General features: G+C 43.1%; 4 protein-coding genes and 2 long non-coding RNA genes across 19 annotated transcripts; 2 read left to right on the top strand and 4 right to left on the bottom strand.

Annotated features, from left to right (window-relative positions):
* Positions 1-103028: 103028 nt before the first annotated feature.
* On the bottom strand, positions 103029-123720 carry RRM2B (ribonucleotide reductase regulatory TP53 inducible subunit M2B). Of its 3 annotated transcripts, XM_068183632.1 has the most exons (10): positions 123459-123720; positions 118765-118917; positions 117221-117337; positions 116164-116297; positions 114498-114592; positions 112371-112504; positions 107020-107124; positions 105811-105924; positions 103710-105341; positions 103029-103662 (listed from the first exon to the last, which is right to left on the bottom strand). In XM_068183632.1, exons 1-9 carry the CDS (start codon positions 123558-123560, stop codon positions 105189-105191), a joined length of 1107 nt encoding a protein of 368 aa, XP_068039733.1. In that variant the 5' UTR covers positions 123561-123720; the 3' UTR covers positions 103029-103662; positions 103710-105188. The 3 variants fall into 3 exon arrangements, with proteins under 3 accessions (XP_068039733.1, XP_068039751.1, XP_068039743.1); XM_068183650.1 differs by lacking the exon at positions 103029-103662 and having other exon boundaries at positions 103861-105341; positions 123661-123675; XM_068183642.1 differs by lacking the exons at positions 103029-103662; positions 123459-123720 and adding an exon at positions 119758-120560 and having other exon boundaries at positions 103861-105341.
* Positions 123670-134996, top strand: LOC137470396 (uncharacterized). The gene is made up of 3 exons (XR_010997036.1): positions 123670-123732; positions 130492-134180; positions 134226-134996. It is a non-coding gene; the product is annotated as an uncharacterized lncRNA (long non-coding RNA).
* Positions 129202-214940, bottom strand: UBR5 (ubiquitin protein ligase E3 component n-recognin 5). Of its 11 annotated transcripts, none has more exons than XM_068183537.1 (60): positions 214598-214932; positions 197338-197382; positions 196763-196844; positions 196510-196586; positions 195601-195720; positions 192376-192565; positions 190586-190745; positions 183907-184056; positions 181740-181951; positions 177220-177336; positions 177030-177140; positions 176163-176317; positions 174160-174277; positions 173151-173335; positions 172263-172372; positions 170545-170657; positions 163811-163954; positions 163602-163713; positions 163240-163394; positions 162170-162367; positions 160828-161038; positions 160189-160233; positions 157077-157203; positions 155995-156146; positions 155500-155595; positions 154961-155084; positions 154535-154632; positions 153584-153732; positions 153058-153149; positions 152000-152146; positions 151783-151901; positions 151564-151690; positions 151335-151464; positions 150949-151109; positions 150202-150441; positions 149927-150050; positions 149230-149341; positions 148048-148179; positions 147147-147408; positions 146533-146797; positions 144253-144464; positions 143659-143889; positions 141754-141827; positions 141017-141189; positions 140804-140917; positions 140031-140251; positions 139272-139392; positions 139065-139163; positions 138557-138800; positions 137870-137981; positions 137213-137357; positions 136794-136924; positions 135465-135525; positions 135005-135180; positions 134615-134699; positions 133556-133711; positions 133039-133152; positions 131589-131733; positions 130923-131008; positions 129202-129823 (listed from the first exon to the last, which is right to left on the bottom strand). In XM_068183537.1, exons 1-60 carry the CDS (start codon positions 214657-214659, stop codon positions 129611-129613), a joined length of 8442 nt encoding a protein of 2813 aa, XP_068039638.1. In that variant the 5' UTR covers positions 214660-214932; the 3' UTR covers positions 129202-129610. The 11 variants fall into 11 exon arrangements, 10 of the variants coding, with proteins under 10 accessions (XP_068039638.1, XP_068039649.1, XP_068039673.1 ...); XM_068183548.1 differs by having other exon boundaries at positions 151335-151458; XM_068183572.1 differs by having other exon boundaries at positions 155500-155544.
* A 529-nt stretch (positions 214941-215469) lies between these two features.
* LOC137470391 (uncharacterized) lies at positions 215470-222325 on the top strand. Its single transcript, XR_010997035.1, has 2 exons — positions 215470-219860; positions 219968-222325. It is a non-coding gene; the product is annotated as an uncharacterized lncRNA (long non-coding RNA).
* Positions 222326-256011: 33686 nt separating this feature from the next.
* On the bottom strand, positions 256012-257481 carry LOC137469697 (uncharacterized). The gene has a single exon (XM_068182725.1). The coding sequence runs from the start codon at positions 257479-257481 to the stop codon at positions 256012-256014; it is 1470 nt and encodes a 489-aa protein (XP_068038826.1).
* A 7498-nt stretch (positions 257482-264979) lies between these two features.
* Positions 264980-270243, bottom strand: KLF10 (KLF transcription factor 10). 2 transcript variants are annotated; one of them, XM_068183514.1, is made up of 4 exons: positions 270108-270243; positions 268362-268601; positions 267391-268264; positions 264980-266461 (listed from the first exon to the last, which is right to left on the bottom strand). In XM_068183514.1, the coding sequence occupies exons 2-4, from the start codon at positions 268590-268592 to the stop codon at positions 266202-266204; spliced, it is 1365 nt and encodes a 454-aa protein (XP_068039615.1). In that variant the 5' UTR covers positions 268593-268601; positions 270108-270243; the 3' UTR covers positions 264980-266201. The 2 variants fall into 2 exon arrangements, with proteins under 2 accessions (XP_068039615.1, XP_068039626.1); XM_068183525.1 differs by lacking the exon at positions 270108-270243 and adding an exon at positions 268731-268931.
* Between the last annotated feature and the right edge of the window lie 18115 nt (positions 270244-288358).

Here is a 288358-nt window from a genome sequence, read left to right as displayed (position 1 = left end):
CTCAAGAAAAGAGATGGTACCTATGATGTGCAATGAGTACCTAAGTATGTGTTGTACTTACCTGACAACAGCAGAGCCAAAACCCCAATAAAGCTGTGCCTGGAGGCTCTGAGCTGGTCCCTGTCAGGTTTAGCTTTGCCAAGACTCTGGAGAGTCTCTCAGGTTCTCTGCAGAACCTGGAGAAGCTGGTGTGAGAGCCTCTCCCTACCAGAAGTGTGTCTTGTGCTTAACATCCCACAGCTCATGGGCTGCAAAGGTGGAAGGAATAATTTCTACTGCTGCAGAGACATTATTTCAGACTTCTCTATGGGTCTGGCACCTTAGCTTGAAGAGCTACACAGCAAAGACCCTAAGACTGTGATTTAATTCCTGAACATATTAAGACTGATCTGTGGCATGGGCAAACAGGAGGGAAAACTCTAAGGAAAGGCTGGATTGAGACCCTCCTACCTATAGCATCTTATACCCAAATTCTACATCCCTGTTGTGGGACACAGAATGAGCAAAACTAACCCATGCACACCCTGCCTTTCTGGACAATTTGCCATTTACTTGATCTGAATTTGCAAGCTTTGCCAACAGTGTTTCCCAGCCTGTGTGGTCAGCAGAGGTTCCCTGCTGTGTCCGTGTGTCACAACTCCTCACTCCTCCAGACCTTTTCACTCCAGCTAGTCCTGTTAGAAGCATGAGATTTGCATTTTGGTCAGGACCTGCTTGTGTTTACACTTTCCAAGTGGCTTATATGTTTATGGTGGGTTATTAGGAACCTCAAGTGTGAGACAGATTTAAGAGCTAAATATCACAGTGGGCAGTGGAGAGCACTTTGAAGTCAATCAGGGCTGAGCAAAGCCTTCTCTCTGAAGATGATACATTTTGCTTTTGGTGTTGGTCTCATTGAAGTACTGAACTGTCAACCTTCTAAACTGAGAATTTTGGAACTCCTGATCTTCTCCTACAAACATGGGTTGCTTTTTAAGTGTGACTTAGACAAAAAAATAAAGCTTTTGAATCTTGCATTGGGAGTTTTATTGCTAAGAAATTCTCAAAAAAATGCATAGTTTCCTCAGCTGAAGAAGTCTGTTGATTTTGATGAAATTTACTAAGTAATTCAGCATGAACTTAACACATGCCCCACCGCCAACCAAAAAAAGCCAATAACATATTTTAAAAAATTTCTGCTGTAATCAGATAATGAAAATACATAATATTATGATGTTTGTTGGTCAAATTATACAGTTTGTAGTGGCAAAATTCCTTAAATTTGAGGATAATTTTTTGCAAGCTTATATTGAGAAAACATAAGACTGAGAATAGACCTACAAATATGTCCATGCTAAAATGAGATCCCAGAGACTCTGAGTGCCCTTTCCACAAATCTGAGTCACAATGAGCAAACCTCTGACACTGCTTTCTTTGAAGTATTGTTTTACTAATATAAAAAATGAAAATCCCTGTGCTTCCTTCTATGATGAATTATTCAGCTCCTACAGAAAAAGGGACAAAAGGAGGAAAGAAGAAAAAAGCTGGGAAGCACATAAATATCACTCACAAAATGCAAGAATAAATCTAATAGCTTTTGGAATTTCTGTGGAAATATATTTTAATGTTCTTTTCAACACAGGAAGCGTGGCCTCCATTCACATGAAATGAGTATGCATAAAAAAGATACTAAAGGTTCTTGTGCAGCTGCAGTGCAGCGAGCTGCAGCCATCCATCATGCAGTTGCTGCCCAGGGGGAACTGTCCTTTTATCCTAATTGTGTGCAGGGTTGTTCAGCTGTCACACGTGACTCCGATAGTTGTTTCTGCAGTTTTGCTCACATTTTGTACACAGATTTCTGCAAATGAAACTCTGGTCTTCATTTCTCTGAGTGGCTCTCTTTTTACAAAGTACAGTGTATCTGCAAGAGGGGAACTGTGCTCTCAAAATTCAACCAGGCATGGTTCATCTTGTGCACCATCAGAAGGAAAAAATCTAAACCAATATTAAATCCTGTGAAGTTAAACACCTTTTGTTTTAAGCAGTTGATAAATGAAACAGAGACATTTCTATTTTACAGTGCTGATACAGATGACTTGGATCCTTTTCTCCTCAGCTGTAATGTCCCAAATAGTTATTTCTAATGATCATCACTTTAAAGTACAGCATTATACACCTCCCTTGGTACAAATCAACAGACATCATGTTGTGAGCTCCCAAGGGCAGAGGGCTGCTGCCCTTCTGGGCTGCTGAGTGCTCGGCACCATCACGTGCAGTCCACCTGCAACCTGTCCCTCCATTTCCAGTGTAAAACTTTAAACTTAATCAGACATGAAATACAACTTTTAGTGGCTTCAGCAACAATATTCTTCTAGTTTGTCAAAATGGCTTGGTCCTGACTAAAATCTACAAAAAAATCCCCAAAATTTATGTGTGTTGGTGTGATGCAGGAGTTCAGACAGAGAGGAGCCTCCCAGTTCTTGCCCAAAGCTGGCCTGGCCTCTGACATTCTGGACTGAAAACATGGCAAGAGGGCAAATGATATTTTGTGAAAATATGCATGTCCTTGGGAGATGAGATAAACAACCTTTTATAATTGATTCAAAAACAGCTTCCCTGGAGAAGTGACTAAGAGAGTCGTCATTTTGAAGAGTGCAATATAAAAGATAACTTCTTGGAGGTCCATGTCAGTCACATTGATGAGAGGAAGATAAGTATAGCTGCAGAAATAGCTGCTGTACTCCAGCCCATCAGATTGGCTGTGGAAACTCTGCACAGCCTCCCTTCCATCGTCTCAGAAATTATGTTTACAAGGAATAAAATACATAATTAGGCAAGCAGTTGGCAAAAGACATAATTTATCATATTAAGCAATTAAGCAGCACTGGACAGATTTGGCTGCAGCTCTGAAAAATCCACATAATGAAACAGTGGCACTTGACATTAAAGTTGAACTTTCCTTAGGTCTAATTTTGACTGCCATTCATAGAGACAAAGTTGTTTTGACCAGTCGAGTTGGGAATGTGGCAGCGCAGATGCAGACCCTGGCTGTTTGTCTCCACAAGCTGCCATGGCTGCAGCAGGGCTGTGCCAGCCTGGAGCAAGCGCCAGGGCACAGCGAGGGCTGTGAGCAGGAGCAAAGCAGCCCATCCCTGTGCTGTGCTTGGAGAGCTATGCCACCAGCATGACTATGATTTTGGGGGACCGGGGAGGTCCCTGTGCAATCACCACTTCCTTGCTACAGGGTGTTCCCTTCCCAGAGTCACTCCCTGAAGCTGTGCCTCCTCACAAGCCTCTCAGCACACAGCATGATGGTGTGGATACTCCTGGGGTTTGACTTGGTGGCAGTGCAGAGGAGAGGGAAGGGTAGACCGTGGTCTCTGCTGGCCCAGCAGCTCTGGTGGGGTGGATTAGCTCTGGCTCAATAACAGCCACCCCAAAACCGCACAGACATTACCTATCACTGCACACCACTACAAACCCATCATGTTTATATCTACTGAGGCAAACTGATCCCACCTGAAATGGGCCTGAAACCATCTTCTCCTAGTTTAGGAAGAGAGGACGACACTAGCTAGGACAATGAAGCACCCAAGCATCATAGCAATGCACTTTTTGTTCACTTTCTATTTTTGTTCTTTCAGTGAACACCAGCATTTAACTCTAATGGAGCCATTTTACATCTCTCCATGATCCTTCATGATTTTGGAGCAGAGAGAAAGAAATCAAAGTACAGCCACAAAGCTGCATGCCCATCATTCATGCATTCGGTGCACTGCCAACAATTTCTCTTTTAAAAGATACTAGTTTTGATGACCAACACCCTCTAGTTAAAAAATTATCCATTAAATGTAACTTTTTTATTGCTTATAATTCCAACCAGTTTAGTCGACTGAAGAAGGTGAGTTAGTTTTGCTCTCTGCCTCCCTATCCAACACAACAGTTATTTTTGTTTGTAGTCTCCAGCGTTGCAAGCTAAATGTTCAAATAAACTGTTCATGCCTGGATTTGTTAAATGTTTGAGAAGTTTCTGTACACAAGAGAGCTTGAAAACCTTTATAAAAACAAATCCATTATTTTAATCAATAACCAGCTAGTAATGGCAGGAATATTTAAAAGCTAGTGTTTATTTCAAGAGTCTGACTTGAGATGCTGTAGTGAGCTTTCAATTACAGGAGCTTTGCATTAGGTTTAACTCCACAATCACTGTTCACATTTCCTGGTCATTACTCCTGAGATGAAATGCTGAGGAGATGGGGGATTCCCTGTGTTTTGACTGCAGCAGGTACTATTATCAATACTGCTACTATCCCTACATACACAGCCAGAAAGGATTTTTTGTGCTGTCAGCAATCTGCACATCAAAATACGATCAGTGCAGAACAAGAGGTAATAAGCTGCCTCCTTTGCACAATTTTCTCAGAGAACAACAGACCTGGATATAAGAAAAGCTTTTATGTAACTGAAGGCAGCAATGGAAAAATTCAGATTTTATGAAATATCATGAAATTGGTTTTTTAAGCAACAATTCTGCTGTTTGGGTTTTCTCTTCCAGCCCTTTCAGGGCTGCTTGGCCAACATAAAACCTCTATTTTTATCTTAATTTCTATTTTTTTCCCCATAGAAAAGGGAATAAGATGAAGGCCACTCCAGAAAAACATAACCTACAGCTCTCATATTTGCCTGCAAATTCCTTCTCAAAGCTCGCCTTGCTGAGATGTTTCCAAACATGGCATATCTAGTCACTGATACACCTAAAGTAAACTTGCTACATGCTATTCCTAGTGTTTTCAACCTGTTGTCACCACTATTTCTGGGATAGATATAGCTCTGCTGCCCAGCATGCCAGATGTCTGACCAACAGGCTGTTTCTCAGGGTGGAAGTGCCCTTGCTTATGGAAATGCAGTGTGAGCTAACCACCCTGGGTCTGCTTAACCCGTATCTTAAAATTGCATCTTGCACTATTTTGCTTCTCTATGCACCCAGATATGTTTCTCACATGTCCCTTTCATTGGATGCTCAAGGACATGAAAAGGAGGGATGGATGGTGCGGGGATGCTCCCAGTGCTCACCCAGTGATGCTGGGTGCTTGGCAGGGCTTCTGGTAGCAATCAGACCCAAGGTTGTGTTCACACTACGGGAGGATGCTGGAAAAAGCCATGAAAGGGAGAATCATGTCCCACGGGGGCCCCAAAATTCAACTGATTTTGTTGCAGCAAATGTTTTTTTTTTCTTTTTCTTTTTTTTTTCAAATAAGAAAATAAAATAATGATTCTGAAATATTTGTATATCTGTGAGACAGCTCTAAGGCTCTTCTCAGAACAAATCTGATGCAGTGCTCACAAAAATGATGATTTACAGGCTAAAAGGTTATGTCATCAAGTTTGGACCACTTAGACCTTCATGCATGCACTTATTCCAGGAAATAGAAGTCAAGGCTCAACCTGAGAAGAAACAATCATGTTTCTGCACTTACTTGATCATACAAGACTCAAAAAACATCTCTTAGGAAAAATATGACCTCATTTTGTTTCCTTGTGTCTTACAGATCAACTCCTCCTTACAGCAGGTCTGGAAGCTGATGAACACCATCTTGTAACTATGAGAAACCCTTTCTTCCATATGTCTTCTTGCAGTAGGCAAATCTGTCACCTTAGATGTGAGACTAAATAACAGCTCTAGGCTGGTGCCACTGGAAGGATGTGCAGTTTACAGCATGGATATTTTTCTGCCTTGGCTTTCTGTGCCAGCTTCTGGGATGTAAGATGCACCAAAAGAAGGAATGTGTCCACTAGAAGAGGGTCCCAAAAGGCAGGCACAAGGCCTTCAGACATCCTGATGCTTGCCTGCATCTAGTCAACACAGTGAGATATATCTCTACACATCAATCTCCCTGTCATTTCCTGAACATGTGTAACCCTGCAGGCAAACCCACAGCATGCTGTGGCCAAAAGATGAGGTTATCATCTGCAAATCCACATTCAAGAGCTCTGCAAGAGCTCTGGTCTCCCAGAGACACCCAGGCAAATGCCTACTGCTTGCATTTAAAGTTATTTTCCTCATGACCATCTCCAAAAACTTATCCCTGAAATAAAAAGCCAACTTGTCTACCAACAAATGCCTCCTAGGCCCAAACAGTTCTTTCACGCATGCTGGTGAGGCTGGTATAATTCCAGGGATTTATGTAGGGTAAACCACAGATCTGAATCAATTCCCCTCTGTCTCAGCAAGCTCTCATTCCTAGTAGGACTAACCTACCTTTCACTGCACACACAGCCAGTGCCTCTGCTCCTCCGTGCTGTCCACACTTCACTGGAGTTAATCGTGGCACTCTGATTACACAACCCTGCACCTCCATGATGTTGTACTGGGATCCCCCCTGGCCTGGCCTCCACCATCTCCCCCACCCTGCACAACAGTTCCATCTCCTTTTTGTCCCCTCATCATAACCTTTGCTTTTATTTTGCTCTTTCTTAAGGGATCTTTACCCTTTCCATTGAAGCCATACACATTTTCTGTCCTGACCAACCTGAATGTCACTGCTTCTTTCACACCCACCCTAGTGTATATGCTGGAGATGTGGTTTAGGGATCTTATTTGGAAAAACACTCACCTGAACCTGTGCATTATTTCCACACTCATGGGAGCCCCTTTCATCCTAATGCATCACCAGCATGGACAGTTAATTAGGACCTCTGTGTATCTGAAAGGTGGAAACCTCTGTTTCTTGCAGAATGGCAGAATGTGTCCCTTATTTCAGTTCCCTGCTGTGGTCCTTGTCCATTTACAGATTTTTGGCTCTGTGCTCCCCATGTGTTGGTGGCTAGCTCTGCTGTTACACCCAAGCTAACAATTTCACTGGTAAGGCTGAGATCTTGTGGGTTTGAGCAGTGAACCAGGATGCACCAGTAAATACATTTGCTAACCAAGCCTTCTTAGTTATTTGTTTAAAACCAGAAAATCAGACATGTAATGAAGTAGTTAATTAACATTTAAACATATTTTTACCTCCATCTGGCCTGAGAATTAGCCAATAAGTGGGGTCTTGCCAGGTTGTTTCCACTGCAATACAACGATGATACGTCATGCATATCCTTGGTGCAGCAATGTTTATTTATCTTATGAGACATACATAGAGTCTTGTTTCCCTGAGCACAGAGGGCAAACAAACAGAAGCAGGTTCCTTGCTCAGCAGCCCAAGCCTGCCTTTCCAGGGAGCACTGTGCCCAGAAGAAGCTCTGTCTCTTGGCTTGCTCCCAGAGGCTGCTCCTGGATCTCTTACTACAGCCTTTCAGTGACTCCATAACAAATACATTCCTCTGGAAAGCTGGAGAGCTATTTTTAACCCCCCTCACACACAGCTGTAACCAATCCATCCCCTGGCCCCGCGTTTGCCAGGACCTCTGGGGAAACCCTCCACCTACACAGCTTGGCTTCTGCTCAAGCCTCATAGGCATGGCCAGGTGCTACTCTCTGATTTCACAGAGAGGAGCAGAGGTGTGTTCATTGTGGCTATTACTTAGGCCACCTGTGTGCCGAGATAAATACTTGTGTGGCTTTCAGCAGTGCAAGACATGAAGGGTGTGATGAGCGCCTTGCAGGATGAGGTGCAGACAAGGCACCAGCCGTCACACACTCAGGTGGATCTGTCCTCCCATGAGAAGCATGTGAGGACAGCTCAGGAGTTTGCAGCTGATCTCCTGAAGTACATATCCATATTCAGTTCTGTGGCACCTGAGCCACCGCCCTGGTGCTCCAGCAGCTGCAGACAGCCAAGCAGGGGTTGCTTTCTGCCCCTCCTATTGTACTTACACCTGCCTTGGTCCTTAGCCCTACACTTACTTGCACTGCTCTGCAGACCCATTGCATCACCCTTCAGGGCTGTCCAGCCAGGAACACATCTCTTTAGATCCAGATGAGCCTGTGCTTGGTTTTATTTCTGCAAGTCACATGATGACAGAGTCAGCTGCGACCTTTTCTTTCCTGTTTTTAATGTTCAACAGAGCAAATTAATACTTTGAAACAACTTCATAGTCAAAAGTCCTGAAGGTCCCTGAGAATGCAAAGATTCAAGAAAATAACAAAGAGTTTGGAGTCAGAATAAATCACTAAGAAGGCACTAAGAGACCACTGTAGACCTGCCTGGTAAAACTGCATCTCTCACACAAAGAAGGTGGAAGGAGGTATGCAGGGGCTGGAGCACTCCTCCATCTGCGTTCCAGAGGAAAGCATTAAAGTCACTGACCTTTCCACTCACTGCAACAGTAATATCTGAATGTAAACATTTATGAAAAGAAACCACGTCTGCAAGAAAGGAGGAGTTGTGGTCCTTTGGGATGGATCAAGGCTACAAAAGAGAACTCAGCCCAGAATAGGCAATAACACAGCTGTTTAAGGTGCTTGTCCTTGGTATATTAAACCAGGAATCCAAAACTCTTATTTTAAGCTCTCCTTCAGAAGGTAATCCTTGTGTCTTCATAAGAGAGGGCAAAAAATTGGCACCATGTCTGTAACAAGGCAGATGTCAGCTTCCTCCCCATTAGGCATTTCTCCCTCCTGCCCCACCACCTCGTATTCCTGCTCCACAGTGCAGCAGGCAGCAGGGCTGCCCATCCAGGGCTGCCCCTGTGCACAGCCCAGTCCAGAGCCTGCCTGAGCACACCGCGGGGGCAGCAGCGTAGGAAAGAGGAAGGCACGGAACGAAGCCACCACCACCATGTGTGAAGCTTTCATAAGCCATTGGTGGCTGTGTGGGCACACCACAGGCTGAACTGGCAGCACCAGAGGCTCAGCTACAGCCAAGCTAAAATAAAGGCAAATTCTCTTCCTTTAAGCCCCAGGAGAACTGAAATCATACTGTCTCACCACCAGCCTCCAGAGGGGACTCCTGCTCGCCTCCAGACAGTCCTGCTGCTTCCCCAGCCCTGCAATGGGAGCTGTGAAGGGGCTGCTGGAGGAAAGGCAACTTGTACCCACTCCTGGAGATAGTCTACTTCTCTTTCCAAGCAGAAATCCCACTGATATGCAGAGGGTCAGCTGCTTGCTGAGTTACTCCTAGAGTATTATTTCTAGCCCCAAAACACACACAGTGTCTTTAGAAAGGGGGAAGAGGATGGTGGACTCCCTACTGCTCTGTGACAGGGCAGACTGTGCTTCCCCTCAGCACCAGCTGCACTCAGGCAGGCTATTAATTAATTTTATAGGCCTTTAAAATTTGTTATGAAGAAGAAAGTGGTTTTCAGGGAAAAGCAAACACACCCTGTGTTTTCTCCCCAATTAAAGCTGATGAGCTACACTGGCTCAGCCAAGACATAACAAAACAATGAAAACAAGGCAAAAGGTTTCAAAGTGCAAGTGGTCGAATCAACAAAGAAATGTTTTCCCACGTAACAGAAGAAAAATAATTAAATAAAGTATTGCTCTTCAGAGCTATAGAAGGAAATGAATGTCTAAAGATGAAGATGTGGCAATGGTAAAATACAAACCTACAAGCAACAGAACATCCAGGTCTCAGAGAAAGCCACATTGACTACAAAACCAGTGGTCAGACAACTTCTCTGCATCAAAGACCATTTCGAGGCAATTGCCAAAAATAGCCAAACACCATATTTTAATACTAAACAGGTATGTTCAGAGGCAACGGAAATTTTCTGGTGCAGTGTCTGTACACATAAGAATAATTATTGCCTGCAGTAGCAGGAAGCTTCATGAAGGATTTGATAAACAAAACTGCACAAAACTAAAGCCAAAGGAAAACATCAGTGGAAAGATCCCAGCGCAAGAGACCCAGATTATACAACTTCATGTCAAGAGCAAGAGAAGAGCCAAGTTATGAGACTGTCAAAAATACCCCTAAGGACAGATCCCAGGGGCAATGTGAAGTTTGATGATCTTGCTGGGCCTAAGACAGGAACTGAAATATCAGCAGCGATAAGGCTGGCCTGTGCAGTGTCCAGCACTGGAATAACCCAAGGTTTCCATTCAAAATTACCAAAGCCCCAGAGAGGAAGACATTTTCATCACTGTATGCTGGAGTGTTTCGCAGTCCTCCCTCTGATTTTGCACAGATTGAAACTGGAGGGAAGCCAGGAGAGTTGTAGCAATAGGAGAAGAGAGACCGTTTCCTTCATCACCACTGACCAGAATCACTGCTCTTACCAATGCTCAATTTCTTCCAGTGCAAAATGACAAGAAAATACTTTCTAATTCAAGACCCAGGAAGGAATAAAGAGTATAGGTGGTCAGAGCTGAGGACTGAAATCATCCTCTAAGAAATGCAGACATTCAAGTCCTCCTGTTTTGGGCAGCCACCTACAAAAAGCAATTGGAGTCTGCTGCAGAGCAACCCTGCACAGTTTCAGACCCAAATGCACAGGAAGGAAGGGAGCGATATCTGAGGGACAGCTCCAGCAACTGGGTACCATGAGCCTGCTCACATCCAGCACGGTGTCTTCTACAGACACGGAGAGAAAAGGATTGCAAAAGCTGATTGTGAAAAGAGGGAACTGGTGCTTTATAAATGTCATGTTTCACAGCAGCACAAGATTCCTTAGCACCAGTGCCTTGCCTTGCCAGCTTTGGGCTGGAGCTTTGGGAGCACAGAGCAAGCAGAAGCTGCAGCTCTGCATGAGGAACATCTTGTGCATAAAGACCAGCTGTGAGGAAATGCAAATCCAGACAGGCTCTCTGCAGGGAAAACTTAAGAATATTGACTTTTAAATTGATTTTTTATTATGTGGCATTCCTAGAGATGTGACTTTTATCCTGGCTCAGCAAGTTAAAGAGATTATTTTTGGGTGATTCAACCGCCAAACCCATGTTGCTTTAATACCTCCCATGCTTTTAAACATTCAGTCTTTGGTTTCTCACCAACATTTACTCCAATAATAAAATGTGGAAAACTCAAAGTGCTCCTGTGCCTTCCTCTGCCAAAGCAGACAAGCAAGCCCTATTCCTTCAGCCACAGAGGTGATGGGAGGAAGGAAGGTGAGGATAAGGAACAGGCAGATGCCAAGATGAATATCAGCAGTGCAAGTCCCAGGAGCACAGCGTGGGGTTGGACATGGTTGAGTCAGGCTCAGGCAGAGCTCCTTACAGACCCACTTCAGATTCTGCAGGGACACTGTTGGGGTGGGTCACAGGTACCTCCTGGGAAAAGCTACAGTCACCTCAAGATTTGCAAGTGACTGTGTGTGAATAGTCTTGGAGAGCCAACAGACCATCCCTACAGCTCCAGCACATAATGCCACCAAAGAGAAAATACATCTTTTTAATTAACCCTCCCCCTAGAATATTGATCTGCACTGCACAGATTCCCCTAGACCTCCATTAGCAACTGCTAATGCTTAGAATATAATGAATAAAACCCAAGAGGCTGTTTATCCTCTTCCCTTTATCTTTGAGGGGTCATTCCTTCTTTCTGTCACCCCCAGCTATTTTTTCCCATGTATCAAATAATTTTACCATGCTGAAGTTGTTTCAGGACAGATGCTTTGCCTCCCACTGCTGTGAGCCCATCACGCTGCTCTGTGACCACAGCCACCACAAGGAAATAAACCTCGGCAGCATCTCAGCAGAGGAGCATTTGGAAGCTTTTAAAGAGCAGCAGCGCCTGTGGCAGAGCAGCCTTTCCCACTGCCACTGCCAGATGGAGATGGAATAGGATTTCTTAGTCTCTTTTTAGAGAACTGATGCAATGGCAACAACAATCTGCAGATCAAATTGCAAGAATCTCCTCCATTTTATGTCTCAGCTCCCATCAGGCAAACCCCTCCTGAAGGAAGATCTTGGTCCAGCCCCAGACACCCACATGCAGGTGCCCTGCTGAGACTTATTTTCTGCTGTCCTTACCATTTGGCTCATTTCCCACACTGGTCTAGTCACTCCTTCATGGCATCTTATCCCAGCAACAGCTCTGGCCAGCACATTTTTCTAGGCAAATTTATCCCTGCCAACATCCGTCTCTTGAATGTCAACTCTTACCCATCTGAAAGGATGTGTGGAAGCCTTGAATACAAAGACCAGAGAAGGAACTGTGACAAGGCCACATACAAAGAAAAGTGACTTCTTTCTTCTCCATTTCAATCAAAGTCAGAGTTACTGTTTATGGTAGCAGAAGACATTTCAGGCAAAAATGGGATTTGTTAAAATTTACTAAAGTCTCTATGTGTTCTTTTATATCCACTAATAGCTCATCTTCGTTGCAACCTTACAATACTTTCGAAGTTTGCTGTATCTGCAGACAATTCTTCATTGGGTGAGGCAAATGTGTTTGTTGGCTGTGAATACACGAACCTTTAGTTTCCCCAAATATTTTCTCATATCCTGATACAAAGTGAACAAAAACTTTTTTACGTATGCATACCTGGTTTGATTCCCAGAGGGGTGCTGTGCAGAGCTAGGAGCTGCGCTGTGATAGTCCACTGTGGGTCCCTTCCAACTTAGTATATTCTGTGATTCTATGATTATTTTATATATGTTTATTATCTTTGATTCAAGACATATATATATAAAATTTGGTTTACAATTTTCTTTTTAACTGTTCCCCTTTGCAAAAGAAAAGCTTAACATTCCCCCTGGGCTCATTGCTGCCCATCACTTATTTACATCCTTTTCAGGAAGGGCTGAGCAGACTTGAGCACTGCCAGGTAGCTGCAGCACGCTTCCAGATGAATGCCCACGTTCCTCCTCTTTCTGCAAAAGTGCTGGTGCCTTTTAAATTGCTGCTGCATTGTGAAGCAAAGCCTGTCCTGAGCCACACAGAGGGATGGCCAGAGATTTGTCCTCCTGGGCACATCTCTCCCCAGCAGCACCTATAATTTAGACTTTAGAAATGGATGCAAGAATTTCACATTTATTCCCTAAATAGGGCAAGCAGGGTTTGTCTGTCCCTTCTTCAACTCGGCAGTAAGCCACTTTAGTACATTTGCTGACAGCTAAAAATAGACTGCTCATGCCTCTGCTTCCTCTCCTGAGTCACCAGCAGTTTTCTGACCAATCCACAGTTGTGCAGCAGATGGTTGGGCTCCAGTTCAGAAGGTGCAGGGCGTTTAACTCCAAGCATTGGCACGCTCACGGACCGCATCCATTGCCTTACAAGGGTGTGCTCCTTGGAAAATGGTGGGCAATACTCTTACTAACAGAGGTGCTAGGCATCAGGGAACACCAGCATGGGCTCTGCATTACCTGCAGGGCAGGTAAAAGCATCTCACCTAACCCCCAGGATCTGTGCAATGAAGCAGAGCCTGAACTGGGAGAAAGTCTGCAGTCCCAAAGAAAGGGGGAATTCCCAGGGAGCAGAGAGGGCACACCCTGGGCTGAGCTCGGGGACTCCTGCTGGAATGCAGCCAGTTTTTGCACAAGGCAGCTATAAGTGAACACAGCCAGTGCTCTTCAAAGAGCTGAGCAAACAGAGCACTGTGCAAGACTTTGTCCCAGTGCTGCAAGGAAGGCGGAAATGTGGCTAAACTCCCTCACCTAAGGGGCTGTGTCTCCAGAGCCAGCAGCCCTCACGATGGGAAGGGTGCCTGCAGGGATGGATACTGTGAAAATCCCAGTGCCTCATCCAAATCTCTAACCTGCCACCCCTCAGCTGCCCTTAGCTTTGGTGACTTGGTGGTACACCTGGGTTTGGCAAAGTGAGGTGCTGGCATGGCTCGGTGACCCCGCAGCAGCTCCTGGGGCCCTGCACAGCCCTTCACCAGCTCCAGGGATCTCCACAGGATGTGCAAAACCTGGGGACGCCCAAGGCAGCACCTTCTTTCTCTCAAACAGCTGACAAGCCAAAACTATGTCCCTTGTCCATCCACTGCACCAGCACAGGCCGATTCCTGGCACCTCTTCTGGGAAACTGAAGCAGGGACTGCTCTTGGGCAGTGAGGGCGGTGACGAGGCCCTGGTGCCATGCACACATCCCTAACACGTGAGACACAAATGTCAAACAGCCTCCTTTAAAACAAACCATTAATTAGATTTCTCTGATGAGACAGCATGTTTTACTGGCTAGAACAGGAGACAGGATTTCTGGCTTCCTTTCAGGATTACCCAAAATTAGTAATTTTTTCCAACTTTCTCTTGCCTCGAGAATAATTATTAATATATTTGTTTATTTAAAGTCTCTTCGGATTTTTGTTGTTGTTTGGCCTTTCTGCCTTGTTTTTTTTTTTTTTTTTTTTTTTTTTTTTAATTAAAAGTAATTTAGTACACTTTCATTAAAAAAAAATCCCACTTTAATTATTCCAGGCTGGTCTCAGTTTGACAGCAAGAAGGTGGGTGTGGGGATGTCAGAAAAGTTATTTATATTGGGTAACTTTATTGCTAACTGTTTCTTTTGAGAGTTTCAATAAACAGCCATAGGTTGCTATTTTTATATGGTATTACTTTATTTAAAAGAGGGATGAGTTCAGAAAAATGAAACCTGGGCTGCCACTGGCTTGGAAGAAGAGTGGAAACACACACTGGGTCCAACACTTACTGCAGGCTGCAGCGGAGAGGTGCACCCAAGTGACCAGGCTGTGTCCCAGGACATGATAGGGGATGCTGACCGCGCAGGATCATGCACCAGAAAGCTGTCCAGTTTCACCATGGTACAAATGGGCTGTTTTTCAGGGCCACAGGATGAGGGAGCATGGAGAAAGTCCAGTCCTCAGGGCAGAAAGCATGTTAGGTCTTATCCCACACGATGCTGTAAAATCTGGAATAAGTGAGTACCAAAAAAATTTTCTTCCATAGGATGGAGCAGGGGGTCAGATCTCCAGCCTCGCTCCAGCCTGTGCAATAAAGCTGATTCCCCAGCCACTCACTTTGATTTTTTCCACCACCTGCAGGGAGAAGCAGATGTTGAAAAGACACAAGATTTCAGAAGGAAATCTGATTTCCCTTGAGTTTAGCACTTCTCCCTCCTGGCTCTGCTTGTCTTTTTGGCAGCCATCAGCAGCTCCCATACATGCAGTACACTCCCCCCATTTCCTAGCTGCACCAGGAGCTGTCGTAGTAGGAGGTTCAAATAATTGTTTTTGCAAGAGCTGCTTTCCATAGATCCTTTTGAAGGTCGTGCTGATTATTTCCTCCCAAGCAAATAAAGCACCATGTAATTTTTGCAAATGTCACCTGGTGAAAAATCACTTCCAGTCAATCATCTCAGCCTGAGGATAACTGCTGCAGCACTTTGCTACTGCAACAAGTCAAACAGAAGTGATGAGGGGTCTCACATCTCTCCTGTCAAGGTTTTTATTTCCATGCAAACACAATAAATTAGATAAATTATATTCATGAGAAGCCAGTCCATAGACTCACTGCTCAGTAGGATTTGCCTGCTGGTGGATCATGCAGGATCCTGCTCTTGCTATGGCTGCTCAAACAAGACAGAGCAGGTTGTGGCTTTCTAATTCAAAGTGCAAATAGGTGCTGTGAACCTACTGCCTCACAGCTGCTGCAGAGCAGGTGACTCAGTGACAAGACACCAGTTTGGCCCTGCCAGGACCGCCAGGCACAGGAATGCCACTGGTCCCAGCCTTTTCTGCACTATTAGAGTCCTAAGCCAAAAGAAGGTAGTATATGACATTATATAATGATGGTGTGGAACATCTTCTGCTGTAGAGCTCTGCTTCTACTTAAACTGAATTTGTGATGATCACTGTTTGGAACAAAATATTCCACATTTACTAAATGCTTGAAGATGTGATTGCTCTTTTTAAAAGACAAAGCTTAACAGCAAATAAATCAACTGAAATGAATGTGTTTAATAAACATGGAGGCCTCAAATATATATATAAATATATATCTATATCTATGTATATATATGTATATGTATATCTGCTTATCTGTTTCAAGCATCTTGGAAAAACAGCATCTTGTTTTATCCTAAATAATCAATTGTTGTTATCGAAAAAAGAATTCTTGAGAATGAGCACTTAGTACACCACAATTATGAGCACTGCTCTAAACCTCTCAGCAGGTGAATCTCCTGATTCTGAAAGCAGCTGTTTAGATGTGCCTGAGACAAGGTACAAGCCTCATATTTAACTGAGCAGAGAGGAGACCAAACTCCACACACAGGCAACTGTCAAGCATCTATCAGGGATGAAGTGCAGAGCAGAAATATATGAAGTAAATGTACCTGCTTGTAAGTGTGCCTTGTCGGAATTACTGGCAGTTGACTAGAGAAAAAAAACATTAATGGCATCATAATTTACCAAAAAGTTGAAGAAAAAAATTTTAAGGGCTTCACAGGGATGAAATAGAGGAAAGAGCACAAGTGCTGTACCTAAGGGCACACCCCCAAAAATGGGCTACTTCCATAACAGCCATGCACCAAATTAGCAAATACAGCACACACACACACTTTTTAAATTTTTTTTTTTTTTGCATTAGCAGCTGCAATTTAAGAAACAATAGTGAATTTCTCTCTTATCAGAGCTTTGAATAAAGCTGACATAAAGAGAAAGGATTATTTTGCAGAAATACCAGAGGAAAATTAGTTTGTACAGATTTTGTCTCCCTAAGTCTAAGCAGTCCACTTACTGGTCCACTTACTGAAGGTGTCAAGGAAAACAACATTCACAGATGTTAGAAAATACAGCCCCAAGCACCAATCTCACACAGCAGGACAGCATCAGAAATAAATGTCCTGGCACCCACATGCTGACTCGTGGCCAGGCTGGTGTTCTCTGCAAATTGCTTTAATGTAAATTCCATCTTCATCAACAGTTTTAATAGAGATAGGAGAACAAATTCAGATGTGTTAAAAAAACACCATCCAGTGGACAACTCAATGACCATGGAAATCTCCTTGTCAGAACAAAGCATATACTGGAAATCAATACAGGTATTTTACCTAAAAGAAAAAAAAATACAGGACTTGTGATCCAGCTGCTGTGAAGTCACAGGTTTGTGACCTGGTTTGAAACTGGTCTGTCACAAAACATACAATAACCAAAGAAATCATTAAGAAGGTTCTCTGGTATTTTCTGGCTGGCAAAGAATAGGCAATGGAGCAAAATTTCAGCACAGGGTTAAATCCAGCCTTGCCCAGAAGCCGTCTCACCCACAGGTCATTATGTACATTGCTCGGAACATGCAGGGTTCCCAATGGCATGGAGCTGAGGTGCAGTGGGAGACCTTGCTCTGGCTCCAGGCATCCATGAGAAGTGTTTCTCATGTCCTGTCGTACCTCCTGCTTGTTCCTATTCCCCATGGCCCAGAAGAGGACAGAGTCATGTCTTTGGGACCTGGTGCTGTGGGTGCACAGCCTGGCTGGGGCACAGGCATTCCCAGGGGGACGCTCAGGGACCCTTGCAGTGAGAAAGCTCACCCTCAGCCCTGTCTGTTCACATCAAAAAAACATTTCAGAAGACTCCATATTTCTGCTCTGACCCAAGGACTCTTAAAAACTCTTCTGACACCAGCTACTGATGTGAGCTAAAGCTGGTGCTGGGTTCCCCTGTGCAGGGCAGAAGGGCTGGGCTGCAGGGTGCTGTTGTCTGCCTGCCAGGTGGGAAGAGGGGTCCCCTCTCCCCCAGCCCTGATGTGTCTCTTTCCCTTCAGCATCCGTCTACCTCAGGAGAGGAAGCAGCATGGTGATGGGTGCCTGGGGCTCAGACAGGCTATTTTTAGATCAAAGGAAGCCAGATGCTTATCAGATTGAAGGCAATTTCACCTCTGCAAGATGCAATTTCAGTGTTGGAAATTATGAGAGTTTAACAGAGCCCTTGAGGATTTCAACATTTGTCTGAAAATTATTTGGCAAGTCTTGAAGTAACAACATTATTTTCTCAATGTATCCCAAGTTCTGACAAGATAAAACCTTAGAAAAATTCCTTATTTTTAGAGGAGTGTCCAGTACTTGGTCATATTGACATGTACCATATTTGCTATTTCTGCTTAAAAATGAAGACTACTGCTTTCACCTGATCTGTTTTCCAAAATGAGTTCTTGATACTGATCTTCCTGCTGAATCAGGAAGCATGCTGTGCATGCTAAATCACCCAAAACAAAATAGTCCCTAACAGATAAATTATATGTTTTCAAATAATTCTCTCAACAATAGCTAAGTTAGTTTGTGTTTGCTTTTGACTGGGTAGCATTTTTTCTCTATCAGTTGGATAACTGTGTAACTGAAGAAATATTCCACAGACATGGAAATCCTCAGCAGAGGATCCACTGTACGTTACTTTGGTAGATGTAATAAATCTCATTTAAGAGCTTCAGAGCACAGCAACACTTTAAAATGGCCAGCAGAGAGCTACCACTTTCTATTGCACTCATTGGTCTTTTCTCTCCTGGAAAAGACAGAAGCCTAAAGATGTCATCAGACATGAAATCTGGTTTTCATCTCAGCCTTATTCTGGCATCCTTATATACATTCTTGCTTCAGATGAGGTTTTTTTCAAATATAATTTTTGGCCTCTGGGATTTAATTCCCACAGCTGCAAATTCTCACTGTCACCCACAAGTCAGACCAACATCTAAATTATTTTTAACTGTGCTATTAAAAAAATAGATCCTATAACAATATATGGGAGATTTTTTGTGAATATAATTTGTCCCAGAGCATTTCAGATTTTGTTTTTTAGGAAGAGGTTTTTCTTCTGAGGTGACAGGCATAAAGTCTTCACCTTGCTAGCAACCAGCTCTTCCATTATATGCTTTCAATTTCTTTTCAGACAGAAGTGAGCAGACCGTAAGGCAGAAGTGAGCATGCTGTAAGATGGAAATGAAAAATACAGCAGGCATCTGGAAGATAAAATCAAAAGGTCGTCTTCCCCTTTGCCTGCTCACATCACACCACAGGTTACAGTAAGTCTATACTACAAACAAACAAATACTCCATCTCCCAACTTTGCCCCAAAGGTGTTTCCTCTGCAAACACAAGTGCAGAGGTGTGCTCAGTAAGAGATCTTACAAAGGGTCACTGGAAAATCCAGCCAGGATTTGTCTCATATATATTAAGGATCTGGGGATCTCACCTAGCCAGCATTTGTTTTTAATGTGTTTCCAGGAACACTTACAATCCTACTGGTGGCAGAAACCACTGAGTGCCTATCCCAGTTCTCTGGTTATACAACTTTGGCCAGCTCAGGGTCAAACTTCCCAAACAGGGAGACTGGTAAAATGTCTCTGAGGTCAAAAGAAAGCAGAGCAAAGAGCATGTGACCTGAGTTTGGAAGACAGTGGAGCCCCAGTGTGTGTGTTAGCCCTTGTAGTCATCAGCTGCTAACAGAAAAGGTCCCATCTCTGAGGAAAATGCACTAGAGGAGCTAGATTTTGTGAATCTCAGTAGGGCAGTGCTATGGTGGGCACAGAGGGAACAGGTTTCTGTGGACAGTTTCAAAGAAGCTGTAGTTTCTGCAGTGGCAGAGCCCTGCAGAGGAGGTGCAGGTTTACCTCTGGTTTACCTCAAAGGCACCGCAGCTGCAGGGTTTGGCCACCAGAGCAGTGGTGCAGCAGAGGCAGAAGGACAGGAGAGAGTGCCAGGAGAGGAGTTGAAGGCCCTGGGCTTGTTATGTTGTACCTCCTCAGCTCTTGTTGTCATTATGTGAATGTGGTGGTGGCGGAAACCTCCTCCAGTCCCAGCAAACACTGTTAATAGCACAGTGTGGGTGAGAAAGGATCCCTGAGGCCCAGAAGTAAAACAATTTAGAAACTGATTCAAAGCAAAGGTTGCTACTCAGATTCCAGAGTCAGTGATGCATGACACCCCACCAGCCCGCCGGCAGCAGTGGCCAAAACATAGCAAAGAAATTGTGTTTGGAAAGTGATTTCAGCACCTCTATCAAAGCACAGTCAAGCAATCAATGAGCTTCTTTATTTTTTACCATCCCCTAGCAGGTTTTGGACCCAAAATTGGGGATCCACAATGATGTTAAAGGGCAAGTGGGAGGGAGTGTTGAGACAGGTGAGTGTTAGAGTGGGACTTGAGGAATGATGCCCCAGCTCTGAAGTGTGGTCAGCATTAGGAGCAATAGCAGGCTTGTACCAGTAATTCTCCAGGATCTCTCTGAAAAAAATTTGTTGATCAGGAAAGTTTTCTTTCCGCAGAAAGGGTCATTCTGCGGAAGTAGAAACAAGTTGGAAATCGTAAGGAACTCAGCCAAAAAACCCAAAAAACTGCTAGCGAATGTGTTTTAATAAATACAACTTACTTTCCCTAAATAGAGTCTTTCTAGCAAGAAACCCTTTCTGGCCACTTTTACCTACCTAGCATATTCTGTGATTTACCATGCAGCTTTAGAGAATGTTCTAAGCAATCTGCATTCTCACACACACATACACACACACACACACACACACACACACACACACACACACACACTCCTTCCCCTGCCATTTGCTCTGAGCAATGGGTAGGAAAGAGTCTATTGCAGTTCCTCACTGCCAGTAATGCAATAATTGGATAAACTGTGAATGTGTGAATGAGCAAGGCTGGACTGACAGCACGGCCTAAGAAGCTGACGAGAGATCAAAAAGAAACAGAGGAAGGCAAGAGCACACACAGCCTGGTGAAAAAGCCCTTGGGCATTATAATGATCTCTCTTTTTTTTTTTTTTTTTTCCCAGCTGGGCTGGATGCAATACTCAGCACTCTTACAAGCAGTAGAAGGACTCAGTAGCACATTCAGGGGTATGTATGTGTACACAGAGAAACAAGACGTAGGTTTTCCACTGGTACCACATCTTCTCAGTATCCTCTGAAACAATCTGCATCATTGCCACTTTCTGGTGATGGGCATTTGTGTTGACCCCTTGATAACAACCCATAACTGTCATATCTGCATTTGTTTCTGGCTGGGTATAGTACTGAAATTCTCCAAAACCCACCATGAAGGATTTCAGCCAAGATATAGTCATGGGGAAACAGAAAAAAATCCAAGAAAGAACAAGAAAAAGTTTATTGCCAAACTCTTTCATACTGGCAAACTGTCCAGTTGGCTTGATAATGGTATTTTTAATCTATATTAAGAAATAGTTCTCTCCCATATCGCCAGCATTGTTCTGGGAAATTGCCCACACTGAGCAGGATTACTGCAGATGGGGTGCACAGGCAAGGGACAGACTGCCTGTTCAAAACATGGGTGCACGGAAGGAGGAGCAAAGGAGGCTGGGTACTACCTGTGGTGCTCTCTGCTATCTGAAGGCTCAAAGCTGCCACCTTTCTGACCCTGAAAGCAGTTATCCACTTCACCCAGCATACAGGGCAGTGGGAAGGCAGTGGCTGAAGAGTTAAGCAGGACGTGGCCTGGATGCTGCTGGTGGGGCAGAACCAATGAGCACCAACTTGGATTGCCCAGTCTGTACTTTCTGTTTTCTCCTTTGTAGAGTACAGCCCATGCTGCCCCAGGTGGGCAGGACAGGATGAGGAGCAGCACTTTTTCTGGAAGTCCTGGAGACAAAATCTATGCACTGGTCTGACTCTCTGCTTGCTATCTCCTGCACCTCCCCCAAGACTAGTACCTTCCTTCTGGCACTGCATGGTGTCTGGGAACAGAAAAGACAAACAGCTTCTCCTCCTTTGTTTCAGGGCACTGGGGTGCCCAGGGCAGCACATACTCAATCACTGTGCAGTCCCAAAATTAGGCAGGTGTTCATCACAATTGAGAAATCTCAGCTGCTTCAGCTGCTGGAATGGGAGTGCGGGCACAGACTTTATCTTATTTGAGTCCTTGTACTATCACAGGCAGAAAGCTGCTCCCTGACTCCCTGACACATGATGGAATGGCAGAGATGGAGACCTGGCTCCCAGAGTCAGGTTCTAGGAGCCACACAGAGGAAACCCTTCCAGAATTTCTTGAAAGGGCAGCTCACCTGAGTTCTCCTTTTACCTCATCCCTTCACAAAAGGAACACAGTTTTTGGCTAAAATGTTTTAGATTTTCTCAGCCTAAGGCAAACACCTGGTATGCAGAATTTTGGCCCCAGCAGCTGAAAACTGGCAAAGTCAAAAGAAAGAGAAACTGTGATGCTCTAGTGGAAAATGTTAGGCAATGTACACTCCACTACCATAGTTCCAGCTGTGTCACTCTCTGGTTTGGGATGCAAACCCACAGGTCAACCCAGTGTTTAGTTGTGTTTCTAAACAGCCACAGAGATTACTGATATGAAGTTGTCAGTTTTGCCCTAGGACTGGATCTACAAGGAGATATGCAATTACAGAGATCTTATCTGTCTTACCTACTGGCAATGCTTTTTGTCTCATTAAGACTTCTTAATATAAACTCCAGGCTTTCTGTTTCCCTGTGCCATTGTTCTACCCATTGAACTCATTGGCAAAAGACAGATGTGTTTTACTTCATCTGGATTTTCCCAGCAGGCTTAAAAACAGCTCAGCTGGCTCCTACCTAGCAGTGATGAAACCTCAGGTGGGAGAGGTGCCCACCTCCCCAGCACGGTCACTCATGGGCCAGCATGGACATCTTCAGGTGTGCAACCTAAGGATGTCACAGGGAAGGGTTTGTGGAGGGTGACACAGCCTGGGAGAGCAGGAGATCAGGTGTCTCTCTGCTGCTGATGTGCCAAGTCTCAGCTGTGCCAGGATTTAAGCCTTTTGTATGCTATCCACAAGCACCCAAAATGCCAAGTTCTTGGGCTTCTCAGCTGATCTGGGACCTCTCTGCTGGATGCAGAAGTGCAAGCCCTTGTTTGATGCAAGCGGGTACGAGTTCTGCAGCAGTCACACAGATTTAGGTCAGATACAAGCCTTGACTGATTTTATTGACGTACACTGGAGAGTGAAGCAGTTGCTAAGTCAGCTTATAAAAGTTAGAACTAAGCTTCTGTCAGTGATCCCTGCAGCCTGCAGCAAGCTCCCAGCAGCACGGACCTTGCTGGGCTCCCTAGCTCCACTGCACAGCAGGCAGGGGCAGGCCATGGACTCCAGCACCTGGCACAGACCCCAGGTCGTAGCGTGCACTTTACAACACCCATCCTCCATGAAACAGCCCAGTGAAGAAACCTGCTCTGGACTTTCAGAACCCACTGCAGGGTACTGAGCTCTTCCCATGACCACAGAGGCAGTGAGGGCACTCAAAGCAGTGAAAGAGTCCCAAAGTGGGGCTCATTTGAAAAATTAAATCAAACTGGTCCATGGGCATGATGCACCCAAGAATGAATACCCATGGGGTGTCCTTCACCAGGGACCTCTTTCTGTACTAAAACTAGTCAGAAGCAGCATGCCCTTTGCTTGCTTATGTGCTGTTGGATGTTTCACAGGCTCCAGGGAGGGAAAGTACAGCTCTGAGTTATGCAAAGGAGAAAAACACATTGCTAGATCATGTGGAGCTTATAAGCCTGAATTTGCATTCCTAAAATACTTCAGTTTTAGTAGCCCTTCAAATTTAACTCCCTATAGTAAAGACACACTATCACCTTGATGTTTCCTATTTGTGAAGCCCCATGCTTTTGAGTTAGGTTACTACCAGAAAAAAGGTCAAGCAAGCCTCCTAGCAGATGGCTGCACAAGAGAAAGTGTAAACAAACTCAGCAATCTGATATGAAGTAAGACTGATGTCCAGACACTGCCAATACTTCATCCCCTACATAAAAAGTAGTGGGCTGGTATTATTTGTAAAGGAAGTCAAATGAGCTAATACAAATTAAGGCTTTTTTAAAAAAACAGAAAGCCTACCATCATGTCTACACTTACAGTCTGGGCTCTAGACTAAGCCCCATCTTTTAACCATTTAGGATTCTGGCAGTAACTACCAGGAGAATTTTAAGTTGGTATGTAAACACAAACAAGTGTCAGCAGTTCTAATACTGTGAAATAACACTCTCGTGACCAAGAACACATAGATATTAAAACTACCCCCAACTTTTCCACTGACTTCTCATTGCATATAGGACTAGAGAATTTCTTTATGTCATATATATATTCTGAACTTCTGGTAAGGACACAGAGTGTGCCAGCTCACCTGTTAGAAAGAAACTTTAATGTGGGGAAGAGAGCCATAGGTTGGCACACAGGCGAGAGATATAAGATTCCCAAAGATCACATTTGTGTGATCTTGAATAGAATACACTTTCTCTTCCTTCTGGCCAGGTTGTCTTTAACCTGCAGGGAATGGCCTGGCCATTGTACAGCAGCCAGCACGATCCAGTTCTGATGTAGTCATTCAATATTAAATCAAAAAATTTAAAAATAATTATTAAATCAATTATTCAGGTCAAAAAACTATCCTGAAATATTGTGAGCATCTTCACCTCAGTTTCAGAGGAAGTGAGCTGCACTGGGTGTGCTCAGCACCCTGCACTGTTGAATCCTGACAGGAAGAAACCCTCTCATGGATTACATCTGGTCTCACACAAATGCCACCAAACACAGTGCCACCAAACACACCTCTGCTTGCCATCTGGTACACAGCACAGATGGCTTTACAGAGGTATATAAGAACAAGACAAAGCACCTAAAGCCTGTGACCTGGCTGCAGCAATAGCTGGTTGTGGCATGGTCTGAGTGGGTCACTCCCAGTCCTCCCGCTGTGCTCCATAGCAGAGGCTTTCATTAGCCACATACAGGAAATCCCAAATCTGCCCAGGGGGTTGACTAGGTTGTATCTGACTTGCCAATCTTAAAAACAAGTGCTTGAGTGGCACCAAAATGGGCTATGATGAGGGGGTCCCACCAGCCATCAGCCTAGCAGGAAACCCCAGCACGCCCTTCCTTGCAGCATCCTTCACCCCTGCAGAACACAGGAAATGGTCCAACCTCAGACTGGTGGTTTTCTGGGCAAAGATTTCTTAGGTGATGTACGGACTTTTCTTGCCAAGAAATTTTTTGGCATTTCCGGCTCTGGCAGTGACTTCAATATTATCTAAAAAATTAATTTCATACCTCTTCTAATTACTCTTGGCAAATTAAAAGTCAGTATTTAATTCTGTTTAGCTCAAAGCCTGCTGCCCCAGGCAGCTGCAGACACAGGTAACCATGGTGGCTGTGGTGCAAAACAATCTAGAGAACTTGTGTGAGCAACATTTCCATGAGGGATGAGTGGATGTGGAAGTCATAAGTTCAACAATGGCTATTTGTACCTTCTTAATGTTCAGCCAGTGTGCTTCATTTCAGCAAACAAAACATCTTCCCCATCAAACAAAAAAAAAAAAAATCCAGTCCGCAGGGGTTTGCTTTCAGCAGCCTGAGCTTTCTGCACCTTCCCCTCACTCAGATTTATCACCAGAAATGTATCTAAACCACAGCTTTGGCTCTGACAAGCTCAAAGCCTTTCCTTCATTCCTTGTTTGTTGAGGTAAGGGTACGGTGCTTGACATCTGCAGCCGTGCTGGAGTTCTGTACCTGGGCCTCATCTCTGCCACGCTGTATGTGCCACCAGAGGGTCCCAGCCAGAGCTCTGTGCCTGTCCCTGGACCCTCCACTCCAGCAGCAGCAGATTTTATTTATTTTCACTCATAACTTCAGGAAGCAGTTTCAAAGCTGACACCCAAGATCAAACTGAGTGAATTCCATGTCTATGGGATCTGATAGCAGGCATCTCGGGGTCCTGAGGGAACTGGCTGCTGTAGTTGCCAAGCCTCACTCCATCCCCTTCATGTCATGTTGATCAAATGAAGTCACTGGTGACTGGAAAAAAAAGGGGAACATTGCTCCCATTTTTAAAAAGTGGTGAAAGGAACATATGGGGAACTGGAGACTGATGAGCCTCGCCTTTGTGCCTGGCAAGATCACGGAGCATCCTAGAAGATATGCTGGGGCATATAAAAGACAAGGGTTAAGGTTAGGTGAACTGAAGCAGCCAGCACAGCTTTACTAAGGGCAAATCATAACCAATCTGGTGGCCTTCTATGATGGAGTGATGACAACAGTCGACTAAGGAAGATGGCATATGTCATCCATCTACACTCTGTAAGGCCTTTGATATGGTCCCACATGGCATCTTTATTTTCAAATCAGATAGACAGGAATTTGACTGATTGACTATTCAGTGGATAAGGAGATGGATGGATGGATGGATGGATGGATGGATGGATGGATGGATGGATGGATGGAGGGATGGAGCCAGAGTGTTTTGGTCAATGACTTAATGTCAAGGTGGAGGCCAGTGACAAGGAATGTCCCTCAGAGCTCTGTCTTGGGACAAGAACTCTTCAGTATCTTTATCAGTGAGCACAGACTGTGAGAAGAAGCCATTGAGGGCAGCCCTGTGGAGAAGGACTTGAGAGTTGCTGTGGATGAAAAGCTGGGCATGAGCCAGCAATGTGTGCCTGCAGCAGAGAAGGTGTCTTGTATCCTGGGCTGTGTCAGCCCATTACAGGATTAGGATGGTCACCCCACAAACAGGGACAGAGACAAGGCAGAGGCGTTCAATGCATTCTTTGCCTCTGTCTTCAACATGGATGGTGGGCTAAGGGATATCAGTGCTCTGGGATGGAGGATCATGATTGCAAGAATGATAACTCCCAGCTGACCCTCGTCACAGTCTACAACTTCCTCATGAGGGGAAGAGGAGGGGCAGGCACTGATCCCTGCTCTTTTGTGCCCAGTGACAGGATCCAAGGGAATGGCCTGAAGCTGTGTCAGGTGAGGTTTAGGTTGGATATCACAAAAAGGTTCTTCACCCAGGGTGTGGTTGGTCACTGGAACAGCTCCCCAGGGAAGTGGTCACAGCATCAGCCTGACAGAGTTCAAGAAGCATTTGGACAATGTTCTTGGGCACATGGTGTGACTCCTGGGGATGGTGATGTGCAAGGCCAGGAGTTGGACTTGATGATCCCTGAGGGCCTTCCAGCTCAGCTTATTTTGTGATTCTGTGAAAAGAGGGATGGCCAGCAGGTTGAGGGAGGTGATTTTCCACCTATTGTCTGCTGTCACGAGACTGATCTGGAGTGCTACGTCCAGAGCTGGGGTCATCAACACAAGAAAGATGTGAATCTGTTGGAGCAGGTCCAGAGGAGAGCCACAAGGATGCTCAGAGGGCTGGAGCAACTCTCCTATGAAGACAGGCTCAGAAAGCTGGGGTTGTTCAGATTGGAAAAGAGAAGACTCTGGGGAGACCTTACAGTGGCTTTCCAGTAACTAAAGGGGCTTATAAAAAGGAGGGAGAGGGATTTTTATATCAGCAGATAGATGCAGGACAAGGAACAATTGTTTTAAGCTGAGAGAGGGCAGGTTTACATTAGAAGTTAGGGAGTAATTCTTTACTGTGCAAGGGATAAGGCACTGGAACAGGTTGCCCAGAGAAGCTGTGGATGCCCCATCCCTGGAAGTGTTCAAGCCCAGGCTGGATGGGGCCCTGAGCAAATGGGCTAGTGGAAGATGTCCCTGCCCATGGCAGGGTGGTTGCAACTAGGTAATATTTAAGGTCCCTTTCAACCCAAACCATTCTGTGATTTTATAATGAGGAGTGCTGATACTCATGTCCATAACTGAATGTTGTTCACAGGCTTTTAGAAAGTGGTTGGCCACATGGAATCTCAGGCCACATGGAAGGAACTGCAAGCACTCTTGTTCTGGAGAGCTGTAGGTTTGTATTCTCCATTGCTCTGACTCCTCCTTTACCTTTGCTGCCCATTATCATGAATCCAGTGCACCTTTGTGCAATAGGATCCTTCATAAAAGAAGTCAAAATGTGTGGCAGAACACATAAACATAGCTGCATAGATTTAATTATGTTATTCTCTCACCACATTTCAGTCAGACTGAGGGAAACTGGGCATTAGACAAACCTCTTGATTTCAAATGTTATTTGAAGGATGATTTTTTTGAGCCATAAGGAATTTTATTAACTTGTGCCACTCCTATGAAAGCATTATAATTCAGTTCACATCACTCAACTAAGAAAATATTACTGCATCTCTATGGCAACCTGCAATGAACAACATATTGACCATCCCCAAAGACACCGGGAATTGCATTATTCCTGTACAATAATGGTTTCTACTTAGAGCATGCCTTGTGCTTATACATCTTTAGGATTAAAAAAAAATTAAACTATGAATTATGAATCATCAAGCTTCCAGTAAAAGATTTGATGCAATAAGCATTAATTTTACTTCCTGTAGCTCCTGCTTTGCACAGAAGAAGTGTAACTTCATTCATGCTGCCAACATTTTTCTACACAATTCCCTAGGAAAATACAAAGTCAACGACAGTATGTGCAATATTGATGAAAGCATGAAAATAAGGCCAGCTGCTTTTCTGCCCCTTTCTTGTCTGATCATTTACACTGTTCATGTCTCCTCAGCTGTTATAACACTGCACCGTCACATCAGAGGTTCCTTTATTTCTCAGAGCTTAGCTCAATGAAAGGGAGAAAGTATGCATTTCAAAAAATGAGATGGGTCTGGTACAAGCTAAAAAAAACCACAGAGGACACTGGAAAGGAAAAAGGTTGCAGAGCATGAGTGAGGCACAAAGATGAGTTGTGGGGAAATGTGGCTGCTCTGCTGGACAAGGACAGCATGCAGAAAGAAGAGCAGGCAGAGAGCAACACGCTGGGAAAGGCAGACTCTGATAACACAGCAGTGGAAATCCATCTCCAAAGTCCTTAAAACACTGTACGCAGCAGGCTTGCAGCAGAGAGGTGCTCACTGATTCACTCATTATAACGTCTTTCAACAGTATTGGGACTCTTTGGCCAGACACAATGACATTGTACTCATTCTGTGTGGTTGTAAAATTGTAGCCTTGTTAAAGGCAGCATAGTTTTCTCCAGCTCCTTGCACATGCACCTCAATAAAGCTTCAAGCTTTAGGGCATAAGTCCCTGCCAAGTAATGAAAGCTAGAAAGACTCCTTCTTGCTGAACAGATTATTCCATTTCTATTTCATGGTTTTTGTAATTTCTCAGAAGTGTATAAACCTAGGAGAGATGGTGCTGGAATAGAAAGACTGCAATATGTGCGTATAGTATGTTCCCTCCCCCTTCCTATCGTTTCTACAAAGGAAAATTCAGTGGTTCTGGCCACATTTAAAATGTTATACTGCAGAATGCTCCCCAGCAAAATTAAGAGGCAAAGAACAGCAAATGATACTTTAGAAAAACTACTTGGCAATGCTGAGAAGTAGTAAACTGCAGTAAAATTATGTGCCTTCAAATCCATATCCATGATAGAGTGCTTGTTGCTGTGTCCAGTCAGCAGGGCACAGACAGAGCCGCTGGAGCTGGCGGCAGCAGCAGGCAGAGCAACGGGCAGCTCAGCCCTGCCAGCACAGCACTGCCAGACTGCTGAGGAGAAAAGCTCTGCATTAAAATGCAGCAAAACTTCTGCTCTGTATCAGTTTGATTTGATAGTTGATTTAATTTCTTTCTGCTCCCCCAGCTCTCAGTGGCTGAGTTTTGTATTCCATGTTCTCAGAGAGCAGATGACCTACTTTTCTTGTATTATTATTCCTGGTTTCAGCAGCCTGACTCCCTGGGAGTGGAGGAGGAGTGCTGGTAGTGTGTTTGTGGAGGATATACAGCCAGGACTTGGTTGGTGAGTGATTTGGAGAGAAAAGGGGTAAAGCTTTTAGTATGGCTTCATGGGAGGTGAAAATGTATTCAGCCTGCTACACTGCACCCTGCAATGGGGAAGTCTGTTTACGGAGGGGTTTGAAACAAAACTGAGCAAGGTGTAAAGTATGTAAACTTCCCTGCAGAGATGGGGTGGAGGAAAATGTGTGAAGGGTGGGAGAAGTGGAGTGAGGGGCAGCAAGTGGGAAGGGTGGTTAGGGTTAGGGTTAAGGTGTCCAGGAGAAAGATGCCCAGGTTGAGCCAGTGCTTCCAGAGCCCATTCCAGAGCCCTGGTTGTTTACAGGGAGTGAGGTGTGCAGAGAGAGGCTGTTTTTGGAGAAAGGATGTAAGGAAGGATGATGGCAAATGTGTTATGTGAAAGGGGGAAAGACTGGGATAAGAAAGAAAGGGACAATATGCCTGAAAATTAAATTATTACCAGTGTAGGTAGGTAAGTAGTTCAAATACACCTCCTAAGCAAATGAGCTAATCCTTGCTGAGTTTGGGTAAACATGACTCTTAACAGGACCTGTGCTTGCAAGCCTATTGTAGCTGAAACCTTTTAGCATGACAGCAAGGCTTCATCCCACCTGAATGAAAGATGCAGTCAAATTTGCCTTGTAGGATCCAAAAACCCAAACCAAGGAACTGCCTCCAAAACACAGATCACACAGAGGCAGGTGAGAAATGTCTTAGGTAAAGGCAGAATTTTTGCAGACAGAGAGCAGCATTGCGAGGTCAAGCAAGTGAAGGAGAAGACTTGGGAGCATATCTCAGACAGAAAACTAAGTAAAACATCTTTAGGATGAAGAGCTGTCAGGGACAGAAGTAGGACCTGGGAGCAGGTGCAATAAAACTGACCTCTGTTTCAGCCTCTGTTCCTACTTCGTTTGGGAAAAAACAAACCATGTGCATATTCTTGGTAAGTAAACATTTTAATCAAATGCTTAAATCTATCATTTTAGTTGCCTGATGGAGCAGAGCCCAAATAAAAGCCAACTTTAATGGCCACAGTAAAAAAAAAAAATTATTAATATTCTTAGTGCATCTGAGCAGCCTTTCCCACAGCCCTTTGGGCAGTGTAGTGAAAGGCTTTTGCTGCTGCTGTAACTGAGAAGCAAGGTTCCTGCCACCAACCCCAGAGTCAGCCAGGTATAAAAGTCAGGTGTTTGCCCTGGATCAGGAAAAGCTCATGACCTGCAGGAAGCTGTGTATTCCCTGATGGCCATCAGTTCCTTTCCTGCGTTTTCAATATTTGCATATTGAAATGCATTGGCATTCATGAGATTTGATGAAAATAATTCCATTTAATACAGCATCCAAAGGTGAAGAACACTTCTCTGTAAAGGTATAGTTTGACACTTCAGCTTACCTTTTCCAATACAGCTAGAGAAAGTGTCTGAAAATTATATAAGCAATTGTAATTGAAAGATCCTTAGTCTAATACTTTCTTCCAGTGCTGCTCTCTTTAGGCATGGGCAGGTCAGTAGGCCCTGACAGAAGACAGAATACTTACATATGTATTCTCTCACACATTTTATGTACAACTTCTTGAGCCGCATGAGAGTTGATTACAGCTATTAGAAAAACACAAAATAATGATGCACATAGCAATGGCAAAACCTTGTCTGAATGTTTTCCTTCTCTTAGAAATGGCTTTTCTAGGCCTCAAAGCAAGAAATCAAATTATATGATTGCTGGAGAGCAGAGAGAGAAAGAATGCTTGGAGCAAGACAAAAGGTAAATGGCATTTGTTTCCATGTCACCCACCGAGCAGGTGGAAAACCCAAAATATCCACTGAAGCGGAAAGGCAAGAGATGTGTTGTGTCTCTACTTTATTGCTTAAATATTTTCATGCTAATGAACCCCAGATGACAAGTACTGCAGATAATTCATGTGTGAATTGCTTGCTTATGACCCTTCAACACCAGGGAGGCATCAGAACTGCTCTCTGGAAAGCTCACCGTAAGTTGCAATCTCCAGAGACCAATAAACACTTTGGCAAAATTTAAGATAAGAAGACATTTCACATAATTAACAGGCAGAGTAAATGTCACCAGCTTCTCACCTACCCAGAAACTTGTCATGAACAGGCAATTTCACATATTGATTTACTGAAGAGATGTCCAAAAATGTATTAAGGAATTCTGTATTTCTGCCTCCCACAGAAAAACTACTTCTTGAGAAACCAGAGGACAGCATCTTTAGCTAACCACAACTGCAGAACAGCCATTGATTTAGGTTCTGCACAGGAGCAACTGTGGCTGCTTGCTGTTTATCATCCTGCAAGGAACTGATGTCTGTTGCCCTGAGCTACAGAAAAAGGCCAATGAGAATTAATTTGACATCAAAAGAAGAAGAGCCAAGCCATATAAGCCTTCATCAAAGGAGTAAAGCAGATGTGTAATTGGATGCTCAGGGTGAGTTAGGTTTCTGCTCACTCACCAGATCACTGCAGTGGATGGATCTGCTCATGTACCCAGCCCTGGAGAGACCAGCACAGGGGGTTCCTACCTACCCCCCTTCTCATTTCCTTACTTCTCCCCAAAGAGAAGCAATACAGCCCTTGCGGGGTCTACACTGATGTTCGTGGCTCGACTTCCTTGAGGTTCCTTATCAGTGGGAATAATTAGTGTGAACACTAAAAGCCCCTCGGTGGGAATAAAGGGTCAACCCCACATCCCCTAGCACAGAGCAGAAGCTCTTTATCTTGCATGAATTCTTCATAAATTGTGGAAGCGTATTCAGCATATGGCTTTGTTCTGCTTTTCTCCCCAAACAGAGAGCAAAAAAACAATTATTTTTTTGATAATTTTCTCATATAAATTTGATTGGAAGTAAGAACATTTTTTTAGTGGACTGTGTATTCTGCATCTGTGTTTCATGAGTTAAAGAGAAAATTCAACCATTTCAGTGCATTTGTTTTATTTACACCAGTTTAACCAGAAAATAAATGGCTACAGTAATCTTCTTCTGAGTAAGAAATTATGCAGTTCACACCAGGAGGGTAATCAGCAATGAAAAAAGTTATATTTTCCTGACAAAGCTGGGAATTCATGAATGCTTCCATGATGGGCAAGAAACGAAACATTGAAATTACCTCAAGTCTCTTCACATGATGAAATAACAATATTTTATTCATCTTCTTCTTTGTCTTTTCACTTCAAACAAATGCAGGCCAGATGATTAACTTGCATTCAAAATCCTGGCCTGAGAAACAGAAGAGTCTTTACTCCAACTAAGCCTGGCACTGAGAGATCTCAGGGATGCATGTCAGTTCTCTTGTAGGGTTTGAAATGAAAAAATTACTGAAGGAGCTCAATGAGAGGGAATCTGAATGTCAGTTGTGTCTTGTCATTTAATAAATTTGCTAAAAGAAGGATTTGATTAGACACCACATAATAACAATTTGTCTAATTAACAGGCTCAGGAGGAAGCAAGCATGGGCAAAGCAGGACTGAGGAGCCCAATCCCCATAGCTGTGGTGACTTGTTCTCAACCCAGCCCCTCATTTCTGTCCTGTCCATCGAGCACGTACCCTACAAATTACTTTGAAATTCACTTTTCAAATTACCTTCCAAAACAGCCACTCAGTAGATGCTGATTTCTAATGCTACAAGCCCTTCCTGTGACTTTGGAATGGCAGCCAAGCATTTCCTGGGATGCACCAAAGGGACTCCAGGCTGGGCAGGAAGGAGAATTCCAGAACCAGAGCTCTGAGGATAGCTCCATGTTCATATTTGATTTAATATAGAGGTATGAGAAGTATTCTCTTCTGGGTATTTTCATTTTTTCTAGAAATTATGTCATCTACCTAGGAAGGACCTGTGCAGTAAGGCAGAGATTAACTAACATAACCCACTCAGACACGTCTAATAATGTGGCCACCCAATAAGAAACTCCATTTGTTGAAGGCCAGAATGCTGTCCTGCAAGAAGGAAGAAGGTCAGAAACCTGCAGCTGCCCATGGGAACAGAGGAAACAGCACAAAAGGGACACTGTCACCTCCTGTGGCACCTGTGTTGAACATCCTGCACTGCAAGAGGACAATTCCTCAAAAGCAGCAGCTGTCCAGTTGCCACTGCTGAGGCTCCAGCATGAGGTGAGTGTTGTCCCACAGATGGGAAGATGCAATGGCCAGGCCAGCACAGAGGCACCATCACAATGCAGGCATGTACATGATCCCTGAGCCCCAGCATTTTCCAGTGCCTTTCTCAAGGAAGTCTGATTGCTTTACTTTGCTTTCAGCTCTCAGATAGCAGCTTCTAACAAGAAACCAGTGAAATCAATGTAAGTCGCTCAGTGGTACCTCTGGAGTGGCTGTAAAACTAATTCAGCAATATTATAACCTTGAAAATCCACCTTATCTGAAGTGGGATGGGCTATAGCCAACTGTTTAATGACTTCAGACATTTCCTTAGTACAGTAGAGAGCAGTACTGCAGAACAGAGCTTGCTCAGGGGTGTATATACTGCCAGTGCCTCACAGCTATAAAAGGGTTTCCATCTGCTTTGTTAAAATAAGGTTGTTTACTCAAAATGCCTTTGAAACAGAGATGAGGAGTAGTACAAATTGCTCTAGAAAGGAGCACTGCTATTTATAATAACACTTGAACCATGTGGACAGGTAGAACAGCGATGGTTTTGATGTCCCTGCAAAGAGCAGATTTCAGGCAAGAATTTGCTTTGAATCCACAGACCTTAGAATAGATTTATGACTTTATTTTATTATTAGTTTTCAATGGTAGGATATCAAAATCATGGCCCAGAGAAGACCTGGAAGGAAGGCAAAGAGTGGCTGTGCAAATAAGGCTGTATGGACACTTTTTGTGTCAGGGCAACCTAAAAATGTGGTGCTGAGAAGTCCCAGCAACACTGATTTTTTAAAGATGACAAATATCCCAAATCAGAGAAGCTTTGCAAGGCTTGAGACCCATCCCTTGCACTAGGCCTGGCTAAAAGGCTTGGTTGGGTCAACAAGTGGAAGGCCACTTATATGGTCCAGGCAGTCAAAACATGCAGTATCAAAGGCAGCGAGCTCCTGTGTGCAGCTGTGCAGAAACCCTGCTCCCCACTGCCTGTGACTGAGCACGGAAAACAAGGTGCTAATAGCTAAAGACTGGGCTATGCACTCCCTGAACCTCTCAAAAGCACCTCCCTACCATGACCACATCTGCATGAGATGTGCAGGAGCTTACAGGGTTTTCATATCCATACATCCAGGTATCAAAATGTGTTTTTAAAACTAAACTATTGCCACACTGCAATTAATATCTTTATTCGTGAAATGGCACAGGAATGACTGATGATGAAAGTGGCTCTGCACAGCTCACCCACAGGAGGTGCCACTGCATTCGGTATTATGAGGTGCAAGATCCACAAATTTACAAAACCGGCATCCTGCCCTTGGGAGCACTTAACAAAAGGATTTAAAGAAGAATCCAGGAAAGTATTTGAAATAAAAACTCAAAAAAAAATGTTCTGAAGTGTCCTTGCTGTTTTGCTCCTACATTTACCATGCTGCATATCCAACTTGTTTCATGCTTAAGCAAAATAAATTAATCAGTAGGGCTGCAAAGAAAACATTTCTAATTGAAAGATAAATAGACTCCAGAGAAACCTCCTCCAGGAAAGAACTGACAAAATAGGAAATAGCAGCATAGGAGTAACACAACACTTGGGGAATAAAAATAACAGAAACATCAACAGTGTTGCAATAAAAACAAACACATCCAAACATTACGTGAATGACACAACCATTCAGAAGTCATCATTTTTTCATCTGTTTAGAAAGAACTAAGATGTAAGCATGCAATGCCTATTTGCAGGGAAGCAAACTTGATTCTAACCTAGTTTTAGCAGATGAACATGATAGTTACCAAATTTTAGATCTGCAACAGTTTAATCAAGGAAAAACAGTTAGTGGCAATTACAAAAAAGTGAAGGATTCACTGCAGGGTTGTTTCTTTCACATTCTCTCTTTCCTATTCTCCTCCAAACAGGAAACATACCATCTTAACTTCATTTTTTCCAGACACTGATACTCTCATTCTTAAGCTTCAAATCCTGTCAGTGGTTTTTGTACATACCTTGTTAGTCAACAAACCCATTCACACAGATGAAAGATACTGTTCAATATTTTGCTGACTTAGAATTATTCCTGCACATTGCTGATGCTGTACAAGAGGAGTTGTGATTCCCCACAAGGCTCCCAGCAGCACACCCATGGGCAAGGATCCCATAATCAGGACAGTAATCAGAGAAGGTCACCACCTCATCAAAAATATCTTTTTAAACTGTATCTTAAGGAATATATGACAAACATCCAACACACGGTATTTTTCACCAGTCAGCCAAAGACATGAGCTAGAATAGGGTTCTCTGCCAATTTTCGAGTTTCCAGCACCTGCTACGGAAACAGAAAGATTGTTCATAAAACATCTGTGAGAGAAAACTCAGCTTGGAGTCAGAGAAGTCTTCTTTCCTTACCAGTATTTCTGCAGCTATGGATTTGGGATGTACTCACACTTCAGAAAGAGCATCCACCCTTGCAATAGGAGGAAATGTGCAAATAAAATAAAAAATAACTAAAAAAAGATTGGATGAGGAAATGAGAGTGACCCATTGGACTAATGACTAATCACAGCATCTACAGCTTAGAAAGGCTGACAGATATAAAGCCAGAGTACTCAGCAGTGTTTGCCAGTGGGCACTGTTTAAAATAATAGTAATGCAGGATGTGCTTACCCTTCCTTCTTGTCAGCCACAGAAATTACAAAACATGAGTATTTACTGCTGCAGAAGAAGGACATTCAATTAAGCAGATAGAGAGTTAAAATTTTGTGACATTAATGATAAACATGTAAATATTAGCAGTGCAGTATCCTTCATTTCTTGTCCTCTACACAGACAGATGTGTATATCCACCCACACATTTACCTACAGAGGAAAGGCAAGAGATGCCATGACATACTGTATGGTAGAACATGCAAATATATAGGCATCATTAGTGTGTAAATACATTAATTACTTGCAATTTGGAAATGTAAACTGTATGGCTGAAAGGGAACAGCTTAGCAAGTCTGCTACCTTGCTTCTGCCTTGTAAAAATCCTTGTTTCATTGTTAATTGTTTGGGCAGCTTGCTCTGATACTCATCAACATGCCTCTAACATCTACTTTATTCACAACAGCTCATACACAGATGGTCTTGGGCCAGCCTTGTCCTTTCCCAAGTAATTGTTGTTCACTGTGAACAACTCTGAATTATTTATGGACAGCATCAGTGTCCCTGTCACTTTCTGGTCTCAGTGTGACTGAGCATTTGACTTGATTCCCTCTATAGGTACAGGTGTGTGTGGATATATGCACCTGTCAGAGGACATTAATCCAAAATGATTGTTTATTTGCTTGGTTTTCTTGTTCCTGAGGTGGAAAACCATTTCCTCTGCAGACAGTTCAGAACTAAGAGTGAGCTTTATCACTGTCACCAAGCAGTGCCTGGACTCTCATATTGCTCTGCAGGCTGGGATCTCTGGCCAGGTTGCATCCCCCACACACCTGAGTGGAACCATGCAGACGCCAAAAGATACTTCTCTCCAGCAGAAATGGCATATATTTTTCATAATTGTAATAAAATCCTGACTAAACAGATCTTCCATCTAACTTAACAGAGAAAAACAATATCTTAAACTCTCTTAGTAGCATTCCCTAGTAGCCATGTGGCAGAGCTACCTGTGCTTGGGGGAAGTAGACAGCAAAGAGTTTTAGCTACAGTTATGTCAAAACAGAATTTCACAGAATTACACAGAATTTTCTAGGTTGGAAGAGACCTTTAAGATCATCGAGTCCAACCCATGTTCTAACACCTCAACTAGATCATGGCACCAAGCACCACATCCAGTCTTTTTTTAAACACATCCAGGGATGGTGACTCCACCACCTCCCTGGGCAGATGATTCCAGTATTTGACCACTCTTTCTGTGAAAAACTTCTTCCTTAAGTCTAGCCTGTATCTCCCTTGGCGCAGCTTGTGACTGTGTCCTCTTGTTCTATCTGTTGTTGCCCGGAGAAAGAGACCGACCCCCAGCTCACCATAGCCACCCTTCAGGAAGTTGTAGAGAGCGATAAGGTCACCTCTGAGTCTCCTTTTCTCCAGGCTAAACAATCCCAGCTCCCTCAGTCGTTCCTCATACGGCTTGTGTTCCAAGCCCCTCACCAGCCTCGTTGCCCTCCTCTGGACACGCTCAAGCACCTCAACGTCCTTCTTAAACTGAGGGGCCCAGAACTGGACACAGCACTCAAGGTGTGGCCTCACCAGTACAGGGAAGAATGACCTCCCTGCTCCTGCTGGCCACACTACCCCTGATACTGGCCAGGATGCCGTTGGCCTTCTTGGCCACCTGGGCACACTGGTGGCTCATGTTCGGCCAACTGTCAACCAGCACCCCCAGGTCCCTTTCCACCTGAGCACTGTCCAGCCACACCATCCCCAGCCTATAACGTTGCAGGGGGTTATTGTGGCCAAAGTGCAGGACTCGGCACTGGGACTTATTGAACTTCATCCCATTAGATTCTGCCCATCCATCCAACCGTTCCAAGTCCCTCTGCAAAGCCCTCCGTCCCTCTAACAGATCGACACACGCTCCCAGCTTAGTGTCATAACATTCACTTCTTACACTAAAATGATCTCCTCTGCCTGTTCAAGCATCAGTTAACTAATAAATAACCTTTGTTTTCTTCTCTTTGTCATATGCTGATGGTTTTGTTAGCTTCTTTCATCTCTTTGTCTATAAGCTGAATAAAAAGAAATAAGTCGTGACAGACAGGAAGATCTGCTTTGAGAAAATAATTACTTGAACTTTGTGAAAAAAAAACTTAGTTAAAGACGAGATGTTGTGAGGAAACTTGATAGGGTTCTACCAAAGATTGATGCTTCTGAAAATTACTGAAAACAACATAAAATTAGATTCTCAGGTTTTATGGGTGCTTTCACAGTTCAAGAATGCTTCTAAAATCTATAGCAGATGATAGCCAAGTCCCCAGGCAGCACTGGAAATGATTCATACCTGTTCCAGCCACTTTACAGCACCATGGTCTGCTGCTGGGCTGCCACCCACCTTCTCTCACCCCCACCAGGAACCTTCCCTCAATTCCTCATTGCTGGCTGCTGCCTGGGTGGGAAACAACATTTCTCTGCCAGCACTATCTCAGGTAGACACCCGGCCCCGGTCCGAGAGGGCGGGAGCCAGCCTGCCCCGGAGCCTGCATCCCTCCGGAGCCTGCATCCCTCCGGAGCCTGCATCCCTCCAGAGCCTGCATCCCTCCGGAGCATGCATCCCTCCGGAGCATGCATCCCTCCGGAGCCTGCATCCCTCCGGAGCATGCATCCCTCCGGAGCCTGCATCCCTCCGGAGCATGCATCCCTCCGGAGCATGCATCCCTCCGGAGCATGCATCCCTCCGGAGCATGCATCCCTCCGGAGCCTGCATCCCTCCGGAGCATGCATCCCTCCGGAGCATGCATCCCTCCGGAGCCTGCATCCCTCCGGAGCCTGCATCCCTCCGGAGCATGCATCCCTCCAGAGCCTGCATCCCTCCGGAGCCTGCATCCCTCCGGAGCATGCATCCCTCCGGAGCATGCATCCCTCCAGAGCCTGCATCCCTCCGGAGCATGCATCCCTCCGGAGCATGCATCCCTCCGGAGCCTGCATCCCTCCGGAGCATGCATCCCTCCAGAGCCTGCATCCCTCCAGAGCCTGCATCCCTCCGGAGCATGCATCCCTCCGGAGCCTGCATCCCTCCGGAGCATGCATCCCTCCGGAGCATGCATCCCTCCGGAGCCTGCATCCCTCCGGAGCGCGCCCTGCGCGGCCGCGCCTGCTGCCGGCCCAGCGAGAGGGCGCTCCGCCAGACGCAAGATGCACTCTTGTCGGGATCTCTGATATCTAGATGCTCCCGAGATTGCAGAAAGTCTCTGTCTTTCAGCCCCGCTGCCAAAGAAGGAGTCGTAATTCGTCTTTGCTGGTTTTCAAGGTTGTTTATTCCTTCTTATCTAAAATATTTTCTCTCTGACCTTCAGCAGGTCTGTCTCGCAGGACAGTGTGCGGGGCGCTGCCCCTCAGTGGGATGTTACAAACATTATATACTAAAAACTACGTGTGGTATATTTACAATAATGTGCCAATACCTATCACCCGTGTTGAACAGTGTGTCCCCAGCCTAAACCAATAAAAAATGCCAACACCACAGTGAGACATGTAGGGCATGAAGAAGAAGGACAAGGCACACCCAGTTTCCTCCATCTTGCTTCCTTTGAACCCCTTATCTAGAATCCTAAAATTCTACTTTTGCACCCGTGCCACACTAATTACTACTTATATCAAACACTCAGAGCTTGTAATTCATCCTGAAAGACTGAGAAATCTTTTGCATGGACAGAGATCAGAGACAGTGTCTCTCGGGGCTCTGTACAGGGGGGCTCCTGACCCCCTGCCAGGGTCCCAGACCTTCCAGGGCAGCCAGAGGGATGTCCTGGATTCCCACAATCTCTCTGCAGTCCATTGAATCCTTCCGAGACTTTGATCCCCTGCTGGGAAGAGGCACCATTTTTATCTAATAGATCTGCTTTATCCTGCTGTTTTCTCTCTGGTCTCAGCCTGGCTTCCAGTGAATTCAGCAGTGATACGTGCTCTTATTCCCCGGAGCAGAATGCTCACAGTGTTATGTGAACCATTTGGCTACACTGGCCCTATGCTGCTCAGAAGCTGTTTGCAGAGACAGAAAAGGTAAGACAAATGTATGGAGGGCTACAAACATAGGTCTAGTTTATGAAAAACTACAAAAACTTTTTCTGCTTGATGCTGCACACAATAGAAAAAGAGATGCCTCTTCTCAGGTGTGATTATGAAAAGGTGAAAATTTGGGGTTGCAACTCTTTTCATCAGCAGGCCTCCAACAGACTCTTAGGGGTGACTGCACACTGTCAATTGATTTTAAAACACTAAATGTAAGAGCTTCTCTTGTCCCCATTGTGAACTCCTGGGAAGAGATTTCCTCTTTGCTTTCCACCTTCTGATTTACTGTGTGGCCTTCGAGAAATATGCTTTTACTGGCCTATTTTGACCAGGCAAATTTGTCATTCCTGCAGTCATTCTGCATATCTGCAAATCAGTTGGCAAATCTTTGGATAGATGGCACCGAGGGTGAGCAGCCAAGCAGGGAATTTTGGGGCCATGGGCATTTGTGCTGGAAACTTCCATTTCAATAGCTGAACTGCAAGCAGCAGAGCCATAATGCAGCTTTGTGTTCTGTGCTCAGCCCCTCTCTCTGCTGTGTGTGCTTTCATCTCCAGTTGTCCTCTTCTTCAGAAACAAGGTCAAAATCAACACAACAACCTGAGAGCTACCAGCAGAACCCAGCATGGTTTTCCCCTACCCTCACTCTTTATCCACTTTATACCCCTTCTCAAATGGCATTTAATGCCTTTTTTTTTTCTTCCAACTTAATTATCAGGGTTTTTTCTTTAGAAAAGATTCTTTCTAAATAAAAATTCATGGTAGGAAAAAAGGATTACATCTTTAAGTTGCTAAAGCAAATTTTTAGTTCTTAGATTTAGTAATGTCAGGTATCTTCTTTCTGATTTTGCTCAATCAATAGACACAAAAATTTTTCTGTTTGAATTAGGAACTTATTTTTACCTGTACAACAGAAGCCCAGTCCCAAACTGGTAGTAGCACTGATGTAGTGATTATACCTTAAAAAAAGATAGAATAACAGAAATAATTAAGTTCTACAGAAACCTAAAAATCTGAGCCCATTTTCTTTAACACATACTGTTAGCAACTTGAAGCCTGACTGAACTGGTGGATTAATCCCTTCCGTTAATTTAGGTAAATTTAAGCAACAGTGTTAAGAAGGACATTATGGAATTTTGCCAGTCACAGAGACTGGTAAAAACTATATTCCCCTAAAGCCATTATTAACTGTTCTTGCTATAATTACACTTCATCCTTTGTGTGGAAAAAGGATGCATTTTTGACACGTACAAACATGGTTTTATGTGCAAGCAGAGAAATCTTTGACTAGCAGAATAAATTATGATATTGTTTAATTGCTGGAAAAATCAAATTATATATGGCAATAATTGTATACAGCCATCCAGCAATCACAGGTACAGAGCAAAGTAAAATTGCCTGAAAACATTCAGGAAAACATTCACAAAATGCCATTTCACTTAGTGTGTTACAGTCTACAGCATTAATTATTGAGCTCTGCTTGGGAAAAGTCTTGAAAAAATATAGATTGCCTTTTTTTTTGTCTACCACAAGAAACAAATAATCTTAATCAAAGATAATTCATTCTCTCTCACATGGCTGCAGTGGCTGCTCATTAAAAATAGCAACCAAAATCAAGCAGTGGAAACCAAGAATAAATTAGAAGATGTCATGAGCCTTTCCAAAGGAGCTTTTAGCCATGCCTGAAATTGCTTTTATTCCATGCACCAGGTCGAGAGCATCTCAGCTTGATGATACTTCAGCAAAGGCATCAGCAGAGGTTCTTCACTGTGGCTGCACTGGGGTTCCAGATCAGTCCCTGTCCCTGGCTGGGCCAGGCAGGTGGCATGGGCAGCAGGGAGCCAGCTCTGGGGATGTCACACAGGCAGGGCTTTGAGGGGATGTGGCAGGAGTCTACATCCCCCTCCTCTGTGCCACAGATGGCTGGTGCATATAGAAGAGATAACCCAGGGGCTGAAAGGCTCCGCAAGGAGTTTCTTCTGGCACCAAAAGGGCTCAGGCCTCAGCTAAGAATCAACATCCTAGTCTGGAGAGCTGATGTGGGAAGAGATAGAGGAACTACTCTTGACTAAGAGACCCTGTTTTACAAACTATAAAAGACATACAAGTCTTTTATAGAGGGAGAAGCCTTCTACTCACACACCCTGAAAGTGTGGGAGATCCCTCCCCGTTGCTTGGATGCAGGTTCTGTGGTTACTTCTCTGGGGATTGAGGGAAAGGATTTTAATGTGTGCCCCACCAACCATTGGATGGTAAGGTACATTGAATCCTAAGCTATGTTATTTCTTTGCTAAGAAACAACATTAACATTAATAGGTACCTTTAACCTCACGCTGTGTATATCAACTAGTAGTTTCCTCTTCTTTGTTTTTATTCCTGAGAAGTATTAGTTTATTTTAAGTCTTATGTCTGTGAGTTTTCTGTCTATCAAATAAATAATTCATTCTATAATCGACCCAATCAGCCATCATTAAAGAACTTGTGAATGAGAGTGGGTTTTGGGGTGTTGGCCACCTCAGCAAAGCCACTGCCTGCTGCCAGAGGCCTGGGCAAAAGGCAAAGATTTATCTAAACCCCTACATCCATTCATAACAGGGGAGGAGGTCCCCCTCTCTGGGGACCTGAAGCACCACAACTGCATTTCTGAAATACTCCAAATCATATGCACTGCATTTTAATAAAAATTACTCATTTCCCTAAACAAAAGCAAGAACAGTAATCTGCTACACCAGTATCACCAACACTTTCCTCCTAACTTCAAGAGATGCATGCTGGCATAGACTCAGACTTTTTTTCTGTTAAACTGCAGATATTTCATCTCAAAATAAAAGTCAAGCAACTGCATGTTGTACCTCTGATCAGGACCAACTGCTAGAGTGACTCCAGTATTACACAGGAACAAGATGTTCTGTCAAAACTATTAATACCAAACCTTTCAGGAAAAGGTGGACTATTTTGGCAGCAAATCCTCATTTCCATGGAGAATAGTCCAAAAGGAAGTCAAAGATCCGGGCTCTGAATGCAAAACAAGGACCACTTGTAAACAGTCTAGACTTATTTCCATGCAATGGGGCATTTTTAAAGCTTTTTCTTCCTTCACTCATGAAAATCTCATAAACGGCAGTCAATTAAAAGCTTCAAACAAACAAAGTAAGTCTTTTCGAAAAATGTTCCTTACTTAACTAAAGCCAAGAGCTGGGTGTTTTTCAAGCAAAGCAAACTGTGCTATAGCACTCTGCAGGCACCAAGGCTGCTCCTGTTCCTCCCCAGGAGCTGGGCACTCCTGCAGCGCACAGCTGGGGAGTGGGTGCCTGGCTCTGCCACACCAACAAACCCATGTGTGCAGCACTGTGCACAGCTACCCACACCAGACTCTGGGCTCCAAAACAGCCATTTCTCACCAGCTGAGATGCAGCTGGAGATCAGGATAAAATGGTATCTTGAAAAAAGGGACTGTGGCAGGTGTTATACCACCACACAGATTTTTCTGAGCTGCTTAAAGCTCAGTGCATGCATCTAGGCTGCAGGGTGAATCTAATGGGCTCTTTCAGCTCTGGCACCAACGTCCATCTCAGCTCTGCCAGGTCATTTCTCCTGGGCTGGGAGGAGTACAGTGCCCCTCTTGAAGAAAGGAAGTTCAAGCTGATGAAATCTCCACAGCCAACACCTGCACTTGATTTCTGCTTCAAGGGGAGAGGGCAGTAGGGTGTCGCATTTGAACACAACAGCAGAGCTCAGTCTGAGGCATGAACTGTGAGGGAGCTCAGCCAAGTCCTTGTGCAGCCAGCCCTCAGCCATGTCCCCAGGCCCCAGCAGGGGCTCATCTCTCCACGGGGTCTGTCAGCCTGCAAGAACATCACAGGTGGCACAGAGGTTGCAAAATGGTAAGGTGTTCTGGACACAAATGAAGAAAGATAATTTCTGCTGGTTTTCTTGCTCTCCAGCATCACTAAAAGATAGTAAATCCTTAGCATAAAGGAAAATAAAAGCAGAGAAAATAGCTTTTTTTTTTTTGTTTGAAACATCTGTCCATTATGAAGATATGGCTACCCATGGGATGGAGTCAGCAAGGCCATGTTGCAGGTAACCACTGCTCAGGCAGACACAGAAAGCGGCAGATGCTGGTTGCTGTCTTGGACAATTTCTTAGAGAAAAAATAAACACAAGGATTCTTGGTTTTGCATATTACATCATCAAGTCACTATCCAAGAAAACAACAAACAGAAGCTTTTAAGAACAAAACTGAGCAAGACTCACATGTGTTGTGGTTTAACCCTAGATGGTCACCCAGCCCCATACAACTGCTTGCTCATTCCCCCATGAGATAGGGAAGAGGATTGGAAGAATAAAAGTGAGAACATTCATGGATAGAGAGAAAGACATTTTAACAGGGAAAGCAAAAGCTGTATGCACAACCAAATCAAAACAAGGCCTTCATTCCAAAGAGGTTTCCATTGACAGACAGGTGTACAGCCATCCTCAGGAAAGCAGGGCTTCATCATGGGTAATGGAGGACTTGAGAAGACAAATGCCATCACTCTGAACATCCTCCCCTTCTTCCTTCTTCCCCCATACATGCTTTGTATGATGAACATGGTGCTATGTGGTGTGGGATATCCCTCCGGTCAGCTGGGGTCAGATAGATAATATTCTTATTTTGTCTAGTGCACACTACACACAAAAATTATAATCTGGCCTTACAACCAATGAAGAGAGCCTGCTCACTAGAGTTGTTTTGAGTAAAGCACTTTTTTGGCACTCCCATTTCCAGCTGATACCCTGCACAGCACTTTTCCATGGTGCCATGCCCAGCACATTGCCAGGACACCAGAGGGAGATTGGCTGCAGACATATACATTCCACCAGCAGCACAACTCTGCATCCTTTCACCAGTGCGAAACCTCATGTGTTCATTAGGCCTGAAAACTATTCATTCTAGTGCATGAGCACCACAGACCTTGAGAAAATTACTCTTCTTAGGTCTCAGTATTTAGCAAATGCTTCTCACTAGTTGGTTATCTCTTTATCAAACAAAAGCCCTATTTATGCTGTTGACAATCATAATATGTATTGAAAGAGAAGAGAGTTGTAACTAATCAAGCCTTGTTCCATGGGTGGATGTAAAGCAATTTGTTTAATTCAATTTGGAAGTCACAGAAGCAAAGCATTAAAGCTCTTTTAACAACATTTTTATAATTGTAATATTTGAAAAGCCATTCTCCTTTTGATTTATCAAGGTTCAGTTTAGCCATTTGCACTCCCAGGTGGCGCGTTTTTGCAGGAGCGTGGCAGCAGTACCAGCACAGCCGCAGCACACCGGGGCTGGGGCAGAGCAGGGCATTGCCAAGCACCTTCCAGCGCCTCTGCAGGAGCTGTCCAGGGGTACCCTAGAAAGATCTGCTTCCTCAACTTCACCAGGGACAATAAAGAGGGTCTCTCAACATAGGAGAAGGGAAAAGACATGCCAAGGATCTTGCCAGGATATTGTTTGTCTCCATCTTCTCTTCTGGCAGCGGCCAATGTGGGACCTCCCCAGACTCAGACATGACCACCAAGCATCATTCTGGTGGTTGGGTACTCTTCTATTTTTGTCCCCATAGAATTAAGCTGCCCATCCCATCTCCGAGTCATGCCTCATCAGCAGCCAAAGCCTGCACCAATTCTCCTACTCTTGCTGGCTGTCTGACTTAGCTGCACCCATCCCTCCCTCCATCTCTCCTGCTCCCCATCCTCCCCTTCGTTACCTTCACAAACCCCTCCAAGCTCCTCATCTCTTCTGACAGTATAATTATTCAGCCTCCTGTGCATCCCTGCGACATCTGTCAAGATCAAGTTGGATGGGGCCCAGAGCAACCTGCTGTAGTGGAAGATGTCCCTGCCAGTGGTAGGAGGGTTAGAACTGGATGACCTTTAAGATCCCCTCCAAACCAATTCTATGATTCTTTGATTTCCCTACTTTGCCAATAGCAATCAGCAACTGAAACCTCCTCACAGGGCTGGGAAAGTACCAACAATTCACATCATGCCTTACACTGCTGCATGGACAGCATTTGCACATGGCTGTGGGTTTCCATCCATTGCAATGACAAGGAAAGCTAGAGAAGAGTTTCACACTAGGGAGGGAGAAGAAAAAGAGGCAGATAGTTCATGAAGCTTGTGCTGCAGTACCATATCAAGCCAGAAGCCCAGTACCAGATGTCTAGAGAAAATGCAGGCACTGAAATCACGAAGCCACGTGGCTCAGAGGACAAGCTTCCACCCACTCACAGCAGCCAGCGTTAGGAATGAGCATTTGGATTTCTGCCACCTTTACCCTCTACTTTCCATTTTAATTTTCACCTTTCACAAGTTGTTCTTCAAATAAGCTCATTCAGGATTATGCAATGGTTTACCTGTGGCTGGGGACACACAGTCTGGATGGCAGAAAACATGCCAGGAAACACCAGCTCACCCACTGAGCAGCACAGCTCTGCTGCAGCCCTCATTTGTGCAGTACATAGGTTCTCCTGCTCCCGTCCTAGCTGCCTTCTCCTTGACTGGGGAATGTCAGACAGTTTAAAGACATTCATTAGCACTGTCTTCAGCTTTCTTACAACACACCAGGCAAATACCAAGCAGCCCTGCATTGTCACTTATTGCACCTTTCACAGTGCTCTGGACCTATGACAGCAGAAAATTAGGAAAAACAGTGATACACTGTGACCATGCAGGGCTTTAAAATCAAATGTACGTGGACTTGAACACAGATAAAGTTTCTAATGCAACATCCAGTCATCTACAGTCGTGCCCTTGTGCTGCAATGAGTTTGTGCAGAGCCCACACTCAGGCCTGGCCCACCTCCACCATCTACGCTGTAGGATGGAAAAGGCAGGGAATTACAGACCAGCACAGCAAGCAATATGTTGCAGAGTTTGTTTCTTTGGCTAGTGGCAGGAAAGAAAACATGCACCAAGCACCCTCTTCTTCCTCTCCGGGATGAACCCACAGCCCTGAACATGTAGGTAAAACTGATCAAAGAGAAGCTTTTGGTCTTTCTACAGAAACCAGCCCTTTTGCAGCTGCTTCTGACTCCTAGAATCACTAGTGCTGGTGGGCACTACTGGAAGCCTCGACTCCATCCCTCTGCTCTTGTGAGGCCAGGTTGAGGCAGTTGGGGTTGTTCAACCAGGAGAAGAGAAGGCTCCAGGGAGACCTTAGAGCACTTTCCAGTGTCTAAAAGAGGGCTTATAAGAAAGATTTAAAAATTTTATCAGGGCCTCTTGTGATAGGACAAGGGCTATTGATTTTGAAGTAAAAGATAATAGATTCAGACTATTTTTAAAGAAGACATTTTTTATGATTAGGGTGGTGAAGCACTGGAATAGGTTGCTCAGGGAGATGGTAGATGCCTCATCACAGGAAACATTCAAGGTGAAGTTGGACCAGGCTCTTAGCAATCTAAATTGGTTGAAGATGTCTGTGCCCATGGCAACAGGGTGGGACTAAATGATGTTTAGAGGCCTCTTCCAACCCAGAACCATTTTATGATTCTATGATCTGAAGAGGCAGAGGCCATGCTGACCTGGAGGCACAACTCCAGCCTTCCTCCCCTGCAGCTGCAGACCACAGAAGCATTGATGTTTCTTGTTGCAGGGCAGGCTGCATGCCCTAATGCCTCAGCAACCTGCTTGAGGACCATCAAACCTCACTGCAGGGAACATGAGAGGCAAGTTTACATGGTAAATGCATTGTTCTGGTCCCAAGGCATGGATCCTGGAAACATAGGGAAGTAGATCAGGAAAAATGTACCGTCTTATCAAACTGCTTATCTCAATTCAGGCAAAGCTCTCCCAGAACTTGTCTTAACTTTATTTAGTATTTCTCAAACCAAAGGTACTGTGAGTGAGCTAATTTGGAATTAATACAAAATACTAGTAAATATGCTGCAAAGGGACAATCAGATGTGGCAGAGGGAGAGGAACATTTAGATACTGCTAGGCAGAAGTTTCCAAGGAAGATCCGATACCTGAGGTGAGGTCCATGCCATGTGCTTGCACAAAAGGCCCATCATAGTCCACATGAGCTTTGTGTATATGTGTGTATGTGTAAATATATATAAATATATAGGTCCAAAATCATGTTGGATTTCTGTCAGCATCAGTTTGCAGACTCCTGTTGCCCTATAAGGAGATGTTTGGTGAATAACTCATTCTTAAGTTTTCTACTTCTCCACAAATAAACATTTCAAACTGCTTTCCCCAGGAGCCACTTTATGCTTCAGACATGAACCCTGTTTAATTTTTGATCCACCTTTTCATCTTTTTAGTTTTCTTTTAGTAGGGTAATGGAATAGCTACTGGTTATTGAGAGGAAATTTGACTTTACAATCCTTGAAATGTTTGGTTTTAATTACAATTAAAGATGCAGAGGAAGACGAAATTCCAGTCCCTTTGGCCAGTCCTTGTGGCTTATTTTACTGGTGTTAATCACTACACATTGTTTACAATTTCTCAGCCAATTTTCAATCAACAAGAAACTGCAAACTGCTCACATAAAAGCCAGTCTGAATTACTTCTGCAAGTGAGATTTCCTCAGATGCCCAGCCAAGCTCAGCTCTTACATAACCAAGCTGAGACTGGTGGATTTATCCTAAGGATGAATTTAAACAAGTGAATCAAATTCCAGAGATTCTGACAAATCCCCGCAATCTGGCATCACTGGGCGCGGGATGGGCTGCCAAGCCTTGGCAGCTCAAACACACGTGCGGGCAGCTGCCTGTGCTGTCTGTGGCTCGTTTAGAGGGCTGTAGCCATGGCTGGCTGTGACAAATGTGGCACCTCATCTCCTTTTGGTCACTCTCCACCTGATGGGGCAGGTGCCCTGGGCACTGCAGACACTGCTGCCCTGGGCACGGCTGGCACTGCTGCCCCACACCTTTGCAGAGCCCAGCTGTGCTGCTGTCGGTGGGAGAGGAGGGCAATACCTGCTTCCCAGCATGCCCAAGGGCTGGTTGTCTAAAAGAAGTCAGACCCACACCCAAATGCTTGCCTGTAGTATAACCTGCTTTGACAATTCTAACCTGAACTCTGTTGCTGCTCATAATATTTCTCTGTACGCTCCCCATTGCCTCTCCCAATATTCGGCTTGCAACATAAAATAGGGCTGCCATATCAACATAACTTTTCAAGAGAATGCTTTTACATCTTGGAAAATGAAGTTCCATGGAAGCATGGAAGATCCAACATTGCTCATGAGGCTGTATTTATAGCACTGTTGTTTCCATGGGGTGGATGCTGCCACATATATATTCAGGGCTTCCTTTTCCAGGACTGGTTTTGAGGAGTTTTAGCTAATTTTACAGAGTCTTTGTTCTGCCCCAGTCTTCTTCCTCCTCCAAAAAAGGCATGCACCTCCTTTTAGCCCACATTTACATACCTGCTCATGAAGATGCCAACTGGACCAGTACCCTGCCTGCTCTGAAGCAGACCTCAAGCAAGGTGTCCAGCTTCTTGAGATTGGTGCTATTCTTTTTTTCCTGGCGTCCTTATGCAGCAAGCTTCTTTCTAAATTCTTTAAATATTTCTTGTCTTCTGTTGATCTCTCTCATTCTTCCTCGCCATTTTTGGCTGACCTTTATATGAGCATGTTTGGGAAGGTCTCAGTAGCATGATGGTTTACATCTGGAAGGTATCTAAATGTTCCTCTACTGCCACTACTGCTTTTCCCTTTGCAGCATATTTACTGGTATGTTTTTTGCTTTCTGTAGATGTGATAAGTTTACCATGATGAATTCACATAATTTCTCTTCACCATTCTCCTATCTTTTGTCTTGAGGCATTTTTTGAAGTGAATTTAAAGGTGAAAAGCAGATAACACCTTCTTAGTGCGTGTAACAGTATTTAGGAGACACTCACAAAGTAAGACTAAGGATTAAAAGTGCCCAGCTCAATGTTTTCTAGAAAAAAACTTCCTCAAAAATGAAGCCCTAAGATCTCGTAAAGTCAATAGTGAGATTGCTAGAACTGATCATAACCCATCTTCTTCAATAGTTTTAAATCTATTTACAAAATGCTTAATCCAGTTCTATAGCATTTTTTCAAAGCAGGTAAATATTATCACTACCATAGACATTATAAATTTTTAGTGAAATCTGTCTTGAGCCCAAAGGGAATATATGGGACCCAGAAAGATTAAGTAATTAACCTCAGTTCATGAAACTCGCTGGGACTCACCTACAAACCCATTCTTTCCTGTTAATAAATGATTAAGTCTAATGTGGATGGACTACTGATTTTGTTAATGAAAAATATCTCCTAGTAAGTCACAGAATCATTCATCATCTGTCTTCCTGTTTTAGAGGGTTTATTTATTTATTCTGTATTTTTTTATATAGTGCCAAACTATTATGGCGATACCCTACTGCTAAATTCTCTCTAATTTTACTTGGAAAATAATTGTTATAGTTCTTCGCTTCTGCTTGATGGACTTTTACATCAATCCTTCACCTGACTTTTTCCCTCCTTATCTGTTAAAGACAGATCTGTCTTTAGAGGGTTTTAGAGGGTTTTCCTGTTTTAGAGGGTTTATTTATTTATTCTGTATTTTTTATATAGTGCCAAACTATTATGGCAATACCCTACTGCTAAATTCTCTCTAATTTTACTTGGAAAATAATTGTTATAGTTCTTCGCTTCTGCTTGATGGACTTTTACATCAATCCTTCACTTGACTTTTTCCCTCCTTATCTGTTAAAGACAGAGACCAAGCACAATTTTAAAAACTCAGATTTAAATATAATTTAAGCAATGTATATACAGAGTACCTACACACCTGGTTACAAGCAAGAACAAAATTTGCCCAGTTTTAGGAATTGCAGGTATTTTGTCATCAGTAAAAAATGAGAAACAAAGATACTTTCATCATGTGGTATATCAGCAACACTTCACTGTTTGGGCACTCAATAGACTGATGTGTTACAGTACAGTTAGAGCATGTACAAAAGTGTCAATAAATACAGCTGCAAAGGGAATTGAGGGTAGGAGAGAAAAAAAACCCAAGAATCAGTTACCCCAAGAGACTGAGCATCAGAACATGTAATTTCAGCATTTTTGGGATGTAATGTCTCATTTTGTTAATTATAAAGTTGACCTGACTTCATTCAAAATGACAATTTTCACTTAAAATTTTACTTCTAAATTACAGCATGGAATTTAATTTTTGACTGAGTGATGTAGTTCAAACCTGTGCAAAGTTATCTTTCAGATTTCCCTTCTATTAAAAAACGAGGGGGAAGAATTTCTCTAGAAATTGGAAAGGAATTACCTTTTCCAGCCAGTAGGCTTTTGGGTTTTGTTGGGGTGAGATGGAAGGCAGACAAAACAATAAATCCATCATTTACCAGAATACTCAGGTCCTGAAACAACTTGCACCTCTTTCTTTCATTACAGGAAGGCCCTCTGTGTGCCTGAACACAGACCATTTATTTCTCACTTGCCATTTTGCAGAGACTGGTCCTCCCAGCCCATCTGCAGTGACAGCCCTGCGTGTGGCAGCCACACCTCTGGACAGCACAACCTCCACACAGGCAGCCCACCAGGCCGCCAAATCTGCACTTCATGTGCTCCAGAAGCCTGTGGCATCAGACTGTCACACAGGTCTTGCATCCACCCACAAATCACTTTTGCTTCTGTTTGAATCCTTTCACCCCTTCCTGTGAAGGGACAAGACCCACCTGGACCTGCCCTGGATGCTCCATCCTTCACCAGCTCAGTTGCCCAGGAACTTCAGGTAAGCCCTCCAAGGACTCACTGCCTTTTTCATTGGCAGCCAGTTTAATTACACTTTCCTGTCCTGGCTTTTCTTCCTTTTCTTCTCCCTTTCAAGCCAGATATTTCCCTCCCACAAAATCCAGCTACCTCCCTACCTATCCCTGATCCCTTCCTTCTAAGAGGGTACCCACCAGATGACTGTCCCCAAATCTCAGATTTTATCTTACTTTTGCTTTTTCAGCTGGTAGATGGCAAAAGATATCTCTTTCCCAGGGGGGAGAGGGAAGGATGGTCAGCTTTCACTCAAGCAGAGCATGAGAGCTCAAAAGCCTACAGGTGCAGGAGTGTCTGCTGACACCACGTCCTAATTTCAGCTCTTCCCTATGCAAACCAGAAACAGGGCTCTGCAGCAACGTCCACTGCCCAAAATGAGCCTGGGATCATGGACAGCTCTGATGTGGTGCATCTGTAACCAGGGGTCAGCTCTGGGGAATGAGGTGCATGACAAGGGGCTGAATGACCCCCTTGGGAGCTCCACTCCCTCGCCTGGGACAGCCCTGGTCCCTTCCCGAGCCACGCCACTTGCCTGGCTGGGTCCCTCACTGGCCTGGGTCCACAGGCTCAGCATCCCATCTGCTTTGGGCCCAGCCAAGCCCTTGGCCTTGCCTGTGCCATGACAAGCCTCTAGAAAATCTTAAAATTTGTACACCAGTCACACCAAATTAAAACACATAGACAAGTCTCCATGGTAACTGTATGAAAAATAATTACTACAGACACCTCTAGCCATGCTTCTGTATCTAAGAGCAGCAGACTGTTTCCTTCAGGTTTGTTTAATCCAATCACTAGCATATTAATAATAAGCAAAATAAAGGGAAAAAAAAACAAACTGGGAAGATGGTAGAAACATTCTTCAGGAAAAAAAATTGCACGCAGGGAGAGATCACATAACCAGAGAGTCTTCTATTAGAAAAATATGTAAGATTGGAGCAAGTCTTAAACCCTATGCATTTTTTAAAAGATGCACTCATTACATATCATTACACAACACACAATTAGAAAAAGAAGTGTTTCCAAAGTCTAATTCTTCCCTTGCATAAGTGACCTACTTCAATCAGTTTATTTACTTGTTGAAAAAGTACCTGTCATCTTAACATATTTCTTATTGCTCTCTTCTTAACGGGAGGATCACTCTAAGGATCACAAGTGTTTTTCTAAACTAACATGCTGTAATCTAATAGCTTTTTAAAATTAATATACTACATTAGGCCTTATTAGATAAGAAATCTGTCTTCCTCCTACCATATTCACCCTGCTAATGAGCATCATCCCTGACGTGTTATGATAAATCAGGGTTAGACATAAGGAAAGCAGTATTCCATTGAAACTGCATCAGGAAGTTTAGCCCAGCAGCATCTAATTACTCAGATCAAATGGGATATAACATCCTGGCTAAAGACAATCTGGGACCTCACTACCAATTTCTGTTTAATGGTATCTGGTAACAAGACCCATGAGAAAGAAACTCTACATAACAAGAAACAAAAACTTTCCTGTAGGCTGGAGCAATTGGTTTGAGTTGGTAATTAAATTATTTCCTACTTATTGTTTGGCAGAGTGTTTTGGGATATTTGAACAGCAAATAACTCCACTGTTACTGCTTTCATTGTTAACAAGGCATTTTTCTCATAAGTATTGGGATGCAGCAAACAAACATTGACAAATAAAGCTGCAACAGAAACCCAAAGCAGGTTGTGGTACCAGGGAGGCAGCTGAAGTGCAGAAAAAATTGCAATTATTTCTGATAGGATTGTGGTTTTGGTGTGGGGTTTTTTATATGTAATATATTTTTATTTAAATGGCTGCAATTCCAGGAATCAATCTTAAAAGACCCATATTAACCTCCAAGGCTATGAAACCCATCCACAGCTCTTCAGCTGCCTTTCAGTTCAGTGGAAACTCCAGATTTAATGGCTATTCTTGACACCATGAATCACAGGCACAGAGGATCTGCATTTCTGAAAAAATAGATCATGTTGTCTGGCATCCAGCAGCTGAAATTTCAGGGGAAATTTTGAAAAGCCAGCCCTAGTCAAGCTGCAAAAAGCTCATGCAGGGGTGCAGGGGCTGGGCCCAGGATGGCAGGCAGTGCTCCCAGGACACTGTCCAAGAGGCACACAGTGGGCCCACCAGTTCGTGATGGGGATGGTCTGCATGGGGTCTTCCACTCAAACACTCAGTGTAGCCTTCCTCTTACTCACAGGTGCCTTCTTAAATCACTCTCCTGACTGAGTCAAGGGAATGGGAACATGTATTGGTGTTTTAACAGGCTGCTTTTGGTACATTTGCAAATGTGCGTTTGTGATGGAAAAATGCCTTGTTTACATTATGAAGAGTAGTCCCTTAATGAAGCACTTTCTTAAAATATCTGCTTGCACTGACATGTTACTTTAAGCTCTCTCATTTCCTCACTTTAATTACTTTGTCGTAAGGAGCTTTGCTTGCAGGAATTATATTGGAGCCCTTGACTACAATGTTACCAAACTCAAAATCTGTGGTTCATAACCGCACTTTCTTTGGCATTGAAGCAGCATCACTGCAATTTACAGCAACATACACATGCCATGGCTTCTACAGCACTACAAGTATTTTTCTGCCCCTTCTTAGCTCCTCTGTTCCATTCAGTTCCCCCTGCCCTCCCCTTCACCTCATTGCTATACTACTTGGCTGCTTCCTTGCCAAAGCATCTCTACAGATCGTTCCTTTTCATGGAAAAAAATTCTGGTAGAATAGAATTCTGGTCTGTCTTTAAGTCAGGCACCTCCATGGATTCTGATGTAAGATGTAGTGACAAAAATCAGCAAGTTAAATAATTAAAGTTAAATAATTATGAGGAACAGCTGTGGGAGCTGAGTTTGTTTAGTCTTGAGCTGAGGAGGCTCAGGGGGACTTTATCACACTCCACAACTCCCTGAAATGAGGTTGTAGTGAGGTGAGGGTCAGGCTTTTCTACTGTGCCTGCAGTGAGAGAATGGGAGAAAGTGGCCCTAAACTGAGACAGGGAGATTCAGATTAGATACTAGAAACAAAAATTCACTGTTAGGGTGGTCAGGCATTGGAATAGGTTGCCCAGGGAAGTGGTGGAGTCACCACCTCTGGAGGTGTTGAAGAGGTGTCTGGATCTGGCTCTGGGTGATGGGGTTTAGGGGTTACAGTGACAGTGCTGGGTGGACACCTGGACTGGATGATCACAAAGGTGTCTTCTAACACTGATGATTCTGTGATCCACTGCTAGCATCAGTATGAACTCTCTGCTGTAGTATTATGCACTCACATTTCTGAAAACTCAGCTGTGCAACCTAACCTCTACCCATCCTCCTCCACATCCCTTGGTGTGGGAATTAATGGCGGAGCTTATGAGAGGAACCATGGCAAAACGTTAGAGTCTGTGGAGATGTGGTACCAAACTGCACAGAACTGTGCTCTACCTCTGCTCCTGCAGTAGGAGTGAGGGCAGCCCAACGCCTGCCCCTCTGCAGCAGCTCCTCCCTTCCTGCCCAGTGAGCACAGCCTCTTGTGTGGAGGCAGGGGGAAGGAGAAGACTCAGGACCCTCTGCTCTCTTGGCCCTGTAGTAGAATCCATGTCATTCCCAGCAGCTGCTGAGCAGGGAGGACAGGAGCTCTGGAGGTCCCACGGGGACAGTGGGTGAGTGATGCTGGGGCTGTGGTCCTCCTGATTTTGGGTAAGGGGTGATAGAGAGAAGTATCAGCACCTCCAAATCTGGCACTGTGCCTTCCTCCCCAGAGATAGGCAGAAGCACATAACAGCAAGAAATAGGCTGGAGATGGGGCAAGAAAGGAGAATATAAATGAACCTCATCACTTTTCCACACATGCTGCCACCTCACTAATCCTTCTCATCCAAATGCTTTTGTCGAACTGAGGAACTTGTTAGGTAAGTTAGGTATAAGCATATCTTTCTCTTTTTCTCTGGTTTCTTTTTTTCCTTTGTCCTCACATCATTATCATGAAGGATCCAGAGGCTTTCTGGCTCTTGTGGGTACAAATCCCACCACTCGGTAGGACCAGTAGACTGCTCTTAGCTAAGGAACTCCAGCTGCTGCATTTTTACCCAAAGATATGTTTCCTGGAACGTGTTTCACAAACACAGCATGTTATTGTTCTGTAAATACCCCTCTGTTAGCCTCTTAAAAAGAAAAATTAGAGGGAAAAATAGCAGCATAATTACTGAGAGAGGTATCCTCAACCAAAGAGCACAAATAATAGAGATGGAGGGGCGTATCAGACTCAAATTATGACCCTCACTTCATTAGAGAGTTGAGTTTTTCTGTTTGATATAATTCAACAAGTTAAACTTTTTCAGTACAAAGTATTCTAAATAATATGATCTTCTCAGCAAAATTAAAAAAAAAAGAAAATTAAGGGAAAAAGGTCCTCATCAAAGTGTTCATTGATGTGGGAAAACCAGGTTTTTAAAATAAATAAAACTAGCAATTCAGTGGAGAATTATTTATTATCTCTAGTATTCACACTCCCACTGGTGCTATCACCAAGTGCACATGCAGGTGGAATAATAAATGTATAAATATATATAATTAAACTAAATAAAGTAAAGATCACGATATTATAATAAATAACAAAATATAAAAGGAAACGGGCTTGCATTTTATGACGGGACAACAGTTATTTCAGTCATGTTTCAATGTAGAAAATGCACACTTCTGCTTCATCAGATATAATGCCACAAGGCTGTAATTAATATATTCCAACTGTATATCTGCAAAGGTGCAGTTAAAGCAGAAAAATGTATTTAACTCATACAAAATCTGGACAGAGCATATTCATTCTTATCAGTATTTAATTTAAGATAAATCAGGTCATTACAACAACTGGCAGCCCATTCTATCCTGGCATTGTTCTATTTATTTTTAAATATTTGAAAGGCTTTTACTCCTTAAAAGACTTTTATTTTTAAGAAATAAAAGCCGAAGTAATTTCTTAGCTGTCTTGACATGATGATGACAGCTCTATGAACTGCTGTAATTATAGAAAACTGAGTTCTGATGTTTGATTTTGAACATACCATTGCAAAGAAATATTATGGAAAAATTTTTGAAAGCTCACTAGCTGAGGCTGGGGCCGTGTGTTTGCCACACTGCTGCCCCACAAGCCACCAAAGATCAAACCCAAGGATGTTCCTGGGGCTGTCATTGAGAGGGGTATCCAGACCCCCCTTGCTGAAGGAGCCTTTGGGCTGCACACACAGAGATCCATGGGTGTGTTAACCCCCCTGGCCAGGCTGGGTCTGCAGCCCAGTCTGTGCCTGTCAGCACACAGGTGGGTGCTGCCATACGTGGCACTGGCTGGAGAAGTAAGGCTCAGCTTGGGCACAGAACACCATCTGATGCATCCCAGCAAACACGGGCAAGTGCATAACATGAGAGCTGTTGTTCAATTTGGGCAAAGTCTGTTTTAACTAAAATGAAATTCACATGAATAATTTACTACTCTAGAGATATATGAAATGATAGCCTTTTTTTCCCCATAGTGTTTAAGAAAATCTAATTTCTTTTAACACAAGAAATCAGGGAGTTAATTAAACCCATCCTTCACTCCACAGTGAAAGTTAAAACAGACCCTAATGTTAAATAAATGTTCTGAGAATTGCCAGTCTTTGATTTTGGACAACATGCCTCTTGTAATTAAATTATGTCCTAACATAATCAGGTTGCTTTTTGCCTCTTACTGAGATTTTAGGGACATCAAACACCCCTTCAGTAACAGGGTTACTGTACTGGATCCATTTCACCCACCTAATTAGGCAAAGTTGTGTTTGGGCTGACAGTGACGGGTGCTTAAGCTTCCTCCTCCTTCTCTGCATGTTGAGAGCACTGCCAGGGCAGCTCCAGCACTGCCTGCCCCACTTCTGAGGTCAGTGGTATTTCTGGGGACTGGTTTCAGAGGCTGGAGAAAGCCAGTACCACATCACTGTCCTTCAGAAGCATCTTCTGAAGAGAAAGTGCACAGCACACAGTGTTGAGGATGTGGAGGAGAGTCATTACAGTGCCAAAATATTACAGACTGCCCTGCTAAGTGGATGTGAAAGTTCCCTGCCAGGAGATTTAGATCTTCAGAGACTGCCCTAAAATGAACTTGAGAGAGCATTTCTGCAGTAATTTAATACTAACAGGATTTATAAATTTATTTTTAAAAATCCTTCTGCATGAAAAAATCCCCAGTGCTTTAGCGACGGCATGTCAAGAAACCATCCTCCAACTCCCAGGTCTCAGCCTCACTGCTGAGAGAGGAGTTTTGCAGGAATATATAGTCAATAATCCCAGCACAAAATGAGGTTGTTTGCCTTTTTTTCTATAGAAACAACAGGAGAGAAAGAGGAAGAATTTAAGGAGAAGAGGAACACAGGAAAGCAACAATAGGTGTAGTTTAAAGCAGAATTCAAAGTAATAAATAGCACAAACACTAAGCTGAATACCTCCACTGGTGGAGGTAAATATGTTTGTAGGAATGCAGAAAGTGGAATATGCCATCATTCATAACAGCATATTAAAAGCATCGATGTTTTTTCCTCATGTGTTAAAAATAGTGAATATAAGTACAGTGCCTTCATGGCAAGAGGAACAGTATATCCTCAGCACTTCTGACAATCCAACAGACATACAGATTCCTGAACCAGCAGAGATCTTTCCATTGTGCTTTTCCACTCCATCTGCCCTTCATTCCCCTACCCATGGATGTGTGTTGAGCTAGTGTGGTGCAGAAAATAGCCCAAACTTCCCCCTAGAAGAGACCAGGCTGTCTGAACAAGCCTGTCCTTTGTCCCCATTGCTGGTACTGCCAGCTCCTGCACCGTGACCACAGTTTGCAAAGGGACTGTGGGGGGCCTGCAGAGGCCATACCCACCACAGCCATTTTGTATAAATCCTAAAGGTGTCAGAGCATCCCTCAAGCCCTATAATTGCACTTCTACAGAATGCAATGTCTTCTAAATTACTCAGTGACTGCCAGGGTAAATTCCTCCACCCTGGGCTGCAGGAGCACTGCCACACACCATGCTCACTTTACAGCAGTGCTGGGTTGAGACAAGGCAACTCATTGACAGTGCCTTGGCACACATGGCTCCTCCAAAACACCACTGAGCAAGCAAGGATGTTCTCATTTTTTTTAGCTGAAAGATATATTCAATCTTTGCTCCACTGATTATGGCTATTCCTATTTCTCAGCTAGGCATCATGTCTTCATCATGAGCCTGACCCAATTCAATTTCCTTGTGTCAGCCACTGCTGAAGTTGTCCTCATGTCATGGCCAGTCCAGGCTTGGGACCAAGTGTACACTTCTCTGCAGACCAGGTTCACATGAATTGTATTGTTAAAATCATCAGGGATTCCTGAGAAACCAACAAGCTCTGCTTCAACACAGATTTCTTGTTTTAATAGAGATTAAACTTTCTTCTCTCAGAGACCAGTGGCAGACACAACAGTTAAAATAAATACCTCTGTCAAGGACAGAAAGGTCAGCAGTCCAGACTCCACCCCTGAAAGCGGTGCCAGGCACAAAGACCAACAACCATAAAATTGGGAAAAACCACCATGTCTCCTTCATAGTGTGTTTTACATGAACAGGTAAAAGAAATGCAATATACTTAGAGGGGAAGGGATAGGGCACAGAAAAAACAACTGGTTAAGAAAGATTTTAAAGCAGAAAAGAAGGTGGCGGCTTCTGTTGTCTGTTCAAAGTTTCCATGTAAGGCTATTCACCTACCTTATGTAAAAGGCATCTGGAAAGAGTTCAGAAGTCTCCACAAAGATCCCTACAAATCTAATTCTTGCCTAGATGCAGAAGCAGTTTTAAGCTTCTTTCAGTCTATTCATTTTCTTGAAGTAGATCCAGATTAAAAACAATCCCTCCAAGGAAAAAAGAAAATCCAAGCACCTACTTAAATCTATTCCCTCCAATAAATCTCTGTATCTGTATCAGGTGTCCTTGGTTCCCATAATCCTCGTACTTCAGCCTGCCATTCAAGAATTTTATTAAATGGTAACTTCCTAAGAGATAAAATGAAGATTTATTCTTTGACCTATATTCCTCTTTACAGAAATGTTAAGTTTCTGATGCTCTCCTGAGGCTGAAAGGAGGTCAAAGCAATTGTAACTGATCCTGTACATATTTAACTCGTACAAAGACTCTCCTCTAATATTTGCTAACTGTATGCGCTTACACCCCGTGTGAGTCACCTGAAGGAAAGCTACCCAAGGCTTTCAATCTTTTGAACGGTGCAGCCTTGTCTCCCTGCACAAGGCAGTTTCCAGTGATGTTCAGTGCCACAGCTGCAGGATGTCCAGCAGCATCCCCTGCCCGGAGGCCACCCTGGCACAGCTGCTGCCTTTGCACTTGCTTAGCACCTAGCATTAATCTATCTTGCTGTAAACCCCTCTCAGCTCATTCTGCAGAGGCACTTTTACCTAGTCTGCTGGCCAATGTTCAAAATATATGGCCATTGTGGAACTGGTAATAACTAGGAACAGCTTTTTAGTGGCAAATGGCACTGTAGAAATGAAATAATTTACATCCCTTTAAAGTTTTTTGATTGTTCCATGCTAAATATTCTTATATTCATTATTCTAATATTTGAATGTGATAGCTCATTTTTTGAAATTACTTGTACAAAGCTAATGTCAAAATAGTTCAGGTCAATTCTCTTTAGTCCCAAATAAATATTTAGATATTTGCTATTTCATTCACCCTGAGAATTCAGGAGACTGTAAACAGCAAATTATTTTACAACAGGCACAATTGCTATTATTTTGTCTCATCAGTCTTCATACCAATTAAATTGACCTTATCCTGAGCAGCAAGCTCTGAAAACTTGGGCTGCTGTATGCTCAGAAATATAGAGAATTTTAATTAGCCATGCCATACCCAGCAGTATCTGTCTGCTGGCATGAAGGAAGCTGCCTAGCAACAATGCAAAGAAATCCTCCAATAACCTCAGTGGGTCAGAAACAGTCTGTTAAAAATGGTAATCTCTCTCACAGACAAGTAGAGATGGTTTCAATTAAGAGCAGCAGTTCTCAACTTGTTATTTATATTCAATGAACTTAAATAACATTCATGTAATATAAATACAATATGAAAAGGCCATGCAAAATTACTTAGAGATTTAATTTACAGTACTTAATTTGATTTTCACATCTGTAAGCCTTTTGTTTTGCTTAACAGCAAAAACATTCCAGCTAGGTCAGACCTACACTGAAGCTTATACAAGACAGAAATCTCAGCAAATAGGATTGGAATGGGCTCAAGGAGTTGTGTAGTCCATCCACAAGCACCAGGTCAGGATAAATTATATATAAACCATTCCTATCAATAACACTTTATTTATTTCCCAAAACCTGCAAACCTAGGCAGTAGACAACTTCCGTCGGCACTCTGCTCAGTTATCTGACTCCCAAAAATTAGAAAATGTTGGGAAATTTCTAACATGAATAGAATAGAATAGAATAGAATAGAATAGAACAGAAAAGAACAGAATACGTTGGAAAGGACCTTGAAGATCATTTAGTTCCAACCTCCCCTGGCCAAGGGAAGGGACACTTTCCAGTGGACCAGGTTGCTCAAAGCCCCATCCAGCCTGACCTTGAACACTTCCACAAATGGGGCATCCACAACTTCTCTGGACAATTTGTTCAGTGCCTCACCATCCTCATGGTAAAAAGTTCCTTCTCACAGGAAGCCTCCCTTGCTTCAATCCTGCTGGCTGTACTGGAGCAGACATAAAGAACAATACACATTATTTTAGGAATTGCTGGTGTACTTGGAAATGGCTATCATGTATCAATCTTCTATCAGATAAACAACTCCAGCATTGCTCAGGCTTTCCTTTTATAGCTCATACATCTTTACTGGCCTGCTTCCTATTTCTTTTGGATCCTTCCTTCAGCTCTTTATACTCCTTCTTGCCTTGCATGTTGAGTAAAAGCACCCTCCCAATCCAAGTGGCAGAGACAGCTCTAGGTCTGTGGCCATCACTTCTCCAGGCATTGCAGGACACAGAGGACCTTTCTCTTTCTCTTTCTCTTTCTCTTTCTCTTTCTCTTTCTCTTTCTCTTTCTCTTTCTCTTTCTCTTTCTCTTTCTCTTCTCTTTCTCTTTCTCTTTCTCTTTCTCTCTTTCCTCCTGTAGGTTCACATCCCTTTTGTTGCTGATGGTGTTCTTGTCACTGATCAATCCTCACCTCTGGTGTTTCATACAGAAAACTGCAGCAGCAGAAAAACAGGAGTTGGCAAAGGCTGGAGTTGCCCACCCAGGGTAGACCCCCCCACACCCCTTGTGTGAGATCCCATTTCTCCCCAGCAAAAGGCAAGTGTGGGGCTGGAGGCAACAAGACCCTGAGTGGGCTTTTGTCTCCAGCCCTGCAGTCCCACCTGGTCAGGCAATGGAATGTGCCCAGACCAAGAGTGTTGTGGCCCCATTTGCATCCACTCCAGTCAGTTCATCCTCTGGATAACAGGCCCTGCCTCTTTGCAGATGGAGCCCTGGGGTCCCAATGGGACATGTCCTTCCTGCCTCAGTCCAACAAAGCACCAGGACCCCATGACAGTCCTCAGCTGCCCTGGGCAGTGATTGCTGCAGGCAGGAGCACCCATACACAGATTTTGGTTTCCCCAAAAGACTAACTCATTAAATAATTAAAATTGAATGCCTTTAGAGATTGCATCCTGACAAAACAAAGTCCCTAGTCCCTCCTCAGGAACAATGAATCACTTTTTTCTTGATGGAACAATAAAAGGACTCAGAGTCTTCCAGTGGATTAGCATAAACCTTTATCCTAACTTGGCAGAGCTGGAAGTAACAAGGAAAAGAGTTCAAGAAATGAATAAATAATAGAGAATCTCAGTACCTAGGGTTAAAACACTGGGAAAAGGTTTGCTGCTCAACACAGGCTGTCAACTCCAGTCTTTAGAAACATACATTTTTGAATTCAGAACACAATGCCAAAGAAACCACTTTAATGTTGTTGACCAGCTATTTGCGTTTTGTTGATATCTTTAATAGTCACCTGACAACAATTAATTCAGTGCTTTTTAGAGGAGTGCCACTATGGAAAGTCTTGCTATTGGGGTAATCATGAATGGACTTCACTGTTGAGTTGGTAAATCAGGACTCTTCTCTTCTAGATCCTACAGAGCATGCGCATACTAACTGTGCAGTTGCAAAGTCTGCATTAGCTTGAAAAATCAACTTTCATAAATATATATATGTGTGTGTTTGTGTGTTTATATATTTATATATATATATATATATATATATTAATTTATTTATGAGGTGTTCTTCCAAAACATACCAATTACATTAATGTATACACATATAAACATATTTCTATATTTTGGTCCCTTTAGGTAGTCAATTTTCACCAAAAAAAAGTCTGTTTTCCTTTTTACTCATTAATGTGACTGATTTCTTAGCTCATTAGTTTTATTCCTCTGTTCTTCTTGCTGGGAGTAGAGTTTTGATTGTGGCCCACTCTAGAAGTAATGAGAAAATGTGGTCATTCTCAAAGGTCTCAGCCAAAAGCTCTGTATCTCACACTTATGTATCAAGTCCAAACCTTTGCATTTTACTACAAAAGGCAAAACTTTCCTACCTGTCACTCTCATTTCTCCTCTTCAGGGAGCTGTGCCTTAGTGTGCTAACTCTCAGCCTTTGTACTAACCAAAGTGGGTATTTTGGGGCTTTAATACAGCTTAAGCAATGGGCTGCAGACCCATTTCTTTTATCTGTGTATTTATTCCAGCAAGGGGAAGCTCTATACTCAGGGGCATTCCTTTTGTTGCTGGCAACATAATAACATTTGCTTAATTGTGTTTTATTAATGTTAATATGCCCATGGGCTCAGACTCTGCCCACACATTTTTGTAAATTGAATTAAAGGAAAAATGAATCAGAGTTAAAAGACAGCTGATTAATTTTATTCACTTGCTTAAGGGGGTTTAAGCCAAATGGTTGGCACATCTATTTTTCTTTAGTGAACAGACTTTATAGCCACAGGGCTAAGAGAAACATGTCAGTAAGCCATTTTCATTGCCATGCATCAAGGAGAGCTATTTAAAGCATTAAAAGAAGAGGACATTAGGGAGAGGTGCTTACCCCCTGCTCTGTACAAATGGCAAGGTTATACAGCCATGGTCTCTCCTGCCTGCTGCTGAGATCAGAGGGCTTTCATAAAGCATTTTTTAATGACGCTCTCTGAGCAGCCCCCAGAGCCTGCTGCTTGAGACTGGCAAGGACACAGGCACAGCACAAACCCACTAAAAAGAGATGCTCTAGTCCACACAAAATCCAACTTTCTAGCAGGTCTGTCTCAATACACAGTGTAACTTAAAGACGTTTGTTGCACTGTTTAATAGGCTTTCAGCTAGTCGCAGTAGAAATCAGTTCTTGAGACAGATTTCTCATTTGGAAAAAAATAGAATTCATTAAAGATGCCTTCACTGGATATATATTTATACAAAGCCTGGGCTGAAATATCAGCATGGATCTGGGGCTGTTCAGTAAGAACCCTACTCTATTTGCCAGCTATTCAGAAGGGGCTGGCCTGAAGAGATGCTGTACAAAAAATATGTTGGGCATTTCTGGCATTTCTCCTTTTAATGATTCCTTCACAACTTCCGATTCAAAACTGGTAAGTCAGAAAAGATAGCAAGGTAAAAATCTCAAAGGAAAAGGGACAGTTAAAATACATGCAAAAGTGAATGGCTCGAGCCCCTCTGTGTCCAGAGAAGCTACTGCAGATGTCCCTTATTATGTCTGGGACATCATATCAGGGTTGGGATCTGAATATTTTTCTATATTTTTGTCAGCAAGGGAGTTGGAAATGAAAAACGCTAATTCATATGGGAAGGATTTCCACTCTTCCAGGTCCCATGAGTGAGATGGGCTGGAGAAGGGTCCCAGGCAGCAGTAAACCATCTTCACCACATGGCCATGGCCAAGGCTCTGTGTAAGTACTCAGGTCACCTTACACTTTCCCTCCTGGTTCATCCTGATGTCTGGAGTGGTTCCCACCTCCTATTCCCACAGCTAATGACATATGAATAATGAAAATGACCCAGGAAGATGAATTGTAGAATTTCTGGGAGTAGAGTAAGTTATTAATAACCAAACTACCTGTGAGGAGTTTTGCAGGCTTTTTCACATTCTGTGTTCCAGACAAACAAGATATATATTCCAGTAAGTTTTGCACGCTGCATGCACTTGGCAAATAGTCTGCTACATCCAGCCCACGAGGTACCTCCATGTGCCACCAGGCATAATGAGCAAAGTGATCCACCAAATCAACAGCCACATTGAAATGTGGGAAATCTGTGGCACAGCTTTGCAGCTAAGGGTGGCAAGTACCTCCCTTTTGGTCTCTGTGTGTGTGTCACCAACACAATATCCTGGTGGAATTTTTCACACCACTTGGATAATCACAGTGTCTACCAAGCTCCCAAATAAGATCTCTGGCCACTGGCAGGATGTGGGTGCTCACATCATCCTGGACATCCACACCATACCATGGACACCTCACACATCCAGAGGAATATGAGGTTAGCTGAACTCTTCATTTAGCACCCCCACTCCCACCCTCTGCATTGTCCCTTATCTTTCACTGTTGTATCTGCATTGCAAAGGCAATGCTCAGCCTCGTGTTGGTGAACAGGGGGGATCTCCACCAGCACAAGCAGGGTCAGGGCTCTGACAGAGCAGTTCTGTTTGCAGGGCTACCGTGACATTGGACAGAGCTTTGCTTTCCCTTCATTGTGAAGAAAACAAATTTTGCTTCTGTATACAGAGATTTTTCTCACAGACTTGTCGTATTTTGGCCTGGCCTCTTCTGCTCAAATAATTGCAGGACAGCTAAGGATCTGAAACTGCTTGCTCTTTGCCTTCAGAAATGGAAAAAAAGAATACAAATGCATGTACACAGCTTTGGTTTCTCTAACTTAGCATAGTGTCTATTTTAGTCTCTGAGTATCTATTCTGTAAATATGGAAAAGTGGACTTGGTTAGGGGTCAGTCACTTCAGAAGTGCTTATTTTCTATTAAAATATCCAGCTGGGCATTTTTAAAGAGTAAACAGACCAGAAATAAGATTTTTATTCTTCAGCATGGAGCTACATACTATGGAGAAGGCTGAAAGATATGAATTTGCATGTTGGGATTGGTGTATATGGTGACTTTAAACTGTGTTGCAAAACTTGAGTCCTTTACTGATCTGAGTTTTCTGATAGCAGTGCTTGCACATCAGAGGAGTCTGTTGAGGATGAGGAAGCATGCAGCTTGTTGGCAAATTCAAAATAATGAGTAGTGACACAGAAAATATAACATATTCAAAATATTGTTAATATCTAAGCTTTCAAAATACTTCATAGTTAAGGAAACTTTTGGGGAGCTCTGATTTCTGAAGAAAAGTATCAATAAATTGAGATTAAAACCACTAAACTATTATGTTGTTCTTTAACTGTTAAATTTAGAGTAATTTTTGTGTCAAGGGAGTGAGATGTTTAGGGTTCCTTGCCTCCCATTTTTTTCCCATTGAAAGTACCTGAAGTGGTGTAAGATGTGAAATACATATCCCTTACCTAAGCATACTCACTAGGATGCACAATGGAACTTTGACACTCATAAAAATGATAGCATGAAATATTCCATGATTCCATGAAATTAAAATGCGGGACTGTCAGGCTCTGAATGAAAGAAAAACGCAGCTGTCACTCATGTTCCTGTCCTGGCAGGATGGAAACCTTTGGAGCCTGTCACAGCTGGATGGGGAGCTGACCTTCTCCCTCCTGCCATTCAGCCTGCTGCAGGCAGCAGCACAGAGACCTCCCAGAACCAGGCAGGGCTCTAACACCCACCCAAAGGCGTGGGGGGGATTTCAGGATGGCTGGTGCATCCCTGTGCTTCTCCCAGGAGACACAAATGCTTTTTAGCATTCTTCCATGCTCCAGGCTGGGGGAGGGAGGGATGGAACAGGAGAAATAGCACTCTGCAGAGGGCTCCTCCTTTTACCTCTTTACACCCTTTGGCACTAATGCATTTTTTTTTCCTCCATAACCTACAGTGCGGAATTAAGACTTAAGATGACAAAAGCCCTATTTTTAAAACTACAGCAGAAGCAGTCACTTTTCAGACAGCCCTGGGCAAGCACAGCTGCTCTCTGGGGCTTCTGACTGGTGGGCCAGGTGGAGCCAGGCTGAAAGCAGGCACTGCTCCTTTGATCTCAGCGAGTGATGCTCTTCTCTGTACTCCTGCTGAGCTTGGCGTGGAGTGCCCAAAGCCCTATAGGAGCCCATCAGCAGCCTGAGAACTTGCCAGGCCCTGCTGGAGACCCCTGAGGATTCATTCACAGGAGCAGCCTCACTTCTGAATTTGCCCTGCCAGGAGGAGAGGAATGGCTGTCATTTAAAAATAGAAATAAAGCTTCTACTCATCCCGGGCACAGAGCTCCCCTTCGCTTGCTTAAATTGCTTCCAGCTGGAGAGGCAGTGCCCCCAACAGCTCCTGACTGGTAGGAACCTCATGCTGAGAAGGCCATGCAAGCTTTGGTAATGTTCAGAAAGATGCTTTAAAACTAGATTTGCTGTCTCATAGGAGGACCCCAAGGTGCCCCTTTGCAAAGGGAAAAATGTGTCGTGATAGCACCGCTGTGCACACTTACAATACAAATGCTGCTCAAAGAAAGCACAAAGCATATGCATGTGTATGAGGAACCCAACTCATCTGCAAAGCACTGCCACACTTTTCACTGGATCACACCACAGCAGCCAGTCATGGTCTTTGAAAAGGTCTGCCCCATGCAGGAGAGATGTTGCTTACAGCAAAGGCTTTAAATAAAAACAATCAGCAAAACAACTACCTCCCTGAATTTGCATTAACTGAACTGCAGTCTTGAAGGGAGTTACCCAGTCTCACCAGACCAGGCTGTTTGCTGTTCAATGCTGGGGATACAAAGAGATGCCTCACTCCTCCTGTACCTTCAACCAACTGCATCACACCATTGGAGGAACATGAGAAACAGTGCAAGATCCAGCTGTAGATGTGCATGTCTGCATAACATGCCAGAAGCGTCTCTAATAAAACGTCAAAAAAGGGTCTCTGAGTACCAGAAGAACTACAAATGGAGTACAAGTTTCCTTCAGCTAATTTACCAAGGTCTATATATGATTTGGGAGATTATTTATACTGTAACCTTCATCTGCACATCACAATATTAATACTGTGACATGTGACCTCATAAATCCCCTGGAAAACCTTTGGTCTACTCTGGAAAGCACTGCATCCACTTTTAATATTGTAAAATACATTTCACACTGTTCTTTTTAAGACTAAGTCTCAAAAACTAGATTTTACTTATATCAACAAACCCTAGGATCTAGTAACATATTATTAGCCTCACAAAGTAACTGTGTACATACATATTTTAATGGGTCAGTTATGCGAGTTACTTAAATGAAATACAACTGTAATTACTGAAAAAACACATTTAGATTTTCAAAATATTGCAGAATCAGGAGAACGTCTTAATACTGTTATGAAAAAATCTGCTGATTTTATCTACTAGAGTATATCTTCTGACTTTCAAACACAAACTGGTAAGAAGGAGTTTCAGAGGTCAGGAGCAGTTCTCACTGTTTTGCTAAATGTCAGAGAGAGTCCAGTTCATGCTTGTCAATGGAAAATGTCTCTTCAGAAGTGATGATCAGCTTCCACAGTGACCTGTGCTGGTTGTTGGAGGAAAGCCTCTCACCCTGAAATACCCTTGACCCTGTACAAGAATGGCAGGCAGCAAGAAACTGGACTAGTTCTACCTATGCTTCACCTCTCCTTGCATACAAAATCCTAGGTTGCCACCTTCTCTGAAAATCCCTCTTAGCAGTGGATTAATGTTATGGGGAAGTAAAGAATTAAATTATCTACTTCAGTTTGAAGACTGACAAAATATTTACTCAAAACATGTATTCAGTTCCAGGATTTCCTCCTTGTTTTCTTCAACCTTGCACAGCTTTCAATCTTTAGACAAGACTTTCATCTTAGAGCAAGCATGGGTTTAGAACACATCCTCACATACCAGTTTTCTCCCTGGGTTTCTGGCCAGGTACAAGTCTTTCCCATGTCCCTGAGGATTTCCTGTGATGCAACAACAACTCAGTGCACCATTATAATTACCTAGTTTGAATTCTTTTCGGTGTTATTGGCAGTTTCCATTTCTCTTCAGGTACTTCTCTCCCTTGGGCATTCTAAAATGGAGCCACTGTTTGGGAAAAAATAAACATTTCAAATAATTGATCTGATAATTTAACATAACTTGACCAACCATTGCAAGGAAACACTCTCTGTCTTTTGTCCCAGTCAGGCTCAAAATCGTGCGCGTGCTGTTCTAGCCCTGCTACATTGCACCCAGCCATAAGCACTGTCAATCACAGTTCCCACTGAAACATGCAGAAGAATGATGCAGATGGTTTGTTGCCAGCAATGGAGCAAGCCCAGGCTGCTGGCAAAAGATCATGGAACAGGAGAGACAGCCCCCGCTCCTACTGCTGGAGGGCTGCACAAATGAACCTCATCATCTGCCCCTCATGTCAGCAGACACAAAGAAAGATTGTTACTGCAAAAGGCACAGCCAAGGCAGGGTACTGCTGGGAGCAGGCTGGACCTCTCAGCAAAGCCTCTTCTATGCTACCAACCTCTTCCACACCACAGATTAGCCAAGTGCTTGTTGCTTGCTGCACTTCAGTCTTGCTGTATGCTTTGGCACTCAAAAAGAGAGCAGCAACCTACAGTGTGAAGACAAAACTGCAGTATGTATCTGCCAGAGATGAAGCTCAGTCTTGTGAAATGTTGAGTATCTGTAATCTGTGCTGTAGTCAGCTGGATTCATGGAAGTTCAGCATCTCCTTTTAAGGATGTAATAAAACACAAAATAAGTACTTAACTAGACAAATCCAGTGTGTTAGCTGGTGTCCCAGGTGGTGGGATGCCATTTACCTTAAATGATGTTCTGGATATATTGCCCTGTTCTAGCACAGTAACATTAATCTGACGCAGAAAACTCCATGTGGGAATTTTGGCCTTTAATCAAACTCGAGTACTTTTCCCAAACATTGTCTGAAAACATCTGATTCCAAGTGTACGGACAGGAACCACAGGAAGAAAGAATTTTTGTCGACAGCCTGTTTACACACAGGATTCTCCATGAGTTGTACTCAGATAGAAAATTCTGTGCTCCATGTAGTAATAATTGTGAAAAAGATAAGGGTTCTTGAATGGATTCTTCAAGAGGGGTGTAAAAGCCCAGAAGGAGCTACCAACTAACTAACACCACAGCTCTGTGACACGGGGTTGTTCAGCCCAGCAGGGCATGAGTGCTGCCAAGAGTCATCATAATTAACTATTTCATTACCAGCCAGCGGATGAAACACAGAGGGAACGAGGTATCATTTTGAAGGCAAAAACAGATGATGTTTCAGAGAGAGAAGCACAGTGTGTTAGCAGATGATTGGAGCTGAAATTCCAGAAAGTATACACAGGTGTGATGTCTGAGTCAGAGAAAGGGCAAATTTTCCACCATACCTCCAGCTCTGTCCCACAGTAGTTGTCAGTAGAGACTTGGCCAGTTCCACCATCCAAGATAGGGTTCTCAAATATATTATATCAGAGAAAAACAAAATCCCATCCCATGAAGAGGTTTGAGGCCCGTAAGAACAGTTTAAATTGCCTCTGCATGGTACAGGTTACAGGTATGTAACCAAGTACCACTTAAAAGAGAGTAAAGTCCTGGCCTAGCAGAGAAAGATTTTATTTCTCACTACACACTAAATCTCTGTGGTTAAAAGCTTATGAGACAATGTACAGGTCTTAAGCTTCAAAAAAGCTGCAGATTTGATATACACAAACTCTTCCTGCCTGTAGCACTCTGATTCCTATGAACTAATGCTTGTCATTAAGGAACAAAAAGCCCCAGACTACAGTTTTCACAATTCTTTGTTGATTTAATAAAGAAATGGGTTTGGTAGGTGCCTTAGGAAGCAGAGCTGAATGATGGAGTGACACTTATGTGGGTTAACAAGAATGTCACCCAAAGTAGAAGTGCAATAAGCTGTGGAATACACTGCCATTCAATCCTTCCCATCATCTTTCATTCCTGATCAAGTGTCACACAGAAAGAGCATCCCTAATGTTCATAATCTAGACCTGATTGTTCAGGCCATGCATCAAATTGATTCTGCTGTTCAGAAGAGACAGGGATGGCTGCCAGGCAGGCTTCCTGCTGGGATATAAGCAGAGCTCATCTGCAGCCTGGTTTGTCTCGGTGTCACAGGGAGAGGGACATTGCCCCTCCTACCGAGATTCCTCCCTCCCTGCTCTGAGACCTGGCAGATGCTCTGCTCTTCCCAAAAACACTCCTCACATTTCTTCCCAGCTGGACAACGTGCTGTATGAAGTGACCATAGGGAATGAACCTACAGAGGCTTCTGCTGCTTAAAAATAGTGCAACCTCAGGCAGATATGTTCTCTGCTGTTTGGCTTCCTGGCATGTAATTTTCTTTTGCTTGAACTGTGGATTCAGACAGATTTTGTCTGATCAGATTCTCATTTTGGGTAAGATATTCTTCAGTCTCCTCTAATTTATTTCCTTAGGCTTAAGTGAGGAACTGTAATTTTAATTTTTCCCATGTTATATCTATAAAAATATTTTCCTCTCAACCTCTCTGCCCCTGATCACACACATATGCTTTGCAAATGCCTGATAACATCTTTACTCTCTGCCATGGAAGCATATAACCAAACAGCAAAAGGAAGCTTTCCCTTGCATTTTCTCTTCCACACTAAAATCCTTAAAAAAAAAAATCCAGAAATAATAATTTTCCTTTTTTCCTTTGTGTTCGGTAGTGTCAAAACAATGACTGTGTACTTCTGGGATAGTGGAGCTCTGTGACAGAAAATAGGCAGAAAATGGTATTTGGCACCCTTTAAATTGAAATCCCCAATCCTCAGCAGTACTGAAGGTTAAGCTGCTTTGAGAGTCACTTGACAGATACAGTAGCTTAAAATACTCTATATATGAAGATGTTAATTAACTTTTCCAAAAAGGTACTACCTTGCAGGCACTGCTTTGTCATTGCCAGCTGAGGACAGTTCCCTGCCTGGCTCTGGGGACCACAGGCAGGGAAACAAGCTGCCTGTGAGCATCCAGGAGTGTGAGAGGGAAGACAAGGAGCCAGGCGACTGCAGCTCCCCACGGCCAGAGCACACCACAGCCCCTGGCTCCATGCTGCTCTGTGACACTGGGAGGCACCAGGGCAGGCACCAAACCAGGGGATGCTTCTCGGTCCATTGGTCTTGTTATGTGCAGCATGTATAATTCGCGCCTATAAAGTGATACATGGGTAGAAGTTTTATATGATTAAAATATAGACATAAAGCAGGCGAGCCAGGGCCAGGGGGTTGCCTCACAAATGTTGAAACCATTGCCGACAAGGCTTCATTTGCAAGTTAATACATGTGGCTCCTCGGAGATGGGCCGTTTCTCGGGATGATCGAGGAACTCCCAAGCGATGATCGATGATCGATGATCGATGATCGATGATCGTCCCGACAACTCCCCGAGATTGGGATCTCTGGAACCTCCAGAGGATGCATCTCAATGCTGGGTTCCCGTAACTCAATCACCGATGTACATCGCTTCCCGGACCTCGAATTGTTCAACCCGGCGCAGAGAAAAGGGACTTTATGAATATGGGGGACTTTGAATGGAAAGAAAAGGCTGATCGCCCGAAATCCCGGCCTCAAGCAAAATAAACTGTATAAAACCTGCTCGGCAGGACGGATGGGGTGAAGCATAGGAGAGCCTCTGCTGGAGCGGTCCGACCTGTCTCACCCAGCGTCCATCCCGGGCTCGGCTCCTTTTCTTTGTGGCTGGCTCAGATAGAATCCGATCGCTATAATAAAAAATGTTTTTTCTTTTTAATTTGGCTGGGTCAATTTTTACCTATAACACTCTTGTCAGAGGGAAAAGCAAAAGGGAGTGGGAGGTCAGGAAAACATAGGAAAGAGGAGAGAGAGGTACTGATGGCTTAGTTTCTCTCTTCTCCAGGTATGTTCTTCACAAACAGGCATGGGGAAACAGAAGCATGATGGGAGCAAACATCTCATAGGCCTCAGTACTAGGTGAGGTTGATTATCAAGAAATATAGCAGCATTTTTAAAGAAATATATCTCTCAGGCCCAGAAAAACTAAGAATTTGTCAGAGCTCTGGGTCAGTAAAGGAGTAGCTGCCCTTTGCTGTTAGCTCTGCTTTTGCATTCCTGCCCACGACTGCTAATACTGCACTGCTTTTACATTATTCATACATTAACAGATGTGGAGGCTGAACATAGAAATGTAGAAATTAGGAAATAAAAATTATTTTTTGAATTAGCTTAAAAAATGTTTATTTATCATTTTTGTAGATAACCTTCTTCATTATATGAAAGAAAGGAAAAATTACACTTTAGAAAACAGTAAGTTACAGTTCAGAGACCCATATACAGAAACTTAGATAATATACAACATATATAATTTTAGAATCCAGCCAGTATCCACTTCAGGAAGAAGCAGCTGAAAAACAAATTCATGTGTGACCAGATACAACCACTACCTGTAGGCATCCATTGATATTTTTAGTAGTAACTAATGAAAGTCTACCCTTGATGGTATAGCACAGAACAGGCTTCTTACCTAGCCTCAGAGGCACAAGGAGCACAGCAGTCAGGAGGCTGCCAAGGCAATTTGCTGGATGCAGAGTGAATGTTACACGCCTGCTGCCCAAGCACACACACACAGAGAGCTCGCCAGGCTTAGCTGCCATCAGCAACAGGGGCAAACTTGCTTGAAATATATTTATTTTGATTAAAGGCTTTCCTTTTGCAGTACCCCCACTTCTCTTTTTATCATATAATCACACAGACCCTGCTACTCATCCATTTAATCCAATAACATTTCTCCTGCAAGAAGTCAGCATCAGACATGATGTGGATATTCTCAATTCAGTCAGAGAGAAAAAGAGAAGGTTTTCTAACCAGGCAAAAGCCTGGGAGACAGTTGGGAAAGAATGTAAATAATTCTCTAATCTATCTTGTTGTTCACATTGTTTATAGATAGGTTCTGCCACCGTGCGTCATTCACGGCACACCAATGGTGTGACATGTTTTACTCTAAAACCAATGAAATTAGTCTGCATGATGTTCTCTATTTATAGAGCGGTGCATTTGAAATAAATCGGAGTTCATTCTCTAGCCTTTGACTTGGAGTCTTCTCGTTACTGTCCTGCTCTACGGCGACATCATGATCTCTCCAGTGGGCAGGTAGGGATACCCTGCTGGAAGGGGCACTTCCAGTGCTGCAGCAGCTGGTTTGGGGACATGACGTGCCAGAGCTCACAGTGAATTGCATGCACACGCATGCACACATTTGTCAAAACAGGCAAACATAGTGTTTGCTAGGACTTCATAGCAGCTACTCTATAAAATATTCAAAGTTTCATTTAGGAGGAAAATAAGAGGAAAGGGATGCTCTGGGACTTCCCACTTCCCTTCTGCTCTTTTGCCCATTCACTGTGAACGCTCTGTCTCAAGCTATATAAACCAAGCACAGATACTTGTCATCAACAGCACAATGCTACAAACACACAGTTACATTGTTCTGTATTTCTTATCACTTCTTTGACATATAATGCCTTGTCATACTCCATTTCATGAAGGCTGGATGTGGTTTGCCTCTCCTTGTGACCTGTTCTTCTATGCATCTTTACTAAGTCCTCCTTTGTGCAACTCACATTTGAAAAGTCCATTCTGGTTCCACAGAAATTTCTACAGCCTTTTAAATAATTGTCACCACCTCCATTGCAAATGCCTGGAAGGGTTTGGCATTTTTTTTCTTGAGGACTACCAGAACTGAAACAAGTATTCTAGATGAAGGTGTCCAATGAATTTGTGGGTTGGTAGATTCGAACTCTTACAAATGTAGAACTTTGCTTACTTTTCTAATATTTTTTGTTCATCAAGAGCTAGATCCAGTCCAGTCCTACTGGTGGCAGTATTTATAAACTATATAATCCCTACTGATGTGCAGTCCTACACATTTTCATGCCCACCTCATGGTTAGTAGCTTCTGGGAGAGTGGTATTTGCCCTGTCCAAAGCCTTTTGGTGCACTCAGACTGTCAGATTGTCCTTCCTCCCAGGAGGATACCAAACTGGTAAACTTTATACCATACTAACAAAGGCATTTGAGCAAAAGGGAACATACATGAAAAAATCCATCATAACCCTGCTTTATAAAGATTTAAAGGCTATTGTTTTCTTCTCTTAAAATGTTACTAGAAATTTTAAATCAAAATTACCTTCAAATGTTTTATGTTTCAGTTTGCCAGATTTTGGAATACAAAATATCACAATCACATGGTGACCCTTGCATATATGGCCAAGTTTACATTAAAGCTTAAAAATTCATAGATATTTTTCTTTTAGAACATTTTTGCCTAACTGGTATTTTGATAGGACTTGTAGACAATTCTTTGTGCTGTAAAATGCCCACTAATTACCATGTGCATAAACCAGCTTCAGATTAATTGATGAGATTCAGAGATCAGCATTTGCATATGTCAGAAATTATTCTCATGTGTCTGGACATTTAGTAGTGTGTGTTCTCTGCAACTGCTTCTGTGGAGAGAAGAGGGCAACTAAGATATAAGCTTTATAGAGACCCTGAAGTGCTTCACCTTTCTTGGGAGGCTGTACTTGGAAGCTCCAAGCTGCCACAATAAAATCTGAAACTCTTCCTACATTTAAATTGGGCAAGACAGTAGTTACAGTATCAGGAATATTGAAATGTTGGGATTTGAGCACAAATATATAAACTCTGGGGTGTTTTCATTAGGAAATCACTGGAAGGAATCACTGCACTTTTATGAAATTTTGGAGTAAAACTGTGAATGTTTCTTATGTTATTTACTAATTTTGGTGAGGTGATGAATACCTTGAAATCTTATTAAAATGATGGCAGTTTAGACTTCTAAGCATGACTCAGGATCATGTCATACTTTGGCCTGGAAACACAAAACATTTTTCATAAAAAACAGCTGGAGCAATCCCAAAGACAATTTCTGTTTATAATAGCAAGAGTTCAGTCAAAGATTTAATGAAAAACAGTGGAACAGGTAAAATCTCATATTCAAGTTCACCATTTCTTTTTCAGAACAAACAGACCTAAAACCTTGATATCAGGTAGCAGATAGCTATAATCAGAAAAAAAAAATATCTGAAAACCACTTGCTCCTGCTAAAATGTTTAAAAACCAGATGCATACCTCAGTTTGAATGTGCCACACACTCTTAGGGACTGGGTCTGGTTTTGATTCAGGTGACCATTTCAAGTTTAATCCAATTCTATACACAGGTTTTAATCAGAGTTGCTACTACACACCAAAAATACCCACTTTCTCATCTTTACCATTACCCATCACCTTCACTGTAGGGCAGAAACAAGAACCCCCATTTCAGGAACAGGCCACATTCATGTGCAGACTGAAATGTTCCAGTAGATCCTGCTTCTAGGTTTGCCCGGAAGTCAATGAACATTTTCTATCCATACCTCAATTCTATTGAAATTCCTGTCAAGGCTTTATGTCCACTCCATCTGAAACAGAAACCAGAAAGGAAAACACCACAAGGCACCTGCACAGGTTTATCTGAAACAGCATTTAATCTTTAGCAATCAGGATAAGGTGTGACCAAGAGCTGCTAAGAGTAGAGGTGAGGACAAGTAAGAAAAAGTCAAGAAAACCAGAAACAGAAGGGAATAGCTACTCTGCACAGCAGGCACACCAGTTTCAGGTCTGTTCCTTAGGGGAACACGTGCCTCTTCTGGCAAACTGCATGAGCTCCTAACCATGCTGCTTAAAATTTTTGCACATCTCCAATAGGAGCATCTTACTACTGGACTTCCCACTCCAACATGTATCCAACATGCCATCGAGTAAAACTCTGCCATGCTGTGTTTTTCTATAAATATGATCAGAGTTACCCTTTTATTTTTTTCTTTGCTTGAAATAAGGCTCCAGAGCAACCTTGTCCTGCAGGCAGGAACCTCACAAGCTGTTCTTTACCATCCTTCCCCCTGTATTCTCCATCCACCACCCACAGTCTCTTCTCTCCCCTCAGTCTGTCTCTTGGCAATAAATCATTCACCATGTCAGCCTGTGAAACAGATTTGCAGAGAGTGAACAGAGCTAGCAGCACCATCACCTCCTGCAGACAGCAGGAATGATGCTGGAAGAATTGGTGCTGCCATGCACTGGTAGGGCTCACAAGGTTCTCCACTTCCCCCACTTCTGGCTTTCTGATGTGGTGCCCTGAGCAGCCCTTGCAGGGGAGGGGAGATGCCTGACCATCCACAAACTAGGACAGTGCACAGAGACAGCCAGAGCTTTTGCTGCATTGGAACAGAAGGTTTCTGCAAAATCAGTTCTGTAAAAAGCATCCAAGAAGATGCCCATGGGAACTGGTAAGTGAGCATGGCAGGAGCAGCCAGCAGCAGACCCCTCAATGTGTGAAAAACAACAGCCAAAAAAAAAAAAAAACATAAAGGAAAGAGAAATTATGTGCACCAAGAAATTATGTGCAATGAAAGACACAAAGGCAAAACCAATGTTAATTTACTAGAGGAAAGCAAGAAGAAAAAGAGGAAAGGAAGAGGAGGTTGACAGCACAAATTGTCAGAGACACAGAGGAAAGAGTGGAAAGATACAGCACAGGAGCAAGGAGGAAAGCAGGAGAAAGTAGTGAATGGGCAAGTGTGTGGTGCGGTGCAAAGAGAAAACATGAACACAGTAACCAAGGACCAGAACAATGTAAGAACTGGTGCTCAAGCTGGGATAATCTCAGCTCTCCCTGAGACCAAATAAGCTGTCATGTATGGTGGGGAAGGAAAGTGGGACAAAAAGTCATGTATTAGGGAGAAGTCAGCCTTACTCTAGCTCATGGCATTGGAGCTTTGAGAATCACTTCCCAGAGAAATTGTGCAGAGTGTAGGAGAAGAATAGCTTACATTTATGAACTCACAACACCTGCTGCGAGCCAGGCAGTACAATAAGCAGTTTATCAGAGTAGACATCAGCCTGTTTAAGATCTACTCCTCTCTGGTACATCAGATCCCAGAGAGAGTGGGAACTTAGTCCCTACTGCAGTGGAAAACACTGACTTCATCAGCCACTGTTTCTTTAATTACCCAGCAGCGCTGCGCCTCTAGCAAATACATTTTTTTCCACAGGGGTTGAGGAAATGTACCAACTGAACAGAAATTACAGCCTAGGTCCCCTGAATTTGGGGACTGATCAAGCAGTTAAATTGCAATGTTTGGCATATTCTCAAAGCAGAGTTTAGTATCTCTTCCACAGAATGAAAATCTCTCACTGTAGCTTTCTGGGCACAAGGAAACCTTGAAAAATATTGCCACCAAATATTAGACCAAGCACAACTGCATCCCAAGATGACAACTGAACATCAGGAAGCCAACCAGGAGTTTGGCCTGTTCCAAGTGCAGCATGTCATCAGTGGTCTCTGCACTGCTCTCCACCTTGGTCTATATCCCACTTGTTAACAACCTCAAACCTGTCTCATGCAGTGGCTAGAAGGGGTCCATAGCTGCATGACCAAGTGTTAGGTATGAAGCTGAGGCTCAGTGGCAAGAACAGGCAGCTGGACATGGAGCAGCAAGGCCAAGCAGCAGGAAAGGATATGTTGGAGAATAGGATGTAGGGCAGTGGTGAGCATCTGGCTGTGGTGCTGTACCCTCAGAGCTCAATACGTGAAATGCCTACTGGAAATATGTATCTATGGCAGAGGATGGTTTGGTCTTGCTGGATCTTTGCAGCTCTTCCTTTGGATCAGGGCACAGTGAGCCACTGCACAAGGACAGAGCCAAAGTCTGCTGACAGGGCTTCTGGTGTTTGCAGTGGTGTCAGTGGGAAACAAGTGTGGATTGCTCCATGGCAGATCTCTGCTTTACCAGTTATTTGCCTAAGAAGCTGTCTCGTGCTCCTGATCCCCACAGAGGAAGACTTGCTGGAGCTGCCCTGTGTTAAGAGTTTGATTTTCAGACCTCTGGGTCTTCCAGTCAGATAAGACAGGCCTGCTCATCTTGTTTATCAAGCGCATTACCCAAGGGTTGCTCATCAGGGTGCGAATTTCAGATAATTTTTTGCAAAATCCGATGGCTCTGAGATGTTTCTGTGAAAATCTGCTTGCGTCAGCTGTATTATATTTTTTTCTTCTTTCCCCTATCCAATACCTGAGATGGATGTATCTGCCTCAGAGCAGTGAGTGGCTGTTCATTCCCACAGAACTCCTGTTGTTACTTGCACAACAAGGTTCAAAGCCAATAGACAGCTCTAGCAGACAGATCTTAAATCCAGCACTCCTCAATCTACAGCAGCTCAGATAGTAAACTGCTGCTTAGTCCAATCAGCCATATCCAAGAAGAGTTCAAATGGGAAGAAGTGCAGGAAAAAAAGCTACCAGAATTGTCAGGGGAGATTAAGAAAGATGTCCTTGCTCAGCCTCTAACTAAGCAAAAGCTGAAAGGTGATAGGAGAGTTTTTTTTATAAATATCCCTCGAGGAAAGGGAATACCAGGGAGTGAAAAGAGCTATTCAAACTGGAAGACAGCCTTGGAACAAGAACAAATGGTTATAAATGGGCCTCAAATAGTTCTAGGATGGAAAGTGAGTTTTTAACCATTACAGTCATGAGGACCTGGCACCAGCAAGGCTGTGAAGAGTGTACTGAAGCAAAGTACTTAATCTCACAGCCTAAATGTTTAGGAATATGTCTTCTGTCCTTAATTCATTCCAACAATTTCAACTCAAGGAAATCAAGAGGAGGAAGATTAAGCTCTTCCTCTGAATTTGTTGGGGAAAAAGTCCAACAGTCCTCAAACAACATAAATAAAACTAGTCTCTGACAAATGGCATGTACTGGCATCCTCTGTCACAAGGCAGAACCAAAGGAGGCTGTGGCCATCAGCTCTTCATACTCATGAGAGCCATCAGATGCAGACATTTCTCCACGAGGGGGAAAATAGCTCAGCCTGAGCCACATGAGATGGCCAGGCACTTTACACTCACATTCAAAGCAGAACAGAAACAACCCTGAAAAATCTACATGTGAGGTGGAAAGCAGATAACTATCACTCCCTTTATTCGTGGTGCAAAATCTTTGAAAGAGAACACAGCTGCAAAACACCCACAGTAAGACTGGCAGACATGGCACCTGCTTTGCCAAGTTGCACACAGGGTAGCAGAACATGGCCAAAACACCTCAATGAGCTCTTGTGCTGGCCAGAGCCTCAGGGCAGACCTGGCTCACCTGTGCTTTCAAACAGGCACACTGAAATGACTCTGACATCTGCAGGAATGACTCATCACAAGGCAAAATCATGAACTAGAGCCAGGCAAACAGTTGTTGTCTGTAAATAAAAACAGCAACAAGCAAATGACCATAATTGCTGGAAGTAAAATGCTGAATAAGTAAGACCAGAATACAAATTTCCCCCAGTCCATTCTGGCTTTGTGAAGAAAGTGTTCTGTTTTCTGCCTATCCACAGTTCAGTCTGCATGGTCCCCTAAGAAGGGCCCCTCCTTTCCATCATCTCGGAGGCCAAGATATGGTCCTCCCTTCCCCAGGTCCCTTGGTGCATCCACGTACAGTGCGTTCCCTGCTTGCTCACTCTCTCCACTCCTCTCTGCCCTGTCCTAAATTAGTCACACTTCTCCCAGCTGAGGCACATCTTTCCATCCCCAGGCATGGAAACTCAACCTGTTCAGTCAGGTTGTGGTAAATAGACATGCCTCTCTTTTTACCAGTTGTGCCTTTTTAAGTAAAATGTGTAGAACACATTGTCCTTGTCCACAGATAGGTGTGAACATTCCTAACCTCCTTGTAACTCACATTTGCTAACACAAGGACTTATTCCCTCAGGCACATAATCTTCCTTGATCAAAGAAACTGCAAGGGCAATATCAAGTAATGTGACTGCAGATCCAGAACTTGCTCGGCATTTGTTGTATTTGAATTATTTTTTTTCATAGTTACATTCATAATTTCAGGCTTAACTATTCTTGCAAAGTCTAAGTCTTTTTTCACCCCAAGAATAATTAGCTTGCATGAAGATCCTCAATACTGCTTCCAGTCCTTTTGCCAACTGCTCTTGAATTTGCCTTCATTCTTTGTAAATATTTGAAGGGCAGCTATATCTTTGTAAACAAAACACTAGGCTTTCCCTATTTGCCTTGGCTAGGATACTTGTGTTTATGAATGTAGCTAAGCTTCTTCTTTATGACTGTAAAATACCCTCAATACTCTTCTTTCTGCTGATAAACAAGTTTTTTTTATACTAGGAAGCACATCAGAAAGACAATGTCAAACCCTCAATCCAAAGTATCATCTTTTCACAGTATCGTAAAATCATTTAGGTTGGAAAAGACCTTTAAGATCATCAAGTACAACTGTTATGCCAACACTGACAAATCTACCAAGAGATCATGTCCCCAAATGCCATATCCACACATTTTTTGGATACCTCAAGAGATGGTGACTCAAGCACTTCCCTGAACAGCCTGTTCTGGTGCTTGGCAACATTTTCCATGAAGTAATTTTCCCCTAAACCTTCCCTGGTGCAACTTGAGGCCATTTCCTCCTGTCCTTTGCCTGTTACCTAGGAGAAGAGACTGATCCCCACCTGGCTACAACCTCCTTTCAGGTAGTTGTAGACAGTGAAAAGGTCACCCCAAGCTTCTTTTTCTCCAGACTAAACACCACCAGCTCCCTCTATCACTGCTCAGGGGACTTGTGCTCCAAACCCTTCACCAGGTCACCTCAATGTCTTTCTTGTAGTGAGGGGCCCAAAAGTGAGCACCAGATTCCAGGGTTGTGCATGTATCTGACAACCTTAGAAGATACTCAAATGTATCTGTGCTTCTCTTGTTAGGAGCTTGGGGTCCATACACCTCTGGGACCAATCCTTTCCCTGCAGAGTCTCCAGACTAAAGATATCCTCTCTGAATTTCTCCCCAGGACAGAATGTCTCTATTTCATTCTGGAATGGAGCAACAATTTTATTATGTTCTTTCCGATAGCATTTAGTACTGAAACAAAAAAAGCTTCCATGGAAACCAAGATCAGATTATTAACATAGTCATCTGGATACTTTGTTAGGGCACTTTTGTCACCTCTTCTGCTGCTCCAGATTTGATTTGCTTGATGAGATGCTAAAGAACATCAGTGTTTCAAATGGACTTTCTATTTCCAGCCAGTCATGCGCCTAACAGTCTTCTTTGCATTTACCCTGTCTACCACCTTCATCAAATCCAGTAGCATCTGCAGTCAACACCCACTGGGTTCTGCACCACTTCTTGGGCAGCATTGCACTGAAAATACTGAATGGAAAATGTCCTTGTAAATATTTTAAAAGGGAAAAAGTGGAGTCTGTGCAAACAGAGATGTGGCACAATAAAGTTTTTTGTTGTTTTGGTTTCGTTTGATTTGTTTCTTAAACACTACAGTTATAATTACTTTGTGAGGGCACAGAACGGTCAACATTAGGAGCTATTTTTTAATGGGAAGACTTTTAATCAACAGTTCTGGATTTTTAGTTTTACTGAATGCATATGAGATAAAGGAAAAACCTCACAAACAGGACAGCAGACATTAAATTTTATTGTAGTAGCTTTGACTCATTACCATCTAAGGAAGGGGAGATGCTTAATCTAAGAACTGAAATTAATTTGCTTTATATTACCATTCAAACTGGAAAATTACTTTGGAGTACTAAGATTATTATCACATTCCCAGAGCCCATATAAATGTCACATTCTGAAAGTCAAAGTTGAAACTGCAAACCACAAAAATCTAATATTGTTACCACAACATTTATTACAGTCACATATCTTTATATTCTAGCTCTTGCTGTTACACTATAAGTTTGCTGCTTCCTAAACATCTGCTGTGTGTTCAAGACACAAAAGAAGATGAGCTGTCTGCCTTGGGGGGAGGCTGTACATTTAGGCATATAATAAATCACCTTGGGAATAGAAAGGGAGCGTATTTAAGTCTTGTTATGAGGGGAAAGAACACCCTGCTGTATTTTAGCTGTTTGGTTATAATCCACTGTATAAACACTATTTTGGAATAAAAGTTAACAGAGGAAGTTATTCCAGAATGCCTTTGAGAAATGGGTATTCATAAACAGGCAGCATGTCAGTTCACTTCTGCAATCTGCTTTTCAGTGTTTGTGTGTATCTATGTGCATATCAAAGGAAAATGAGACTGTGTTTTTGATACAGGACATCCAGAGAGAATAGGAACTCAGAATGGGAGCCAAAACCTGGACTTGAAAGGCCATTAACACCCTGCATGTTCTTTCCCTGAAAGCTGATACATAACTGTTTTTAATTCCTGTATCAAGTATCAAGGCTTATATGTGATGACAGAAGATTTAAAATAAAATTCTGAGCTCGAAGCATGGAAGTGTCACAAGGGCTTTAAAAGCACTGCTCCTCATTGCGAGACAGGTAACAGTTAAATACTTTTTTCACGTAGTGATTAAGAGCTCTCCCTGTCACCCATCTTTATGTAATCCTCCTGATACACAGTGGTGGGCTGCTAGCACAGAAGCACATAAATCACTGCTACAATGCTGGGAGAGCGAATCTGAAGCGTGTGGGAAGAAGTGCTATGGAAAGTGTATCCCACAGACAAAGAGAGGAAGGCAGTGTGAGAAGGGAGAGACGGGCTAACATTACTAGTGCCCCAGAATCCCAAAATATGCTGTTGAAATCCCATCCAGCTTCTGTAGCATGGCAAGGGGTAGACAATAGTGCAAAGGGCATTTATTCATGGTTAAGATCTGCTTTTAATAACAGCTACATTGTCAAGCCAAAAAGAAAGTAAATGGCAAGCAATTCGCTTTAGGCTGGAGTTGGGAGAAAAAATTCACCTACCCAGATGGAGTTATATAAGGCTTCATGCTTTTTCAGATCACTTGTCAGCTCCAGAAAACAAATATTATTTAGAAAGGTCTTACTTGCCCTCACTGTAAAGCTCAGGGCTTCACATTTTGGAACCACAGTGCCACACAACCTGTGCCTCTCCTAAGGTTGATGCCCAAGAACTCATCCCCCAAATTAGTGGAAAGAGGTGGGAATGGATGACAGTTTTCTGTGCTTTGGGTGGCACACTCTTCAGCTGTGCCACAGCCTCCATGCAGGTCCCCGACCTGTTCTGCTGCTCTCACTAAGTAGCAGGGGGTCTGATCTGCCTTGTGGCAAAGGTCCCCTCCTGTGTCTCACCTGCTATTTGTGACTCCTAGAATGCACCATGGCGCACCCTCACAAAGCTTCAACACATCCACCAGGGAGGTTTGCAGCATCACATTTTCTGTGAAAAGGAAGGAGGTACTCCTGCCCAAGCCCATGCCCAGGCCTATGTCCTTTCTCCGTCTCCCCAGACCAGCTGCACAGTTGCTTCAGGCTCCATCAGGGAAAGGCTTCACTCATAAGGCACTGAAACATTATTGAGCTGGCAGAGCAGCTGTGTGGTAGTCCTCACTTCCCACTTTTCAAAGCATTCTCTCTCACTTCTTTCTACCTCAGAGACAACGTGAGGCTTGTTTGTCAATGACTGCCTGTGAGAAGGGAAGCCACAGCCAAGGCAAGAAGGTCTGCTCCTTTCCTGGCATGAGTTTCAGTGAGGTGAGGATGGTCCACAGCCCATGTGTTCATCCCAACACCCCCTGCATGGAGATTATCTCTTTCCACCATATTTTGCGATAGGAGGAGCTCCTGCTTGGCTCCTGCATGTGACCCATATCTGGCTGCTTTCCAGAGGGGCTGGGAGACCGGCCAGCAGCACTGCAGAGACAAAGGGACACTTTAAATCTGGAGACAAAGCTGACTCCTAAAGGCTTCTGTTGCTGTGTGGTGTATTTAGCAGGCTTCAAACCACCATGGGAACTTCTGTGGCAGTTTGTCATGCCTGCTTCTCATAATGGATTGTTGGACAGAAGATACAAGAAACTCAAGGAAGGCAATTTTCTTAAAATGCAGATTCTTTTATGCTATGGCATAAAATGTAAATACTATTAACACTTCACATATTAAACTATAGTTTTTGCTTGAGTATGCTAACACTGGAAGATCTGGCTCTGACCAATGTCATTAAGGTCCTACTGTGGAAATTGCTTGGCTGGGGAACACCTGTCTGTAGTTTATATGGGATGTCTCTGCCAGGAACAACAGGTTCTTGAGCTCAACAGCTGGTTACTGAAGGTAGATCACCTTGGGAAAATCAAGCTGGAAAAGGGAAAGGACAGAAGGAAAGCAGAAGAACTTCCAAGAGTAAATGAAGAGATTCAAAGACAGGGTGAAAGTAGGAAGACTGAGCAAGAGGCTGTTAGCACAGAAAAGAGAGAGAGCAGAGAAGGCAGATCACAACTTGTTTGTGTACCTACCAAGAGACAGAGGGACTTCCAAGGGAAGGACAAACTCTACCTGCAGGACACTGCACTGGGGAGGGTGTCTTGCCCTGGGTGCTCAACCTGCTCTGTCTCCCCACAAAAGCAATCTCCAGAGGTTCAGAAGCTCTCACAAAGCTGCTCACAAATCACAGTCTAACTGCAAAATCTGTTTGAGTGGGGATTTGTCTTCCTTTGATAATCTTTCATCTCCTTTAGGACTGAACTTCCAGAGGGAGAGTACACTGGGCCAGCAAAAAAGGGTTGTTAATTTTGATGATGACCTAATCAAGAGAAAGAGAGACTGTCATCATGGAGTGGTGTGGCTCTTCACAGGTAGAAATTCCTCAGTCTCAGCTGATTTATGTTTCTGAGTCTAAGGCGTGGAGTTCTTTTCTCTGCTCATTGTTACGCTCTCAAAAAAAAAAAAACAAAAAAAACCCCAAACTAGTATTTAGGATGCTTGATGTGAAAAACATCTTCATCTGTAAAGCAAGAGTTCATGCATTAGTATGACTCTGTGGGAAAATTCTTGCTTAGGTCTGTTCCCTATGAGTTAATTATTACTGGAACCTATTTCTCTGCTAAGCTTCAAGTTACACTTCAAGCAATAAAGGTTTGTAGGTAAGTAGAGAAAACCATTATAGAGGCAGCAGCTACAGAATATGCAGCTTTTTTATGTATAAAGAGTGGGCCATGCATGGGAAAGTCAGACAGCTGCAGCATTAGTACCCAAACTCTTGTATAAAAAGGAAAAATTGCAGGTTTACTGAGAAAAGGAGAGAGAAAAAGAGGCCTGTAGCTTTGGCATGGGGCTCTGTTTTGTTCCTGCTCCCCCTGTCCTGGGTGGAAGGATGGAGGAGTCAGTGGCACCTCACAATCTTCCTTGTCCCCACTGCACCCCTGTCAGTCCCTGAAAATGTCATGGGAGGAGGATGCTGGAAAGCAAAGAATGAGTCTGAGGACACAGAGAATTAATAGTACAGGAAATTTCCTGGAAAGCATGAAGTAAACACTTGAAGAAAAGCACAGAGTTGCCTCCCACTCTCAGCAACTATATCTCACACTGCATTGTCTTTAATCATTATTCAGGAGTTATGACATGCAGTCATCTACTTCCTCAGCTTCATTTAGCATTTACATGACAGAGCCTTATCAAAATGGAACTACTTGGACTGCAAAACAAACACTTAATTAAAGCTGAATGTTTCTAATTAAATCCAGTAGGATGAGCACATTACAATGAATGTCATTTCCAATAGTGTCCCTAGAATGACAAAACAAAGCGGCCGTGAGTGGCACACCCCACAGAGCAGCACCCCACATGTGCACGTGGTGCTTTCCCTGACCGCCCTCTCCAAAAGCTGCTGGCAAAGCACGTGCAGCACGGCCTCCCTCCCCGGAGCAGCATCCTGGAGCCCCCAGGGCTGTGCGGTGGCAATGGTCACAGGTGGCACTGTGCCCTCCATGCAAGACAAAACTGCATGGAGCAAAGGGGAAGAACAGGGAAGTAAAGCAAAGATGCCTTGCAGCTCCAGCTGAATTCAGCAAGGATGTAAGTGGGAACCCAGCGTGACTCTGGTGATCACGGTGTTTTGGTAAAAGGGACAGGGGACAGCAGTTAAGGTTACCTTAGTGTCCTTGCACAAGGTGAGAGATGGGAACAGAGGAAGGCCTTTGGGGAGTTTCCTTCAGAAATCCTTCCAGAAAAATACCTGAAATTAGGTTTTTTAAAAAACCAATCGTGTTCTGTTCGTGAGGTACCAATGGCTTGAGTCAACTTTCAGAGAAGTGAGTTAGTGGTGAGTAACCAACAACAGGATGGTATTTTCTCTCTGAAACAGCCTAAATGCCCTCAATTCCAAAAGGATCTCAACAGAGGGCACTTGAAGCTGACTCCCTTGCCTAGAAAATTACATATTTTCAAGAAAACCAGCAAAAGGTGACAGGTGTTCCCCTAGGAGAAGTATTAGGCCACTTGTAATTATGGAGAAACTCATTCTGGGCAGTCTAAATTTGAGATGCTTTTTCTCCTCTACCCCAGTTGATTTTTTGTCCTTTTGTTTGTTCTGTGTGGAAAATTACCTGTCCTTTTCTCCTGTACTGAGGCTCCTTCTGGTAATGGCCAACAGAAAATGGGTCCCAACCACCATGGCCAGAGCATGTGGTGCACAGCACTGTTGGTGCTGATGAGAGGAGCCAGATGTCTTGAGCAACTGTGCCATCTGTGACATTTATCCCTTAAACTCATGGTTTGCAATGTACCAAACACTGACAGGCATGGCCAGGGGACTCAGAAGGACTGCTGGGGCAGGTGGGTCATTCGCCATAACCCATGGGGAAAGGCAACAAAGACAAGGCTGGACAGCTTATTCAGAGTGTTCTTCAAACACAAAACACACAGTTACATTTTGGGGGGTTTGTTTTGCATTCCTGGTGAGAAGAAGGTAAAGGAATTTTAAAAAGTTGTGAAGGAAGGCTTGTATGACACTGGCTAAGGTGAGGCACTGATTTTCAGTGCCTGGGATGATGGTGGGATCCAGCACTGGAGCCTGGATTATCCTGTCAAGTACAAGCTTGGCTATTTTATAAGGATTGATAGAAGTGTGATTCATGCTGCCTTAGCCAACAGGAATGACTGGGGTGGTCTTTGAGGACCCTACCAGTCCTGTTCTTCCACTCCTCACAATTGTTATTTCTGTCCCTTTTGCCCAGTTACAGTAATGACAATCCTACTCCTGACTGTTGGCCTTAAGCTGCCATATTTCTCTGTGCCATATCTGAGCTGCATTAAAAGCAAGCCTCTGCTGATCACAGACTGGCCAGCATACCAGTGGGACTCTGCTGTATTTGTACCGCAGAAAAGACTTGCAGCAAGGTATTTATAGGAAGTCCATATGTAGAAGAATATTGTTACACACTGGAAACAGATTGCAGGCCACAGCAAAACAAAACATGGAGAAATAGTCATTATTCACACAGTCAATACATATATAGCATAATCACCCACAAGGCTGTCAAATGAGGCCAAACCCTGTTGCATTTTTGGTAATCAGTAGGCAGTGAAGTCATGCGTCCCTACCAGGAAGACAGGATTTGACCCACAACAGCACTTGGGGTCAGCATGGGATAAGCCTGATAGGAACTGGGCTACTTTCAACACTTTCCAAGATCCTCCCTCCAGGACATGTTGACCCATGACTTCAATCAGCCATGGCAAATCTGGGGAGCAGTAATGAAGTTTAATCCCCACACATATGCCCTCACAGACTCACAGAATGGTTGAGGGGGGAAGGGATCTCTGGAAGTCACCTGGACCAAGACCCTGCTTGGACCACCCCTGCACCATGTCCAGCTGAGCTATTATTTCTCATATTTTATTGACAATTTTTTTTCCTAAGTTTAAGTAATGTGCTAAACCAATCAAAACATCTGGGGAAGATGTGCAGTGATGAAGACTTAACAAGATTAAAGAAAAATGCTGCAAATACTTTTTTTTAATCCGGTCACATGGAAGACATCAGAAAGCATCTCATAGGCAGCAAATCAAACAAAAAAGGTGCAAACACATATGCAAATACACAAATACATAAAACATGAAGGGTGGGAGGAATGCCTTAAATACCATACAAAACTCATTTCATTAAGCAGCAACTGAAAACATCATTGATGCAACGCTGCAAGAGTTGGGCCTCATTTCTTCTCAGATGGGTTTGACCATTCTTTGATCTTTACCTTGTTCCAGACCACTCTTTCAGACTGACAGGCTGCTGCATATTTGGAAACAGAAAGAACATCAAGATACTTTCATGAGGGATGCCTTGTGAACACAATGTGAGATGTTCAACTATTTTAGGAGTCCCTGTCAGGGTCTTGGCCCACACCATGCAATACTCTCCAGAACAAGCCCCAAAGGTGGAAGTTTGTGCTGTCCCAGCAGCTGCTGTGGATGCAGCCCCACTCCAAGGGTGAGATGATAACAGTGCAAGACCAGGCTGCCCCATTCAGCTTGATCTTGGAACAGCTAAAAACCATGGGCATATTTAATTCAGTACTGTAGATGTAGCCTGGAATGGGTGAGCTTCACAAAACCAAAAGATTTATACAGCAGCACAGTGAAAAATGTCCACCACATGATCAGGAAAAGTGAGAAATTCTGTGTTTATTTATTCCAAGTAGTTAAACATAACATGTCTAGAAAATCAAATAAGGCTTTCAAGAAAAATGAGATCATGTAGCAAGCAGGTTTTGCTGGACTTCATATGAAGCAAACCCTAAAGGCTTCAAAATACATATTATTTATGCCACAAGGACCAGGTTTTGATTATTTACCTTGTGCTGATACATTTGAAGAGCTTCCCAGTGGCTGCTGAAGGGGCTGTTACCCTACTCCATGTGGTACCACTATACCTTGGCTCTCAGCTAAACATCCTCTCCACACCACCACGGTGCAGCATCAGTGACTGACCCATGCTGCATGTGCACAAATTGCCAAAGCTGAAATTTGACTCACTGTATAATTTGTTTTAGGAGGTACAAACCTGCTTGTAATGAAAATTTAATGTTCTGTGACTCAGCTCCATTGAGGTTTATAGAAGTCTTCATGGTCATGACATTTATTAGCAAAGCAACTGGTACACCCCTGGTTATTTAGAGCCAGCTAGAATTATCTTGATGAGTTTTCTTGGCTATTTAGAGCCAGTTAGAATTATCTTAATGAGTCTTCTTGTTAGGAGTTCTCAAATAATCTTATCTTCTCTATACAACAAGAGCAGTTCACACTTACTGGCCAAAATAGTCTCAATCAACCTACAAATTCCAATTACAGATATTATGGGTTTGGATATTGCCTTTAGACTAAGCTATTGAATACTATATTAGCAAATTGCAGTGATAATCTTACAAATGTGTTCAAAATTATTTTATTTTATGTATTTCTTTCTGCCCATGTTATTTCCTTCAAAATACAAGGTCCGATTTTTTCTCCTGTTTCACAGGATTTTATTGCAGTCCGAGACTGTTTATCTTTCCTGTCATTTATTTTCACCTCAGAACATTGCTGAGAACAAAAAAACTTTTGTTTTTTAAGATAGCAATTGACAGATAAGAGCTTTAATATAATACAACCACAGAATTATTAGTTTTGGGCATGACAACATCAGCAATGACACATTCTTATCCTGTAGGGTTGTTACAGACCCATTGGAAACTTGGCAAAACCAGGGAAACATAGATTTAATCCTTTGAAGTTGTATCTGTGGAGTTCCTTCCTGAACCTCTCTAAATTTCCTGAGGGCAACTAAAGCTCTGACCAACATTAAACCGTTGAATTACATTTCTGGAGAATTCCAATATTTTTGCCATAATTTATAGGTGAAGTTACATTTCAACTAACACAGTTTTACTTTAAAATACCTTTTTTAGCCTGTTTGGAAGATATTTCAAAACAACTTAGATAAAAGGGATAATATAAACAAACATTTTTGCTCAGAATAACCAAAGGATTTTCTTTTAGGCATATGCTTGTTCACAAACAGGTCAAAATTCTATGGCTTTTTAAGAAAGATGCTGAAGAAAATTACTTCATACTTTGCTTGTCCCATGGTCTGTGCAATACATTTTTACACTAACATCAAAAAGATGGGACTCTTGGAAGATGAACCATAACAACTTTGAAATTTGCTTCACGTGAGCAGAAAATTCTTTTGAAGTCTGATGAGAAATCAAATTATGGATGTTAATGCAATTCCATCTTGTTATCCAGTACACACAGTTCTTCAAAACTTAATCAAGAACAGGCATTGGATTTTTAAAAATGGATGTTATTTATTAAAAATCAAATGGAGATTATGCTCTAAGTTACAGTGGTTTTGCTACCTTAAAACCCTGAAAAACTATAGCTCTATGATACAATTTGTTTTACTTAATACATTTTTCACATAGCTTTTTCTATGTGAATGGTAACAAGGATGACCCTAAAAGCAAAACTAAACTGCCTTGTCCCAGCCTGAAGGCAGTGAGGAAACAACCAGCTGAGATAGTCAATTCCTCACTGTTAGAGACAACTTTCACTTACCTGAGCCTCTTTTCAATTTACTAAAGTAAATTCACTCCTGCAACCATCCCAACAACATCAGAGTATCTGTGCCTGCCATGGTGTCTTCCTAGTGCAAAGAGTGGAGCTGGGAAGGAAAAGGGATGTGCAGAGATAGGAAAGACATTGTTTGCAAAAAGAATACTCCAGAGAAAAAGAAGGTACACTGAGACTGTAATAACAAATATCTAAGTGTTCAAATATCACTAAATTTGCAGTTTCATAATGTGAAAGTCATAATGTGACTCTGTAGTAATGCGTGTGGTCTTTTAAAAGAGCTGGGACTGATTTTTTAATATGAATGGAAGTTCCATGTGGAAGAAATCAATGCCTTCCAGTAAAGTTCCCCAGCATCCAGCACCTTCTCCCCCAGCTTACACTGGTGTGACAAGAGGTTGCGTGGTCCCAGCTGATGTCTCTTACACACATTTATTTTCTCCTGCTAGAGTACATAGTACACTAACATCTTCACCTTCCAAGAAGGTGGGAGGACTTGGAGCTTTTTTCCTAAGATGGATGTGACAATATGAAACAGGGATAGCTAAATCTCCACTTGCAGAGGATGTGCCAGTTCCCCTCCCAGTCCCAGAGGAGCAAACCCGGACATGGGAGCTGTTGTAGATGTCGGTGAACTTAATGGGAAGAATGATGATGTTTGACTTATTTCAGAAGGCTGAATGATTTCTTTATTACAATTATACTATGATACATTAATATACTATATAAAAGAGGGTACTAAAAACTACATGCTACTTTCTCTAACTATCATATCTCACCAACTGACAGCTCGTGACCCTGTTCTCCAGAGTCTAGACACAGGTGGATCTGATTGGCCATCAGGCCCAAACAATCCACCATGATCCAACTAAGCATTCACTCCAAGTAAACAATTCTCCAAACACATTCCACACGAGAAGAACAAAAAATCAGAAACAGAAATTGTTTTCTCTTTCACTTCTCTCTGTGTACCTTTATAAAAATCTTAAGAGAGAGAGAAATGTACTTACCACAGGGAGCCACTGAAGAAACTGTGCTAAAATGTAGGGAGAAAGATCAAGATGAGTAAGGGCTGTCCGTAACACCACAATGTGAGACACACTCGGCACATGAAAAGATCAGATAATTCAACTTGTTGGCTCTGAAGACCATGTAAGCTAAAAAAAATTCCCTGAGCACTTTCCACCAAGCAGAGGCAAATCTGTCATCCCAAGAGGTTGGTTTGACAGACCAGATAAGGCAGACATGACAGAGCTAATGAACCAAAATGTGAAGCTGGTAACTGGAGAGTGAGGCCTGGTCTTGAGTTGGCCCAGCTTAAAAAACCAAAAAGAAGTTTCATGCTGGTTTGATTTTCTTACTTCTTGAAAAGCATCCTTTGCTTTGCAGGGCAGAGAGGACAAACCCATCTCCAGAACAGTAATCTACCTCCCAGGCAAAGCCAGGAGATAAGTATAGCAGAAAGTGGCTTCCTCCTGGTACTACTCCCTGAGAGACATGAGACTGCACTCAAGATTTCATGCTCCTCAGAAGGGACCTGCAGCTGGGAATCTACCGTGAGAAACGCTCACTCACCGATGAAGTTGGAAAAAGACAAAAGTCATCGAAGCAAGACTATTTATTAATATAAACAAGTCAGCTGAGTCAGGTGCATCTCACTGAGGTGGCACACCTCCCCTTAAAATGCACAAACTTTTGTGCCCTTCCCTGGCCCATGGGGGTCCCTGTCCCTTTTTTTCCTTGGGCTGGGTACTCAGGAGTTCACATCCAACTGCCTACTGTGCTCAAACCAACACCTTCTTCCTCTTCCCCCTTTTCTCCCCAACAACCAGCATTAGTTTGCTCCCCTTTTCCTCCCCCTCACACTCACAAGGCCTGGCTTTGTGCTGGTTACACCTTTGCATAGGTGACATGAGCACATGTTCTTATGGCTGAAGCAAAATATTATTTTTAATAATAATATCCCTCGCATCTACAAAGTGTATCCCTCACATCTACCAAGTGTTTTCTCAGCTGTGACTCCCTTGGAATCATCATCATGAACAATTTCTACTTCTGTAGGTTCTTAATTATGAACTGATAAACTCGATGATAGACATCCATCATCTGCTCCAATTTCCAGTATGACTGGCCAAAACTGCTCCCAGGAGGTCTCAAATCAGGTCCAGTACCTTGTGGTTTAACCCAAACTGTTCCTCAGGAAGCCACTTTCACATGTTGAAAGGTAAGATTTGGTGCTGAGCCAGTGCCAGACATATGGGTCATATGTCCCTATGTGTACAGGGGATGAAACAAGTTCAAGCACTATCCTGCATCCACGTGCAGAGTTTAACCATCCAGCATGGATCCAGTTCCTGTTAGCCACCAGCACCTTTCTAGCTGCTGCTCTGGACCAGAGCCTGGTGGGTAGAGACACAGACTGCCATGGTTGGTGGGGGTGCAGGGGAGAAGACTGTAGCACATTGGCACAAGCCAGGCTGTCTCATGACCTCAGAAGAAGAGAAGGAGAATGCACATGCTAAACAAATGATGGCAATGCAGTGGCTACAAAGCAGCCATGACTGATGTTACCTGCTGCACTTAATACCTGCAGCTCCTACTCAGCAGTGTGCTTAGGAAACCTTTCATGATTCACCTTTGGAGCTTTTAACGCAGGAAATGTTACTGAACTGTTCCCTCAGGCCCTTTTCAGGAATGGCAAAGTTAACCATGGGGACCTCAAGTACTCTGAAAACTCTACAGCTTCTCCTTTCTTCTGACTTTAGCGTTGGAAAACACAGGTCTTGCAGCAAAACCAGGAAATTTATAGGGTCAAACTTGCTGTGATGTCCCAATGTCCCAATCTCCATGACATTTTTCTTAGCTTGGGGCTAGAGTCCTCTGCAATGAACATCATCTGGAACTGCAGTCTGAGTGTTATCAGAAGTCCAGAAGGATATTGTGTATCCCAAGGGAAGACAATTCAGTGAAATTTTCCTCTGAAGATTTCTTTCTTTCTTCACATAACAGATTCCATGAATTTTCTTAATCAGCAGCCTAAACTTGTGTGGCTGACACTCTGCAGGTTTGGAAAAGAGCTGCAAGTATGTGAGGAAGGTGTAAATTAAACTAGGTCACATCAAGATTATTCTAATTTACTTCTTCCAGTGCTTGCAGAATTGGCTTCCACTTCAGCTTCTGCCTCAAGCACCCCAGCTCATAACTTACACTAATTTCAGTCCTAAAACAAGATGCATGCTAATGTGTAGGCAGAAATACAAATACAGTTTTACTGCATTACAGTATGACTGCCCAGCAGCAATGCTCCATTCTACCTTATAGCCCAGTGCCCCTGCAAAATCAAAAGTGGTGCATGGAACACCCCAGTGCTCTGGCACCAGTGCCATCTGCTTCCTCAGGGAGCTTCTCTGGGCAAAAAGCAAGTGCTTCAGTGGCACAAAAGCAGGAAGGAATGGTCAGCACCCACCCCAGGGGCCATCAGGATGAGGGGTTGGTTTTCATCCAGGACAGGAGCAGAAAGCCCTGCTCAAGGGGATAAAGGGAGGGAAAGAGATGCCAGGTTTCTTGGTGGCATTTCCCTCCCATGGGCACAATCATCCCTAGCCATGCCAGCCCCTGAGCAGGAGGAGCCACTGGCACCCTGGAGCAGCTGGCATCCACTTCCATGTGGGAGGAATCCACATCATACAAGCCAGTGGCTCTAGGAAAAATAACTCATCAATCACTAATGAAGAGTCACAGAAGATGCTCCTACCATGTAGGAGTAGATGCTAAAGAACAGCTGAGCAGGGGGCTGTGGTTTATTTTTAATTTTGTAAAGTATATTTGCCTTCCACAAGATCCTCTCATTCTTCCTCTCCCAGCACATGTAAATAGAGACAGTGAGTGGCACATTCAGGTCCCAACAGACGGAGCCACAGCACGGAGGAGCTGCTGCAGATCGCACTGCAGATCGCAGTGTTTGCTGTGGCTGTCTCAGACCCACCTGCATTTCACAGAGACATCTTCCTTTTACTCACACCCCAGGGCAAGGTCAAGTAAGAGAGTCAGCAGGACAGCCCCACGGGCACTGTTCAGCCTGTGCTGCTTATCTTGGCTGACAGATCCATGCACATCATGGTCCCATACCACCACACATTTGGCCACTGAGGAAAACCTCTGGATGCAATACCCCTTCCTGGGCAGATTCATGTTTCACTCCTGGAAAGTTTATTGGCTAATCTACAAGGGCTCTCAAATAAAGTTTATGAGCCTGTAAATGCTCCCTGCCACGAAATGGCCCCAGGAGCCAAGGATAACCTGTGTGAGCTTTACCGCAGCCCTTTAACAGGAGCAGTGCTGGGATGTGGCACAGGCTGCTCCAAGGGGCCGGAGGGAGGGAAGCTGTGGAACAGGGAGACTGAGCTCCTCTCTACAAACATCACCAGCTGCCTTCAGCCCACAACTGCCAGGGTGGCACTCAGGCCAGCTAGCAGTTGTGGTGTCCCACAGGGATGGACACTGCCCTGGAGGTATTTGCTGTCCCTGAACCAAAATCTACCACCCTCTCATGATCTTATATTCTTGCCTTTCATTGCAAAATCCAGGCAGTCGTAATAAAATTAGGACAGCTGCTGCTGACAATTAATTAGCTTCGGATAAGGTCTTCAGAGTGGCCACTGGGAAATAAATGAATGCTGCTTAAGCCAGCACTGTAAAGTCCCCCTGGCAATCTCTGCCAGACCTCACCCAGCCAGCAGGCACCAGGCAGTCAAGCAAGGGCCCCTCCTGGCTTCTGCTTGCAGGGCTGGGTCCCCACCAGCCCAGCCCAGCCCAGCCCAGGCCAGCCCAACACAGCCCAGCAAAGCACAGCACAGCCCAGGCCAGCACAGTGCAGCACAGCAAAGGACAGCACAGCACAGCACAGCAAAGGACAGCACAGCACAGCCCAGCCCAGCAAAGGACAGCACAGCACAGCAAAGGACAGCACAGCCCAGCACAGCACAGCCCAGCAAAGGACAGCACAGCAAAGGACAGCACAGCACAGCCCAGCCCAGCCCAGCACTGCACAGCACAGCACAGCACAGCACAGCACAGCACAGCACAGCACAGCAAAGGACAGCACAGCACAGCACAGCCCAGCACAGCACAGCACAGCAGAGCACAGCACAGCACAGCACAGCAGAGCACAGCACAGCAGAGCACAGCCCAGCCCAACACAGCACAGCACAGCCCAGCCCAGCCCAGCCCAGCACAGCACAGCCCAGCACAGCCCAGCACAGCACAGCACAGCCCAGCACAGCACAGCACAGCACAGCCCAGCACAGCACAGCACAGCACAGCCCAGTCCAGCACAGCCCAGCACAGCACAGCACAGCACAGCACAGCCCAGTCCAGCACAGCACAGCACAGCACAGCACAGCACAGCACAGCACAGTGCAGCCGAGCTCTGCACAGCACAGCACAGCACAGCACAGCAGACTTGCTTATGCAGGTATCATACCACAAGGTACTGCAGCACCAACAGTAAATGTAGGCTAATATTCTAAGTAACAGAAGAGCTTTAACACACCTCTCAAGTACCTTATATTTTTTAAGTATGCAAATCTAATGGGCCCAAGGTGAATAAAATCAGCCAGTGGAGGGGAGGGGGAAGAGAGGGGAAAGAAAAAGAAAAAATCAAGACAGATAAAAATAGAATTATTTTTTAATAATAATTTTATTTTTTTTTAATTATACAGAGGAATTCTTATCCAGTGACTTAGTGCTGCAAAGAGGCACTGCAGTAGGCCATGCCCTGCTGTGAGAATCCCTGCATTTATCTCAGCAGCATGCAATGTTTCCCCATGAGTTTTTCTGGCCTCAGCAGCCTATCGAGAGCCATAAAACTTCCTGGCTGCACCAGATGCAGGATGTGCATCCCTTGGCTGTGGCCACTGCCTTACAGCCTCATAGCTCAAGAGGACTGGGCTTACAAGGAGGAGGATTCATCACCTTGTCCCTCTACCTGGGTGCAGGGCTTGTGGCATTGGCCAGCTGCTGTCCTTTCAAAGGTGCTCCAAAGGCAGGTGACATCCTCACTCTGCCCTCAAACCCTGCTCAGTGTGGGAGAAACTGGGAAAACATTTTTTGGCTTTACACCCTGCTGTGCTAACGAGGAATTAAGCCAACTGGACCAACTTTATGGAAGGGGCTTCTAACAATAGGAATCTTGAAGAAATGAACCAAGCAATGTTTTTTTTCCATGATGATGTTAATCCAAAAATGAGGCACGTGTGGTAGTGGCTGTAGGAGCCCTCCGGTCACCATCCCATAAGCCCAAGAGGGGTGACTAAGCAGGGGACAGAGGGATGACTGAGCAAGGAGCAAGGCAGCTCTGTCAGGGTTTATTGTAACACCCGTCTCTGCAGCCAGCAATTTCACACACTGTGAATGAAGTGATGTAATAAAAATATTCAGTTCTCCAGTCAGTCTAATAAGCTGTAATCTATTTCCCTCCAAATTGAAAGAAAAAAGAAATCAATAACTGATAGGCAAGCCTCTTCTCATGGGGCAGAAATGCTTGCTATAACAACTCTGCACTGGTAGTCCTCTGCACCATGGGTTTTATCACTGTCCTGGGACCCTACAACCAATATTGGAACAGCTTTTATTCACTAGCCTAGCTTAAATTATTTAATGGAAACTCTTCTCCATAGTTACCTAGCCAAGAGGAACTCAACAGCTGAGGTGAATTTTAAAGACACTTCCCTGCTTTCCTGGAGCTTCATTTAATGCCCATTTTCCCCTATAGTCCCAGCAACCCATTTTCCTGGAGAGCTGAGATGACTGAGAGAGGAGCAGGTATTGGAATTTCTGGGCATCAAAAGATGGTTTAGATGTACCTGGATTCAGGTCTGGTCTGGAGGAGCTGCTCCACAGCTGCCACTTTCCCAAAGGACACCCCAAGTCCTGCTCCATACTGTGAGGATCAAAGCAAGCCTGAGCTCAGAAAAAGTTAACCCAGTAGCAAATAAACCAGTAAAGGCCCATAGAAATGTTTTCAAATGCTAGAGACCTAATAATGAAACATTCCGTTTAGTAGACAATCATACCTGTTCCAAAGCTGTAAATTACCTCTTCAAAGAGTTCTAAAGCTTCCTGTGTCTGCCAGGGCTTGTCCTCACGCACAGGCCCTGCTCTGGGCAATGAGGATCTCCCCACTGAGGGGTTGTGGCTCAGAGCAGAGGCATCTCACTCCTTAGCATTGCTGCTGCCAAGGTCAGAACGGCAACAGCCGTGGTGGGGCTGAAGCTTTCAGGGCTCAGGCCTCCCCAGGTCTGCTCTGGGCTCCTCATGTTTAACACTGGAAGCAAATATTCCCAGAACTTGTGATTTTCCAGGTCCCCAAAGCTACTTCTGCCATGACTTCCAAGTGAGCAGATGGTAGCACCAGTGTGATTATTCAGTACTATTATTAGATATTTATTAGTTAGTGTTTGTGCTGCTCACCACTGGGTTCAGTTGCCCAGAGCTGGGGTGATGCCCTCAGGGAAGCTCTTGCAGGACATGAGTGACCACACGAGTCTGTGTATGATGATCACTTTTGTGGCACTGCTGCTGCCATCTAAGCAATGAGCAGTGAATATGCTGTCACTCCCACTGCCACCAGCACATTTTTTGTTTGTCATACCTTTCCTACCCAAGGCATGTCACTGCCTTCAGGATTCCCCAGCCCTTCCCTGAATGGTTTCAGTCTCTCAGGAGGTGGCTGGTGTGCCACAGCAATCTGCCTTCAATTAATCTCTCAAAACTGCCCGTGAAGCAGCAAACAGCCCATCCCATCCTGGAGACCCTCCATGGCAGAGGCCAGCAGTGGTAACCATCACTGGCACACAATGGGCCCTGGACAGACCTGCAGACACAGCCCAGGGGCAGAGCCTGGACAACCTCCTGCATGGTAAGGCCACCAGCTGTGAAAAGGATTCTTGCATTTCCTCATAAAACAACCCAGGTATAATCTCCTCAGAACCATGTCTGTGGGCTAAGGAATAGTGATGGGGAGGCAGACTTTCCCTGAAGCTCTCAAGTTCAGCTTAGGCTGCACTGCCAGAGGCATTTGTCAGATCAGTAAAAAGTATTTGGATGTTGAGACTTGTTCTTAACACTTCTCTTGGATCTGCTCATTGACAAGAAAAAAAAAAAAAAAAAACCAAAAAAAAAAGCCACCAACTCCTCTGGTATCCACGCAGAACCTCCAGTGTGATTTTGGGAACCTCTTCACTAAAAGAAGTAACTTATGGATGACCTAAAAGAGAGGCTTGTTTGAGGGGCTTATAAAAACCACACCAGCCTCATGAGCATGCAGCTCCCTCTGAGCCCAGGCTGGGATAAGCAAACAGGGCTCTGGTCAGCACCTGCCCCAATCTGACAGGCCAGTGCTCCGCTGCAGGCTTTTCCTCTGACTCTGGCACTGCACACTGGGATCAGCAAGAGCCAAGTCCAAGCCAGGCAGGACTTCAGCCTGAGCTGCAGCTGGAAGGGCACAGCAGCACCCTGCCAGCCATCACACAGAGTGGGCAGAGCAGCAACCAGCAGAGCTGCTTACGGCATCCCAATGGCCTAATTTCGGTAGGAGTAGGAGTAGAATAAGACATTTAGGAGAGAGTTTCAAGGATAGCCTTTGAGCAGACCACATCCAGCTGCCACTGTGCTGGCACAGATTTTTTTTCTGACATTCACTGAGCACCAGAGGGACAGAATCCAAAGTCAGTCCCTGCTGGTGAAGTCATGGAAGAATCCAAAATAACTTTCCATCAGTCTGTTGATCTTTTTTCATTATCTGCTGGTGAGGACCTCCCCCTGCCTCTGCAGCAAGAGGCATTTCCTAAAGGAACAGGCAAGGCCTTGGAACAAGCCCCAAAGATGGCCTGTCCCCATGGCAGGAGTCAACACCTCACCCGTAATGCCAGGAAGTTCTCTGTGCCAGCTCTCCTACAAGCTCACTAGAGATGCTGCAGCAGTTATGGGAGGCCATTGCCAGAGTAACAATAACCAGACAGTGCTACAGCACAAAACAGGATTGATGATACAGATTTGTTCCTGTGAGCCCATCAGCAGCCACACCAGAGCCAATGCAGTGATGAATGGTGCTGGCCAAAGCAATAGAAGGAGGAGGACATTTCCCAGGTAAGCCCTCCAAGCATATTTATAAAAAAGGATCTGCAGGGCAGGAGCCTCCAGTCAGCAGCACTCCACAGGAAGCTGCGATACTGGCAGCACTGCTGCCTGTCATGGAAATCTCATGTCTGTCATTCATAAATCCTTTTATTTTGTTCAAAGGGTCAAAATTCAACAGGGAATTCCCCAGCTTGCCCACGTGAGTACACTCAAACATCCAAATGCCAAAGTTACTGTTCAAAGCAGAAATGTGTGCTCCACACTGGCCAAAACCAGCCATTCCTGAGATTTACCTGCGTTTCAAGCTGAAAAACTTTAGCTAAAGTAAGCAGAGCACAGTTCTGTGCTCAGGGCAGCCCTTGTTCCTAGTGGCAGATTATGTACGATGGGATGGGACCGCTGCCCATCTGTGCCCAGGCTGTACTGCTGCTGTCATCTGTGCCCCGGCCGTGGGAAGCAGGGCAAGGCAGCAGCTGCCAGCAAACCAGGAACAGTATGTCTTAACAGCAATATTACAGTGCCCACCTTGCCCTTCTGCTCCAGGGAGAGGGTTTGCTAAAAGCTGCCATTCAACAGCTTCTCCCCTCAGCTGTGCTGGTGCGTGCGTGTGGTGCGCGTGCACAGCCGTGCGCCAGGCGTGCACACCTGTATGCGCAAACGGGGTCTGTGCACACACCTGCCCATCCCTGCGGCGTGCGGTGCGGCCAGGGGCCCCAGGCACGCGAGCATCCTCCTGGCAAACACAAACTCGGCTACATGAAATATCAGCGCATCGGCATCGCCAGTGACCGACTCCCAGAAGGAGTGCTAAATAATAGGGACAGAAACATTAATATTTGCTGACTCAAGGGCTCCACCAGGAGGAAAAACCAGCCCAGATCATCCCCTTAGGAAGGCCAGAAGGAAGGTGCTCCTCTGGCAGGCTAGGTGACTTGCATGGAGGCCATGCTTGCTCTTTCAAAGCTTTTGTCATTCAAAGACAAGGACAAGAAATGTGGTGGAAGTGGATCAGCACAGTGTCAGCCAGCCAGGGGCTGGCTGAAGTTCTGAGGGTGCTGCCGCACACACAGCATCCTCATCTGCTGCAAAAATCTTTCCAGTCCAGAAACACTGAGAAAGAGGTTTAACTGCCCTATCTTCACCTGCTTTCTTTTATTTCCCAGCAAGGGCTGGGAATACTCACTGACCTACTGCACTGGGCAGTGGTTTCACAGCCAGAACAGAGCGCTGGGAGCACGATGCCTGCCTGTGGCTACTGATAACCAACTCATGGGATTTGCCGGGAGGCACATGTCTGCTTGAATGGGAACAATGGGAACTACAGAGGCCACTTTGGAATTTAAAAGGGGGGATTCTTCCCTTGAGCCTCAGCTTCTATTGCAGGCCCCAGAGAGAGGTTTCTACTCATGTGACCCTTGCAGACGTGTTCTTCACCACGACACAAACACCTCCAGGAAGCACCTTCTCTGTCGCACTGGCTCTAGTGAACTCACACACCAGCCTTATTCCAACTCAGAGCACACAGACCATGTACACTGAAGGGATGCTTCACACCTTCTCCCCGCCACGCTCACACCCATCGGGCTTTCTTAAGCTTGATGGCCACAGTGTGAGACACACAGAGCCCTCAGAAGCCCACGGGGTTTCTGCCCAGTGCCCAGTGCTGCTGGTGGAAGAAGGCACCTTCTGCCCATCATGCCTGACTCAAGGAGGCACAAAGAGGCTGCAGGGACAAGACTTCTGAAATGACAGCCCTGATAGTGCCTACACAAGCAGGTGTGAAGCTGTGCCAGCTCAGACCCAGGTGACCAGTGTTTGGCTTCAGGCAGGTGCCTGGCTGGCCCCAGCTTAGGACCTGAACCTGATGATGCTGTGCCCAGGCAGTCAGGGTGCCTGCCCCAAGGGCATGATGCTCTTCATATATCAGGTACCACCCACTGACAATCACTTACAGACACTCAAAAGATTTCTCCTTGTGCCAGAAAATCCCTATCAAAAATAAAACAAAACAAACACCAAACCCACTTGTTACTTCACTAGACTGCAAAACCTATTTTCCAGGAACAAGAAAGAGCAAGTCAAGAGCTCCTTAAAAAGTGCAAGACAATATATGGAGCACTCATAACTTTCTCCCACAGTCCAAAAGCTGCGAATACTGACTTACTCTGTCACATCCCAATTTTATCACTTAGGATTTCACAAGGACGCAAGTAACTTGTAAATGAAGGCACGGGCTTCCCCACACTCAAATTTTATTGAAACAACACACATATTTTACACACAAATCAAATGGGAGGCATTGTACCAGACTTTGGTATCTCATATACATTTACAGAACCTGAGAACATTGCAGTTTCTTATTAGAATATTCTCTATCCTGTCACAAGACTCAAAATAAATGCTTTTTAGTACTTTCAGTGACATAATAGGTTCTATTACTCCAACAACAGATCCATTTACAATATTTTCTCTTTCTCCCCTATCTCAGTATTTCCAAAAGGCACTGAGTTTTCACTCTGAGTCCACAGTTCTCTTGCAGTTCCAGTATGTTAGTGAGGGCTATTAGTTCCAGCTTTTCACTATATTCTCAACGTTCTACTCTGCCCTCTTCTAAGTACCTTATGTCAAATGATGAAGGCTCTAGTAGGAAAAAAAAAAAAAAAAGCTGTTCCATTTCCATGCTCAGTATATACTCCTGATTTTTTACAGAGACTAAAAGAACAGAGTCAATTTTGCTGCTTATTTTTACAGCAGTGACAGACCTGTCACTGCTGTAGTCACTAGGAACTATGCTAAGGCAGTGGACCTGTTTCATGGAACTCAGGTACCCAGGACTATGGCTGATCTGGCCTGGCAGGGAAATAACACTTGTGCTACCTCATCACTGATAACCCTGGGCTGTCAGTTTGGCTCATGCCAGGTGTATGAAAAGCAGCACAAGATATTTGCAACAGTAAGACATACAAAAGCTCTTCCACAAAATGCTGAATATGATGAAAAATGCTTGGGTTTAATAAAGCAGAACCTTTTGTCTAGCTCTTGAATATTCACTTCATCTTGGAAAAAAAGAGCCTATTTATTTGCAGATAAGCCAGGTACAGCTGAATAGCATCCCTTCCACCCCAAGTAGCACTGCAGCACATTAGCCACTCTTCAATCACTCCATTCTCTCCATGTGGTATCAAAATATTACAGTTTTCAGGCACACAATCAAAAACCAAACAACAGTCCTTTGTAAGATGCTGCTACTCCATACTACTTCTGGTTTGGTTTTGAAATGTTTAATACCTTCTTTCAGAAGCTCTTCTGTGACAATGTTCCAATGATTCACATCAGACACACAACCTGATATACGTTCAAACATTACTGGGTGTTTCCTTACAGCCCAAGTAGTCTGTTTGTAACACCTCAAGGAATAATCCCTGGGAGTGACATGTCTTCTCACCCCTTCAATGCACAAGTGCAACCAAGAAGGGGAGAATATCAAATCACCCAGCATGACAAGGGGAGATGGACAACACCAAGAGCTGGCTGTTTCAGTGTCCGGTGACTACAAATACAACTACAGATTGCTTAATAAGGCACTTGATCAGTGAAGCACGGAAAAACACAAGCCAAAGAACTATGGGATGTGGTTTTCCTCCACTGTTAACAGGTGTGCCTTTTCAAGGACCATTCAAAGTCCACTGACCTATTCAGTAACAGCTGTAACACAAGAATCACATGTATTTGAATTAAATGCCTACCAAGACCCATCAGTTTTCCAACCCAAGAAAAACTTTTTCAGACAGAATCCAGGTTAATGGGGGGATTACACATAATTCCCAGGTTTAATAATATTCCATAGTTCAGACTTCATTAAGGTCTTCCCACATTCAATTATTACTATATCTGCAACAGGATGAAACAGAATAGCTTTTACTCTATACCAAATCTATAAACATGAAAACAGAAAACAGGAAAATAATTTATAGCAACATTTTTACATGGAGTGATACCTCGGCTGGTTTTCAGATTAAAATACCATAACATGAGGTAAATATGCAGTTTGCTTTCTTAAAACACTACCAAAAGTCTTAAAAAAGTAGTAGCATCCATTCCATGTCATTTTTAAAGACAGCGTTGACAGCAGATGAATCAAGGGAATCTTAAAAAGGCCATCCTTTTACAAAGCCATATAAATTTTTTACAAATGATCCCCCTTTTTTTTTCAAATGACACAGAAATATATTTACTCTTCTGACAAACAACATGAAAATCCAGGAAAAATATCCCAGTACACTCTGATTTCCACGAGAGGAAATTAAGTCAACTTCACAACATAAAGGGAGATGAGGAGAGGGAAACAGTCACCATTCATTTGCCAATTTGTCAAAAATCTGCATCCAGAGTGAAGACATTGTCCATTGTTTCTGCCATAACAGCAAAACGTTGATATTCCGAAACCCGCTTCTCAAAGAAATTTGTTTTTCCTTCCAGAGAAATATTCTCCATGAAATCAAAAGGATTTTCTGCATTAAAGACCTGGGGAAGGAAAACACACTGGTGATTCAGGGAAATAATACTTTAAAAACCCCACAGCAAACAAAACTGTCAAACTCTTTCAAACTAGACCACCTCTGGCTGCAATATCCTGCAGGATCTATGGACCCCTGTCTAAGCAAATTCAGTACTGCCACTCCCAGGAGTTTGGCCTGTGGTGAAGCTCACTTGTGCAAGGTGGTTGTTATTCTTCAAGCACTGCAGCATCTGAGCACAGCTTACGTTTCCCATTACAAACCTGCTGAGCAGCTGAAGGGCAACAAAGGCCTGAATTGTTCTTGCTCTTTTACAGTGAAGCACAGGTATGAATGCTGTGGTTTCAGCTGTCACTCACAGGAAGTCCATGTGCTAAATATGACCTGCTTCCCAGCATGACAGGGGAGTGCTTTGTGCTGGCAGTTCTCCTGGGCTGCACTGGCAGGCCAGCATTTGGGGCAATTGCATCTCTTACCTTTGAGAACCCAAGCTCCATTAGTAACCGGTCTGCAACAAATTCAATGTATTGTTTCATCAAGGTGCAATTCATTCCAATCAGACCCACAGGTAATGCCTCAGTTAGAAACTCCTAGAAGTTAAAATACAGATGATATTTAGAGAAATTAAATTTAAGAAGACAAAAATGAGAGAAGACACCTGTGTTTCACAGTAACATTCTTTGTGATGTTTCACACTCCCCAGGAAGTTGTCTGAATAAATAACTCACATCACTAAATTCAACAAATATCTTCTGTTTTCAGTAACTGTTTGTATCTTCCTTTATTTTTAGCCTGTTACTCTGGAAAAGGCACAAGATTTTTATCACTGCCCCTCTAATCTGCCTTTTTCCAATCCCCCAGCGTAAGCTTCTGTGTAAGCTTAAGCTCCAATTTCAATAAATCTATGGACCATACTAGTGGGAGCAGGGATAGATCAAGAAATCACCAGTTTTCCTGGCTTCCAGCCACCACAGAATGACAGATCAGAGGGCAGTGATATATATGAGTGCTGAACCCAGGCATGTGTATATTCAGGCACCAATGCATACCTGTCAGTGCTGTGAGACAAAGAAGGAGCATTTTTCATCATCATAGTAGTTAGGTAACAACAGGAAAGAAAGCTAAACTAAAATCCTGCCAAACACTCAGCCATGCAGAAACTTGTGCCTGCAGAAGGGCAGCACTTCACATGAAAGAACCTGACATGAACCTCAGAAAAAGCCAGAAGACAGCATGATACTTGTGGCCAGAGCAGACTCTGCCTTCTCCTGAGGACAAGCAGAGATGTGAATACAATAGGGAGAGACAAAGTACCTGAAAGGACAGATGTAAACAAACTCCTCTCTAAGAGACAGCTGCAGTTGGACTAGATGATTATTGTAGGTCCCTTCCAACTGGAACTATTCTATTCAATATCAAATAAGACAGCTTTTCTTCCTTTCTGTCATTAAGGAGAAAACCAGTTGCCAGCTTCAGCTTGCCCCAGTTGCTTGACAACTGAATCAGAAAGTCTCTAACTCTTATTGTCACCATTAAGGAAGAGAGAAAGAATGGTATAATGCATAAGGAATCAAGCCTAAGCCAAGTATCAAACATGGAATCCCAAAAGTTAGAAGTTAATTTGTTTATTTTCACACCTCAGACTGAGCCTGTGCTGCCCACAATGTTGCCACAACCAAGATTACCTGCTCAATTTCTACAGCATTAACGATGATCTCACAGACTCGCTCTTCTGATGGTCTGTTCACTAAATAATGGAACATTAGACAAGCAAAATCACAGTGTAGACCCTGAAATAAGAGAACAATGAAAAAACAGTCAGTTTTCCCCTCTTCCCCATAGTTTGCTCTTATTTTCAGGCAGTCTCATTTGGGTTGAAGTTTCCCAGCCTCCTGCTTTTATGAAAGTCTTAATGTTACTACATGTAGTGTGGACTTGTAGTTTACAACCCAGTAACATCTCAAATCACATGCCACCTGTGCCAAAATAATGTTCAGCATACATGTTTCTCAGGTAAAATTTTTCTGAGGGCTGCTCTGCTGTGAGTGATCCTACACAGACCTTGCTGGTCTCTGCCTCCTGTCAGGGATGATTTTGCTGAAAGACTTCTACATCAAGACCTGCAAAACTACTTGTGAGTTAAAACAGGCTGTCTACCTGCTCTTTGCTTTGAGATACTTGATTTAAATTCTTTCACTAGCATTTCTTCCCTTGCTTCTCCCAACACCATTTTTAGAAAGGCAGATTCAGATTAAAGTCACCAAACCCAAGATTAACAAATCATCTCTTCCCCAACTGAACTCCCCTTCTCACTTCACCCAGCTATCCCACACAGAGCCTAATAAACTGTGCTCCTTTCCAGGATTTCCAGAAAAGTCTCCTGCCAAGTTAAGGAGACAAGCAACTCCAGGCAGCTGCTCCAAGATGCACCTCAGCTTCTCTTTAACTTGCCTGGGTACAGCTTGATGGTCTGGCTTCAGCCATACCTACCACTGCTAGCCTAAAGGACCACTGTATTACCATCTTTCCTCTCAACTGCAAGGTAGTGATTACAGCCAATAAATACCAAGAGGGCACATCCAGAGTGAAAACCAATCAGAAAGAATTTGGCAGACTATGGGCTACAAGACAATCTAATATTATCATTAACAAGGGTCAAAACAAAACCTGGGGGCTGACCTACTGGAGAGCTGTTCTGCTGCAAAAGACCTGGGAGTCTCAGTGGGTAACAAGTTGACTGAGCCAGCAGTGCTTGCTCTTGTAATCAGAAGGGCCAAGGGTATCTCAGGGTGCATTGGGAAGAGTGTGGCCAGCGGGTCAAGGGAGGTGATCCTCTCCCTCTGCCCATCCCTGGTGAGGTCACATCTGGACTGCTGTGTCCAGTTCTGGGATCCTCAGTATGGAAGAGACAAGGAGCTACTGGAGAGGGTCCAGCAGAGGTCACAAAAATGATGAGAGGTCTGGAACATCTTTTTTATGAGAAGAAACTGCAGGACCTGGGCCTGTTTAATCTGAAGAGGAGAACACTGAGAGGGGATCTCATGAATGCATATAACTATCTCAAAGGTGGTGTCATGGTTTAGGAATGGTACTCCCCGGTTCAGTGCCCCCACCAAGACTCTCCCAAACCAGATGCCACTTGCTTGCTCCCTGCCCTCACCAAGACACCCCTGGCTTCCCCTTGCCCTTCCTGGTCTGTGAATGGAGGCACAAAAGATGAAAATCACAGGATGGGTTAGAATCATTTACTGGAAACAAGAAGATAACGAAAAGAACACTAACAGCAATATGACCAACAAAATGTCTAAGATGAAGCTATTTACATGGAAAACCCACAACAAATACCCACCTGCTCTTCCCAATTACATTTTTTTCCCACTGGAAGCAACAACCTTCTTAAAAGCAGGAGAGGGAGTCCCTTTTCTCCACCCCTGTCAATGATCTGAGATGATACCCAGTAACATTAGGGTCTTAGCCACACAGCTCCAGGCTCTAACCTCTCACAGCTACTGCAAAAAATTAACCCTGTCTTTGGCTGAAGCCAGGACAGGTAGGTGCCAAGACTCTTTTCAGTGGTGTCCAGCAACAGGATGAGGAGCAATGACTGTAAACTAAAACACAAGAAGTTTCACCTCAATATGAGGAAGAACTTCTTTACATTGAGTGTGACAAAGCACTGGAACAGGCTGCCCAGGGTGATTGCAGAGTCTCCTTCTCTGGAGACATTCCAAACCCACCTGGACATGCTCCTGTGTCACCTGCTTCAAGTGACCCTGCTTGGCAGGGCGATTGGACAGGATGATTTCCAGAGGACCCTTCCAACCCTAACAATTCTGTGATTCTGTGAAAACCTTTTTGGAAAGGCTATAAAATCCTTGTAATTAAGGTCATGAAACAGCCCTGAAGTAATGTATTTTGGGAAATATCCCCCCCTTTAGTGACCACATTAGCTGTCTGCTGCAAGGCTTCCCATGGTCTTATCCAGGGTAACATCACCAGCAGGATGCAGGACATGCCTGGCTTCTCCATGAACCGGTGTGCTCTGCAAACTGGTGCTCCTACCAGCTTTGCACCTTTGAGTATCAGAGATGCACCAGCTCAAGAACAGCCTGAGAACAGAGCCAGCAGCTCAAAAAACACACTGAGCGTTGATCATTTATCTGTCCAGGTGCATCAAAAACCAGTTTGTAGTTTTCCATTGTGGATTCTTTTTACTGCCACTGGGTTTCAATGCAGGTGCTCTGTGCACCAGGCTTTAACCTTTGTAACAGCACTGCAGTTGGAATTATGCCAGCAGAGCTCAAAAAAATTGTAGTCTTTTGGTGCTTGACTCTGCAGGAAAGTACAGTTACATGCACTCACCTGCAAGTGATCCTTGTAACAAACAAATCCTGCCTCACTCAAATGGATCAGTTCATGATGACTCACAGAAGACACAAGGAAGGTGAAGGCTGAAGAACTATTTGTTTTTCTTTACTCATCATATCACTTTTTTCAAAAGTGTCTTTTAAAGACATGTCATAAGATGTCTCATTTCAAAGCAATATATCTAACCTATGAAAATCACCTCCATTATAAAAAAGCTCTTTACACATTAAGACCAGCTCTGCTAAGTTACAACCACTAGTATGTTTATACTACATACAAAACTGGTCTTTCTACTTTTTCAGTGCTGACAGCAACTTAAGTAGTGCAGTGCACAGTCCTCAGCCATAAACAACAGCTGCCAACTTGCAGGGACCAAGGAAAAAGAAAGGAAGGAAGCAGTGAAAAGAAGGGGCACTTGTAAACACATGGTCTGTCATATTTGGTGTGCTGACATGCAGCCCCTCAGACACTTCACATCTAAAGTTAAGATTCACTCTCCTCAAAGGCAGATCTGTACTTGCCCCCTCCCAGGAGATTCTACTGCTGTGCAGCAACACAAGATCATGGAGAGGAATGGTATCTGCTGCTTCTGCAGCAACCTGCCACAATTCCACCCCACTCCTTGACCAGCTGGGCCTTTGCCTCCCTTCACAGCAGAGGAAAACAAACATCCCCTTCAATCTAAAAAATCCATTTTTGATAATACTATACACTGCTGTGCTGGTTTTGGCTGGTGTGATGTTTTGGGGTAGGGCTGGTGTTCTTCAAGTACGGTATGGGTCTGTATTTTGGATTTGTGCTGAACACGGGGTTGATAATATAGAGATATTTTTGTTATTGCTGAGCAGGGCTTACACAGAGCCAAGGCCTTTTCTGCTTCCCATACTGCCACCCAGGTGATAAAGTTGGGGGTGCATGGGACATTGGGAGGAGACACAAAACCTGTCCTGAGCCCAGACAGGTGACCCGAACTGACCAAAGGGATATTCCAGACCATGTGACATTCAGTATATGAAGTGAGGGGAAGAAGGAAGAAGGGGGGAGCATTTGGAGTAATGCCATTTGCCTTCCCAAGTCACTGTTGCACATGATGGGGCCCTGCTCTCCTAGAGATGGCCGAACACCTTCCTGCCCATGGAAAACAGTGAATTAATTCCTTGGTTTGATTTGCTCTTGTGTGTGACTTTTTGTTTCCCTATTAACTTGTCTTCATATCAACCCACGAGTTTTCCAGCTTTTACCTTTCCAATTCTCTCCCTGATACTACTGGTGGAGGAGTGAGAGAGTGGTTGCAAGGGGCTTGATTGCTGGCTGGGGTTAAATCACAATTGGGACACCAGTATTTATGTTTACTCCCTTTAAAAACAGGTACGTCTGCTGAGGGACCCAGTGGCACCCAGGCTTTAAGTTCATCAGTGCTGTTTGCTGGGTATAAAACTGGCTGGATGGCCAGGCCAAAAAACGTGGTAAGAATTAAATGCAGTTGGTGGCTGGCCACAGGCAGGGTTCCCCAGGGCTCAATTATGTTATGTTAGCTATATATACATGTTATATATATGTATGTAACACACACAAACACACAGACATATATATATATGTACGCTATATATGTATATATATATGTATGTTACTGGCCTGAGTGGCCAGTCCTGTTTAATATCTTTATCAGTGGTAAAGTGCATTGAGTGCACCCTCAGTCAGTTTGCAGAAGATACCAAGCTCGGTAGGAACGTTGATCTGCTGGAGGCTAGAAAGGCAGAGGGATGGGGACAGGCTGGATCAGTGGACTGAAGACAATGGTATGAGGTTCCACAAGGGCAAATGCCAGGTCCTGCACTTGTGCCACAACAACCCCATGCAGTGCTACAGACTTGGGCAGAGTGGCTGGAAAGTAGCCCAGTGGAAAAGGACCTGAGGGTGCTGGTTGAGAGTGGCTGAACATGAGCCAGCATGTGCCCAGGTGGCCAAGAAGGCCAACAGCATCCTGGCTTGTGTCGGGAATAGCGTGGCAAAAGGACCGGGGCAGTGATTGTAATGGGCACTGGTGAGGTCATATCTTGAATCCTGTGTTCAGTTTTGGGCCCCTCACTACAAGAAGGACATTGAGTTGCTGTAGCAAGTCCAGGGAAGGGCAACAAAGCTAGTGAAGGGTCTGGAGCACCAGTCTTAGGAGGACTGGCTGAGGGAGATGGGAGTGTTTATGCTGGAGAAAAGGAAGTTCAGGGGAGACCTGAGCTCTCTACAGCTGCCTGAGAGAAGGTTGCAGTGAGGTGTGGGTTGCCCTCTTCTCCCAAGCAACAGGACAAGAGGATATAGCCTCAAGTTACACTAAGCAGGGGATTAGATTTGATATGACAAAAAACTTCATGGAAATTGCTGTCAAAGGAAGTGGTTGAGTCACCATCCCTGAAGGTATTTGAAAGACATGTGAATGTGGCACTTAGGGACATAATTTAGGGGTGGACTTGGCAGTGGCAGGTTAACAGTCTGATTCAGTGATCTTAAAGGTCTTTTCCAATTTAAATGATTCTATGATTCTGGAATTTTTGGTAAAAGTCTGCTTCTTTCCCCTTCCTCTGTCAAGACTACTTCTTCATAAATATAATTCTACCCTTGCCCTGGAAACTCACTTTTCTTCCCAAATAGTGTGTAGGATATGCCACATTACCTCATCTCTGCTAATAAGTTCATTGGAGAAAGTCAATCCAGGCATCAGGCCCCTCTTCTTCAGCCAAAATATAGCAGCAAAGGAACCCGAAAAGAAGATGCCTTCCACTGCAGCAAAGGCAACCACTCTCTCCCCTGTTTAACATAACACATTTTTCATTAGACACAAATTGCTCTATTGCTCATCAGCAAGAGGGACCATTGCATCAGACACAGTGATGCTGGAGAAAAGCAATCCCCTTTGCAGCACCAGATGCTGTCTTTGACCACATCTGTCGGCAGATCCTGATGTACAGGGGGTCTACACACCCCACAGCACTCAGCCATAGGCAACCCCAGCAGAACTGAAGAACCAGGGCACCCACTGAAAAGTGCCACAGGTCCAAAGCAAAAGAAGGTAATTTTCCAAAGTGGCCAAGACATTAGTACTCCATTATCTGTTTCTCCTGAAAGGCAGGAAAGTAGCTGTGTAACTGACAGCCAAAACTGAGAAAAGGGCCAATCTCTTCTAAATCAAACAATAAACCCTACACCACAATTTCTTCTTGTTGGGAATCTACATAAAACCACATATTCTTAAAAGAGCACATATTCTTAAAAGAGTGAAAGTCTACAGAACATAAGTCAAGACACAAATAACTACTTGTGTTATTCCACCTTTAATCCTAGGAAAGCAAGGCATTATTGGTCCCAGTTCTCCCTGTTCTCTACATGAATGTATTTCTTCAGACTACAAGACCATCTGACTGTTTAGTGAAGTCACATCATTCCATGTACACTACTTCAAACAACTTCACAGGCTTATTGTGTATGTTCTGACATGAAGAGCTTTGGCACTAAGTTCTCATGCCTTTTCCCAATAAGAACTGCACAGAATTTTGTTTTAAAAAATAACCCAAAGTAGCCAGATGTCCCACTTCCTCTATGAGATACAAATGTCCACTGCTGGCTCATCTGAAGAAATTCAAATTAGGAAAAAGCAGAGAGCAATACCAACTTACAAGTATCAGAAAAGTTATTAAAGAAAGAATTTCTCTGCCAACACTAAAAATCTTGTAGGTTACTGCTATAGACGAATGGAGAAAGGCTGCTTATAAAATACAGGTTTAATGAAGCAGAAGACCAATTACTTATTTGGATAAAATGCATTAAGTTTGGGGGCAGGGAGCAGGGGGCACACTGCTTTTTGAGTTAGGGAACCTTCTGATTCCTGGCACACCCCACACTGCTGGGAGCCAAACAAAGGGATGTTGAAGGGGTTTCACACACAGCAAGCAAAGCCAGACCGGGGAGGCAGTGGGAGCTCCAGGACAGAACAACGTACAGCTACAAAAAAGAACCTCTCTCAAACAAGAGCTGTGAACAGATGCTGCAAAAGAATGATGCTCAGATTTATTTTGTTCACCAGCCTGAATCTCTCTATCTCCTACACTTTCTCAAAATATAGAGGATGTTTGTTAAAAAAAAATTCACCAGAGTGCACCCATTATGTATTTCAGCTACAGCAAAACTTTCCAAGTCAACACTGTAAGAATGCAGAACACTTCTAAGGATGCCCTGCACCATGCTGATGGAAGCTGAGCCACTGACCCAGCTCTGAAATGAGGTACAAAAATTAGAAACCTGGTCCCAACAGCAAACCAGAAACACCAGAAATAGATGGTTCTTTAATATTTTTTGTCCAGGCTCAGTCATGACTCAGTTACAAAAAAAACCCATGGATTTCTCTATAGGAACATGAACACAGAAAATACCTGGACTTGCAAGAACTTCAGCTGCCCAGTTCTGAACACTGAGTGAAAAATAAGAACCAACTAGAAGAAATAATCAAAACTAGAACATAAGGTCTACAAGCAAAAATTGAGGAAACCAGGGTTATTCAGTATAAAGACAATAAAAAGACAGAGCATTTTTCATAACATGATTTCAGAGGGCACTGCCATTTCTTTATTTCTCTACCTGAAGATAAAAACATACAAGCTCACCAGAATTTACTTGTAGTTCTTTAGCTAAACCAGAGACCCACTACATCTGTGGAGAATTTAATTTCATGTTCCAGGGGTGCAGCTTACTCACAACAGTCAGTTTGTGATATGCAATAGAAACAAGTTTATAAAAAGCTACACACCAAAAGTGGATTCTCGGTCTTCAATCCACTTCAAAGCCCAGTCTGCTTTCTTCTTAACACAAGGCATTGTTTCAATAGCATTAAATAAGAAATCCCTAAAGACAAAAACGAGACAAAACATCAAAACAGTGATTTAGGTAAATCTGCCCTGGTTGTCCCTTCCAGCTCCACCAGACAGAGAATCCCATTATGCAAGGCCCTGAACTAACCCAAGTAAGAGACCATTCCCACCCCAAAGAGGTGATGATCTGTCCTATTTTTGTCTGGGACAGAGTTCATTTTCTTCCTAGTTGCTTGTACAGTTCTGTGTTTTATATTTAGAATGAGAATTATGTTGGTAACATACTGATGTTTTAGTTGTGGCTAAGCAGTGTTTACACGAAGTCCAGGACTCTTCAGCTTCTAACCCTACTCCACCAGTGAGCAGGCTGGGGGGAACAGGAAGCTGGGAGGGGACACAGCCAGGACAGCAGACCCCAAGTGGCCAAAGGGATACTCCATATGATGTCATGCTCAGAATACAAACTAGGGAAAAGCTGGCCAGGGGCCGCTTCTTGGGAACTGGCTGGCTATCAGTCAGCAGGCAGTGAGCAACTGCATTGTGCATCACTTGTTTTGTATATTATTATTATTTTCCTGTTCTATCCAGCTGCCTTTACCTCAAACCACCAGTTCTACTTTTCTCCCCTATTCTCTCACACCCCACTGGGCAGGGGCAGGCAGTGAGTGAACTGCTGTGTAGTGTTAGCTGCCTGCCAGGTTAAACCACAATGTGATCTGCAATAAAAAGAGCAGAGGGAGGCAAATGTGCAGAGAGCAACATCCCCAAGGGCTTAGGGGAGGAAGGCTGTGAACTCAAACATCCCATCCAAGGAGTGCTCGCCCACCAGATCACAGTCTCTCTCTGAACTGAAGCCAGCTACTTCAGTCTATTCACAGAGCAAAACCTCATCTTGCCCAACTCCACAAAAGAAATTAGACAAGTCCCACATGCACAGACTCTGTTCCTATGCTGAAAACCTGAAAGGAAATCTTTCAGTCCTCCCACCATCATCAACATATGATGATGGGAAAGCACCATGGGAAAGCAAGCTCTGCCTGACCATCACCATGGTGGTGTCTCTGAGGGAAAGCGCTGCTTTTCAAATGAATTCTGTTTGGACTAGGAAGTTCTTCAGACAAAAAAGTTGAACTCAATAATTCAAAAATAAGCAGTTCAAATTGTATTAAAAAGCACTGACAACAAAAAGGCTGAAAGGGTGCAATACATTGATTGCTGTATATTAGAAACACCACTTTAATAATGAGCACTCAATTTCCTCAGGCCGATCCTTTGCTGATGTAAGAGCAAGCACTGCAGGAGCACGACAACCTCAAGGAGCTCATCTGACCTTTAACATTTCACATACTCCACGCTTCAAGCAATAAAAGATTTATACAAATATTAACTAACCTTCTGATACTCCCACAATAAGCCGTGGTCAGTAATCCTCCTCTCCATTTTGGGGGTCAGACATGCAGGCCTTGAAAGCTTTAAGGAACTTTCCCCAATTCCCCCAGAAAGTCAGCATGAAAACAGGAGACAGCTGCCATGCTGCCCTACAACAAAGGCACTGGCTTCAGTGACAGATTTCCCACAGGGTTTGTAACACATCCAGAGGTTTACCTTTTCTTGGGATCTTTGATGTAGGTGTCTATGAGCAAGCTGTACATCTCTGAGTGAACATTCTCCATGAGAATCTGAAAGCCATAGAAACAACGAGCTTCTGGGATCTGCACCTCCTGACTAAAACGTGCCACCTGTCAAAACCAGAAAGCATGCAGTTAGTACAATAAAGCAGTCCTGCATGACACTACTTTGAGCTCAACAGGAGAGACATCAGATCTCTGCTACAGAGACAGGATGGGAGCAGTTCTGTCCTACTTTGTTCACAGATATGTCAATAGGATAGTTGTGGTGCAGAGGAAAATAAAGCAAGCTAGCCCGAAGTAAATACATCTAAGAGCTGAAGCATGAGGGCACATGTACACAGGAGAAGAACAGCAAAATAATGCAGTACTAAACACTTAGTACTGAACAAAGCCTCAGACTTTGTGTTCATCATTAAAAATATAAACAACATAAGGCATGTTCATGCAATACATTCACACATACACTGCATGTTATAAACATTCAAATATTTAAGATTTAAACTGGGCATTTGCAGACAAATAGCACTGCTAACCTGTGATGAGATATTCTCCAGCCCAGAACAGATATCAGCAAGAAGAATTCCCCACCTTTTTAGCAGCACCCACCTGCAGCCCTAAGAGATTCTAGGATGCTGTTCAGTGAGAACAAAACAGATTTTACCAAAATGAGGAATACATGGTACAGCCATGGTCTGTATTTCCTACTTTTCAATTAACATTAGTACAGAAAAATATGGGGTTACATTAATTCATTCAGAAATGCACATCCCACAGCCAAGCAGGGGCTGAACTTAAAAACAGTGTCCCTGAGTGATGTGATTTGGAGCCCTGATGACCACAGCTGACCCAATTTAACTCAAACACTGTTCCCAGATGAACAAGCTGTTTGTTCCACTTAAAAAAGGTGAGATGGAAAGAAAAAAATAGTACACATTTAATAAACCTTTGAATTAATGTGAAAAAGCTGAAATGGAAAGTTAATAAGACAATAACATGACTAAGCATTCAAGCCCTCTGTAAGTCTTTCTCACCAGGTTTTCATTTACAATTCCATCACTGGCTGCAAAAAATGCCAGAACGTGAGAGATAAAGTATTTTTCATCTGCTTTCAGCTTGTTCCAGTGAGGAAGGTCCTTTGACAAATCAACCTAATGAAAAGAAAAAGGAAAACATTGTCCTTCTGCATTTGTCATTCTGTAAAAACAAACAGCCCAGTCAAGTGACTGAGGCAGAGTTTTGGCATTTGCTTTCAAGTCTTTACATGTAGGGAATTTAAATACTTGTGACTGTAAAAGACAACAGAGACCACTGCAGAACTGTTGTCTCTCTCTGCAAAAATAACATAATGTACTTGTTTCACAGTTCACACTTCTGTAAGTTGGAATAAAAATTGGTGTCTATTGAATAAATAAATGAGATTTTGAAAAGCCTTAGTATCTTTCTGTCATGAGTATGAACACACACCAGTAACCAGACCTCATTCTGAGACACTTAAACTTTACTTGAAATAAATGCTGATACCCCAAGAAAGCTATACCAAGCATGTCAAAAGATGGACTGAGGGGACTTCTGCCTTAGGCAGGTGTTCAGCCTTCATGTTGTCAAAGAACGGTATGGAGCAAATGCTGTGCAACTGTTCTTGCCTATCAGACTAAACCCCAGCCATGAAAGAAAACCACAGCTTCCTTCACATGGTCCTTTTTTGTTTGTTTGTAGAATTTCTGAACCAAAACAGCACTAAAGTAGAGTCAGATGTGAAAAATGCAGAGGACCCACAGATAGCAGGACAGTGTAAGAAGGAACCAGCAATGTAGTAAAAGGGAAATGCTGGTAAGGCAGGAGTTCAAATGCTTTTTCTTTAATGGTTTAAATGAAGATCTGCTGTAACAGGGCAGCAAGCTGCCCAGCCAAGCAATGAAATACCACCTCCACAAACAGCAGTTCCTCATCACCCCATGATGCTTTCTAATCTATTTAGAGCCTGCCAGTGCTTTCATCTTACTCCTCTGCAGTTGCAGACCACTGTCCACAAACGAGCTCAGGTCTAGCTAACCAGCAACCTCAGGGAAGAACTTAGAGCTTGCACTGTAACATGGGGCAAGCACCTCACCAGGGCAATCAGGAGTCAGCTAAACACATTTTCAGCAAAACTAACACTATCTGTCTGGAAATTTAGGTACCTAATATTAAGGAACAGGAGGAAATTTCCCAGAGTATCTTACTCCTTACATCAGCAGTCAGTTGCAGGTTCAGAGACCACAGCATGGTAGGAGCTATCTGACCATAAATTAGGGCAATCTGAGTTAGGATTTCTCTATAACCAGAAAAGCACTCCAGGACACAGTTCCACCTCATCCTAAATTAAGCACCTAAAACAGCTCTGCTGAATCACCTTGTGGAAGCAGCTTGCTTTCCACTGTCAATGAAGGGAGTTCTGCTTCGGTGCTGGCACCTGATGTTTGATGAAATTAACTCCAACCTTTGCAACACAGAAACCCGCAAGAGAGCTAGGAAAGATGTGCCAGGACCTTGGTAGTCTGACTGTCTTTTGCCAACCTACTGGCCCAGGGCTCACCTCTTCTGCTGTCCAAAAGGAGGCCTGAGCCTGCTTATACATCTTCCATATGTCTGGATACTGGATCGGGAAGATGACGAACCGGCGGTGATTTTTTCTGAGTAGAGGCTCTTCATCAAGGTCGGAGCCATTTTCAGCAGCACTTGATGAGCTCTGAAAATAAAGCACAGCTCTGGTTTAAGTTACCACTGTTTATGCCTCCTCCTCGCCCTATCTCAAAAGTGTGGTCTGAAGTTCACCCGCGTCACACAGACACTGACCTGGCTCCCTGGGGTACGTGTCCCCTCACCCTCCATCAGTGCTCCCGGCAGCGCTGCCTGCCCACCCAGCTCTACCCAGCACAGCTCTCACCAACCGCCCCGTCCCAGCTGTGCCGGCGCAGGAAGCGCCCGATGCCTGTGTGCCAAAGACAAAGCCTTTTGCAGCACAGGGGGGAAATCTGCCCTGGGAGACATCAGCCACTGCGGTCCCACACATGGGGAGACACGAGTGAGGTCACGGCACGGGGCTGCAGCCTGCCACCAGCACAGCTCCACCACGCTCACTGCCCAGGTACCTCCCAGCCATTTGCTTTCCATTCAGCCATTAGGACCTGGATGGACTGCCTTAAGAAGGCCTTGAGATCACAGTAACTAATCCCAATTGACAGAGGACAGCCCTGTACCACAGCGAGTCTCAGCATGGAGGTTTGTGTATGCAATCTGTGAGGGCAGCCCACACAGCAGCGTGGGTCTGGAGGCTGCCCTGGAGGCTCTCCCTTGATATGAAAGTAACTTACATCTTCTCAGCAGCTGGCAGCAGGAAAACCTCTGCCTGGAGTCACCCATCTCCACACTGATCTTTCTCTGTGGGCTTCCAGAGGACATCTGTGCACAGCTCTTCCTCAGAGAGTTCTAGCCCAGCCGAGCTGGGGAGGTGGGCACAGCTGATATTTAGGAAACAGGCCAGTGAAAAGTAGCAGAGAGGGCACTCTGACCAGGGCCTTCACCTCACCTCTGGCTGGGGACATCTGCTCCCAGGATCAATCCCTGCATCCCTGCAGACATGTCACCAAGCACCTACTAGAAACAATTGCTGTGAAGAGCTGTCAGGACAGCACGCTGCAACCTCTGCAGAAAGGCTGGGGACTCACACTGATCAGAAGTTCAGCAAGCAGGACGCCTTTCTGGGTTGGTTCCAAAATCCCACTGACACTGATGTAGAGGATAACTAACCACAGGCAGTGTACAAGGTGTTCCATATAATACAGCAGAGAAGGGGAGCTGAAGGTTTTGAACACCATTATTTCTACCTTCCTGAAGGTATCTGGAAGTCCTTTCCCTACCCAGTCTGACTGTAACTACTCACATAATAAAAAGCATTCCTTTACTTCAATTTGGAAAATATTCTCAAACAAATAATGTCATTCGGATTTTAAAAAACAAACAAAACCCAAACATGCGTGCACATTGCATAGCTGCCATAGATACCCCAGACACCCCCAGTGAATACATCACTGAAACACATTGCACTTACAATTCTACCCCTTTATTCTATTTTTAAATATTACTCAATTACATGATACAGATTTCTCAGCATCATCTGACAGCTGTGAGAGTTGAAGACCTTTTTTACTTCCCAGGACATAGATGGTTACAATAACTCACTGGAATTGGGAGAATTTGGGGTTGGCAGGTTCAGCACCTTGTCTTAGCACACACGTGCTCAGGGTCTGGCATCCAGCCAGCTCCATCTGTTTTTGCACCAGCTGACATCCTTGAAAACAGAAACACTGCAAAAGTCTTCCCTGTTATCCCAGCCACTGCTGGCTCATGGGCAGTTTGTTGTCCTCCAGGACTCCCAGATCCTTCTCCACAGAGCTGCTTTCCAACAGGTCACTCCCATCCTGTACTGGATCCCAGGGTTATTCCTCCCCAGACCTGCATTTTTCTTCGCTAAATTTCAGACTATTCCTCTGCCCATCTCTCCAGCCTGCCCAGGTCCTTCTGAAGGGCTGCACAGTCCTCTGGGGTATTGGCTGCTCCTCCCAGCTTTGTGCCATCAGTGAACTTGCTGAGGAGGCATTTGCCCCTTTCATCCGAGTCACTGATGGATAAGTTAAAGAATACTAGGCCCAGCATTGAACCCTGGGGGACACAACCAGTGACAGCCCTGAATCTAGACCAGTGCTCAATCCACCTCACCATCCACTCATCCAGCTCACACTTTCTGAGCTTGACTATGAGGGTACCATGGGAGACACTGGCAAAAGCCTGGCTAACGCCCATGTAGACAAAATCCACTGCCCTCCCTTGTCTATTCAGCCAATTGTCCTATCACAGAAGGTAATCAGATTGGTTAAGCACGAGTCCCCTTTGGTGAATCCATGGTGACTATTCCTGATGACTGTCTTGTCTTCGCGTGCTTAGAGATGGACTGCAGGATGAGCCGTCCCATCATCTTTCCAGGGATTCAGGTGAGGCTGGCTGGCCTGTGGTTTTAAAAACTGTACCAGTATCTTGTTAAATAGATGGTTTTGGTTGTTTGGGGTTTTTTAATTTTAAAAAGGAAAGGTCAGTCACATAGGCTACACCATACTGGAACCTCCTGCTCACCTCCCTTATAACCTTCAGGGGTTCAGAGGAGTTTCACAGGCAGGCTCTGTGAAAGGAACCTTTCACAGGCTCTAAATGGGAAGGCAGGCAGGCAGTGGCTACAAGACAATCCCATCTTCTCTAACTCAGTTTCAAGTGTGTGGCGCATTCTGATCACTGTTGAGGCTTCTGAGCAGTCATCACCTTGTGCTGAAGGAGCATAATACATTCCCTGCCTTGCCTTCCTGGATCCAGGGGCACTGGCAGGAGTGTGAGAGGCAGAAGAAGGTAGAAGTCACTAGGTCAACACTACCTTCATTCTGCACCCCCAGATCTTTTTCCTAATGCTATGATGGTGCATAAAACAGTCAACACCATAATGACAAAGGGCACCCAGTTTATAATGTGTACGTGCTTCGCTTTCAGACAACATGATCCAAATGCATAAAAGAGCTGAAGCTGGCCAGGCACAGGCCAACCCTTGCACCAGCAGGGTCAACCAGATGAGGCTTCAGTATCTCCAAGGATGGAGACTACACAGCCTCTGTGAGCAACCTGTGGCAGCATCTGACCACTTTCAGAAAAAACAAGTGTTTTCTCACACATAAATGCAACCTCTTATACTTCAGTGTACGTATAAGAGGTTGCATTTAGTCCCACCTTAGTCCCACCATGGGCACCACCGAGAAGAGCCTGGCTCTGTCTCCTTTATTCCCTCCACTAGGTATTTTCACCCACTCACAAAATTGCCTGCAATCTTCTCCAGGCTGAACAGTCCCAGCTCTCATGGCCTCTCTTTGTGTAACAGATGCTGTAGTCTCTTAACCATCAGCCTTTTGCCAGACACACTCCAGTACATCATATCCCAGTTATTCTGCAACTGTGAGAGACAAGCTCTTCCGCTGATGACAATAAATCAAATGGACAACAAAAACTGCTTAGGGGTACTGAAATGCCTTCCATTACTTTCAAATTCAGCAAACTAGGAAATAATTAACAAACAAGGAAACAAATTAGGAAATAATTAACACATATACACACCCATCACCCCAAAGCTACAGCTACATATGCAAGCATCACAGTTACATGCCCTACATCAGCTGTAAGCAGGGGAAAAGCTAAAGTTGCTGGCAGAACCAGCAGAGTGATGTGGAACATACACTCAACGGTATGTGACCATGAACCCTCACACACCCTAGTAAGAAGCTGCATGTGCATCCCACCAGCTTCCAAAGCATTCAGGCCAGCCCTGGGAAGCACAGGCCATGCCAGCAGTGAGACTGGGAAGACCATCACCATTCCTGGGAGAGATGGTTTGCACTGCACGGCGTCTGAGGAGCACAACACCTGCTGGTTCCACATGCTTGAGGGGATCACAGGACTGCCACGCACTTCACCATGGGCACAGCATGTCACTGTGCAGGGGGACACAGTAAGGGGTTTCTTACACTTCTATTTAACGCGGCACACCTGTTTTTGGATTGAGTACTGATGAGACACAAGGGTTCAGGAAGACCATGTCTTCCCTGTCATGATGATCCTTTCTCTTCGAACACCTCAGCCTGGCTTAGCACGGCTATACTGGGGGCACACCAGAGCGTAGCTCAGACGCCTCCCAGGGGCAGACCTTCCCGGTCCATAGGGCCTGGGAAGCCGGGAACATCACCAACACCCACACTTGCCTCCACGGCAGCTCGGGGCAGAGGGGACGAGCTCTACCTTCCCGGTCCCGGCAGGCGCAAACCCCCGGGCCGGCACTGCCCAGCCCCCGTGCCAAGCAGCCGCGGCCTCCGCTCGGAGGCCCGCATCTCCCGCAGGGGCTGCCAGCGCTCCCCGGGGCCGCGGTGCCCGAGCGGTCCGGCCCTGCCGAGCCCGGGCGGGACAAGGGCGCGGAGGGACGGGTCCGTGTCCTCTCCAGGGCTGTCCGAAGCAGCGGGTCGCCGGTGCCCGGGGTCTCCCCGCGGCGGCCCGGCCCGGCCCGGCCCGGCGGGGAGGCAGCGCAGCGCCCGGGGGGGCGGGGAGGCCGCGGGGCCCGGCCGGACGGGGCTGCGCTGCCGCCGCCGCGCCGTTCTCGGAGCCGCCGCCCGGCCCGGCCCCGCTCCCCGCCCCGCCCGGCCTTACCCGCTCCGGGCCCGCCGCCTCCTGCGGCGCCGCCGAGCCCTGGCGTTCGCCCATGGCCGGCGGGACTGCGCCGCCAGGAGCGGAGGAAGGGGGAACAGCCATGGCCCAGGCCGCTCCTCCCCCGGGGAGGACTCAGCAATTGCATAACAAACACAGGCGCAGTGCTTGGAGGCGCTCGCCAAGAGCCCCTCCGTGACAGTACGACTGATACTTGTTTCTCTCCCTTGCAAGCAGAGAGAGCTTCAAAAGATTCGGGTGTCCCCTTTCCAGAAAGGTAACTTTCGGTGCTGCTTTAAGAATTCGTGTGCCCTTAAGAATTTTGGGTATTTTTTTTAAAGGCACCAGGCTGCCACAGTGACTGAGACCTCCCCTCCTCCCCTCTCTCCATTCCCAAGCATGGGAAGGGGGAGTCAGGCCAGCTGGGCTCCTCTGGACCGCATCTGTTTCCTGTTTTATGCCTTGTGAGACGCCCAAGCCTCGCCAGGGCAGGGGGTAAGAAAAGTTCCGTGGTGAGATCTGTGACTAAGCACAAGAACAGCTCTGGTTTTCTTACATGGAGTTTTCTGAGGAGCAGAAACACGTGCCTGAGCAGCAAGTGACTTAAAAGCGCAGCAGGAACACAGAAAAAGTAAACGAGAAAAGGTGGATTCACATTAACAATCTCTGCTGTTACCCGAGTACTGTTATTTCTGAGACACCCTTGAAGTTTTATTTCCCAGAGATACCTAGACAAGCTGCTTAATCTTTACGTCCAACAACAGCTCCACTCATATCAAGTACGTGGACTAGCAGGGAATCCAGCTTTTTGTCCAGAGCAACTAGAGGAACACTGATGTAGAGCAAACCCAGCTGACCCATTTAGACAAATTCTATTGGCGTATGTAATAAGAATTTGCTGGTGGTTTAAGGGGGAGATGCATGAATTTGTGGAACCAAAACTAACAAGCAGCAGACTATTCGTATTAAATGACATTGACTGGTCTGCCAGTTGTCTTAGCCCCCAAGTCTGATTGTCCCAGCTACTGTTTCAGAGTTCCCTAAATAAAGAAATGCCCTGTCCTGACAGGGATTAAGATCTACCATAAATTAATATAATTAGCAATAGAAAATTGTTCAAGTATTTGGAGATAACATCTTAAACACCTGCCTTTATGTCTACTTACATGGTGCCTAAAGATGCACAAAAAAAGAAAAATACTGGAAAAGATTAACCAAACAGCATGTGGCTGTTCTTGCACCTCAACAAAATCTGCCAACTTCTTTTAGCTTTGTTTTATAAAAATTAAATCATGTACACAACACTGAAATACAGGCAAGCGCATACAAATGAAATACAGCATTATGCATAATTTTGCAAGATTTCAGATTACTCAGCTGTACCTACAACGTCCTGTTTAGGACAAGCTCCCTGACAGGTGATGGAAGGTGTACTCCTCCCTCAGTTCCTCACAGCTGCAGCAGCTGTCCTGCTATGGCAAATGTTGTCATCACTGTTTTAACTGTCCTACCTCTTTCTTCCCTCCCCCAAAAAGTGTTACTTTTTGGGGGAATACTCAGCTGCCTTTTGCAATAGGTTGTAAGTCTAATTTTGTATATGAAAATGCCATTTCAGGTAAATTGAAGAATTTTCATTTTTAAATTAAAGTGAAATCTGCTTTTCAGCTTAGCACTGTTCCCTCTCAGAAAATCAATTTGTGAATTATTTCAGTATGTCTAAAGCCTAAAATTTCTTTAAGTCTCCTTGAAGTCTCTGTGCAGAGAAACCTTACCATAGGTTGTGGCAATAATCTATTTTCCAACATAGTATACAAGCATACTCATTTGGTTAGCTGCCACTGCCACTGGACAAAGGGATACTGAAGAGTTTCATCATTATAGAAAAGTCCTGAAACACCTGGGAGCAACCAACTGCCTCTTGTTATACTAAATAGTCTTTTACTATAATAGTAGTTTGTGGTGATAATAGACAAAAAATACCTTTATATGAAGCCGTTGACAAAGGGGAAAAATAGTCTCTCACAGGATCGTGTTTCAAGCAAGACATGGAGTTATCCTCTAAGACAATTCCACAAAAAATCCATTAAAATATATTAAGAATTAAAACCCTCCACTCTTCTCAGTTCAGCAAATCTGAAATAGCTGCAAATGAAAGCCACAAAAGCAATTTCCAACTAGCAAAGGATCCATCAGAACTCCTGATAATGCCAGAAGTCCTGATGGGCAATGACTGCACTGTGATGGAGGCCACACTCCAGTTGTGAAGCCTGTTCATGTCCTCTCCACGGACATGAACATCTCCTCTTCCACCATGTGGAAACTTCCAGCACTGTGAGTTCCAGGTAGTCACTGAAGCTTTCACATGACCCATTCACCTATGCATGTTAATGTGTGGACATACCTTCTATCTCAGAATATAATGCCACACATGCTGAAATCCAGCTAATCTGGACATGCAGAATTTTCTACTTGGTTTTAGCAGACCAGTTACTAAATAGGCAAACCAAAGAGTTCAGAAAAAAGGTCAAATCCTACAAAGCTTGAAAGAGGAAGGGAATCAGAGCTACTGAACGAGGTATCCACAGTTTGCCTTACAGAGAGGAAGCCAGAAGAATCCAAGTGTCAGTGAAGCAAAGAGCACGGACACAAGCAGCTCAGAATGGCATTTACAGATGCACACAGAAGCATAATCCACAGGCTATGGGACCCCCATAAAGAGGGAGTTGGGGCACAGCAGTTAGCATAGAAAGGAAGAGGTTAACGCAAACTTAGTGAACAATCTTCCATGTGGTATTAAGGGTCACCAGGAGTTGTGCTGAATTCTGGCTCTCTCTGAGAAGCAACCACACCGGAGGCGGTTGGTGGTGGCTGGGGAACTTCTCCCACCTGCACACCAACTACCATGGAGAGGTGCAGCCCTGTTCACTACATGCTTCTCTTCAGATGCGTGGAGGTAAACTTCTGAAAACAAGCAGGTCTGTACGGTTTGCACGATTGCATACAAAGATAAACACTGTTTAAGAGTTGAGGAAAATTTCCTTTCCTCTGCCTCCCTGTATGCTGCTGTGCAAGGGTATTGGTTTGGATTCACAAGATTGCCAGTTTCCAGCTTTATCACTGCTTGTTATCTAGGGACCAAATTACTAAATTGCAGGAAAGAAAAATCACTTCCAAACTACACAGGTGGGAAAAACCACTTGATGACAATTTTTCATTCCTGGAAAATTATCAAAGCTGGAGCAAGTGATTTACCTTGTGTTGGATACAGCTAGCTAAGTAAAAGAAACCAAAGCCAAGAATTAGTCACAGAAATTAGCACTAAAGTATCAGTTTTTCCTAGATTCAGATTAGGACCTACTCTAGTAGTTGGTCATAACATGTTATTAGTAGCTACCTTTATCTCCTCTTTCAGCAATGGTGAATAGCTAAGGATTTAGACTATTTAAAAAGTGTAAGCAGAATTTAACTAGTTTCTCTACCACATTTTAAGTGAACTAACAGAAGGGCTTAAGTCAAAGGGAGAGGAGGTGTATGATTTTAATAAACATTTTTCTTATTAAAATCTTGATATAGCTTAAATATACCATACAGAGGAAAAAAAGCTATTTATAAAGCTACATACATATTTCAAGTCAATGACGACAGAATATATCATTCTAAATTCCCTCTCTGCTTATCAGAATGCCTTGTGTGTGTGTATATATGGTGAGCCACTGTGCTATCTGCATAACTTTTGTCTAGCTATACATTACAGGACTTAAAAAATGCTTAATCTATATACAGAAATATATATACATATAACATATATTTATATGTTATACATACACACACACTTATATACATATACACACAATACATATATAATATATACACAGTACTTTACATGTATATATGGCCTTTCATCCAAGGGCCTTGGATACTTCTTAGTACATCAAGCCTCACAAAGCTTTGTGAGGGAGCTTTATTTTACACACTGGAGCTTTGATGCCTATTCTAAACAGTTTTTTTTTTGTTGCTTTCTACAAATTTTGCACATTTCAGTTAGAGGCAGTTTTGGGAGTGGATATAATCACAGCAGTTTGATAGCCAGGCATAAGGTAGATGTTGCTTTGTACCTCTGTAACTTATCCTCCTTAGTATAAGAGAACAGCATAAATTTTCTCTATGCTAAAATGTCTCTACATAGATTTGTGAGGCTGTACTGCTTTTTATTTTTAGCAAAGTAAAATCTAATACAGTTTTGAACTTAAGTTACACTGGAGGTCACAACAGGAAATCGAGCTCCAATCCTCACACATTGAAACTATCCTTTTCTAGGATGATCAATTTAGAGGAAGTATTAGTACCTGCAGAAATAATTCTACATCTATTTATTTATCTGCAGTTTAACTACACAAGCCTGAAACAATCCACCTTATTTAGAAAACAGTATTTTCAGCATCAATTTGGCAACTGGTGATCAGAATTTGTGGTACTGTACTCCATACCTTTAGCAACTAAATAAATGAAGAAGCGGCTTTTTTGAAAATCAGATGTAGGTAACTTTTGGTCATCCTAAAACTAGCTGACAGAAAGGAAAACCCAGAGGAGCTCTGGCTAAGGTGAATTCTACTGGGATTTGGGTGGAACATTATTTCAGCTCTTCCCAACAAAAGGGAGAAAAAAATATCATTAACATGGACTAATGGGTTTGGAGAAGCAAGAAAGAACATCACCACCACAAAAGCTCTAATCCCTCAGTACTTCAGTCTGCTAAGCTTTCATGAATTTATTTTGACACAGAAAAAGTAGCTCCTTTCTTCATCAACCAATTTCTAACTCAAAAATCTCTCAAGCCTTAGGGAAAAGAAGTCCTAGATCATGGTCAAAGACTGCCCTCCCCAAAAGTAACCAAGCACTTCAAAAGTGAACATAGAGTAGAACTCACTACAAAGAAGTTCGAGAATTTTATTCTAATCTAATTGCCTTGAGATTTTTCAGAACAAGCTACTTTTCCTTCAAACCAATTCTGTTAAAAGGAGGGGTTGCCTGGCCCATTTCTTTCAGGATTCTCTGCTAACTGTAAAATGTGGGCTAAATGTCTTCTGCATGTCAATTTTTTAGCTACAAAATTCAGATTTTTAATGACCAACTATGTTTAGTGTATGCTCTTAGCTAAAGTATAAATGGCTTAATAAATAAAAACTATTGTTTCTTCAGTATGACTTGGTATTTTGTCTGTAATTTCTTTATTAAAAAACTGTAACAAGATACTTAAAAAAAGGCTAGATACAAAAGAAGTTAAGCAGCTCACGAACATTAAAGTTTTCCAAAAAATGTATCTTCAATAATCATGATCTTATAAACATTTTACAGTTACCAGAAAGTGCCCAGGCTGAGTTTACATAGTTAGATAATGTAGTACAAGTGTTGGGTTAGAACTGGTAGTGGAACAATCTCCTGACTGTCTGTTCACTGTAACAAGGATACAAAAATGTTGATTGTGAACTATGAAATACTGTGCATTGGCCTCATCAAATATGTACAGGGAAAAAAAAACCACTAAAGGTACAGATTACATGCAAAATATTAGTGATGGTATCTCATGTGCCAGAGTTCAATGCAAGAGAACAAAAATTGCAATGGAAGTGGTTTCATAAGTGAACAATCCCAACTCTGGGATCTGAGCTGTCAGGAACTTTTTACAAGTTCAATATGCATGATACACAACTGCAGTCAACCACAAATTAAACACCATAAAAAAAAGTTAAAAACACAGAACATACTTAATTTTTTATTTTGAAATTCCCTACTCCCTCTATACAAGAACCTTTGCTGAAACACTTTCCACAAAGGCAGCAGTGAATTTTCAGAACATTTTACATATTTTCCCTCAGCAAAAAGATAAATCACAGTGTAAATTTATATTGTTCTGCTGTCATCTTTGGCTGGGGTTAGGCAAAGGAGTTATTGACTAGCAAACTGTTGCAATCACGTATTGCTAGTGCTCCTTAGGCCTTTATGTTACAAATTTAATACAGGAATGTTTGCATTTAAATCTTTGAAGTACCACCAGGGGTATGACAGCATTAACTTTCATAAACTTTTATAGACAAATGGAAAAATCTACAAAACTTAGCTAGTAATATTACACAGCAATACACACTTTTTATACTCTACACAAAACCAAAATTCTTGGTCTTAATGGCGAGTAACAATTTTTGCTTCAAAATCTGCTTAGAGGAATAGAGTGGGACATAAAGGCGAGAAATGCAAGTGTTTGCTGTTGGAAGATGTTGGTCATCTGGTGGCCTTATTGTGATGGATGGCATAGGCTGGAACCCCTCCTCACTGGCAGGCAATGATGGACTTGAGGTCCAAAAGTAAACCTGAAAAAAGAAGACAGTGTTTAAAATTAAGATTCATACTGCCTACAAATTGTGTAGAGATAGGTTAAAAAAGAACTGCACAGGCATAGCAAGATTGATCATACTATGTTCTCTTCAATATGCCAAACTAAACTCCACAGTCGTTCTACTTTCTTCTGTAGCAATTTCCTTCACTTCCCTTCATCAACTGCTCATTCATAAAACTGATAAAAGCAGCACTCAAAATTATCCTGTATCAACAAATCCTCAGTAAATGGCATGTCCACAAATCTGTCTGGGAAGGTGGTGACTGCCATCAATACAAATTGAATCAAGAGTCTCTCACAAACCAGTCAAGAGACTACAGAATGTATTACTGGTACAGACAAAAGGCAGAAACAGAGAGTATTTGGTTTACTATCTCAAGTGTAAAATACGGAGTCACCACCAAAGTGTAAGCATAGACACTCCTTGAAAAATGTGCTCTAGGCTTTCCACTTTTCAGAGGACTCTTTGTTTCCTTTTAGTAAACTGTAAGGGAGAGACAGTACCTTAAAAATTAGAAGTTTAAACCAAACCGTTTTAAGAAGTGTAAAACAAATAAAATTTACAGGTGAGTTTTTAAAAATGAAATCTCCTGAACAGTATCTTATTCTCTCATGCTTCTCATCAGCTTCTCACTCCTAAAGGGCTTTGAGAAGGACATGGTATCGTTACTGACATCTTACAGGGAGGACACACATATTGCCCTCAGGATACACAAAAGTCAGGTGAGTAGATGATCCATGAAGAGAACTTGACATCAAAACCCTACCAGCCCACAACACAGTTGAGTAACCACAGTTATACATCTTAACTTACTCTGCAACTGTGCAGAGTGAAACTGTGCTTCTGCAAGAGACCTATGAACAGGGAGAAGGACGCACCACACTTACTTTCAGTTATATGAAGGTCTAGGATTCACACCTCTTGTTTCCAAAACCAAGTCTTACCCAACCCTACTACCCTGCTCTGCTACTTTAATTCTTCACAAAGTCTCTGTAGGTAGACAGTTTAGAACAGCATTGACACCAGTTATTCCAATTCTTCTGCACGTTTCCAATAGGAACGGACAACTTACCAGATCTTGTCTTTCCGTCATACTCATCTTCTCAACTATGGACCAAAACCAACGCTTGAATTGCAAAAGCTTCTCAGCATTTTCTCCTATGTGAAATAACAAGGTACACAATTCAGCTGCTACACTGGACAATAACATTAAGAGACCTGTTTTACATGTGCTGCAAGATGGATCACAGCTACAATCGCATTCATAAAGTCCTGATATTGGAGACTAGTAATTTCAAAACTGATAGCTTTGAATGCAAGGCCAACACTGACATAACTCAGTACCACTCCCACTCCTCCCTCCTTACCAAAAAGCCCAACTGCAACTAAAGACAGTATAAAAATTATGTAAGAAGCATTAAACTTGCATCCATCACATTTATAGTTCTAGAGAATTTTCACAAGAAAGATATACTACCAGTAATATAATCACCGTATTGAACATCTAGTGACAGCGAAGTTGGAAAACAAGCTTTCTCCTCCCTCACTTAACTGAAGGTAAATATTTTCTAAGGAATGTAAAAAAATATCCCAAGTAATAACTTTATTACAGCTTTCACTGGCTTATTAACTAATGTCAGACTTAACAGTTCAAGTTTAATGCTAGTAACTACTCCACACAGAAAAAACAGTGTTAAGTTATACCTGCAACTCTGTTTATGACTAAGTTATTTCATACCTGATTCATCATTGAAAGAGGTAAAGCTGATTAGCATTTGCACATTTACTTCACCACAGCCATTTACCAGAAGTCTGAAATCTTCTGCTGTCAAATCTTCTAACGAATTCTTTGGAAGTACATCCAGGAGCCCCTTCCTCATTGCCTTAAGTGAAAACCACAAAATGCACATTGTAACCCTATAACTTTTAAGATTGACTTTAAACACAGTACTCAAAAGTTTCATGTGAAATTCCCTTTAACTCAAGATTCCTTATTCTCTGAGCTGTTCTTTTCTTTTAAAGCTTTATCATCTAAGATGCAAATCTTCTGAAACAAAGAACTGCACCAATTTTTAAACCCGATCTACTAGAGCAAAAGAAAGCAGCTATTTGCTTTGAGCTATTGGTTTGAGCTATTATTTCACCAGGAGTAGAAGCACATGAACTCTGTTAATGCTAAAATTTTCAGGTATTTTGCTAAGCTGTGCTGAATTTGATGAGAATTTAAAAAAAACCCACATCTTGCATGTTACTTTTACTTTGCTTCCTCAGACATATGCCAGCTCTGCTTCAAAAATATTACACACACAGACACACACACACACATGCATGCACACACACATATATTCTATATAAGTAAGTAATATCCTGGAAAGACAGGAAATTCCATATTCAAAATGGAATACTATGAATCAATTTGCTTTAGAAAATTTCAAAATGAATACAAGTGTAAGAGTTTTCAACTCTTAAAATAAACAAGAGTCAAACTATTAATATATGCAGACACGGAGGTCCAAGTATCTTAATTCCAGGTACATGTTCTTTCTGTGAGAATTTGGACCTCAGCTGCACAGAGGTAATATGGCCTGCTCCCCTATCTCAGATGTGCAGCAGGAAACCACAATGAGCACAAGCAACAAAGTTTAGATGTAGCATCATATGACAGACTGGCCTTCATTGACTGTCTTCATTAACTGTCTATATTATTCTGTGTTATTTCAGAAGGGCTTAAAAAAAGAAAAAAAAATTAATATGGTTTTCTAGTCAATTTTTACGTTTCTTGCCAGGCTAGTATAAGTGGTTTTATAAATTATTTTTCCTTAGAACAAGGATGCAAACAAATCAAAGGTAATAAATTGTTAAGAACAAAGTAGCTGCCAAATACAAAGCCAAAATTCCAAGAGAATTTGTGCCATTTGAGCTCAAGAAATGAACATACATATTTAACCAATGAGACCCACTATAAAAGAAATTATCTTTCATTCTATAAAATAAATTACTCAAAGTATTCAGTCTTTACAGTACTGCATAAACAGCTACACAATTACCAAAAAAATTAAATACTTTCAATCAAGCTGTCAAGACTTTAAAGAAAACTGATTAGCAACACTACAACGAGGAGAATAATTAACTGATGGAAATATTACAGATCTTTTTGTCTTCTTTAAAAAAAAACACTGAAGACTTACATGTAGAGGCTGCTCTGCTACTACCAGCATTCGGTGTTCTGCATATTTCCGGACATACTCATATACATTCTGAGGAGTAACTGGTATATTTACACCATTGGAAATAAGTTCAACCTAAGGCAAAGAAATAAGGAACATTTAAAAAGGGGAAGAAGAAAAGCGATATAAAGGAAATGAGATTATTACAACCACCACGGTATGCTGCAGAGTGATTTATTGTTCAATATACCTCCAAACCCAAGCAAAATTCACCACTACAGATTAGTTTTAAAGATTCCCTAGGATTGACTACGGTTGCCAGAGTCTGTGGTAGGCTCTCATTTCAAAGAAAAAAATAGGTAGGTATCATTTCAAAGAAAAAAATCCAGGCTTCAATATCTAAGAACACTGCACTGAATCCAAAAAAAGTAAAATGTTTTATCTGCCATCTGAGAAGAGCATGGATTATGTGCACATTACACCCTGCATAAGCAGTCAAACTCAGAAACTACAGAGCCACAAAGTTATCTGTGCTTACCTGCCCTCCACCCTCCTCCTTACACAGGTCTATTGCAAAGGCTAAATCCATTGCTGCAAACACTGCATCAGCATCTGTACTCTGGGAAGCGAGGATAAGTTGCCGAAGGCTTTCATACATAACTGGATCAAAAAAAGCGAAGTCGTGCCAGTTCACCTACAAAAAAGGATAGAAGTTTGCAACATAACAGGTGTTTAAGAATGTATTCAAAATTAAGTGATCTGTGCCAGATCTATGCACTAGCAACAAAGGATACAAACACACAGAAATAAATGCAGTTAAACTCCTACTTTCGGTCTGCTTTAGAAGGTTGGAATTGGAATACTGGAAGGAGTACATATTAAACAAGAAAAACCTTGAGATAGTAATTAGAAGGCAATCGCTCTTGGAAGACACCAGGGGGTATTTAAAGGTCACTTCTCCCATTAGCTCTTTTTCATTAAAGATTACACTATGTTGGGTAACTGATTATGTGATCAAAACTGAATTTAAGGAAAGACCAGCAGTAACAAACCTTAGTTTAAGTTTGCTGGATCAAAAGCACTTACAATGCCACTGACTAATGCATCAAAAGTGCAGTACACGATTAGCTTTTACGGGGCCAGGGCAGCAATTTTGGTCAAAGGTTTATGTAATTATTGCTCTGAATTAAATTGTGCCTACACCTGAGACAAAATTTTAATTACAAATTAATTCCGTGAGCTCTCTCAAATATCCAGAAAAATGCTTTTCTGTAAGCTATTGCCTACTATTGTGTAACACCATAGTTTCTGAGTCTCAGGAAGAAAAAAAAGCAGAGACAGTATGTAGTTTCTGAAGAGAGTTGAAGGCTAACCTATTACAAATCATTATATCTTACTCAAATACCTGACTTCTAGTACATCTACTCTGTTCAAAATCTAGGAAACGAAAAAATTCAGTTCTCAAATTAAAGACCTCCATACAGTTCTGAGTATCAACTTTGCTAGTTAATACATATGTGGTATGGGGAAAAAGCCCAGTTTTATAGATGAGGTTTTAAGTAATTACAGGAAATTAAAATTTTTATGTTCAACTTACCTTTCTGCCAAGTAGAACTTTGATTACGTGTCTATTTAACGTGATGGGACATAGTTCATTCTGCAACAAGCACAATCCTAGGATTCTGAAAAAATGTGTTTGGAGTTGGTTTTGGTACAGCAGAAATTAGACAGATAGAGACTAGAGATATTTCAGCAAACTCACATTTAAGAGTTCCAATATTCTAAGAATTAAGCTGGAGCCAGATTTCCAAATGTACTGGTCACAAATGAAAATCATGGATATATATAATTGAATAAAATAAGGATAAAAAATTAAAACTTAACAGGAAGAGAAACCTCAAGTTGACATATGCAAATTCCCCTCTATTTAGGCTCAGTGTGAGAAATAGAGACCATAAAAAAAAAAAGTTTTTTCCAGGTAGCATACCTGCCAATGTTTCGGAAACAATTCAGCCTTGCTTCTGTGTTTTTACCAGGTCTTGGTGTATAAAATCCTCGTTTTCCAGGTTGGTAGAAAAGTGGTGCATTATCATCCCCATCATCTGTATCGTCTAATTCCATATCTACTACACTGCGGCTGGATCCATGTCGCTTTCTATTTTCCTGTTTTGAAAGTCAAAACAGCAATTAAGACACTTAATTCTAGATACTGACACACATCAAGCTACTTGCTACTAGACCCAAAGATTCAGGTTCCATTGGTTAAAAATTCCTGTGATATTTCCTAATGATGGCATTTTATACTTTTGACTAATTACTGTTAATCCTTTCTAAATAAAATGATTAAACAGAACTTTGTCTTGCATGATAAAGATTCCAATTGCTTCCGGTTTTAAAATTAACTGATAAAATTGAATCTTACATAAATTTTGTGCAACAGGTCATACCTGCACTTTATCTGAAGAGTCTAGCAATCCAAGATCCAATATACTGTCAGCACCATTCTCCCTTGAGAAAGGAATAAAAAGGCAGATTTAATTTCAGCATCACAGACTCACAGAATGATAGAATGGTTTGGGTTAGAAAGGAACCTTGAAGATCATCTAGTTCCAGCCCCCTTGCTGTGGGCAGGGACACTTTCCTCTAGAGCAAGTTGCTCAGAGCCCCAACCTGGCCTCTACAGCTTCTCTGGGTAACCTGTTGTGTGGCAAGCACATTTCTCTCTCTCTCAGGATTTTTATAAAGGTGCACAGAGAGAAGTGAAAGAGAAAACAATTTCTATTTCTGCTCCTTGTTTTTCTCTTGTGGAATGTGTTTGGAGATTGTTTACCTAGAGCAAATGCCTGGTTGGATCACAGTGGATTGTTTGGGCCTGATGGCCAATCGGATCCACCTGTGTCTGGACTCTGAAGAACAGGGTCACGAGTGGTGAGGGAGTTAGGATAGATAGAGAGAGTAGCATGTAGTTTTTAGTATCCTCTTTTATATAGTATATTAATGTATCATAGCATAATTATAATAAAGAAATCATTCAGCCTTCTGAAATAAGTCAGACATCATCATTCTTCCCATTGGGTTCGCTGACATCTACAACACTGTTGCAGTGCTTCACTATCCTCAAAGTAAAGACCTTCTTCTTGTTATCTAATCTAAATCTGCTCTCTTTCAGTTTGAAACTATTCCCCTTGAATTGTCACTACATGCTCTTGTATAAAGTCCCTCGCCATCTTTTTGTTGGTTCCCTTCAGGGACTGGCAGGTCACAATTAGGTCATCCATAAGCTTTCTCTTCTCCGTGCTGAACAACCCCAGTTCTCTCAACCTTTCTTCATAAAATAGGTACTCTATTCTTCTAATTATCTTGGTGATCTCCTCAGGACTTGCTCCAACAGGTCCATGTCCTTCCTGTGCTGGGGACCCCTGAGCTGGATGCAGCACTGTAGGTGAAGTCTCACCAGAGGGGCAGAATCCTCTGCCTCAACCTGCTGGCCACGCTGTTTTTGACGCAGCCCTGAACACATCTGGCACATTGCATGGCCAGCTCATGTCCAGTTTCTCATCCACCAGCACCCATTAAGTCCTTCTCAGCAGGGCTGCTCTCAATAAGGAACTGTCATATTCTGAAACCAGTCAGATAGATTAAACCAAAGCCAAAAAGTCACTTGTCCAAAGAAAAATATCTAGACTATCAAGAAATAAGCTGCATGTATTGAAGTCAGATGTAGAACAGTACAGATGCTTTGGCCACAAAATCAGTTCTCACTTTTGATACTTTACCTGCCATGTGCAATAATGAGTTCCATTGCTTCATCAACTCTTGCTCTAAGGGAATCTTCACTAGCTAGTAACAGAAGCAGCTGAGCAGGAGACAATTCCAGCAACATTCCTGTGATTTTACTTGCAAATGCCTGGGAATAAATGAGTGATAGGTCTTACTATTCTCCTCCACTTCTCTCATTTTCAAATATGATCTTACGAAAATTTTGGTATTTTAAATAGAGAATGCATTACAAGATATGTCCTACACTAAAAAAAAATTAGATTAAAAAAATCTTAACAAAATAAAAAATAAAATCAGTCTTACATGTTTGAATACTATCAATTATGTTTCAATTATTTCAATTATGGATAAGGAATTATATTTTTACATTACAAGATGACAAGAACAATCATTAGGTGTATTAGGGAAGTCTTACTGGTTGCATTGCTTGCACTCGAGGGTAGAGCCGTTCTCCAAGGGCTTGTCTGTGTGCTGGGAGAGGGTCAGGGTCATCACTAGGATTTCCTTCTGATGCTGGTCTAAAAGGCCGTGTGTCAATGGACAATTGTCTTCTGAAGTCCCTTAAGATAATCAGAGCAGTTTGTACTCATTTCAGAGGAAAAATTCAAAAATCCTCTGGGAACAATATTATTTGCACACAGATTGATATTAGCATTAGCTTTACTGCTGGAATAGTAGTGTTGCTCATAGCTGCTTGGAGAGAATGAATCAGAAAGAGAGAATCAAAATAAACCAGAGATTTTAGTATTACTCGTGTTTTGGATACAGCAGTTAGACATGCCACCAATGGCACTTTTGTTTCTAAAATACCTCACAATTTTATTCTAGTACACAAGTTTTTGTTATTGTTTTAGCAAAAGAAACTGATGGCCTGTGGTGGAGACTAATGATAAAGTAAGCATAATAATTCTTTACAGAATTAAAACTAGAGACCAAATTTCAAGAAATTACTTTGCAAATCACTCCTGAGACTCCTTTAACTGGAGGAAGTAAAAGTATCTTTCCTGACAATATCCAAGGCAATTACTCTATTTGACAAAATATCTTCATCAAGATAAAGATTATCACTTACCTATCCCTATCTCTCCGAGAACCAGTTCGCAAGCCACTACTTCTCCGCATTTCTCTCTCTCGCTCCCTTTCCCGATCTCTCTCTCCCCTATTTCGCAATCTCTGCATCAGACCTGAAGGGCAAAAAACCTCATAAACTTAAACATCTTTATATTTCTCTCTCCTACCTAAGTTTCAGTGTAAGGAAGCCTAAGGTTTGGAAGAGTTTGAAAGACATCAATGAGCCAGTACCACTTCACCTGAAGCAGTGATTGGGTTCAGCCAAACTTAAGAAAGGACCTGAAGTGTTTGTACCAACTTAAAAATGATAAAATACTTTGAGAGTTTATATATACTTTCAAAACCATTAAAATGTGTTTGTGACAAGTCAGATGGAACAGCTGTAATAAAACATATAAGCTCTTAGTAGCTAAAATCTTGTCAATTATTACCTGCTGGAGAGAAGCACGCTCAAAAAATCTGAGCACATCTAAAGCAGACTCCTGTTGCTAGAAAAACATGAAGTTCCTGTTTCTGAAAGCGGGGGCGGGGAAAGCCATTTCCTTGCTCCAAAGAACTAATGCATAATTTTTATGGATTCTGAGCTACCAAGAGATATCTCTGGCACAAGGCCAAGTATTTATATGTAAATAAAGCACCAAGATTTTTATTAATATTTTCTCTAGATTAATTGCTGTGCATCACTTACTTGTATGGGTACCCTTGTTGGCATTCTGAATGCAATCTAGATTTGGCAGTTTCTCATTTGACAGAAAGGCCTGTGCAATAGCAGTATAAAAGCTTCGTGCTACACCGCTGCCTTCTCCGGGCTCATCCTTAAAAGTAACTTTCACTCTGTGTACGGCCATCGGAGTGGTAGCACACCTGCGACCAAAATGATTGTTGAGCTGCCTCATGGTCTGCTGAATTAGAAGATCTCTGTCTCGATCAACCTAGTAAAGAAACAAAAAAAATTCTTTCTTTACCAATTATCGTTCTAAGAGACTTACAGCTTCACAACAGATTTCTGGACACTGCTGCACAGATTCAAAAAATAACAATCAGACTGGGAAAAACTACAGAGTAATTCCAACATAACTCAAAAAGTATGATTTAAGACACCTGCATGCAGACTCTGAAATACTTTTCCTATCAAGTTACTGTAATAATTTAACTTTTACTGAAAGTTTATTCAAAGATAAACTAACATTTTTTACCTCCAGTGTTAAATCCCTTGATTGTTGGTTTCTAAGTTTTTCCATCTCCCTGCGGAATTTCGATTCCTTTACTTCAAAGCCACCTAATTCAGTCAAGATCTAAAAATAATTAAAAAAAAAACAAGGACAAACCCCAAAATCAGAATATTTAGAGAGGGTCACAATTTAGTTGTAAGAGGAACTGTCCTTACACTGGGAAATACATACCGATCCAGGCTCTGCTCCAACATCTTCCATGAATACTCTACCAAACAACTCCAAAGAAAGGCGCCAACGTCCCAGCAACATGTCATGAGAAATAACCATGCCCATGAAGCTACACTGCGGCCTGACAGAAAGAATAAAAAATGACAGATATGTGGAATCAAGTTAAATTTTAGACACATTTTGTGTACTTCAGCTTTTTCCTACCCTCTGCCTTCAACTAGGATTTTTATTCCTGATAAACAATGACACAGTACACTAAGTCTGTGGACAAAAGCATGTGAAGCCGCTTAGTTTCAGCAGAAACACAAGTCTTGCTTCCAAAGGGTAATTACTCCAAAAACATGTAACTTTTGGTGCTGTGTGGAATGCATTGTTACTGGTCTCCCATCAACCAAGACCTTAATTTCTTTTAAAACAGCTGTAATTTGAAGGGAGGGCAGTTCAATCCATAACTGCATTAAGTGTGGCAGCACCACCAGACACAGACAGCAAGCTGTCGATTCCAACTGCTCAGCCTGGCTACCCAGGACATCACAGTAGGTCTGCAGCAGGAAGTCAGGGAGTAAAGGAATTTGTCTACAGTTTGCACAGACCTCTTTGAAGACTGTTCAACTATTCACTTTAGAAGCTACTAATCACAAGCTACAAATGCAAACTAAATTAAGCTACCCATTTTAATTTCAGAAAGACTTTCCGGAGTCCCAAACAGCAATTTATCAGAGCAGTAATATTTGAAAATGTAACTTTTAACTCAGCTACCTGAAAGATGTGAGGGGTGGCCCTTCACTTTCTGTCAATCCTATCTCTGCCAACAAGCTGCTTTTCAGTTGTGCTGCAAGATCGTGAGCTGAAGGCCCTGGTTTTGAACTCTCAGATTCTTCTGTAGGCACATTTTGTTCTTCCCCTTCCTTCTTTTGCCGATTTTGCATGCTCATAACATTTTTTAAGTTGGCTGCATAGGACATTTTAGTTGGAAGAACCTAAAGGAGAAGTAAAATTTAACTGAACTTTCAAAGCAGACTAGAAGGCTTTTTCAGCACATATATTCCTAAGTGTATATTTTAAATCACACAAAAGTGAACACTGTAATTGACCTGTTAAAACATGGTGATTTCAATCATTTCAATAAATACAGAAAAAAAAAGACTATTTTCTCCACTGTATTCTTGCATTTCATATGCTTGCTAATTAATGTTCAGTCTAAAGGCAAGTCAAACCTAGGAAGACTATAGGAAGATTTAAATCTTTTTATCAAAATTAATTATATAATTAGCATTCCAAAATTAACACAGAATTGTACTGCTGCATTTGAAAATATTACCTGAAAGCTGCAGTAAGTCAATAATCACCAAGTTTCTACATTAAGCATACTTTTCATAAATATTTCAAGTTTTCCCAGGCACTGGGCTTTTAAATTATCATTCTGAAAGCTGCATAAAATTCTCTCTGAAAACATTCAAGTGTCTTTTTAAGGAATGATGGTTCTTGTTTAAATTACCATATTGTTTAAAATAATAAAGCTTTACATTTACCTCAAGGCAGTTTCTATCCACTGTAACTTCCACTAAGCACTTGCCACTGTTGGCAGAAGATGAGTACAGACCCTGACTGGGTCGGCCGAACAGATCCTCTTTGCGAGCATTCGGCTGAAAAGCAACAAAAGTGTTCTGGGTCAATAATACACTTCGGTGAGGAATGAAAAAGCAAACTGCAGTTTTCTTCCAAAACCCCATCTCTGATGTCACCTGTAATAGATGTGGCTGGTCTGCCAAGGGGATGGCCTCTGCCAGAGGAACCTCAAAAGGATTGGGTGGAATGCAGCCGAGGAATGTCATAGAGTCTGACCGTCTGAAAAATGGATGGTTTTGGCCAGTCTCTGCTGGGAGGGTGTCATCATCTTTGTCGTTGAGTGTAGCACCTAAATATCAGAGATTTCAAATCAGTTTTCACAGTTATAAAAGCAAAGGATATAAAATGCCAAAAATTAATATCCTTCCCTATTAGCTACCTGACTAGAGGAGAATCTCTGCAAATTTAGTACTTCTACAGGAGGCTTCTGCAAATGGTGTATCTTTATTAATTTGCTTAGTTATAGTTTTTATTCTTTTTACTCTACCTATGTTTACTGAACAGACACTCCTACACTGTATGTAGGAGTATATATTCTACCACTTTCAGCAGAGTTTCATCAGATCAAAAAAATTAGTCTATGAATCAAATTTTAATGTAGAATGGTTGGTAAGGGCAGAAATGCTGCAGTTTAGTGAGAAAGGAGATGAAAAGATAGTCCTGAAATGAGAGGCCATGAAATAGCCAATGGTAGAAGAAACTTGGTAAAGTAACAATGCTAAGAAAATCTTACTAAAATCCAACTTTACGTATACAAGCAGCAAAATTTATTCAAAGTCTCAGCTAGCAAAAGGGAAAAAGCACTAAGAAAGTCTGGTATTTTGGTATGCTATGTCAATTTTTGTATACTAACTTTGATTGGTATCATCATCATTTTCATGTTCTGAATCTTCGTTGTCAAGACCCAGTTCCAAAAGCTCACGAGTTCTTAATAAAAAACACCCAAAAGAACAACAAAAGAAAATAAAAAAAGAGTCAATCATTTTGATTAAATTATTAGGCAAAACATCTATATCTGTAGCATAATCATGAAGTGTACTTATGAGTTATACATAACAAAATCAAAACTAAAGCTGAAGCACCGTAGAGAACTTCTCATTACATACTCACTACATCACTCACACAGTTACCCTTAGAGCTATGTGGCCACCTACCAATTTTGATCTTTAAAGTTACAGCTTTGGGCAGTGATACTTGGTTTTAAACACTGTATCAATATAAAGTCCTAGGAACCCCGTATTAGTGGAAGAATTATGCAAGTAAATACTATTTCAAAATTTGAAAATAATCTCACTGATATAATATCAGAAGGTAAGTCTGCAAGCTGCACATTAAAAAACTTGATTTCACGGTATTATACTACTGTTCTGTCAAGAACTTTGATCAGTATTAATTTCTGGCAGCTTATGCATAGTGAAACGTGTTCTGAAACTAGATGAAGACTGACAAAATTCATTTTACTCAGACTACTAATATGTCATCTAACAGAAGCAACTGTTTGAACCACTCACTTTTAATTGAAAAGGTCTAGGCCTTCACAGTTTTAAAAGCATTTCATGCAAATCTCCCAGTTCTTTAATGAATAGTTATTGGACAGATTTCAGTACGCTTTTTTTTTTTGGTTTTTTTTTTTTTTTTTTTTTTTTTTTTTTTTTGAAAAGCAGCTTCTGGAAGTATGTTATTGCCTGGAAAAGGGTTAAAGCTGTGGCTGTAACTACTCAAATCAGTACAAAAAGTTGATTACTGTACTATATCATTCTTACTTGTGAGGCAACTACTATTGATAACACCCCCCTCAGTACACCGTTGAGGTCATAACAAACCTTATATTACCAAAATAAACAGAACACAGTACTGCAACTGAAGTAACAGTCCAATATATATCTAAAATATTAATATCTTATATTTTACAGTTACTACATTTGTAGGGAAAATGTAAAGTTAAGCTTGACCTGCAGTATTGAAAATTAGGAGTAAAAAGGGGCAAAGATCTGCATTTAACTGTTGACCAGGACTGCTTGGGTACATTACCTAAAAACCTAGTAAGAAATGAGAACAGATGGCGTAGATTACCAACAGCTGGACATTTCTATTAGCATTAATTGGCATGTGAAATGAAAAAAAAAAAAAAAAAAAATCTTAAAACATCTTAAAAATTAATAAATGCACCTTGGAAAATGCCATAGTTGAAACAGCACTTTTTCAACTTAAGGACATTTTCAGCTATTGATTTCCCTGCTGTGGTTTAAGTATCAGGTGAATCTCAAATGCATATAACCAAATGGCAAACAAAACCACAAAGCCCATTATATCACACAATGACATTTTCTCCAATGTCATCTCTAACATGTTTGACAGATATCTAAGTAAGCCGCTATCATGTCAAATGCATGCCTCATGTCATTAACTGAGAAATTGTCCTGAGTATGACTTTTAGAGGCACTGCAACAGAGTTAAAAATCCAACTCAAGTTTCAACAGTAAGAAAACATTTTAGAGCATAAAAAGAAGTGAACAAGGTACTGCCACAGGCTTATCAAACACAGGTACATTATATACCGTTAGAGAAATTATTTTTATAATCTGTATGTTACTACATACATTTATAATATGTATGTTACTACACACACCCACAAACAGACATACAGATTAATGCATCTATTTATATAAAAGTTGCTGAGGAACAATACCGATGACTGAAACAAAAGGGCTTATGCCACTTTTATGAAGGTTTTGTTTCTAGGAGTCAACCTCAGTACCTTTTCCTTTCCAGCTGAGGAGTATCCAATGTTGTCTGTTGATTCATTGCTTTAATCCAATAAATAAGGGCTTGAAAAACATATGCTACGTGCTTTAGTGAGCAGACATCTAGAACAGGAAGAACATCTGAGTGCTCATCGTTGTGAGAACGCATCAAGGACAGTGCGTAGTTCAGGAAATCACCACGTGCTGACATCATTCCCTGACGGGCACTGAGCAAAGTAGCACGTCTAATGAAGGAAAAGGATTAAATACAGAGACATCAGGCATCACAGGAGAACACACACTTTATTTATAAGCCCTATATTTGAAATTTGGATGTAGAATCTCAATGAACTCCACACAAGAATACTGATAACAAGCTACAAGCATAGAACAAGCAGTTCAGATGCAGTACATTGTAAGCAGTTAATGTTCAAGATTAATCTAGTATGTCAGAATAAAACAAAGAGTAGCAACAGGAAGCCAACTTAAATCAAAACAGCAACTACATTCCAGCACTGCAGAATTAGATTCCTAAGATGTCTGTGAATCAGATTTGACTATAAAACTGATAATTCATAGTGCATGCAGTAATCAAACTATTTTCATACCTTCTTCCCTCAAGTGTTCTCAAACTGGCTTCCTCACGGGCTGTCATCCTTTCCCTTCTAGCTGAGTTCTGAGAAGCATGGAGAGGATGATTTGGATGCCCAGGATCACCAGCAGATGATAATGCAGAACCATAACGCAGCTGAGCTTCAGTAGAGTCCATGATACTGACCATCCAGTTCCAAGTAGGAATAAGCTTTTCTTCCACATAATTCTACAGAAAATGAGATTTAACTGGTTTTGCAAACAATAGAACTAGATGACAAGAATGAAATCTTCCTCATTCCCTACAAAGAGGCTGTAAAATCATGCTCAAGAATTACCTATGATCAGTTTCTGAAAGCTCTGTTGAGACTGCTGATTTACAGGGGTGGTATGCAGCTCTCATTGCTTAACACTTTGATATCTATAAAGCATTCTCACCATCTCTCTCTCTTTTGGGCATCTCTTCTACTCCTCCCCTTATGACCACTCAGCATCTTCCAGGTGTGCACAGCCTGACAATTAGAGCTTAATTCCAGACTTTCTATTAGCTTTAACAGCCCTCATCCTGCTGTGGAATTCATCAGCCAGATCTTTCACAATTCTTCACCCCTTGCAAATTACTCACTGAAGACAACAAAGTTAAGACCTGCACAGAGATCTATGTCTGCATACAAGTCTCACCTCCTGGTCTCATCTTTGCTTCACCTGTTCCCACTCCTGGCTCTGCAGCCTGCTTTTCTTACCATCTGCTAACTCCATTGACCTGTTGGATTTTTTTTGATCCAACATTAGTCTGTTTTGTTCATACCTCTGCATTCTGGTCTTCAAAAATATCCCTCACACTTCTAATGCACTAAACTAACAAAATGCTGTCTCAACCCCATTTCTGTGTCCAAACGAAACCTCCACTGTTCAGGTTTCCTGTGCTAATACAAACATCTTGCTGCCTCAGCTGGACAGATCTCCTGTTCACTTTCCCATTAAGAATCTCTTGAATAGAGAATTATTTTAGCCTCCTCCATAATAAAACTACACTCTCTCATTTCTTTCCCTGTTTACCCCAGTGTTTGATTCCAGAATATCTTTCTAACCTTCCTCTCCCAAATCAGAAGTCTTTTCCTTCCATCACACTGTGAAAACAGAGCCATACAAATACCATGTGGCTCAATTACAAGTAAATATATTGTCAGCAGGTTTCCATATCCCTACACAACACTACTAACAGAATAGAGCATTCCTTGATTTCCTGCCCCCACACAGCAGCTGTGTTGTTCACAGCTGACTTCTGGGTACAGCTGTACTAAATTCAGTACATACAATTTTACCCTATACACTATGCCCAGGTACAAGTTGATACATACTTTCTAAACACTCTGGAGTCCCTCCACTCTTGTCAGTCTCTGAAAGGAATGTCTATACATGAAGGGGAAGACTGCTGTCTGACATGTATTTTCTCTATAGATGCATTTTACATAAATTTTCAAAAACAGACAGTCAAGAGCACTGTATAAAAAATATGTGCATAACATGGAAAGGATGACCACGTCCCTGAAAGAAGGGACAGTGAACAGTACATTTACCTGTACAAATCCTTTACCTCATTTAATTATTTGGCCCTTACTAACTTTCTTCTTATATAGACTCAACAGTTCATGTCAAATAGAATATGGCAATAGATGTCTAGCAGAAATCCCTAGTCAATTCTGACTTAACTATTAATTACGTATCAGTCAAACATTGTTTAAACGAAATCAACGTTAAGTTCCTTTTTTTGAAAGAATATATGTATATGAAATACTACCAATTAAATGAAATAAGTGACCACAGTTACTTTAGTCCACACTCTCTCTTAACATAAGAAGAGGCTGAGAATGCTGGGAATACTTTAGACTGAAGAAACAAACTCAGGAGGATCTTACCAGTGTGTACAAACACCTGACAAAAAGGTATGAAGTATACAAAGCCAGACTCTTATTAGTGATACCCAGTGAATGGACAAGTGGCAACAATTGAAATACTTGGTAAGTCCCTTTAAACTCAAGACAAAAGCTCTTTCATTGCAAGAACTGCACTGTCAAACATTTAACAGGTTGTTCAGAGCACCTGTGGAATCCTTGAAGATATTCAAAACCTAACCAGACAGTCCTGAGCAGCCTGATTCTGGCTGACCCTCAAAGAAATTTAGATTAGCCAATATGCAGAGGTCACTTTCAATCTCAACAATTCCATAATTTTACCTAAAAAAACCTAGTTGTATTGAAATTATGTTTTTTCTACAGAAGTTTCCATGTTCTTACCTGTAAGTTAACTGCATCTTGGTAAGTCAGCTTCACTGCAGCTGGAATCTGGGAGTATACTAAGTGGTTGTATTTGGGAATCAGACCCATCAGATCAGATATCTGCCGTATCACAATACTGTATGCTCTTGCTAAGCTGCTTGCAGATGTTAAATAGCTGCTTGCATTGCTGGCTTCAAGTGCTGCAGCAGCTGCTGCAGCACTTGTACTGATGGTACCACTCCGACGAAGGTTTGACGGATCAATATAAATCAAGCCCGCTGAACTTGCTAAATATAAAAGAAAAGATTACATTCATTAACTCAATGAATCTTTACTATGTCATTTGTGTATTGACTGATTTCATGATCAAGATTTAGAGAAATAAACTTGTAAATATTACTGACATCTCAACCATAACTAGCAAATAATTACTAACTACAGTAAGCATACTCTCAGATCTTAACTGCAATAGGTCTTTTCCTTTTTTTAAATTCAAAACTAGAACTGGAACAGTCAAGGTAGGTCAGGAGTACGACAAAGAGATAAGATTTCATCCTTAAGAGAATAAACGAAAGCAGAGGAAGGAACAAAGCCAGAGCTAGCTGGCATTCATGCATGCAATTCACTCATACTTGCCTGCTGGGGTTGACGTACTAGAGGGAGCTGTGCTGGTAGTCCTCTGGTTTTGGGTGTTCCGTACAGCCCACTGCATGGAACGGGGAGCCTGGGCAGCACCGTTGGCATGGGAGCTATTTGTGGTCCGCTCCAGAGGCTCATCAAGCATGAAGGTCTCCTGCTCTATGTCATCACTCTGACTGCTGCTGCTATCAGAGTCACTGGAATCATTTGATTGAGAGTCATCTTCAGAAAAAAATGCTGGAACACTGCTAGCTCCTGTTGGGAAAAAATAAGCAATAACTGACAGCTCCACACCTGTGCACATATACACGTATCATGTCAGCATAGTAGACTTCTTCCATGAGAAACTACACTATACTAAAAAGGTTCAAATACCACTATTGAAAATGTTCAGTAAATTATCATAACATACTGCTAATTCTCCACAGGTGTAATGAAAAAGTAGTATGATTGCTTACAATTCAAAATATAAATTAAGAGGGAATTTGATTTAATAATACTTTACTGATTCTACCCCTAGGAAAAGAATTCTAAAAATTGTGTTTCCAAATGGGACAGTAAGGCAGTTGCTCTCAAAAACCTGTACAATGAGTGCTCAAGTTTTGTGTATTGATTTGAACCATAAACCATTGTTTTCAACTACTACATTTGAAAATAAGTGAGACCATTTCATTTCACTACACAAGAGTGCATGGTAATTTCTAACACATGCAGCTGCGCTGTAAGAGCAAAAAATGTAGGTCACATCTTAATGCATTTCCTTGTCCAAAAAGTCTGCACAGTACCTTACTATTAGAGCAAAGGAAAAACAGGAAATCTAGGGAAGGAGGAGAGTGCTTACTCCTAATATCTAAATTTAACCAGCTAGACTAGATCCAAAAAGATGTGGTGTACCTGCTTCTGACCCAGCAGTAGCTGCAGTGACAACACTTCTGCGCCCACTGGCATTGTCCTGGTTACTGTGGTTACTCTCACTGTCACTTTCTGTTTCAGCAGCAGCTAGCAAATCTAACTCCATATCACTGCCTATAAAAACAATGGACAAAACATCTCATGTTTAGAAGACAAAATTACAGTTACTGTGGTGACTCTTATATGACAGAAACAAACCCCAGACACTCTTACTATAGCAGAAGTTAATGGATATGCAGGGAGGTCATAAAAGCAGTGCAGACACCCAACAACACCTGGAGCATGTTTTCTTATTTTCCAGCAATTAGCCACCCGCTCTCGCTCTGCACTGTACATGTACATTCAACACACAATGAAAATAAAGGCTTTTACGATTCAAAATAACTCCAGCCAAAAGACTCCACAACTCTTCATACACATGTACTAGGACAATTTACCATATGCTGTTTCAACCAGTATTTCAGGAATACTTGAAAACGTAAAAAAAAAAACCTAATTAAATATACAGGTTCTATTCCAGTTTTAAGCTTTAAGAATGAAATGTTTGAATATTCAGCAAATCAGTAAACAGATTTTCTATACTGTAAATGGATTGACTGGAAACACAAAGCACAGTCAGAAAAAGAAGATAACCTTTTTTTTAAATCATAGCTTTGGGTTATCTAACCCCAAACTAAGTAATACAAGACAAGTCATTAATTTCAAACATTTTCATACAGGATTAATTATGTCTACAAAATATTGAACCATAATTTAGTACTTTGTGATTAGTTTGAGAATTAGCTTGCCAGGGTTCAAATTGCTTTTGAGAACACATCTACCATTGTTGTGGTTTGACACTGGCCCCAACCATCAACAACATTTTACAGTAGCAAATACAAAAGGTAAAATACATTGTTAACCAAGAATATATTAACATCTTATACCTTTGGGAACTTAATATTTCCTCCTCAGCCAGAAAAAGTTCATGTATTTGTCTACTACATGTTATCTCTAATTTTACACATCTCCTCCTGTAAGATGAGCAGTCTGGAACCCTTGGATTCTCTCTACTTGTGCAAATCTCCTAAATCATTATCACTGATGACTCCAAAGATGCTTTTCTTTTTGATGCATTGTTTTCTCACTCAAGCAGTAAATGTGCAGGATGTACATTATACATACCATCCTCATCATGCTCATCATGTTGTCCTTCTGCTTCAGCATTTTCTTCACCATGTTCTTCCTGTTCATCATGATGGTCTTCTTCACCTGCCACCCCCTCAACCACCTCAACCTGGAAAGAGATCGTGATACTATGCCAAACTATCTTCAATATCAGAGAATCTATGAGTTTTCCAAAACAGAGTGCAAAGCTTGATTTAAAAAAACACATCTTAGAAAGATGACGTCACAATTGAACTGATGTGAACAAAAAAATGAACTTACAGCCACAGTAGTTGTACATGGCTGTACAGTTTATAGTGTTGTGGGAAAAAAAATCACATACACAAATAAAACAGCTTTGGATGTTAGATTTTAATGCTATAAGGATAAAACTGACTACAAAATCAACAGTTAGCTTCTAAATACTGAAGAGGTATTATCTGCTATTATCTGCTGAAAAACCCTCTAGCTCTCTAACAGAACCTACATAATAGCTGCCATGTGCTGAAAGACTTTAAAACCTTTTAAACAGGGTAAAATAAAATAGAAAACAACAATTACAAAGTTCTATTAAAAACACTTACAGCACTGTAAGAGTTCATTAAGTACTACTTAACATCTTTTTCAAATCAGATGCATAGATTTCAGATTCAGATGTCAAAGCATGGGTGTGCTATATTGAGATGAAAAAAAAAAGTACAAAAAGAAAACTGACCTCTTCTACATCAGCTGAAACAATATCATCTTGTTCTTCATCCCTGCCACGAACTGGTTGTGACTGGCTGATTCGTCTTTGCTGAGGATTCCTTATTATGTAGGATGACTGAGATTGACTAGAACTTAAAAGAAAAATATCTAAAAATAAATCCTCAAAAAAGTCAATTTGGACCTCTGGATATCACTTAATGCAAAGCTAACAAAAACTCCAAAATAAAACCACCTTTAAGAAATCTTTGAAAAGAACAGATAGTAAGCTTTAACAAGTTTTACCTGCTAGACTGGTCAGATGATGGTCTGGGTGGCAGAGGCTCCACGGAAAACAGTTCTTCACTTCCCTGCATGGCATCTATACTAGTACTAGCAAGGGTAAAGGGTGCTGTAGGACGTGCAATTCCCATCCTGACTGGAATAATTAGAGATTCTGCTACATTGCACAACTCTTCAACAGCATAGGGCAATAATGCCTGAAATACACGTTTACATTTTCCAATTGGCTGTGGAATAAAATTGCTGGGGGATAAAATACAGAAAGATAAATGTCAAATATATCTTTTTTTTCCCAAAAAACTTCATGGCAATATTAATTGTCCTAATTTTTTTCTCAAAAAATCATCTTTAAGAGATACATGCATTTGCGTGTATAGAAACAATATGCACCTATTCAAGTCAGTGAAAAACATTGATCATTCAATAATTCAAGACTAAGGTTCGATATCTAAATCTGCTACTGACAACCAACCATACACTGTAATTTTATTATGCTTAAAAAACCTATTTCCAAAACCCTGACACTGTAAACAAAAGGTTTGGTATGAACATGCAAGTTTAACAAGCACTGCATTAAGAAGTTACATGACATACCAGCAGCTATTGTGCAACTTTCCAAATCTGTATACAGAATACAAAGCAATTCAGATGTTTCTGCCTATTGCTGATTTTTATCAACTCATTATATAGGAAGAAAAACGTAAATAAAGAAAAAAACCACCACAACCAACACACATCTTCACCACTTACTTTTTCTTTTTGGAGGAAGCCATCTCCACACTAAGAATGACAAACACTCTTGCCACAGAACGCAGGAATCTCATTGTAACAGCAATAGCTTCTTCTCTGCGTCCTGGAGTATACTTGTTCTGTAGTTCCTTTACCAGAGTACCCAGCAAAGTATCTAACAGCTGAAGAAAGAGGTCATTACAACTTATTAGTTGTGTGCAATTTTGAAGCATGAAACAAGAGAGATTAAGACTCAAAGGGAGATCACAGTCATAACAGTATAAATTCACAAAACCAAGATTAACTTGAAGTTATTTTCAAATTAGTTTCCAAGCACATGACCTGAGATACCTTATAATATCATGTTATTCAGAAAACCTATGTAAAACATGCCTAAAAGTGCTTACCAAAATGTCTGCTGTACATTTGACAATAAGGCAGTGTGTAAAACAGTCCAAGCGAATAGTTCCACTTTGCTGATTAAGGTAAACTTGCTCTTCAGGCAGAAGATGACCTATCCTACTGCTTGCACTAAGACTTGGAAAAAACAATAAGAAATGAAATAAATTTATGTAAGTCAGTAGGTGTCAAGTATTAGATCAAACTTTACATCAACAACTATGTGTAGATACACACGGGTCTTTATTTTCCTGGGAGCCAAACATGATCATGGACTTCAGTGCATTCCAGTCTTGTAAAACACGTTCCAGTGCTAGCTGGGCAAAACGAGGAGGTTCTAAATCATGATCAGGCATATCAGAATCTAGACAGATAAAACAAAAAAACCCAAGAAAGCATAAGGAAGAGGTACTGAAATGTGGAATTTGCCATTTATTTCACTGAAACAGCTCTTACCTTCAGGATTTGCAGTCTTACGATTACGATCTTCCCTGATTCTGGGTGGTCTGTACTGGCAGTGTTCTACAGTTTGCCTGGCAACTGTCTGTACTAAAAACAACAGCAGATGTTCTCCCCTGTAATGAAAAAATTGTTCGTGGAAATACAATATACCACATATATTTAGAAATTAATTTTTAAAATTCTGCCCTAGTCAATGCTAATATGAACTTGCCTGCTATTTGGCATGGTAACAAGATTTGTGGTGGTAAGCAGGCGGTAAAGGAGATCAAGGCGAGCAGACTTTTGTCCAGCAATTAGTGTTTTACACTTGCACTTTTCCCAGCAATCACAGTAGGCTGTTGGGGATGTTCGTTTGAGCCTACAAGAAATAGAAAAGGTGAACTGCAACACTGTTCAGTAACATATCAAATCTTTTCTACACAAACTGAGGGTGTTAGTGTACATGCTTAGATTTCTTTCTGCAGCTTTTTGTTTCTGATACCAGCAAAATGCCAAAACCTAGCTTAAAAAAGAGAAATACAGATTTTGTATGTGGCACCACTTGACATTTGTCACCCATGTTTCCTACGCTCATCTTGAGAGGGCAGTTTCACTACAGAGCTTTATATACTGTCTTAGTAAAACTCATCCAAGGTCACTTATTCTTCCCTAAAACAGCCTCCATCCAAGAAAGTTAAGCTGAAAATACTCATGACATGTAGTAAAATCTGTTATGGTACTGAGAATATATATTTTAGTTGCATTTGTTAACTCATTAAAGCTAGGATATTGATGCTGTAACTTTTACACCCTGTAACAGCAGCACAGAACACATGCAGCTTCAAAGCTTTGGGCCAGGTTGATCTGAGATTTCTTGATTGTTTGCTCACTTTTCCCTTTGTTACAGTTGATTTTTAAAAGACTAATATCCTACATTTCTTTCCAAAAATTCACAAGAATGATCTGTCATCAAGATTCATAAAACTCTGAGGGGCACCCAAAATGAAAACACAGCATTATTTAGATATAATATTCTCACAGTATTATGCACTTTGAAAATTATTCCTTTACTCTAAATACTACGAAGTGGAAAGTACAAAACCACTTCAGGTTACTCTTGCAATTCTGACTTATTAAATATAGAGTAGACACAAAATTATTTCATTAATCTTCTGTTATCTTCTTCAAGTTTGGAACACTTCAAACAATGAAAAAAATTATTAAGTATCAGTAGACAAAGGAAACCACAAAATACTGATTTAATTTTAAGAAACGGAACACAATACTTACTTGCAGTCATGTCCTTTGTGACAGACCCTTGCACATTCTGTGCAACAACAAAGTGATTCCAACAGGCCACATGTTCGGCATTCAAATATATCCTAAAAAAAAGGGGGGGGAAAAGAAGTATTATGTATAGTTTTTTTCCTTACAGTGCTTGCAATCTCACACTATTTCATGTTACAACAAAACTGCACTTGTTTGAATTGATGCTTAAACTTAGAAGTAGGTCAGTTCTAGAAAGTGAAACTTAGTTGTTACGTTAGAATATGCAGTGATTTCTAAGAGCCATGACCATCAAAATTCTTGCCAAAGTTAGCCAGAGGGGAAACCCCACACCCAGTAACAACCATGTTGTGAGGAACACAGTCAGCTTTGGGACTACGTAGCAGTCTGGGGAGGCAGTACTTACACCAGACTTAAAAGTCACAGTAACTTAAACAATGTAATTAATAATTTAAAAATCAGGTTAGTAGACTAATACAATACATGGTTGAAACACACTCCTATTTGCTTTAAAAAAAAAAAAGCTTACTTGATTAATATGTTCTGCACCAGTCCAGGTAAAACTGCATGTATCATTACAACACAAAACATACAAAGGAGAGTCATCTGGATTTGTACCAGAAGGACAAACCATCCCCATAAACACATCGTCTTCTTTTTCACTGGAAGTTGCTTCAGCTAAAATAATAGAATAACAGCATTAAAAACAACCCCCCCCAAAAAACCCCAAAAATATCCAGCAAAATAATCTATTCTTGACAGATGCTTGCCATTACAAAATGCCATACAGTATTAGAAGTTTGAATAAAACCTGTTACAGCTTTTTGAGAAAACTTTCTGCTTGTCACATTATTTCTTAAAGAAGCCACTGCAAATTCCTGACTGAAAACCACAATCATTATCTCTTCCCCAGTTTAAAATTCACTAATACTTTAGGCAATTCAATGAATCACCATTTTGAAGGACTATAGACCATACTCTTAAAAGGAGTATTCTTGTCCCACACAAAGTCCTACACAACTGTGGTGTGACAAGTTCTGATGTGCTGAAGTTTTTCCCTAAATTCAATTTCACTTATTTCTCACAAAAAATTAAATACCAGCATTACAAGAGAGTCACAAAATATTTGTTTGTACAGAAGTCTTTTCAGGAATAGGATCTAGCTTGGCATATCACTGTATCGTATCAGGTTTTTTCAATTTCAACAGAAAAGTTCCATGTGATACAACTGTGCTACCAAAAAATAGTACCTTAATCCACTGGTTTATAAAACAATGAAATGCCAAAAAGACTATAAAGAGCACAAAAGCAATAATATTCATAGAAATCTTCTGCAATATACAAACTGCAAAAGAGAAAGATACTCCATAATAGCAAAATTTCCAAAACATGCAGCAATCTACAGTGTTAGTAATGACTCTGCACACATGCCAAAGTTCAGAAGGAAGCCACACACTAATAATCACTTAACCTGTTGTACCTTTAGCAATTTTCTGTGCAGTTTCTAGAATTGTAATTGCAGCAGGATATGCCCGGCCACTAACTGCTGACATAAATGGTGTCATGCCTCTCGCATCCCTAGGCAAAAAAAACCCAACAGATAAGTTAAAACACTGAATTTGTTTCATTGTAACAGGAGACGTAGGATGAAAATACATGAAAACTTAGCACCACTGATCTTGAACAAACAGAAAAACCACAGAGTGAATAAGCACTCTTCTTTATTTTACTTCTCTGAAACAGACATACTTTTAAAGGATGGCAGGACACAATACAGCTGTATTCTAACATTCTCAATTTTAACTAGCAGGCCTTTATGTAACTTTTTTAAAAAGGTTTCTGTGTAATTAATTTAAGGTAGTATAACATTACAAAAGATAGTGAGAACTCTCATGAAAATCCTTACTTAGCCGACAGCAATTCTCGAAGATAAGGCTGTAGAACAACGCTATCACACAGCAATTTCAGTATGAAATGAGCATTTGCCTTCCGATCCTTTGATTCCACTACAGAGGGTTCTGTAGAAGGACCTGCAGTAAGAAAAAAAAATTGCAGAGAAACTGGTTTTCCTCAAAAAATTACTTCCTGCTAAAAGCAAGTAATTCACTACGGTGAATAACTGGTAACTTGACTATTCAGTGGTTTCAGCAATACTTCACTAAAGTACTGTAAATTTCAGTTTCAAATTATATTTTAAATACAGAGGGTAATCCCAATTTCATACTGATTTCCATAGTTTTACATATTTGTCACTCTCTATGTATATTTTTACATAAAACATAGTATGGTGCTTCATTTACTTTCTGCACACTTGAGAGATTCTGCTTCAATCCAGTCTTCATCTGATAAGAGGCATTTTCATATGCAGAAAGTCTGTGCAAGCAAAGACAGCTTTTGAGATAATTTTCATTCTAAAGCATAATCAAATAAGCAGTATGTCCTCACCTGGTATTGTGGAGGTGCTGGGTCCTTGGCCGGTGCCAGTCGCTGCTGTGGTAAGAGATCCCACAGCGGGGGCCAGGATAAAATCAATGTCACCATCTTTCAGTAAACAGAACAGCAGGATGTATATCAATACATAAAAACATCCCTAACAACATGCTCTTGCTGCAATGTCTAACACACTGCAGGTTTACTGTATTTAACTGGCAATCTTTCCCACAAACGGCCACATTCCTAGGTCTGTAATGTAACTCAGCATTACAAAGCAGACTTCCCAGCAGTTTGACACCAGCATTAAAGAGACATATACTGGATTAAAAAACAGCTGTTAAGTCTTCAGTAAACTCTTCAAGTTATCTCAATGAACACTTGCTGCCTCAATGGCATTAGACAGATTACAGTGTGAGACTGAAATAAGTTATTGTTCACCTTAAAAGCCATCGGTTCTTTATCAAATCTCTCCTTCTACAGTCTAATGTGATATATGAGCAGGTTTACCTGGATCCATTGCAGGAGGATCTGGAACCCAGCTGGGAGGAGCTATTGGTGGAGAAACTGGGTCTTGGTGATCGCTTGATGAAGCACCAGCTTCATGCCTGCCCAATCCAGCAGCTCTCAAGGATCTTCTCATCATTTCCCTTAATCTCAAACTAAATACAAAACCAAGGCAGAAATACTATCATTTTCATTTTTAATTAGAACACATTTAAGAAAAATTTCACACTGAAAAAGGGCATCAAACTCCTCTTATCACCATTATATTTCAGCATAAATAAGAATGATCCAAGAGGTATTTTTCATTACATTTTTGTTGCACCAGAATGTTTTAGCTCTGGAAGAGGACTCACGCAGCAATGCTTTAGATCTGAGCCCAGAATACATCCCTAGGCACCACAGCACTGCCTTTTGCAGGAAGCAGCTGATGGGCATTCTTACTGCTATCTGACATTCCTTTCAGCCCAAGCTCATTGCCAGGAGTGTTAAGCTTTTGCAAAGATTTGCTCTTGTTGCTACTGCTTTTTAAAATCTAACGACAAGAAGAGGTCAATGAAAGGATAAAAATACAGGTCTTGATAGAATTTCTTTTTAATGACTGCTTATAATAAAATGAATCAACTTAAATTCTTCCCCAGTGCTGTTATGTTGGTCTCACTATTTTTCATCTGCTTAATTGACCATCTTCCTCAGAAATTCTCTTAAAACAAGCCTAGACACCATCGCTGTGATGGTGATGATAGTTCTGTGATACTTAAAACTTCTTGGTAAAGAACACTAGAGCTTATCCTCAAATTCCCTTTCCCCACAAGGAGCAACATTTCCACTTCACAATTGACAGACAAAGCACGAACCCCAGAAAACAAGATTAGATTAGAAATATCCCACCATTAGTTCTCACACAAAAAAGGGCTAAAAAAACCTTCTAGAGCTCTAGTTTGGTGTTTAAAGAAGTGAAATCCAATTTTAAGATAGCAACAGAGGCCAATTCTTAAACTAGACTGAAGGAAAGAATTAATAACAGATTGGTAGTTAATACAGAAATTAGCATTCAGAAAACAAGAAGAAAGCATTACTCAGTTTACCTCCTGCTGCTTGATGATCCTGCCCTATTTCCTGGACCATTACTTGACACCACAGAGATTGCATTTGCAATAGCTTCCACAGCTGAGAGCCTCTCAGCAAACGTGTTCCTTTCAGAGCGCTCTGCTTCTGAAAAATTTAGAAAAGTGTCAGTATTAAAATTTTACTTGGGAAAATTATAAGAAAGAAGTATAAAATATGGAAAGTCACTATTTTTTGGGTTTTTTTACATTTAGAGAGACAGACTAGGTTCATATACAAAATTTTATTTTAGATGAGCTTAATAATGATTCTGTACAAGCTTTCAGTATCATCAACAGACAAGGTCCTATCATGTAACTGATTCCAGACACCTGCTGAGTCAAGGCCTCAATAAAGCCTTGATAAAAATTATAAAAAAACCAAAGGAAACAAAACAAACAAAATACAAACAAAAACAACAATAAAAACACACAAAAACACATAAACAAACAAGAGCACCAAAACAACCCACATTGAAACACTAGACCAGGAGAACAAGAAAACAAACCACACTTCACAGTGAGCATCCATGAACAACGCAAATGTGTGGGCTTGTAATATACACACTCTGGGTATGAACATGTTTAGGAGAACTATGTTTGGAGTATAAGACAGCAGTACAACCCACTTACATCAGAAATAACTAGCATTTCTTCTAACATCTACAACCCTAAGCATCATAACACCTACCAGTTCTACTCATAATGAGGACTAGGTGTATTTCTGAACAAAGAAAGTATTTCCTTAAAGTGACTCTGATCATTCTTTCAGGGCTAGTGCTTTCAAAGTTGCAAGGGCTAGTGCTCACTTTCTATTCAAAGGCTTTTCAAACAGACTCACCAATCTCTGCACACTTATCTTCACCAGTGACAGTTCCCTTTTTTCCCTTTTTTTTAAACAGGAATGTACTATTAATACCTTTCATTCAAAGAAAGAAAGAATAAGGTAATCTGACTGTGTGTCAGCTGTTACAGTAAGGTTATTCTTTAAATATTTCCACTCATCACAACCCTAAGTAAAACAGGTTTTGCTTGTTCACAAGCATGTGTGCAGGCTTATTAGACAAAAATCACCAACTACCCAAAGCAGACAATTATTAAACAGTTAGCAGTGACAGAATACTACTCTTGTGCCCCTAGCTACAAGTTGATTTGTAGCTCTAAATGAATTGCCATTGTATTTGTGCTGTACTCCTTTCTCAGACCCACTAGCTCTCGTAACTCACGACCCATCACTTCTGGACCTCTCACACAAGGGGTCACAGCTCTTGAGAGTGATCCCTCAAGCAATACAACCGTTCTCTGCAGAGGAGAGAAAGTTCTGGAGAAAGTGATCTGTAACTGAATTTTCACTGTTCCACTTACAAAGTTAGCATTTGCTTTTGGAGAACCATCAATTATAAATGCTTTGGCTCTAATGGGTGATTTGCTGTTCTACTGTCTAATGAAATCCATCCCAGTTACCCAGGCAAAATCCCCCAGATTTTATGTGTTCAGTGACATTAGCTGAAATTCAGTATCAGAACTTTTTAATGATTTCACATGCTTTGGACATTTCTTTTAGACATGCTTTTCCCAAGATCCTTTCTATTGGCAAGACTGAGGAGATATCAATTCACAGAAACAGAGCAGCTTTCCCCCAGCTTTTCAGGTCTGGGGCCACTTGGCCTGCAATTCATTTATCATTTATCTAACACTGCAGGAGCTATAGCAAAACTAGGCACAGGATGTGAGAAAGAAGGAAAAAAAAAAAAAAAGCTTATCCCTGCCCTCAGTATTTCCTTTCTGGCACTTAAGAAGAAATCTGTATGAACAAGAGTGAAGTATCTCAAGCAGGTACTAGCCAGGAAGTGGCACTAAATTGTTAAGAAATTCTTAAGAAACATCCTATCTATATGTCTGGAATTGAAGCCTTTACTTATAAATCAAACTTCTTTTACATTTTAAGAGATCACCATGTAACTCACAGACAGTAACATAAGTCACCACAGCCCTCCAGATGATAAACAGAAAATAAGCTTCTCCTAATATCCATCACTAACAGTTACAATGGAAGCTAAATGTGACCTGAATCTAAAGATATGAATCTCCTTCAAGGACAAGTTTTATGAGGGAAAAAGAGAGAGGCAGAGGAGTGTCACAAGTCTATCAAGTTCATATTTTTCATTTTTTAGACAGATTACACCCAAATGAAGTTACTGAAAAAAATGCCAAGGTTGCAAATACAAGCACTCAAATTAGGAAAAGTCAGATTAAGTTTGCCTATGCATCCTTATTTCAACTTCCTTGTGTGCTTATAGTAAAACAATCTTCAGTTACACAGGTTTTGTTTGTTTATTTTGGTTTGGGTTTTTTGTCTCGGATTGTTTTGTCACCCCACCCGCCCTGCGCCCAGCAACAATACCCCTGCCTCAATCAGTGCACAGGATGGACGACACACTAAAGATGAAGGGTTGTACAGAAAGCAGGCTGTTTATGCCTTGTTTGCTGCAATGTTAGGGAGAGGTGTATTAAGGCAGCAACAGCTTTGGAAGGATAAGTGGAAACATTGTGTTGTGCTTAATGCCACTGAACATCGCTTTGGAAAAACAGAACCTATTTCTGACACATCTATCAGCACACAGAACTTTGTGAAACAAGTTTTTACACACGATTGTGATACATTTTACTCATTTTTGGACACCTAAAAGGTGCCCAACTCACAGAAATAATTAACATTCACAGCACAACTAAAACTACAATTAATCCAGTTGTAGAATTCAGTGTTTTGAAGTAACACCTACTCAAAATCAGGCCCTAGGCTTCTCAAATGTAAAGCTCAAAATTAGTTAATAGCTTTGAATACAGAAAAACTTCAAGCTATAATAAAATTTCAAGCAAGAGATGAGAAAGCTGCACATTACCCCCATTTTATAAATAGGGATATGAGAAACAATTAAAGTCTATAAATGACTAAAATTCAATGACAGCACCATACAAAAATCCCACAAGGAAGTTAATTCTTTATTCAGTGCAGGGTTTGTATGGTGTGCAAGAGTAAGGAATGGGGCCACACACTGAATGATGAGGATAAAAAGAAATATTGAATAGCTACCCATTCGGTGAGCACCGTCCATCTTGTGCACTGAATGAGGTAGTCCTGTGGAAAAAATAGTATGACGGTGTAATTAAAGACCATTTCACAATGCATACCCGTGTACAGCACAGGGGTAAACTTAATTCTGCTATTCTTTGAGTGCTTGACTTAGCAACCTTGCTCTGTTAACATGCTTTTTACATAACAGTATTTTAAAATGGTGTCAGTAACTGGCATTAATAGGTCATTCTTCCACATTTCTTAATACGTATCAATGACAAGTAGCATTTCTAATTGAAGGCATTAACATACTCTACAACACTTCAAAATTATTAAATACCATTTCTCATAAATTTTACTAGTGATACAAAGGTAGAAAAATACTTTTTTCATCTAAAATTAACATGTGAATGCCAAAAGTTTTTACAATCAATTTAAACAGCTTATTGCTTGTAACTATTGAATTCTTATAAAATTCTCATAAAACTTTATGAAAGTAATACAAATGTTGTCTCAGCACCTTTGAAATGGCAGAGCACATTTTAGGTGCTAAGTTTTAATATATCCATATATGAAGAATGCAGCCTTTATTTCATATTTTCTTGAAAATGCATGAAAATATTTTTTTAATTATTTTCATTATATTGTTGAGCTCACCCTCTTCCTCTTTTGTTTCCTTGTTGCTGGTTGGAAAGCATACAGACACACAGGCATGCAGAATATTACGGTTTCCATCACATCTATGGCCAAGGAACGTCTGCAGCATTTGTGGATTCTGATCCAACACAACTGCTTGTTCAAGATTCATCAGGTATTGTCTGCAAGCCTCATAGTCACATCGAAGAATGTGCTGCATCAATGTTTGTTTCTGTACTCAAAAGAATAAAATATTTTAGAAATGTGAAGCACAAAATGTAGATATAAGCTCCATAAATACTTCTGATTTTCTTCTAATTTTGAAAATAATACGAAGGTCTTAATCTCCAACACTGGCTGGAAGTTACTGCAGGAGCTGTTCAGAATATTCACCATCTCAATTATAGCACTGTTAAAAACAGAGTTGTGTGCATTCAGGCACAGACAAGCAAAAGGAATGGAGCAGCAGATGCCATCAGGCTCACAAAAGCATTCCTTTGGCTTCACAGTTGGATTCTTAAGATAGATTACTTCCATTTCATAGCTCCATGTAACGTGGGAAAAGTGATACAGCTGAAAAAGCCTAAGTATGTACACGAATGAGTTCTAACCTAGTTCTTTTTAAACTAATTATTTATGTGCTGAAAAGTGAATGATTAGAAGCTGTTGAAGGTCTGGGAGGTTCAACCCCATACATAATCAGTTTTTCCATAATGATGGAATACTACTTCACTGTGAAATCAATCTCAGTCTAACAGGTACACAGTACCTCCAGGTGGCAGCAGAACACACAGCACAGCTAACAAATTACTGACGAGATTTTACAAGTATGACATAGAAATTCATAGCAGAACTACTCATACAACATCACTGATGAGGACAGAACTCTACAGGTGATTCAAGTGAAAAAACCTTCACTTTCCTCTCCTAGTTTCCTAGTACATGCTCTAAATAGACAATTTTTTAAAAATAGGAAAAAAAAATAAAGAAGTATTGCATTCTCAGGGATCTAACCAAAATAACTTGTTGGATCTCTGAGAAAAACTGTGCACCCATGAGACAAACGAAACTGCATGGTGTTAGTAGATATAAAAAGGTAATAATTTCAAAATCAATGCCTAAAAAACCCCTACTAATTAAAAGCCTGATACAGAAGTCATGCATTCCCCCAAAAAAGGGTCTTTCACTTTACTTGGTAAATTTGTTGTTTTTGTGTTTCTAAGAGAATCTTCAGTTGAAATTAGCTTCTTTCAAATAGTGAAAACACAAATCAGTATCTAAACATGAAGCTGCTTTAAGTATAACTCTATAATAGCAAGAGAAAAAAAAAGCACGTAATTCCATAGCAGAGAAAATATTTTACCTCAACAGCCATAATGATAATAGCAGCTTTCTTTTTGATGGTCGAGTTAGCAGGAAGATTTGTTAAGGAATGAACACCCATTCCAAGACTACTGATAGGTGGAAGATCAAGCCAGTCAGGGTCTCGTATCCCACCCATACAATCTTTTGCCATTGGATAGATTGTACCATTTCCATCTCTAAGAATAATAGGCGATTCCTACATTTGGGAAAAAAAGTTTCATTAGTAAGCTTCCACAATTTATAAATATTATCCTTCCCAAAAGTTCCAGTTCTTAACTGACAACAATTACAACAGTTTAACCAAGATTCTCATTTAGGATAGGAGTAATGACTCCTATCATTAAGAGTCATTGACTCCTATCATTAGAAGTGGTGCAACATAAGATAGGAAATACCCTTTTGCAAATGTCTGAAATTTGTTTAACATAATAAATATTACTAGAAATATCTTGCTTCTGATAAACATTCATTAATTAACATTACTAGTGAAACAAATAGTAACTATACTTTTAGCTTACTTAAATGCTGCAAGTAAAGTTGAATATATTGAAATGAAACATTCAAATTCAATTATTTTGCAAAAACTGTTTCTTTCAATTATCCTAAACAAAGTATGCCACGTTTGTGGAAGAGTTGCACAAAACTTCAATCATTTTTAGTGAATCTGTACTGTCAATTACAGATTAATTTCTTTTCTTTGTTAATATTTCCATTTATTTTCAAGAGTGGATTTATATCTGACCCAGCTCCACAATATAGCTAGATCACATTCCAAAATGCAGCAAGATAACAAGTTGATACTGATCCAAGAACCATTCTGTCACCTTTTTTCTCCCCTTTTTTACATTCAAGGTAGAGTTTAAGTAAGATGTGCTTAGGTAAGTTGTTTGCTATTGCCCTTGTGCCATCAAAATATTAAAGGTAGCAGCAAGTTTTTCATAACTTGTTTGAAAAACTATTTCTTTGCCATATTTTGGAAAAGTCTTACAGAAGGCTCTACCACCTCATTCAAAGATGACAGAAGTCAAGTGCAGTGAGGTTAAATGATTGAGAAATAAAACCACAAACCTGTCCAGCTGTAAAAATAGCAACACTTCTCTCATTCTGACCCAAGAATGCAATGCTGCTAGTAGGGAAATTATTTTCCTGTTCAGCCTTTCCTGTGGCAAGGTCAAATATGCAGTATCGAACCCAGTTCCCAGTTTTCAGAACAGCGTGCACTCCTTCAAAGACACATGAAGAAAAATGTTAATGTGTTTTATGGATGGCATCCAGTAAAAGAACTCCTAACTAAAGCACTTTCAAGAAAGTACTAATATCAATGGAAGCACCCGTTTATGTCATTTTGAAAGTAGGTGTTTTTCACCTGGATGAGAGACAGGTAATAAAGGAACCAACAGATTTGGACTCATAGGTTAAGTCCTACTTACCTTTTGAATCTACATTTACTGCTAGGATCTCTGTTTTTTCAGGAATACACAGCTTTTTGGGTGTTCTTTGAAAACAGTCAGGAACTTTTGGAGTTCCACCGGTTTTTACAACCTGAAAACAGATGTAAAATTTTAAGCTGCAATTAAGCACACATAGCGCTGACAGTTGTAAATACTGATTGTTTCCTCCATGTTTCACAAACACATACCTGCAGTTCATCTATCCTGAGCAGCCTACAGTCTTGGAGGAGAGAAGAAGGATCAGGATCGGAGTTAGAACTGCTCTGACAGTTTGCATTATTGGAGGTGCCTGGAAATTTCACAGCAACATACGCACCATCCACTTTTAGCACCTACAGGTAGAACAAGTAAGAGTTTTACCAAAAGGCTGAACAGAATCTGATTTGCTTCAAAATAAACCACACCTTTTTCAGGGAGAAGAAAAAATGTACAATATCCAGTGATAAAATTGTATAGCTCCTGGTCTTGCTAAAATTACTGAAATTTGAAAAACTTGGATTTCCTAATGACTTCATAAGCATCCTGACTTATATCAGAGGTCCCTCCATTTTGGCATCCTACAACCAAGAGAAGCCAACATCAACTGACTAGAGAAGTTCCTGCGGGTACTCCCCTGGTCTCTCTCCAATTCCCACCTCCTGGAAACAGCAGGACAACTTCATGTTTAATAGCATGGATAGACCTTTCTCTTACTAATTTGTGCAATCACTTTTGGAAATAAACACTATCCTTGTGGCAATGAATTCTAAACATTAGCCAACAACTCAACAACAACAAAGTCTACACTGAGTCTCCTTCTTTAAGTGCCTATTAGATCTTATACTACAAGATAAAGGAAAAAACTTTTTTTGGCCCCACCTGAAAATTTTTAGTGCTCTTTCCTCAACAGGACTGTACACAGTGGAAAAAAGACCTGTTAGTTTACTGGTCTAGTACCTGTTCTGTACACTCAATGATCAAGTTCTCCACTCAGTCCCTTAGGACTGAAGGATACAGACAAGTGTATCCAGATGTTCTTCATGTGTGTGTGTGTCTGTCCTTCTCTGGCCACCCAAGGAAACAAAAGTTATTCAACCCTGTACTGACACAGGCATTTCTAAGACTGTAAGCCTCTATAAAGAGTTGCTGCCATGCATATCTAATCAGAACTGTCAAAACAGGCTTCCTTGATACAGGAACTTCTTGTGCTATCACCAAACAGCAAGGGCCTTTGTATTTCCAGCTAAGACCATAGTTTAGTTTTCTCAAAACAAAAACAAAGCTAAGGCAGAAGGGGGTGGGGAAAGAACAGACAATGTTTTAATCATGAGCAGAAATAAGAAGTCTGTATGCTCTCAGTCTTGATCAAAACTAGATATAAGCAACCATCAACTTTAATAAGCCCTAATTTCTCAATAGTTTCTACATAGAAAGTGCTTAACAAACAAAAGTCTAAATGTAACCAACTTATCTAAAAGCTCTCCAACAATAAAAAACTAGTCTCAATTTTTCAAGATACTGTATGTAAGAGAAAATCCATGTTTTCTACTAATTTTTCTTGCTAAGTGCAGCCTACCAAGTGCACTAGAGAAAATGTTATATTGACAACCTTAAAGCATTATCAAATTTTTTTTGTAACAAAGATTAGTGTGGACAGAGTTACAGCAATTGCTTCCTACATGCTGAAACTTCACTCTAGAAGCAGAATTACAAGTTCCAGTAGTAGAGCATTACTGACAGCTGTAAGAATACTACCCAAAAATTTCAAAATTCAGACCTAGCCAAAAGATTCACAAACATTAACCATCATTTGGACTATACAAAGACAGAATTCTACTGAGACTGGCAAGACAACTCTCTAGAAGAGAACTGTGGTTTAGTAAAAAAAGTTTATTCCATGTACATTTAGATGTTTCTAAGATAATCAGACTAACTTATAAGCCTGTAATCGCATGCCAGTGGTTCAATCAGAGCTTCTAGACCAACATGCATATTTTTCTTTTTTTTTTTTTAATTACTAAATGTTGCTAAAATAACTTTATAAATTTGGGCTGCTTTCTGATGGAAGCACACCTTAAGAAATGTACAGTTCCCCAATCTTTAACATATCTCTATAATTAAAAGGTTCTTACTGCATGCTTTCTGGCTGCTCTGAGTGTTACCAACTACATCATTTCTCTTTTATATCTCTTTTGCTGTGTTCAGAGAAACGATGACAGTTTCTAAGTGCTGGAACTCTTATGGCATCCATATGACAAATACTTTTTCTTTCCCATTCTCCAGGAAAATCACGTATCTTTAAAAACTGGAAAATATGCTTATTAAGATTTTGCTAAGAAGATAATCACCTCTTCAAACCTAAAATCAGTTCTTTAGTTAAAGTTATACTACAGCTGTTGGTTGTTATACAGAAAGAAAATAAAACTATCCCCTGATGTAGAGAGCAATGAGCTTGAGTGAAGCATTTGATAGCAACTGTACAAAGAAAGCTCCAAAGCAAAGATGTGGCATAATGAGCCAGCACCAAACAAGATAAAAATGCAACATAAACATTCCTCTTTAATTGAATTTATATAAGTCTGAGATAATTTTAAAAGTCATTACAAAAATAAAATGGAAAAACTTAAAGGATTTAGATGCTTTAGCTTACACAACTAATGTACTGCTGATACTGCTAACGCAAAAGTTCCACCAACTAGAAACAAGCATTTTACATAACTACACAGACAATATGAGCCTTACTAGGACTTCATTAAGAGAATGAATTGAATGAAAAAAGCAAGCAACTAAATAGAAAACTAAAGATTTTTTTTTAAACAGAATACCTTTTTAGTGCATTTTCAACTACAAGATAACAACACCTTATCTTTTTAATGGAATTTTTAAAATATTTGAGAAACTAGAAGATGAACACAGTTATTAACTCCTTTATCCTTACTATCAACCCACTTCCACAATCCCTAACACCAGAATGCCCCTGGAAATCATTGAATCTTTCCCTCTCCAAAATCATCACATTCTTCCTCAAAACACAGCAGCAGAAGACCAGGGAAAAAATATTTTTTACTTCCTATCCAATCTTCTTTTTGAAATGGAAGAAATTTTAACATCACAGAAAAGGCTTCTACCTCTTTCCCAAAGGTAGAAAGAAATACTTCTTCACCTTCAAAGAAATACTGATACAATTTAAAAAAATACTCAACTTTGAAAGACTACAAACAGTAGGGAGTGGGTAACTCCTCTAGGACAAGATCCAGTTCTTTCAATTTATCCTTCTCATTGGAAGGCTTCAATCTCAGACATGAATCAAAGAGAAAAAAACAAAATGAAGTGACTGACTGAAATAATGCAATACAAAGTAAGAACAAACTACTCAATCCAAATTTATGTTTTACAAAATTCCTAGGAGCTGATAGGCTTTCTGGGTATAAGAACTGCAAAATTGGTAAGAATTGGTAAGACACAGGATTCTCACCTGGTTGAGGATAACTTTGATGACCAGAAGCAGTTTGGGGAGGCCTTGGACACTGCCAATGGAAAGCCTCAGACCAAAACGAACCGCAGCTGCCAAAGAAGAAAAAAGCAGCTCCAACCCAGGTTCCCCATCCCTCTGCTCTAGCAGTGGTTTCAGACACCATTTAAGCCATTTCAGAAGAAAAGATCCAGAAGCTAATGGGGTGAAGTAGCATATCCCAAAGCGCATGGGATCAACAGAAAAAGGCTTTTATCCCTCTGATACCAGTGAGCAGTAACAAAGGCTTATTTCAGCCCATATCTTTTCTCAACAACACTAAAGAACACTCCATCAGACTTCTCACCAGTGCAGACAAGAGATGGGACAAGTGCCAGGCTATTTCATTCCATCAGTCTTCCATTAGGTAGATAATCCTGGAGTGATTATCTCTTCCATCTAGTGACTGACTTGGAGAAATAAAGCCTTAATTTCATTCCAAGCCATGAAGGATTTAAATTGAAATGAGATTGGAAGGTAATAAATTCCAAGGAGCAAGGAGATGATTAACTAGAATAGTGTATCTAGCAGACATGCGTTCTTAATCTCTTTCAACACCACCTCAGTGTAAGAACTTTGCACTCTTGTCAGACTCTCTGGTCATTCACTGCTTTGGCATCATATGAAATCAACACTTACAAAGCAGTGTGTAAAATGCAGGTAGCAAAATCTACTGGTATCAGAATGATCACAAACACTCATCTTGGATCCTAACACTCAGGGGAGAGCTGTTACATTATCAACAAAGTGCCCAGAGAGACACGGGCACTTTGGAAGTCAACACCTTCTACCTGCCCACCATTCTACAGGACACAGCAGGGGTTGTGGAAGAATTTTAAACAGACATTTTTTTAGAGACATCATGAAGCTGCTGCATACATCCAAAAGCATGGGGACATACAATTTCTAGGAACAAAACCATTTCAGGAACACAGGCTGCACATCACTAAATCTGAACCCCTTCCTTTCCTATCTCTAAATTCCACCTCCTGAAGACTAAGTGAAAATTTTTGGTTTTGCGTAAAATAAAGAATTATATAAATAATTTTAAAAGACAGCAAACATTTTGACAGAAGTTCACGGCTACTACACATTATTCATTTTATTTTAAAGAATATAAATGTTTAATCTTTCGGATGCTCTTGCAGGTAAAAGGACAAAAATAATTGCTTTATTCCTCTTACTCCTTCAAATCTGAATCATTACATAAAGCAAGATTTTTGGCCTCAGAAATCAATTCATTTACTGCAATTGACTTCATATTGTGCTCAAAAAATATCCACCAAATTACCAGTGTGTATTTCTCAAAGATGCCCAAGTATTCACATGCTCCATTATCACATATTTTACTGGTGACACTTTGAGAGAAGCTAAGTGTTGCTCCACTGACACAACGATTTGTAACATCAAGTTCTTAAAACTCAAAGTTGTTTCAAAGCCTTTCCAATTTTCTGAAACACCAAGGCTAACGTTCCCAGGTTACACTGGAATAGTACATTCTCATGCAAGAGTCTCATGCCACTGAAGCCACCCATACAATACATCAAAGATGTGACTTTTCAGATTGCCAGTCAGTACACATAAGACCATGGAAAATCAGATAAATGTATATTTGGGTGGACTATAAAAGGGTAGACCTTCTTAACTCATGAAGTCCTAAGAGCCCAAACCCATCTAATCATGTTTTTGCAGTCTGAACCTCTGTATACACACATTCAAAAATTACTTAAGGATACAATAGTCAGATTATTCAGAGTTCAAATCCTCTTTGTGCTTAATTCAGCTCACAACAAGCTCAATTACAAACAATACTGTTCCAGAATGAACAACATTACTCTGGAGTCTGTAGGAGAAAACTACCAAGGGTAACTTCTGCAGACTGAGATGCCTCTGGTTTTCCTTCATATAATCACACAACTGATCCAAATTACAAACAGAACATGTAACAAGGCTTAAACTTTTTATTGCCCTGTAATAAACTGCATTTCTGACTTTAACCTGGACACCACCAGGCAAAAAATAGTTATGATTTTGTCAGGTGAATTCTACCTAAGCTCTAAAAATAAAGTATAACAAAACTCCAAAAGGAAAAACATGAGTGGCAGTATACAACACTGGGAAAGGACAGCGTCCTTTATGAAGGAAAACAAGCATTTTTGCTATCAACTACTGATCTAGAATAGACTCAGCACCAGTAACTGTTCAGAAGACATGCCACTTTCTGATTTTAGCACTCCAGTGAAAATATAAACATAAAAATCAAGGTCTTTTATATTGATTATAGTAGTTCTTGATGCAATGCACAGACACCTTTGCAACTGTATACAGAAATAGAGGAACAGTCTCTGTACTGAAAAATCTTAGGATCTAAAACAAGAAGGACAGATAAGGACAAGAGGGACTTTCCCAAAGATGGTATCAGAGGAAAACAATGGTTTCATCAACTTCAATTAGACCTCAAAATCTTATTTTGAGAAATTTAAGTGTTACAATGAACTAAGTTGCTCCATATTCCCTTCTGCAGAAATGACCTAAACTTGATAATGAAAACTGATTGTGAGCCTGCTCCTTTCAAAGATACTGCTGAAAGCAAATCTTACATTGCCACACAAGTACATCCATTAGGGATGCAAGTAAAATAACTCTTACTATCTTCCGCTGCCTTCTGTTGGACAGTTATTGATCCTCTTCTGATAGCATTTTTTTTAAATCTTCTATGAATCAAGTAGAAAGCAACCCAATCATTTCCCTTCAAGGAAAACCTTATCGGTTTTCGCATTGCTTTTATTTTTGAAAAGCATACCAGAGAACTGTCTAGAGGACCTAATCCCTCCTAACATCACACAACAGTGCCAAAGGAGAAAAGGGAGTTATTTTCCTCTATACAGCTCTTGAGTCAGAGCAAAGGTTTATTAGAGAAAAAATGAAAACATTACAAGGATTAAAGAAAGGGAATTTCTGGAGTAATAAATCAAATAACTCTATAATCATATTAATAAAGCCTTTATTTTCTAACTTTATTTTCTTGCCAGAACATGAGATTCACCCAAATATTCTACCTATGTGTATGTAAAAGTCAGTCATAACAGGTGGAACCTTCACAATCTCACTGGACATGTGGGAGTTATTTCTCAAGACAACAAAATGGTATTTTGGATAAAACCACATCTATTTTTTGTAATATTGTGGTTCAACTTAAAAGACCAGAATTTTTAAAGACTTATCATGTTTTACTCACAACACACCCGCTCTATTATTATCATTATATTATGGTCAAATGTAAACACAGCTAAAGTCATACTCATCAGAAACATTCTCAAGCATCCCTGAAAGTATGATTTTTTAAAACAGATAGCTGATCTAAAAGCACTACTCTTTTCTTTCCCCCTCCCCAAAAACAATGGGGCAGTGTGTTTTAGATTTTAGACAAACCTTGCCAACAGGAACATTCTTAACATCTTCCACAAATACAACTTCCCGCAGAGACCACTGTTCTTCATTCACTTTCTCCTCCTCTTTCGGGGCAGGAGTAGATCGTCGTCGCTCTGAGACAAAAAAGTTAGTACCAAAAAGAAACTTGTCGTACTTAATCAAAGCATCAAAATGCAATGTTTACTAAACACCAAACCTTTTCCCCAAAAAGATTATCAGCAGTCAAATGTAGAAATTAACAAGAGGTTAACAAGAATACAGCTTTCAGAGTCAGAGCTACCTAAACAGTATATCATGTCACTTTTATGTTTTTCTGTGGATTTGGAAACTAATAAAGCCTATATGATAAGCAAAGGAATTTTAAAGATATTTAAGAAAAATAATTAGACTACAGTATTTTTTAGAATTATAAATAATACAGTAACTAGAATACAAAAAATAAAATACACAGAACAAGTCGTGTTTTGGCAGGGCTCACATACTTGTGCTATAAGTGAAATGGCTGACACTGTGAGAATATTCAGTCACCCCTGCTACAGTGCTTTGTAGTAACCTTACAAAAAGTCTGCTTGCCTACCACATACGGATTACTTGGTAAACTTCTAGAAGAATAGCAAATAAGGCAGAAAATAGCTATTTGAGCTAATGGCAATTGCAATACAGTTAGATTTGCTGCAGACTTTATCTGAACAGCAACTGTAGTACACTCAGAATCAAATCTAAATACATAATATGGCTAAATTAACACTGACAAGAATCCTTAATCTTCCAAGTTGAGTATATAGTGTAATTAATACTATCAACATATTTAAATTAAGAAGCAGAGAACTTCTAAGCTAATTGCACAGTTAATTCCAAACACTAGTTCAAAAGCCCAAGCAAAGTTGTAGTCAGTGGAAAATTACAGCTGAATGAAATGCAAAAGAAATCAATAGCAAAAGACTTCTAGCAAAATTAGTGAGTACTGCAGATCTGAGCAGATGAGATTCTCAGTCACTGCACAAGGCCATTTGAGTCATTAGGTCAATGCTGCTTAAAGCTGCAGCTTGTGAACAATTAGAAGAATAAGCTGCAGAGAGAAGATTTCTTCAAATGATGGTATTGTAATTACATTTTATAAATTTATGTGTTTAAATTGAGAGAAAAAAATGCTTAAGTAGTCCAGCTATACAAATTTGGATGTAGCCTTTCAGGTTTTTAAGCACAACTTGTACTATGAAACTCCCCAGACTGCTTTTGTATGTTAGTAAAGAATGTCTCATTTTAGACATTTTCTGTAATAGATACAAACTACTGCTTTCTGCACTGACTTTTTACTAACACAAGCTGTTCAACAGCAGCTTAATCTTTAAAGAAGTTTTCCAAAACAAGTTCAACTTTCTAGCTACAAAGAAACTCATTATCACATTGCAACTAAAAATAAATTTATCTTTAGAATTTCCTCTTGATCACCTCCTGAAAGATACTTTTGATTCTGAGAACTGTTACGCTTGCACAGATACACCTTACATCAAGGAGTCACTGCTTATACATTTATTTAACACTGACAATTCACAGATTATTCAAAGTCTATTACAATAGCCTTTATGTACACTGCAGTACAGACTGACAGACCAAAGGATTCTGAAATTAGTACAGAATCACTGTAGAACTGCCTTTTATGGAAACTTCTTATCTACATAATTATTTAAGTTTTCTCTGAGCTACACATTACTTACTATATGGCATTGATGCACTGCTTGCTATTGAAGATGCATCACTACAAGTGGAAGCTGGGGATGGTGGAGGACCCATCTCAGTTTTCACTGGTTCCTGTTTGCTTTCAGGTCTAGAATGAAAGTTAGCACTCAGAAACGAAGAAAGAAAAAAGTAAATTTTTTTCTGTAACAATGGACAAAGTGCCAGTGTATCCCAGCATTGTTCCCTTAACAATACCTTCAAGAAGTAACTCCACACTTGTGAACGACCATCCTAACTGACAAAGCTATAAATCTTGAAGCGGGGGATGGTACAATGCTGCTTAATCAGGGATTAGCTTTTTAACATTAACTGAGCATAGATACACTATTACAGAAAATAAACTTCAAATGAGCTTCATTTGAGGAAATAAAGAATTATTCGCTTTATAAAGTAACCTGAAACTCTGGAGCTGGTAAATATTTTCAAGCTTCACTTGAAATTGTTTAAATCTCTTTTAAGAAACATTTAAATGGCAACTGTCAACCCAAAAGATTTTTTTTTTCAAACTATGGAGGGGCTGAAACAGATCTGTTTAATCTCATGAAGAACCAGGAAACAGCTGGTTCCATTTTCAGCTATTAAAATATAAAATCTTGGAAACCTTATGAAACACTGTAGGCAAGCCTTCACTTAATACTCCTCCTGCATTTCACATGTACGTCATGCTTTCACGGAAGTGAGACACTCTTCCTGCATGAGCATTTCTGCACATCTAGCCAAGTTTACAAGAAACCTAGTACCTCATAAAGATCGCAAAATTTTCAAAATTGCAAAAATCTGACCTTCCTTTTCTATTATTACTCCCCAGTTCAGGAGAGCATCACATGAACAATCGGTGTGTATGTGCACGTGGTCTCCACACTTACTTTGCTTCAGTAGTTTTGCTGGCCTTCTCCATGTTTTTCAAGCTCTCAGGGGACCGAAGCTGAAATCGACAGCTGTCATTCATGTTCCAAACAGATTCCATTAGCACACCAACTTTAGGAATTCCAGCACTGATTGAAAAAGCAACTGCTCCAGCATGATAGAGGGGGTTATTTCTTAAACACACCTACAGACAGAAATATTTATTTCTGTGAGAAAAATGAATTCTACTGAGGGAAATCATACATACATTATTTTCTTGGTGGCATATGCAGTAGTCAAAATAGAAAACTTATGGAATCAGGTGAAGAGGAAAGTCAGCATTATGTACAGAAAAAGAAGCTGTTGTGAAATTCACAGCTGAAAGCAACAGCTTTAGCACTGAAACTGTTTAATGTATAATATTTTAGCTGCTCCACCACAAAAGGAACAATTAATCCAATAACAGAGACTCATCAACGTATCAATTAGAATGGTTTTGCAATCAAAAAGAAATGTGCTCCCTGGGAAAGGAATGCTTTGCCTCATATTAGTTCTAGTACTTATCAAAAAAAAAAAAGGTCTCTGTATCAGTTTTCAGTCTTTTCGGTAAAGGCTTCAAACCAAAGGTCTATCACACTGCATAAATAAATCAAACCCTGATATTAATACTGCAGGCATTTAAATGCCTCATCATTTACAAAGCTATTTGTTCTACAGGGAATTGTATTTCTATACTTAGTTTCTCTCAAAGTACAGAATCAGTAGGTAAGTTAAAATAGAAGTACTTTGCATGAGTACAGCTTGTTCTTCTGTGCAGCAAGAGTCATACTTGTAGAACAGCAACAATACTAACAGGATACAGCCATTTACAGCCATATAATTCAAACATACTATTTTAATTTCTCATTATTGCTATCACTTTTGTGCATAACTTTTTGTGCTAATTAATTTTGTTGTGTGTTTTTAAGAGCATGTTGTAAGCTCATCATACAGCATGGTAGAAGTGCCACTGGTGACAGCTGTACTTGCCTGGGTTCCAACAGTTATGTTTGGCATAGAGGAGATACCAGCACTAGACTTCGGCTTTTTATTTTTTGCTCTGGCCTTTTCTAGCATTTTCTTCCTTTGGCTGAAAGGAACTACACCCCTGTGGAAAAATGCATGTTATTTTAAAAGGGCTGTGAAAGAAAAGCTTTGAACAGTTTATTCCTTCTGCTTAATGTAATCATGAGCAAACATTCAAGTGTGTTTGCCACCTTCTCCAAAATCTCAAAGCACTGCAGAAATGTCACCTTTTTCCATATGTACCCCAACTTTCCAAATTCATCTCGACTACCCCAATTTATAGAGAGGAGGAGGAAGAGGCAGATGACTTATTTCATTGCCAAATGGCTTTCCTTCCTGTCTGAAGTGCTGTAAACCTCTGTCACATGTGGTATACTCCTGTCACAGCTTTCAAGATGCAGCTTGCCTCTCTGAACTTGAGGATATCTTTCCCACAACGAGTGATAATTTCCAGAATTTGCAACCTCTGGGGAACATGATTTTTGTTTCCAAATTCTAAAAGCCTCACTTTCTCTCTGGGTACATGGCTGAAGAAGTCTGGGGCTCTTACAACCGACTTCCACTGCAAGAGGGGGGAAAAAAACCACTTTTTTTTGTACTTGGATCCGCTCAGTTTAGTTGAAAATCATGCCTGCATACATAGTTAAGCATGCTCATTATTTTGATACTTCATGATTTAGTCAATGGCTTATACAGTTAGAAGCTTTGATTCAAGAAGCTCCTTCATGTTAGGCAAAATGTAAAAAGCATCAGTCCTGTGAAACACTGGAAATTGGAATCCTGTCTCATGTACTACAGATCACTGTAACTCAGGCTATCAATAGTAACAGAAGCTTCTGTCTGCATCAAACTGGTAACGTAAAATCACCACGGATGACATTTAACCAGAAAAAGACATGTTACATCATAAATTGCTTCCAAAGACTACATGTAAACACTAATAAGTATTTTTGTATTCTGCACAAATTATTCCAGTAAATTCAAAACGTTCTAATAGCCAAGTATCTCCAATGCTACAGCTTAGCAGTATCTATACAAAGAGTAATTAAAGTATGCCATGTCAGCCATGACATAATGAAAGAGCCAAGAACCAGAAGTTTACAAGTCTAGCTACAAGTCTACTTAAATATTTTCCAGAGTTAATAGAATTTAATGAGAAAGCTGTTTCATAGAATTAATTTTCAATGCTCTCTTTTCCAGCTCATCACTGAGTATTGAGCTCATCCATGCCTCAAAGCTACTTGAACTTTAGGCATGATACATAATGCAATGACTCCTGACACACTGAAAAATAATGCATACTGACAATGCATTAGTATTACTCAATTAATTCACTTAAATTAGAAACTCATATCAGAGCCCTTTTGGAAGTATTATTTTTGAGCATTTGTTTTTTGCTTTGTTTTGTTTGGGTTTTTTTTTGGTGTAAGCTTCTTAATAATGAAGCTATCCGTTAAAATATTTTAACTAATATTTCATATTTTATGTCTGAAAGGATTATATTTTAACAACAAACTCCAGAGGGAGCATTTGATATTATTTCCCCCTTCTTTAAGATTTAGACCACAAACTAACAGACCAAATCTTCTAACAGAGTGAGACAGAGGAACATCGACCTCATATGTGGGTAATTTTGTTCCATATTTATAATCTGAAAGACCCACAAGGCATAGAGAAGATTATTTTCTGATCCTGTGTAGTACTGATAGATCTGAATGTTAAAGCACTTACACACATCTCCTAAAAGAATTACCTTATTCTGTTACAAATGTTATAACTGGATCCAAAATATTTAGGAATTAAAAAAGATAATAAATATATTTTATAAAGAGAACCTAAGATCAAGTGCAGATTTACCAAACTCACAACAATGGTGGTTCAGTAGTTTTGCAATGCTTCTCAGAGCCAGAGACATGAAGACATGCAGAGCATCCACACTGTTGTACACAAACACAGTATTTACTTACCACCAATACAAGTTGTTCTCTAGTTGAGCACACGTGTAAAGAGCACAGCAATGTAAAGAAACAATCCGTTCTCCCTGAAGCTCTGAGTATGTCTGTGCAGTGTGTTCTAATTTAGAGGCTACAGAGCTTAAAGTTTCATCTACCCATGTAGCAACCTAAGGGAGAAGGAAAGAAAGGAACAGAGAAGGTAGAGGGGGGAAAAAAAAAGAAAAAGAAAAGTGGCACATCAGTTGCATCTTTAATGTAATATTTACTTGTTTTGGAATGGGGGGGAAAAATGTATCAAAAAACAAAGAAACAATTATATCCTTTGGTAATTTAGCCCCTACCATCTTTCTTTCCCCAAAAGAGAGCTTTCCAGAATTGTTTTCCCCTCTATTTCCAGTCCTCAACTTTAACAAAAAAGGTTGAAAAAAAAACCAAAGGAGAAACTTGTCATAAAGTATATGAATGTGTTGGTGTCTTTACCAAATCAATTTCAAGCTCACTCTAACTGGGCTGAAAAGCATATTTAGCTAATTTACTTTACATCACTGAAAGCTTCAATGTCCTTAGTTTCTCTACTAAATCTCTACAGAACATTAACAAGCTTCTCTATTCTCAAACCAGTCAGTTTCTACTGTAACAGCAAAAAGTCAAGTGCTTCATATAATCAGGCAACCTTTTCACTGTTTCAGCTCTAAATCTGATACATATCTTTTTAAAAAACTTTTTGCCTTTCATGGGTAGGAAAGGAAAGGAATGAGCAAATGAATTGAGTACTTTCTGGTGCAGATGAAGCTGAAGAAACTACTTCTCTACAATACACTGCAAGCAATTGAAAAAACCCAGCTTTGCCAAATTCAGCAACCAGCAAACATTTCATACCTTGTTATTTTCCGTGGCAACAGTTGCTCTAATACTATTTGCAGAAAGGAGCACAATCTTTTCATTGGTTAACCCCAAGAACATGGCTCGTGGATGATGTAGTGAAGGATTCTTTAGAAATAAAAAAGTATTTTAGATATTCAAAGCATATAAATAATTCTGAAAGGGAATATTTAAAGCTATACAGTACCTGTGCATTTCTGTAAGGCTCTGATTCACTCCATTTCCACTGATAGAGTTCTCCTTTACTGCTAACAGCCACGAGCTCAGAATATAGAGCTCCAATAGAAATAAACTTTGTTCCATCCTACAAGCACAGAAATATGAAGTCTAAGACAATGATATTATAAATGCATCTATAAAAACATATAAATGCAAAAAAATGAACTTGGATTTTTTTTCAAAGCACCCATGAATGCTGAGCATGAAAAAAAAGATATATCCAGATTGTCTCAAGATCAGCATGCCCCTTCACACAAAACACCATGTTTCTGCTGAAGCGAGGGAATAAAGAAAGATATTGTTTCCAAGACCTTTAGAAATAGCATATACATGGCAATTAACTTGGACAGTTTATTAAGAGCTTACATGGTGCTTTAAGAACACAACACTGCTCATAAAATTAGAGATGAGAAGATCTCTTGACTTGCAACATTGAAAAAAAAAATCTGCTTGAAATTCTGGCTGTTTAAAATTAATAAAAAAGCATCATAATTCCACTATTCCATTACTAAGTATAGTCAGGAAGGTATCTTCCAAGCTACCCAAGAAATCAATTACCAAATTCACTGTTTCATCAGTCAAATGACTCTTATCTTGCACTTCTGAAAGTAAGTAATGGCAAGAAACATCAAGTTTTAAAAAAATCAGTATGCTATGTCTCAATAATGCATCATTATAACCTGACATGCTGGAAGAGTTTCTAATTATTGGTCATTCCTCTTGCCCTTTTTTTATTTTTAACATTTTATCAAAACTCATCTGGCATCTTTCTACTACTTACATGGCATCAGTTCGTTCATTTGCTTCACCCTATACCTACAGGGGCCTCAGAGGTCTGATTTCCTCCCTCTTAGATTGGGTTTTGTATCAATGCAACTATACAATGTTACAACCTCACTTTTGCAAATTCCTGTTCCTCCTTGCATTGAAACTGATCTCAAACTACAGAGAATTGGAGTGATTTCACAAAACATTAAATTCTGTTTACTGAGAAACATTTGTAACATTTCACTGCTCCTCATCAAGTGCAGTTATAGGACAAACATGTTCCTTCTGAAGTTCCTTACTACAAATAACTCAAATTTTTCTTCCACTTACAGCATCACAAAAAATGAAAAAAAAACCCAGATCTGAAAGAAAAAATAGATCTGAAGGATGATATCTGGTCTTCTCTGCAGTGGTTATCTCCCCAGATCAGTACCTTTACCTGACTCTCAGATTACAATACACCATGTTTAAGTACTCCAGCCATCTGAGGGGAAACTGAACTCAGTCAGCCAATAAAAAAGTCCCATTATCCAGTACATTTACATGTCTTCTAAATTAGGAGACTTTTCACCACAGAAGTTTAGAAGTGGAAGCATTTTTAGTTTTGTAAGTCTGGATTTACACTATTTTTTACTGTTTTCATGCCCAGAAATGTGCGTTCCAAAAGACGTGAATGTGTCCTTGAGTGACACAGGATTCATTCAGTACAGAATGAATTCAGTACAGCTCTTACCAAATGCTCACCAGTATTTTGGGAAAAAGAAAAGAAGCAGGAGGAAAGGACAGAAGCAATCACAAGCAATTATCTTTTATAACTTGATAAGAGTCTCTAGAATTCGTTAAATAATTAGACAACTATTTTGTTCTGGAGAGCATCTACCAATATAGCAAAGAAGTAACACAAATACTAATCCATGTCATGACTATTAATACATGCCATGGCATAAACATTGCACATTCTGAGAAGAACTGTCATCAGAACCTACTGTAGTCTAATGAGATGCATCTCTACTTCATCAGCATAGATGAATCTTCAGAAGTTAGCTGGCCTAATGCCTCAGAGTTAAGTAGGAAAAGCAATTAATTTTTGCTCCAAGATACTCTCATTTTGACTTCTCATCTTGCTATCATATCTTTTAAAAACAAACAGCTTTGTACCAGAAGCTGAATATTAGAGAGACCTGCCAATCAAATTTTTTCTCTCCCTTCCATCAAAATATTAGCAGTTGTGACCTAAGTGCTTCAGGATCAATGCTGCATTCACTTCCAGAGGGCCACTCAACCTACTGCCCAAAATATTTTGAAAATACAGAGAGAAAAAAATAAAAACATTAGTAACACAAGTGCAGCTGTTCTTGCAAAGATGCAAGAACACAACAGCTCTCTCTCTGTAAACCTGAGACTCGTGTTCAACTACAAATTCTGATTTCAGACCAGTGAAATTAACACACATGAAGATGATGCAGACTACTGACAAAATCTTAGTATCTCAAGCAGAACAGACCTACTTGAAAAAACTAAAGGCTTGGTTTGCACCTAAATTACAGTCAAGCAGGGAAAGACCAGCCACACTTGCCATTACAACACTCCAATACCCATGGCTCTGATACATGTGGCACAAGGTTGATACAGTGCAAGTGCAGACTGACAGTACTACAGTGTAACAAGATTCAAAGTACCAGAAGAATGTACTCATTAATTTGGATTCCTGAGCAGTTGATGAAGTTTATTTGATGGAGAAAATTCAGTAGCTGAGCAACATGTCCATACACTGTCATGCTCAGACTGCTGGTGAAACTGATGCACTTGGGAGCATTATCAGCTTTCCTTAAGCTTCACCAATGCCTCCCAGGTTGGTACCTCACCTCCCACAAACAAAAGTTAACCACCCTCATCACAGCCTTCTACAGAGTTCTGTCCCAAATGCTAAAGGTCAAAATAATGAAAAACAAAGGAAAAATATCTGCAAACATGACTGGTTCTTCTGTGGTGGTTTCTTGTGTGCTTTCACTTGCCCCCTAGCTTACTGTCTTTTCCAGTAACCTTTCAAGACCCCCTTCCTATTTTCCAAAATGGAAGAGACCTCTGAACTGACCTCTCTGCTAAACCATCTCACTCAGGATTTTCCCCTTGGAGAATTTCTGTTGGAAAATACTACCAACAGAAATTCATACTGGATTTACAGAAGGAAAAGACACAGAACCATTTCTTATAAATGTTCAGCTGAAAGAAATTACAGAAAGTTTAATTACTTTTGAATAAAAATGGAAGGCCTTTCCAGTAAGACACCTTCATTTAACTGAAAGCATGGAAGCTGGGGTTTATATGAGTGCATATGCAAACATGTAAGTGGGAAGCAGTTCAGTACAAACACATAAACTGCACAGGCATAAAGTTAGATATCACAGCAAAGCAAACAAAAAAACCCCACACTAGTAATAATGGCCATAGTAACATTACCAAAACAAAGATGATGAGTCAGTATTCCAAATCTAAACTACATTTATTCACTGATGTTAAAATTCCTGCAATATGTTTCTACCAAGCTAGATTTTCTCATTCTAAGCTAGGGGCACAAAAGCTGCCAACTTTGCTTGACAGAGAAGTTCAATGTTACTAGATAAGGAAAAACAAAACAAAACAAAACCAACAACAAACCCAAGACAAACGAAGGAAAAACACTTTAGACATAAAAGATCTGGTAAAGAGCAACTACTAGATAATCATTATTTTTAGGTCTCTTAATTTCTCAGTCTCAGTGCTCACAAGACAACTGCATCTAAAGTCATGCTGCTGTTAGCAGAAATAAGCCTCTATATTCACCTCTGTTTTCAAGTTTTCTATCTAGATTTAGTCTGAAATGGACAGAGACACAGAAAAAGAAAATGTGACAGATCAAAAAAGCAACCTCACAGATCCCACGCACAGACAGAAATGGGAACACTAGAGCAAGTCAATAAAATTTGGTCACTAAACATAGATGATCACTTCCATTCTTAGGAAGCTTTTTGGTTTGGTTGGTTGGTTTGGGTTTTATTTTATTTAGGTTTTTAAAAACTCATCTCCCCAAACATCTAGGTAGTTCACAAAGACAATGACCACAGATATTCAATTGACAACATATAGCTGGTGTTTCTACTACTTTTATCTCCTGCAGTTACTACTTCTTGCCTTGAAAATGGAATTAAGGTTATAAAGAAAAACAGCTAATCAAAGCCAAAGGATTTTGAAGGAGCAACCAAGTTACTGATCAATTCAAAACACAACTGCAAATAAATGCAAATTTTTACTACGGTAGTTTAAAAGCCCAATCCACTCAAACTGGAAGTATCTCTAGGAAAAATAATGCTTATCAAGAAATGTTTCCTTGATGAAGTATAGTTCAGATTGTTTCATGAGTTTCCTACTGCCAATTAAATGCTTTGAGCACCCAAAGAAATAAAAGAAAGAAGAAGAAAACCCCAAGCTTTATGATCTACAGCAGTATCTTGAAAATACACAGAGAACAAAATTAAAATAGTAGTAACAGAAGTGCAGCTGTAAGGGTGTCAATAATTATGTGTAATTTAACTAAGTGTATAATAAGGAATATGCTTTATTACATTATCTCACAAAACTAAGACATTGTAGTCAAAAAGGCAACTCACAGTATTTATTCAGAAAAAAAAATAAACAGATCAAATGCGCAGCATACAAGTAATAGATTAAAAAATTCCATACCTTATCTGGCCACCACTGCAAGTCTTCTCCTAAAGAAACAGGACTTTGAACAGGTGTATTCTTCTTGTCCAGGTTTGGTTCCCCTTCCTTACTTGTTGAGCCTCTTTCATTATCAAATGAGGCTCCATCAAGCCACCTTCGTTCACGCAAACGTAAAACGGACTCACGTTCACGCAACAGCTCAGAGTCTCTCTCTAAGGGAAGAAGGAGAACTGGTATGCAATTGGGTCACACCAGTGGGATAAAAGTAAGCCACTCTCTAGTAAAGACCCTTCAGGATGCAACTAACAGCAGTTTAATCTACTCACACAGATTAAAAATATAGTCCTGACATGCAACATTCAATATATTAACTCTTTCAAGAAATGTAGTTTAGAATCACTAAACATAAAATAAGCTAGAAATAAAGGCTTACAGTTTTGTGCACTATGAAAAAATGCTAGAGAAATTTCACTTACATCATAAGAGGCCAAATACATTTAACATTTCTATTTAAAGTTTTCTAGTACAATATGTAGTTTTATCAATGTAGTTACAACAACAGAAGAATCTTAAGTCTACAGTCTGTCAGATAGCTTTATGCAAACCAAAAAAGAGTATTTATTAGAGAGTTTTATAGCAACTTTCCCAGAAAAAAACAGTAATTTGAAAAGGTTAAAGAAAGAAAGCATTAAAAAAAAGCTCTCATACATGTTTGATAATCCAACCCCTTTCATTTAAAGCAATATTCTATAGGACTGGATTTATTAAATTAAAGTGTATCTGCTTTGAGTAGATTAAATGAAAACTTTTCAAGAGTCAGACAAGTTTTTAAAAGTATCCTCACAGAAAAATGTCCCTTATGCTTCCCCTCCAACTGGCCTATGAACTGTCTAAAGCCAGTACTCTGCAGTTTGTTCATGCAGAAGAATTTTTTAAATAGGGTAATCAAACTAACTTTCCCCAAGTCAACTATGCAAGGAAAACAAAGACTATGAAATTCATGGAAACGTCTTATATAGAATAACCTCTTACACAGAATAACCTTAGAAAAGGAAAAAAAAGGAGGAATTTAGAAGGAGTTATGTCAGATGCTGAATATTCGCACATGCACATAAATGCATTTAACCTATGAAGTACCTCACTTTTGCTCACAAAAATCAACTGGAACTACATATAGGAGATGACTGCATTACTATCTCATAGTTTCAATGGATTACACCAAGTCTTGGGTCTTTTGCTGTATTAGACAAATGGGAAAGTTTTACTTAAGCCAAACACGACAGCCTGTCTTACAGATGTGTTTCATATAAGTACTGTACTTACTTTCTAGCAAACATCACACTGACCTCTGACTAATAATTTTGTAAAAGGAACTTACATGTTAAGCAATTAATATATTAAAACATGTTCATGAAAGGCAACAAAACTGTACTAAATAAACAACCACAGTAGAAGTTGGATTAACAGTTTGGAAATACTCTAGGTATTTGTGGCAACAGCCTCAAAAAGATAAGAAATTGCTGCATGGTCTGTTATAAATTTTTCATGTGTATAATGCTTAAAAGAAAAAATGCCCTAACACTGCTGAAAGAGCTTTTTTTTATCACCTGCCAATAGTTCTCCTTATCCAACTATAAAAATGCTTCAAAAAAGTAAAATTTAGATTTCTTCTCCCTCCTTGTTATCTAAAGTTCCTCATTCCGTAAAGGTAAATTCTGTCATGGAACAACTAAGGAAATGTGAAGAACAGTGTACAAAGAGCAACCCAAAAGAAAGAAAAAAGAAGAAGAAGGAAAAAAAGAAAGTATTAAGAATGCTGCATGTCAACAATCATTACTAATTTTTGAGTCAAATTATATATTTGTATGGCAATCTATGTATTAGTAGGTACATATACTACAGTTTAAAATAAATAACATGCAATAATTTTACAACACCTTGCAACACCAATGATCAGCATTATATTTTAAATATATGACTTCCAATGTTCTTGCAGAACTTACCTGCTAACAGTCAGAATTCATTAATAATTTTGATGAGCAGCAGTCTATCTGTCTACTCTATATTTGACAACATATCACAGTCTACTTTCACATTAAATGAGCATCTAAACCACCAGTGTGTACTATCACTAGCTTTTTCCACAGCAAACTACTTATTACAAAGAAAAAAGGTGCAAAATTACCTCTGGATGAGCCTAGCCTGGAAAGTGATGAGCGCCGAAAGGATGGATAACCAAAGTAACTAATATCTTCTGAAAACATAGCATCAGCATCAATAATGACACTTGGGTGAGCAGAATGTATGTCAGCATCCAGAAGAGACATAAGATCCTCTATAAGAGGAGACAAGGGTCTTAAGTGAATAATCAGCTACTTAAAACATCAGCTAGAGAGACCATCAACTAAACAAATATCAAAACAAAAAAAATCCTATCTATTAATTGAATTTCTGCTCTTCAGATTCACCAGTGCAAACTCATGTGCCTCCTAGGCAACCACATTTACAATCAAGCTGGGTGAACTAGTGAACAAAAACAAGCTTCCCTACGAGAACTGCTCTGTCACTTACCTAACTACATTTCCCAAACAAGACTTTCCCAAAACATATTATTCTATAACCCAGAAATTCAAACTTTTGACTGTCACTTGAAAGAACAAAGCACTAAAGTAAGATAGAGACATATACACACATGTGCACACACACTCATGCATGTGATGCAAAACTCCCAAGATGACCTAGAATGAAGGGAGGACAGAGCTGATGGAGAAAGGCGGCCTTCACACAGCCATGTCTTTGATGCCAAAGACTGCACCTTTCTCCATGCAATGTTTCTTTCAGAGAATGATGTACTCATTTAATTCACAAGCTAGCAACTTGCAGCTCTCAATACAAAGCTTTAAATGGCAGCTACATGAACAACAACAGTTATCTAGAAAAAGCACAATGTTTTAATACCATGCAGTTTAAAAAAAAGACCCAACCAAACCTAAAGGTTGAACTTAAATTAAATACTGTGACTGCCCTAGCTTCTATGTTAGAAAACTTCAGTTTCCCTGGAGTAATGATCACCATTAAAATGCAAAACTATCTCCGTCCATTAACTAAACTAAAGCTTCTATCCACACATAAAAGAGGCTGCCGGAAATTCATGTAACTTATTGAAGGCCAGCAATATGGACTGTTAAGACAACTGAACCTGGCACCATCTTGCTACAAAAGGGAAGTCCTCCTTCCCTCCTTTATCCCTGTGGCAGGCACCTCCTTGGAACAAGGGCGGATTTCTAAATCTACAACTAGTGCATTCACCTGGCTTGAAAGAGACGTTCACTGGGTTTAGAAGTAAGGTGGGGATGGATTTTCAGACTGACTTAGTGGAGTAATCAGAGCCCCAAAGGTGGAGCTTCACCACATGCTGCAAAGATGACCAGACCCTACTGCTTGCTGCCAAAGGAAATAGCTCTGCCCTTCCCAAGCCTTCAAGCAAATATGGCTTAAAAAAAAAAAAATCAGGCTACCCAAATTAGGTTTCCGTAGCCCATTCAAGCCCAAAAATCTCACCCCTATGCAAGGGAATGGCAGGATAGTGCCTTCTGGCAGCAGGACAACCTCATGAGCTTAAAGCACCCACAAAGCTCATGTGAGGTTATAGACAGGCTCCCTTCAGGAAACCTGGAAGGAGCATGCAGAATTTCTGGACATCCAGTTCTCAGCCTCCATCTCAAAGGCATAAAACAAAACAGTGGCTAGAAACAAGCATTCTTGACAGCAGAGTCTAGCAGAATCCGATTATTATGGGTCTTTCTCTCAGTCTGGAATGAAATGGAGGGAGGAACCCAAAGTAGAGGGTATCAAGAAACTGAAAAGGAGCCATAAGCTTGCTCTTAGAGCTGGTATTAATTCACTGAAGATTTTCACATGCCTGCACATCAGAATATTCATCCTTGTATTTCTAAACTCTCATCTATAGGAAATGTAACACATGCCACCGACTGTCCACAGAAAAACAGCACTGCAAACCAGTGAGCACAGCGGGTTCAAGGCAAGACCTACATAAATGCTTTTTGCATTAATTAAGTAATCCACTCAAGTGTAGGCTGTGCTTCTAAAAGCACATCATTGGGACTCCACAGTTCACACAGTACACTTTAGGAAGTCATCCATGACAGACTGCTTGGAAATCTTAGAAAGAAAATTCACATTTGGCAAACAGGCTCTATCTAAAACGATTCGTATCACTCAAAGTACCCTTACCCTGCCTGCTACTGGCTTTTCACAACTATATGTTGTATATGCAGTACACCTCACCTTCAGTGTCAACTTTTAAGTAACAGACTTTCAGAGCTGGGAACACAGACGAGATCCTGTTGTATTTCCCAATATTGACATACTGCTCCCTTCTCCCACATCCCACAACCATCTTTTCTTAGGTAAGCTCCAACCCCTCCATAGTCTAGCAACTAGTTCTGATATCTTCTGGTCAATGTCCAGAAAAAAAACTGCAAATAACTCTGATCTCTTTCTAGGAACCAAATTGCCCAGTACGGAAAAGAACCTTCCACCCTCATTCAAAATGGACAATACTGGATTTTTTTAAGGTAAGCTACGTGAGAAATCCTCTTGACAGAAAACACACACTAACTTGTGACATACACACACACACCTTCCACCAGGTCAGGCATCTTGACTTTAGCTGTGTTTCCAAAAAAAAAAGGTAAAAATTCAAATATCAGACGTAAGAACCAAAACTAGGTGGCTTTGGGCTAAATACGCATTAAGATGAGTAACGAAATGAAGCCTTTTCTTACCCTCTTATTTCAGCTTCAAATCAGATTTTAATTTTCTTCCAGTATTTCTGAAAGAGATCCCCCTTCTTCCATTTTCTATATCAGCAAAGAAAGGTGCTAAAACCAGTAGGGATAGGAGCCAAATCCACTCCCCTTCAAACATCACTGGAATTTTTTTAGCGCTGTGAAAACACAGATACTGCAAGGCTACATCCAGTTTTAAGAATCCAGAGTTAAAAAAAAACAAAACAAAACAAAACAAAAAAAAAACCACCAAAAAAACATTCTCTATGTCTTTATTTTCCTGCTCTTCAGACAAATCCCATGGGATTATATCATTCATCTATTGTGCTGTGTTAGACCAGAATCAGACTGCTCCGTTCACACATATGTGTGATACTTCTGATGAACCTATTTTTCTAAGAAAATATCTATGATTCACTACTAAATACAAAGAAAATTGGAAGGAAAAGGATATTCAGTTCAGAGGTAAAAAACAAAACAAAAAAATGCCCCACCAAAAAAAAAAAAAAAAAAGCCCAAAGGAAAAAACCCCTAGTTTTCAGTATGCACATAAGCAGCAATTCAAATAGCATTATCACCGGATTCATTAATTGAAGACATTGCTTAGATCAATTCTGATCTCAAGTAGAGCTCACTTTAAACTTTAAACCTTTTCCCTTAAGGGGGCAATCATAAGTTCTCTCCCCTCTTCTCAGCTGCACATTTTTATGAAATATTCAAGTATTCAGTGTGTTCAGTACCTCCTCCTCTTTCAAGTTTGGAATAAACTGGCAAAACTGTGACAGTAAATGGAGAGAAACATTTGTTTTGGTTTCCTAGGAAACTAGACTAAAACGGAACTCCAGAATTCATTTTTGATAAGATAATATTTATTCAAAATATTACCCAATTTGAAGTTCAGAAAAACAGAGAAAAAAAACCAACCCAACAACAAAGAAAACCAAACCACAACAACAAAACCAAAAAAACCCCAAGCCCATTATCTAATTGTTTTCCCCAAAGGCAAACCACTGAACTGATCCTACACTAGGCTGCAGTTCCCATTCCCCTTACTGGAAGCCAGCACAGTAAGCCCTGCTGCAATACCAGCCCATCTCTCTCCTCTGCAAAGCAGCCTGGATGTTGTCAAACCCACGTTTCACAAGTCCCACTAGCGAGAACCCATTGTACCATGCAGAAGTTACTGAGCAAATATGCACTCCTCTGAGCTACATAAACAACACAACTTTTTAACATCTACAGCATCTCTACTCCAACTATTAACAGAACATAAAGCCCACAAGAACTCTCTAATACAACCTGGTATGAGCCTCATAGGGGCTGTCGAGTCTTTCCTATGCTAAGTGATCTTGTTCTATATATTTTTACCTTGATTATTCTCCTTATGCATTTGTTATGAAACAAATGAACCCACACTCCTCTCTGCTACCATAGAACAAAAGAAACAGGACTAGATTAGAGAAGCCAAAAATCAAAGTACAATGGGATCCAAAAATAAATATTTAAGAGACACTCATTGATAGCAATCTGTACAGAAAAGTAATGTTCTGCTCTTCACTTAAGACATTTTGAGAATTCAGGAAGGATTGGAACATGTTTTTGTTACCTCAAAAGAAGCCAGATGCATAACGTTTACTATACTAATAATATCATCACAACTGATATATTAAGAAATTATGATCCATTAAATAAGAATATATTAATTTTACACTACTTGGAAAGTATCTCAGCTTATTAATGATTTTTTTAAATTATATGTAAAGTGCTTTTAAAAATTTCTCTATCTTGGAAAGCTTAGAGAAGTAACCCCTAAATTTAAGAGTCACAAATCATCAGATATGCAGAAGGCAGAAAGACAAAATTAACATATGCTTTTAATTGAAATGCAACAGCCTCAAAATTCCAGAGGCAAATTCTGTCTTCTCGCTTTTTTTTTGTGCTTAAAATGAAAATCAAAAAGCATTAAAGCATAATTTGGCATAATTTTAAAAAAGGTTCTTTATCTTTCAGAACAATAAAAAAACCTAACAACTGAATGCATATAACATTTATCAGTTATCCACAGTTTTCTCTGATGATGTTATAGTTCCAAAAGGGCACCCAGACGTGAGATGACAAGTGAAAGCAAGACTGCAAAGTTTCTAGAGCAAAAACATTTTTAAAAAGAGCTATAGGCAACTTTCTCTGGCCATTTGGTTTTCCTGAAAACTAGCTTGCATGGTCATGTGACACAAGCAAAGCTGCTAATTTTTACTATTCAATGTTTCATCAATAGAGTTATGACAGCACTGCCTAGTGTTCAGCTAGATTTCTGATCAGTTCAGATACCAAACTAATTTCTGTTCAACAAACTGATTTTCACCCCTAAAACATAGGACAGAGAAGGCATGCACATTCTACAAATCCAAAACTGCATCTTTGAAGAGTGGCGTTAAGACAGATCAAGTGTTATTTCGCTCATCATTTCCATATCTTTTCCCATAAAAACTGGGAAAAAATTAGCCCAATTTCTCTGTGGGGTAAAACAGCAGAAAAACCTAATTTTAAGATATTGCAATCCCTTGTAGGAAATTTTCTCTGAACAGGGAAGACGATTTAAAGATTAAGCCAAGGAGAAAATTTTTTTCTGGATATCCAGTGAGGACAGTGACACTCTGCATACTACTTTAACCCATCTCAAATTGATGAGACTCACAGACTGTAGTGGAGGCACCTTCAAATAAATGTTACCAGTCACAGGTTGTCAGACAGACCTTATTAATTGATCCTTAGAATCACAAGAGGTACTCAGAGAACAACTGATGCTATAGAAGACTGGTTAGTATGGTTAAAAGCAGTAATTCACAGTATAAGTTCCTAACTGTGATTTATCTTCTTAAGGTCAGTTCTGGAGGAATGCGTTTGCGTATACTGAAGACTAAGAAGTGCTTTGAACACTTGGAAACTTCAGAAAATTAACTTCCTCCAGTGCCTCTGTCTAATGCTATTAAGTTGATCACTAAAAAATAAGACAGAGATTAAAGATTTTTCACCCCTTTCACCAAAAGAGTCTTGATTCTACAGCAAAATAAAGATGTTTGACAGATGCAACTAAAAGAAGCAAAATGAAATGCAAAGGTTTTTTTGCAGAAATTAAAAAAAAACTCCATTCTCTAATCACATGACTGACAAGATAAAGATGGATGAAGCCCATGAACCTTCCTGGTGAACCAGATGAGCAGAAAGAAAAAACCAAAGCACATCCATTTATTAGAAAAATATCAAAACATTTTGACACAGAAGAAAAGCTACTATGTAGTCAGAGTTCAGACATGTTCTTTTCACGCAGTGCAACTAACACAAAACTGGATTTGGCTGCTATGTTTTCCAATCTGTTCACTCAGCAAGAAAAGATTGCCTAAATTATTTAGCCAATGCAAAAGAAGATTCAAAGTCTTTTATAAAAAGCAATTTTATGGGACAGGCAATATTTCAAAAACAGCTGCACTTATATTACAGGATTTTGCCATTATAGCCAGAACAGCATTTATAAGAGGAACTTGAGATGAACACTAAATTTTCGATCTAACTGTAACCACTGTAAAGTGTTTTGCCCTCTATTAAGGCTTTTTCATTTTAAAAAAGCATGTAATTTTTGCTCTAAAAACTTATATGAATATTAAGAATATAAGTTAGTAGTAAAAAACATGCAAGTCACTAGAAAGTTTAAAAATTATCTTTTATGAGCAAGCCACACAGTAGTCTCAGCATCTCACTGAGCAGTAAAAGAGATGAAAGTAATGCTAGTGTTACAAAGCCTGATATCCTAAAAAAACCCATAAATTTCATGCGCCCCACAAACAGTATCAACAGTTATTCTTCAGTGGCTATCCTAATCCCTCAAGATATCTCAGTCCATCTTTTGTTTTATACATCTTTAGACTTTGTTCCTATAAGCAAGAATTGTCTTCGCTGCGTACCTTGCACAGCACAGAGCTCACTGTCAGTACTTAAATACAGAAAATAAAAAAGAACACATTGGCATTTTTTCATCAAAAGTTGCAGGATACAAACCTCCAGGAAGATATGATTCACTTGCTGTGTCATCCCCATCATCTCCATCTTCATCATCACGACTCAACAAATTATTTACAGCAAGGTTTACATCAAGATTTGTACGCTGGAGTTCTCGAATAATAATACTTCTGGACTTCCCTTGTAAAACAACTTGTGCCTATAAGAGCAGAGTGAATTGGTTACTGGTCATTCTCAGATCACCCACCACCATTCATAAGAAAATGCTTAATTCTAAAAAAAGCCTAATAAGAATCAAAATCCAGTAACAGTACATACAGACACAGGCTCCTATCAATTTTTCACAGTATCGTGTACTTGATATCCAGCCTTCTCTCAGTTCCACTTAGGCCACTAAACTGCAACTTTGGCACTAAATTTCCTAACAGAATCTTAGAATCTACTTCTTGGAATGTTTAATGCTGCAGTTAAATAATAAGTAAAATCTGGTTTTGAGAGTTTCTGCATGTTTCTATAAAAGTGTTTAAACTTAGTATGTCAATCAACAGAGTTTGCAATCAATTGCTGTGCCAAAACTACACTTCAATCCCTTTTACACTGGTTTCTCTTTCCACTGCCCTTCAAACAAAACCACTTTAATGACTCTATTTTCCTCATCATTATGTTTCTAAAGGCTTATCATCAGCAGTTTCTGCAACACTGAAGTTTTTATTAACAAAGTACAAATGCAAATAAAACCTCCCAAACATCAGATGCAATGAATTTACAAAAAAAGAAACTGTGATTTATTCCACTGAGCCTAGGACTCAGAGCACTTTGTTTTTCCAGACTAGCCTCTACCAAATGTAAGAGATGATGAGAGTTTTGAAAGATCAGAAACAAAAGAACATAAGAAACAAGTACCGAGTATTTTCACAACAGAGTAAAAAAAAAAAAAAAAAAAAAGGGACATTCTAATAGCACACAAAAGTAAATTTTTGTCATAAACTTCTATGCCACAAGTTTACAGATTTTTGAGACCTCCTAGAGTATATAGACCACCTGCTAAGTTCTTTCCCATTGCTCTGCTTTCAAGTTACCTCAAAAATGTTTTAGACACCTTCTATTTTAAAGGCGAATAAAGTACACTATCTAAAAAATAAAATTTTAAAAAAGGCAAAATATCACAGAAAGGGGAGTAAAGCAGATTATCTTCGGCCTAGCAAATTAACTAGTCACATATTTTGAACGTATTCTTTTCTTCAAATATGGAGGAAAATGTTTTAACAGACTTAACTGCTTCTTCAGACTTAAGTGCATTAAAAGGCAAAAGTAGAGCAATATATATCCAACATTCACAAAAGTCACATTTATAAAAAATTAAGCAGAGATGTCCATGAAGAAAAATTATCAGTATTTTAAAGAGAATAAATAAATTTTATGTCTTTCATTTACAGCCGAAATGGATCATTCCTTCTATCAACTACAAAAAAAAGGTCAATCTGCCCTCCTTTGTTACATTCCTTCAAGAAACTTAACATTTGATACCATTCTCAAATATTTTATTTTCTCACTAAATCTCCCCTCTGCAACCAAACATGGCCTTTCTCATCAATATTAAACATATACCTTGTCTTGGGTGATGTTTGGAAAATGAAAATTCTAGAATCCAAAAGTCTATCACTTCCACTACACATTTAGAATAAAACCATGTCAGCTAAGGAAAGTCAACTTCTTCAATTGCATGCCATTACTCCTTGGAGAATAGGCACTACTACAACAAATTCTGGTACACATGCTCTGAGAAGCTCTCCAAGTTTTTGGCAGCAAGCAGTTTCTAGTTCACACACCTGTGAAATTAGTTCCTCTGGAATGACTGATGCTGGAATCACTGGTTGTGGTTGACTCCCCAGCAGTCCAGATCCTCTATCACGTCCTGTGCGTATAACTCTGGTCTGCCTTCGAGAGTCTCGAGCTCCAGCAGATGATCTACCAGAAGATCCTCCTCCACTTCCACCAACCCCTGAATTCCAGCGACTTCTAGAAGATTTAGATTATTTGTTTTTTTAATATAGCAGCATACTTTGGGGGCTATTTCAAAAGTCTTTAGTTTTATTGTTAATAACTTACAAACAGCCTCTGAAAAATACTGAAGCTTGACTTCACAGACAAATGCTATAAAAGTAACTCTCAAAACTAAAATGAACAAGAACACCAAGAAACTGAAAAAGGTCTGAAATATGCAGAAGAATTAAAAAAAACAGGACTCCAACTGGAACTTGCATTCTTTCCTACTCATATAGCTGCGTGGATGTATACATACATAAACACATAAAAGGATCAATTCCCGGATTTTTTAAAAGCAGTAGCAGCAACATAACATTTAACACTTATCTGTCAATTTCCTGCTATAAAAGCACACATGCACAAACTTCACTGTCAGTGGCTCTGACAGAAGATCACTATGCTTAGGTGGATCTTCTGATACTTGATTTATGTTAAGAAATTAAGTTAAGATTACACTAGAAAAATCAAGCAATCTTCTCTACGGCAAAAGAAGTCTTACACTAGATAGTTCTCTGATCCTCAGGCATAGTTTTCAAAAGATACTCTACTTTTTACCTATTCCTATTGCAGAAATCAACATCAACTGTGCACATTGCAAAAACATGCCTTAACTGACTGAATGGTTTCTTCATTTCTACGAATCAGCATCAAAATAAGGCAACAAAAAGACAGTGATTTGTAGAAATAGACATCTGACCATCATTACAATGATCCACTAAGAATTATCACCACAGAACAGTGCCAATTGAATCTGCTCTGAATTTAAAACAAGATAATCTGCTGCCATGAAAGACAAGAGACTTAGTTTGTTCTTCAAGGTTAACTAAGCTTTATCTTGTAATACACCTTAAAGGTTATTGGATATAGTATTACTGCTACTTAATAATCTGTATCAGCAGAACCTTCCTGCTATTAATCACTTGAAGTCTCAAACTCCTTTGAAGAAAAACATTTAAAATCAGACACAAAAATAAAGACATGTTCTCTGAAACAGTATCTAATAAACTTACACTAAAAGTCTAACATATGTAGCTATTAAAAGCTAATTAAGAATACTTGTCTTGAATTGTATGCCTTCAGTTGATTACTAGCACCATTTTTTAACTGGGTTTTCTTCTTCCTCCTGACAAGACCCTGCAATCACAGAGAAACTCGATTGTCTGCTTAAGACAAGACCCTGTCAGACACATCTACATTTTCAGAATTCTAGCTAGTGACCACAGACAATGACAAGACAAGACAAAAAGCAGTTAAATTATTTCTTTAGGAAAAGTCTTGTCTCATGAGTTAGAAAGAGAATTCGAAAAATAAAAAGATACTACTGAAAACAGAAAAAAAGAAAGAACACCAAAGAATGTGACATTTTAAATAAAATGAGCCACTTAAACTGTTCTAAAGGGGGCAAGGTGGCTGAGAAGAAAAGAAAAGGGCTGAAGGGAAGTCAAATTCTACCTACAGAGCAACTTTCAATTCAACGCTCTGCAGGGAGGTGTGGGGTTAAAGAAAAAGTGCTGTATTACCTATTAATACTTACTAGAGATGCATTTTTTACTTTAAGTTATTAACTATCAATGGTATCATTTAGACATCTAACAGTTAAAACCATTTCTATTTGTGTAATAATTCAAATATTCCCTGTGTGTCCTAACCTGGTCCTGTTAAGGAGAATAAGGACACAGCCACTGCTATTAAAGTCATCTAAGCCTAAAATAAATATTAACATAGAATAGAAATCTTTCCTCTCATTTCTGTTCACCTACTAGTTTACCACATCTCTCCACTATGCAGCAGAATGCTAGCAATTTTCCAAATCCAGTTACCTACTCGAATGGCTCCACAGTTTGAATGGTTTTAAATTCAATTTATTAAGATAATTACTCACTCCATTTAACAGACTAGTTATAGTGCCTACTGCTATTCTATTAGTTCAGTGACTTTCAACCACCTAGTTCTGAGACATTCAAGAGAAGACATTAGGAACACTTTAGGGTTTGTCTCTAAGATTCAAACAATTTTAATACATTATGCTTAGCTAAGAATAAGGAGGAAAAAAATATGTTACATCTACCACAATAAGTTCTTAAACATGACAATACTAGTTTGTCTTTGATGTTTAACACATGGATTTTTAGGTTCAGATTAGTAATGATTTCAGAAAAAAACTGGGAAGGTTATGGGGATAGTTATTCTTCATGCAACTACGGCCCAAATGGAATTAATTTATTTGGTAATAAAAAACCAACAAATTTTCTCGAAATTCATGGGAAAGATGTAGTTCCTTCCTCTTAACAAATCATTCACATGCAGAAACCACAGTTCTCATTACTGCAGTCAGTAACCTTAGGAAGCAGCATAGTTAGACATGTCTTACAAAAACATGTAACAAAGAGATCACTGTCATTATGGAATGTAAATTACCTTTCTATTAAAAGGGACACCATCAGTTTTAAAGCTAATGACAAGAAATCTGGATCTATACAGTACATTTTGCAGATAGTACAATTTTAAAGATTCTGAGTAACAACCTTTTCCAAATGTTCCTTTTCTATTACGATGTATAGGTCCCTTGCTATCAAAACACCACTTATGACTTGGGGCAAGAAAGTGGAAGGCACAAAACAATGGAGCACATAATGAAGGTTCTTCCTGCATAAATGCACTCATTTCACTGTATGCTTCTAGCCCATCATGGTTTAAATTGATAGTGTCCCTCTAAAAGACTGCTTTTCAAAAATCAAGAAACAACATTCAAAGGAAGACAACACAGCCTAAACCAGGTTACTCTTCACACATATATGAAGAACTCTCTGTATCCTATGTGCTGAAGGGTCACTTAAATGTCTGTTATTTTAACCAAGTCAATCAAGTTTTTTTTGTTATACCCTACCTACACAACTGCTGTGATTATACGTTCCCTTAGACATACTGCATACAATTTATATATGTGTATACACATATACTCAAATATGGAACAAACAGATTGCAGCCTCAATCCTATCAAAACTTACCCAAGGGTGTTGCCTGCCAGTCTGCCCAGAGTTTCAGAACCAGACAGAAACCATGGGGAGTCACTAGTCCTGCCTGGCCTGGATGTCCTTCCTGCCCCTGAGCCACTGCTCAACTTTGAACTGAAAGTAAAAGATGGTAAATCAGTCACAAAACAATCCCAAATGGGTTAAGAACAAAACCTGGAATCCCAGGTTGAAATTCTCAGGGACTTAGTCTGGTAACATACCAGCTTAAGCAACACCCTTGGGGAATATTCCAAACTAATCTAACTGTATATTAAGAGGTACACTGGAAAAAGAAAGTGGAAAGCATGCCTAACAGACCTTACGTACATCAGCAATCCATAATAGCACAGATGCAAATACATATTAAGCTAATTAGTGATTGGAGTTAGCCACTGTGCTAAGATTTCCATTAGTGTATATGTACAAATGGTAATCAGCAGGTGCTCTATCTGTAAACCTGAGCCTGAGTATGCTACTTCAATATTAAGTGGTTTAAATTCAAATCTGAACCATTAATTAGTCCTATTAAGGGGGACTTACCTGGACCGAGGACAACAGGTCTAGAAAGTGAGCCTTGCCAGAGGGGACCACTTTCAGAGTGGATTCTGCATTAAGCCTACCAGTTTAACACAGCTTCTTTCTTAAGGATTATTTTTGGAGTAGTTTGTTTCTTCAAGTTAAAGAGAGCCTGTCTCACTTCCTTCAGAATCACATATACTGTTTCTTCCTACACCAGTTTGTGAAGCTAGGCTGTTTGGCTGCATCACCATAACCACTGTGTCTCTACTCAAAGCATCCATTCCAAAATCTACTTTGAAAACACACAAATAAAAACAAAACCAGAAAAGCAGCTGAGCTGCTTATTGAGGTCAAAAAATATCTTAGAAGAAAAGCATTCCTTACCCATCATTATTCTCAGGTTTACCCAATTCCAATCTGTCTGGTTGAACTGAAAAACCAATCCTGCAGACTCTACCATCCTGTATTTAGAATAAGAAAAGCAAATGTTCAAAACTGAAATGTAAGTCAAGTTTACTAAAAAAATTAAAACACAAGTTTTCAGTTACTGAAGAGTATTAATCAATTTAATGTTAGAATAACTAATTTTAACTGTATGGTTTCAAGTTTGTTTTCTGAGAAGATTTCAGGAACTCACCTCCAGAAGAAATGCAGCATGATTTGGTCCCACCACACACTGTTTAATAGTGGCCTGTTCCAATACATTCAAAGGCGGGTGGCTGAAAATAAAAAGTGAGAATTTATAGTATTTTAGTATTTATACTAGTTAGACTTCTTTTGAAGTCTGAAAAAAAATCAAGCTGTACATGAAAGGAAAAATGTGCAGTGGTGGTTACCAATACGAAAAACTTTCAAAAATGACTAAGCGTGCATTAACTGAAGCACACAGCATATAAAATACAGGAAAAAGATCTTAAAAGGTGATCATTTTCACTTAATCTGATCAGCAATAAACAACAGGGTTTATACCTCATATTACAATGTCATTCCATAATGAAGATTTTAATAATATAATTTATCATAACTGAGAACCTCCCCTTTTCTTCCTGTGTTATCTGAACTGTGTTATCTGAAGCATGTCTGGACTTCAGTATCAGTAGCACTGAGGATTTCTAAGGCTCCATCATCTACTGTACAATCATCTGCTTCTTGTTGCTGTTAGAAAAATTGTACTTTCCTAAATTATTTACAGCAGCATATTATATGCCTTACCTGTTTAAATTATATTTGTTCAGCTTCTCTGAAACTTCCCTTAATCTGAAACAGAAAGAAAGGAAGCTGTTATTTGATTACATACTCCAGAGTCCACAACATCCACTCACACAGCATATTTATGATGTTATGGGAACAACTTACCACCACATTTATAAAGTTTAATATAAATACTACTTGGTGCTGGGAGTCTGTTTTGCTTTGGAGTTTTACCCTTGCCAAAGAACCAACATTTGCTTGCATTTCTGTGTGTTTTGCAAGTCACTATCAAAAAACACTACTCTTGCCTTGTTACAACCATTTACAACTTCATGCACAAAATAAAAATATAAAGCAATGACCATGAACTGTAGATATACTTGTATTTCCTTGTATAAACTTGAATACAGTATCCCAGAGGAGAAAGGATTATAATCTTCTAGGAAATCCAAGTATATGGCATGTGAGAGCCAAAAATATGACAGTAAATTCCCCAAAACAGAAAACACGAGGAAATAGATGAAAAGTCAATGGCAAAAGGGACAAAAACAAATTCGGACTAACAGAAGAAACAATCCAGAGAAACATCTCTATTTATAGGGCTTTGTAAAACATTATCTTTACTAAAGGTAAACAATGTTTCCAAAAGCTCAAAATATCAGAGCAGAAGAAAGCGCCAACCCATATACCACTCCTGCTTACAGGATATTGCGTCCAAAAGTGGAAAGCAAGAGAGTAATTTCTAAGGTAATTTCTAATCCACTTAGGAAAGATCCTCTATGGGCAGCAAAAACACTGGAGTACTATCAGGTAAGCATGTCAATTAAAGCTTGGGTTCCCCTCTTCCCAAAGGAGACAAGCAATCTGAAAAAGCCTCCAAAGTGCTTCCAATTATAGTCAGAGTACTTGAATTTTATCAAGATATAAAACAAAGACTAATTCTGTAAAACTTGTGTAAGGTCTTCTTAATTAAGATAAGAAATCTCAGCTTTGGTACCATGCTCATCCTAGCATAAATCAGCAACACCTTTCTAAACCTAACAAAAAGCCACACCAGCATTGTTTTCATCTGTTTGAATCCATGTCTTTAAATCCTTCATTTTTACTTGCTTCATTTCAGTTTCTACACACAGACTATGGACATCAGCTACTTGCAAACCCTGAAAATGAGAAAGAAAATAGACTAGAGGTCCAAACAGTGAAATCTTAACATTATCAACAGTGTTTAACTCTGAAGTACTTGACCTAAGGGAAAAAAAGAATCAAAAAAAATCTCTAAATCTGTTAGAGAAACAAGGTCTTTTATACTGATAGAAGTAACTTCCAAGCCCAAGAAGAAAGGAGAAGTGAAAAAACGACAGCAGGAAGCAATTGAATGCGTTTAGAATTGCCTTTTGCTATCCAAGCCAAGCTGCTAATTTGTAAGTAGGCAATTTCACACTCCCAATTTCCAGCCACAACTACTTCACACAGGCCAAGAGTATATATGCAGATAAGGTTTCTGTGAAGACAACCCACAAGAGCAAGAGAAAACACAAACTTCCCATGCAATCTGTGCAAAAGGTACCCCACAAGAGTGAACTACTGTGGGAGACTATGGAATGAACCCCAAGTACACTCCACACCTTATCATATGGTTTTATACAGCAAGCATGGATTGCTGCATAATATCTGACAAGTTAAACATCCCTGAAGTTCCATGTCTTGAGTTTGCCACCTAACAATTTCCCACAGGAATCCTGAGCAGTTTCTCATTAACATTTCTCTCCTGGCAAGCATGAGTAATAATTACAGAATAGGAAAACCTACCTTTAAATTCATAGCACTGCCTTTAAGAAAAGCTGATGGCAAAAAACTAGCACTTTATTGGAGATGATTACTAGACTAGTCTATGAGCAACATTTAAAGCTTCCTTACCTGAGTCTTGGTCACAAGACCAGACCACTACCAAAGAATTAGATGTTAAAATTTGAAAAAAATCATCATAGTCCTTTTATACCTGTGAAAAATGAAGTAATAGGAAAGAAATATGCTCAGAAAGCTAAGACTTGAATAGTCAATGAATCCATGAATCATATCAATCTCAAGAGAGTAGGTCTATCTACTGGCAAGAAGCACAAGCCAAAAGAGATCTAATGTTCCTGAAAAGAGGCTGGCGTCAATCTTTACCAGGAGGGAACAGAGAAAGATATAAGCAACAATGCTGAAAGTACTAAACTCTTCTATAGAAAGAAAAATAAAACTAAAAACTATCTCATGCCTCAAAAATCTCATATGCAACTGCTGTAACAGCAAAATTAACAAGTACTGCTCATAAGCTCCAAGAAGTCCACGAGGACTTGAATTTGATGCAGAACACCACTGAAGTTGTTCCCTGCTGAGCTGCCGGTTCCACCCTCATTCCTCCCCTTTCTTGTGCTGGCACCAGCATCCACATGAACACCAATCACAAAACCAAACCAGCAGGAAAACAAGACCCAAGGAGAAATATGTGTTTGTATACTCTGTACGGAGAAAATAAAAACTTGAAATAATTTCCTGCAGCAATCTAAGCCTCTCTACCTGCACAGTTGCAGGGTATTGTACCACTGACCCTCTGAAGGGAAAGGCTTATTTAAGATCAGGTTAATTTTAATTATACAGTGCAGTAATTTCAACTGATGGTGCTCTGAAGGAAGAGGTACAAGCAGAGATGATTCCCACATCAAGGTCAACATTTTCACTAAGACCTTTCTGTGGTAAATGAAATCTCCAATATAAATGCCTTGACAGACTACACTTCAAAAAGGTCTCATTAAAGGCAATTAAACTACTTCAAAGGACAAAGTTAGAAGCAACAAGTATTTTCATCACAAACGTTTTTGAAGAAATACACTAGCTTGGCAACACTTTTAGACAAAAAGTTTAGTGATGATAGCTCCTATCAAGACATAGATTCTTTAAATATTATTAGTGAAATTAAAACAGTTGTGAGGAAAATACAGTCAGTTTGGCCAAGCCAAGGAGGGATTTCTTTAATTTCAAGTTTTGAAGCTCCAATTTCTAGCCTCTAGAAACTGATCAGAATAGAAAGGATCTATGTTCACACTAAGCAACCAAAAAGGCTCTAGGTCAGGACTATCACAGCTCAGATTTCTGACATGGCACTTTTATTCATCACAAGACATTACTTTTCTCAAAGAAAAATTCTATTTCCAGATAAGTTTATCTCAGGACCCATTCTTCCACCATAGCTTGTTTTATAAAAGCAGGTTAGGCTCAAAAATGCAGAAGAGTTATAGAGAAATTCAATTTCAAAATACTGAAGGTAAGAGTTGCAGAGGAAGAAAAGGTACTTTTTAAAAAGACCAACCAAATAAACAAAACATAAACCAGCCAAACAAAAAACCATACAGGCACACACAAAAAACCCCAAGCAAACAAAAACCCCCACATCCCAAAACCATAAAACCTCCAAAAGCAGCTTAGTATGATGAACAAGTAGGAAATAAGAAATAAAACTACTTCAGGCCTGGTAGATTTTTCTAAGTGATCAGGTCTCTTTAAAACAACTTAATGTGTCAATGAAATCTGTATGCCAACAATCATGAGACTTCCACACCAGAGCAGAAAGAATTATTCAAGTACCGCTACAATGCTTTTCCAAGGGAAGGCTAATGCTAATACTAATAAAAATAATGAGCAGATACCCAAGGGGACACACTCACATGACACAATCCATTTAAACACTGGAGAACTACTACATACCTATCAATACTTAAAAGGTAAATACAACCTTCATCCCTGTCCCTCAGCTGAGATCCTGAAGGGCTCTGAGCACAGCGAGCCAGACCCAAGGAAGCACCTCTGGGGCCAGTTTACAGGGTTTGGCCCAGCAGAGCTGCACAGCCTCCAGATCAAACACCTCTCTCACCTGCCTGTCTTGAATCACATGGAAATGAGTTCCTGTGCTGGTCTATCAGTGTCACAGTCTCAAAAATGCAGAAAATGGATACCAATAAAAATATTAAGCAAATACATTATCTTAGTTTCCTAATCCCAGGATAGCTTTGACGCTAGACACTGTCATTGATGGAAAGTCACACCCAGCTATCTTCTGTGCCACAATACAGCATACAAAAGGATCCTGCCCCCAGCCGCCATCTCAAACATTAGAGAGCAGCTTCCAAGGAGGCAGCCTTCCACAACTACACCTTTCTCCTACTGGAATAAATGAAGATTTAGAGTGTGCTTTAAGTCATTCTGGGTCGAAAGGGGGAAGAATCCATAAAATCAAATGCTAAAGTACCAGGCAAAAGCAGGCAATAAGATTATCTGTAGAAAATAAAGTAATGCACATAATAAAAAAAAGAGAAAGAAATCCCAAGCACAAGTACAAAATGACAGGCTACAAGGTAACCCATACTGCTCATCAGGGTAGTGGGCTAATATGTTTAGACTATAATTCACAGATGACTGAAATGAACTAGATGACAAAGAAACCCTTTGCTCTACTCAGTCAGTACTCAAGGGAACCATGGCTTACACTGTGTCCTCTCCACATTTCAAGAACTATAAATTAGGACTATTTGGTTATTACATACTAAACCAACACCTACTGCTCAGGAAATCCCCAAGCTGCAAATTCTTAGAAGCTGGAAAAGCTTCACTGTATATGTGCCCTATTCTGACACTGTTCTCCTGTTAATCTAGCACTGGTCTCTGTCAGAAGAAAACAAGAAGAAAATAAGATGGACTTCTTCTCTGACTTGAACAGCTGTTCTTGTACTTCACAGTATCAGCCAACACAGGTTTATAGAACATATATACACAGGACACTTCTCCCAAACTTTATTTCCTATTTTGCAAGATTGTCAATTTGATTGATAAAGGTAGTTCTGATCACTTCATAGTTCTCTCTGGAACAATGGTAACACACTGTGGTGACTGTAATCTGCAGCAGAATGCTAATATGGCAAAGACCAAACATATTAATGTCCTGAAAACAGCTTTCTGTCACTGAAAAGTCTTCAGGTAATACAGTGATTGCAGAATGAAAGTTCTCTAACAGTAGACCCTTACTATTTAATAACAACATTGATGAAGACAATGACCTAAGTTGGGTATAAAATAGCCCACAAAAGGGTGAAAGCATGATAAGAAAAAGTAGCAAAAATAGAACATGTATTTTAGTTCCAGTTTTAAGAAAAAAAGGCAGATTTCTTATCACTGTATTGAAGAACAAGGGGAGAGGAGTGTATATTGCCTAGCAAGGCTTACAGTACTGTGTTCCATAAAATCCTCACATAGAAGTTGTTGATGTTCAGGCTGGATGAGCAGACAGTGAGGTGAACCAAAAACTTTCTGAACATCTGGGTCCAGAGAGTGGTGATTAGTGTCACAAGGTCTGGCTGGAAGCCAGTGACAAGCTGTATGCCCCACAGGTCAATACTAGGTTCAGTCCTGCTCAACATCTTATTAACAATTTAGATGGCAGGGCAGTGGGTACCCTCAGCAAGTTTGCTGATGACACCCAACTACAAGGACTGGTGGATATGCAGGACATCGCTGCCACCCAGAGCACAGCAACCTCATGACAACCAAGGGGAGGCAAGGCACAAATCCCTGCACCTCGGCAGGAACAGCCACATGCACAAGAACAACCACATGCCAGACACTGTCCAGCTGGAGAACAGCGTGGCAGAAAAGAACCTGGAAGTCCTGGTGGCCACCAGGTTGAACAGGAGCCAACATGCCTTGCAGCAAAAAAGGTAAAACAGCATTCTGGCTGGAACAGAGAAAGTATTGCCAGCGTGCTGAGGCAGACAATCCTTCTCTTTATTCAGCACTCATGAGGCCATATCTGGATTTCTGGGCTCCCCACTACAAGAGAGACATGAGCATACTGGACAGAGTCTAGCAAAGGGACACAAAAATAAGGGACTAGAGCATCTCTCACAAGAGGAAAGGCTGAGAGAGTGGGGACTTCAGCAAAGGGAAGAGAAAGCTCTGGAGGGGATCTTAGCAACATACATGAACACCTAAAGCGAGGGTAGTAAAGGGGACTGAGCCAGGCTCTTTCCAGTGGCACCCAGTGACAGGACCAGAGGCAACAGACACACACCAAAACACAGGAGGTTCTGTCTGAACACCAGGAAACACCTTCTTTGCTGTGAGGGTGACCAATTACACAGGGTGCTCAGGGAGGTTATAGAGTCTCAACCCCTGAGAGTTATTGAAATATCATCTGAACACACTCCTGGACAACCAGCTGCAGACAGCCTTGCCTGGGAATGGGACCAGATGATATCCAGAGGTCCCTTCAACCTCAGCCATTCTGCAATTGATATTGAGGACTTAACGCTTTCAGGATGTGATCTCCTTGAAGGCACAGCAGCAAAAGGAGGGGATTTGCCATTGAAAAGGTAGGAACTCATGTTTTGCCGTATAGAATCCCTCTATGGTCAGTGACACAGGAAAAAAGTTACACCAATGAGTCAAGAAAGTGTCAGAGAGTTACACATTCAGTTAAAAAATTCATGGGTACTTAAATATCCAGCTGGAAGTACTCTGTTTCTTTAGCAGGAACAGCAAGAGCAGGGGCAGACACCTGTTGAATTTGTGAAATGCCACTAACTAGAAATTAATTCCTAAGCTGGGTGACTGATTGCTCTAGCTCAGAATCTACTTACACCCTTTCTTCAGATTTAAGTGACACTGAAAACATCCCTCTCTGAATAAAAAAAAAACCCAGAACCATAACCCCACACCACAGTGCAGAGGATGGCCATAGCCTAGCTCAACAGGAATACAAAGTCAATCACGCTTTTTAAATAAGTAAACACCCATACGCTATGAAACAGCATGGCTCCTTTTCTGGAGAGGACAAAAAAAAAAAAAAAAAGGTTGTAGTTAATAATCTGAGTACAAACAGGAAGAAATCACAAATGGTATGATCCTGACAGGACTGCCACAGAGGAGTAAAAAAGGAAAATACACTACAGGAGAACAAGTCAGACTCAATCTGAGGCCCTTCTATGGCAGTAAATTTCCAAAAGTATAATTTGCAAATCCCGACAGAAATCTGTTCTCTGGTGCAGAATGCATCGAATCGTCATTTTGTGGTCCAAATTCTGTTCAACTGCACAAAGTCCTCACAGCTGTTCTGTTAAACATTTAGCAGAAGGCCAAATCTTTAGTCAGAAAACCACAGCTAAACAATTGGATCGAACAACTCAGCTGGGTGAGTTCTGAATCTTAAAGCAATTAAGGTTGTAAGCTATTCAACTATCCATCATTTTAGGAAATATATCCTCTTGTGATAATAAAACACGAATAATGGGAATTTAGAACCCCACGGTTCTAAATTCAAGGATACTTGAAAAATACACATGTGATAATAGCATGAGCAGTGTTACTACAATGAACAACAACAAATGAATGCTAGCTATCAAAATACAGCTAGGAAGCTGTATACTTGTTTAACTAGAATGAATGAAAATTAAAAGACCCCATTAAGGCAAAGAAAAGAAAAAAATCCCATTTTTACAGTCAGAACATTAAAAAATGCTATCAAATTAAAAATCCAGTCACTGAAAATCATAGAACCTTTTTGTGCCCCATTGTGATAAGGTTGTTAACGTTCCTTTAGGAGTTCATTATGAGCCACCAGGGAGGCTGTGAATTTACCAGCACACCAGCTGAAAGCCTGGAGAGCCAAGTTCTGATCCCAGCTGAGGCTACTGCAGGAACCCAAATCATCTCTCCACCATTTTCATTTGCTCTAAGCTTTTGGGAGCTGTGATCACTTTGTGCAAAGTTGGAAAATGGCCTTTGATTAGAGCATTCAAATGCTATAAAAATATTTTTTAAAGTAAGAACTGCCACATTATTAAATACTCAGTGTCTTGATTAGAGAAAAGCAACTGTATGTTTTGTACAAGTGATTTTATTAAAAACAAAGCACAAACAAGAACTGAATTCTAATTGCTCTGCTACAAAGTCCAACGACCTTATTCTCATTCTGAATTAGTTTTAGCAACAGGGAAAGATCACTTAGCATGTCCAGTCCTTTACTTGCCAATTCCTCCAATTCCAAGCCTTGAAGTATTCAACAAAAACTCTGATATCACAGTGTTATCTGCATGTCACTTTTGCAAACTAGCTAAAAACTGCCTTTAAATACCTCCTCCTCCTCACACTGCTCTGTCTTCCACTGAAAACACATCTTCAAAACCTTTCTCTCAGACACTGAACCTTTGATTTAGACAGGAATGGACTGAGGCCTGGAATAAAGAGTAGAGAGCAAGCACCATGCCAGAAAAACAAGCAGCCAAATCGCTTTGTCTGATGCACAGTGCAGGCAAAATAAGAAACCCCAGCTTCTGAGGTGCACAGCTCATCCCAATACTTTTTTGCATTGCCAGGAAAAAGTTCCTTTTTCCATCTTTCTGCACCCTGGCCACAAAACTCCAGGTGCTTCCCTCAGTGTAACCTCAGCGTTTTGGTTCCCCTAGAAGAACTCATGAAGCAGCACAATGTGTACCTCCTGCATCACATTTTGCCTAGGGCCATATTATCTCTGGTAACAATTTTGCCAGATACAGATTCTGCCCCACAAGAGAAAAAAACAAACTTTAGCTATTCTGGAAAAAGCCTGTTAGTCCCTAGCCTTCCCATGAGGAACAGGGCACTCCTTCTGCCTACCCAATCCGCCCCACAATGACAGGATATTATGATCCATCTTGTTTGTAGGTTTTATTAAGTACCTTTAAATTACCGCTCTAGAGACAGACACATTTTGCCAAAGTCAGTGAATTGTGTATACAATGACTTAAAAAAATGGAAAATGAGAAAAGTAAAACTGCTGTTAATAGTATACTATGGTCAAAGCCGAAGAGTTCCAACAACCTAGGAAAGATCTTCATTAAAGATCAGACAACAATAACTCACTTATACTAAAAAAATATGAAATGGATTAAAAGCCATAAATTATCTTCAGAAGAACATATCTTGATATTTACTAAAGAGAAAAAAAATACAGCTCTGACCGTTTTCAGGCTGGATAGAGAATAGCAAGAATTTAATACAATAAATGAAAGAATAAATACAGACAGACATTTAAGAAAATTAATTTTGCAAAATGAACAAGAAATTATAGATACCACCCTTAAGATTAAGAAATTAAAATGATACCACCCTTACTGAAGGAAGTGACAAACTCCAATGGCTTCAAGTAAAAGCAGAGTAAGGCGTACATTCAACTTTATTCACATAGGCAAATACTTATTCTCCAGTTAAGTTTTTGGAAAAATGCTGTAGCAGAAACAGTTGTTTATGTAAAGTCAATGTCAGACTCCATGCTGACACCTACATAGTGAAATTACAATTTTCAGTAGAATCCAGAGATCCCAATCAAGATTCATTTCACTGTATCAGAACTCCCTACCTAAATAGAGAGATAATCCATCCCAAAGGTGAAAAAGGTGAGAGGTTGAGGAAACATAATGGATAACAGAGAATGAAGCATAATGAAAGATGGTAAGCAAATTTTTAAAATGCTGTTTTATCACAAGTTTGGATTAAAGTAATCAACTACTACTTCTATAGCACATAGAAAAAAAAAGACAAAATTAGCATCTGGCTTAACTAGAGATGATGGCAAACATGCTACAGAAAGTAACACCAGCAAGACCTGGATACAGAGCAGTTTCTTTCTGAGCTATCTTCTAATGAATAGGCAAACTACAGCTGCATGGTTATTATCACCCTCAGCTATTCAAGATATTTTGAACTGATTCATTTGACAAACAAAAAACACAATCTCTTGAATGTGGATTATTTTTTGGGCTTTTTTTTGCTGAAGACAAATTTTGTAAGATTACTGAAGTCTCCAGCAACCTTGGTACCTTTATCTGCTGCATTACACTACTGCTGCCACAAATTAAACTGGCAGACCTCATGGCTGGCATTAAAACAAGAATGACAGCAAGAAATCCCAACACAGCTAATGTCCAAAATAGTACTAATCATGGAAAAGTTTTCAAAGTTTTTATTCTGCACTCTTTAATAAACACCATAATGTAAAAACTAAATCAGAAAGACCAAAATATCTTCAGGCATCTTTTCTCATAAAAGGCAGTAACCAGTTTAATGATGAAAAACTGTCCAAAACAACATTACAGAAATAAACATTCCATCTCCACTGTAGATATAAGCAATTTGAGAAATCACCTCAACAGCAACTGGCTTGGGATTACAAAAACTAGCCAGTAAGACAAACTTTAAGATGCTACACCAAAAATCATTTTTAGAACTGCAACAAAATATCAAGATGGGATTTAAATATTCACTGTACCAACATGGATTGCTGCTGTAAAACACACTGCACTTTAAAGTAGAGCAGCTAGAATTTGCTGAAAGATTGGGTGAAGCATATTTAGTATAAGACATTCTCCTGACAAGTGCCAGGTGTAGCAGTGAGACTTATGAGGTGAAGACGAAATTTTCAAAGACAGCAAATTTAATGGTTACATCATTCCTCACCTGGAACCAAACTGGCAGTTTTAGGTGTAAATGCATAAATGCAGACAACCAGTGCTCCCACCTTAAACCTTTCTGTTTAGGTTTGCATTATGTTTCAACTGTTTAAAATTATCACACTTCATACCTTTGTATCAGTGGGTATGTGTTCTCTCTCATATAAAACAAAAACATTATTTAAATTGAAGCAAAATACTAATTTCCCTAGAGGGGAAGTGTAAGAGAAAAGAAAGCAATGTTGGTGAACCACATTTTTTAAGCACAAAAAGACTTTTAGAAATAGAGCACAGAGTTTATTGTCAAAATAGGTCTATGCCAGAAAGAGCAAATAAGATCTGAAGTTTGGATAATTATTCCTGTAATGGAGTAACTAATGCTGTGTCATCTTCACTTAAACTGTCAAGCTTAAGGATTTGGACAAAATATATGTGTGCACTGTGAAAATCAGATTTGTGCATTTATTTCAACATCTTTTTTTTTCCAAATTGTTCCTCTCAATTTAAAATCCTCTAACTACTGCAACCAGGCCTTGTCTTCACATATTCTCTGGGGCACACACAGATGCCAGCTACTGCAGTCTCCTATGTGGAATTGTTGCTAAGAGCGAAATCCTTAGTGGACTTCAATGAACTCAAGGTTAAAAAAAAGTCTGTACAACTGAAAAACACAAGTAGTTTTTCTGTATATGTTTTTTCCCTGCATAAATGACTGTTGATGCAGAGAAAGACAAAACAGCAACTTTTACACTAAGCATCTTGCAAAAGTAACTGCAAATTAGATAGCTGCTAGTGTAATCACTTAAAACAAAATACCTTGAACCGTCTTCTCTTCTTCATAGAAGTTTCAAATACATAATACCACCTATTTAAGTCACAAATTATTAACTGTGTCAGAAATGTGAAAAGGCAGCTACAGCACCTTGCCATTTGCCAAGCTCAGGTACATCCTTGGCTGTTTTTCCTCAAGTGGCAAGTCATTCTTCATGTAAGTATAATTATGTACTGAACAGTTATCTACTTTAGATAGTTTAAGAAAGTGTCATACCCTTCACATTTATTTTTTGATTGAATCATAAATTTGACCCTACATGGCAATCAGAATATTTAATAAATACATACTATACCAAAAATTACCTCAAATGTATGTCATTGTTTATAGTTTTTAACTTTTACAAATATTTAGTGCATGAATGTTGTTGACTTACTGTTCTTAGAATTAAAAATGTTGTTCTCTGACAGCTTTGACTTGCAGTGCCAACCTTAAAATACAGCTACTAATATCTTAGTCAATTAGTCTTGCTCTATCATTGGTCCAACAAATATGCTCAAACCTTACATATGTGATTTGAGAAGCAAAAAGAAAGCAACATTTGTGTCCCAATTACTATTTTACCGAATTCCTTGTGACAGGTCACAACTACTCACAGCCCAGATCACATTCACAGTACAGTTTCACATTACAGTAGCCAAAATAAACTTGCTGCTTTCAAAATGGAAGGAACTCAACCCTGCTTCCTCTTTCCCGTTCTTCACTACCAACTCTCCCTCCTGCAGCACTTTTCACAATATTCTGATGCACACCCAACAAGGAGATAAACCAGTTCAACTTCCTAATGCACTAAATTATATTTACTTCACATTACCAGGGCTATCTTTTATCATTTTAGCAACTGAAGTCGGTTTCCTATGGGATCAGAAACTTAAAAGTTAGTGCAACCTAAGAGGCGGGGAAAGCAAACCTCCGCCTTCAGAAGAGAGCAATTACTTTGACTTACAACATCTCAGGAAAGTTTCAGCAAGAACATTCACAGACAATTACATATGTACTCTCTAAAAAGCAGCATCTGGGGTGTAGCACAGAATTGTAATCAGAAGAGGACCCTGGCAGAGCAAAGTTCAAAAAGGCCTAGAATACTGGCCAATGTAAAAGTAACCTTTCACGTTCAACCAGACATGAAATAATATTGTACATTCTGATGCTTAACCTCCCAAATTATTGTTCTTAAGTAACAACACTAAGTAAGATCAAATCTTAATGCACTGCTGCACATATGAATCTTGTAACAGTATATATTACCACAGTGGTGGTGCAAATCTTCTGAGGTAGCCAAACCATTTTATATTTAAAAAAGTGTTTCCATCTAAGAATCTGATGATGATAATAATAATGTCATGACAGTCATACTGTTCCATTCTTCTCTTCCAAAAGAGCACAATCGAAATTTAGCTATGCTTTCAAGAAATTAATCCTAAAACCAAGTTCAACACTTTGCCTGTTACTAAATCTTATCAAGCAGCTGTAACTCAGGTAATTCAAATAACATATCAGTTATGGCTTCCCAGTAATTAAACCACCTATTCCTGTTTGAGGTGGGCTACCTGCACTCTTGCTAAGTAGATTAGAAAGAGTTTAAAGCACACCAAAATTAATCACTTAAGCTAATAGAAGTACTGTATTATCTGCACAAAACTTGCAGATTCTCCATCTAAGAATGCATCCATCAATCCCTTCTTTTCCCCAGCTTGGGGCAGCAATGCAGATCACACATAAGTAACAGCAGAGAAGTTTGTGCTTGGGCTGCCTTCCTCTACACAAGAGGACAAGTACTCTCTCAGGATGCCTGTGGACGCAGCAGAGCAGGTTCAGGTCGTACAATAACACTTTAACATGAACACTTGCATTATCAGGAGCTCTCCCCTCTCTGTGCATGGCTGCTGCAAACGTGTGGGGCCAAGACACCAGCTCCACATCACTGCTGGCTCCTTGAACAGCCACACCACACCCTACGCCAGCTCCTTCCAGCAACATCTGCTTGAGATTTTTAACAGATTTGCTCATCAGTAAATGCAAGGGGGAGTGGCGTTTGCCAGAGCAGCAGCCACATATCCACACATCACTTGCACAGTACCTTAAATTGATGTGCAGATTAAATAGGTATGTTCTTGCTAGCAATTTTTTTCCACACAAATTCAGAGAGTGCAAACAATGCAGGCAATGCAAAGTACACAACTTAAATTTTCAGTTCAGGCACGGCCTAAAGTAAGTAGCATTCAAATAACAGAGACAGGCACTGAATGTATTATTAAGAGAAAAAGTCATGTAATGAACAAGATCATCCTTTCTTCCCCCAAAGCTGACTCTACATACAGACTCACTGAAGCTTCAAATTAAGTTTCTCAGGTGTGCTACTGGTTTCAAAGGTGTCACTGCCAGAAAACTTACTAAATGACACTTCTAAACCCTCATATTCAGAATACCCTCTATTTAACCAAATTCATTACATCTCATCTCCAGGAGGACAGAAAAGACCACATTAACACTGTGTCAATGACCACTTCAAAAATTACATCTTATTCTCTGCTAGGACTTAATTGGTGTAGCTGACAAGAATTTTCTTAGTACAAGGTAAAAACAAAGTCAAAGCTTTGAGATGAAGCCTGTCTCTGAAGGTTAGCTCAGGTATGGAAAGCCATTTGTGTAAGGTGAAAGACTCCCGTTCTCCTTCCCAGAGCAGCAAGTTAAACTGCTCCCGTGAGGTTTCATAACAGCCAAGAAAAGGCTATTTGTCATGGTTACACCCACTTCCTAAGCCAATATAAAATTAATAAATATACTAAGAATTTACTAAGATTAACTTATCTATGAAACTGTGTCAAACTTCCTACACAAAGTTTCCAACCCTGAAAGAAGTGGATAATCGACAAAATATACCTAACACCCACTGCAACAGAAGCTGCATACCTCTTTTTCAAATATTAAAGCCATTAATTATTTACATCCCAAATACTCAATGGAGTTGTTTCTCAAACTGCAGGCCATACAGAACTTTTCTCCCATTAAACTCCTCATATTCAGTTTGCAGACAACAAATTGCTTGGGGAAAAAATTCCAAGTTACCCGTCTTCCTTTTTAGCAGAAAAACCTTATTTACCTCAATTCATCCTAAACAAAAGCTTAGCCTAGTATCCATTTCAAAAGATGAATCCTAATACAACTACAAAATGAAGTATGACCTTGTCCTCTGTGAACTCTCTTCAGTGTCACCAGCTCCCAGACTTCTGAGTGAAGAAGTCAACACTGTTTCAGCTTACTTGAGAGAGGACTAATAATTACCATCAAGGTGCAACATTAACCTACATTTTCAAAAACACTAGCTAAGAAGTATTTTCAGATGATGAGTAGATGTGCTCAGGAGTCCTCCGATTATTCGTGGTTCTACAGTTACTTTCTCCTCTTTTCTTTGAAGTGTTTTGCCATTCTCACAGTTGCTGCATGAATAAGTGTGAAAACAAATTACACAGAAAACCTAATAAGAACTGTAGAACAAAATGACAGAAAATGCACCAAACCAAACTGGAAAAAAACTACTTCCTCACAATTTTTTCAACTACTTAAGAGCACAGCAATACTTCAGGAGAAGGATGGTTTCCAAAAACCACTGCCTTTACACATCTACACTGGTTATTAAGCATAATGTATCAAATACTTGATTACAAAATTCAACAGTGTCCTGTACCCTGAACACACAGGGACTGCAGCAATAAATGCCTAGGGTTTTAAGTGATTACTCCTCAGATGCAGAACACAAATCCATTACTGAAAGCATACAATACAGAAATATGATCCCAAAATCTGATTTTGAGAAACAACTCAGAATACAGACAGAAAAGAGCCCTGACTGACCACCGGGTGCAGCACAGACTCAAAAAAGCCTATAAAGTGAGGGAGAAAAGGAACATCTCAGAGACACGAGATGCTCCAAGATCCTAACTTCTATGAGTATGTGTATGAGAATTTATTAATTAAGCCATCTAGGTCTTGATCAACATTGACAGAATAGTAATAAGCAGCAATGCTACTGATAAAATTGAACTGGCATTTCCGGCACATATGTGCGCGCCTCAACCCTATTTATGAATCATTCTGATTTCACTGCATTACAAGTTCTGACACACAGCTACTGCACTTTTAGTAAAATTACATTTATCAAGTCGAAATTTCTGACTTGCAGCTCAGATCAAGGAGTCACTTGATTTTTCAGAATAGTCACTACTTAACAGCACTGCTGCAGCTTTCTCCATATATTAATTACCACCCATTTTGAAGGTTCATGTATCAAAAAGTAGGTGTAAGAGCTGCTGCTGTGGTAAGAAAAAAATTTTTTAAAAAAACAAGAAAGCATTATGAAGACTGAAAGGGACTCATATTTTATATCAATATGTCAACAGAAGAGGTAACATTAAAGAGAAAACAGATGAGCTCTCTCACTTGGAGCAAAGTGTGATAATTACATGCTAAATGTTTTTTAAGGGCCAATCAACATAAAAAGAAAAAAAGAGAAAACCCACTGGGGTCTTTTCAAGTTCAAAGGCCTAGATCTTACTCCAAACCAAAACAGTGCAAGCAGTAAGTCCTAGTACAGCATCATCTCTCAGTTTGTCACTCTAAAGGAAGATGGTCTATGCCAAATTTAAATGCAGTACCTATGGAGAAAGCAAATCAAATCTGTAGGAATGGCTAGGCCTCCTAGGAAGCAGGATTCTGTAAAATGCATTATCAGGCTACAGGAAAAAAACACAGTCCACAGTAATGCACCTCAGGTTTTGGATCTGTTTTATCTTTTCCCTGTATAGACTATGTAGTTAGGCAGAAATTCTGCCTTCAAAACTACCTATTTTCCTCATTGTACACGCTGAAACCTCACCTGCTCTAAGAGGCATCTCAGCAAAGACTGGTCTAGCAGAAGTGACCTAACTACAAACTGCGAAATGACCTGGACCCTGACCTACTGGTAGTATCAAAACCAGGAGAGTATAACCAAGAGCTTATGCTTTTTAAGACTTAAAAATACTTAAATATGGTTTAGAATCACTAAATAATATTTATCTTTAGTGTAAAAACACTTTAGGTTTCTATCCAGTGATGATTAAAGATCACGATTTATTCACACATAAATTTTTAGAAATTAAAGATGAAGTTTTTAAGAATTCCTGTATAAAAAAGCAGAAGTAAATTTTGCAAGCTATTACACATACCATTAACAATTGCTATAGAAGAAATATTTGACAGCCACAGAGAGCTGTCAAATAAACGTCAAGCAGTGAGGAAAATTTGGTTCACGGATTCATTTTCTCTCAAAGCATTCCAGTTTCTCCCCAGCCTGCAATTTCTCTCCCCCAATCCTACATAAAGTTAGCTGCGTGGTTTCCAGGCTGGCAGCTGTCATCCCCATCTCAGCCAAGCCGCACACCATCAGTGATTTGGAGATCGGGCCTCCTTTTGTATCGAACACCCGGTGCGTGAGCAGGGGAAGGCAGCGCACACCGGCGCTGCGTGTGACAGCGCTGCCGCCTTTATCCCCGCTCCCGTCATCCTCTCACACACCGCGATCCCCCATCCGCATTGTCTGCCTCGCTCCATCCCCGATTAATATGGACACGTTCTCGCTCCTCCGCCAGGGATCCCCGGGAACCCGCTTCCTCGGCCAGGGAACCCCGGGAACCTCCTTCCTCGGCCGGACGCCGGGATCCCCCTGGCCGGCCGGAGCCCCCGCCGGGCCCGCGGCGAAAGTCGCGGCCCCCCAACCCCGCGCGGGGTGAAGCCGGCGGCGGCGGCTGCCGGGAGAGGCCGCTCGGCGCGGGACGCGCCGGGACCCGGCGGAACCGCGGCCCTGCGGGGAGGGGGGGGGTCGGGCCGGCCCCGCTGCCCCGGGGCCCCTCCCCTCGTCCCCGGGGGGCCCCTCCCCTCCGCCCCCCCTCACCGGTCGTTGAGCTGGTCCTCGGTGCCCGGCAGCGGGTGCACCACGAAGTGGATCGAGGTCATGTTCCGCGCCGGTGCCCCCGCGGCGGCGGCGGGAGGCGGGCGGGCGGGGGCCGGGCACACAATGGGGGCGGCGGGGGAGGGGGCTCTCGGCCTCCGTCCCTCCCCCGGGGTGGTTCGGGGCCGCCCGGCGGAGTCTAGGGGTCTCGGCGGCCGCGGCGCTGCGGGCGCGGGGCGGGGCGGAACGGCCGCAACGGCGCCGTTCGGAGCTGGGCCCGCGCCGCGCTCACGCACGCGCCGCCATCTTGGCTTCCAGCGGGCCCTTCTCCCTCCCCCCTCCCCCGCCCTCCGTGCGCCGCGACAGGGAAGGGGCGGGGCTCGACCGGCGCGCGCGGCGGCGCGCGTGCAAGCCCCGTGCTGACTGGCGCGCGCGGCTCCCTCCCCTGCCACTAAGCGCGCCGCCGATTGGCCCGGTGCGCCGCCCTCGCGGCGGGCCGCGATGACGTCATTGCGCAAGAGGGACGTAAAGCACCACGTGCCTGCCCCCGGCTCTCCCTTCCCCCCCCCCGGCCCCGAGCGGCTCCCCGGCGGGCGGCGCGCGCGGCTTCCCCTGAGGCGCAGGGCGGGAGCGGAGCCGCTTCCTCTCGGCCGGAGCGGCTCCGGGAGGAAGCGGGGGAGGAGGTGTGTGGGGCCTGTGTGTGCTGCTCCCCAGGGGGGCCCTGTGGGGGGGACAGGGATTTCCCCCGGGGCCCGCAGGTGCTTCAAGCCCGGCGCCCGTCGGCCCCCGCTCCCGGCGGCCCGTGCCGGCTCTGTCCTTTCCGCTTGCGTTTCTTGTTGCATTTCTAGTCAGTCTTCCCTGCAGCAGCCGGGAATTTTCACCAGGGACGTTCCCAGAATCATTAGGGTTGGAAGGGACCTCTGGAGATCATCCAGCTCTGCCCCTCTGCCAAGGCAGGGTCATCTGGAGCAGGTGACACAGGAACGTGGCCAGGTGGGTTTGGGATGCCTCCAGAGAGGGAGCGACATCCCTGGGCAGCCTCTTCCAGTGCTTTGCCACTCTCTGCGTAAAGCAGCTCTACCGTACGTTGAGGTGGAACTTATATTTCAGTTTATGGCCTTTGGTCCTCGTCCTGTCGCTAGGCACCAGCCAAAGGCGTCTGGCACCATCTTCTTGACACATTCATTCCTTTAAGATATATCTTTGATGCGGCCCCTTTTCAGTCTTCTTTAGACTAACCACTAGGTTGGTGGTATAGAAGAATAAAAAGCTACCACGCTGTGAAACTCCCGGTGCTTCTGGCTTTGCAGCATGCCTTCTCTCTGGACAGGATTCAACTGAGCTGTTCCACACCTTGCCAATGGAGCTGTTTTTAACAAATTAACATGTCAATGTACCGAAGGTTGAGTAGTAAAGTCAATAAAACAGCCATTTGTTTCTATAGAAACTAAACACCTTAACAGGGATTGTGCCAAGCTTTGATTTTGGTGATTTTTTTTTTAACTGGAATTTACTGCTTTTGCAGCCTGCTCTTGCTTGTTTCAGGAAATCAGAAATTTGGAAAACTGACTCGGAATTTTTTAGCATGTGAGGAATGATGGTCATCACATTATAGCAGTGCCAAAAAAAAAAAAAACTCTAGAACGTAATTCCGTGAGTTAGAAATGATTTCTGAGTGTGTATTATCATAAACACTAAAAATCTCAGTTTGTTCCCCCACTTTCAGACCTTAAGGAATTTTGTAACTTCCCATCTTCCACTCCCCTTTCTTCCTAGGCTCTTTTTCCAGTTCAGCTGTAAGAAGCTAATCCAAGAATAGGCTGATGCAGCTGCTTGCTGCCTGGAAATTTGGGGAATTTATGAAGGTTTTTTCCCCAACTATCATTAACATGAGGAAATGTCATAGATAGAAGAAATACTCAATTGATGCATTCCAGATTTCTTTGACGAAGTTTCTCCATATGTTCTGTTTTCAAGTGGCAGTGATACTCAAATGCCTCCAAGAATACAAATAAGTAATTTAGCTTATCCTGAGAGGGAAATACTAACAGGTTTCTGGAAATCTACAGGGCATGGAATAGGACTCATTCTGTTTGGTAGTGAGACAGTGCAGTAGCTGTGCTTTTAAAAACTAGTTGGTCCATGTTTACCTTTTTACATTTTTTTCCTGTTAGGACAGAACTTAGCGTTTATTTATTATTTAGTTCTGTGTTTGACTGTACCTAAGTTTGTTAGGTTTTTTCTGCCTTTTTTCTTCCCAACATCAGTCTTTATGCGTTCCCTGAAAATATTTGTGGTGTTTATCACAGTGATTCTTGTGAGCTGTGTTGACCTCAGTTATTTTATCAGAATCACTTGCATGTTTTGGTAAGCACCTGAAAAGCCTTGCTTCTCAATTTAATTTTTTTCCCATACCAAAAAAAAAAATCCCTTTGGCCATCATTCCTTTTTTCCATTGAACAGTAGGAAAATGGGTCACGGGAATTCCCGCAGAGCCCTTCTGAATGCTGTCAAGACTTTTTGGTAGGTTTTGGGAAGTTCCAGATAATTGTTTGCTTTTCTGTTCTAGAGGTAGCTCTCCAAAGCATTTACATTTCCAAATGCTGTGACTTCTTCATTGGAATTCTTCAAGGGGATGGGTACAAGGAAGAGATTTCCATTGCTCTCTCCCTTCCACCATTAACACACGGCCTTTAAAAGTTAATGGGTTATGGAAACTGGCTAGATACAGGAAAGGAGTTGGGAAAGCCCTAAGGGGGTGCACATCTGTTAGGCCTCAGCATTCTGCTGCTGGCCATTTCCAAGCAATCCTTTTCTGTAGCTTTATTTACATTGTGTCTAAGCCCCAGTTTTAGCCATTGCTTGTGGCTTTGCCAATGCAAACACTCAGCATGGCCAAATTTTTTTAAAAAATGAAAATGGATTCCATTGAAACTTGTATTCAGAGCCAGAATAAGTTTGAGTAGTGCAAATGTCAGCTTTTGTTCACACGAAGAATTTACACTGCTGTCTAAAATGGCAACTAAGCTTAGGTGAGAGGACACAAAGCCAAGTGCTCAACTGCTGGTGTTATTCTGACAGGAGTTTGGAATATGGAGGAATTTCCAGCTCCGAGATGTGAGGCTGCATCTTACTGGTTGACTTTTGCATTACCAGGAAGTGGCAAGCATTGAATGCCTGCTTTGGCCACTTGGTTTTGGAAGATTATTATGAGGGTTGCAGCTTGATGGCCCTTTGATTATCTGAATTTGTCTTCAAATCGAATTGCTTTCTGATTGCAGAACTACTCATTCTTACAACTTGTGTTTTTTAAGAACTTCAAAATAGAAGATTTGTCCAAAGTTCCCCCAATTGCCCCAGTCTTGGATGTGAGCATCCAATACTGAAATGATATTTTGAATTCATGTTGACCAAGTCATGAAAAAAATCCTTAAGAACCAAACCAGATTTTTTTCTTTATAAAATGTGTCTTTAAGACAACACTGTATGTCTTGGCCTAAGAAATTTGGCTGCCTACATTGCACAGCTCCTCCATGTGTAGATAGTGCTATTTTCAGGTCTACAGGTAAAGCAGCAGCTTCCTTATGAAGGTGCAGCTATAAATAGACCAACACCCAACCAGCAGAACAAGTTTCTTGCTGATATATTTTCTGTGCAAGAGTTTTGTCAACTTGGAAATACCATACAAAATAACTCCTGTGAGATCACTGCTGTCATGTCTGAAATTCAGTTTTGATGAGTCATTGTTTCTTGAAGTTATCAGACTGGTAGCAGCACAGAGATCCAAAGAAGAATCTCTGGAGGTCACCTTATCCAGCCTCCTGCTGCACAAATATTCAGTTCCAGTGGATCGGGAACTTTCACATCAGAAAAAGCTTCTGAATAGCATGCACTGGGACAGATTTATTCCCATCTGCTTGCTACGCAGCAGATGCAGGCCTGGCAGATTACACAGAAGTCTGTTCTGAGAGGAGGGGACCTGCTAAAGATGGGAGGGTTGGGGTAAGAGGACTGCAACGGACTTTGCTCTGTAAACAGTGGGAGCAGATGCCAGCAGGTGTATCACAGGCTGATGGCTACGGCTGATGGGACGTGCAAAAGTCAGGGAAGAGGCCCTGAGTAGAAATAAAGGCTTCAGGCAGTGAAGGAGAGCTCCAGAGTGCACTTTCCAGGCTGTTAACTCCAGATATCAACAGAGATGACATCAGGCTGGCACTGTAAGATTGTATTTTGCTCTGGAAGAAATGAGGCCAGCATTCCTAGAAATGTCAGGCAAGAGTGCTGTGCAGAAAACTGCAGTTTCTAGATTGTTCCCAAGGCTGAAAAGAAGTTCCTATAATGAACAGCAAAGTACGTGGCAAGGTTTCCATCACCTTGTGTAACAGACTGAAGCAAGGTAGCTCTTTCATAGCAGAGCTGATGAAAACTCATTTTCCATGGAACTTTTCTTACACTGGGTTTTTCAATGTCTGATAGTGCACACATTTCTCTCTGCCCTGGGATTCTTCAGCAACTACAAAATGTTGCTGAAGCAACTGAAGCTCTGCTTTGATCTTTATCTTTCCCCTAGCTGGAGGACTAGGTGGTTCTTCAGCTGCCTCTCCAATGCTTGGGTCACTTAAGCTAGCAGAAACCTCTGAGACCATAAATTTGTGTCAAAATTTGGCTGCGACTCAGATATTCAGAAGTGAATATGGTGAGCTTTGACACACAGCCTGGACTGAAATACATTATTTAAAATCAGGCAATTCTGGAGGTGCCTAATCTCCCTTCTCCTCCCTTGTCTGATCTACTCTGCATTTCCTCTCTTCAGCTCTACAGTGAAGGACTCCAGGGACAGAAATTAGGATTATGCAAGAAATTTAGCCTCCAGGAAAGCTGGAGAGGGACTTTCTACAAAGGCACATAGTTACACTGGAAGAGGGCAGATTTAGACGAGAGATAAGGTAGAAATTATTCAGTGTGAAGGTGGTGATACACTGGAGCAGGCTGCGCAGAGAAGCTGTGGATGTGGAAGAAGCTGTGGATGTCTCATCCCTGGAAGCGTTCAAGGTTGGATGGGGCTTTGAGCAACGTGGTCTAGTGGAAAGTATCTCTTCCCATGGCAGGGAAGCTGGAACTAGATATTCTTTAATGTCTCTTCCAACCCAAATAACTCAAGGAACCTATGATCTGTTTCTCCTTTCTTTACAGTTTGGTTTGCTTTCTTTGTTTAGGGGTGTTGGCACATGTCTGGGATCAAAGTAAGGTCTCTGCCCAGTGTTTGGTGGAGTTTGTAGATCCACCAGTACCTGGTAGACTGAGATTTTGACACTCACTTGACATTGCGTCTCACCATGGTTGTAGCCCCTTACTTGGGTCTTTCTCTTCCAGCTCCCGTAGAGACACTTCTGAACATCTGTTCCTTCTGACTGGGCATCTAGGACATTTCTTCTTGTCCAGGCCCCACCACAAAGTTTACATGATCACTTCCTTATGTGTAGAATGCCTCCAGTGGCAAATGCAGCTGAGTGTGACAAGAGGAGCTCACTAGGCATCCTGGGCACTGTGCAGGAGCTGAAGGAGGAGAGGCTGTGGGCAGCCCCTTGTGTGACTGTCCCTGTAAGGTGGCATGGGCACAGCTGGCGTGCACAGTGTACGTGGTGGCTGTATCTCTGAGACTTTGTATCACCTGGGCGGGTGTTCCTGTGCAGGCAGCTGTAAAACAGAATTGTGTTATTTTGTATCAGAGCAGCTTCCTTTAAGTTCCTGGTAAGGAAAGACAGAATTTGTTTGAACTTTGGCAACTTTAAGGTGGAGGGTTTTCTGGGTTCTCTAGGGAGTTGTCTTCTCCTTCTTATCTGTCTGCAGGCTGTCAAGGTGATTAACTAGGACAAGAAAAGGTTTTTTTTCCCTATTAGTTTCATTTGATTGGGTTAGCTACTCTTAACCATATTTACCTTCAAAGATGGCAGTTTTGAAAAAAAATTCATAAAATGTGTGGGTGAAATGCATTCACAGCAATAGTTCTGTGTGGCCTTGATTCAGGTACTGCCTTCTGAAATTATTGCAGAGTAAATTTCTTTCTGGCAGGGAAAGGAGTGGAGACCATCCAGGTCAAAAGCAAGTGAATTATTCCATGGACTGTAGTGGGGCCAGGATTTACCTTTCAGCATACATACTTTCAGCCTACTTTTTAGCTGCTGTTCCTCTGCCATTAAATAGCCATTTGTCATGGATGGCTCTTTATAATATTGGAATAAATAGTAGATAGTTCATGGGTTTTAATTCCCCTTGAAAAAAATACTAAAATTTAAACATTTCTGGAGAAGTTCAGTGTAGCACAAAGCAGTGAATGCCAAGTCCCAGCCATCTAGCCATCCCCCTGTTGAGGGTGGTTTTATTGGCCAGCTCTAGCTGTTCCTCATGGACTGAACATCCACAGCTTTCCCAGAGATAACGAGGAACTTTGGGAGCAGAATTTCCCATTTGGTTTTACCCCGAAGGAGGCCACGTTGTGTGCTCTCAGGCAGCTCCACAACATCAAACAGAAGATAGTGAGAGGAAGATGAGTTGCGAGCCCAAACTGCTGATTTGAACAATAGCACAGGCACACAGACAGAAAACCGATCTGCTTGTGTAATAGCTGCAAAGCAGCCTCCGTTTACAGCTGGCACTTGAAGCAAACCAGAGGCTGTGTCATTTGAGAAGTGGCTTATAAGCAGCGGCTGTTCAGGAAAATTTGGCCTGGCAAAATGAGTATACACAGAGGCTACAAATCCACCATCCCTTCTGAAATACCTGTTCCATATTTCAGCAGTTGGAGGTTCCTGTCAGGAGGTGCAGGCAAAGTGTCAAACACAGCCCATTCACTTTAAACTATGGGTTTTGTTTCCAGGGATGATTGCACCTTCTGCTAAATATCTTATGAGCTTTTTTCTTCTTTGTTTTCCCCCTTTCAATCACTATGGACATTCAAATAGAACAGGTTGGTTGTTTTTTACTGTTCTTCCATGTCCCTATAGCGTCTTCCCTAGATGAGAACACAGTTGTAGTGGGTCTTGCAACCAGTCACAGTAGTGATTAAATGTCAAAAAAAGTAGATGTTCAATTCATGTGAAGGGAGGCAGCTCTAACATTTGGGAGTCCCACAGAACAGGATTTTTATGGTGATGGTGCTTCAGTACTGAAAGGCAGAAAAAAAAATTGCAATAGAGACAGTGGTCAATAGGAAATGCAGCACACAAAGACATTTTGCGCAGCACACAAAATGTGCTGGGAACTGCTTTGGCAGGTAACATTTAGCTTTACTGAAACTAATGGAGGAAAGAAAATATTAATAAATCGTGTGGAAGGTTTTTCTTCCATTGCAGTTAAGGGGAAAGGGACTCAGTTAACTGATGGGTGAACATTTTATTGTGAATAACAACAATTGCAACACTGTTGCATATGCCTGCATATGTGTTGGCAAGCGTATTTTTATAGACAGGTAGGCAGTTGACACGAAACTGCAGGCAGATTTGCACATTCAGAATTACTTGCTACTAACTGAACATACAGGTAGTTTCACTTACCTTTTGCTGTGAACTGAGACTTTAATTATTGGGGCTTAAATGCTCTATTTTTTAACAAAAATGTCAAGCAAAAGGTTTAGGTATTGCAAAATGGGAAAGGAGAAGAAATATGGCCCTAAGTCATCTTTGAAACATTTTCATGAAAACTGTAATGCCACTAGAATCTGAAGGAGGGCAGTCAGTATATTATCACTTGCAGGAAACTTCTAAGTTTGAATTTGGGTTATGAGCACTGGGCAAAAGAAAAACTGAACTAAATAAGCCAGGTATAAACTTGTTAGCATTTGACAGATCTGTTCACTCATGATTACATACTTACACTTGGCCTTTTCCCCCGTACATTTTGTACAACCTACCTAGACCCAGCTAAATTTGCCTGAAGTTTTCCCTGTCACCGTGCCTTCCAGCTGGCAGGGGAACCACCCCTTGGCTGCTTCCCTGGGCAGAATGCCTGCTGGGCACACCGCTGATGTCCATTGGGAAATGTCTTCTTGTGTCACCTAGCTTTTGGGACTGGAGAGGTAAGAGCACAGATACATTGGTTTGGGATGTCCCATTTAGAAATGCTGTTCAATTTTAATGCACAAGCTACAGGCTTTTGCCTGAGGAATGTACAGAAGTTTATAGTACGTAAGACACTAGGGCAGGAGTTCAAATAGGCTTCAGTCATAATGACAGGCAACTTATCCATTTGGCTTTCTATTTCCTTGGATTTATTCTGCTGTTCTGATAAGCTATAATTTAAAACACACTGAAGTGCCAGTGCAGCCTAACAGCCCCTTTTCCTACACTGAAACACATCACGGAGCATAGAAGACACTGTGCTTTTTATCTGTCTCCCAGCATGAGGAAGAGAATAACTGAGAGATATGGGGCTCTGCCCACAAAGACCACCTCACAGACTGTCAGCTGAATTTGGAGTGGGAATCAGATCCAGAAAACAGATACCTGAATTTAGGTGTCTAATCTCCCACACTAGGCAGTGGAGACTTAGTTATGGCAGTCAAGGGAGTTGGGAGTGTGATTCATCTGAGGAAATGTAGGTATCCATCCTCTGTTAAGCTGAATCCCTCCTGGCAGTAGGAGGTGGGACACTGAGCTCATCGGGTGTCCCACCTCTGAGTATACAGTTACAGCATGGAAGCCCATCCCTGCTAAGGATGCGCTGATGACAGGCATTCAGTCTCCAGTTGCTGTATTGTTTCTGCAGTTTAATGTGGGGGGTGGGCTGGACCACCCCCCACCCCGGCAAAGGATGGAGCTGCAGAGCCCTCTGGAGAGCCGGAGAGTCTGAGCGTGTGTAGGCAAGCTTCATCTCCTCTGTTAGGGGTGGGTGAGCACATTAGACCTTATTTAGGTAGTCAAAATGGCACTCAAGGCTGTGCAATAAAGAAACAACATCTCTCTGTCAAAATTATTTTTACAACCTCTATTGTCAAGTTCAGGCAAATAGACTTAACCAGGCCTTCTTAGGATATGGAACATTAGTATCTACCACTTATGTCTGAACCTATGTTTTAGATTTTATTTTCCAGACAAAAGAGTAATTTTAAATTATGCAAATGAGCTGCCAAAGCAAGGCATTATGCAGATTTGTGAGGCAGGCAGCAGAGTGTTAACCCTTGGTGCTGCAGCTTGCTGTGGAGGAAGTGCTGCTGCAGCAGATCTGAATTCCTTCCAGCCCTTGTGCTCTTTAATTACAACACTCCTGTGGCAGGGCCTGAGTGTGTGAGGCTCACCCCCTGCACACCCCCACTGCCAAGTGGACTTAGGTGGATGGAAGAGCTGTGTTTGCTGCATTGTTCACCTCACAGTCCTGCCCAGCACAAGCTGTACACAAATCTGGTCTGGGCATCTCAGAAAAGACAAGTGTTGTAACTGTCATCCGTGGTTTCATATGGGTTGTTTCCAGAATATTTGAAGTGAGTGTCATGGGAGAAATATTAAATTGCTTTTCAAATGCCAGTACTGCAGTAACACTTTAAAAACAATTGACACTGTCAGTTATAAGTCCTCTAAGCTTGCTGGCCTGGCTTGTATACACAAGATGCACTAGCAGCCTTGACTTTCTGTAGAGGGAAGCTATTAAAAGAACTCCATGTTGTGATAATTTGTTGATTCAATAGCTTATTATCCCACCCAGCTGTAAAGGTGGTGGGAATCGCTCTCAGTCAGGAACAGATGGATTTTGATAGAAATCCAAGGTCTGATCTGCTCTGGAAGTTTGCCCTGGTCTCTGCAATTGATGCCAACAGCTGACATAGCCACATCGGTGCAAGCACTAGTGCTGAGCAACAAATCCAATGTTTTATAGCATTAAATTTTGGCAAATGGCAAGAGCAGGCAAATCCCCAACATGCATGAGGATGCAAGTGCAGCTGATCTCTAGTGGAGGTGCCTGATGATGGGTTAAAATAGTGGCAGCCAAGCTCAGGGGAAGAGGTAGAGAGTTCACATCAGGCAGTTTTGGAAGGCCTGGGTTTGTGCCTCAGTCATGCTTATGTGGGATGCCACAACCTGTGAATATTGGATTTGTTCAGCATCAGGCAGGGATGGATCCTGGTGAGGGCAGGAAGGAGTCTGGCTTCAGTATGGGAGGACTTGAATCTACATTTCCTCCTGCACTCCAGTTCATAGAATCATACAATAGAATCATACAATCATAGTTATTCATGGCTTTCTGTGAGAGAGCTTACAGAGCAGTGCAGGTTTCAAGGAAAACACCAAGAATATGTATTTCTGTAGTGAATTACTTCAGGAACAAACAACGTCTCAGCACTGCTCCAGGACACAGAAATAATCTGGGTTTCTCTCTAGCACCCTTTTACACCCAAACCCTTTAAAGTTTTCTCCACTCACCAAATTGCTCCCTCACTTTCTTTCTAGTTAAAGGTGTCATTTCAAGCTGCCTGTCAGAAGCTGCCTGTCTCCGCCAGCAATACTGAATAAACATTTCAATATGTTCAAACCTGGATGCTGTTGGTGAATTTACAGGCTTAAAACCTATGGCCATTTTTAAACTGGATACACATGTGTGTGCACAAAGGTTATCTCAGTTTATCTACTTTGGTTTTGCTTGTTCTTAAGAGCATTTTTTTGGCTCAAAAATGTGATGTCTCTCACGTACTTGGAAAGGGTTGTCCAAAGCACATGATCAGCATCTGTTGGTTTTGATATGCCAGAGGATCTATGTAAGAGATGCAGAAATCAGAGAATACGTTGCTGCTGCTGTGTATATTTGTTTTTAAATTTGTTTTTTTCTGTTTTGAATTGGGAGCTTTTCTATTGCTCAGCAATTTAACAATGGATTGATGGTCAGGTTAGTAAAAAAAATAAAAGCATGAAACCCACTTACATTGGTTCCGGTTTTGTTAGTTTTGGAAGAATAGGAAGAATATGAGGATAGAAAGCTGAAAAGGATATAAATCAGACACTGCTGCTGTACTGCTAATGCCTGGCCAGCTTAAAAGAACTAAACTAGTATAAATAGGCAGAAACACTGTTTTATGATGGCAAACAACATAACTGAGCACCAAGACAATGGAAGGAAGTTGTTAGGAAACCTCTACAGTGCTCTGGAAAAGTTTTGCAGCACAGGCACCTATAAAGAGAGTTGTCACCACCTGCCAGCCTGGGCATTTCCTAAAAACAGGGGTGTAAAATTGTAATGCACCTTGATTTCTATAAATGCAGCACCAGGAAATGCCTTACAGCTCATTTTAAGTCAGTGCAGCTTCAGGGAATGGTAAACTGTTCCCAGAACCATATCTGAAGACAACACTAAGGTCTTGTCCGCAATAACACTGAAGCCCTGACTTCTGTGTCCAGACAAGGTCTGCCCAGACTGCTCTCATCTTAATTAGGTTCTTAGCAAAGATCTTTGCTTCTGTGAGCTCTAACCTTGCCCATGCTGAGATTTCAATAAGGTAAACTGTAAACTAGACTGGCCCTCTGCAGGCACAGCCACGGAGTCTTTACTTTTGCACTGATCTGCATGGTGGCTTTGCCAGCAGAGATTTCCTGCAGGCATGCTGCCAGCTCAGGTGGGTTCTCTGCATGGGCATGCTTCAGAAAGATGAGCTGCATCAATCAAAAATGTTACAGCTGCAGGTCCACAGTGTCAGCATTCACATGTTAAAACCCCAATTTCGGTACCAAGTAGTTGTAATTGTGATGGTAACTTAATTATGGTATCTTAATCCTTTTAACACTTGATTTCTTTTGTATGGCTACTTCACAGTTTAACCATTTAAGCCCATTTTTATGAGGAAACCTGTAGGCAAAAGACTGGGGAATCAACAGGGACCAGGTTTGTCTTTCATCATGAAGTCATCTGTCCGTGCAGCTCATGACTGGGATTAAGACAGGCAATGTCTATCAGGGGTTGCTTAGGATTGCTTGTCTACATACTTCCTTGGTAGCATTTTGCAAAAATGGGTGATGTGAGGTACAGTGATGAAGGAATGGCTGCTGAGAGCACAATGAACAGAGCTGTGAAATTTCTAGTCTGTGAAATTCCCTTTGTGTGGGAACCCCCTGAAGGTGTGTCACCAGCAAACTCCTGCCTGTCACCACCCATCCTTGTTATATCATTCATTCTGCACTCCTCCCTGCCCACCTGGTGAAACGACCCATCATGCTACAAGCCATTAGCACTCAAAAGGTGGACAAGGGGATTTCCTGCTCCTTCAAAGATAAGCAATAAATTAAGAGAAATAAGAAATACATGTTAAACCTGAGGATACTCCTTTAAAGAAAGATTCCTTTTATAACAACAGGGTTCATTCCACAACAAAGAAGGCACTCCAGAGAAGATGTGATGCTGATATATAATACTGATACATGAAGTATGGCTCTTACAGGATTTTCCATTCTGGTCTATCTAGTCTGTTGACACATATAAAAGATCCAGATCTTCAGTTTAACTTAAAAAAACAAACCTCTTAGGAAATAATTTTTTACACAGCATATAATTAATATATGGAATCAGCACAGGATATTCCTGACAGGCATAGACTAGCTCTGTACTTGATGGTCTAGCAGCCTTTTGAGCTGTGTCCCTGTGAGATGCTGTGGGAGGGAGGGCTCAAAACAGTGTGTAAGGCCAGGAACTCAGCTGTTAATTTAAAGAGAGGCCTTTAGTTTCTGGAGCAAGACAACTGTGAGAGCTGTAGTAACATCTGGAGCTTTCTTGGTTCAAATAAGGTTTTTCTGCATTTCAGAAAGGATTATGTACATGCACAGAAAGCAGTTCCAGTGGTGTTACTGGAATAAGGTGACATCCAAAGACTCTCAAATTCCACACTTGGTGACTCAGAAAGTAGGACCCACATCACATGCTTTTACAGCAGTGACATCCACGCCTGAGCAAGTTCCCTGCACCTTCCTTATGGCAGGTAAGGAGAAACGACCCAGTGGACTCAGCTGGATAGCTGCTGATGGGAATAGCCATGTCCTAGCAGCAGCCCTCTCCTTTCTTGGCTGCAGAGAAAATTTAGAGGAAAGTGAATGTGTTTGCTAGAGGTTTGAAGAGGTTTGAAGAGGGTGAAGCCCATCAAGGTGCCTGCTGACTGCAGCTGGGGAGTCTCCTGCTTTCCCTGCTCTGAAGGCAGAGACACCCCAGATGGGGTGCTGGGAGAGGCAGGTTCCACTTGGTGTGGGATGACTGAAGCAGGCACCCCTTGCAGCTGTCCATCCTGCCCCTTTGGTAGGCACAGCTGCCCTGAAGCAAGGATGTGCTCCTCCCGTGAATCATCTCCTCAGCCATACAAGTTCATGTGTCACTACATCTCTTGGTCTCTGTGCTCACCACAGCCATGGGCCTAAGATTGGTGCAGAGCAGGCAGGACCTGGGCAGGTCTTGCTCAGATGCAGGACAGCTGAGTAGTGAGGAGAAAAACAGGAAAGGCAAGTTCAAAGGCTGGTGTGACACAAAGGAAAAAGGTGACATAGTAACACCAAGCGAGCAGGCACAACCCCGTGCAGTCTACTGGTGTCCACTGGAGCCCTCCCATCAGGATATACTGTGGCAGCACCGTGTCTCCAGCTGGAAATGAGAAGAGGTCTTCCCCAAAGTATCCAGCACAGGCAGGATTCTGGTGCAAATGTAAGCCTTGCTCATCACCACAACATCCTTGTGCACAGGTAATTGCCTCTTCCAAAGCAGCAGCCCTCACAGACCTGAGCCTGGGAGGTGCAAAGCATCTGAGCCATCTCAGAGATCAGTGCTTCTGAAATACAGTGTGATTGTTACAGTTCATCAAAGCACAGGCTTAACTTTAAACTCCTCAGTCATACAAGTAGTTACTGTCTGACCCTGTCTCACACCCTAACAGTGTTGCCAAAGGAGGAGGGAAAGAATTGAAATTTTACACCGTGGCATATGGAGTGATTCAGAATTCTTCTAAAATGGAGATGACGAGAATGTTTTTGTCAGGTCTTTGATCCATTTTGAAAATAGAACCCCCTGGATGTGGTTAGAGAGGGCTCATGCTGTGAGCTGGAGTTTTTGTAATCACTGCTGACTGGAACTGCCTGTCAGTCTGATTTGTGCTTTTTTTCCAGCCTGTTTTATAATACAATCAAATTGCTGTTCCCACATTGTAAGAGACACTTCACAAGTTTCTTGGGAGATGACACCAAGCTCCAAGGCTAATTCATTTTTCCTCTCAAAAATTTTTTTCCATTTTTTTCTTCTTAAACTAGACAATTTTATAATTACTCACAGGGGCTGAAAATGGATTCAACAAGTCTTGGGTAATCTCCAGGTGTTCCCCAGATTGAAAAGAAAAAAATATAAAATAAAAGAAAAAAAATTGTTTCAAAATTGAGGAACTTCTTATTTCATTATACTTAAGTGGTTAAACATCTCTTGTAGAGTGGCACATCATGATGTATTTCCAGGTAGTTTCCAGGGTTCAGATCCCTGTAAGTGGCCTTAAACTGCTGCAGAAACAAGATAACAGAAGCCCTTCGATTTTAGCCACCAGCCTTATTTACCTCTGCTCTGAGGATACTGTGGATAAAACCTCTGAGACCCTGGGAGAGATTTACTGAAGAAAGTAAGGCTGGCACACCTCCTGTTTCACCATGCTTAGTGCCATGAGGTAGGACCTGTAAGCTCACAGTTCATTCTTCTGGGCCACTGCTGTTGCTGCACCTTGCCAAGGAGATCCTCAGTGCAAACAAGAGCAGCTCATCCTCCTTTAAACAGGGAAGAATGAAAAGGAAAGCAAAATAGGATCAGGGTTTTCTTGTCATCACAAGAGCCCATGCCTTGTTCCATCTGTGTGGAGAAAAGCTGTCGCAGAAATGATGGGAAGCTAGTCGTGGTACCTGGCTGGTAAAGGAAGACACTGCTAGTAGCCTGGAGCGTAGAGCTGATGTTGATGAGTGGTATAAATTTAATTGGTAACTAATTTCTTATTAAAGCTGACAACTTTTTTTTCTTCCTAGCAGAACAGACAAGAGTGGAAATGTTTCACATAATCACTGATTTCACTGAAACTTTGACAGCATTATCAAGTACTTTTAATACTTTTTGATTTTATGTGAATTCTATAAAACCTCCAAACACCAGGATGTAAACAAAAGACTGCAAGAAGCTTAGTTTTGATATTTCTATTACGTTCCAAATTTGGAATGAAAGGAGGTGTGAAATAATCAGCTCTCCCAAGAAAATGTGACATCTCATACAGCTCTGACTATTCTTGCATAAGTCTCAAGGATCTCTGCTGATGGACAAGTCTCCTCCTGCACTTAGTGATGCTGGAAAACATCCAGCACACCTGCCAAAAATGGAATTCTCATTCTCATCCTACTGGATGCTCAGGGTCACCTTCCAGGGCAGCAGCACCAATTACCAATACCATCTTTTGGGAGAGTACTTTCTAAAGCACACTGATGGAAAGGCAGAGGTCTTCTCTTACTGCTCAAGTAACTTGGGCATATCTCTGGCAAGTGGGTAGGCCTTACCTTCATCTTTTAGAAGAGAAAACAAAAGGCATGTGCAAACTGTTTTCTTTTGAAGAGAACATGGATGTTGAAGAAATGGGAGAATTCTTGTTAAAAGAGAGCTCTCTCATATTGCACTAGTGCCTTAGGTTGCAGTGCAAGATGTAACTGAATGTATTCTATTACCATCTGTTAAAATCAGGTAGGGCAGTGCTCTTTATCTTTCCCAGACCCGTCCTTCCTCCAGGGGGATATCTTCTGTTAATGGGCCATTAAGTGTCACTGCATGACTGATAAAATTACATCATCCCACTGTGAGATGCTCTGCCCAGAGGGAAGAGCCAAGCACTCCTACCTCGATATAGTCTGAGATTTAGAACACCATAGTCAGCCTTTTTCCACTGGATTCCCAGAGGAAGATTGGACCTGTCTGCACCACCACTGGACCTTCAGGGGAGAACTGTACCCTGATTCTGCAGGATCACTGCTTCAAAAGAACCACATTTGTCACTCCAGGAGGACTGCAGCCACCATTTAATTGGACTGCTACCAACACCCTGATCAACAGGGTATCAGATTGTATTCTGACTGTCAGTAGGGGTTTTTTGGGTTTTTTTTGTACTACTGCATTTTAATTTTAATTTTCCTAGTAAAGAACTGTTATTCCTATTCCCATATCTTTTTCTGAGAGCACCTTAATTTCAAAATTATAATAATTTGGAGGGAGGGGGTTTACATTTTCCATTTCAAGGGAGACAACTGTCTTCCTTAGCAGACACCTGTCTTTTCAAACTGAGACAACTAGCACATTGATTTCTACTGCAGCAAAACTGTGTTTCATTTGTAGAGGACTCTCTTGGACAGAAGCATGTGTCAGACTATTGACTAACAACATAGAATGCGGTTTTTTGTAGCAAATAACTTTTTGTTTGCACTTGGGTGGACAAGGTACCTACAATGGAAGAACAAGAGCCAGTAGATACATTACACACTGAACTACACAGGCGGCACCAGTGGCTCTTGGCACTTGTTCACAGATGGGGGTTTGTACCCCGGGTGTTGTACATAGCTGGTTAATACCACTTACCTTGTTCATATGCCTGAGAGCTGGAAAGCACAAATAATGACCATTTCCAGCTGCTCCACAATTTACATCTCTTCTGGGTGCTCAGTTAGGTGAGCTATTTGTATTCAATGGGAACAGTAGGAATACAGTAATGTTGGCTGAAAAGAAAAGCTGAAGCAAGGGGATTTTCAGAGCAGCTTTAGGGCCTAAAAACTGATGCAGTCTTCCTGGTTTTGCTACAGAAAGATGGTAAGGAGTCCTAGAAATTACTCTGGTTGTGACAGAGAAAAAAAAAAATTCAGTTTATCAGCAGGCTGCTCCCTTTAAGCATTGCAGCAGCTTTCAGATACTACCTTTGGAAAGAGGGACTGGCTTGATGGAGGGAGTGAGGAGCTCTCCCATAGCATCACCCCTCCAAACGTGCAGGATGGCAAGCAGCTGCTGCAAGCCCAGGCGGTCTGTGCTGCCCCACCAGTGCAGGAGCAATGGCAGGGGTGGCCCAGCAAGGCCAGACCCTCCTGTGAATTAGCACCACTGACATTCCACTGATGGGCTTTTACTCTCCATGGCATGGTGATGCAGGATGTTGTGGTCAAGATCCCATGTGCACGTGGTACAAAGCATCTTTAGCAATGATGCTGGGTAGCATGATGCCCTGAAGTATGCTGGGGAAAGACCTGTCACTGCTTTAATTACATTCAAACATGCACAGCTAGAGAGAATAATACCATGAGCAGGTCAGGTATTGATTAACCAGTTTGCTGTGAAAGGGAAGGGTACCCTCTTCCTTTTCTTCCACCTGGCCTGTTTAGAGCAGACCTTGTTAGGGAGAAGGACATTTATTCACTTAGGTGGAACAAAATATGGTCCTGCCTCTCAGATCCCCACCACTGTGTACCAGTGGGAGAGCAGGAATGGGAGAGAGCCAAGAATAATGCAGGAACGTTATTTAGTAGAAAGACATGTTAGGACAGCACTAGGAAAACAAGGAAAAGACAACTCTTTTTTAAAAAGTTGACTAAGCATCAGTGTGTCTGAGCAGCAGCTTGAGGAGTCAGTGCAAAATGTTTGATGAATCATTTAAATTTGAATTGAAGGAATTCAACTGCTCCATTATGAGTTTCAAGTGGAGAAAGAATTCCTTGAAGAAATCTATAAAAAGCCATTATTGATATAACATGAGTATTTTTTCCTATGAAGGTTAAAGAGTGTTAAATATGTTGGTAAAACCAAGAGAATATCAAAGGATGTCTCATTTACATAAACAGTGTGTTGGCAATCCAGAAATTCCATCCCCAGGAGTTAATTCCTCAGGTTCATACTGGAAGTCAATGCCACTCCAAGGAGCAGGAGGCTGAGCTGGAGCCTGACACGCTGGGTCTGCTCCAAGCTTTTCAGCAATACTTGGCTGAATGTAGGGGCACAGTTACTTTGCTAATTACTTCTGTTCCATAGGGAAGTGAGAAGAGGAGAAAATGATCATTATTATCCATTTGAGCACACTATTACCTGAGTGCAGTGTGTGGCTACAGTGCTCTGTATGCAATTGCACTCTCCGTTAAACACCTGGATTTCTTCTGAGGGTTGGTGCAGACTCAGCTTCAAGTGATATCCTTATACCCCACTTAAGAAAGTGATTGGGGTGTTAAGAGATTCTGCCTGATACCTATAAATCAGTGCTTCAGACACTGTCAAAACCTAGTAGGTCTGAAAATATGTTGACAACACTCTGAATTGATCTGTACTTGCTGAACTTGATGTGTTCTTGCTCAAAAGAGACCAAGAGAAACCTTGAAAGAATGGTTAATTCAGGAATTGTGTTTGAAAGGGCAAAGAAGATAGCAGTGCTTCCAGCCCTGGGAGTTAGATTTTGGGGTTTTGGAGGTTTATGGTTGGGTTTTTTGTTTGGTCAGATTTTGGGGGGGGGTTTTTGGGGACTTTTTTTTAGGGGCTTTTTTTTTTGAGTTTCAGGTCATATGGAGTATCTTTAAGTCCATCTCTGTGGACTTCCCAGTTCCCAGGCAATTCACTGGACTCTGTGAACTCAGTGGACTCAAAGTGGAGAGGTTCCCTGTCTCTGCAGTGAACAAGGGGAGGCAGTTACACCTGACAGTAAACAATGAAGGCCATCTACCAGTTTCCATTGCTCCATTCTGCTTTTACATTTGAGGAACTTCTCAGCTTCATGGGTATCAGGAAGACCTTGACAGCCAGGGATGCCTAAGGAGCCAAATAATCTATTCTGTGTTTGACTTGTCTGTGTTGAAATGTTGTCTTGGAGGTCACTGTGGGAGTGGGTTCAGGATAATCTGTGAGACTGAAAAGGGCTGGATCAGACATGGATGCTGGATCAGACATGGATGCTGTAGCACACGCACTCCTTCATCTTCCTCCTCATGCCAGGTCAGAGCTGACTGTGCAGACTCCCCAGGACTGCAGCAGATATGAAACAGGAGGATTTCCTATTCCATTGATTAGTAAAGACAATTTCAAAGCAGGACTTGCAAGTTAGGCTTATAAGTGGACCCACATCCTTAACATCCCCAGACTTTGGACTTGGTCTTTGTAGAAGTCAAAATTCACCTTGGCTTCACTGGGCAGGGATCTGCTTAAGCTGAAACCACCCTGCTGGTTCTCCATGTCCCAGTAACATGCAGTGCCCACATACCAGCATGCCACCAGCAACTCCACATTGCATTTACAGCACCAGCTGACTTGCAGTGAAACACTAAGAAATCCTCTCTACCAGAAGGAGTACTGGAACTACCCCACCAGTAGCTGCAGTAACACACTGTGTGGCAGAAGTCCCTCCTTCCCCTAGGTAAACAGAGCTGAGTTGGTTCTTGAAATGACAGACAGAGCACCCTCAAGGTGGAGTTGATCTGTACTCAAAACAATTCTTATTCATCCATCTACCTTCTAGGAAGTGTTTGGTGCTCCTTTCAAGTGGGGCCAGCTAGGCAGACCCACAGAAATGTGAGTGCCACTTCCCTGTGCCTGAGAATCACCTGCTCCACAGTGATGACATTGTCCAAGTCACATGCATGAGGTTGCTTATTCCTCCAGTGTGGGTCCATAATTACCCATCCATGCCCAGAAGGGCAGGCAAGCTCTCCTGCAGCTCACAGGAAATAATTACAGAGCAGCTCACCTTCCTGCAGTACAAAACTCTTCCTGATACATCCCAGAGGCACCAGCAGCAGCATTACTCATAGTTGGTGACGTTTCCCAGCCTGATTCTCATGCCCTGGCTCAGCCATCCATCCCACTCCCACCTGAGGCTGGTCCAGCCCAGGACAGCACGTTGATGCAGGGGAGTTGGGGAGGAAGTGGAGATCACGGCTCTGGCTGTGGGAAGCAGCCTATCAAGAAATGCTAGTTTAACACATGGCAGATCAGCCTGCCTCAGGAGTGAGCTGTGTCTGTAAATCAAATTGCTTCTCATGAGTCAGGAGCCCAACCCTTTCTTACAGAGTCACATATTTTCAGAAATCGCTGTAATTCAAGGATTTTTATTGTTAACATTTTTGGGCTTTCATGTACCAGCCTGAGGTGGGATCTGACTCCTTAGAACTGTTAAGAGCATGGGTTTCTGTGTACTGCCAGCACCCAAAGGGAGTGAAAGCCTGTAAAGGGATACCAGGCAACCCATCCTCATTTGCCAAGAGAGACAGATCAGTCCTTCTTCTCTGAATGCTTCTGAGGGCCCCTTTCCTAAAAATGACATCCACAGACTGTAAGCTCTGTGGACCACTACTGGAAATCACCACGTATGGCTGAGAACGCTGGAATTAAATTTGTAATACTCAGCTGCTGTAATCTGCAAACAGTGCTAAGTGGTAGAAAGAGGCAGCAACCACCTTCCAAAGCTCTTTGCAAGTACATACGATCAAGAGAGTCACTTGTCAGCCACAGCAGGTGCTCACTTCTGCTCAGCCCCTAGGAAGTCACACTGAGGATGATTGCTATGCAGATCTTCATAGAAATTTCATAAAATATAAGATGAAAAATAATTATTGAGTTGTCTAGACTAGCTACCCATCCATCTCTTATATGTGCAAAGTGAATGATTTGCAGCAGAAGACCAAAAGTTTAAAGTGTGTGGGAGTAACAAAAAACAGCAATAGAAGCATGAAAAAAGCTCTTTACCAACATTGCTTAGCTGCTGCAGTAATGGGAAACAAGGCTACAAATTATTTTCAGAGTTCTGTATTTCCATTGTTTTAAAAGCTACAGCTCTTTTTTCAGAGCACTACAAAAACATCCTGCCTGCAGATAGGCTTTTATGTTTTTTAAACACTGCTTGCAAACATAAGTGCAGGTATGTGGTTGATGTGAGAGAACCCTTGGGGTTGAGAAGCTCCGCACAGGGGTGTTTTGGGAAGTCGCTGTAAACCAGTGTTGCCACCCCTGGATTTATTAATTCCACAGTGGGCACTTGCTGACACAGTGTTTCATTTGACTGCAGGGTTTCCTGGGAGGTTTTGGGACACAGTAAGACAAGGCAAAGCACACACGGCTCCCAAGGTATGGCAATGCAAGCCAACAGCACTGCAGGGTACTGCCCTTCTGCCTGTGATGATGGGTGGGAAAGGGGCAGCAGAGGAGAGCAGAGCTTGGCAAGTACCTGCTTGGTTGATCTGTGTGCACACACACCTGCTTATCCTATGTACAGTATGTGGTGATGCCCCCCAAGGTTATTTTGCCTGCAGGTCCCTCTGCTCAGTGTTCTGCTTGCAGACTATGCTGATGCTCTCCTGCCCTGAGGACAACCTCCCTGGATGAGCATGTCTGTGGGGAAAAGTTCACATCCCTTGGCTTAAAGATGCATCCCAAAGGAGTCAGCAACCTACAGGCACCACTGCCTGCAGACCCTCCTCACTCTCCTGTGGGGCATATGGCAAATCCTCAACCCCCAGTTTCATGTGCCAGGAAGGTTTAACTTCAAATTATTTTTTGAGCTGTTGCTTTCCCTGCAGAAGTTTTATTTTGATACACACCCTTGTGTTCAGCATCTTTGCTTTGTAGTGGCTTTTGCAATCCCTACTCATGTATCAGAAGGGAGATTGAGCTCCATGCTCAGTTCAAGTGATCTGCTCCAGACATCATCTCTTCAGACTGGGCTTGGCAAACAAAACCCCCTCTGGGATATAAAGGGCTCAGACTCACCAGATAAGAGAGACCTCCTGAAGGACTCATGTAGAGCTGAAGAGAATAGAGTGTGTCAGAGTTTTAAAGACAAAGTAGTGCCATCAGAGGGGTGTACAGGCTCCACACAGGAGGGACACTTCACATGTTGTCAGCCTTTGAATTCAGCTTTTAAATAAAAGATTGGTCTTCAGACCAAAAAAGTGATGTCTTTTATGAGTAATAAAGTGTGGATATTCTCAGTCCAGTCAGAGAGAAAAAGAGACATTTCTGCCAGGCTGAGCCTGGGAGAGAGCTGGAAAAGAATGTAAATAATTCTCTATCTCTCTTGTTGTTCACGTTGTTTATAGATAGGTTCTGCCACAGTGTGTCATTCACAGAGCACCAATGGTGTGAGATGTTTTTACTTTAAGGCAAATGAAATTAGTCTGCAGGACATTCTCTATAAATAGAGCAGTGCATTTGAAATAAATCAGTTTTTCTTCTCGCCTTCTAAACTGGAGTTCTTCTGTTCCTGTCCTGCCTCATCGGTGACAATAAAGCACATAGCAATCTATTTTTTTATGGATGAAACTACCATTCATTATAAAATAAGCTGGCTCTTTTGATTTATCAATAAACCAAATTCATACTTCACCTTGGGAAAATAACACATCATCTGGCTTGCCACTGGGCAGGTGCCTGAGAGACAAGGGTGTTGGTGCTGCTGAGGCTGGGATTAGCTTTTGTGTCACAGGCCAGTCTGAGGGAATACGTTTCATGTCTTAGGCTCCAGCACTTGTCAGAGGTGATGGGATGGAAGCTGATGGTCAGTACCATTGTTGGGAATTTTGGGCAGACACGCTGTAGCAACATTGTGTATGAAACTGCATGCAAGTCATGCTCCCCATGGCCCACAGCTCTGCTGCCCAGCCACTGTGCACATATCCCTGCCTTGTCCAGCCCTCGGCACGTCCTGCTGCCCTGGACTCCCCTGGGCCATGGCTGGGAGCTGCAGCAGGGGCTGCAGTTGTGCGTGGACCCGGCTGTTGTTCCCATGGTGACAACAGAATGGTGGCATCCTGGATCCGTGATGTCACAAGGTAGCTGCTGGAAGGCTGGAGGAACAACGGCCGCTCTGCTCCACACTCACCACCAGATGAAGCTCTCAGGGCACTCAAGATTGCTCTTGCCCTGACACACTTACAGCTTGACCATGTCGACGCACTGTCACTTCGAGACAGAGAGCATGCAGAACCTGAGGCACATACAGAGGCAGATGAAGCTGCTGAACCTGCGCCTGCAGCTGCTCCGTGAGAGGCTGTGTGCAGCCCGCCTGCACAGGTGCGCCCTTTCCTGCTGCTGCCTGCCCCAGCCCTGCCTCCAGAGAAGGTGCATCTCAAGATATGAGAGGTAAGAGAGAGCTGCCTGCTTTCTACAGACATTGGCAACCTTTAGTGTAGGATAAAGGGATGTTTGACATTGCTATCAGGAGCAAAGGTTGAATCAGGTAAGTAGGATGGGAGCGAAATAGCCATTTTGGAGAAATAAACTGAAAGGGATACAGGAAGGTAAAGATTGTTCTCTTGTTTTAATTCCAGAATGAAAAGACTTGGCATGATGTTGAACTCAAGCTCTGGTCAAAATCTGGCTTTGATCGACGTGAAGGGGTTTGACCCCAGGGACATCACGGTAACGGTGAAGGACGGGAAGGTGACCGTGTCAGGGGAGCGCAAGGTGGAGTGCAACACTGGCTTGACAAAGACATGCAACCACAAAAAGTTCATTAAGGAATTCAGCCTGCCGCCAGGGGTGGATGACAAGGAGGTGACCTACTCAGTGGAATCCAAGTGCCTCAGGGAGATTGAAAAACCACCCAAGTGCTGCCCTTTTCTCTGCAACTACTGAGCTGCAGCAGGAAGCCAAACCAGCCACAGCCATTCCCCTGCCTCACTCCTTCTCTCCATCACATTTAGATCTGTCCCAATAACTGTGTGTCATCAGCTTCTCTTACCTCTTCCATTAAAGAAAACAGCATTCTGAGCAGATTGTGTGAGCCTCATTTTGAAGGGGTTTGGTGGGCAAAAAGGGGAGTGCCACTAGGAAAACACAAAGATATTTTTAGGCATACATCACTGTGGTCACTTGCTGGGTACTGAAGGCAGGGCTAGAGGTGGTGGACTCAGGGCATACAATCTCATGGACTTTAAAGGCTGAGAGGCACCACTTATGATCAGTCACATTTCTGTAAGGACACTTCTCTCAATCCAACCTCTTCCATTTGAGCTCTAGGGTATTTCTAGGAGGAAAATCTTGAAGAGAAACACCTTGAGGGAAAGAGCCTTCTCCCCAAAAAAATCAAGCTGTACCCTTTGTTCCCTTGGTTTGGCTCTTGCACAGAGTGGCTGGCTGGGAAAAGCTGTGGATGAAGGACAGAGAGCTTTTCCTTAGAAGAGTTGGGATTAGGGTAGAACTCTTACCAGCTGAGGAGGGAATGACAGCATTTCCTGCTGAATCAATGGCTCCAAAATAATAAGAAAACATTTTTCATGTTGGGAGAGGGGGAGAATTGTCAGTATAATTGCTTGAAGGCAATTTTAATTTTGCTGCCCTAGCCTCAGCACTTGGGTATGCACTCCTATGGGAAGTAGCATTACCTCCCACTGCCCAAAGGTGTGCAACAGAACATACCTGGTGCCTGCATTTACCAGCCACCTGAGCCAGCATCTTCCCAGTGAGCACCACCTGGACCAGGCTTCATGAGCCCCTGGGGCTGGAGGGAGGAAAGTTACCACCTCTTCATGTGATGCACTCCCCCGCAGCAGACTTTCCTAACAGGGAACTCAATGTTTTAAGTTGTGCTGAGACAGAACCTAATGTTTACTAACCTGCTGGGGGAGGGGGTGAGCACGTGTGGGCTGGTGCTGTGCCGGTGTGCTGCACAGCTGAAACTCTTCAGAGTGGAGTGTTGTCCTTGCTATTAGCCTGGCTGAGAAAGGCATTTGGTTGCTGTCACCTCTGGGGACCCTGGCCCCTAAAGGACCCTCACACCAACTGGGCCAATGTGACACAGTGCAGCCAAAGGGTCCCCAATGCCAAAAGCACCCACTCACTGCTGCAGCAGGGAATATTCCCCTGGAAACATCACACCTGAAGAAAACAAAGCCAGTGCTTTCTGTACAGCCTGCAGACAGCCTCACTTCCACAGTTTACTTTCACCTCATGAAGGTGGTGAATCACAGGGGATGGGATACAGAGCAGTGAGTCCATGGCTGGGAGCACCATGGCTGGGGGAGACCCTTGGCTCCATTGCCACCTGCTCCTGTCCTCTGGGTGGGAGCTCCTCCAGTCAAACATGTTACAAGCACATCAGATGAGGATCAGTTTAGCTTGGCTATAAGTAACTTGGTAATTTAACTTTGGTGCAAGAAATTAACTGCTTCTGGGATATTTTCAGCATCCAACTGCCACTTAACACCTGTTAATAAATGTTAAACTTTATGGGCTGAGTGCATAGCTGGGTCAATATAGAACCATACAACCATGGAATAGTTTTGGTGTTAAGGGACTTTTTGAAGGTCACCATACCCTCACCATGACCAGGAACGTCTTCCATGAGATGAGGCTGCTCCAACACCCATCCAACCTGGCCTCTGGGCAACCGGTTACAGTATCTCATCACCCTCATAATGGAAAAAAAAAAAATTCCTCATGTCACATTTAAATCTAATATTTTTCAGTTTAAAACTGCTTCTCCATCACTACAGGCCTTGGTATCAAGTGTCTCTTCATCATTCTTACAGACATTTCTAATATATTGAAAGGGTGCCCGTGCACAGGTAGTCTGATTCTGCTGGTGTTGGCCAAGGATGTTTAGATCTAAACCACCCCTCACCCGGGAGGCTAAAAGGGAACCTCCAGTGAGAGCACACAGCAGGCATGGGCACTGGGGATGGACTGGGAAAGACCATCTTCCTACAAAGCAACCCACCAAGTAATAAAACCAAAACCCCTCTGTGATAGGGTTTTTGCACTTTGTAATGATTTCTACAGAAGCTGTCTAAGCACGCAGAAGGGAAACATATTTCAACACCTCCCCTCTACCCGTGACTTGCAGAACATATCGAGTCCCATGGCAATCACAGGGACTGCTCTTATCCTTATTGCTCTTATCCTTATTGCTCATCCTTTAACACATGCTCTTCACACACTGTTCCTAAATTAGGCTCCTTACGCTCCTAAAACCAAATTACACTCTTGAGCACTTATTGACAGATATGACTTTCTGAGGAAAATTCTGAATTCATATTACATCCTGCGAGTTGCTAGTCTAGGCTGGTAGGAGCATCTTGGAGACCTTTTCTGTAACAGAAGCAAATCACTGAAACAGTCACTTAGTTTTGTTAATACCTACATGCTGTTAACAATTTAGAACTAAGCCCAAAATCTATAATAAACAAATACTGAGAGTTTTGAAGGAGAAAATACCTTTGGAAAACCACCATTAATCCAGCAAGCCGTAACATCATCATCTCCCGTTAAAAAATTCATTTACCACTAGGTGGCAGATACTATTTTTTAAAATTTACCACTGTGCAACTCTTATATTCAGAGCAAACACACTGAGGTTGGTGTCACAAAGCAATAAGGCTGGCACACACCGGAGCTGGCGTTTTTTTCTGTTACGCTAATGGCAAGTGAAGAGGAGGACAAGAGACAGAGCTGTTTTGTGATCCTGGGTGTGCGAGAGCTCTCAGGACAGACCACCATCACATTAGGTTACTACACTGAATATGTATCTCCCCCATGGAAATAAGGCTCCTGTTTAAGGCCACTTTCCTTTGCTTCAGCAGCCTGTCTCTGCCACAGTTATCTGCCCAACAGGGTCTTCCAGTGGTTCATGTATTCTTCAGCATGTTGTTGCAACAAATTATTTTTGGGGCCAATCTTGACCATCCTCATGCAGCAGATACTCTCTCTGAATTCCCTAGCATGAGGAAGATATCAGAGAGGGTGAATTGGCTCTGTGGTTCTAAATGTTAGTGCATCCTTGAACTCTAGTCTTATGGGGGGCATTTATAAATAGCCAAGGAATTTGTAACGAGAGGTCATCTGAGGATGCTAAATCCAGACCTCTCCTCGGTCATCAATTTCTAGGGATTTTCCTACAGCCAGGCAGTGCTTTACACAGGCTTAAGCTGCGTTGAACTGTTGTTTCTCTCCCTGCTATTGAAAACCTGGGGAGAGCAGTGCCTCCATGAGAAGGTGAAAAGATCCCATCTTTCCTCTCTGGTGCCTCGGTGCCCTGCTGCTCCTGAGGGCACAGCACTGCTCGGGCAGGGGGCTGCTGCTCCCAGTGGGCAGTGCCTGCTTGGAAGGGCTCTTCCTGCCAAGGACTAAATTAAATGCCTGTCACAGGGGCCAGCTCCACTTTTCACACCTCCTTGGAGCAGCAGCACGGCGAGGCTTTTGGCATCACCCCAGCCAAGGGGGGCTGGTGCAGTTGCCCGCCACTGCACCTCCACATGAGGTGAGAAGCTTCATCCATCCATTGTGTTTGTGTTTAAAGTTAAATTTAACCATTGTCCTTGCTAAGCTGTTTGGCATCTTAGTCTCTTAGGTAAACTTTCCAAGCCTGTTTTCCATCATCTCCTCTGGAGAAAGCCCTAAGAGTTTAGAAGAGAGAGCAGGACCCATGTCTTCAACTCTGCCTTTGTACCAAAGACTCCATAGATTTGTTGTCATTCTGGACTCTGCACTTGCCACCTCATTAATAACCCTGCACTGAATTTAGGTTAGCAGTAAGCTGATCCTTCCAGCACACACAGCATTACTGTCATGAAGCTGCCACCTCCACGAGCATGGGACATCGGCCCTTGCTTCTTCTCTTTAACCCTACAGGTCCTTTCCCTGGTCTCTGGAATGAAAAGGAAGTTTTCCATCTCTGTCTGTCTTCTAATTGCCTCTGCCATCCCATTTGTGCCCCTCCAATTGCTGTAGGTCAGGCCTTTCTTTCGACAAGTGACGCATGAGGGTTTGTTTCTTCTCTTGAAACCCCACTCTATTGCAAAAAGTTTTGCTGTCCTGGAGGTTATCCTTTCAATTGCCCTGCTATGTGGTGTGAAATCCTCCCCATGCAATTGTCTTTCTCCATTTCAACATCAATTATAAATAATAGCAGGTCTCTCAGCTCTCTGGTTGCTTGTGCTGGTCCCGATCTCGGGGTGTTACACGGAGCCTTTAAAGGCCTGCAAGTGACAATAATGCTATAATTAAAAAATCTGAAAACTAAAAGTCATCAGCCCCCACACCTCACTAGAACAGATTTTAACTTGCTAGAAAAATAAAATACAGCCTCCTTTTTTGTTTGTTTGGGTTTGGGGTTTTTTTCCATAACTTTTTGCATCACCACATGTGTGTGCAGAAAAGCCTGCGAAAGGGAGAGCTGCCAGGGCTCTGACTCACAGTCACACAAGTGCATGTGGCACTTTAGAACACATCAAAAGAGAAAACAAAATCCTCTCTCTGCTGAGGTCTGGGTCCCAAGGCCATGGAGAGTCCTGGGTCTCGACAGGGAGGAGCAGGACCCGCAACAGCCACAGGACACGACCCTGTCCCCTCACACCCCCCTGCCCCGGGGCTGCCATCTGGGGGTCACCAGCCACCACGTGCCTGTGCTTGTGGGACACAGGGTTGTGTTCCTGCAAGCACAGAGCCAGGAACACCACCCAGAGCATCTGGCTATGGCCCAGTAAGAATTTCCAGGAGAATGTGAGCAGAAGTCACGCGGGTGGGAAGGCAGAGGGACCCGGGAGAGTTTGTCAGAGTGCTCACAGCCCAGGGACAAGCAGCATCACACCAGCCACAGGCAAGGCACTGGAGCCCAGCTTCGGGCAGCCACTGGGACAGACTCCTCCAGAGCCCAGCAGGGAGGGAAGGCTCTGTCCTCTGGCAGAGCAGAAGAGGGATGGGGAAGAGGAGAGGCTGGGGCCACGCAAGGTGCACTCAGGACACTCAAACCTGAGCACAGCCCATGGAGCAACTCCAAGGTGCTTCAGAGCCATCGCCTCCTGCTCAGGCCAGCTGCAGCAGCAATGCTGAGCTGTGACTACCATTGCTTTGTGTCTTGGCTTTTCCCTCTCTTCTGGAAACCTGCTAGAAATGTTTAAATATGAGCAGAATCTGCAGGATGCAGGAGAGATGACTGGAGTAGGAGATGTGAAGTTGAGAACAAATTGGGCATAAGGACCTCATGCAGATAAATAATTAAAATCAGTGAGCATCTTTTGGTAGAGAGGCAGCAGAAGAAAAGGAAACCAGCGCTGTAGCAGGTAGTAACAGCTGACTGTAGCAGCTAAAACTCATGCAGACTTGCTGAGGTTTTACTGACTGCAAATTCAGTAAGGCTCCAGGACATTGAAAAGAGATGAATAAATTAAATTTCCAGCACCTGGAGCGCACTCATGCCATGTCTTGAGCACTTCCTATTCCCACTAAATCCTCTGGACAACAACAGCACACAGCAGAACTTCACCATTACTGTGAACACCTACACAGCAAATGCCCTTGGAGAAACACAGAGATATTTACATGACCAGGACTGAATGTCACCACACAGAGCTAAGAAGAAAATTCAATCATATTGAGAAAAGTGTCAAAATGCCACCTTGTTTGACCAAGTACCCACCCATTCTTGGCTGCTTGGTGTGCCTGGAGAACTGGGCACTTAGTGTGAAATCCCGGGCTGGCACCCAGAGAGATTTATGGATGGTAGTGCACCAGGGTAATGTAATCCTCACCTCAATATTTAAAATAGCCCAAGGGATTGACCTACATAAACTCCAAGCCATCCAGTCTGGACTGGGTGCCCAGTTAGCAGGACATTTCAAATGTGGTACAGCTGACTTCATGACAATATGGTCGGTTTCTTCTAGCAGACGTATGCAAAGTGTGCACAGACAATGACACTTCATATTGGATTAAAGCACCAAAACAACCTGGAGGAAGGAAGCGCTCACTGTTTAATCTTTGGAGCAGCTACTAAAGGAGCAGGAGCAATGCTTGCACTGTAGTACTATTCGGCCATTTATATGTGCTTACTTCATCTGCAAAACAGAGGAAAAGCAAGTCCTGACATGGCAGAGGATTACTGCATGCAGGGAGGGAGCGGCAGTAAATAGGTCAGTAAACAGTGGCCAGACAGTGGCCCTGGGGGCTGGGTGTCCTGCTGGCTCCCAGCAGTGCCTTGCACAGGCTGCCTGGGTCCCTGGAGGCAGGGGTCCTGTCCTCCTGCCTGCAGCTTGAGCCCTGTCCTCATGGGAGCTCCTGGAAACTGGCTCTTGTCCTCCTGGCTCCCAGGCAGGCACAGCACAGCAGGGATGCAAGTTTTGCACCCTCAGTGCCGAGCTCCTTCAGCACCGACCCACACAAGGACATTAGTGAGAAGAACAAGTTTCCTGCTCCTGGGTCCCCTCTTTGTGTGTTTGCAGGGTTGAATACCACACCAGGACCCCGTTGTTCTCCCAGGGTGCCTGCAGCCTGCTGTGGAAGTGGGATCAACCACCTCAATCCCACCAGATGGACCCAGAGCCTTTGCAGAGAGGATCTAGTGAGGGCAAATGTGTTGGCTGCGTTTGGGAGGAATTTTCTAAAGCACAAGCAAACCCTTAAAGAGGTGCTCCATCACCTTGGCAGCAAATGGAGAGGACTGAGCCAGAGCCAGAAGCCAATGCAGGTCTTGATGTCAGCGTGTGCACATGGGAACCATGGCACACGGGGCACCCTTCATGGGATGCAGCTGCATGTTTTGCACACTTGGTCCATTTTGCAGAAACCCTTGAGCTGTACGAGAGAAAACACACAAGCACGGCTCACCAGGGCTGCACGGCCACTGCTGAGCCCCAGCCCTGGGCCTCAGGGCCGTGTGCTGCCAGGGAGCAGGAAAGCCAGTGCAGCAGGGCTTGGCTCCAGCCAGGACATGGTAAGATTTAGATGCAAGGTAAAATCTGGTCTAAAAGAGGCCATGTAAAAATGAACTCATGGAGAACTGTGCAGCTGGGGAGCAGAGGGATGCCTTGCCTGTTGGTGTCAGCAGCAGCAGGCAGCTCTGCGGGCAGCACAACCAAAACTTGCCCTCTGATTGCCTATGTGACAGGAGTTTATCAGTCATAGACCGTCCCCTGGGTGCTGGGGACCCTGAAGCAAAAGCTGCACCTTATTTGCAGCCAGATCACTGTGCCCCCTGCTCTGTGCCAGGAGCATGCTGGGCCTCTGCTGTGCCATGTCCACAGCTACTGGAGACAGGAGTCACCCAGGATGAGAAGCAGTGGTGCCTAAGGACAGAGTTGGGCCTTTCTGGTTTTCTGCCCATCTCTCTAGGAATGTTTTACTGACAGAACAAGGATAAAGTTGGCCAATGGTGTCAGAAAAAAAAAAAAAATCAGGTAAGAATTCCCATAGACAAGATAAACACAGGCTTGAGGACATTGGAGTCATTGTGTTGGAAGATGCTGCACCCTTAGACTGCCTGAGAACCATGACCAGTACCTACCTGTTTTGGGAGAAAGCTTCTATGTCTGAGACTCAGCACAGTATGGTACAGAGAGAGCTCCAGTCTGTACTTCACCTGAGTAAAAAAAAACATGGACGAAAATATTAAAAGAGCAAAGAGTAGAGGTTCCAAACAACATCAAAAGGAACCAGAATGAGGGACAAATTTAAAGTAAGAGCATTAAACTGTGTATTAGGAGGAAAGTTGACTTCGGAGCAATGCAAACAGGAAAAGAATGGGCATGGCTACACAAATAGCCCGCCTCAAAAACAGGGAGAGGCACAGGTGTTGGAATATGGCTGATGTGCCAAAAGCTTTGGTGGCATTTCCCCCTGCTGATGGCGTGTCATGACAATGCTGGATTCCCCTCAACAAAAACTGGGGTAGAGCCCAACATTTAGCTCAACTCAGGGATAGCAGCTGAGATGTAATGGTTTGAAACACAGTGTGCTGAACAGATGGCCTGATGTGCCTGCTAGTCTGAAAGGCTCATTAGCTTCTACAGAGCATCCTGGGGAAGTCTCACCACAGGGTGTAGGAAGGAGCTCCTGCATCTCCCCTGCCAATGACAGCAGTCGCTCAAATCCCAGCACATTTTGTATTCTGTAAGAGAAAGTTTGTCTTTCATATCAGAAATAAATGAAACTACCAGTTAAACACTCACATTCTTACACAACAGTTAACTCCATAAAAGAAAGCTTAATCGGTTCTTTGTTTGTAAATCACCTGAATACATCTTCTAGTGCTCCAAGAAAGCCTCTGGTTTCTCCAGGACTTGAATTTTGGTCCTTAATCTCTTTTTTTTCCAGCAATATTGGGTCTGTCCTGGCCCATCCATGTTTTGGAGATGTAAATCTGAGGCTTGGGATCTGTGCAGGAGTGTCTCCTGACAGCACCCCAGAGACCTGACTTCATCCATCCCAACGTGGGGGCTGGCTTGGAAGTGAAACATTCTGCAGCACCTCCCCTTCTCATCCACTTTGTTTCATCTCAGGGAGAGCCAGACTTTCCACTTAAATTCAGGTGCCTTTCTAGGCCTCAGCTTATTCTTTCCTACCTATTAACAGCTTTCTACCCATAGGCCTCTTTGAATTCCAATAAGAGATGAAGTTCAGTTTGCTTCCCATGACTCATGTGGGAAGGCCCATGAGATCTGGCAGAAACAGCAGCTCATCACTTAGGTTTATTATGCAGGAGCAGAGTATGACAAATCACAAGTAGGGAGATGAGCTGAACTCTAATAATCTAACATTTTTAGAATATTCCTTTTATTTTTACAGAAAGAAAGGTAACTGAGTGTGCTTGAAGAGCCCGAGGCTCTGTCTCTTGCTTAGCATTAGCATCAATCTCTCTGACATTATTTGTACTAGTTTTCTCACGGGTATAGAGGTTTAAGTGGATTTCAAACATTATCCAGAAGACTTAAAAGGTAAAGGCCAGATATTTTTCTGTTTGCTTGCTGAAAAGGTTTTTATTCCATCTCCCTGACTGTGATTATAGATACACTTCTTGCTCCTTGAAAACAGTCTTAAATTCACAACTGCTTACAAAGCCATAAAAAAGCAATTTATTGCACATCACTGAACACCCTCAAGAGGCCTGAGACAGCATTAACATTTTAAAGGAAGTGCTGGTAAATCCTTTTGCACATACCCCACCTGTTCTTTTGTTCCTACATGATGTCTATGGAAGGTACATAAATGCTTGCCGAGAGGTGCCCAGCTCCACACAAAGGGGTTGAGGACAGAGGGCACATGATTACAAATCTATCCTTGCTGACCACATACGGCTGGTTTCTTCTGACCAGATAAGCCTTGACTCGTGTCACCTCCAGGTGGGATAGGGACACCAGGCTGGGGGAGGTGGCATTCAGAGGACCCAAGAGGACAAGAGACTTACGCTGCCAAACAAACTCTCCAGCAGGTTTTAAGACACATTTCAGCTGAAATAAAAGTGACCATCACCAGTGTCATTGACTGGGCAAAGAAATAAACTTAACATTTCCAAATAAAGAAAAATAAAGAACAAAAGCAAGACACACAGTCTGGTGTTTTCCACCAGCCACAGTAATTCACTGTGTTTTCCACCAGTAAATGCCACAGTAATTCAAATTCAAAACACCAAGATAGCTGGGCTTTAAAATCAACAAAGCAGTAGCAAGAGTTTCATATGAGCTAATATAGAAAGTGCAGTTTGAAAGTCACTTGGCACCAGAGAGAAGTAAGGGAATTGCTCAGTTTTTGGCCACAGTTCTGAGGGGTTGTAAAAGTTACATAAGCAAATGGATTTGTTACTTTATCAACTGACATTCTTTTAGATCAAACTTTTTCTCTTCCCCTCTTTTTTGCTTGTTTATTTTAGGGCATTCACTCCTGGTACAGAAGGGCAGCAGTTGCTGTTCATGGACTACTCTTGGCACAGAGAAGCTGCAGTTTGGATCTTGGATGCAGGTATATTTACAGAAAAGAAGCATTCAAAAACATCTTCAGCACAAAATTGTCCCTGTTTCATTTACAGGCCTGAAAGGGGGAAAAAAATTGTCTTTTCCCTGGGCCACTGCTGCACCTGGCTCCAATTCCTGCTCCGCAGAGAGCCAGACTGCAGCAGGCTGAAGGCAGCTGCCCACGCGGCAGTGACGTGCTCGCTCAGCACACCGAGGGCATTCACGTGTCAGGGAACACCAGGAGCATCCATGTGGTGTCAGGGAGCACCAGGTTCACCACAGCCTCATCACCAACTCCAGTGTTTGCTCAGAAGCACCACAGTTTGTCACTCTCTGCTCCCAGCTCAGCTCTCCCAGGATCTGAAGATGTCTTGCACAAGGCTGAAATTCTTGGAGAGGCTGTTTCAGCCTCTGGTGAGCACTGACCCCAGCCAGCTGAAGTCATTTTCTCTCCAAAGCTCCACTGCAAGTGCTGGCAGGGTTCTTTCTGCAGCAAAATCTCAATATCACACACAGAGGAGGCTGCAGATTTGGTCCTTGGCAACCTCCTGCCCTAAAAGGACCACTTCTCAGGGAAGCCCACCAGGCAATAGCTGGCAGTAGGCAAGCCTAGATCAATTCTTCTCCATGGCAGGAAAGGCAGAGCTGGGCAAGAAAATCCCACAGCAGGGAATAGGCAAAGTCTTCCTGACTGCAGCCTTGAGTAAGCATCTCTCCTGTGTTTGCCATTTGGGAGCATCTACACCAGATGCTCAGGAGGGTGTTGCGGCTGAGGAGTTGGGTTCACTCCCACCATCCAAAGATGACCTTTCCAAGGATGCAGTGACCAGTGTCAGGAGAGAGCAAGCTCTGGCATTTACCTGGGCAATGCAATCCATGGGCTGGGGTCCAGGCAGGCACAGAGGAATGTCCCAGGCTCTCTCCCCAAGCAGGATATGACTGTTCCCCATGCTGCTTACCACTGACCTAGGCCAGCCAGCTCAGATCCCCAGTGCCTGACACTGGGGCCAGCATGTCCCCACACCAGTTCCTGCTGAAAACTTATAGAATGGTTCGGGGAAGAGGGACCTTTAAGTTCCTCTGGTCCCAACCCTACTGCCATGGGCAGTTATGCCACCCTGGATCAGGTTGTTCAGGGCCCTTTCCCACATGGCCTTGAACACTTCCAGTAGTGGAGCATCCACAATGTCTCTGGGCAACCTGTGCTACTGCCTCAGCATCTTCAGGCTCAGCACCAGGAGCTGCAAACAGCAAGTGGAGTGACCTGGGCTGTACACTGGGAGAGGGGCAGCTCTTGCTGTGCTGTTGCTCTGGAGGAACCCACATCCCCACAGGTGGCACCACTTGCTGAACGCCCTCCTGCTGTGCTGGCTTAAATTTCTTCCAAAAGTGCAATGGCAAGGAGAACAGTGTCATTGTGTGAAGTTCTATGTTTCTATCTTTCACTAGCACAGACTTTACTAGAGAACTAACTTCCTAAAATCAGGTTTCCATGTAGTTACCAGTGCTCTTCATACCTCTGGGGGTCAACCCTAGCTTAGAAACTTCCTTTGTTACAAACTTTCCTAAAGGCCCTTTTGTATTTATCATCCCCTAAATGCCCTTGGAAACACCGGGAGAATGATAAGAATCAGGCTGGATGCTTTTTGTCAGCTTTGACTAATGAAAACTCATTTCATGAAACATAGTGACCTTCTCTCCAAAATGCTGTGTCCATGACCCAGACACCAAGGTCTTGGGATGGGGGACTTCACAGTTTACGGCTTCATTTCCAAATCAGTATATTCAGATTCAGAAAAGGGGGACGGGATTTTTGTTTCTTTGGTTTGGTTTGTTGGTTGGTTTGTTTGTTTGTCTAAAAAAAAAATAAAATTTCTTAGAGCAGCTACAGGGACTGAAAAATAAACCCCCCATATTTCTCAGTAAAGCAGTATTTTTTTGGCTTGTTTGAGTTACCTGAAGCGCTGCCATCGGCATAGGAACCACTTAGAATTTAATCAGATCAGCCCAATCTGCTGAGAACTGCAACTTGCCTTTCTAATGCCAAAATAAAAATTAATAGAAGCAGGTTTTCTCTGGTTTTCTCCTGAACTGCAAAACGGGATGTCACATGGCAAGCAGAAGGGGAGGGATGGCTGCCTTCATCCTGGCTCAGTCTCCGGGAGGAGTTCTGAGCTCCAGGGAGGATCTTTCTGTGCAGGACGTGCCAAACGCTGTTCTGTCTCACCACGGTGGCTCGTGGGGACTAACACGCAGGCAGAGGCAGTTCCAGCAAGGATGGGGAGCAAAGCCTGTGCAGCACAGACTGTCACCTGCTTTGCATGGATGTTGTGTGTTACAAAACCCCTCTCACCCCCTTCTTGCTTAATTTTAGGACTACCTGGAGGAAGGGGAAATAAATTACCTCAGAATGGGAAAAAAGAAAACAGAATATAGAAGACATTACCAAGATGAAACTCCCAGCTGCAGGTTCTGCAGGTCCTGCAGGTCTTGCCTCAAAGGAGGTTGCAGGTGACGTTACAGGAGCCACAGGCAACAGCTTTCCCAGCTCAGCGACAGCAGAAAAGAAGCTTCCTCTGCTTTTGCTGGTCTCCGCTTCCTTCTTGACAGGCACATTCAGCCCTTCTTCCCCATCATTCCCTGTGCCAGGGACAGGCAATGTTCCTGTCAAAGGGTCTCAGATCCCTGCTGGAAGAGTTCACGCCCTTGATTTCAAAACTCTGAAAGGGGAAAAGGAAGAACAGCTACAATAAAAACAGCCCCCGAACGACTGCTTCCGACACGTCGTTCCCGAGTGTGTGACAGGCAGGAGCTGGCACGGGTGGCACTGAGCTGCCACCCTGCAGCGTGGCGCTGGCCTTGGCCTCTGCTGGACATGGACACGGCAGCTGGACCTCGGGGCTGCCAAGCTGGGGATCCTGCAGCCCTGCCCTGGCCTGGCCCTTGCCTGCTCTCTCCCCCGGGGCCTGACTCAACCAGAGGAATGCGTGAGGAAAGCCAACACACTGCACTTAAGAATGGGAAGAAAACAGCGAAAGGAAAACATTACTTGGGCTGATTTTTTTTGTGGGAAGCTCAAAAAAATGCTCTAATTAGAGAGGGAAGCTGAGCTACAACGAAATTTGTCATTTTTACAGTTTTTATGCTTTGCATAGTCCTAGGGTAGCATATTTTTGAACCCTGTGAGCCACAACTCCAAACTATCAGCATGCCAGGAGACACCCCACCCTACCCATACCCTGTGCTCCCTAGGGACCCATTGCAATTCCCAGCCCAGCCTCTCACTCTTCAGTCTTCCTCCAGTCCCTCTCTTTGGGGCAGCAAACCTCCTGTACCACAAGCAGAGCCCTGGCAGCCCAGCAGCTCCCTGTGACCTCCTCCTCCAGTAGCTGCACTTGCGGCACGGCAGTGGCCAGAACAGCTGGGGCTGGGGCTGCGGCTGGGGCAGCCACCACCCCCAGCTGGAAGGCAGCCACCACGGCTGTGGGCAGCCACCACCCCCAGCTGGAAGGCAGCCACCACGGCTGTGGGCAGCCACCACCCCCAGCACCCACTGCTCACGGCAGAGGTGCTGCCAATGCAACACATTGCCAAAGTGGTCCTTCTGCAGCAGCCTTTCCCTGACTGCTGCCTCCTTCCAGGAGGCCTCCCCTGTTGCTCAAGCCTTGGCAGTCCCTGTGACACGCTCCCACTGCTCAGGCAGGTTTATGAGGCCTTAGAAGACACATGATGTGTCCTACACTGTCATGTAGGAAAGCTGTACCTTTCAGGAACCTCTCAGCAAGCAGCTGTGCAAGTGCTGGCTCAGAATAAAATGTCAGGAATAAACAATTTTGGACATTCTTAGGAAAAAAAAAAAAAAAAAGTGGGTACACACATACACTTCTGTACGTTTCCCTCTGAAACACAAGGCAGTTCAGTCCTGGCTCTGGTATGCTGGAAGTACAAAAAGGGAGAGCTTAAAGGAACTCCACCACGGATTTAATTTTCTTCTTGTGGCCTCAGGATCAGCAGGGTTTTCCTAGATGTCCTTAGAAATTGGATGCAAAGGGAAAAAAGCATGGCATAGTGGAATTTCCAAGCCTGGCCAGCCAGAAGGCAAACCAAGGCCAGAGAGGTGGGCAGCAGCTGGGTAAGCCCAGCTGGCTCCATGGTGGCACATCCCAGGCTGCCTTGGAAATGCCTTGTCAGATGAGTGGTCAGTAACATGTCAGGCAGCAAGTGCCCAGGTCTGGAACACTCTTGCATGTGCTTTGGGGGCAGTGGTGCCTGCTGTCTGGGGGACCCAGAAGGGTGCCAGAGTAAGGGGACTTTCTGGAAGAGGTTTTTGCACCAACTACTGTCCTAGCAAAATCCAAAGACTCTTCATCTTGCAGAGTTTCAGGTCACATCCAGTAAATTTGTGTAGTTAATTTTCTTGTATCCAGCATATCCCTGGGGCTTCCTCCATCCTACCCCAGCCACAGAACCCCATTTCATATCTCATCTGCAATTAAACAAAAATCAGTTGACACTGCAGAACTGCATTTGTTTCTGCAAGAGCAAGGTTTGTACTGAGTATCATATGGAGCTTGTTGTCATGGGAAATATCAGTGTTTGTCAAAACTTTAAAATCCAACCCAGCATATCAAAGCATCCCACTTCCACTTGTGCACCCACAAAGCTGGGGACAAATTACAATGGTGGCAAATCAGCTGTGGAGAGGATAGGAAATTAAATTTGTTCAATATACATTCAAGAGAGAAAAAAGCAGGCAGCAGCAAGGAAAACAGAAAGGAGAACATCAGCATGCAAACAAAAAGTACTAGGGAAAAAAACAGGCCAAAAGGCAAAAGGGTAAATTAACAGCAACAATTAATTTGACTTTGGTGACACTTAGAGAGAGTTTTGTGATGTCAAACCCAGCCCTGAAATTACACTGCAATCAGAACTCAGGGTTGGAAAGTGCTCCTGTAACACGGGCATTAATTACACTCACCAGTCAAGGCCTCAGCTGTGGTTCCTGGTGCAGGTGGGTGCAGGGGGGACCCCAAACCTCCGCTCTTCCTGCCTGGTTTTCTCCTCCTCCCCAAGCCCCGCATCCGAGGTACCAATACCATCTGTACTAATGCAGAGGCTCACCACGGGGAGGGCAAAGTGCACCTCCCTTTCCCCAGTCAATCCACACCCAGCCGAGGAAAAAGAAGGGAAAGGAAAACCACCCTTTGCCCTTGAGCCCAAGCGCTGTTTGGCCCTCCTGACTCCTCTCCAACGGAGCACAGGCAATCACCTCTGCCAAGCACAGCCAGTGCAGCTGCAGTAAGACAAGAAGCTAAGTAAGACAAGAAGCAAAGTTTTCACAGAGTAACTACCAGAGGCTCAGAGCTCCAGACAGGAAGGTGAGAGTCCAGGAGAAAGACACCCAGAACTGGATACAGCCATCCAAATACTGACACTGAGATGTGTCTCCAGCCTGCAGACACCTCAGGCTGTCCCACCTGGCACGAAATGAAGCAGCAGATATTGTAACATCTAAAACCTGCTTTGAAGCTGCCAGACTCTGCAAGCCCTGAGCCTCTGTGGAGTAAGGCAGTGCCTCCCCGAGAGCTCCAAGCCAAAACAGACTGCATGCTGTAACAATGCAAGCAAAAGAAATGGTTTATTTACAGCCTATCTGAGCCAACCAACATTAGCAACATGCAGAAATAAGGCAGATCAGTTCCTTACTGTGGGAGTAAGTAATAAAAAATAAGTTTTATTTAAGTGATTTAAGAAAACAACATCTTTCGGGTCAATTAAAAGTTTACTTTAGTGTTGAAATGGTCTTCAACATAGGCTGAAGTTCTTTCAGGAGGCAGGGTCTGTGGTTTTTGGACATGGTGTGATGAACCCAAGACAGCACTGTCATACAGCTGAGGAATTCTCCTCCTCCCCAGCAGCAGCACTGAAAAATTAAATCTGTTAATCCTTTGTTGCAAAGCATCTATTGATGGTGATAGTAAAAGGCACTGAAATAGCCTCACAGGAACATATTTCTTTGTTTTTTCTTGCTACCTACTAACACCAAAAATACTGTAAGTACATACTGTAAGTAAATTGGGTTCCTTTTTTGTTCCTTAAAGGCTATGGCTAACAAAGGCAGCCAACTTTCTTAACTATGACAAACAAAACTAACTTTCCCCAATAAGGTATCACTTTGATTTCCCTTTAGAAACATGCTGATCTGAGTGGTTTCTTTAAAGATGCACCAGGCGAGGAGCTGCCACGCAGCTCACACTACTCACTCACTGGACTGCTGCCCATTCAAAGCCTGAAGTGGTGTGCAAATAGTACTGACCATATTTTCACCTTGAGTACACTCAGTCAAGAGACACTGTCACCTAAACACTCAAGATCTGTCCTCCTTCTTCCCCAGATCCAGTGCTTTATGAAACTAGAGCCTAAATAAACTCCTAAAGATATTAATCTCATTAGGTGTGCAGGTGTCCCACAAACTGGGACGTGCTGAACATCAGCACTAAGCCATGTCTTGAATCAGAACTGCGAATACTGGATCAAGCCACCAGCACATAATCTGTGTCTAAAGCGATAAAGAAAGCTCAACACCTTCTAGTCCCCTGTCCTGTTTAAGCACCTGTTTGACTGTGCCATGACATGGTTTTGTGACAGGCTTTTGGATTTTGACACAGTGCCAGAAGTAGGGATGATGTGAGCGTAGGGCAGGGACGTGAGGACAAAGCTGTGTCAGCCACCAGACCGACCCGTGCTGAGGACCCCTCTGCACCCAAAGCATGAGGTATTCATGCAGTCCAACCCCTTCCCACAGGTACAGGCACTGATCTTGTTCTGCAAGTGGGACTTCCAAGCTCTCAGATGCTCTTTGCCTTCCCTCCGTCCGTGCCCAACTGTATTCCAGAGCAGCTACAACTATCCAGAATTTACGTGTTAAAACGCTGAGGAATGTGTATATTACACACAAATATCCGCTGTAAGAGGAGGCCATGCCACGTTGCTTGCATGTGCCCTTGGCGTCAGCTCGGGTGCTTGCCGGAGGTGAAGCTCGCGTTGCTTCCCGCCGCCAGCCTCCTGTCAGGCAGCGCTATCTCCCGTCTGCGGGATCCCCCAGGCCGGCTTGCACACGCACTAATGCCCTTGCCAGCCGTGCCAACACCGCACAATTACTGCCAAAGAGCTCTTTAGTTCGTTTTTTCTTCCCGCGGCACCTCCGCATCCCTCCCTGCCGGAGCCGAGCTGTAGGGGCTGAACTACAGAGAGGTTTCCGGCGCGGGGCCCGCTGCGTCTCGGCGGAGGAGGAGGAGGAGGAGGAGGAAGAGGAGGAGGAGGAGGAGGCTGGAAGGGATTCCTCCTCCTCCACCGCTCCAGCAGAGCGCGGCGCCTGCGCGGCCGCGGCGCTGACTCACACGGGGGTACCGGGCAGGGACTCACACGGGGGTACCGGTACCAGGCAGTGGCACACGGGGGTACCGGTACCGGGCAGTGACACACGGGGGTACCGGGCAGGGACTCACATGGGGGTACCGGTACCGGGCAGTGACACACGGGGGTACCGGTACCGGGCAGGGACACACGGGGGATACCGGGCAGGGACTCACATGGGGGTACCGGTACCGGGCAGTGACACACGGGGGTACCGGTACCGGGCAGTGACACACGGGGGTACCGGGCAGGGAGTCACATGGGGGTACCGGTACCGGGCAGTGACACACGGGAGTACCGGGCAGTGACTCACGGGGGTACCGGTACCGGGCAGTGACACACGGGGGGTACCGGGCAGGGAGTCACATGGGGGTACCGGTACCGGGCAGTGACACACGGGGGTACCGGGCAGGGACTCACACGGGGGTACCGGTACCGGGCAGTAACACACGGGGGTACCGGTACCGGGCAGTGACACACGGGGGTACCGGTACCGGGCAGGGACACACGGGGGATACCGGGCAGGGACTCACATGGGGGTACCGGTACCGGGCAGGGACTCACACGGGGGTACCGGTACCGGGCAGTGGCACACGGGGGTACCGGTACCGGGCAGTGACACACTGGGGTACCGGGCGGGGACTTACACGGGAGTACCGGTACCAGGCAGTGGCACACGGGGGATACCGGGCAGTGACACACGGGGGTACCGGGCGGGGACTTACACGGGGGTACCGGGCAGGGACTCACATGGGGGTACCGGTACCGGGCAGTGACACACGGGGGTACCGGGCGGGGACTTACACGGGGGGTACCGGTACCGGGCAGTGACACACGGGGGTACCGGTACCAGGCAGTGGCACACGGGGGTACCGGTACCGGGCAGTGACACACGGGGGTACCGGGCAGGGACTCACATGGGGGTACCGGTACCGGGCAGTGACACACGGGGGTACCGGTACCGGGCAGGGACACACGGGGGATACCGGGCAGGGACTCACATGGGGGGTACCGGTACCGGGCAGTGACACATGGGGGTACCGGTACCGGGCAGTGACACACGGGGGGTACCGGTACCAGGCAGTGGCACACGGGAGTACCGGGCAGTGACTCACGGGGGTACCGGTACCGGGCAGTGACACACGGGGGTACCGGGCAGGGACTCACACGGGGGTACCGGTACCGGGCAGTAACACACGGGGGTACCGGTACCGGGCAGTGACACACGGGGGTACCGGTACCGGGCAGGGACACACGGGGGATACCGGGCAGGGACTCACATGGGGGTACCGGTACCGGGCAGGGACTCACACGGGGGTACCGGTACCGGGCAGTGGCACACGGGGGTACCGGTACCGGGCAGTGACACACTGGGGTACCGGGCGGGGACTTACACGGGAGTACCGGTACCAGGCAGTGGCACACGGGGGATACCGGGCAGTGACACACGGGGGTACCGGGCGGGGACTTACACGGGGGTACCGGGCAGGGACTCACATGGGGGTACCGGTACCGGGCAGTGACACACGGGGGTACCGGGCGGGGACTTACACGGGGGGTACCGGTACCGGGCAGTGACACACGGGGGTACCGGTACCAGGCAGTGGCACACGGGGGTACCGGTACCGGGCAGTGACACACGGGGGTACCGGGCAGGGACTCACATGGGGGTACCGGTACCGGGCAGTGACACACGGGGGTACCGGTACCGGGCAGGGACACACGGGGGATACCGGGCAGGGACTCACATGGGGGTACCGGTACCGGGCAGTGACACATGGGGGTACCGGTACCGGGCAGTGACACACGGGGGTACCGGTACCAGGCAGTGGCACACGGGAGTACCGGGCAGTGACTCACGGGGGTACCGGTACCGGGCAGTGACACACGGGGGTACCGGGCAGGGACTCACACGGGGGTACCGGTACCGGGCAGTAACACACGGGGGTACCGGTACCGGGCAGTGACACACGGGGGTACCGGTACCGGGCAGGGACACACGGGGGATACCGGGCAGGGACTCACATGGGGGTACCGGTACCGGGCAGGGACTCACACGGGGGGTACCGGTACCGGGCAGTGGCACACGGGGGTACCGGTACCGGGCAGTGACACACTGGGGTACCGGGCGGGGACTTACACGGGAGTACCGGTACCAGGCAGTGGCACACGGGGGATACCGGGCAGTGACACACGGGGGTACCGGGCGGGGACTTACACGGGGGTACCGGGCAGGGACTCACATGGGGGTACCGGTACCGGGCAGTGACACACGGGGGTACCGGGCGGGGACTTACACGGGGGTACCGGTACCGGGCAGTGACACACGGGGGTACCGGTACCAGGCAGTGGCACACGGGGGTACCGGTACCGGGCAGTGACACACGGGGGTACCGGGCAGGGACTCACATGGGGGTACCGGTACCGGGCAGTGACACACGGGGGTACCGGTACCGGGCAGGGACACACGGGGGATACCGGGCAGGGACTCACATGGGGGTACCGGTACCGGGCAGTGACACATGGGGGTACCGGTACCGGGCAGTGACACACGGGGGGTACCGGTACCAGGCAGTGGCACACGGGAGTACCGGGCAGTGACTCACGGGGGTACCGGTACCGGGCAGTGACACACGGGGGTACCGGGCAGGGACTCACACGGGGGTACCGGTACCGGGCAGTAACACACGGGGGTACCGGTACCGGGCAGTGACACACGGGGGTACCGGTACCGGGCAGGGACACACGGGGGATACCGGGCAGGGACTCACATGGGGGTACCGGTACCGGGCAGGGACTCACACGGGGGTACCGGTACCGGGCAGTGGCACACGGGGGTACCGGTACCGGGCAGTGACACACTGGGGTACCGGGCGGGGACTTACACGGGAGTACCGGTACCAGGCAGTGGCACACGGGGGATACCGGGCAGTGACACACGGGGGTACCGGGCGGAGACTTACACGGGGGTACCGGGCAGGGACTCACATGGGGGTACCGGTACCGGGCAGTGACACACGGGGGTACCGGGCGGGGACTTACACGGGGGTACCGGTACCGGGCAGTGACACACGGGGGTACCGGTACCAGGCAGTGGCACACGGGGGTACCGGTACCGGGCAGTGACACACGGGGGTACCGGGCAGGGACTCACACGGGGGTACCGGTACCGGGCAGGGACTCACACGGGGGTACCGGTACCGGGCAGTGACACACGGGGGTACCGGGCAGGGACTCACATGGGGGTACCGGTACCGGGCAGTGACACACGGGGGTACCGGGCAGGGACTCACATGGGGGTACCGGTACCGGGCAGTGACACACGGGGGTACCGGGCTGCGCTCGCCAGGAGCCGCCTCGGCACACGCAGCCCACGCTTGTACCGTGGCGCTGGAGAGCCGGGCTGCCCGACCCCCCTCCGATGGATGCGGGCAGCCTGGCTGGATCCAGGCACCCCGGCCGTGCCCCTCGGAGCAGACTGCGGAGCTGTCCCGCCACAGGCGGCAGCTCTGCGGAGCGCCTCGCTCCCTGCCGCGCCAGGGAATCCCCTCCGAGAATCCGCGTACGCCCTGCCAGCGCTTCCCCTCCCTCCGGGAGGTTTGCCGTCTGGCGCCTGGGAATATGCTATCCCGCAAGAGAAGTTGGAGTCACCGTCCAGATCTAACTGCATCTAGAATATATTTCCTTTCTTTCTTTTACATATTATATATAGTCCAGCCTTCCTACAGCTTTTTTCCTGGCCTGGTGACTCATCATCGACTCATCATGCTTGTTGCTTCACTTAAATAGGCCATTGAAAAGTCCCTTGCTTAAATGGAAAAAAAAAAAAAAAAAATTCCCCACCACCCCCCCCCCGCTGCAGATTAACAACTGACCACTTCATACTGAAAGACCTGAAATAATTCCTGCCGTCCCATGGCTGGGAGGTTCATGCTAAGATGAATCGGTGCGAGGCAGAGCAATGCTATCTAGGCCAGCCAGTCTGTACGTGCTCCTCCTTTCTGCCCGCCCTGCTTCCCTCTGGGTATTTCCAGACAGTAACAATTTCTTTTTCTTCCTTAGTTCAATGACTGGCATTTTTGACTCGTGTACTGCATTGAGAATTTCACAGGGATGCCACAGTTTTCCCTTTATTTCAAAAAATTGCATGAATCTTTTGCCAGCGTGGTTCCTAGCAGAAGCACAAGGAGGTTTCACACCACTCTCCTGAGCAGCCACCAGCTTTGCTGGCAGCATGGGAAGCTCCTGGGACACATCAGCTGCAGCCAGGTGAGGACCCAAAGACACTAACTAACATCTCCCAGGCTTCAGGAGAAGAGTCCCCAGTTTTGGACTGCTGCCAAGCCAGGCTGGGGGTTTGGTGGGTGCCAGTGCTGGAAGGGAAGGTAAGCCCATGAGTCAGGGCCAGTGAGGGATGCAGCCAGCAGCATCAATGAGAGGTTCAAGCTGCTCCAGTGCCCCCAGCAAAGGCTGCCATGCCACAGGGCTGCTTCTGGTTTCCCATTCCCCAAGCTCTGCTCTGGGCTGCAGAAGCTGGTGGAGAACCAGGAGCAGAGTGATGCCAGCAGGTGGGGTGAAAGGGTGACAGTCACCTGCAGGTGGAAGAAATGTGGTACCAGTGGGAAACCTAATTCCCTGTGGTGGGAGTTCTCGGTAAGGTGCCCCACAGCCCAAGGTTTGGGGGAGCCCCTCTTCCTAGGACAGCATGCAGCCACTTGCAGGTAGGAACTCTCATCTCCAGGAAGGCAGGAATCCTGACATCTCAGAGCACCTGCATGGCACTGTGAGGACAGGTAGTGGTGGGGATAAGAAAAGGAAGTGAAACCACTCCTGCTCAACCAAGAGCATTTGAGGCAGCTGCTCCCTAAACCTGCATAGCAACCAGATGGCAGCAGCAGCACAACACACTCAGCTGCAAACAGGGGAATCCCTTCGGTTTTCCTAGCCCTCACTTCTGCATTTGCAGCCCCTACTGCCTCAGTCAGGATTACCTGAGGAATACTGATTACAGCTGATCCAGACGTCGGTCTTCATTGAGCTGATTGCACAGCTTGTTTGAAGATGGCTGCTCTGTCCTCTTGCTATGCTGTGGCTCCTAAATGCCTTTTTATTTAGCAGCTGCTCCTCTGCTGTGCAGCAACCGGCAATGTTGCATCACAGCTGATAGGTGGTTGGGGGACTTGCTTTATTGTTTGCTGGATGGGAGTTTCATTAACATTTTGATAATCCTGCATTTTAGGCCATTAAGGTACTCTCTGTATCCTGTTTTTCTTTAATTCCAGTCAGGCTGCATGCAATACTCTCTCTTTTGATTTAGGGGAGGTGAGGGTTGCTCTTTCCAAGTGATTGCCAGGCAATTAAACATTAAAGGCTCTGTTTCCTAAGCAGAAGGGTTTTAACTGCCTGAGGTTGTTGCTCATAATAAGTACCCCATGCCAGTTTCCTGGCTATCCCTGAGAAGATCCCAGCTTTCACCATTAAACAAAGACAATTGTATGGAATTCAGCCCAGATGGCAATAAAGAGAAGTTTGTGAAGGGTTTTGACAAATGTCAGATCCTCTTGCATGTGTTGGAAGCAGTCGGGAGATGAAGTGGGCAGAGAGGAGACTCTCTATGTCCTAGCTACCCAAAACCACTTAAGATTTGCTGAAGCTCTGGGGAATATTTAGCTGAGGCAGGGTGTGCTTGTGCCTCTCCACAGCTGTTAGTGCATGAGCAGTACCCACCACAGCTGTGCCCATTTTTTTAGGAGGTTGTTGCCATACAAGTGCTTTGACATCTATCAAAACCTTCTGAGTAGTTGAAATAAAGTCATGGTAACAGCAGAATTTTTTTCCTCAGACAACTATAACTTTCAGAGTAGACTACACAATGAAGTATGAAGTTTCATCAAAACTGTGTTATCCTAAAAAAGCTTCTGAATTATTTAATGCATTTTATATGATGATTGCCTGATTTATATCACAGCACAGGAAGTGGGTTAGCAAGTTTATCTCCTGTCTTCTCATTAATATAACGAGATAGCTGAAGATGTGTTTTGCTCTTGTTCTCTTGCTGCCAAAGAATCACATTTTCTTTTGGGCACAACAGAAAGCATTCCAGAACCTCATATTCCTACACATGGAAGCTGTGTGTGACATGTTAAATTACATTGTAAGACCCAAACCCAATTGTTCTAGTCTGTATTTTGAATATTACACTCCCTGATCACATGTTCCAGGAGAAGCAAAGTTTCCTGCAGAAAATATGTGATACAGAACTAAAAGCTTGAGCCCATAATGCACATATTAATTCATCATTTCTCTTGACCTGATTTTGTGCTCCAGCTTTTCTAACAGATTGTTTCCTTGGTTATCCAAGTTTGTTACCAAAGCAGACAAATGAATCATCCATTTACAGTAAAAGTGGGGAACTGCCAAGGGAATACCTGATGTCACTGCATGTGGCATGCAAGTCTCAGGCCAGCTGATTATAAAGTCCTTCCTCTCAGCTCTTTGGGCATAAGCCACATCTACAGTGTGGCACCCACCCTGGCACAGAGGTTGAAGACACCCTGTGCCAAGGGTGTCTTGATGACAAGACTGGTTGGTTAAGAGTGTCTTGAAATAGCACTGCTGAATGGTAAAGCTCAGGAGGAAAAAACCACACTGACCAGGCAGGACGGGTAGACAGGCTGCCCTGGTTCTTGTCTCAGCTGCATCTGGGGATCCAGACAAGCTGACCCAGCTCAGCACCCTTCTTCTTTTAAAATACATATTAGTTCACTCAATGAGCATTTAAGTCTCCCACAAATACTCCTGCTGTAATGGAAATAATTCTTTTCCAAACCACAAGGAAAAATGCTTGCTTTTTCCAGCCTTCTCTCCAACCTCTCTGGAGATTAAAATCCCTGAACACTCAGAGTGCTCAGGTCATATGCAGGGTGCCCTGGCACTGCAGCTCCCTACTGCTGATCCATTTGGGTGGGATAAGCAGACCTCAAGCCCTCTAACCTATCCTGCTGATGCCTGTCCTCTGACCCGAGTGAGCTGCCTGTGCTACACCCAGGGCAGGCAGGCACACTCAGTAGGGGAGGCACACTGAGCGTGGGGTTGTATTGCTTTGCTTTGGACACAGGGACTAGCTCCCTCCTTTCCCAGGACAATTTGTTGTGACACCCCCACTGCTCTTCCCTACTGCAAGCTGAGACACGGAATGTGTCTCACTCCACCTCCTGCAATCCATGTCAGCACTGCAGCATCAACTTTTGTGCGTGTGTGCATCACTTCCGAGTGCAGTGCTAAGCAGCAAGCTGGAGGGTTTATAGATACTTCCAAAATCTTCTGCCAAGAATCTATGCTGTCTCTTGGATCCCTTTGGATTAACTCCCCAGAGCCAGGTGTGGCACAGCAAATGACAGCCGTGGCCACCCTGGCAAGCCCTGCCCCAGCCAGTGCCAGCCAGTGTTGGCATCCATTGTTGCTCAGAGCGTCTCGGTTTGCATTTCTGTTTGACTTCGTCATTGAACCCAAACAGGAGGAAAAAATATGAGGTGTGCCTTTGTTTTACATACAGGAATAAGGAGGTTCTAATTATTTACAGCGATCTGTAGAAAATTCATAAAAATCAATCTTCCTACTATGCAACAAAATTTGATTGCACAATGAAGTTAGCATTGAAAAGGTGTCTAATAATGCCCTTTCAACTACATTTTTCAGGTTAGCCTTGGATTAAACCCCAAAATAGCTGATGTAATTTCCAGATGGCTTTCACGGTTAAGCTTTAAAAATGGCATGAGGTAAATTCACAACTATGACTCTGTCTTCAGCTAGAACCAACCAGAAGTGCACTTCTTGCTGTTAAGTTCTGTATTTACAGGGAGAAGCTGTATTTTATTTAGCTCACAGCATGCCAGAAACAAGCTTCCCTCAGCAGCCTCCCAGCAGTGCAGCCAGTGGGTGGTCCCAGGGCACAGCCCCTGCATACCTCCAGAGTGCGTTGCTACTCAAAAAGCACCAGCAGCTGCTTTTACTTCAGAAAACATAGGCAGCCGAGATCACAGCATGGAAACCCACTTTCTTCCTCTTTTATTGCATGGCAGCATGAGAGTTCTTGCCTGGAAAGTCACATTTAAGTTCAGCTCCATGCTTAGAGAGAGGGGCTTCAAAGCCCACTGCATGCACTGCTGAGGAGAGGGACAGGACCATTGCATGGGCAAAATACCAGTGGGGAAATGGCATGTTCTTTATGCTCTTCTTCTACAGGGCTGCAGCAGAAAATGGCATTCAAGGATCAGCGTGCCAGGCAGAGCTGGTGAGGGAACTTCATTCCCAGTCCATTGGCTACTTGCAAATGTGGAAAGGTCTCAGACCCAGAGCTGTTAAAATGTTTTATCTCATGGCCATGAAATGAGAAATACCATGAAGCAAGATGGTGGAATGGGACTCACATCTCACATTTCTGGGGAAGGAGCCTCTCTTTTGCATTGGGCTATGATGGCATATTACATCTGGAACAAGAAGGGCAATGACTCAGATGCCCCCTACGCAGGGCCCTGTGTCACCCAGGATAAGGTAAGGAGTGCCTCTGCCCCAAACCCACAGCAGGGAAGGGCATTGAGTCAGCATCCGTGCGATTGTGAAATCTGGGGATCCCTGCATGCGGGGATCTGAGCAGGATGCAGAAGAGACCACGTGAGCAGTGCCAATGGCCATTGCTGGCACGCAGGGGCAGCAGAGAAGCCAGACTGCCCAGCCTCTGCCCTGAGATGAGAGAACCCCAATTCCCTGCTCTCCTCCTGGCAGGGGACTCCTGCAGCAAGACCTTTAATTGGGCAGGCAAAGGCCCAGCCTGGAGCCCATCTCGGTGCCAGCACCACATGCCCACTGGCTCTGGGGAGGGCCACAAGGGACCCAGATCCCACACTGTGGGGTAGCAGCCACCACCTCTGCCCAACAGCCAGGCCATCAGGAACGGACGGGTTCCTTCCTGGGGAAGGCAGTGCAATCACCAGCACAAGGGAAATACTTATCACCAGAGTCCTAACGGCCCACAAAGGCATGATTAGCTTTGGGTGCTGAAGAAAAGCAGGGGGATGAAACGCTGGGACAAAAAACCCAAAACAGAGATGCAGAGTAGTAAGCGCAGACTTGCAATTCCACTCCTGTGGGATTTATAGTGCTTTAAAAATATTAAAAATTAAGAGATAGTGTTCCGTTGGTCAGGACAACTTTATTTTGAGGTTATTTTACTTGCAAATGGATAAGTTCCACTATGAATTTAAAAAAAAGGTCGATATTAAAGAAAATTGGTTTATTGTAAACAAAGTATAAAGTACAACGTAAGAAATGTGCAAATCTTTAAAGTAGTCACAAAAAGCAGATCTAATACACTATTATCAAACCATTCACTTTCTGATATGTGTCCTCAACATAATATGATAAAATACAAATAGTGAAAATTGATGCATTGTCACAAAAGCTGGTTTAAATTCTAGGCTGGTGTCTTTGCTGCCTTGTTTTCCTCTTTGAATCACAACTTTCTAATTTAATACAATATATAACATATCCATTTCAATTTTAGCATAAACCACCTTTCAAAGAGTAACACAATTAAGAAGCCTAAGATTCTTGGTTTTCTTCTCTAATCAACCAGAGTAGCTTACGGTTACCAAGTTTGTCTTCAAGGTGCCCCATTATCCGCTCATGACAAGCACAGTGAGAAGGTGGAAAGGAAACCATAAGCAACACAAAAGCAGAAGCATCATGCGATGCCCAGGTATAACCAGCTGTAACAATCACAAAGCTTGCCAAAGCAGCTGAGAAAACATTACAAAGCTAATAAGGATTCAGAAATGTTCCTGCCCTTTGGCTGCCCATGCATTGCCCCTGCATGCCCATCCCAAGCCCCTTTGGACACAGCAGTGTAAAGCTGGGTGTGTTAACCACCCCACGCAGAAGGAGATGTCTAAAATCTCCAGGAGACTGGCACCAAATCATTGATTATGATGGGGTGAAGAACAGTTAGGAGAAAAATACTCCTACCAAGCAAAGGTGGCAGAAATAGCAAAACAGGTTTAGATTATCTTACGCAGGTGGGTTCTGGGCTTTCAAGCCTGTGCCTGTACATTGCCACCGTCCTTGTCTGCGCCTACTGAAGATGGACAACTGACAGCTGAAACTGGAGCTGGTCTCAGGCATGAGCAGCAAACCCTCAGAAACACTTGCATGGGACTAGATCTAGAGCATACACAAGTGATTTGCAAAATTCAAAACTGGCACAATGTGGCTGCTCTGCTCTAGAGCCTTCTCCTTCTTTCTCTCCTCACCAGTGCAAAAGACACCCGCTATTCCAGTCAGCCACTGGTTCTCCCAGCAACATCTTTTGTGACTGAGTGCAGGCTGCCTTTGCCTCTCTGTACTGCTGTCAGCAGCCAGTGCGGGAGAACCACAGACCGGGAGAAAAAGCATTTTCCAGCCAGCCTACCCCAGCAATTCCACCGTCTTCAGAACAAGTCCTTTCACTGGGTGGTCGCAGATGTTGGTGGCACGGCAACATCACTGAGCTTGCTCACTTCCATTTGCCAGTTCGGTAATTTCTTTGCCGATAAGTGGCGACGCGCGTGCTTCGTGAGGTGGTCGCTCCGCATGAACCGCCGCTCGCACATCGGGCAGGCAAACTTCTTCTCCCCGGTGTGCGTCCTGCGGTGCCGAGACAGTTCATCAGACCGTGCAAACCTCCTCTCACAGCCTTTCCAACTGCAACTGAACGGCTTTTCTCCTAGAAAGAAAGAAATTACACAGGGAAAAACCCAGTGAGTACTGAGCAATAAACACTGCTGCCGTAACTGGCAGGATTTCACTTAATTGTCAGGAAAGTGTCTATTAAGGCAGCTTAGCCAAAAATCTATGTAAGCATTATATACACAAAATGTGGAAAATTGTTTATATTTAATATAATATTTAAACATGCAGACTCACTATCTCCAAGGCTAAGTAGTATGGGTAAGGGTTAAGGGATTAAAAAAGGTTAAAAGGGTTAAAGGTTAAAAATTCTCCAGAGCCAACTTGTTTGAAATGCTCTTCACATCTCAAGACAGCTGATTTTAACACTCAGCTCCATATAAACTGCGGATAATGATGACTCAGCATGCCCAAAACTCCCCTCTGAAGCGCAGCCTGCAATGATGTTTTATGTAACCGAGCTCCAGTAGCGCACTGTGAGCCTGTGTGAAAATACATGGAACTCATTCTGCTACTGCAGTTAAGGGCTGAGGCTGGAGAAGTTACTCTAGAATAACCAACGCAGAAATAGTTTGGAGCGGATTCTCACATCCTCTCATCAAACAATCTCCAAGTTTTACCCACTTCTGGCAAAGGCATTCCTGAGGAGAAGCCTAATAAGGATTCTTTAACTCTGGAAAGCATGCTCCATGTTGGGCAAGGCCTTGCTTCCACAGATGCATTACTGAACACCTTCTGACTCGCAGCGAGTCCAGCACAAACAAAGTGCTGAGTCAACTTCCCCTCGGGGAGACTTCCCGTCAGAGATTAGGCAGCATTATAATGCTTGCTGGCAAAAAAAGTATTTCATTGCTGGCCCACAGTTTGTTCAATAAACAGATCCAGTAATCGCTACAACTGTAACAAGCTGTGTATACAACCACAGTTTTCTACATTAGATTTTAACATGCAGCAGCAGTAACCAACCTGTGTGTGTTCTGACATGAGCCTTCAAATGGGAGCTCTTGAAGTATGTTTTCCCACATCCTGGGTAGCCGCAAATGTGACTTCTTATTCTTGAAGAATCAGCCTGAGGAGTGGTTTTTGCTGTAGAAGGTACAAAGCCAGGAGCGGGGGCAATGGGAGACAGTCTCGTGCCATTTGGACTAACAATGGGAGCCTTTGAGCCCTGCACAACTGGCTGGGGCACAACAAACATGACAGCACCTTTGGGAACCTGGGTGCCCATGAAGACCATGGGCTGACAGAGAGCCGGCTGCTGGCTCGGCGCAGTGCTGGGCACCACAGCTGTCACAACATTGTTTGCGGGCAGTGGGACCATCTGGCAAATCACTGGCACAGGGGGAGCTCCGCTGCCTTGGGCGGGGGACAGCGGTGCTGCCACCGCGGGCTGCTCTGCTGGTTCAGGGACAGACTCCTCCTTGCTCACCGAGGGCTTTGTCAAGGGCACGGGACCAACAGCTGGTTCTGCAGTTCTTCCTTCTGCCACTGACAGTTCGCTGGTCTCAGCACTGGCTCCACTCGGTGCCACGGCCGAGCACACGGAGTGCTCTTCGTTGGTGTTCTGCTTCCTGTTTGTTTCCCTCCAAGCACTGTCCTGGTATTTGAGCACACTGGCTGTTCTCACAGGGCAGGTTTTGTGATCACAGAGCTGCGCATCAGCCGTGTGGCGGATAACACTTGTCACTCGAGCCTTCAGAAGCCTGGCTGCTGGAGACCTCTCTGCTTCTCTCCGAGGCGTGGCCAGAGGAGGCTTGGCAGCCTCGGGCAGCGCCTTGCCGAGCGGATGGATCACCTGCGACATCTCCAAGTCCGAAGGGCTGTAGGGAGGGGTCAGGCACTGCGCAGGAGAGAGGGACACAGTAAGGGTGGGGGGGTTAACAGGACATCACCACGTTGTTAAAAACAAGCACACACACCCAAATTGGAAAACTTACAAATGCTGGTATTGCATTAAAGTCCGCTGCTCCAGGAAGCAAAGCCTCATCACTTTCTTCTGACATGTCAGATGCAGGAGTTATGGGTCTCATTTCTCCATGTCTCTTGAGGTCCGATTTCCAGTTGCAACTCATAGAAATAAGGGCTTCTACGGCCTCATAATCGCTTTTTTCAGGGGTATTGTTCCAGAAATACCTCATATCTCTCTGTTTTTCAGTCATCATCTCCATTTCTCACTCCTGTTTTGGTTAGAGAAAAAAAGAAACTTTAAACCTGATGCTAAGTTTGAGTATTTTGCAGCTGCTTGTAAGAAGGCATTGCTAAAAACAAGCAAGGCAACCTGTGCAAAATAAATAAACTTAATGTACCTGTATTTTACTGCCTTCTTTCTTATTTATGTAATATTTTTATGAAGTTGTTAGCGAGGAAATCTGGCCATCAGATGAAAATTATATAATTACTTGAGACAAAAGAACTACTCTGGATGTTAAGTATGTTAAAGTTATGCCACACTACAAGAGCTGTGTCTGAGAACTTAAGAAAAAACTTCACACCCCCCAAAAAAAGTAAATCAAAGCCTCCTCCACCATCCCACCCTCCTTCTATTTTTGCTTTGGAAGCACACAGCCCTCAGGATTGTGCTTATTTTGGCCACACTGGGGCTGATTCACATTTTCTTCGAAAGGTAACAGCAACAAAAAATGTTCTATAAAATGCTCAAAGGATCTCTCTCACGCACACGAATATGCAAGGGCAATCACCTGCCCGGAGAACCGGGCTACACGCCCGCGTGCGCGCCCCCACCCCGCGCGCGGTCCCCGCCCGGCCCTCCCGCAGGGCTGTGGGCGGGGCTCGGGCGCGGGCCCCGCCCCCGGCCGCTGGGCGCGCGCCACCGTCACCTCAGCGCACCCCGGCGGCCGCCCCCGCGCGCGCCGCCCCCGCCCTCCCTTATTGGCTCCCTCGGAGCCGCGCCGGGCGCCCATTGGCCGGCACCGAGCAGGGCGCGGCCCGGGGCGGGGCACCTGAACAAAGCGTGATCGGGCGCCGCCGCGCGCCGACCTTTCCCCCAGTTCCCCCGCGCGGCGCCCCCGCCTCCGGCGCGCGGCGGCGGCCGGCTGTGAGGGAGGGCGGGCGGGGGAAGGAGCCCGGGCAGGAGGAGCCGTCACAGCGGGCGGGGGCCGGGCGGGGGTCAGCGCCGCCACACCCGACGCCTCCCGCCGCGGGGGAGGGGAAGCGAAGCGGCGACCCTGCGGGAAGCGACGGCCGGCTCTTCCCGCAGCGCCGCTCCGCTTCCCTGCCGCCGCGCCGCCCACCCCGCGTGGCGCCGGGTTCCCCCCGGCTTTCTCCTCCTCCTCCCTCGCCGCTGCCACCTGGTACATGCAGCCGCCGAGGCCAGCGCCCGCACCCGGTCGGGAACGCAGGCGCGAGGGACTGCACGGCGCCGGACCGGCGCTGCCAACAGGTTCTCGGCGGCTTCTCGCCGTCCCGCGGCTCCCCTCGCCCGCTTGCCCAGCGGAGGGCTCTCCATGCGGGTGGCGCTCCTATAGCCCACCCCAGCAGCTCCGGTCCCCCACCGCCACTCAACCCCTTCAGCCGCCACCCCAGCCCGACCTCTTGCCCGCGGTCCCTCCTATCGTGGGTCGCCCCCGCACGTGTCCCGGGGATCCCCATGCCATGCCGCACCACCCCCGGGGACTCCCTCCGTCCCAGCCGCCCCGACCCCCCGGGATGCCCGGTTCGCTCACCGGAGGAGCCGAGCCCGCCCCGAGCTGCCGCCGCCGCTCTCCCGGTTTTCCTCTTTTTGTTCGCCGCTCCCCACTCGGGCGGCGGCGCCCCCGGGCCCGCGCGCGGGGGGGTGGGCGGGGCCCCCGGCCGCCCGCCGGCCAATCGCGGGCAAAGGTGTGTGGGGCGGCGGCCAATGGGCGCCCGGCGGCCGCGCGTGATCGGCGGCCGCGCGGCGGCGTGGCCGGAGTGTCAGCGCGGCGTGTCCCCGCCGGCGGCTGAGTCAGGGCGGCCGCCCCCGCCCCCCCTGCCGTGCCGTGCCCTTCCCTTCCCTCCCCGGCATCCGTGTGGGAGCGGCGGGGGCGGCTCGGCGCTTCCTCCTGCATGAGGTCACACGGCGGCGGGGGAGGGAGCAGCCTCCCCGGTGCGGCCCCCGCTCCCCGCCGGGCTGAGGTGAAGCGGGGCCGCGGGCGGGGGGAGAGGGAGAGAGAGGCGCGGTCGTTCCGACCTCCTCGGGCCTTTCTGGCCCATCCCCGTGGCTGGGCGCGCCCGGGGGACCAGCTGCTGTGTGCTGGCGGCACCCTCGGGGTGGCGGAGGTCGCTGCCACGCGTCGGGACCACCCCAGTCTGCACCGGGACTCCCGGCTCTGTCCGTGTCAGCCCAGGGCGCTGCTGTTGGCGGGAGATCCGAGTGAGACCGCAGTCTGAGGAGACCCCATGCAGGTCCGCCCCGCGGGGCTCGGCCGTGTCTCTCCGCGGCTGCCTCGCCCGCTCGCCGGCTGCTGCCGCCCGGCCGGCTCGGGAACAGCTGCGGCTTAGCTGGGTCACTGCTAATCGCGTTACCCCGCAGGCTGCGGCGCGCCAGGAGGGCGAGAGCCGTGTGGTCCGGTCTGCTCCATGCAGGGTTTAAGGCGGGCTCTTTTTCCCGTCAGAAAGTTGTAATGAAAGTTGAAAGAGCGGCTGTGTGTGTCAGGACCTGAGAAGCCAGATCCAGGCCAGGCTGCAGCTGTGACTGGTGTTGGGCTCTAGAAATGCTATTGATGCTTTGTTATGGTTCAGTTTCTTTCCTCCTGCTTATTTAGCCTCACTTAAGAGATTTCCCCTCCTCCTTCTCCTCCTAAGCAGTCCAGCGTCTTTGGTCAGAGCATTTTCCTGTTTTTTTTTCCTAACACCTTCTTTGCCTTAGTCTTCCACAGTAAGACCAGTTATCCTCAGGACAATGGGCCTCCTGAGCTGGTAGACCGGGAGTAGAATGGACACCCTGTAATCCAGGAGGAAGCAGTTAGTGACCTGCTGTGCCACTTAGATGCTTACAAGTCCATGGAACTGGATTGAACTCATCCTAAGGTGATGAGGGAGCTGGCGGAAGTGCTCGCCAAGCTCCTCTTCATCATTTATCATCAGTCCTGGGTAACCAGAGAGGTCCCACATGACTGGAAGCTGGCCAGTGTGACACCCATCCACAAGAAGGGCCAGAAGGTGGATCCAGAGAACTACAGGCCTGTCAGCCTAACCTTAGTGCCCAGCGGGGTTATGAACCAGATCATCTTGAGTGCAATCACATGACACACAAGACAACCACGGTATCAGTCCCAGCCAGGATGGTTTAGGAAAACCAGGTCCTGCCTTACCAACCTGATTGTCATTTTATATCCAGGTGATCTGCCTAGTAGATGAGGGGAGGGTTGTGGATGTAGTCTACCTGGGCTTCAGGAAAGCTTTTGACTCTCTGTCCCATAGCATACTCCTGAAAAAGCTGGCAGCCCATGGCTTGGAGAGGCAAACTCTTCACTGGGTTGAAAACTGGCTGGATGGCCTGGCCCAGAGAGTGGTGGTGAATGGCATCCAGTCACCAGTGGTGTCCCCCAGGGATGAGTGTTGGGCTCAGTCCTGTTTCATATCTTCATCGATGATCTGGATGAGGGTAAATTTGTGGATGGCACCAAGTTGGGTGTGAGTGTTGGTCTGCTGTGGGGTAGGATTTCTCTGAAGAGGGATCTGGACAAGCTGGATCAATGGCCCAAAGCCAGTGGTAGGAGGTTCAATAAGGAGAATTGCTTGGTCCTACACTTTGTCCATATAACCCCATGCAGTACTGCCTGCTGTGGGTAGAGTGTCTGGAAAGCTGCTCATAAGAAAAGGACCTTGGGGTGCTGCTCAACAGCCACTGAACATCATCCAGGGTGTGCCCAGGTGGGCCAAGAAGGCCAGTGGCATCCTGGCCTGTGTCAGCAATAGTGTGGCCAGCAGGACCAGGGCAGTGACCCTCCCCACGTACTGAGCATTGGTGAGGCCACACCTTGAGTGCTGTGTCCAGTTCAAGGCCCCTCAATTCAAGAAGGACATGGAGGTGCCAGAGAGAGTCCAAAGAACAACTGAGGTGCTGTGCGGTCTGGAGCGCCAGTCTTGTGAGAAGCAGCTGAGGGAACTTGGGGTGTTTAGCCTCGAGAAAAGGAGGCTCGGGGGTGGCCTTATCACTCTGTAGCTCCCTGATGAGAGGTTGTAGCCAGGTGGAGGTTGAGCTCTTTTCCCAGGCAGCAAGCAACAGGATGAGAAGACAGCCTCAAGCTGCCTCAGGGTTAGTTTAGGTCAAACATTAGGAGGAATTTCTTCACATAAAGAGTGATTAGGCACTGAAATGGGCTGTCCTGGAGTCATCGTGCCTGGGGGTGTTTTAGGAAGTGGCACTCAGTGCCATGGTCCAGTTGGCATGGTGGTGTTCAGTCAAAGGTCTCAGATAGCTTTTCAAACCTAATTGTTCTGTGATTATGTCATTCTTCCTGTCCTCCCCCTTTTCAGTGGCATCATGGTCCTATTCTTTCATTCTTCTTAGTTCTTCCCCATGTCAGCCAATCCCAATTGGCAGAAGGGGTCTGGCAGCAAGTGATGTGTTCCTGGAACTTGCTGGAAAGCAAGGAAACAAGAAACACCTGTCCCAGGGAGTTTAGTTATGCCTGAAAGAGAAAAGGAAAAAAAGGTCCTCTAGGCTTGCCTGTCCTGGCTGCCAATCTCATGTGCCCTGGCATACACCGTGTTTCTTAATACATCTCAATGCACCTTCCTTCCCATGATTTCTGTACCGCTTTTGCTCTACGAAAGCCTCTCCCTGTGGCCATTCCCAGTAACCTGCACTTGCCAGAGACTGCTCTGCATCACGTATAGGCCATTCAGATCCTGCTGCCTCCTCTACCATTTCTGGATCCTCCCTAATGTATTCCTCCTCCACTGACACCTCCAGCCACTGATGTTTGCAGCCCTGCCTCCCCAGCTGCCCTCTTTGCTTCTTTAAACCAGCTTGTTTCAACTTTAATTTCCAGATCAGCCCTCTGCAGCCACGCCTCTCTTCAGTCTGCTTGTCTCCTGACTCAGGAAGCCTCTTGCTCATTCTCCTGTGTGAGAGTCTCTTCTCACCCTTGGGCTTTGTTCCCACCATGTCAATGCTTGTCTGCTACTGCTGCCATCCAAGTGCAGAGCCCTGCAAGTTTTGTGTTGTGTACTGACCAGCTGTAGTCAAAATACACAGAAAGACTGGCGTTGGACTGCTAGATCAAAAACCTGTTACACTTCCCCTCCTTTAGGCCAGATCTTCAGATGAGTTCTGGGTTTAGCAGGGAGTATGGGCTCTGAAAAAGAGACTGCTTGGTGGTGTGGGGGATCAGGACGCAGGTCGGGTGAAGGACTTCGTGAGAGGGTGGAGAGGGGGTTTGCTGTGCCTGTCCTCCACAAGCAGGCTTGACTGTCATCTCAGTGGCATGTCCTGTAGCTGTGTTGGTAGCAGCTGGCCTTGGCTCAGGAAAGAGCAGTGCTCCTAAATGAGGAGACATACCTGTTCCTTGACTCCCACAGTCCACAGAAGTTTTGTGTCCCCCCAGAGACCTCCGGTCCCTTCTAAATGCACAGTCAGAAGCCCTGTGTGTGTGTTCATCTGCTGTATCTTCTCCCCATGCTCTGTGCTCTGCCTTTGAATTACAGAGCAGAACTGTCAAAACCACCTCTCCCAAAAATAATCTCTTGCTTCAGAGGCTGGAAAATGTGACAGCTCATTTTCATATGCAGAACGATGCAGTGGGTGTCTGAAAGCAGCTGAGGCTGAGGGGGTGGCCAGGGAAAGGCAGCTCTGAAATGGCAGCTGGGGAACATGAGAGGAAGGACGGACGGAAGGAAGGGAGCAAATGAAGATCGGGGAGGGGGCGGAAGGAGGGCCGGAGGCGGCAAGTCCAGGGCATGAGAGGGTTGTACAGTGTGGGGCTGTTCTTTTTTCCCCTGTCCTTCTGCTCCCATTCAGTTATTGAATTAGAAGAGTATCTCTGCTGCTAATGACAGCAATTGCCAAGCTTGATATATCAGATAACTGGGGAGAGGGAGCATACAGTCAGCAACAAGACAGCTTGGTGCTTTTTTTGTCTCCTTTTTCCTTCTTCTTCATGCTCCATTTTCCTCACATATCCTAACCTTAAGAAAAATCTGCTTCATCCTGGTTCTTCAATTGCATATTGGAGTACCGAGTGAAAAACAGAACTCGTCATTAAGATTTCAGTTTATGGGTTTTACTTTGCTTTACCAATCTGATTGCCAGATGGAGCAAATCCTGTTTGCCTGGCAGTGCCATGTTCCTCCCCAGCTCTACGTGATACTCACCCTGGTTTCTGTGTACATGCATTTTACAGATTATTGCTCATGGCCTTTTGTCTCTGGAGCATTTGTGGCTGTGCCTGAGTCACTGCAGTTCCAGTCCTGCTGTGCCTGCTCAGTGGAAGGCTTCAGAGGCTGTCAGCAGTGTTGATGTTTGCACTGCTGCCATAGGAGACAGCCTCGTGGGGTCAGGGAAACCTTAAACATCCCCAGTGAAGCCAAAGGGCAGGTGAGAGAAACTTCTTTTTGGCGAGTGAGCTGTTTCTAGTGAAGGTGATCTCTGGCAGCACTGGAAGCAGCTAAAGGATCACTGTCAATTCACAAGTATTTTCCATCCAGTTTCCCAGAGAAGCTGGGGTTGTGGTTTTATGCCACCCAGGAGGAAATGTGTATTTCTTTAGGAAAATGTTTAGGATTTTGACTGTTAAGCACTTGTTGGTTATTATGTATGCCTCATACACTGTATCTTAAGCTTAAATTTCAAAAAGACCCACTTGTCCATCCTGCAGGTCGTAGAATGGTTTGGGTTGAAAGGGACCTTAAAGATCATCTGGTTCCAACTTCCCTGCCACAGGCAGGGACACCTTTCACTAGACCAGGTTGCTCAAAGCCCCATCCAGCCTGGCTGTGAACACTTTCAGTGGTAGAGTACCTTATTTTTCTGATTGAAAAGCTAAATTGTCATAGGATTGGGACAATAAATTAGAGAAGAGAATTGGGAACACAGCTAGTAATTTACTGGCCAGCTTTGTAACTGGTCTAGGGGCTGAGGCTAAGTCAGGTGAAACTACAGTCTCCTGAATTTCACCCCTCACTTAAGAAAAACAGCTTTGTTATCTGTGGCTTATCTTGGCTTTGGCATGCAAAATTAAGAAGGTGTTTTAAGTTGTTCCTTTATCCTAAACTCTTTGATTTCTACATACAAATAAGCAAGAGACATTTTCCACTTCTCATGACAGGACATCAAGGGGTATTTTTTACTTCTGATGAGTACATGTTTCACATAAGACTGTAGGATAGATGGCTATTTTAGCACAGGAAGAACCCAGGTAAGTAAATGTTTGCTTCAATACATACTAAAAATTGTGAGAGGTTTTGCACTCAGCTGTTTCAGTGCAGGATTAGGTTGTATGCCAACAAGAACTTTCCTTGGGTGCTGTGGCTGTGTTTCTTCTGAGGACACTATGCGGGAGGGTTGGTCCCGTACAGCTACAGCCCTGCTTCCATCTGTCTTTTTGGAAGGTCAACCAAAACAGGTGTCTGGTCAGCTCAAACCAGCCAAGTCACATACTCACTGAGTGTCTTGACCCAAGAAATCCTGGGAACCCAGTGCCAATCAGGAATTAATATTGGAATGATTTGTTTATTCCTTCAGTGCTTCCTATTTCACTTCCCATGGTGTTTATTTTTGTTTAGTATCTTGTGTGATCTTTCTTCACTTGTGCAATGCTGGTGGGTTTGTTGATACCTCCAGTGAAGTGCAACACTGCTGTGTCACATGGAGTTTGTCATTTCACAACAAGATAGGTACCTTTGGAGATCTGTGGAAGAATGTGGCAAAGTGACATTGCTTTTTTTTGCAGACAGAGCTTGAAAAATATCAGAAAACACAACAGAGAATGTTTTCTTCTTGAGAGGATAACATACAGGTCTGTGCATTCCACCACTTGGAAAGGTATATTTAATATATTTTGAGTTTTCTCAGTGTCATGATTGATTTTACTATTCAGTAAAAAACTTAACTGGTCAATTTGAATTTCTGCTATCAAAATCAGATACTTAGAAGCTGAACTGTCAGCCAATAAAATGAGAAGCAGACAGCCTGTAAACGTTGTAGGATGAGCTTGTGTAGCTAACAAACCCACCCGTTCCTGCTATGATCAAATAAATGTTTTTCTCAATTGAAGTGTTAGAAACACATTTGTGTCCTTTTCCTGCCAAAACAGAATTTGCCTGTTACACTGTGACCTAAAGGTTGCTGCATTTTAAAATGATCTGATGGGCTAAGTCATAAATTACCATCATAAAGGTATGAAGGAAATGAGGTGGTAGTGGTATGGGACATAGCACTATAATATAAAAGTCAGCAGGGACACTGCCTTTCCTCCTAACACAGGTAACAGCATTTCCATACCTCCCACTATAGGTATTGTCCTGGTTTTGGCTGGTATAGAGTTAATTTTCTTCCCAGTAGGTGGTACAGTGCTGTGTTACAGATTCAGTATGAGAATAACATTGATAACATGCTGATGTTTTAGTTGTTGCTAAGTAGTGCTTCCCCTAAGTCAAGGACTTTGAAGTTTCCCATGTTCTGCCTGTGAGGAGCTGCACAGAAGCCTGGAGGGAGCACAGCCAGGACAGCTGAACCAAACTAGCCAAAGGGATATTCCAGACCATAGAATGTCATGCTCAGGTCCCCACACCATGTGGGACCTGAGCATGACATAAATGGTATGGAATAAGGGATGGAGAAGGTGCTGGCATTGGCTGCAGTAGAGTTAATTTTCTTCATAGTAGCAGGTTTGGGCCTATGTTTGGGATTTGTCCTGACAACAGTACTGATAACAGAAGAACGTTTTCATTATCACTGAGCAGCACTAATACAGAGTCAAAGCCTTTTCAGCTTTTCACCTCATCCCCCCAGTGAGGAGGCTGGAGGAGCACAAGGAGCTGGGATAGCTGACCCCAGCTATATATCCCAGAGGGATATCCCACACCACACGGCATCATACTTACCACATAAACCTGGCGGAAGAAGGAAGGGGAGGATGTTTGGAGCAATGATGTTTGTCTTCTCAAGTCACCATCACATGTGATGGAGCCCTGCTTTCCTGAGGATGGCTGAACACCTGGCTGTCCATGGGGAGGAGTGAATGAATTCCAAATTCCTTGGTTTGCTTTGTTTGTGTTCTTATTAGACTGTCTTTATCTCAGTCCCTGAATTTTCTCACTTTTCTGATTCTCTTCCCATCCCACTGCCAGGCAATAAGCAAGTAGCTGTGTGATTGCTGACAGGGTTTTAGCCATGACATGTATTTTGATAGAAGTCATGGGATCTAAGGATCTTCTTTCCTTTAAATCTACCTTTATTTATTTTTGGACTACTGATTAATTTAATCTTCATATGACAAATGAGGTAGAGATGTTAATAGCTCCCACAGTGTTAATTTATTAATGTAATGCCTGAACCCACTGTGTACCACTTAGTTTATGTTCAGACAAACAATCTCTAGATAGGAAATTAAAGTGAAAAAGGACAGGTAGCATGTCCTTCATCTGATACAGACTAAATTGCACCCAGTTTGGCCCCCTGCAGCCGATACACTCCTTCTGTATGTGTCAGCAGGCCTTGAGCTCTCCCATGTCCTGCTGCTGTCTTTTGCCAAATTCTTTGCTCACATACCACACCCTTGGCATCATGGTACAAAACATCACTGGCAAGCTCTTAAGCCACCCACTTAATATTAGTAAATGGTTTCCTTATTTTTCTTAAGATTTCACAGGAATTAAGGCAAGGGGCACACTTGTGAGACCTGTGGAGATCAAGACCTTGTGTTTCAATTAAAGAGACATCATAAGAGCCACACCTTTGTTGCTCACATAGTCTCTTAGCAGCAATATAAGGATTAAACCATTCTACTTAAAATCTTTAAAACAAGAGCCTTTGTGAAAGCCAGCTTTGGTGTTCCTCAGTGCAAGTATCTCCACCATGAGCTCAGACTGGCATGTGGGGCTGCAAGGAGATAGATTTCTCTTTATTCTCCAAATGCACAATGTATAAGGGACAGTGTTGGCTTTGTCAGAGACTACAGGGAGGGAACCTCTGTCAGTGGAGTTGCCCTCATGACCAGAAAAACTTGCCCAAAGATTTTCATCAGTCTTTGCAAGATCCCAGGTGCAGCTGGAGATTGTGCAGGTTACGCACAATGTGTGTATCTGCCTGCATACCAAACCCTGCGTGGCAGCAGGCTGCCAGCATCCAGCTGCTCTCTGAATTCTCCTCTGTGTGTCTCACTTTGCTCTTGCAGCTCAACTTTGGGGACACACACTTCATTCCTGCAGCTCTGCAGGGGACATACACACTTTGGTCTTGCAGCTCACAGTTGGAGAGTCACTTCTGTCCCACAACTCATCCTTGGTCCTACAGACATTCACTCTGTGGGAGCCACAGTATCCTGGTTTTGGCTGGTATAGAGTTAATTTTCTTCCCAGGAGCTCATACAGTCCTGTTTTCAATTTAGGATAAGAACAATGTTGATAACACACTGATGGTTTAGATGTTGCTAGTAGGGCTTGCGAAAAATCATGTTTTTTTCAGCTGTGTTTTGCTAATGAGGAGTTGCACAAGAAGCAGTAGGGAGCACAGCCAGGACAGCTGACCCAAACTGGCCATGGGAATATTCCATACCATAGAATACCAAGTTTGGTACATAAACTGTGGGGAATTGTCTGGAAGCTGCCAGTCACTGCCCAGGGGTGGAATGGGTATTGGACAGGGGTGATAAGCAGTTGCACTATGCATCATTTGTCTTGGTTTTATTTATAGCTCTTTTTGTTCCCTCCCTTTTCATTATAGTCATATATATTATACATCATCATTATTATGATTATGATTATTATTATTATATTTTAGTTTATTTCAATTAAACTATTATCTCAACTAATGGGTTTTACCTTTTTTTCCATTTCTCCTCCTCATCCCACGGGGTGGGGGGAGCAGTGAGCAAACAGCTACATAGTCTTTAGTTGTCAGCTGAGGTCAAACCACAACAAACAGTAAGAGGAAGAGGGACAGTATGAGCCTTGTTTGAGGTGACATGCACAGTGGCATCCTGACCTAATGGAAGCTTTTCTAGAAGAGGGCACTGTCTTGTCTATATTAGATAGGATACATTTTTCCAGCTGGATCTGTGGTGCAGACTGAGCCCATGTAGCTGGTTATGGCACTGTCATGGTTTGACCCTGGCGCAATGAAAAAAATTCACTTCCGTGTCAAACCACGACAGGTACCCACAACTCTGCAGGGCCTGAGTGATGTGTTGGCATTAAAGGGCTGGCAAGCAGCCTTCTAAAGCAGCCTTCTAAAGACCTCAATCTGAGCCTGCCTATGACTGCTGTTGCCCTGGTCCAAAGTCTTCTCTCCACGAGGGGAAGAAGGAACAGGGAAGGTGGGGAAGAGGTGGACAAGGTCAGTGTTTGAAAGGGTGTAGATATGTAGGCACGGGTCTGTTGCAAAACAGCCATGGAGGCTCTTGAGCATGGAGAGTACAGAGTACACAGGCATGGGAAGCCAAGGAGGCCTGGGCAGGTGGGCCCTGTGCTGACATGCTTCTCTTCATCTTCTCTGTAGGTGCAAATCATCTATTCCAAGGGATCCTTGTTGTCAGCAGCAGGGAACTGAGCCAGTTTGCAGTGTTTGACCCTGGGCCCACAATTGTTCTTGGGTTTCAAGAGCAAAGTGCATATAAATATACCCAGAGTCACTATGGGTTAAGCTCATTTAAGATTAGGTGTTTATAACACAAGCATCTGGTTTTATAGCTCTTTTTATCATCAGTGAAGTGCTAACAAATATAAACCACTGGGTTCAAGCAAGTTATGTTTTTCCCTGATGTGCAATGAAGTACATTCTAGGCTCTGTTGACTCCATCTCCCTGATGATAATGGAAACCTGGGCAGCAACCACAGTGGGTGACTCTACAAAGCAGGTGAGGTGAGGTGAGGTGGATCCCACCACAAGTGCCCACAAGAACCATCAGCTGGGCAGAGCAGAGTCCCGTGGAGGTACAGCAGGAGCGGGTTCAGGCTGTTTGCTAGCTGTTGGCACGCAGGTGTTCACACGCATTTCTGCAGCTCAAACATAGCGCACACTACCCTTTGCTGCCAAGAGACCTGGGGAAAAAATGAGGGAAGAGAGGAGACACTGTGATGGGCACTCAAATTTAGAGAAGGTGAAAAGGCTGAGTGACTTGCAAGGGCACCAAGGAAGCAGGAAAGAAGGTATGGTGTAGCTATGAGACAGGGCACATAGAGGAGTTTCAGACCCTGTAGTGAACCAGGCTATCACAAAGCAGCTGCCTCAGGGAAAGCTTGGTTACTTTTATCCTGCACCAGAAGCCTCCATTTTGCCCTATTCCCCCTGGATGTGCTGCACAGCATGACAGCTGTCACTTGCAGGTTTGCTCTGCTGAGGGGCAGTGGCTCTGTTCCTCCAAGTTTTTCAGGAACACGCTTGTCCATCATGAATCTTTTCTTTGGCTCCTCGCTCTGTCTCTTTGGGTGAAGCTGAAGGACTGATGTAAAAGGCTTTGTGATCCCTTTGGTTTTCAGTTTAGTTTTCACAAGTATATCTTGTATTGAAAAATAATTTTAGACAGCCTATGTGTAACTAGCTCCATTCTCCCAGGAGAGAATTTACATTAATTTCTTACTACTTCCAGAAATGTTTGGTTTTGTAAAATGTTTTTTTTTTTTCTTTTAACATTTTTCTAGTACCTTCCTGTTTCTGAGTTAGCTAAGGTGGGTTTTGTAGGTAAGCTCTACTCTATAAAAAGAGGATTGGCTGAAAATGGACTGATGTGTTCATTTCCATCACAAACTTCCAGGAAGCCTTTTCACAGGTGCTGTTGAAAAGTTACTGGTTTGCAGTAGTGGAAGGACAAAATGATTCTTGCAAAATACTGTTTCATCGCCCTTTTTTAGGGACTGAAAATGCAGATATTGGACAGAAATAGAGAGTGATTCTGCAGCTCTTGATGCCAGTGCAGTGAACTGTTTAAGAGCAAGGGCTAAAAGGCAATGGGAAAGAGGTGTCTACCAGAAGAAAGCTTGCATCTAGTTGTTAGTTTCAAAAAGCTAACAAGATGCTTTGGGTAGTTTAAAGATGCCTTAGTTAGTTTTGAGACGTTTTCAAGATGGTCCTGAAGACCATCTATGTGTATTTGATGGCACCAGATGTAAAAAAACCCACTGATGTCGTAATATCTGTGTGTGTACATGTGTTTTGCCGCTAGAACAGTTTTAGCTATCAGAAAACTGTTACATCCTGCTCTGTGCAGTCAGGGTCATGCACTCCCCAGGGACTGTCTTCAGAGCCTTCCCCAAAAAGGGCATTTCTAGCATCAATGTGGATGTGGGTGGAAGAGAAAGCAGCAAGTGAGGGTCAGGGGGATCTTGCGCCTGCAAAAGGCTTTGTCAGATAAAGTGGGTCACATTTTCCCCACTTTTATTCTGCTTATGTGTTCAGCCTTCAGCTGCACAAACCTGGATGCACCGGTGGTGGATTTCACTCTCAGGGGTCCTGCTCACAATCAGTGAGCACTCTGTGACCGGTGCTGGAACCTGAGTACAGAAAAAAAGGAGAAAGGTGGAAGCCCTTTGGGTTTCTTTGTCCTCAGGAAGCTTTGATGTTAGCCTCAAATCCAGGTCAGTCTCATGAGACAGTGAATGATCTAAGCTGTAATTTTTCTGGAACATGTAATATCCATAACAATTCTCCAGAAAGCTTTGCCTGCTGTTTGGGCTTCAGCTTCCCAAGACTTCCTGCTTCTGGTGAAGTCCTGGGAACTCCTAAAGCTGGTGTGACACCTCCTTCTCCTCCACCCCAGTGTTTTGTGTCCTGTGTGAGCTGCATTGTCACATAATGTCAGCCTGTCACAGTTTGGGTCTGCTTCCTTAGGCTCAGTTAATTAAAAGCTCAGATGTCATTTAAGAGCAACTGGAGGAATTGCTGTCATAGAGAAATCAGTTCTGTATCATCCTGGTTAGCACACCCATGGAAGGCAAAGCTGAGACACTAAAGTACATGTATGTGAAATAAAACCATGTGTGGAAAGCATTTCCTAAATTAAAGAAACACAGCATAGCAACCCATGCTGAAGGAAGCTTTTTGGATCCAAATTAGGATGACACAGATGATACAGTGAAGACATGTTTTTCAGTGCAGATCTATGAGTGGGCCTGCATGCACCGACCCCTCTCCTGTCTATTGGCACAGTGTCTGACCAGCCCAAATTCAAGTGGTGTGTGGGTCTGTTTGGTTACTGAATAGCTATTTGGCAACTCTGGGTGAATGCCCTTGGATAATCCCGCTGACACTGGGTGTTGGAGAGCTTGAGGTTTTAGAAACTTTTGGATCAAATTTACTCTTGTTAAATAAACAATGAGTATTGATTAGATCATATTAGATCATTAGATCACCCAACAGAGCACTCTTTCAAATACCGCAAGTCTCCAGAGTTCATTTTTATGTATTTATATTCTCAGAATGCCTTGAAATGCTTGCTTTGGTCTATGCTAGATCTTTACTCATTAAGGTTTATATACTTTTACATGCATGGACCTGTGCATACAGATAGGACGATTTTCAAGGCTGCTTAAAGGATTTGGGTACTCACTTTGTTTGTTTTAACTGGAGACTTGAATCCCTTAGGTAGATTTGAAAATCTTAGCCATAATTCTTTGCTTATCTTAGTATATTAGGGTAAGACCGTTTCCGTGTTAAAATAATTTCTAAGTGCTCTTTTCTTGCTGGCATGGCATAAAAATGTGTTTAAGTGGAATTTTAAGAAGCATTTGTTTTTCTAGACATATTAGTTTATTTTACTCACTTGCTGCTTTGTTTACTAAGGAAGCTCTTAAATCACAGTCTGTTTATATTTTGTACTGAGCAGAGTAGCAAAGGGTTTGTCTGGACTAAGCCTACACATCTATAAAGGCCTTTCATTATCATTATTTGTACAGTTTAAATGTCCTGGAAAGGTTTTCTCATCTTAAATCTCTCAGCAGTACAGTACGTATCTGGCCTCAGATGTATGTCAGGAGAACACCATATGGCCCTGCCAAGTGCAACACCCGCGCACGCAGGAGCTGGTGTGCAGCGGTGGGAAAAGAGCGAGGAGTGGAATCTGTAAACTGAGCAGAGTAGGTGAAAGGCTGCGGGTGCTCTGTTTACATGTGCGCCGAGCGGGAAGCTCTCATGTTGCACAGGCAGTTCTGTCCGGGCAGGAAGAGGAAAGCACAGCCTGTCTCAGTGCTGCTTCCCAAGGCGGCTTGTTGCGCCACTCTCCATATCTGGCAAGGTGCTGCTTGAAGCCCCGGAGGAGCCTCAGCCACAGGGTGTTCCATCCATCCCATTGCCTTCCCAGCTGCTCTGCTGCCAGTAAAACCCCGGCCCACACCTGGAGGGAGGCCAGTGCAAGCAGTGGAAGCGGCTGTGGGCAGTGGGCACCAGGCTCCTTGCACTGTCAGCGGGGCTACCCAGCGTGGTCCCAGGCTGCACAGAGTGAGTGTTGCCTTTCTGAGCTGCCTGGATGGTGGAAATGAGCTGGTGCACTGCAGAGTGCTGGAGCAAGCCCAAATGTGGGGAAAACCAACCCATCCCCAGACCTGACCTGGATCTCATTGCCAGTCTTTTGAGTGGCACTCTGTTAGGTTTGACTTATAGTTTAGGGCAACATTTTCCTTTCACTCCCAGCAAAGAGAGGATTTCATTGGGAGTAACATGTTGAAATAAACACAACTTGAGAATTTGCTTATTCTCAGAGTAAGCATGGGACTGGCTGTGCTTTAGGCACACACAAAAGAAGATGCGACTCAATAGTTTTAGATCAGTTTTTACACATTACTTTGCCTTACCTGTACATGTTGAAATGCCATGGACCTCAGATTTTGGGTTGCTTGCAAGTGCTGGAAATGCTGCAGGTGTTTTATTAAAGAAAATACTCACTTGTCCCCAGCAGTTTATCAAAGGTGCTTCCCACCCATTTCCTCTCCAGCTCCAAGAATGAGATCTGACAGTTAAGTCTCCAAGCTCTGGAAGGACCACGTGCCCTACAGCTGTCCCTGTGACCAAAAGGGCTGAGAACTCCCATGGAGCACCAGCACCTTCTCCTGCACTCCTTTTTTGTTTTTTTAATTGTAGCCTGGCAGGTAGAGCCCATGACACTCAGGAAGGGAGCCTCTGGCTGTCCCTGATGTCTGTGGTCCCTGCCATGAGTGTAATCCCCTCCGCAGGGCTTGCTCGGCCAGCCTCAGGGTGTGCCTCCTTTGCACACCTGCAGACACAATCTGGTTTGACTCTGGTTGAACAGGAGTGGCCACAGAGCAGGCTGGAGGCGTCAGCCCCATCCCCAGGGCCCTGCTCCCTCAGTGCCCACAGCAACAGCAGCCCCATGTTCTGCCAGGGGCTTGAGGAGTGGCCAGCAGCTCCAGGTGAGAGGGCTGAAAGCACCTACAGCACATGCAGGGAGTGACAGCTCATGGCTGCATCCATCATCCTTCAGTTACTCATCTACAACTCATGCCAGCTCGGGAGAGGCCTGAGGAACACACTGAGTGCCAGTAGCTGGGTGTGCAAGCTGCACATCATGCCTTGGGGAGATAAGTTGCTTGCAGGCAACGAGCCACGAATGGACACTGACCCTTTGCCTGCATGGGGACCCAGCCGGGGGATGTAGGGTCACCCGGGGACTGCACAGGGCCCGATGAACTGGGACCAAATATCACTGGACCCAGAGATGTGTGCAAGGCATGTGAAGAGCAGGTGAATAGACTGTGAAGGTATGAAACCTCGGGGATCTCTTTATTTGGGTTCCCTCCCCAGAGGCAGCCGCTCAAGCTGTTGTTGCTGTACCACAATTAAAATACTTAAAGGATCCAGATGTTTGAAATTCTGCTACAGGAGGGCCAAGGTGGGGATGGCGACTGTGTGAGCGGTGTGTGTATGGAGCCACGTGGGGCACCTGTCAGTTCAAACTGCCCAATTTGGGGTGATGTGAGTGAGACTCCCAGAGTGGCTCCCAAAGGACCTTTTGGAGATCTGTTGTGAAATCCCATGATCACTGATTTTAAAACAACAAAAGAAGCTACAATCATTTAATAAGCTGTCTCTACTGATCTGGTCCTGCCATTTGTAGACAGTACAGACAGTTTGTGTGAATTACAGACTAGATACCAAGCCAAACACTGTGCTTCCATCTGGAGAATTACAGTTCTGCTTCTTGCTTTTACCAGTTTGCTCAACTGGGCAAGGGAGCCTAGTGCAGAAATTGATTTTCTTTGGAAAAAAATTAGCAATCTACTTAATGCTGAAACAATGCCTTCTGACTAGCTGTCAGGGCCTTCAGCTGGTTTGAGTGTAGCTTATTCCAGACCATGATGCTCTATATGTTATGGTGCATGTCCTCAGCTTCACCTTTCCATTGTGCACCTTATCTCAAACCCTGCTCCTGGGACTTGCAATCATTCATTTGGAATTAAAAATGAAACAAATCACCTTAGATCTCATTTATGTGGGAAGCTGGGAACTGTACTGGGTAAAGAAACAACTTTTGGTCTATTGAATATCCTGGGGACATGCTGCAGAAAGCCCAGCATGCTGTGTGTGTAAAATATGCAGTGTGTAAATAGAAGCTTACAAGACAACATGTTTTAAGGTGAAATTGCTGCAGTATGAGACAAACCCCAGAAGCTTGAAGGGACAACATCAGTCTTAGTTTGGGGGATTGTTAGTAGTCACTGGAGAGGCAATAGAAAGTCACAGGTAGAAAGAAAATGTGATAATATGGAAACAGGCAGGTGGAACAAGCCCAGCTGCACCCTCTCCAAGCCCAGAGCAGCATGTTGGGCAGACAGGCTCAGTCTGTGGCACAGGGAGCCTACACCAGCTCCTAGGAAACCCAGTGCTGCTGAGGGCAGGGGGCTGTGGTGTGACAGGGTGTGCATTGGCTCCATATCCCCTCTCTCCTCTCCCTGCCAGCCATGTCACATCCAGAGTGGTCTCCTGCGCTGTTCTGGCAGGCGCAAGGCTCTGGCTGGCAGGTGTGGAGGATGCCAGTGCCTCGGCAGCCAGGCACACTGCTTGGCTGTGGCTGCAGTGCTGGCCCTGGTGTGGCATGCAGGCTGTCTGCATTCCTGCATCAGAGGCTTGTGGCCACCATCTCATCCTGAGTGCTTTAGTCCTGTGTGAGTGCCTGATAGAGCACTTGGCACGTGAGACAGAGATCTCTCCTCTGAAACATCTCTAATTCCGGTGTCCTCCAGGGTTTTGCACTGGGGCAGGATTCATCCTGCTCAAGGTGCATCCAATATAACCAGTCTGCTGGTTTAATAAGTTTAATATCAAAGAAACTCCCTGCTCTGAACTGGAGGCATTACCTCATGGTTGCCAGAGACTGCTTGGGCCAGCAGCAGCTTTGTGTGCTGTGCCAAGCTAGTGCCTGGAGCCCCAGCCCTACATGCCTGCAGCCAGGTGAGAGGCACCAGAAGGTCGTCCAGAGCACCAAGGTCTGGAGCCAGGTCTGTGTGTGAGCAGTGGGCTGCAAAGCTGCTGTGGGCTTTATGTGCCTGCCATTTCATTGCCAGGCTACAGGTGACTCCCCTTATCTTGACTTTGAGGTTTGAGATGGCTGAACCCCACAGAAATGCCCAAGCAGGTGGCATCCTCCAGGGCCTTAGGCTCAGGGGAGAGCAGTGGCATGCCAGCCATGCAGGCAGAGCAGCGGTGGCCCATGGAGGTGGGTGTGGGTGGGTGCATGCCATGGGTGCAGTGGGGCTGGGGCTGTGGGTGCCTGCTGCCACTGGAGAGGGGCTCCAGCCCTTTGGCAGCACCAGCGATGGGAGAGCCCCTGCTCCAGGGAGATTGCAAAATGCATTTGGCAGAAGCAGAAGCACAGCATGGTAAGTGTGCTAAGCTAAATCAGCTTTGCTTTGTGGATTGTTTTTTTTTTTCTCACAAGCCACCAAACAAACACCACTCTGGGGCCTGAGCAGAAGCTGGGAATACCCCTTCTGTTTCTGCCTTTCCCCCCGCTTGTCCATTCCCCACTTATCCAGCCCCTTGCAGGATCTCACAGGGCCCCCACAGCCGCTGCATCAGCACCGTGGAAAAATGCATTGTGGCTCCGTGGGACTCAGCTCAATGGTCCCAAGGGATGGAGGGCTAGGACTGCCAGGGGAACAGCGGCTGAGCCAGCAGCTGCTGCCTGCCACGCTGGAGGCTGAGCGGTCCTCCTTGTGGGGCTGCCCATGCAGTAGAGACTTCCTAAAGCCATCTGGAGGGTGTTTTAAAAGCAAATATTGCAAAGTATTGCCTGGCCTTCCTCTAGCTAGCAGGGAAAAAAAAAAAGAATACCCTGGAAAGCTATTCTGGTCTCGCATGATTCTCAAGTGGAAAATTTCATCTGAATTGATTTCGGCTGGCGGGGTTAAGGGAGGTGAGGCCCAGATGCCGCTGGCTCTGCAGCCCGGACGGACGGACGGACGGACGGCTCCACAGGAGCCCGTGCCTGCCACGTGGGCAGGGCTGGGTCTGGCAGCGGCTCCGGAGGGGAGAAAGGAAACCTGAGCCCAGTGGAGCGCAGGGGTTGGGATGCAGCCTTCAGTCAGCGTGGCCGCTGCCGCCGCTGTTACCCCTCCCCGGCAGGGAATAAACCGTGCCAACTCTCCAGGTGCTGAGGGCTGCCTTTCCACCTTGTCCCCATCTCCCAGCCGCAGTCACTCCCCTCGGTGCAGCCCATGGAGGGGGTGCAGCGGCAGGGACGCTGGGTGCGGTGGCTGGCGGGGCTAATCCCTGTCCCGCAGGAATAACATGGGGCATGTCACCAGACCTGCTGACGGCACAGGTCTTGAGCACCCGCCTTGA

Source organism: Anomalospiza imberbis, chromosome 1, assembly GCF_031753505.1.
Source record: "Anomalospiza imberbis isolate Cuckoo-Finch-1a 21T00152 chromosome 1, ASM3175350v1, whole genome shotgun sequence".
In the NCBI taxonomy this organism is placed as follows: domain Eukaryota; kingdom Metazoa; phylum Chordata; class Aves; order Passeriformes; family Viduidae; genus Anomalospiza; species Anomalospiza imberbis.
This window is presented reverse-complemented; position numbering and strand designations above follow the sequence as displayed.

Coding starts and splice junctions, on each gene's coding strand:
- RRM2B (XM_068183632.1), bottom strand. CDS start 123,560: ATGGCTGTTCCCCCTTCCTCCGCTCCTGGCGGCGCAGTCCCGCCGGCC. Junction 117,338..118,764: donor CCTTTTGGACAGCAGAAGAG/GTGAGCCCTGGG, acceptor TCTTTTCATTAG/GTTGATTTGTCAAAGGACCT. Junction 107,125..112,370: donor AACTTATTAGCAGAGATGAG/GTAATGTGGCAT, acceptor CTCTTATTTCAG/GGTCTACACTGTGATTTTGC.
- UBR5 (XM_068183537.1), bottom strand. CDS start 214,659: ATGACCTCGATCCACTTCGTGGTGCACCCGCTGCCGGGCACCGAGGAC. Junction 172,373..173,150: donor AGCAAAACTACTGAAGCAAA/GTAAGTGTGGAG, acceptor CTTTCATTCTAG/ACCTGAAAGCAAACAGGAAC. Junction 170,658..172,262: donor CAGTGCATCAATGCCATATA/GTAAGTAATGTG, acceptor TTTTTGTCTCAG/AGCGACGACGATCTACTCCT.
- LOC137469697 (XM_068182725.1), bottom strand. CDS start 257,481: ATGTGTCACTGCCCGGTACCGGTACCCCCATGTGAGTCCCTGCCCGGT.
- KLF10 (XM_068183514.1), bottom strand. CDS start 268,592: ATGGAGATGATGACTGAAAAACAGAGAGATATGAGGTATTTCTGGAAC. Junction 268,265..268,361: donor TTAATGCAATACCAGCATTT/GTAAGTTTTCCA, acceptor TCTCCTGCGCAG/TGCCTGACCCCTCCCTACAG. Junction 266,462..267,390: donor TCATGTCAGAACACACACAG/GTTGGTTACTGC, acceptor CTTTCTTTCTAG/GAGAAAAGCCGTTCAGTTGC.